Source organism: Ambystoma mexicanum, chromosome 2p, assembly GCF_040938575.1.
Source record: "Ambystoma mexicanum isolate Mex_15411 chromosome 2p, UKY_AmexF1_1, whole genome shotgun sequence".
In the NCBI taxonomy this organism is placed as follows: Eukaryota; Metazoa; Chordata; class Amphibia; order Caudata; family Ambystomatidae; genus Ambystoma; species Ambystoma mexicanum.
Window position 1 is genome coordinate 2210713 of NC_090923.1, and position 288358 is coordinate 2499070.

Sequence of the window (288358 nt, forward strand, 5' to 3'; positions counted from 1 at the left end):
CCACTACATCAAGGGGCAAAGGGAGAAGAGTTCCCATGCCGAGTGCCAAAAATCGGCGGAGCACCACTGCTGCGATACCGCTGTCCACACCACCAACAACTGGCCCACCTTCTGAAGTGAACCCCCCACTACAGAATCCAGCCACGGAGGGCCCACCCTCTGCTGCAACAAGTTCCACAGGTGAGGCGGCAGCCACAGCGCCGCTCTCGGATGTGGATGAGCCGATAGATTTCCACATGGGCATGCACACCCCAACCCCCCCGGAACCCCTGAGGCAAATCCACAGCAGACACCTGGGTCCAGTGTCAATGGCCAGTTTGGCGAAGACAACATGGGAGGGTTCATTAGCCCACCGGTGGCTTCACCAGATGTCTTGCTTGCAGAGGAAGGCGCAGCAGGCACACCACGGGAACGCCACAGTGCCCTTGACCTGGCCAGCATCAGGCAGCGCCAACAGGAGATAAATGTGCTGGTTGGGCAGCATGTCGAAGAGGCTCCCCATCTCAGGGGGGAGATAGCAGAGACTGCCAGGCACTCAAGGGAGGCAATTGAAGCCTGCACCAACAGGCTGTCTGGGGAGATTTGCCAACTCAGGCAGGTCCTCAAGCGGATAGCAGACGCAATGGACCGCCAGTTCCCACCACCACCACCGGTCTGACAGCCCCATCATCTTCATCCGCCAGTTCGAAGCAGACAAGCCCCCTCCGCTGCTCCACGCGCACCACCAGGCGCACGTCAAGCCAGCCTCCTCATGCTGGTGGTGGCAATGGGGAATAGGGATTGCAGGGTCAACCCACCACGTGTGCAGCTGCACAACAACATCGTGCCAGACACATAAGGGACTGTTGTGGGAGGAGGGGGGAAGGGTGTTTTGGGACTACTGTGGGGGGAGGGGGAATGGTGTTGTGGGACTGTTGTAGGGGGAGGGGGGAAGGGTGTTGTGGGACTGTTGTGGGGGAAGGGGGAAGGGTGGTGGGATGGTTGGTGACATGCACTTATACATCTTAATTATCCAAAATACACTGGTGATTAATCTAAACACAGGCTTGGACTTCTTCATTGTGTATGTGTACTTTATTGGTGTCAGGGTCCATTGTGCGCTTCAACACAGACACCAGTGCATTACTACCCTTATCCATCGTACAGGGTGAAACCATGCAACTCCGAAAATTTGGTTGATCAGATGCTGTCTCACATCACGTCCCTCCTGGCCATCGCCTCTTGCACGACCTGCATCCCCGTCACCTCCGTCCTCATCACCATCATCATCCTCATCAGGTGGTTGCATTTGTACGTCAGGGGGCAGTGGCACATTCCGTCTGATACACATATTGTGCAGCATGACACATGCCATGGTGATCTTGGCCACCTTCTCATGGCCGTACAGGAGAGCGCCACCCGACCTGCTTATGCACCTAAACCGTGTCTTCAAAAGGCCAAATGTCTGCTCAATAACGACACGGGTATGGGTATGTGCACGATTGTAGTCCTCTTCATGCCGGTTCTGTGGGTTCCGTACAGGGGTAAGGAGCCACCTCTCCAGGGGATAGCCGGCATCACCTGTATTGGGGGAAGAATGGTGACCTGTTACTGTTCACCTCTGGAGCGTCATGTACATGTCACACAAATATACTTTGCATTTAGATTGAAATCCACGACTACCAGCATGCATGCAGATGATCTGTGTGACTGCAATTTGCAAAGGTGTGCTAGACCCTGCAATTGGACATGCACGATTCATGCCTTCGACAGCAATTGATATGCCCTGAGTGAAGCCATGTCTTGGGTGTCCGTGAGCCCAGGCATATTTGGTACCACACTGCTAGTGTACTGCCATTCCAACATTGATGTTGCCATGCTGTGTAGCTTCACTTCAATGGTGCTATAGGTGTATGGTTCAATGCTATGGCTAGGGATGATCCCTTTGCAGGCATTCAAGGGCACATTTCTGTATTGATGTTGTGCTGCACTAATCCTGTATTGCCATCTTGACGCCATGTTACTGATTTGTGTATTTTGTGGTGTGGCATGATGTGCGATGTGGATGGATGTGTGATATTCATAGACCAGGATTGTTATCAATGTTGTGGAGCTTATGATTGCATGTTGGTTCTTCTCAAGTACATTGCAGCCTTCCCTGATGGACATTGGCGTACATCTGTATGTCCACTTGTCCTACGGACGACATCCGACACCCAGTTGGAGTATGTATCTCTCCCCCCATTCACACCCAGTTGGAGTATGTATCTCTCCCCCCCCAATCACACCCAGTTGGAGTATGTATCTCTCCACCCCCTCAATCACACCCAGTTGGAGTATGTATCTCTCCCCCCAATCACACTGCCATGTGCTTGCCCTGCCACTCACCAAGTAGCCACGAACGTTGTCCGGCTTGTCGCTCCATGTAGCGTGGTATGGTTGAGTTCCGCAGGAGCATGGAATCATGGGTTGATACGGGAAATCGGGCACAACAATGTGTGATTATCTTGTTAGCGTCACATACTATTTGGGCATTGATGGAGTGGAATTGCTTCCTGTTTCGGTAGACTACTTCATTGTGATGTGGGACAACCAATTCCACATGGGTACAGTTGATGGCCCCAATGCAACTTGGGATGCCTGCCAGTGAATAGAAGACAACTTTGGTGTTTGCAATCTCCTGGGCAGTCCGTGGTATGAATATGCTTCAGGAGGGCATCGAGTACCTGGTTCAGCGTGCATGAGAATACTGGTTGTGAGATGCCATGCATCTGCCCCACTGTATGCTGGTAGGTGCCTGTGGCCAGGAAGTGGAGCACAGTCACCACCTTCAGTAGCTGGGGATGGCAGTTCTGATGTCTATGAGGCTCACAATGTCGTCAGGTATCATGTCCACGATGCTGGTGATGGTATCCCGGTCCAGGGTGTGTATCTGCTCAGGGGTTAGGTTAAATGGACGGGCTCTGATCCTGGGGATTGGTGGCTGCCTCTGCGGTATGACTAGGTGCCGTGGTGGTGCTTGCTGCGCCTGTCTTGCCCTCCTCCTCCTCCTCCTGCGTCTCCTCTGTGCTGCCTGTTGTTGTTGCTGCTGCACTGCAATCATGTCCTCCAGCCCATGTAATGCTGCTAGTATTGGGACCATCTTGGTGTGGGAAGGGGTGTGTGAAGGGGTGTGGTGTGCTCCTTTTGTGCTGCCACAGTCTTCATTGCCTTCACCTGTGCTGATTGTGTCCACCTGTGGCAGGTGGGAACACTGCTCAGTTCTATTAACGGGTGGTTCGCGATGCCGGTATTAGCGCCATGCCGGTAAGGGGTTTTGGGGGCTTTTCCATGCCGCTATTAGCATGTCCGCTTGGCTTGTGACGGTGTGCTATTAGCGGCATGGCCTTATTTACAGGATGGAGGGTCGCGCGCCCGCGGACTAGCCGCTATTAGTGGCACCGTACTTAACGGTGCCGCTAATAGCGGTGAGCCAGGTCGTAATTGGCATGGGGATTTAACGATAACGGTATTCCCTTACAGGTAACGTTAAATCCCTACCGCACAAGGTGTAATGAGGCCCAATATATCACAACATATAACAACAATAAATTGAGCACTGTATTCAAAGACATTCAAATATTAGCAATTGTCAAGGTTCTATCACGCCCATTGCTAATTTCAAGTGATGTTAGTAGAACAAAGTGACTCCCAATAGCAGGCATTTGTTTATAGTTGCACAAAAAAGCCTCTAGGGAGGAAGTGTTGACAGAAGGGCCTCTGTTTCCAGCCTTAGATACGTAGGACTGCAAGGTGATATGTATTGGCTTCTAGTAGCATGGACGTCTAGTCGTCCAACTAAGGCTTTCCTCAGGACACCCAGAAGACGACTGGTGTTAGATGTTGTATTTTTCACAGGGAATGCTTTGTATTAGCCAGAGTATCTTACTATTTTCTCAAGACAGATGCTCCAAAAAGTTTATGGGTGATGTCTGTTTTCAGTGCATAAGATGTGCCCATGGTGACAGAAGGGTGCATCATGTTTCAACTGGATTGTTCGAAACCATATCAAGCTTCGTCTTTATTTTGAGTCAATTAAGGCTGTGTTTCCCAGGTATGTTTTATCCCTGTGGGCATGCTTGAAAAGTGCTTCTTATTACGAAACGGATTTAAAAAGCTCTCTCATCAGATGCTCCTCTGATTCGAGCGTTTTGTCTTCCGACGCGGTTGCAGTATTTCACAAGCCTACAGCCAGCTTCAAAAGACATTTTTGGTGTCCTCCATGGGCCCAGTGGCCCCCATATATAGCTCAAAGTTTCAGATCCATTTGGTCCATCTAGGACCCATGTTGCTCATATCCGTGACGTCGAACGCCCCTGGCATCTGTGCCGTCAGCATGTCTGGCAGTCTATAGGGAACCTGATCAACTACTTGGGGGCCCTGCCCCGGTGGTCCTTGTGCCTGCGCACCTTGGTCATTGTTTTGACCCGACATCACTCTGGATTACTTCTGGGTGTTGTAATCCTTGTGTCCCTACCTGGAGATGGCCGCCTTCCTTGGCGTTTACTCTATCAGTATTAGGGAAGTGTCCCTCTGCCTCTTGGGGACAGGGATGGCCGTCTCTATTAGGCACGAGCACCATCCGTTGACTAGTCCATTGTATAAGAAGCCTTCCTCTTGAAGCGCTTCCTCAGTGATGGGCCCTTCCCCCTTTCACCTCACGTGGATAAACCTCCACACTGCTTGCTGGGGCGTCGGCTGCTTCGCCGTGAGTGCTCCATGCCTTTTAGATATCACTGCCGCTGCACTGACTCCAACGTTCCACTGCAGCGGCCCGGAACACTTCTCCACCCACGTGGGGACTTCTCCACCCCCGTGGGGATGAGTGTTGATTCCACTCTGCGCCCCTGCGCCACACACGAGAGGACACCCCGCTGCTCAGCTGCCTCATCCTTAGTCAGCGGTGTCTCCCAGAAGCTGCCCACCCCGTAGCCAGTGTCAAGGCGTGGGGTAGGCCTGCGAGGGTGCGCATCAAAGAATACTTGAGAGACAGAGGTTTGGAATATACGTCTTCTTTATTCTCTTTCCAAGTAACACTGCCCCTTGCCCGGCCTCCCTCCACCTGTCACTTGCCTCCACCCTTACGCACTTCCCTTTCCCCAAACACCTCCCCCCCTTGTATCTACAGAGACGTCAATGTGACATACCCCATCTCCAGCCTCTGCTTGTTTGTGCATGTAAGAGAAAGCGTGGCAGGCCCTTGGTGATAAGGCGGTCCAGAGACACAATAGGTTTTTACACACACACGAAAATCTTGGCTTGTCTATCACTGAATCCAATATTGTCGAACCAGGTCAGATTTTCATTGCTCCATGGTCATGGTAAAATGTTATAAAAGCATACAGGCTAACCCACCAGACTTCCGGAGTTTTACTAGCCGCAATGCACTTTCAGACTTACTTTTTTTATTTGAATAATGCAGATTGCTTTTAATGCAGTTTGCCCTCATCGCATCTAGATAGAATATGAAGGTTAGCATGTGCCACACTTAGATTTCATCCTTAACTTCAGCCCTCATCGCATCTAGATAGAAATATGAATGGTAGCATGTGCTAAACTTGAATGAAACTGTGAGGGATGACAAATTCCACACCTGGATGGAATAGCGAATGATAGCGGGCATCACACCTTGACACAATTGCAAGGACAGCAATGACAACTAAATAATGCACTAACAACTTCAGCCCTCCGCATACACCTCTCAAACTCTAACAAACACAACCACAAGCCTAAATACAGCAAGCCGCACAAACTTCACTACATTGCAACAACAAAACAAACCACACATAGCATTCCCGGCTGTCGCCTAATGGCCGGGGATCTGTACCGCGTGTGAGGCGCATGCGCTGTCAGGCCTTCCTGCGAGGCATACGTGTGCCCGTTTCCTTCTTCTTCTTAATTATCAGAGGTGTGGGCGGACCCACGCAGGCGCTTCCCCATCCTAAAGGATGATGTGCACCAGACCCACCAATCAGAATTTAGCTCATATAAACTCACAACTCCTCCCACCTCCCAGTCTGCCTCACAAAATCCAACATCACACTGTTCCTTCTCCTGCCTCTCACCCCGTCACCTCCCAGCAAAGCCTTCCCACTCAGCTCAGCCACACCCAGCGCAGACAACCGAACCCTCATCAATTCTCTCTCCTCAACACACCTAAGCAGAAAATGTCCCACAGTCTCAGGCACCCCACACACCGCACAATCCTTCGACTCACGCTTCCCTACTCGAAACAGACAGTCATTCAGCGCCACATGTCCTATCCTCAACCGATTCAGCATCACCTCCTCCCCGCTCCTCAATTCCAGGCTCCCCGCATCCACCTTCACTGACACTTTCCCACGAACACCGAACATCCACCTGCCCTTCACCCCACTCTCCCACCTCTCCTGCCACGCTTCCATGACCCGTCTCACCACCACAGCATTTACCTCATCCACACTCAAAGGCAGCCTCACATCAATCGCTCCCCTTCTCATACCCTCACCCACCGCCCGATCCAACTCATAACCCAAAATGCCACTGTGACTGAGAACCCACGCCAACTCCAAATCCATTCCCCCATGCACACACCGATCAATCTTCCTCCTGATGTCCATAATCATATCCTTCCTATCACCATCCCCTGCCACAATTGCCTGCAACCCACTCAATGATTCTGAAAACATCACCACCTTCTCTAACCCCAACTCGCACACCCTATCAATCGCCAATGCAATCGCCACCAACTCAGCCGTACAAATCGACACATCATTCGTCAATCGTCCCACTTTATACTCCCCAGTGCTTTCCAGATAATACGCCATACCCACTCTCCCAGACACAGGATCCTTCGAACCATCCGTGAACACCTTTGCTTCCTTCCTTTCCTGCCACATATGCCTGACCCAAAGCTTTGATCTCACCCCGCAATCCTCTCTTCTTCGACACCACATTCGCCAACTCCAAACACACCTTTGGTGACCCACATCATCCACCTCGGCCATCTCTCCAAATCTGTACCCGTCACAGTCATCAAATCGCCCACACCCCACTGCACTCCTTTCTCCCACATGTGAAACCCAAAACTGCCCCCCTTCCTCCTCCACCGGTCCCTATAATAGTCAAACCTCCAATTATACTTCAAACATTCACGCACCGGATGAGCCACACTCTTCGCACTGCACTTCACCCACCATCTCATATTTAACGCATCCCTCCTCAACCCCAACGCCATCTCTCCCACAAGCACCTGAACCGCATTCACTGGAGAGGACCTCATCACACCCGAACACACCCTCAATGCCCTCGCCTATACCCTATCCAACCGCAACTTCTGACTCGCCGTGAAACCCACTGACACCTGGCATCCAAAATCCATCACACTCAAAATCAACCCCTTATACAACATTCGTAGACACTTCTGCTGCGCACCCCACTCTTTCCCAGTCACCGCCCGCAACAAATTCAATCTAAGTTTACGCTTATCCACCATGCCATTCACCTGCAAATTCCAATCACCCCCAAGTACCCCCAAGTACCGAAACTCTTCCACGCTTTTCACCCTCTCACCTTTCAAAACTAAGTCCAACCCTTGCTGCACTCTTTTCCTTGAGAAAACCATACTCACACTTTTATCTACAGACACCGAAAAGCCCCATTTCCCACACCACTCCTCCATACGCACTATCGCAGCTTGCAGCCGACTCTGCACCAACAACAAACTCCGCCCTCTTACCCATACCACACCATCATCTGCGAAGAAATCCACCTGACACCCAAAACCCACCAAAGCTCGAATCAACCCATCCACCTTCACATTAAACAACATCGCACTAATCACACTCCCCTGCGGCGTCCCATTCTCCATCTTCCAAACCTCAGTCAACACCCCCCTCACTCTCACCTGAAAGGTCCTGCCAGCCAGAAACACCTTAATCCACCGAAACATCCTCCCCTTCACACCCATCTCCAACAGTCTCACCAGCAACCCATTCTTCCACACCATATCATACGCCTTCTCCAAATCAAAAAAGAACGCCCCCACCATCTCCCTTCTGTCATGCCCGCGCCGCTGGCGCACGCATTGGCAACCATCATGGACTACTTGGTACTCATTTATCCTCCTAATACTCCTTGAACAACTCCTTTTCACGCCTTGGTCTTTTATTTCCATTTGCTCAACTTTGGTTCTTTCTTATTTTATTCAATTAACTACATTTACCATAATGCACCTTAATTCCTGGCTATTCTCATTCATCGTTATTGGGACCACAATTCCCAGAAGCCCTAGTGGCCAGTGCTGCTTCCACCTGCTCAGGACCAGAGAGGGAGGAGGCAGATTGTCTTCAGGTGTGCTGCTCCAGGTGCTGTCAATTAGCCTGCCTCTGAACAGGGAGGGCTGTATATAAGCAGCTGCCTGCAGGAGCACAGTGTCTTGCATCTTGAGATCTCCCTGCTCCTGTTTGCCTTGAACTGCTACTTTGTATGCTGTTCCTGTTGCTGCATTATCCTATTTTGATCCAGTGCCCTTTCCGGGCTCCCTGCCTTGCAGCCGATCTCGCTCCGCTGCCTTCTACCTACAGCCCTTGTCCTCTAGGCTCCCTGCCCTGCAGCCTGCCTCACTCCGGCTGCCTACGGTCCTTGTCCTCTGGGCTCCCAGCCCTGCAGCCTTCCTCACTCCGGCTGCCTACAGTCCTTGTCCTCTGGGCTCCCTGCCTACAGCCTGCCTTACTCCAGCTGCCTACAGCCCTTGCTTGTCCTCTGGGCTCCCTACCTTGCAGCTTGCAACCCTCTGCTGTCTCCAAGCCCTTGTCCTTTGGGCTCCCTACCTTGCAGCCTGCACCTCTTCACTGCCTATAGCCCTTGTCCTCTGGGCCCCTTTCTTGCAGCCTACTCCCTCCGCTGCCTACAGCCCTTGTCCTCTGGGCTCCCTGCCTTGCGGCTTGCTACACTCCTCTGCCTTACAGCCTGTTTTACACTTAGCTGCCTACAGCCTTGCTCCTCTGGGCTCCCTACCCTGCGGCCCTATTCTTTTGGGCTCTCTGTCTGTCGCCTCCTACTAATCTCTCTCTGTCCTGTTCTTCTGGACTCCCTGCCCTGCAGCCTACTACAGTCCTCCGCAGTCCACTTCAGTTTGCCTGCACCTAGTCCCACTCTTGACTGCAGACCTGCTTCCTACTTGGCAGCCCTTCTGTTTTCCTGACTGCTGCTCCCTTGTTCTCTTCCTTGAGTCCTCTGTACTCCACCTTAGGTTATCTACTTCAGTCTAACTGCCTTTCCTTCATTTCCTTCTGCTAGATTGCTCATTGACTTCCTTTTCGCTGGATATATCTGTTCTTGTCTTGTCATGTGTCTTATATAATCCCTTTGTACAGAGCTTGCCTGTTGGTTTCCGGCAGGCAACCTCTGCCCCTTCCCTTGTCCCGTTTTCAGTGTTACAGACACCCACTGCTGTTGTTCCCAGCCATGAGCATACAGTGTGGGCCTCTGTTATAGCAATCTGTGCAGAAGGCTGGAGTTTCCTAAGGTTCGTGGAACACTCTTTCCCATTTCAGCATACACCCCAAGAGGGAATCCAGTTTGTTTGTACCTTTGTATCGTTTGCCCCTTTTTGCTCACAGCTACAGTTTCTTACTGTTCTTTCTTGTTGAACTTCCTGCTGTGTGTGCTTATCTGCTACGTTACTTCAGCACAGCCACCCAAACCCTACCTGGGTACCATGTGCCACTCTTGACAGAGTGCCATTCCTGACACCATCACACAACACCTTCTCCACTACAGTCACCAACCCCACTAACGGATCTGCCACCGACCGATTCTTCCTGAACCCACTCTGAAAATTACTCAAACACCTATTTGACTCCAAATAAAACCCCAAACACTCAACTACCATCCGTTCCATAACCTTACACATCACAACAGTCAGCACAATCGGCCTATAAGACTTACACTCTGTCGGGATGTGCCTGTTTCCTTCTTCTTCTTCTTCTTAATTATCGAATGCGTGGGCGAACCCACGCAGGCGCTTCCCCATCCTAAAGGATGATGTGCACCACCCCCACAAATCAACACATAGGCCACACTTCCACACAAAACACCAGCTACCCAACCACAAACAACCACACACCCCAATCCAACACCATCAGCCACCCCACCGCAAACACACACCCCCCACCACTCAAAACACCACCTAGCGAGCCCCGGAGACCAGCGCGCAGACCCGCGAGACCCCGGCCCGTACGCCTACACATGCGCTTCAGGCGAGGCACGGCGCACCGCGACCAACCCGAGCAACACCCACACTTCCACACGAACCTCCAGCCACCAAACCACAAACAGCCACTACCCCCAATTCAACACCACCAGCCACCCTACCGCAAACAACCACACCCCACCAATCCACACCAACAGCTACCCTACCGCAAACAAATGCCCCCCACCAACTCACACCCCGTCCCCAGCTCCAACTACCCGCCACTTCCAAACGCACCGCCATCCGCGCAACACCTGCCTGTTTCCTTCTTCTTCTTAATTATCGGAGGCATGAGCGGACCCACGCAGGCGCTTCCCCATCCTATAGGATGATGTGCAACGTACCCACTAATTATTATTTAGCTCCATTTAAACTCACAACTCCTCCCACCTCCCCGTCTGCCTCACAAAATCCAACATCACACTACTCCTCCTCCTGCCTCTCTCCCCATCACCTCCCAGCAAAGCCCTTCCGCTCAGCTCAGCCACACCCAAAGCAGTCAACCGAACCCTCATCAATTCTCTCTCTGCAACATGTCTCTCACACCTAATCAAAAAATGTCCCACCGTTTCAGGCACCCCACACACCACACAGTCCCTTGATTCACGCTTCCCTATTCGAAATAGACAGTCATTCAGCCCCACATGACCTATCCTCAACCGATTCAGCATCACCTCCTCCCCCCTCCTCTATTCTGAACTCCCTGCATCCACCTTCACCGACACTTTCCCACGAACACCGAACATCCACCTGCCCTTCACCCCGCTCACCCACCTCTCCTGCCACTCATCCAGGACCCGTCTCACCATCACAGCCTTCACCTCATCCACACTCAAAGGCAACCTCACATCAATCGCTCCCCTCCTCATACCCTCACCCGCCGCCAGATCCACCAACTAATTTCCCAAAATGCCACTGTGACTGGGAACCCACGCCAACTCCAAATCCATACCCCCGCGCACACACCGATCAATCTTCATCCTAATGTCCAAAATCACATCCTTCCTATCACCATCCCCTGCCACAATCGCCTCCAACCCACTCAATGAATCCGAGAACACGACCACTTTCTCATACCCCAACTCACACACCCTATCAATCACCAATGCAATCGCCACCAACTCAGCCGTACAAATAGACACATCATTCGTCAGTCGTCCTATTTTATACTCCCCAATGCTTTCTAGATAATACGCCATTCCCACTCTCTCAGACACAGGATCCTTTGAACCATCCGTAAACACCTTGTATCCTTCCTTTCCTGCCACATACTCCTGACCCAAAGCTTTGATCTCACCCCGCATACCTCTCTTCTTCGACACCACATTCGCCAACTCCAAACACACCTTTGGCGATCTCATCATCCACCTCGGCCTTCTCTCCAAATCCGTATCTGTCACAATCATCAAATCACCCACACCCCACTGCACTCCCTTCTCCCACATGTGAAACCCAAAAGTGCCCCCCTTCCTCCTCCACCGATCCCTGTAATAGTCAAACCTCCAATTATACTTCAAACATTCACGCACCGGATGAGCCACACTCTTCGCACTGCACTTCACCCACCATCTCATATTTAACGCATCCCTCCTCAACCCCAATGGCATCTCTCCCACAAGCACCTGGACCGCATTCACTGGAGAGGACCTCATCACACCCGAACACACCCTCAATGCCCTCGCCTGTACCCTATCTAACCGCAACTTCTGACTCGACGTATAACCCACTGACACCCAAAATCCATCACACTCAAAATCAACCCCTTATACAACATTCGTAAACACTTCTGTTGCGCACCCCATTCTTTCCCAGTCACCGCCCGTAACAAATTCAGCCTGCGTTTACACTTATCCACCACACCATCCACTTGCACATTCCAATTCAACTTTCTATCCAGAATCACCCCCAAGTACCGAAACTCTTCACGCTCTTCACCCTCACACCTTTCAAAACCAAATTCAACTCCTGCTGCACTCTTTTCCTTGAGAACACCATACTCACACTTTTATCCACAGACACCGAGAAGCCCCATTTCCCACACCACTCCTCCATGCGTACTATCGCAGCTTGCAACCGTCTCTGTACCAACAACAAACTCCGCCCTCTTACCCAGACCACACCATCATCCGCGAAGATTTCACCTGACACCCAATTCCCGCCAAAGCCTGAATCAACCCATCCACCATCGCATTAAACAGCATTGCACTAATCACACTTCCCTGCGGCGTCCCATTCTCCATCATCCAAACTTCAGACAGCACCCCCCTCACTCTCACCTGAAAGGTCCTATCTGCCAAAAATGCCTTGATCCACCGAAACATTCTTCCCTTCACACCCATCTCCAACAGTCTCACTAACAACCCTTCCTTCCACACAATATCATACGCCTTCTCCAAATCCAAAAAGAACGCTCCCACCAACTCTCCATCACATAATGCCTCCTCCACCCCAGTCACTAATCTCACTAATGGATCAGCCACCGACCGATTCCTCCTGAACCCACTCTGAAAGTCACTGAAACACCCATTCGACTCCAAATAAAACCCCAATCGCTCAACCACCATCCGTTCCATAACCTTACACAGCACAACAGTCAACGCAATTGGCCTATACGACTTACACTCTGTAGGAACCTTGCCACCCTTCAAAATCGCCACTACAATCGCTCTTTTCCACAACTTCGGCAAAACTCCACTCTTCCTGCCTGTTTCCCGTTTGGCGCATGGCTAAGAGGGCACGCCCGAGGCGCATGCGTTGTAAGGCCTTCCTTCGAGGCGTGTGCGTTGTGAATGTTTCCCGTTTGGTGCATGCGCTAAGAGGGCACGCCCGAGGCACAGCGTTGTAAGGCCTTCCTTCGAGGCGTGTGCGTTGTGAATGTTTACTGTTTGGCGCATGTACTAAGAGGGCACGCCCGAGGCGCATGCGTTGTAAGGCCTTCGTAGGAGGCGTGTGCGTTGTGAATGTTTACTGTTTGGCGCATGCGCTAAGGGGGCACGCCCGAGGCGCATGCGTTGTAAGGCCTTCCTACGAGGCGTGTGCGTTGTGAAAGCTTACTGTTTGACGCACGCGCTAAGAGGGCACGCCCGAGGCGCATGCGTTGTAAGGCCTTCGTAGGAGGCGTGTGCGTTGTGAATGTTTACTGTTTGGCGCATGCGCTAAGAGGGCACGCCCGAGGCGCATGCATTGTAGGGCCTTCCTTCGAGGCGTGTGCGTTGTGAATGTTTACTGTTTGGCGCATGCGCTAAGAGGGCACGCCCGAGGCGCATGCGTTGTAAGGCCTTCGTAGAAGGCGTGTGCGTTGTGAATGTTTACTGTTTGGCGCATGCGCTAAGGGGGCACGCCCGAGGCGTATGCGTTGTAAGGCCTTCCTACGAGGCGTTTGCGTTGTGAAATCTTACTGTTTGGCGCATGCGTTGTAGGGCCTTCTGTTAAAAGGCGAATACTGTGCCGTTTAGTGGTGAACAACTTGTTTATTTAAGTCTGCTACAAGCGACAGCAGGCACCACCTGGAAAGGCAGTACCTAACTGCTTATTTCAGAACTAAACACAGAACTCCTCAAACCATAACACTCTAAGAATACACTTGCCTTAAATGGAACTTTAAGTATAATACATGAACAGAATGCAGTGATTGGTCTGAATCCACATTCAGAACTATATTTCCATATTGATCATTGGTAAATACAACCTACTAAAATAACACATAAATCAGTAGACTCAACACACCTTCCCCCTTTCAATAACATCAAGTTACTCTAGCACATAATCTCGCAACCAAAAAGGTTTACCTCTCCTTCTTTCCATACTGGTACTGGCACCTGTATCTTGCTGAACACTCTTACTTACTCCTCCAGCTTCATACACTAACTCATTGTCCTTTCCATCACTATTTTCTCCATCCTCTACTGCTTGACCATTATTATTACATTTCACCAATTTTGACATGGACCAGCATTCCCCACCTTCCATTATGACCACATTCCCTCTTACTACCGCTATTTTCTTAGGCCCAATAAATTTGCTCTCGATGCATTTAGGGGACAACCTGGGGTTTTTTACATACACGAGTTCACCCTCTCTCCATACCAAACTCTTGGATTTCTTTTCGGTGTCAAACCTTTCTTTGTATGCATCTTGGGCCTCTCTAATAAGTGTCACAATTTTATTCCTATCGACATTCACACTCTTGGCCAAATCCAGCCACCCTGGACAGAGTTTAGTACCTGGCTGCCTGCCCTTGAGAGACATAAAAGGTGAGACTTTAGTGACAGTGTGGGGCGTTGTGCAGTAGTTCCAAACCATTTCCCTCAACACTTTCTGCCAATCCAACTCTGCCGCCATTGCCAACTGTAAGCCTCCCTTTACAAATCTGTTTGCCCTCTCCACCAGCCCATTAACCCTGGGTTGATAGAGTGCTGTTCTGTAGTGCCTTATACCAAACTTTTTGAAAAACTCCACCATCTTGTCAGAACAAAATTGGACACCATTATCTGAAATCAATTCCGTGGGAAAGCCTTCCCTGTAAAATGTTTCTTCAAAAAATGATATCATTTGGGCCGTCGTTGCTTCACCAATGGCCTTCCATTATATCCATTTTGAGTGATAATCTACTAATACTATTAAGTATTTGAGATTCTCCCCCAAATTTTGTAGTGGGCCCATCAGATCCACAGCCACCTTTTTCCAAGGTTCACCCGGAACACTAACAGGTCTAATGGGTGCTTCCCTAACCACCTTACTTTTATCACTCTTCTCGCACTCTCTGCAGTTCTTCACGCACCTCTCTACTTCACTGTCCACTGCCGGCCACCAATAGAATTCCCTGATGTATCTTTTGGTTCCTCCCATCCCTAAATGGCCTTGGTGAGCTATACTCACTAGTTTGGATCTGACATTGCTGGGTGGAATCACTCTGGTACCCTTCCTGAGCTTTAGACCATCTTCTGATAAATTCAGCTCATCCTTTATGCAGTAAAAGCAGTCAAACTGTTTTTCTACAATGTTTTTGTGAGGCCACCCTGTCTTAGTCCACACCTTGACTTGATTCAATACGAGATCCTCACTATCAGCAATCTCCCACTCATCCCTACTTATGGCCTTGTATTCGACCTCAGAAATACTAACGCCCTGCTCTGAGAATGCTTCTTCTGAATCTTTGCCCTCTACCGGTAACCTAGACAAACAGTCCGCTACTACATTGTCTCTACCTGCTATGTACACTATTTTGAAGTCATAGGTTAGGAGTTCAACCATCCATCTAGAAATTCTGGGTGATCCTTTGGCCCACTCTACACTGCCTAGTAATTGGACTAAAGGCTTGTGGTCAGTTTTTACCATAAAAGTTTGACCCCATAGATAGATTTTGAAATGTGCTACAGCCCACGAGACCGCCAATGCCTCCCTCTCAATCACTGAGTAGTTTTCTTCTGCTCCCCTCAATGGCCTTGAGGCAAACGCAATTATATGTTCAGTCTTACCCGAGTCCACCTGAGACAGAGCTGCACCTAGACCCATATTGCTTGCATCAACTGACAAAACAGTTTTTCTTCCCGACACAAACCCTCCCAAGGAGGGTGCTTGCACTATGCATTCTTTTATTTTCCTAAAAGCTTCATGGCATTCACTCGACCACACAAACTTCACATTCTTTTTCAATAACTCTCTTAACGGGGTGGAGATGGTGGCAAAGCCATTTACAAATTTGTGGTAGTACTCTGCCAGCCCCATGAAGGAACGCAACTGATCTTTGTCACGTGGCTGGGGAGCACCGCTGATGCTATCAATAAGGGACTTTTTCGGAGCAATACCATCGCCAGAAATTCTATGACCTAAATAATCTACCTCTCTAACCGCAATCTTGCATTTTTTTCTTTGCACAGTCAAACCAGATTCTTTGAGTCTGACAAGGACAGCCCTCAAAATCTCATTATGTTCTTCTTCATTCTCGGCAAACACTAATATGTCATCCTGAAACACTGTTACTTTGCTTAGCCCTCTAAGCACTTCCTCCATCACACTTTGAAAAACAGAAGCAGCAGAGGCTAACCCAAAAGGCATGCGATTATATTTGAACACCCCTTCGGGAGTAATGAATGCTGTGAGATGCTGGCAACTTTTGGACAAAGGAACCTGATGATATGCCGCTGACAAGTCAATGATGGAAAATACCTTCGGTTCTCCCAGGGTGGAAAGAGTCTCCGATATGTTAGGCAGAGGATGTCTCTCTACAACAATGTTCCGATTTAGACTCCGTAAATCTACACACAGCCTCAGGTTTCCATTTGCCTTGGCTACTAGTACAACCGGCGATAACCATTCTGTTGCTGTCATTGGTTCAATTACTCCTTTGTCCACCAAGTCATTTAACTCCTCCCGAAGCTTACTTCTCATCTTTAATGGCACTTGTCTAACTTTGTGTATCACTGGTTGCGCATCATTTTTTAATTTGATATGATGTTCAAAATTTCTAAGTTTCCCTAATTTCTCAGAAAACACTTCAGGGAACTCCTTGGTCCAGAGGTCGTCTTCTACTTCCACAATAGAAATTGGCTGGGGGGCATTTGCCTGAATTCTTACGCCCAAACTCTTTTGTTCTTCCCATCCTAATAAAGAAGCTCCCTTGTTCGCTACCAAAATATTGGCCTGACATTCTTTTCCTTTGTAACTGACAGATGCCGAAAATTCCCCCAAGATTTCTATCGTAGATTCTCCATATCCACATGCTCTAACCTTTGTGGGTTTAATTGACCCTTCGCCCTTCTTCAATATGTTAACCAAAGTATCCCTCGAGATTATGGTCCAAGGAGAACAAGTGTCTACTTTCATGACTAAACCTCGCCCATCAATCAGAAAAGTGTCTGCTGGACCTTTAGCCTCTCCTGAGATGGCTGAAATTTCAAAAACAAACTTGGCACTTGGTTCCTGGGTGACTGATACTTCTTGAATATTGTAATTTCTCCTGACCGATTCTTCAATGTTGGACCTGTTCTCTACTCTGGGTTCGAGGAAGTTTATGAGGGTAGCTTTAGATACATTTGCAAAGTGTCCTCTATTCTTGCACTTAAAGCATTTGGCGAATTTGGCAGGGCACGACGGAAAGTTTGCACCATGTCTGGGGTTGCCACATCTGGTACATGCATTTCTCGCAGTCCAATTCCCTTTCTTTCCACTGGAAATATTTGATCTTTTCTTTTGGTCTATTGTACAGACTGACAGACTGACATGGTAGTCGGATTTTGTTTGTCACCCTTTAACTCCTTAACATACAATGATGTCTGTTCAATGCTCCTGGCTAATTCGAGCGCGTCATCCAGTTTCATGTCCTTGGCCAGTAGTTTCTCTTGGATCCTTGCGTTATTGGTGCACCTGAGTAACTGATCCCTGATTAGAGAATCAGTCAGGTGCTCAAATTCACATGAGTAACTTAATGACCTTAAGCAGGCCACATATGATTCAACCGACTCAGACTGTTTCTTGTACTCACTGGAAGAATTTATGTCTTTCACAGCTGACATTTTTCCTGGGCTCAAAGTGGTCCTGTAGTTTTTTGAGAGCCAATGCATATTCATCAGCATCACCCGCCTCCAACATGTGGTCTCCAGTCAGCCCATCGAAGATCCTGCGTCCTTCTGTGCCCAAATTGTGAACCAACAGAGCCTTTTTGCGAGCTGGCGAAAATCTGTCACCGCCCATTGCCACCAAGTAATTCTCAAATGTGTCCTTCCACTTGTCCCACCTGAGAAGAGGACGGCCAGGTTCATTGAGGAACGAAGTGGGTGGAGGAATTGATGCTGCCATGGTGAGGAAACGTTTTGCAGCTATGTGTGTGTATGAAGTGGCAGAGGTGGCAGTGAGAACGGTGAGTCTTCAACTAATTGGGTTGGTGCAAAGAACCCAATAGTTAACTCTGTTCACTAAATGAATATTTCCTTAGATGTACAGGCTCCTTTGTTCACTGTGTAAACACTTTTTTTCCTTCCTAATTGCACGTTCTGGAACGATTGCAATTTCAGTGTTCTTTTCCTCTTTTTTTTTTTTTTAGTGTCGTGCTAGGACCCAGATGAGAGCCGCGTGCTAGCACGTGGGCGGCAATGGGCGGAGCAAGCGCACTAACAGCTGTGAGTGGCTCGTTCGCAGCTCGCGAGCCTGCTCTGCTGCTTGTCCTCGCGGCCCCCCCCCCAATCTTGCCACTTGCCTGATCGGGCTTCCTCCTCAAAGCGCTCCCTCCGCGTCTCACCGCAAACACAGGCGGTGAAGGAGTCTGGGCTCTGCCTGCCGTGCACGGCTCCCTCGCGGCTCTCCTCTCCACCATGCAAGCGGACTTCCCTGACTGTCTCCTTCGCCCTCGATCTGCCTCGCCTGCTGTCGCTTGGTGCGGCGGAGACAGCGGAGACACAGTGCCAGCCCCCGGCCGAACACAGAGATGAAGCAGCTGGACACAGAGATGAATCAGCTGGGCTGGCGTCAGAGACCGTGACACAAATCCACGTCGACAATGTTAAAAGGCGAATACTGTGCTGTTTAGTGGTTAACAACTTGTTTATTTAAGTCTGCTACAAGCGACAGCAGGCACCACCTGGAGAGGCAGTACCCAACTGCTTATTTCAGAACTAAACACAGAACTCCACAAACCATAACACTCTAAGAATACACTTGCCTTAAATGGAACTTTAAGTATAATACATGAACAGAATGCAGTGATTGGTCTGAATCCTCATTCAGAACTATATTTCCATATTGATCATTGGTAAATACAACCTACTAAAATAACACATAAATCAGTAGACTCAACACCTACTGTTGGACCCAAGCTTAGTCCGCGTCTGTTACTGTTTGGACCCAAGCTTAGTCCGCGTCGCATCTAGATAGAAATATGATGGTTAACATATGCCACACTCAGATGGAATTCCCAAGCTTAGCCCGCGTCGCATCTAGATAGAAATATGATGGTTAGCATATGCCACACTCGGATGGAATTTCAGGAATGGGACCGTTAGCATATGTGACTCTTAGCATGCACCACACTTAGAATTATGAACCCTAGCTTGCGTCGCATCTAGATAGAAATGTGATTGTTAGCATGTACCGGACCTAGATGGAATCCCACAATTGCAAGGACAGCAATGCCAACTAACCAACCAACTAACAATTCCATCCCTCTGCAGACACCTCTCAAACTATAACCAAACACAACCACAAGCCTTAAACGCAGCAATCCGCACAAACATCACAACAATGCAACAACAAAACAAACCACACATAGCCTTGCACAACAGCACACGACGACTACGGACCATAAAACACCCCAAGCCCGGCCGACGGAACCACCGGGCTGAGGCTGCCAACAGCACATCACTGCTCTCTTGCACTTTTCCAGCTTATTCCTACTAACCCACCCCCTCTCCTCCCCTTTTCAGAGCCGCCAGAGCGCCAGGGGACCACTTCGGTGGTGATAGTGCGCGGTACAAATGACCTTTAACATTAATATTAACCTTCCTACGAGGCGAGGCGTGTGCGTTGTGAATGTTTACTGTTTGGCGCATGCGCTAAGAGGGCACGTCCGAGGCGCATGCGTTGTAAGGCCTTCCTACGAGGCGTGTGCGTTGTGAATGTTTACTGTTTGGCGCATGCGCTAAGAGGGCACGTCCGAGGCGCATGCGTTGTAAGGCCTTCGTAGGAGGCGTGCGCGTTGTGAATGTTTACTGTTTGGCGCATGCGCTAAGAGGGCACGTCCGAGGCGCATGCGTTGTAAGGCCTTCCTACGAGGCGTGTGCGTTGTGAATGTTTACTGTTTGGCGCATGCGCTAAGAGGGCACGTCCGAGGCGCATGCGTTGTAAGGCCTTCGTAGGAGGCGTGCGCGTTGTGAATGTTTACTGTTTGGCGCATGCGCTAAGAGGGCACGCCCGAGGGGCATGCGTTGTAAGGCCTTCGTAGGAGGCGTGCGCGTTGTGAATGTTTACTGTTTGGCGCATGCGCTAAGAGGGCCACGCTCGAGGCGCATGCGTTGTAAGGCCTTCCTGCGAGGCGTGTGCCCTGTGATTGCTGTGGCGCATGCGCTAAGAGGGCCACGCTCGAGGCGCATGCGTTGTAGGTCCTTCCTTCGAGGCGTGTGCGTTGTGAATGTTTACTGTTTGGCGCATGCGTTAAGACGGCACGCCCGAAGCGCATGCGTTGTAAGGCCTTCCTGCGAGGCGTGTGCCTGTGATTGCTGTGGCGCATGCGCTGTGAGGGTTTCCTTGGCTAAGGTACCCACCGGCGATGGTGTAATGAGCATGCGCGAAGCAGTGTCCGAGAAGCGTGCACGCACCTCTGCGCCGTCTAGAAGAGCTCTCACGAGCGGACCCGCGCCGCACCCCCGCAGAGCTATGTCCCGGCTGCACCACGAGGAGGAGGTGAGCCAGTGGGCCCTTGCAGGGGTGGGTGAGCATGGGGAGTTCCCCCAGCCTTGGAGGGGCCTGACAGTGATTCCATGAGGGGTGCAGAGTGGAGAGCTGCCATGCAGGGGGTCCCTGAGGAGCTGCCATGCAGGGGGTCCCTGAGGTGGGCGAGCATGAGGAGCTGCCATGCAGGGGGTCCCTGAGGAGCTGCCATGCAGGGGGTCCCTGAGGTGGGCGAGCATGAGGAGCTGCCATGCAGGGGGTCCCTGAGGAGCTGCCATGCAGGGGGTCCCTGAGGAAGAGGAGCACTAGGAGCTGCCATGCAGGGGGTTCCTGAGGAAGAGGAGCATGAGGAGCTGCCATGCAGGGGATCCCTGAGGTGGGAGAGCATGAGGAGCTGCCATGCAGGGGGTCCCTGAGGGGGGAGAGCATGAGGAGCTGCCATGCAGGGGGTCCCTGAGGAGCTGCCATGCAGGGGGTCCCTGAGGAGCTGCCATGCAGGGGGTCCCTGAGGTGGGCGAGCATGAGGAGCTGCCATGCAGGGGGTCCCTGAGGAGCTGCCATGCAGGGGGTCCCTGAGGTGGGCGAGCATGAGGAGCTGCCATGCAGGGGGTCCCTGAGGAGCTGCCATGCAGGGGGTCCCTGAGGTGGGCGAGCATGAGGAGCTGCCATGCAGGGGGTCCCTGAGGAGCTGCCATGCAGGGGGTCCCTGAGGTGGGCGAGCATGAGGAGCTGCCATGCAGGGGGTCCCTGAGGAGCTGCCATGCAGGGGGTCCCTGAGGAAGAGGAGCACTAGGAGCTGCCATGCAGGGGGTTCCTGAGGAAGAGGAGCATGAGGAGCTGCCATGCAGGGGATCCCTGAGGTGGGAGAGCATGAGGAGCTGCCATGCAGGGGGTCCCTGAGGGGGGAGAGCATGAGGAGCTGCCATGCAGGGGGTCCCTGAGGAGCTGCCATGCAGGGGGTCCCTGAGGTGGGCGAGCATGAGGAGCTGCCATGCAGGGGGTCCCTGAGGAGCTGCCATGCAGGGGGTCCCTGAGGTGGGCGAGCATGAGGAGCTGCCATGCAGGGGGTCCCTGAGGAGCTGCCATGCAGGGGGTCCCTGAGGAAGAGGAGCACTAGGAGCTGCCATGCAGGGGGTTCCTGAGGAAGAGGAGCATGAGGAGCTGCCATGCAGGGGATCCCTGAGGTGGGAGAGCATGAGGAGCTGCCATGCAGGGGGTCCCTGAGGGGGGAGAGCATGAGGAGCTGCCATGCAGGGGGTCCCTGAGGAGCTGCCATGCAGGGGGTCCCTGAGGAGCTGCCATGCAGGGGGTCCCTGAGGTGGGAGAGCATGAGGAGCTGCCATGCAGGGGGTCCCTGAGGAGCTGCCATGCAGGGGGTCCCTGAGGAAGAGGAGCATGAGGAGCTGCCATGCAGGGGGTCCCTGAGGAGCTGCCATGCAGGGGGTCCCTGAGGTGGGCGAGCATGAGGAGCTGCCATGCAGGGGGTCCCTGAGGAGCTGCCATGCAGGGGGTCCCTGAGGTGGGCGAGCATGAGGAGCTGCCATGCAGGGGGTCCCTGAGGAGCTGCCATGCAGGGGGTCCCTGAGGTGGGAGAGCATGAGGAGCTGCCATGCAGGGGGTCCCTGAGGAGCTGCCATGCAGGGGGTCCCTGAGGAAGAGGAGCACTAGGAGCTGCCATGCAGGGGGTCCCTGAGGAAGAGGAGCATGAGGAGCTGCCATGCAGGGGGTCCCCGAGGAGCTGCCATGCAGGGTGTCCCTGAGGAGCTGCCATGCAGGGGGTCCCTGAGGTGGGCGAGCATGAGGAGCTGCCATGCAGGGGGTCCCTGAGGAGCTGCCATGCAGGGGGTCCCTGAGGAAGAGGAGCATGAGGAGCTGCCATGCAGGGGGTCCCTGAGGAGCTGCCATGCAGGGGGTCCCTGAGGTGGGCGAGCATGAGGAGCTGCCATGCAGGGGGTCCCTGAGGAGCTGCCATGCAGGGGGTCCCTGAGGTGGGCGAGCATGAGGAGCTGCCATGCAGGGGGTCCCTGAGGAGCTGCCATGCAGGGGGTCCCTGAGGTGGGAGAGCATGAGGAGCTGCCATGCAGGGGGTCCCTGAGGAGCTGCCATGCAGGGGGTCCCTGAGGAAGAGGAGCACTAGGAGCTGCCATGCAGGGGGTCCCTGAGGAAGAGGAGCATGAGGAGCTGCCATGCAGGGGGTCCCTGAGGAGCTGCCATGCAGGGTGTCCCTGAGGAGCTGCCATGCAGGGGGTCCCTGAGGTGGGCGAGCATGAGGAGCTGCCATGCAGGGGGTCCCTGAGGAGCTGCCATGCAGGGGGTCCCTGAGGTGGGCGAGCATGAGGAGCTGCCATGCAGGGGGTCCCTGAGGAGCTGACATGCAGGGGGTCCCTGAGGAAGAGGAGCATGAGGAGCTGCCATGCAGGGGGTCCCTGAGGTGGGAGAGCATGAGGAGCTGCCATGCAGGGGGTCCCTGAGGAGCTGCCATGCAGGGGGTCCCTGAGGTGGGCGAGCATGAGGAGCTGCCATGCAGGGGGTCCCTGAGGAGCTGCCATGCAGGGGGTCCCTGAGGTGGGCGAGCATGAGGAGCTGCCATGCAGGGGGTCCCTGAGGAGCTGCCATGCAGGGGGTCCCTGAGGTGGGAGAGCATGAGGAGCTGCCATGCAGGGGGTCCCTGAGGAGCTGCCATGCAGGGGGTCCCTGAGGTGGGCGAGCATGAGGAGCTGCCATGCAGGGGGTCCCTGAGGAGCTGCCATGCAGGGGGTCCCTGAGGAAGAGGAGCATGAGGAGCTGCCATGCAGGGGGTCCCTGAGGTGGGAGAGCATGAGGAGCTGCCATGCAGGGGGTCCCTGAGGAGCTGCCATGCAGGGGGTCCCTGAGGTGGGCGAGCATGAGGAGCTGCCATGCAGGGGGTCCCTGAGGAGCTGCCATGCAGGGGGTCCCTGAGGTGGGCGAGCATGAGGAGCTGCCATGCAGGGGGTCCCTGAGGAGCTGCCATGCAGGGGGTCCCTGAGGTGGGAGAGCATGAGGAGCTGCCATGCAGGGGGTCCCTGAGGAGCTGCCATGCAGGGGGTCCCTGAGGAAGAGGAGCATGAGGAGCTGCCATGCAGGGGGTCCCTGAGGAGCTGCCATGCAGGGGGTCCCTGAGGTGGGTGAGCATGAGGAGCTGCCATGCAGGGGGTCCCTGAGGAGCTGCCATGCAGGGGGTCCCTGAGGTGGGCGAGCATGAGGAGCTGCCATGCAGGGGGTCCCTGAGGAGCTGCCATGCAGGGGGTCCCTGAGGTGGGAGAGCATGAGGAGCTGCCATGCAGGGGGTCCCTGAGGAGCTGCCATGCAGGGGGTCCCTGAGGAAGAGGAGCACTAGGAGCTGCCATGCAGGGGGTCCCTGAGGAAGAGGAGCATGAGGAGCTGCCATGCAGGGGGTCCCTGAGGAGCTGCCATGCAGGGTGTCCCTGAGGAGCTGCCATGCAGGGGGTCCCTGAGGTGGGCGAGCATGAGGAGCTGCCATGCAGGGGGTCCCTGAGGAGCTGCCATGCAGGGGGTCCCTGAGGTGGGCGAGCATGAGGAGCTGCCATGCAGGGGGTCCCTGAGGAGCTGCCATGCAGGGGGTCCCTGAGGTGGGAGAGCATGAGGAGCTGCCATGCAGGGGGTCCCTGAGGAAGAGGAGCATGAGGAGCTGCCATGCAGGGGGTCCCTGAGGAGCTGCCATGCAGGGGGTCCCTGAGGTGGGCGAGCATGAGGAGCTGCCATGCAGGGGGTCCCTGAGGAGCTGCCATGCAGGGGGTCCCTGAGGTGGGCGAGCATGAGGAGCTGCCATGCAGGGGGTCCCTGAGGAGCTGCCATGCAGGGGGTCCCAGAGGTGGGAGAGCATGAGGAGCTGCCATGCAGGGGGTCCCTGAGGAGCTGCCATGCAGGGGGTCCCTGAGGAAGAGGAGCACTAGGAGCTGCCATGCAGGGGGTCCCTGAGGAAGAGGAGCATGAGGAGCTGCCATGCAGGGGGTCCCTGAGGAGCTGCCATGCAGGGGGTCCCTGAGGTGGGCGAGCATGAGGAGCTGCCATGCAGGGGGTCCCTGAGGAGCTGCCATGCAGGGGGTCCCTGAGGAGCTGCCATGCAGGGGGTCCCTGAGGTGGGCGAGCATGAGGAGCTGCCATGCAGGCGGTCCCTGAGGAGCTGCCATGCAGGGGGTCCCTGAGGTGGGAGAGCATGAGGAGCTGCCATGCAGGGGGTCCCTGAGGAGCTGCCATGCAGGGGGTCCCTGAGGAAGAGGAGCATGAGGAGCTGTCATGCAGGGGGTCCCTGAGGAGCTGCCATGCAGGGGGTCCCTGAGGTGGGCGAGCATGAGGAGCTGCCATGCAGGGGGTCCCTGAGGAGCTGCCATGCAGGGGGTCCCTGAGGTGGGCGAGCATGAGGAGCTGCCATGCAGGGGGTCCCTGAGGAGCTGCCATGCAGGGGGTCCCTGAGGTGGGCGAGCATGAGGAGCTGCCATGCAGGGGGTCCCTGAGGAGCTGCCATGCAGGGGGTCCCTGAGGAAGAGGAGCACTAGGAGCTGCCATGCAGGGGGTTCCTGAGGAAGAGGAGCATGAGGAGCTGCCATGCAGGGGGTCCCTGAGGAGCTGCCATGCAGGGGGTCCCTGAGGAAGAGGAGCATGAGGAGCTGCCATGCAGGGGGTCCCTGAGGAGCTGCCATGCAGGGGGTCCCTGAGGTGGGAGAGCATGAGGAGCTGCCATGCAGGGGGTCCCTGAGGAGCTGCCATGCAGGGGGTCCCTGAGGTGGGCGAGCATGAGGAGCTGCCATGCAGGGGGTCCCTGAGGAGCTGCCATGCAGGGGGTCCCTGAGGTGGGAGAGCATGAGGAGCTGCCATGCAGGGGGTCCCTGAGGAGCTGCCATGCAGGGGGTCCCTGAGGAAGAGGAGCATGAGGAGCTGCCATGCAGGGGGTCCCTGAGGAGCTGCCATGCAGGGGGTCCCTGAGGTGGGCGAGCATGAGGAGCTGCCATGCAGGGGGTCCCTGAGGAGCTGCCATGCAGGGGGTCCCTGAGGTGGGAGAGCATGAGGAGCTGCCATGCAGGGGGTCCCTGAGGAGCTGCCATGCAGGGGGTCCCTGAGGAAGAGGAGCACTAGGAGCTGCCATGCAGGGGGTCCCTGAGGAAGAGGAGCATGAGGAGCTGCCATGCAGGGGGTCCCTGAGGAGCTGCCATGCAGGGGGTCCCTGAGGAGCTGCCATGCAGGGGGTCCCTGAGGTGGGCGAGCATGAGGAGCTGCCATGCAGGGGTCCCTGAGGAGCTGCCATGCAGGGGGTCCCTGAGGTGGGCGAGCATGAGGAGCTGCCATGCAGGGGGTCCCTGAGGAGATGCCATGCAGGGGGTCCCTGAGGAGCTGCCATGCAGGGGGTCCCTGAGGAGCTGCCATGCAGGGGGTCCCTGAGGAAGAGGAGCTGCCATGCAGGGGGTCCCTGAGGTGGGCGAGCATGAGGAGCTGCCATGCAGGGGGTCCCTGAGGAGCTGCCATGCAGGGGGTCCCTGAGGTGGGCGAGCATGAGGAGCTGCCATGCAGGGGGTCCCTGAGGAGCTGCCATGCAGGGGGTCCCTGAGGTGGGAGAGCATGAGGAGCTGCCATGCAGGGGGTCCCTGAGGAGCTGCCATGCCGGGGGTCCCTGAGAAAGAGGAGCACTAGGAGCTGCCATGCAGGGGGTCCCTGAGGAAGAGGAGCATGAGGAGCTGCCATGCAGGGGGTCCCTGAGGAGCTGCCATGCAGGGGGTCCCTGAGGTGGGCGAGCATGAGGAGCTGCCATGCAGGGGGTCCCTGAGGAGCTGCCATGCAGGGGGTCCCTGAGGAGCTGCCATGCAGGGGGTCCCTGAGGAAGAGGAGCACTAGGAGCTGCCATGCAGGGGGTCCCTGAGGTGGGAGAGCATGAGGAGCTGCCATGCAGGGGGTCCCTGAGGAGCTGCCATGCAGGGGGTCCCTGAGGAAGAGGAGCACTAGGAGCTGCCATGCAGGGGGCCCCTGAGGAAGAGGAGCATGAGGAGCTGCCATGCAGGGGGTCCCTGAGGAAGAGGAGCACTAGGAGCTGCCATGCAGGGGGTCCCTGAGGAAGAGGAGCATGAGGAGCTGCCATGCAGGGGGTCCCTGAGGAGCTGCCATGCAGGGGGTCCCTGAGGAGCTGCCATGCAGGGGGTCCCTGAGGAGCTGCCATGCAGGGGGTCCCTGAGGAAGAGGAGCATGAGGAGCTACCATGCAGGGGGTCCCTGAGGAGCTGCCATGCAGGGGGTCCCTGAGGAAGAGTAGCATGAGGAGCTACCATGCAGGTGGTCCCTGAGGAGCTGCCATGCAGGGGGTCCCTGAGGTGGGAGAGCATGAGGAGCTGCCATGCAGGGGGTCCCTGAGGAGCTGCCATGCAGGGGGTCCCTGAGGAAGAGGAGCACTAGGAGCTGCCATGCAGGGGGTTCCTGAGGAAGAGGAGCATGAGGAGCTGCCATGCAGGGGGTCCCCGAGGAAGAGGAGCTTGAGGAGCTGCCATGCAGGGGGTCCCCGAGGAAGAGGAGCTTGAGGAGCTGCCATGCAGGGGGCCCCTGAGGGGGGGCGAGCATGAGGAGCAGCCATGCAGGGGATCCCTGAGGTGGGAGAGCATGAGGAGCTGCCATGCAGGGGGTCCCTGAGGGGGGAGAGCATGAGGAGCTGCCATGCAGGTGGTTCCTGAGGAGCTGCCATGCAGGGGGTCCCTGAGGTGGGAGAGTATGAGGAGCTGCCATGCAGGGGGTCCCTGAGGAGCTGCCATGCAGGGGGTCCCTGAGGAGCTGCCATGCAGGGGGTCCCTGAGGTGGGAGAGCATGAGGAGCTGCCATGCAGGGGGTCCCTGAGGAGCTGCCATGCAGGGGGTCCCTGAGGAAGAGGAGCACTAGGAGCTGCCATGCAGGGGGTTCCTGAGGAAGAGGAGCATGAGGAGCTGCCATGCAGGGGGTCCCTGAGGGGGGCGAGCATGAGGAGCAGCCATGCAGGGGATCCCTGAGGTGGGAGAGCATGAGGAGCTGCCATGCAGGGGGTCCCTGAGGGGGGAGAGCATGAGGAGCTGCCATGCAGGGGGTTCCTGAGGTGGGAGAGCATGAGGAGCTGCCATGCATGGGGTCCCTGAGGTGGGAGAGCATGAGGAGCTGCCATACAGGGCGTCCCTGAGGAAGAGGAGCATGAGGAGCTGCCATGCAGGGGGTCCCTGAGGGGAGAGAGCATGGGGAGCTGCCATGCAGGGGGTCCCTGAGGGGAGAGAGCATGGGGAGCTGCCATGCAGGGGGTCCCTGAGGGGGGAGAGCATGAGGAGCTGCCATGCAGGGGGTCCCTGAGGAGCTGCCATGCAGGGGGTCCCTGAGGAAGAGGAGCACGAGGAGCTGCAATGCATGGGTTCCCTGAGGAGCTGCCATGCAGGGGGTCCCTGAGGAGCTGCCATGCAGGGGGTCCCTGAGGAAGAGCATGAGGAGCTGCCATGCAGGGGGTCCCTGAGGAAGAGCATGAGGAGCTGCCATGCATGGGTTCCCTGAAGAGCTGCCATGCAGGAGGTCCCTGAGGAGCTGCCATGCAGGGGGTCCCTGAGGAAGAGGAGCACGAGGAGCTGCCATGCAGGGGTTCATGAGGGGGGAGAGCATGAGGAGCTGCCATGCAGGGGGTCCCTGAGGGGGGAGAGCATGAGGAGCTGCCATGCAGGGGGTCCCTGAGGAAGAGGAGCATGAGGAGCTGCCATGCAGGGGGTCCCTGAGGGGGGAGAGCATGAGGAGCTGCCATGCAGGCGGTCCCTGAGGAAGAGGAGCACGAGGAGCTGCCATGCAGGAGGTCCCTGGGGAGCTGCCATGCAGGGGGTCCCTGAGGAAGAGGAGCATGAGGAGCTACCATGCAGGGGGTCCCTGAGATGGGAGAGCATGAAGAGCTACCATGCAGGGGGCCCCTGAAGAGCTGCCATGCAGAGGGTCCCTGAGGCGGGAGAGCATGAGGAGCTGCCATGCAGGGGGTGCCTGAGGCGGGAGAGCATGAAAAGCTGCCATGCAGGGAGATATAGAAAGCTTAATAAAAGTATCATCCTGATTACTTCTGGATTGCAATTATTTGAAAAAGGAATTCCTGCCTAGCACTCCCACACATGCCTTTGGCACTCAAGAGTGGAGGAGATGATTACTGCTGCACTTTCTCTCGATTAGCACTTGAAGTGAAAAGAGACAAGAGGGTAAAGAGAGGAATGTAGGGCGGGCTGTGCCTTCATTAAAGAGGGCAACTTAACTAGCTAACTTTGCTACACAAGTGTCCATTTGTTTAGCAAGCCTACAGAATTGCATAGCAAATTGCTGTGCGACGCCGCTTATTTTATGCCTTGAGAGAAGTTGGAGTCCAGGGATATTGATCATATTGAGTTTTGTCACCCAGAGAGGTGTGATATGGTTATGCTAACAGTTAAAGCACGTTCAATTAGAGGGGGCATATGCTCAGTTATTGATGAAATCTGCCAGAGAGGTTGTGATGTGTATAAAACAGAGGGCTACCCATTGTACCAAACTAGAGCGTATCCTAGAGATGAATTGATGTATTCCACCCAGAATTTCAATCTCCCAGAGGCTCCATCAAAGGAAATCCCATATGGGAGCAAGAGGAAGGGAGGATCTGAGATGGCTGGGTTTGAAAAGCAGAGCGATTGGCTTTGGTTCCCCAGATTGCAGGCTGTCGTGACGAGGGAAACTGAGCAGAGGGCTGTTTTTTAGCCTTTGCTCATTGAATACTCAGGGACACCAACACTTGTTCAATCCTGGTGAGCCTTGTCATTTCCTAAGACAATTTGAGCCAGTGTTGATACAGGTAAACCTTTTGTCCAAAAACCCTATTATGGATGGATATTTATTTTTTATTTATTTATTACATTTGGTTACACGGCCAAACCCTTGGGTGTCATGGCGTAAGTTGCATATATCTTTGTTAACAAGTAAAGGTTACATACAAAATGTTTCCAGTTTTACATACATATAGTGGCCAGTCTACTTTCAAAAATTGCAAGCATTTAGTAGGCCGCGTGGTATGTATGGCTTGGGTGTCATTGTTCTTTGCAGTGAGTAGTCTAGGTTGCTAAGAGGGTGACCCAGTCCGCTGAGGAACTGGTGATAAGTTATTGGAATTTGTTAAATAGCCACGTTTTGAGTAGCTTTTTGAACTTGGGTAAAGAAGCTTCGTTGGACTGGTAGGGGAGGAGTGAATTCCAGATGCGGGGGGCTGCAATGGGGAAGCTAGTGTTGCCTGCTCTTGAGGATGTGCAGCGAGGGATGAGGAGCTGGGTGTTGGCACTGGATCTGAGTAGTCTGGGTGAGGTTTTGCGTGTGATGCAGCCATTAAGATCGCTGGGGGCGGCATCAAATTGGCATTTGTGGGTAGTGGTGAGTGTTTTGTGGAGAATTCTTGCGTGTACTGGGAGCCAGTGTGCATCTCTTCTGTGTTGTGCGATATGTTCTCTTCTTTTAATGCCCAGTGCTGCGCTGAGGGCTTTGTTTGGTAAGGTTGTTTTTGTGGTACCTAGTAATGGGATGTTGCAGTAATCTATTTTAGTTAGAATGAGGGCTCCAGCGAGGGTGAGGCAGTTGCCTGTAGTAAGGAGGGGCCTGTTTAGGGTAATGAGTTTGCTGGTGTAGGATGTCGAGGGGGCGAGCGCACTGATATGGGACTTCAGGGTGAGGTTGGAGTCGAGGTGCACTCCTAGTGTTTTGACTTTGTGGGAAATGGTGATGGAAGTGCCATCGATCAGGATGGAAGTGTAGTCTGGGTGAAGTTTGCTGAGTCTGGCCGGAGAACCGATTATGAGGATCTCAGTTTTTTCTCCATTGAGGCAGATATTGTTTTTTGCCATCCAGTTTTGAATAAGTGAATAGATAGTGTTGATGGTGGCTGTGTCTTGTTCCAGGTTGCCTGTGATGGGGATGAGGATCTGTGTCATCAGCAAAGTTTGTATAAATTACTCCCATGGCATCTAATGCTGCGAAGAGTAATTTGGTGTAGGCATTGTATACGGTGGGGGAGAAGCAAGAGCCTTGTGGTACCCCTAGTAGTACAGGGATGGGGTCTGCTGCTACTTCTCCTAGGGTGACTCTTGAGGTGCGGTCTGAGAGGAAAGATTTTATCCAGTTAGTGGCCTTCTGGGAGAAATGGAAATTGGTGGTGAGTGTTTGGCATAGCTTGCTGTGATCAACCAAGTCGAACGCCGCTTAGAGGTCTAGGAGTAATAGGATGCCTAGTTTACCAGAATCACTGATCGCATCCATCTGTTTTTTAAATCCAGGAGGGCCGTTTCAGTACTGTGGTTGGCGAGGAAGCCTGATTGTTTTTCCCCTAGTAAGTGGTTTTGTTCGAGGTGTGCTTGTACTTGTGTTTAGGCTATTTTATCGATGATTTTGAGGAGGAATGGCACTGTTGTTGTTGGCCTGTAATTGGTGGGGATGGTAGGGTCTAGTGATGGTTTTTTGAGAAGGGGTGTGACCCAGGCTCCTTTGTTAGCTGCTGGTATGTGGCTGGAATTGAAGGACTCCTTTACAAAGCTGGTGACAGTTGGCGCTAGTATAGTGGCGCAGTTCTTTATGACTTTGGCTTGGGTGCTGTCACCTTTACAGTTGGATGGTTTAAGTGAAGCTATAGTTTTGAGGACTTGCTCTGTAACATATATGATATATATAACATGCCAACAACTGACAGTGTGGGACAATGGATCGCCTGAAAGGTGGCCTACTGTTAGGTTTTCAAAGTGACCTCATTGGGTCTGTGAAGGTCATTGATGAGAAATCAATGTAGTGAATTCTGGCAGTGCATGCCACCTGGAAGGGCGAGTTATCCCTCATGCTTGTGATTAATGTATACTGTAGCTATGCTGAAAAATCCCAAAAGGTAGTATCATAGCGGGTGATGTTCATGTGAATTGTTTGGACTGCTCTTCTTATGTTGATTATCAAGGACATTTAAAACATCCCATTGCACAAGACTCGAAAGGCATGAAATGGAGGGTCTTTTTTGATGATTGGAATTTAGCTGATTTATCTCTCAGAAACAAGCGGGTACACAGTCTCTCAAATACCTGGGGAATTGGCTCTAAAGCATCTATGATTGATTTCATTTTCGCTTCGGAAGACTTGGAGACGAAAGCTCATGCCTATGAGGTTTGCATTGGCTACCCTAGGGACCATTCTCAATTGACAGTCGTGTTCTCATTGGTATCCTTTTTGCCAACTTTTATAGAAAATTCCTTTAGGCCGACAAGCTTAAAAGACCCAAATAACAGGACAGACTATAACCCATTGTTGCAACAAGTCAAAGGAGAGTGCAGACGAGATGTAAAAAAAGTGCAAGCGGTTAGGTAGACTTTTCCCTCATTATGACGAAGAGCAGAACAAATTATAAAACAGAAATACAATTAAAGCAATGCTTTACCAAAGGGATATCGAAAAACGGATCCACACTATAATTTGAGAAGAAGGATCTAAATTACTGGAAACTGCTAAAACAAAGCAAAATAAGGCAATGGGCCTCATTACAGGTCGGGCGGTCCGGAATTAACAGTGGCGGTAAACCCGCTGCCACTGTTAATTACGGACCGCCCAATCCCGAGTCCTGCAGGCGGGAGGTGATCTTCCCGCCAGGTCTGACCTGGCGGGTTGAACACCACCCGCCTGCAGGCGGACGTGGAAACACCGGCACCATCACCACATGGTGCCGGTGTTTCCGTGGTCCCCATTCCCATTGAGTCTCATAGGACTCAATGGGAATTCGATTTACCGAATTCCGCCTCCAGAATTCTCGGGACACCAGGGTCGAAATGGTAATACGAGCCCAGCGGTAACCAGGTGGTTTTACCGCCGGACTCGTAATGAGGCCCAATATGTTTTACAATCTAACCCAATCTCAGAGCAAAACTGGATTGCACATGTTACAGAACTGTACAGTCAACCCAAAGATGCTCTTACAAAGTGGGATAGTTTAAAAATGGTAGATTGGGTTATTCTGCTTTCGGAATCACTGATTGACAACAGGATTCTTAAGCAAAGCTGCTCTAGGGCACCGGGTCCAAATGGACTATGCAATATGCGGATTAAAGCCCACCCAGAATTATGTGCTGAAGTTCTGTATGGGTATTTTCAGTCAGTTGTACACCTGAAACAAATACCGACCTCGTGGAAGGGAGTTCATATCATTCCTATTTTTGAGAAAGGAGCAAGAGCTGCCCCAGAAAACTATTGCGTGATTGAACGCTGACACAAAGATTTTTGGATCAGCTCTACTCTCGTCCCTTGAAGATTGGGCTAATAATGGGGGCATTCTGAAGCCAAACCAATTGGGATTTGGGAAAGATGTGGGAACAAATGTTGCTGGCTGGGTTCTATATCATCCAGCGTCTTGCTTGGGAAGGCGTCTACAAGGAAGTATATGTACTTTCTGTGGACCTATCCCCAGCTTTTGATAGGGTCAATAGGAATACGTTATGGAAGCCAGAGGGCCTCTTAGCCCCACTGATCCTACTCCATGAACAATCTACCCTTAGGGTCAGGATGAACGGTGAGGGAGTGTTGTCGGCTGAAATTAAGACCAGTAGTGGAGTTTAACACGGATGCAAATTGGCGCCTTTTTATTTAATGCATGTTTGGTGGATTGAGGTGCCTACCTTAAATCGGCGTCTCTTGTCGCCCCTAAGGTTCTGGGAACCAGCATTCACTGGGTAACCTGTGCTGACGCCACAAATCTGCCTGACTGTACGAAGGTGGGCATGCAGGAAAACCCAACTAATAACACTGGCAGCAGGGAATCTCTGTGCTTGGGCAGGGGGAAAGGTTGTAGAGGTAGTTCGCTTGAAATATCTGGGTTATGACCTCCTGATGGAGGGTTTCTACAATAAGGCCACAATGGCAGTCTCCCAGATGTGAAATGTTAACTTTAGGTTTGGAAAATGTTCAATCATTCCATTCCTAATGTTTTATAAGGGAAAGAGTGTGCCTATGCTCACGTATGGGGCAGAAATCCACCATAGTCTCTTAGGCGAGGATTTCTGCCAACTGGAAAAAAGGGCTAAGGCTCCCTATGGCAATTCCAATCAGTGTCATTAGATATGAGCTTGGCCTCTTGTCATTGGAAGCCCATATTATCTGAAAAATAATTTTCACCCCCTCTTTTACGCTGTTTGTGGATTTTAATGAAAGGGAGATCCCTCTAAAAAGTATATTGGTGTCCTGCACAGTTAGTAGACTGGAGGAATGGGGTCTGGACGTGGTGGACTGCACAGTTAGTATACTGGAGGAATGGGATCTGGACGTGGTGGACTGCATAGTTAGTAGACTGGAGGAATGGGGTCTGGACGTGGTGGACTGCACAGGTAGTAGACTGGAGGAATGGGGTCTGGATGTGGTGGACTGCACAGGTAGACTGGAGGAATGGGGTCTGGACGCGGTGGACTGCACAGGTAGACTGGAGGAAAGGGATCTGGACGTGGTGGACTGCACAGTTAGTAGACTGGAGGAATGGGGTCTGGACGTGGTGGACTGCACAGTTAGTAGACTGAAGGAATGGGGTCTGGACGCGGTGGACTGAACAGTTAGTAGACTGGAGGAAAGGGATCTGGACGTGGTGGACTGCACAGTTAGTAGACTGGAGGAATGGGGTCTGGACGTGGTGGACTGCACAGTTAGTAGACTGGAGGAATGGGGTCTGGACGTGGTGGACTGCACAGTTAGTAGACTGGAGGAAAGGGGCTCGGATGTGGTGGACTGCACAGTTAGTAGACTGGAGGAATGGGGTCTGGACGCGGTGGACTGCACAGTTAGACTGGAGGAATGGGGTCTGGATGTGGTGGACTGCACCGTTAGTAGACTGGAGGAAAGGGATCTGGACGTGGTGGACTGCACCATTAGTAGACTGGAGGAATAGGGTCTGGATGTGGTGGACTGCACAGTTAGTAGACTGGAGGAATGGGGTCTGGACGTGGTGGACTGCACAGTTAGTAGACTGGAGGAATGGGGTCTGGACGTGGTGGACTGCACAGTTAGTAGACCGGAGGAATGGGGTCTGGACGTGGTGGACTGCACAGTTAGTAGACTGGAGGAAAGGGGCTCGGACGTGGTGGACTGCACAGTAGTAGACTGGAGGAACGGGATCTGGCCGGAACTCTCATAAATTGTCTCTCCAGAAGATGCAAACAAAAAGTTCTGGAGAGCGGACTGGTGCAGAACCTGCGCTAAGGTAGGTTCTTATGAGGGAAATCAAAACTTAAGTTGGGGCCAAAAAAGATTGGGATTGTGTGCAGTCCCTGTGTAAATACCTGTCATGGAAGGTGGGGTTAAAGGTTACTCCGATTCAGACTGGACATCCTGCCAACTAAGTTAAATTATGCTGAATGGAAAAAAGAAGAGGTACGGACTGATAGGTGTAGACACTGCTGCAAAGCTGGGGAACCACTCAACTCCTCCTTCTGGAACACCAAGCATTGATGATGGGTGTAGACACTGCAGCATCGCTGGGGAACCACTCGACACCTCCTTCTAGAACGCAAAGCATTGATGATGGGTGTAGACACTGCAGCATCACTGGGGAACCACTCGACACCTCCTTCTAGAACGCAAAGCATTGGTGATAGGCATAGAGACTGCAGCATAGCTGGGGAACCACTCGACACCTCCTTCTAGAACGCGCAGCATTGATGATGGGTGTAGACACTGCAGCATCGCTGGGGAACCACTCGACACCTCCTTCTAGAATGCGAAGCATTGATGATGGGTGTAGACACTGCAGCATCGCTGGGGAACCACTCGACGACACCTTCTAGAATGCGCAGCATTGATGATGGGTGTAGACACTGCAGCATCGCTGGGGAACCACTCGACACCTCCTTCTAGAACGCAAAGCATTGATGATGGGTGTAGACACCGCAGCATCGCTGGGGAACCACTCGACACCTCCTTCTAGAACGCGAAGCATTGATGATGGGTGTAGACACCGCAGCATCGCTGGGGAACCGCTCGACACCTCCTTCTAGAACGCGAAGCATTGATGATGGGTGTAGACACCGCAGCATAGCTGGGGAACCACTCGACACCTCCTTCTAGAATGCCAAGCATTAGACACTGCAGCATAGCTGGGGAACCACTCGACACCTCCTTCTAGAACGCGAAGCATTGATGATGGGTGTAGACACCGCAGCATCGCTGGGGAACCACTCGACACATCCTTCTAGAATGCCATGCATTGATGATAGGTGTGGACACCGCAGCATCGCTGGGGAACCACTCAACACCTCCTTCTAGAATGCCAAGCATTGGTGATAGGCATAGACACTGCAGCATAGCTGGGGAACCACTCGACACCTCCTTCTAGAACGCGAAGCATTGATGATGGGTGTAGACACTGCAGCATCGCTGGGGAACCACTCGACACCTCCTTCTAGAATGCGAAGCATTGATGATGGGTGTAGACACTGCAGCATCGCTGGGGAACCACTCGACACCTCCTTCTAGAACGCAAAGCATTGATGATGGGTGTAGACACTGCAGCATCGCTGGGGAACCACTCGACACCTCCTTCTAGAACGCAAAGCATTGGTGATAGGCATAGAGACTGCAGCATAGCTGGGGAACCACTCGACACCTCCTTCTAGAACGCGCAGCATTGATGATGGGTGTAGACACTGCAGCATCGCTGGGGAACCACTCGACACCTCCTTCTAGAATGCGAAGCATTGATGATGGGTGTAGACACTGCAGCATCGCTGGGGAACCACTCGACGACACCTTCTAGAATGCGCAGCATTGATGATGGGTGTAGACACTGCAGCATCGCTGGGGAACCACTCGACACCTCCTTCTAGAACGCGAAGCATTGATGATGGGTGTAGACACCGCAGCATCGCTGGGGAACCGCTCGACACCTCCTTCTAGAACGCGAAGCATTGATGATGGGTGTAGACACCGCAGCATAGCTGGGGAACCACTCGACACCTCCTTCTAGAATGCCAAGCATTAGACACTGCAGCATAGCTGGGGAACCACTCGACACCTCCTTCTAGAACGCGAAGCATTGATGATGGGTGTAGACACCGCAGCATCGCTGGGGAACCACTCGACACATCCTTCTAGAATGCCATGCATTGATGATAGGTGTGGACACCGCAGCATCGCTGGGGAACCACTCAACACCTCCTTCTAGAATGCCAAGCATTGGTGATAGGCATAGACACTGCAGCATAGCTGGGGAACCACTCGACACCTCCTTCTAGAACGCGAAGCATTGATGATGGGTGTAGACACCGCAGCATCGCTGGGGAACCACTCGACACATCCTTCTAGAATGCCATGCATTGATGATAGGTGTGGACACCGCAGCATCGCTGGGGAACCACTCAACACCTCCTTCTAGAATGCCAAGCATTGGTGATAGGCATAGACACTGCAGCATAGCTGGGGAACCACTCGACACCTCCTTCTAGAACGCGAAGCATTGATGATGGGTGTAGACACCGCAGCATCGCTGGGGAACCACTCGACACATCCTTCTAGAATGCCATGCATTGATGATAGGTGTGGACACCGCAGCATCGCTGGGGAACCACTCAACACCTCCTTCTAGAATGCCAAGCATTGGTGATAGGCATAGACACTGCAGCATAGCTGGGGAACCACTCGACACCTCCTTCTAGAACGCGAAGCATTGATGATGGGTGTAGACACCGCAGCATCGCTGGGGAACCACTCAACACCTCCTTCTAGAACGCAAAGCATTGATAAAACGAATGAAGGTTACGGAGACGCATTTGGTGGTTATTTGGAACTTATGTTGGTCCAAGCTCCCGTTTCACCTGAGTAAACCTTTGTACCAATTATTTGCAACGTAGTGGAGTAAGGGCCCAATTGAAACGGAAAGAAGGAGTTCTATTAGGTTTTAAATGCTTTGATTTTAATTGGTGGTTTAAAAACAAAATGCTTTTACATGTTAACTCTGATGCTTGATGTAATCCTTTTGCTTGGTATATGAAATCTATGAAACATGGTATTGGAAGTAATTGTGTAAGGTTTTAACTTGTTTTAAAACTGTATGCACTGAATAAAGATGTGCAAGTATTACATGTTTGTCATCATAAACTGTCCACTAGTCTGGTTTTGTTTGACCTCTGTGCCGCTTTTGATCCTGTGGATCATTCTATTCTGCCTCCCTGCCTTTCTTCCTCACGGCTTTCTGCCTCCCTGCCTTTCTGCCTCACGGCTTTCTGCCTTTCTTCCTCACGGCTGTCTGCCTCACTGCCTTTCTTCCTCACGGCTTTCTGCCTCCCTGCCTTTCTGCCTCACGGCTTTCTGCCTTTCTTCCTCACGGCTGTCTGCCTCACTGCCTTTCTTCCTCACGGCTTTTTGCCTTTCTTCCTCCCTGCCTTTCTGCCTCCCTGCCTTTCTGCCTCCCTGCCTTACTGCCTCCCTGCCTTTCTGCCTCCCTGCCTTTCTTCCTCACGGCTGTCTGCCTCCCTGCCTTTCTTCCTCACGGCTGTCTGCCTCCCTGCCTTTCTTCCTCACGGCTGTCTGCCTCCCTGCCTTTCTTCCTCACGGCTGTCTGCCTCCCTGCCTTTCTTCCTCACGGCTGTCTGCCTCTCTGCCTCCCTGCCTTTCTGCCTCCTTGCCTTTCTGCCTCCTTGCCTTTCTGCCTCCTTGCCTTTCTTCCTCCTTGCCTTTCTTCCTCCGTGGCTTTCTCCCTCCCTGCCTTTCTTCCTCGTGCCTTTCTGCCTCCTTGCGGCTTTCTGCCTCCTTGCGGCTTTCTGCCTCCTTGCGGCTTTCTGCCTCCTTGCGGCTTTCTGCCTCCTTGCGGCTTTCTGCCTCGTGCCTTTCTGACTCCGTGGCTTTCTTCCTCGTGGCTTTCTGCCTCCTTGCCTTTCTTCCTCGCGGCTTTCTGCCTCCTTGCCTTTCTTCCTCGCGGCTTTCTGCCTCCTTGCCTTTCTTCCTCGCGGCTTTCTGCCTCCTTGCCTTTCTTCCTCGCGGCTTTCTGCCTCCTTGGCTTTCTTCCTCCTTGGCTTTCTTCCTCCTTGCGCCTTTCTTCCTCCTTGCGCCTTTCTGCCTCCTTGCGCCTTTCTGCCTCCTTGCGCCTTTCTGCCTCCTTGCGCCTTTCTGCCTCCTTGCGCCTTTCTGCCTCCTTGCGCCTTTCTGCCTCCTTGCGCCTTTCTGCTTCCGTGGCTTTCTTCCTCGTGGCTTTCTTCCTCGTGGCTTTCTTCCTCCTTGCCTTTCTGCCTCCTTGCCTTTCTTCCTCGTGGCTTTCTGCCTCCTTGCCTTTCTGGTTCTGATCTTTCACGTTTCTCACCTTACCTTCTGTTTGCCGTTCCTGATGACCCAATGTTGGGTCCCCTTCTTTTATGGAGTAAGGATTTGAAGCCCATTTCGTCTGGGAGCGCGTTTACCTTTCCTACCGCTATTGGTGACCCTCATCAGCTCTGGCCGTCTGGTCCCTCTGCCTTTCTTCAGTTATATCCAAATAACTGGAATCCCTTTCTTTCCAGCATCTTCCTCAGTGATGTACCCCTCCCCTATTAATGCCTGTTTCACAAAGCTGCACATAATTTAAACATTTTCTAACCCACTTTCACTTAGCATGATCACATCTCAAGAGTAGTTCAGGTGTGCCATTTTCAATTGTACAATAATCGATCGCTTTGTCACCTTTTCACCTTTTCTACTGCTGAATAATTGCTGTAAGGATTGGTTTGGTCCAAACGTAACTAGTGTTTTCCCCTCTATATTGTGTTGCCCCTCTCTGCAATCTGTCATCTGTTCTGTGTTTTATTTTATTTTCTGTCTAAACTTTTCATACTCTTCATCTCGTTTTTATCTCTGCTCTGTTGTATTTCCATCCCTGCCGCTTCAACCCCCAGTCTTATGCATTGTTTTCAAACGTATTCATGTTTTGACCCTCAATTTTCACCTTGATCTTAATTCTGTGCATCAACCTTCCTGTTTACGTCGCTCTGCTTCCCAGTTTCATCCTTCTTCTCACCATCCACACTGTGCTGCTTCCCAGTCTCATCTATCTTCTCACCATCCACACTGTGCTGCTTCCCAGTCTCCTCCTTCTTCTCACCATCCACACTGTGCTGCTTCCCAGTCTTATCCTTCTTCTCATCATCCACACTGTGCTGCTTCCCAGTCTCATCCTTCTTCTCACCATCCACACTGTGCTGCTTCCCAGTCTCATCCTTCTTCTCACCATCCACACTGTGCTGCTTCCCAGTCTCATCCTTCTTCTCACCATCCACACTGTGCTGCATCCCAGTCTTATCCTTCTTCTCAACATCCACACCGTGCTGCTTCCCAGTCTCCTCCTTCTTCTCACCATCCACACTGTGCTGCTTCCCAGTCTCATCCTTCTTCTCACCATCCACACTGTGCTGCTTCCCAGTCTCATCCTTCTTCTCACCATCCACACTGTGCTGCTTCCCAGTTTCATCTTTCCTCTCACCATCCATACTTTGCTTCTTCCCAGTCTCATCCTTCTTCTCACCATCCATACTTTGCTTCTTCCCAGTCTCATCCTTCTTCTCACCATCCACACTGTGCTGCTTCCCAGTTTCATCTTTCCTCTCACCATCCACACTGTGCTGCTTCCCAGTCTCCTCCTTCTTCTCAACATCCACACTGTGCTGCTTCCCAGTTTCATCTTTCCTCTCACCATCCATACTTTGCTTCTTCCCAGTCTCATCCTTCTTCTCACCATCCATACTTTGCTTCTTCCCAGTCTCATCCTTCTTCTCACCATCCACACTGTGCTGCTTCCCAGTCTCATCCTTCTTCTCACCATCCACACTGTGCTGCTTCCCAGTCTCATCCTTCTTCTCACCATCCACACTGTGCTGCTTCCCAGTCTCATCCTTCTTCTCACCATCCACACTGTGCTGCTTCCCAGTCTCATCCTTCTTCTCAACATCCACACTGTGCTGCTTCCCAGTCTCCTCCTTCTTCTCACCATCCACACTGTGCTGCTTCCCAGTCTCATCCTTCTTCTCACCATCCACACTGTGCTGCTTCCCAGTCTCATCCTTCTTCTCACCATCCACACTGTGCTGCTTCCCAGTTTCATCTTTCCTCTCACCATCCATACTTTGCTTCTTCCCAGTCTCATCCTTCTTCTCACCATCCATACTTTGCTTCTTCCCAGTCTCATCCTTCTTCTCACCATCCACACTGTGCTGCTTCCCAGTTTCATCTTTCCTCTCACCATCCACACTGTGCTGCTTCCCAGTCTCCTCCTTCTTCTCAACATCCACACTGTGCTGCTTCCCAGTTTCATCTTTCCTCTCACCATCCATACTTTGCGTCTTCCCAGTCTCATCCTTCTTCTCACCATCCATACTTTGCTTCTTCCCAGTCTCATCCTTCTTCTCACCATCCACACTGTGCTGCTTCCCAGTCTCATCCTTCTTCTCACCATCCACACTGTGCTGCTTCCCAGTCTCATCCTTCTTCTCACCATCCACACTGTGCTGCTTCCCAGTCTCATCTTTATCCTCACCATCCACACTGTGCTGCTTCCCAGTCTCATCTTTATCCTCACCATCCACACTGTGCTGCTTCCCAGTCTCATCCTTCTTCTCACCATCCACACTGTGCTGCTTCCCAGTCTCCTCCTTCTTCTCACCATCCACACTGTGCTGCTTCCCAGTCTCATCTTTCTTCTCATCATCCACACTGTGCTGTTTCCCAGTCTCCTCTTTCTTCTCACCATCCACACTTTGCTGCTTCCCAGTCTCAGCTTTCTTCTCATCATCCACACTGTGCTGCTTCCCAGTCTCATCTTTCTTCTCACCATCCACACTTTGCTGCTTCCCAGTCTCAGCTTTCTTCTCATCATCCACACTGTGCTGCTTCCCAGTTTCATCTTTCTTCTCATCATCCACACTTTGCTGCTTCCCAGTCTCCTCCTTCTTCTCACCATCCACACTGTGCTGCTTCCCAGTCTCCTCCTTCTTCTCACCATCCACACTGTGCTGCTTCCCAGTCTCATCCTTCTTCTCACCATCCACACTGTGCTGTTTCCCAGTCTCATCCTTCTTCTCAACATCCACACCGTGCTGCTTCCCAGTATCATTTTTCTTCTCACCATCCACACTGTGCTGCTTCCCAGTCTCCTCCTTCTTCTCACCATCCACACTGTGCTGCTTCCCAGTCTCATCCTTCTTCTCACCATCCACACTGTGCTGCTTCCCAGTCTCATCCTTCTTCTCACCATCCACACTGTGCTGCTTCCCAGTCTCATCCTTCTTCTCACCATCCACACTGTGCTGCTTCCCAGTCTCCTCCTTCTTCTCACCATCCACACTGTGCTGCTTCCCAGTCTCATCCTTCTTCTCACCATCCACACTGTGCTGCTTCCCAGTCTCCTCCTTCTTCTCACCATCCACACTGTGCTGCTTCCCAGTCTCATCCTTCTTCTCACCATCCACACTGTGCTGCTTCCCAGTCTCCTCCTTCTTCTCACCATCCACACTGTGCTGCTTCCCAGTCTCATCCTTCTTCTCACCATCCACACTGTGCTGCTTCCCAGTCTCCTCCTTCTTCTCACCATCCACACTGTGCTGCTTCCCAGTCTCCTCCTTCTTCTCACCATCCACACTGTGCTGCTTCCCAGTCTCATCCTTCTTCTCACCATCCACACTGTGCTGCTTCCCAGTATCATCCTTCTTCTCACCATCCACACTGTGCTGCATCCCATTCTCATCCTTCTTCTCACCATCCACACTGTGCTGTTTCCCAGTCTCATCCTTCTTCTCACCATCCACACTGTGCTGCTTCCCAGTCTCATCCTTCTTCTCACCATCCACACTGTGCTGCTTCCCAGTCTCCTCCTTCTTCTCACCATCCACACTGTGCTGCTTCCCAGTCTCATCCTTCTTCTCACCATCCACACTGTGCTGCTTCCCAGTCTCCTCCTTCTTCTCACCATCCACACTGTGCTGCTTCCCAGTCTCATCCTTCTTCTCACCATCCACACTGTGCTGCTTCCCAGTCTCATCCTTCTTCTCACCATCCACACTGTGTTGCTTCCCAGTTTCATTATTTTCAACCTTTTGCCCCACAATTCTTTACCTATTGGTTATTTATTTGTTCCTTAATTTAAAAAATATGCATCGAGATGTTATTAGTTAAAGATTCTTCCAATTAATTTTTCAGACTCGTAACTCTTGAGGATATTTTTGGATCGTCTTTCATCTAAGCTGGTCATTTTTATGTTTCATGTTGAATTCTTCATTGTAATATTTACTGCTCGCTGTTGCTTGTGTAAAGCGCTTTGGATAAAGGCGCTAGGTAAAAAATAATATAGTGAAATAAGTAAGCAAGGGGGCGGGACACCTTAAGAGTCAGTCTGATCTATACATATGCTGCGTTTCAGAGGAACTGTTGATTCTGTTTTCGGCCCAGGTTTCCTTCCACGATGCCTCCGCCTATTTCTCTGAAGAGGAGTGGAAGCTTCTACAGGAGTGGCAGAAGGAGCTTTATCGGAACGTGATGAAGGAAATCCACCAAGCATTGGTCTCTTTGGGTAAAGTTACACCACAGAACAATCACCTCTTGTAATATGGCTCTGAATCCCCTCTCCATTTGAATAATCTGAAGCACTCGTGACGGGATTCTACTCCTAATACGTATGATGATGTGATTATGTGCTAGAAAATGTGTTTTTTGTTGCTGTGTGGCGAATATAAAAATGTGAAGAATAGCACAGTGTGAGCAACCCCCCTCCTTTAATTATGCACTTCTGTAACTTACCTCACCCTCTACATCACTTTGACATTTTCTTGTGAAGTTTAACGCCAGTTTGTTTAGTGAGCAGATGCTGGGAGTTTGGTGGAGATTCCAGCGGCATCCTGACACTGAGTCCAGATAACCCCAGGATCTGTCACCTAGTTAGACAGAAGTTCAAGGTCTGAGGCAGAATCTTGCCACTGGTTATCCAAGATTTCACATTGGCCCACGAGCCATGGGTGAAGGGTCAACAAATTGAAGACTTGCCTGTGGGGATCCAGTCTGTGATGTGGTGTGTGCCCTGGCATGGCAGCTTTCAGAGAGCGGTCCTCATAATGACAGCCTGCACATCTAGCAGCGATTGTAGCTAGAGCGTGTGGAGACCCAGCATACTTGAATGCAACATGTGTGGGCACAGCAATAGTAGATGGTTTGCATAAGCAAATGTCCATAGGTACTGTTTGTGCAGACAGAGCCTCAGGCATACACATTTCTGTGTGTAAATCTAATGGGGTCATAACAGCATGTGCTGACACAAAGCTCCTAAAGGGGCTGATCAAAAAGGTCAGGAGCTAAGAGACAAGTGCAGGGGTGGTTGCATCGCACAGGGAGAAGGGTTCCAGAGCCCAGAGGATGTCATGTGAGGGAGGAGTGAATGGAAACAATGAAAACATTTAAGGTTGTTTGTAGCTCAGAAGCGAGTCTCGGTGTATGGGTAGGGAATCCCTGAGGTTTCGGATACAGAGGGAGCATCGTTGGTTTCTTCTCTTTAGTCGTTGCCTTTGAAGATTTCCCGTGGCTTGGTGTCGATGCTGAAATTGGCACAAATGGACCGGTGACTGTTAGGGAGAATTCTCTTCCAAGGCTAATTTCCCTTACCTATAGAGTCCCCCAGCAGCTTTGCCGGATTTGAAGGGTTTTTATTTTCTCCTGCTAAGAGTGAGACCCTTTTTTCCCACTCTTAGTTTGCTAGTGTGTGTTTTAGGCCATCTTGTGTGCTTATGGTCTATGGGGTTTTTTCTCACCCTCATAGGTATAATCTTTTTACATTTGTGTTCCACAGCACCCTCCGTGCCGTACCACAGGGGTGTCGTAGCGACCCCCAAACATAGACACCATACCCTGGGACTGACTACTGTCTTCCAGGGCATGTTAAGTCCCCATTGACTTTACTAGTCAATAATTATGAACAAAACCAGTACAAACCATCTTACTATGGAAGTACTGGAAAGGGTTTATAGTTTTTCCCTAGTGTTCATTTTCGAAGGGGTACCGTCCAGTCCCTTTCTCCAAAGTTTCTGGCTGGTGGCAGTGGTTACTACCGTAAATATTCGACCGTAAATATTTCCCTATGGGATTTTCCCATTGTTCGAGGCTCGAACATACCGCTGGTTTATTTTAATATTAACTTTACTCCAGTAGGTTTTTATTGCCAGATCTTTGTTAATATTTCTTTCTTGTGTCTTTCTCTGAAATCCTAACCCGAGTCGGGGATCCTTTGTTCGTCCTTTTGGCGGGGTTCTGCACAGAAGCTCTCCTTTGGGCACCACTGAGTCTGGGGTAGACAGGATGTGTGGGAGGGGGAACGATTTTATCCTATTAATTCCAGCATTGCGAGTCGTGAGAGTGGCTCTTGCTGGTACTCGTGTGATCGTGCTGCTTCCTGGAGGAGGCGGGGCTTGCGCACCACACGTGACGCATCACGTGATTTTTGAATCCTTTATTACGCTGAGACATCCACCCTCGCAGCGTTAAGCCCGGCGGAGAAAAGCCCAACGGATGTTGTGCAGCTGTTAGGCAGAGGTTAAAGGGCTGGGTAGTAGCTGTCAGGTGGCTTTGACACAAGCACAAGATCTCAGATGCTTTGATCAGAACCAAGCTGCGCCAAATGACATAGTCCTAAGACCAACGGACAATAGCGTGACATTGCATCAGCTTGTGAATAGAAACCTACCAACAATTGAGAACCTTGCAAAGAAAATACAAAACATTTTTTTCAAAAATTTTAAAAAATTAAAAGGGAAACGGAAACGAGTGGAGACTGCGGGCGAGGAGCCTTTGATCCACTCCACCAAGCTAATGTATGGTGAAACACAATTCTGAGAAGGGCGACGACCAGCCCACTCGGCATCACAGCTAGTCCAAAGAACACAGTGCAACCTGCACTTTGCAAGTGAACACACCGAAGTACCTGAAACAAAGGAAAGAGATATACCCAGCAACATCAGGGAGACCAATAGACCCGAAACAACAAAGTCATACCCCCTCAATGACACGCTCTTTAAAGCGAGGAAAAAACGCAGAATCAACCCCTCCGCATATGAAACTGCGAGGAAAAATAATGGAGACCCCAGAACCACAATCCGCATCCATCAATTCACACAGAAAAAATATAAACAAAAGTCCCCAAGACATTAATAACAAGGCGCTCAAACGAGTATTGAAAATGGAAAAAACACCAGGGAAACACCAGAGAATTGCCTCTTGGCCGTGTATAGAAGCGAAGGCGAGAGAATCCTCAACGGCGACCCAAGCCCAACAATGAAAAGCGCTGCGACTGAAGAGCAAATAAGCATACAGCCCCCTACCGATCCAAAACAATTAGAAGAGACAAGATCTAGAAGCGAAGGCGTAAGGACTACCACTGAAAAAGAAAACCCCACGCTGAAAGAAGTAATAACTGAAGATACAAAAAACATCCCGAAATTTGCCCAAGGGAAAAAAACGCAGTCGTGGAAAGAAGAGGAGAGAAACAAAAGAGAGAGCGAGCAAAAACGATCTGCCTCTCGAGAAGATAAGGACGAAAAAGAAAGAAAGAACCTTAACCCAGCAAGAAAAGCCAGCGAAAGCGCAAAAAAATGGCAATCCTTATACGAAAGTCGCAGACACTCACAACTACTAGAGACAAGGAAAAATGGACAGACAAACCCTAAAACAGCGAGACTGTCTCTAGATATAACAGAGATTGAAAACCACATGAGGGACCATGAAAGAAGAAAAGTATTTGGAAACACACCAACGTTGGGGGGGGGGGGGGGAAACTGCTACAGACATCACAACCCAAAAGTACCAAACAGAAAGCGAACAACCCCAGAATGAACAAAAAAACAAGGATAGAGAAAAAACCGAGCAAAATGTAAAAGAATGGCGGAGTGAATCTGAAGCGGAACCAAGACAGAAACAGGAACCAGTAGACAATAAATGCAGATGCAAGAGTTAGCCTCTATACCAACATCGATGCTAGATTTGCAAAACACGTTAATAACAACACAATCACTATTGCCATACATGAAGCTACAAGAATCTTTAGTAGAGTCAATAAAAGATCAAATGACTCTCATTGCATTCATTCACACGAAACAAAGCTATCTTGAACAGTGTGTGAACAGAATAATAGAGAGGCTTGAACTAGAAGGTCAAAACAGCCACCTATGGCAAACAAGACTATTCGACATAGCATGCAGCGACAGAGCCGAAAAAACAGACTTGACTCGCGCTTTAATTACAATGATGACAACAATAAATAAAGAAAAGTCTACATTGATGCACCCTTCAACACTGATTAGACCAACGAAGCCAATACAGCAACGAGAAAAGGTAGAAGAAACCGAATTACCAAAGATACTCGAAAAGCAAGAAGGAAAAAGCAATGCCACCAAAACGAAACAAACTTAATCAACCTAAGTGAAGAGCCTATCATCGAAGTTATGATAAACAAATCAACAGACGGAGAAAAGGATGACGATATGGGACCAACAGATAAGAAAATCAAACCCAAAACAAAAAGCTCAGAAACGTATGAGATCTTCTCCAAGGGAAATAAGATACCAGCAAATGGAGAAGCAGCCAAAAAGGGAATAACCCCGAAAAAAAGAAAACAAAGAGGTTCCTGGGCCTTTTTAAGAAACTTAACAATTCCCGCAAAGGACCAACAGATAAACGAGAACAGTAAACAACTGACCAGCAAAAAATCACCAACACAGAACAAACTGGAAAATAACAAAATCAAAGAAACGCCCCAAACTCCAGACTGCAACGATTACGATCCAGAAATAGAAGAGATAATCTATCGACATATACGGAAGACATGACTGAACAATCAGAAGAAGCACACATTGAAATCAGAGGCCTCCATGATCACCCTGGACCAATATGAAGAAGATCAACAATATGAAGACAGAAACCAAGAAAACTCCAGAAATAACCCTCAACGAGATATCAAAGGCAGATTGGGAAGACGAAGAAGACCCAATATCAGATCTGAATGATAAACCATTACCAACATGGAGACACGGAAATAACAAAGATAAGAATGAAGTATGCCATGAGCAAATGGGAAATGTAATAAAGCTACCAACCTTTCTCGACCCACAAAACAATCAAACAAAAAAGAAATGACAAGAAAATAAATTAAAAAGAATAGTAATGAAAAATGACAATTTGATAATGAACCGTACAAACGTCCTAAGACTGATACAAGCAATCCCAAACATGAAAGATATAACAACGAAAGACATATGCACAGTAGAATTCTTCGATGAGATAATACTGGATCAAGTGAAGATCAGTTTCACCACATGGAAAACAATGAACAGAATGATAGACAACAAATCAATCTTTGAACAACTAGGCTTTGAGCTAACGCTGATTGAAGAAATACCAAGCTTAAGAAAGGAAAAAAACACGGCAGTACTAAGCAGTAGACAGTCTGATCACAATGAAAGCATATATGCAAAGGAAGATGGCTATGAAGGCCAACGATTTGAACATGAGAACACAAAACAAATCCATAAGGCGCATCCAAAAGATAACAAAGATCACCAAAACCGGTACGAGCTGTACCAAAAATACGGAATATGGAGGCAAAAAGAGGATCCAAATATGGAAACCGAAGAAACCTTTAACCAAAGAAGATAACAATCAAAAGAAAAGAACTCTAATAACATCACCATATGTTCATGGAACTCTCGGGGACACAGCCACCTATTCAGTAGGACAAACCCAATCCTCAAAACTGCAGACATAATTTGCATACAGGAATCCTGGATGACTGAACAACCTATATGCGACGGCTATACCGTAATAATGAACCCAGCAATTCAGAAGAAAAAGGGTCGCCCATCATCTGGACTTCTAACGATAATCAAAAACGGGATAAAGTTAGACATAATAGAATATAAAAACATAAATCCATGGATGCAAATAACAATACTAAAATCTACAACAAAAAAACAAGAGACAGAATCACTAAATAAGTACCAGAGAAATGACCAGATATGGCCACTAATAAACCTGTACTGGAACCTGGTAAGCATAACAGATGAGAAATTCATAGACAATGTTCTATCAGCAATAGACTACGCCAAAGAAAAATACAAAGAGATAGAATTTATAATATGCGGCGATTTAAACATCCATATGTTCAACAAAAAAGGAGAAGAACTAGATGAAATCCATCTGACGCCCCGAGCCAAAAGCTGGAACAAAGAAATAACATGCAGGAACTTGAGAAGAACGGATAGCATCGATGCATCAACTGGAAAAATGATGGAAATCTGGGCAAGAGGCATCTCCACAGCCACAATCGATTTATATATACATGACAAAAGGTATATACGATGAATTGAGCATCTGGCAAAACATCAAAACGGAAACGAGCGATCATTACATAATGAAAAGAACATGGAACATAGAGACCATGGGTAACAAAAAAAATGGAACCAATAGAAATTGAAGTAAAAAACGGCAGAAATAGACTAAGAATTGGACAAAAAATGATAAAAGACTTGCCAAACAAAATGAACAATTCAACATTAGACGACTCAAAAAAAAAAAAAAAATTATGGATGGTTACTTCTACCGTACAGATGCCATAACAATTCCAAAGGAAGACAAACAACAAATAAACATATTCACGTGTACAATGACAAAATAATAACAAAATAAAAGGAATTGCGAACAAGAATAAAAATAATAATGAATCAAAATCTGCCTGAAAAAATTAAACAAATCAAAGCAGCTAAACAACGATATAGAAACTGGACAAAGAATAACAAAGCCTTAATTATGCAAGAGGACGTGGAGAAGATGCTACAGACACTAAAAAAGCGGAACACGAGACAACTATGGGCACTATTACACTATTACACGACCAAACTCAAATACAAACTTCAATGGTAACTGACGTATCCGAGGCAAGATGGACGACCTACTTCACAGGGATATACGGAAACAAGACGTCAAAAGAAAAAACCGACAGAACCAAAAACGTAACATGGCAATGGGAACGGGATCCGGAAGATATACAAAAGGCAATTAGTTCCCTTAATGTCTCTAGAGCCCCAGGTCCGGACGGGCTGTCAAATATGGTAATCAAACAGAACCCAGAAATCTGGGGAAAAATATGCGAGTCCATATTTGGGATCATGCAGAGCACCAAATTAATCCCAAATACATGGAAGGAAGCAACAATAATACCCATATTCAAGCATGGATCTACAAAAGTACCACAAAACTATAGACCTCTAGCCTTACTTGATCCCATGGGGAGGATATTTGCCAAACTACTACTAAGTCAACTGGACAAATGGGCAACAAAAGAACAGAAATATGCCGGGTTCGTGAAAACGATGGGCACCAACATCAACCTGTACATACTAAACATATTGAAACACAAAGCCATAAGAACAGACACTCACTTATGCCGCTTTCGTAGATTTGCGACTGGCCTTTGATTCCGTGAATAGAGACACCCTATGGAAGAAGCTGAATGCATGGACATGCCCAACTGACATTATTGAACCCATCAGACTCCTATACGAAAACACCACTATAAGGATCAGACTATCGAGAGACGGTACACTAACAGAAAAAATCAGAACATGCAACGGTTTGAAACAAGGTTGCCCATTAGCTGCCACACTTTTCCATCTTTACATAGCAGACCTCGAAACCAGTATATATATACACCACAAATAAATCCGCCAAGAATAAACAACACTCCGATACCTTGCATCCTCTACGCTGATGACAGAGTGCTACTGGCGAAAACACCCAGAGGACTACAGATCACAATACAAAAACTAAAAGAATACATGACAATCAACCATTTGGAAATAAACACACAGAAAACTAAAATCATGTCACTAAAGAAAGAAACCAGGAAAAAAGGAAAGCAGCCCTATTTTAATATAGGAAATGAAAGAATGGAACGGGTAAAGAATATAAAAGTATCTGGGAGTTTGGATCTCCCAATCTCCAATGAGGAGGAATGGGCACTACAACTTAAAGAAAAAACACTATCCCTAGCACGACAAGCGAAAATAATACATCGAAAGTATGGAAAATTCTCCCTGCATCCTGTAGTGACATTCTACAAACAAAAAGTAACAGCAATCTTATCATATGGAGCAGAAACTATGATAAATATCAACAACACCATTTGGGCACATTTGGAAGGGAAATTTTGGAAGACAGTTCTAAACTTGCCTTTGTCGTTGCCTATAACACGCATCAGAGCAGAACTTGCTCTCCAATCGCTCGGATCCATTGTACTGTGGAAACAACGCGATCTATATCGGAAAATTATGAGCGAAACTAATACACCTCCACTTGAAATACTTAGAACGGAGAAAACTGACATCAAGGAACATGTTCTAGAAATCTGGAAAAAAACGATGGAAGCCAAAAGAGAAAAACAAGATATCTCTATAGAAATGCTACTAGAAAGACCTCAGAAGGCGAAAATAAAACATAGAGCTAATGATTGGCTGAACACGAACCAAGATAAAGCCAAGTACCGGCACAACATACATTGCGCTCTCGATAATAGACAAATCAATCAGCTGCCAACGTACCTTTCAATATTCCCCTCTTCTAAAATAAGAGATATGTTCATGAGACTGCGGCTAAACATCCTTCCAACTCGGGAAATAATGGCAGCAAGGAAACTAACTCTGCAAACCAAGAAATATTGCCGATTATGTAAGGACAAAACGACGATGGAGACGTTACATCATATAATCGTGATATGCCCTGCCCTGCCTTAAATGAAAAAAGACAACTATCTAGAGAATGGTTTATGAAAGACGAAACGGCAGTAACACCTGAAGAACGCTGGACGAGAATGATTGCTGGAAATGAGAAAAAACTGGTGTTCACCTTAATATCCTTCTGGAACAATATTATGAACAACAGTTAAATAGGATAATGCATCTCAAAGACTGGGAATCAAAAGCTGAAGCATAAGCCAATAAACAGGAGGAAAGATAAACCAACGTTTTGATAGATTGCCTATCACAATTTGAGTAATAAATGATAAGACAATGAGATGAAAGGTTTAAATGCAAGCCAAACATTCCAAAAAAAAAACCAAAAAAAAATATATATTCTTTTTGATACAAAGCTTTGGTCCGTGTTTCCTTGTTCCATAGTATTGTAGTCCTAATGTGTAAACCCTGAATACTGCTCATCTCCCTCTTGAGATAAGTCTGACTGCTCAGCCACAGAACCAACTAAATCTTTGTGGTACAGACTGATACCAAAGGGGATTTATTGCAAATGGCTGTAGTCTTAATCTTCTGTAGTGCTCCCTAAGGGAACTGCATAGGATTCTGCCTAACAGCGACGTCTATTTTTCAAATCAAAAATCTGGTTTTGCAAATTGGAAGACTTTACAAATGAGCTACTACAACTTCCATGTGAATGGTTTGGTAGATGGGTGGGAGCGGAGAAGGAGAATCTCAGTGATGAAAGGTCAATGGCCACTTGAAGAAGACAGCAAATGCCATCACAGTTTGAAACCCTCTGATAGATTGCACAAAGAGAATGCATGTCTGGTTTTAGCACCTTTGGGTGGTGCTTGAAGGTCTACCCAGAGGAAGGCTGTAGGATTGACAGAGGAGAAACACCAGTGCTGGGTTCCTGCACCACCTTCAGTTCAGCAGGTCTTCTCTGGGTCCAATAGTTTTTGTGAGGGTTCTTCTCCTTTCTCACTCCTCTGGGTCTTCTCTGGGTCCAGTAGTCTCTGTGAGGGGTCTACTCCTTTCTCCTATTGCTCCTGAAAGGCCCCACACACCTCTCTGTGAGGGATCTACTCCTTTCTCCTATTGCTCCTGAAAGCCCCCCCCCCACTCCGCTGGGTCTTCTCTGGGTCCAGTAGTCTCTGTGAGGGGTCTTCTCCTTTCGCCCATTGCTCCTGATAGACCCCCACTCCTCCCTGTGAGGGTTCCTCTCCTTTCTCCTATTCCTCCTGATGAGCCGCCCACTCCTCTCTGTGAGGGTTCTTCTCCTTCCTCCTATTGCTCCTGATACGCCCTCCACTCCTCTCTGTGAGGGTTCTTCTCCTTTCTCCTATTGCTCCTGATAGGCCCACCATTCCTGTGGGTAGAGGAGAAACGCCAGTGCTGGGTTCATGCTCCACCTTCAGTTCAGCAGGTCTTCTCTGGGTCCAGTAGTCTCTGTGAGGGGTCTTCTCCTTTCGCCCATTGCTCCTGATGAGCCGCCCACTCCTCTCTGTGAGGGTTCTTCTCCTTTCTCCTATTGCTCCTCATAGGCCCACCACTCCTCTCTGTGAGGGTTCTTCTCCTTCCTCCTATTGCTCCTGATACGCCCTCCACTCCTCTCTGTGAGGGTTCTTCTCCTTCCTCCTATTGCTCCTGATAGGCCCTCCACTCCACTCTGTGAGGGTTCTTCTCCTTCCTCCTATTGCTCCTGATAGGCCCTCCACTCCTCTCTGTGAGGGTTCTTCTCCTTCCTCCTATTTCTCCTCATAGGCCCACCACTCCTCTCTGTGAGGGTTCTTCTCCTTCCTCCTATTGCTCCTGATAGGCCCTCCACTCCTCTCTGTGAGGGTTCTTCTCCTTCCTCCTATTGCTCCTGATAGGCCCTCCACTCCTTTCTGTGAGGGATCTTCTCCTTCCTCCTATTGCTCCTGATAGGCCCTCCACTCCTCTCTGTGAGGGTTCTTCTCCTTCCTCCTATTGCTCCTGATAGGCCCTCCACTCCTCTCTGTGAGGGTTCTTCTCCTTCCTCCTATTGCTCCTGATAAGCCCTCCACTCCTCTCTGTGAGGGTTCTTCTCCTTCCTCCTATTGCTCCTGATAGGCCCTCCACTCCTCTCTGTGAGGGTTTTTCTCCTTCCTCCTATTGCTCCTGATAGGCCCTCCACTCCTTTCTGTGAGGGTTCTTCTCCTTCCTCCTATTGCTCCTGATAGGCCCTCCACTCCTCTCTGTGAGGGTTCTTCTCCTTCCTCCTATTGCTCCTGATAGGCCCTCCACTCCTCTCTGTGAGGGTTCTTCTCCTTCCTCCTATTTCTCCTGATAGGCCCACCACTCCTCTCTGTGAGGGTTCTTCTCCTTCCTCCTATTGCTCCTGATAGGCCCTCCACTCCTCTCTGTGAGGGTTCTTCTCCTTCGTCCTATTTCTCCTGATAGGCCCTCCACTCCTCTCTGTGAGGGTTCTTCTCCTTCCTCCTATTGCTCCTGATAGGCCCTCCACTCCTCTCTGTGGGGTTCTTCTCCTTCCTCCTATTGCTCCTGATAGGCCCACCACTCCTCTCTGTGAGGGTTCTTCTCCTTCCTCCTATTGCACCTGATAGGCCCTCCACTCCTCTCTGTGAGGGTTCTTCTCCTTCCTCCTATTGCTCCTGATAGGCCCTCCACTCCACTCTGTGAGGGTGCTTCTCCTTCCTCCTATTGCTCCTGATAGGCCCTCCACTCCTCTCTGTGAGGGTTCTTCTCCTTCCTCCTATTGCTCCACCACTTCTCTGGATCTTCTTCTGGCAGCTGGTCATCCTGAACGACAAGAAGTGCAACACTGTAACAGGGATTTCCTCCCCTTTTAGTTCTACCTGCCCGTTGCTGACAATCCTCTTCTTCCTTCCCCAAAGACACCAATCCCTTCCCGTCAGGGTAATCCCTGCCTCCTGTGATGGCTGAGTTTCTCCCCTCATTTCTGCTAGGGTTCACCACACAGTCCTGGCGTTCTGGCTAAACAGGTATGTTTGCACCCCACTTGTTTTGGTTTCCCTGTTATACTGTCCTGGGCCCCTCAGTGGTCATTGTGATGTCCCCCACTGTGGCTCTGAGCAAAGTGCCAGCGTTGGACGTGTCCTCCAAGGAGGGAGCTTATTTCCCCCTCTGGTGTTTTCCAATGTGGCGGGTGCCGCTTTCCTTGTTGCTGGTGTGGCGTTTCCCGGTGCAGTGGTCACCTCTTTCCAAAATGCAGCCACCACGTTCTCTATTGCAGCAGCCTAATTTCCAGGCAGTGCCGTGTCCACTGAGTCGGGTGTTGCTGAGGCGGTTATCGCCTTTCGGTCCCCGATATGTACTCCTGGTCCTCACAAAGGCATAGCCATATGTCAGGAAACGGAGGAATGCATGGGAACATCAGATATGCCTTTCCTGTGGTTCCTCTGCTACACCCACCTCCTTGCTCACACCGTTGGTGTCAATGGGGCTTTGAGTGAAAAAAGGGAAGTATCAGGATGGAGTCCTGCTGCATTGCTGCACACACACTCGGGAAGGAGTTCTACAGCATTGCTGTACACACCTCCTCTCCCTGGAAAGTATCAGGAAGGAAGGAGTCCTGCAGCATTGCTGCACACACATACACACACCTCCCTGGGAAGTATCAGGCAGGAGTCCTGCAGCATTGCTGCACCCCCTCCCTCCGCCTCCCTGGGAAGTATCAGGCAGGAGTCCTGCAGCATTGCTGCACACACACCCACCTCCCTGGGAAGTATCAGGCAGGAGTCCTGCAGCATTGCTGCACCGCCCTCCCTCCGCCTTCCTGGGAAGTATCAGGCAGGAGTCCTGCAGCATTGCTGCACACACCCACCTCCCTGGGAAGTATCAGGCAGGAGTCCCGCAGCATTGCTACATACACCCACCTCCCTGGGAAGTATCAGGCAGGAGTCCTGCAGCATTGCTGCACCCCCCTCCCTCGCCTTCCTGGGAAGTATAAGGCAGGTGTCCTGCACCATTGCTGCGCACACACCCACCTCCTTGGGAAGTATCAGGAAGAAGTCCTGCTGCTTTTATGCTCACACACCCACCTCCTTGGGAAGTATCAGGCAGGAGTCCTGCAGCATTGCTACACACACCCGCCTCCCTGGGAAGTATCAGGAAGGAGTCCTGCAGCATTGCTGAACACACACTCCGGAAGGAGTCCTGCAGCATTGCTGCGCCCCCCTCCCTCCGCCTTCCTGGGAAGTATCAGGCAGGAGTCCTGCAGCATTGCTGCACCCCCCTCCCGCCGCCTTCCTGGGAAGTATCAGGCAGGAGTCCTGCAGCATTGCTACACACACCCACCTCCCTGGGAAGTATCAGGAAGGAGTCCTGCAGCATTGCTGAACACACACTCCGGAAGGAGTCCTGCAGCATTGCTGCACCCCCCTCCCTCCGCCTTCCTGGGAAGTATCAGGCAGGAGTCCTGCAGCATTGCTGCACCCCCTCGCGCCGCCTTCCTGGGAAGTATCGGGCAGGAATCATGCAGCATTGCTGCACACACACCCAGGAAGGAATCCTGCAGTATTGCTGCATACACACACACACACACACCCCTCCCTAAGAAGTATCAGGAAGGAGACCTGCAGCATTGCTGTACCCCCCTTGCCTCCCTGGGAAGTATCGGGCGGAAGTCCTGCAGCATTGCTGCATCCCCCCCTGCCTCCCTGGGAAGTATCGGGAAGGAGTCCTGCAGCTTTGCTACACATACACCTGCCTCCCTGGGAAGTATCAGGCAGGAGTCCTGCAGCATTGCTGCACCCGCCGTCTCCCTGGGAAGTAACAGGCAGGAGTCCTGCAGCATTGCTGCACCCGCCGTCTCCCTGGGAAGTAACAGGCAGGAGTCCTGCAGCATTGCTTCACACACACCCACCTCCCTGGGAAGGATCAGGCAGAAGTCCTGCAGCATTGCTGCACCCCCCTGCCGCCCTGGGAAGTTTCAGGCAGGAGTCCTGCAGCATTGCTGCACATACACCTGCCTCCCTGGGATGCATTGGACAGGAGTACTGCAGCAAGGCTGCGCACACACTCAGGCAGGAGTCCTGCAGCATTCCTGCAGCCTTCCTGGGAAGTATCGGGCAGGAGTCCTGCAGCATTGCTGCACACATACCCGCTTTCCTGGGAAGTATAAGGAAGGAGTCCTGCAGTGGCTGCACACATACCCGCTTTCCTGGGAAGTATCAGGAAGGAGTCCTGCAGGTTTGCTGCACACACTGCTTCCCTGGGAAGTATCAGGAAGGAGGCCTGAAGTGGCTGCACACACACACACCCGCTTTGCAGCTTTGCTGCACACACCGCTTCCCTAGGCAATATCGGGAAGGAGGCCTGCAGCAGCTGCACACACACCCGTCTCCCTGGGAAGTATCAGGAAGGAGGCCTGCAGCAGCTGCACACATACCCTCTTTCCTGGGAAGTATCAGGAAGGAGTCTTGCAGGTCTGCTGCACACACTGCTTCCCTGGGAAGTATCAGGAAGGAGGCCTGCAGCAGCTGCACACGCACCCGCCTCCCTGGGAAGTATCAGGAAGGAGTCCTGCAGTGGCTGCACACACACCCTCTTCCCTGGGAAGTATCAGGAAGGAGTCCTGCAGTGGCTGCACACATACCCGCTTTCCTGGGAAGTATCAGGAAGGAGTCCTGCAGGTTTGCTGCACACACTGCTTCCCTGGGAAGTATCAGGAAGGAGGCCTGCAGCAGCTGCACACATACCCGCTTTCCTGGGAAGTATCAGGAAGGAGTGCCGCAGCAGCTGCACACACACACCTTCTTCCCTGGGAAGTATCAGCAAGGAGTCCTGCAGGTTTGCTGCACACACACACTGCTTCCCTGGGAAGTATCAGCAAGGAGTCCCCAGGGAAGCAGTGTGTGCAGCAAACCTGCAGAAGTATCAGGAAGGAGGCCTGCAGTGGCTGCACACACACCCGCCTCCCTGGGAAGTATCAGGAAGGAGGCCTGCAGCAGCTGCACACACACCCGTCTCCCTGGGAAGTATCAGGAAGGAGGCCTGCAGCAGCTGCACACACACCCGTCTCCCTGGGAAGTATCAGGAAGGAGGCCTGCAGCAGCTGCACACACACACACACCCGCCTCCCTGGGAAGTATCAGGAAGGAGGCCTGCAGCAGCTGCACACACACCCGTCTCCCTGGGAAGTATCAGGAAGGAGGCCTGCAGCAGCTGCACACACACACCCGCCTCCCTGGGAAGTATCAGGAAGGAGGCCTGCAGCAGCTGCACACACACCCGTCTCCCTGGGAAGTATCAGGAAGGAGGCCTGCAGCAGCTGCACACACACCCGTCTCCCTGGGAAGTATCAGGAAGGAGGCGTGCAGCAGCTGCACACACACCCGTCTCCCTGGGAAGTATCAGGAAGGAGGCCTGCAGCAGCTGCACACACACCCGTCTCCCTGGGAAGTATCAGGAAGGAGGCCTGCAGCAGCTGCACACACACCCGTCTCCCTGGGAAGTATCAGGAAGGAGGCCTGCAGCAGCTGCACACATACCCTCTTTCCTGGGAAGTATCAGGAAGGAGTCCTGCAGGTCTGCTGCACACACTGCTTCCCTGGGAAGTATCAGGAAGGAGGCCTGCAGCAGCTGCACACCCGCCTCCCTGGGAAGTATCAGGAAGGAGTCCTGCAGTGGCTGCACACACACCCTCTTCCCTGGGAAGTATCAGGAAGGAGTCCTGCAGTGGCTGCACACATACCCGCTTTCCTGGGAAGTATCAGGAAGGAGTCCTGCAGGTTTGCTGCACACACTGCTTCCCTGGGAAGTATCAGGAAGGAGGCCTGCAGCAGCTGCACACACACACCCGCCTCCCTGGGAAGTATCAGGAAGGAGTCCTGCAGTGGCTGCACACACACCCTCTTCCCTGGGAAGTATCAGGAAGGAGTCCTGCAGTGGCTGCACACATACCCGCTTTCCTGGGAAGTATCAGGAAGGAGTCCTGCAGGTTTGCTGCACACACTGCTTCCCTGGGAAGTATCAGGAAGGAGGCCTGCAGCAGCTGCACACACACACCCGCCTCCCTGGGAAGTATCAGGAAGGAGTCCTGCAGTGGCTGCACACACACCCTCTTCCCTGTGAAGTATCAGGAAGGAGTCCTGCAGTGGCTGCACACATTCCCGCTTTCCTGGGAAGTATCAGGAAGGAGTCCTGCAGGTTTGCTGCACACACTGCCTCCCTGGGAAGTATCAGGAAGGAGTCCTGCAGCAGCTGCACACACACCCTCTTCCCTGTGAAGTATCAGGAAGGAGTCCTGCAGTGGCTGCACACATTCCCGCTTTCCTGGGAAGTATCAGGAAGGAGTCCTGCAGGTTTGCTGCACACACTGCCTCCCTGGGAAGTATCAGGAAGGAGTCCTGCAGCAGCTGCACACACACCCTCTTCCCTGTGAAGTATCAGGAAGGAGTCCTGCAGTGGCTGCACACATTCCCGCTTTCCTGGGAAGTATCAGGAAGGAGTCCTGCAGGTTTGCTGCACACACTGCCTCCCTGGGAAGTATCAGGAAGGAGGCCTGCAGCAGCTGCACACACCCTCTTCCCTGGGAAGTATCAGGAAGGAGTCCTGCAGTGGCTGCACACATTCCCGCTTTCCTGGGAAGTATCAGGAAGGAGTCCTGCAGGTTTGCTGCACACACTGCCTCCCTGGGAAGTATCAGGAAGGAGGCCTGCAGCAGCTGCACACACCCTCTTCCCTGGGAAGTATCAGGAAGGAGGCCTGCAGCAGCTGCACACACACACCTTCTTCCCTGGGAAGTATCAGCAAGGAGTCCCCAGGGAAGCAGTGTGTGCAGCAAACCTGCAGAAGTATCAGGAAGAAGTGCTGCAGCAGATGTACATACACCTTCTTCCCTACTCACTGACGCAGCCCTTGTTTCTGGAGCCTGCTGCCATTTGATGCTGGGGCGCAGGTGAAGACTGCAGCTTGGTCACTGTCTCTACTGACCAGCCAGCAGCTTCGTGGAAGAGGGTGCGTGTTAGGTGAGCCGGGCAGTAGGATGATAGCACGAGGAGATACGTCAGTCCTTGGCAATGTGATACTTTTTTGTTCCATAAAATTGGTTATGATTTAGTTATTTCTTTGTAAGAACATCTTCTTTAATGTGATTGTTCACTTTCACTCACAGGTCCTCTTATTGTCACCACTGTCTGTTCGTTAAGAGCAAAAGACCAAGATGAGATGCACCCGATTGATGACCCGCATTCTGAGCGCAAAGGCAGGATCCATCATTTTCCAAGTGAGTGACAAGTGAATTAACTGTGAACCTGCAGTGCTACTTGGACCGTTCTTTATCACATCTACACAAGACACAGATGCACATGCTCACACACGCACAAAGTCGCACGCGCTCACTCACTCACAGACACACGCGCTCACTCACTCACAGACACACGTGCTCACACACGCACGTGCTCACACACGCACGTGCTCACACACGCACACAGACGCACACGCGCTCCCTCACAGACACACACGCTCACTCACACGTACACAGGCACACAAGCTCACTCATTCACAGACACACGCGCTCACACACGCACAAAGTCGCACGCGCGCATGCACTCACTCACAGGCACACGCGCTCACACACGCACACAGGCACACACGCTCACTCACTCACACAGGCACACACGCTCACTCACTCACAGACGCACGTGCTCACACAAGCACACAGACGCACACGCGCTCCCTCACAGACACGCGCTTCCTCACAGACACGCGCTCCCTCACAGACACGCGCTCCCTCACAGACACACACACACAGAAACAGACACACGCACTCACACACACACGCACACACACATGCTCTCACACATGCATGCGATCAGATGCGTGCGCTCACTCAGACACGTGCTCACTCAGACACATGCTCACACAGACACACGTGCTCACACAGACACGTGCTCACACAGACACACGTGCTCACACAGACACACGTGCTCACACAGACACACATGCTCACACCACACGCGCTCACTCAGACAAGTGCACACTAACAAATATGCATGTGCTCACTCACACACAGACGCACGTGCTCACTCACACACAGACGCACGTGCTTACTCAGACAGAGACACGCACTCACACACATAGACGCATGCGCTCACTCACACACATGCGCTCAATCACACAGACACACACACACGCACTCACACACTCGCGCTCACACACATGCTCATGCGCGCTCTCACACGTGCGCTCCCCCACTCACGTGCTCGCACACACGCACACTCAAACGCACACACACGCGCACACGCGCGCGCGCGCGCGCGCGCGCACACACACACGCGCTCTCACACACGCTCTCACACACGCTCTCACACACCCGCTCTCACACACCCGCTCTCACACTGTCAGAGCACCTGGTACACATACAAATGGGGGTTGTCGGAATTATCTACTTGTCCGTGACATTGAATTAGTTGGGACAATGATTTATGGAGGGCTCAGTCAATACATGAATAACTATTTTGGGTGCTCATGTTACTGTGAATGCTGCAACTGCGCTCCACAGCTATTTCCTTCCTTTTCCTTTCTTTTTCTTTTTTTCCTTCCTTCCTTCCTTCCTTCCTTCCTTCCTTCCTTCCTTCCTTCCTTCCTTCCTTCCTTCCTTCCTTCCTTCCTTCCTTCCTCTCTCTTTCCTTCTTTCCTTCCTCCCATCCTCTCTTTCCTTCTTTGCTTCCTTCCTCTCTCTTTCCTTCTTTGCTTCCTTCCTCTCTTTGCTTCCTTCCTCTCTCTTTCCTTCTTTGCTTCCTTCCTCTCTTTCCTTCTTTGCTTCCTTCCTCTCTTTCCTTCTTTGCTTCCTTCCTCTCTTTCCTTCTTTGCTTCCTCCCTCTCTCTTTCCTTCTTTGCTTCCTCCCCCTCTCTTTCCTTCTTTGCTTCCTCCCTCTCTCTTTCATTCTTTGCTTCCTCCCTCTCTCTTTCCTTCTTTCCTTCCTCCCTCTCTCTTTCCTTCTTTCCTTCCTTCCTCTCTCTTTCCTTCCTCTCTGGACCGTGCACTCAACATTAGGTCAGCAAGCTGTTCTTAGTCAAATACAAATAATATTTTATAAAGAATAGGTTTGTTATGAAATTTTATTTAAAAAACATTTGAAAACACATTTTTTTACTTGAGGTACCCTTGAAACGAGTAATCAGAAGTTGCACAATTAAAGGTCATCACAATATAGTTTAAAAGTGAACATTAATTTCTAATGTAATAAGGATAAGTGCATCATCAGGGCATTGAGATGTAACCCAGGATCTCTGCATGTTAAAGTGATTGGAAATAAGGAGAAGTACAAGTCAGTTATATACCCCAGTGAGGGGTTGGAAGATTGTGTACCCTTAGAATAAAAGACCCTTTAGGGGCTAGAAGTTAGCCAGGAAAAGAAAATGACTCAACTTTCCCTTTTCTTTCTGGATATGAAATGGCTGCTTAACTTACTGTATAACTTTTGATTTTGCTTAGTGGACATTAATCAAAATCAACTGGCTACGGTGGCAGCATTGCTACGGTGGCAGCATTGCGCGGTGGCAGCATTGCTACGGTGGCAGTATTGCTACAGTAGCATCTAATCCGATTATGAATGTTGGATGTCTTTTTTAGTAGAATGAGTGCCATCATAGTAGTGACAGTCACTCTAGCCATGACATAAGTCCCACTAGTGACGGCAGAGATGTTGAGTTACCAGTCGGCGTAGCTGGAGCTATTTCAAAAGCCGATGACCCTGCGGGAAACTTCTATGAGAGCAAAAACATGTACTGATGAAATGATTTATCAATGATCATAACGTGATCATGGTGAGCGTTTACTTCAAGGCAGTTTAAGAGTTACCCTGAAATCCACAGGTGTGTATCTGTAGCCTGGAGCAGCTCTTGGTTCTCCCTCCAGGGGTCCTATCTCCGCCGCATAAAGCAGGGCCATGTGGGCGCGGTTGTAAACATGCATGTCTGAGTGTCTTCTCAAATGCCCAGCATGTGCCACAGAGGTTTTGGTTTCTTCCTAAGAATGCTCTCTTTTTCTGATAGGTGCTGTGATGGCCGACCCCGATGGGCCGTTCAAGGTGACTCAAGAGCAGCCTTTCCGCCTGCACAATCCTCCGTACTCCGATGGAAGCAAACAGAATGATGTTGCATCTACAGGTGAGAACGGAGGGATGCCTTTATGGTTTCTGTGACCCCTGCATCATTAACAGTAGGAAAATGGAGCTTTTACTTCTGGAGAAAAACAGCACAATCTATTGATCAGGCTGCTGGTTCTCCTGGCCACGTGTCTCTCAAGACCACGTGACTCTCCTGGCTATGTGTCTCTCCTGGCCACGTGACTCCCCTAGCCACGTGTCTCCTGGCTTTCCTGGCCACGTGGCTCTCCTGGCCACGTGGCTCTCCTGGCCACGTGGCTCTCCTGGCCACGTGGCTCTCCTGGCCACGTGGCTCTCCTGGCCACGTGGCTCTCCTGGCCACGTGGCTCTCCTGGCCACGTGGCTCTCCTGGCCACGTGGCTCTCCTGGCCAGTACTTCTAGGGCCTTGAAGGCTAGCAGAAAACACAAGGTCTGTAGTAGATGACTACTGAAGAATGCTCAGAGCCTCACTGGGCCGCATAGATGCAGGCAGTGACGCCCAGACCCGAAGGTATTGCTGCATGTGTACATGTAGAGAGAAGAGCACATCAGGGGGAGATCAGTCCTATTGTGTTCACGCGTCTCTTGAAAGCAGGGTAGAAGTGTTCATTTCTGGGAGTTCCAGAGGGTGGGGGCTGTGATGCCAAGGTGGGCGCTTCCTGCTCTGGCGTGTTTGAATCGAGGGGTGACGAGGGAGAGACTGCTAGATGACCATAGTGAGCGCACTTGCTGTCTTTCGGTAAAGAGGGTCTTCCTTGTGGATACAGCAGTGTGCAGTGGTCATGCGTGCTTTAATGGGGAGCCAGTGGCCTTCTCGCTGTGTTGCTGTGATGTGGTCAGAGCACCGACGCCCCAGTGCTGCGCGCTTGCTTTGTTTTGGAGGAGATGGAGTTGCTAGGCAGCAGAGTCTCACCCTTGAGTTTGCATGTATTTCTGAACCAGATGGGCTTAGGTAATGGTGCTGGGTTTGGGAAGTGGATCTGACCGAGGTACTGGGCTGATGCGCGAGATGCTGGTACTGGTAGTAACATTCCAGTCTAGGATGCGTCCTGTGGTGTGTGTAGGAGAGGAGTCCAGGTGGGTAAATTTCATGTCTTGTAATGAGTGGGCGAGTGAGGCAGCTTTGGCGGTGCTCTCATACCTGGCTCCCATGCCCCCCCCCGCCAGGCAGTGGGCTTTGTCCTACCTGGCTCCTATGCCCCCTCCCCCCCAACCAGGCAGGGGGTTTTGTCATACCTGGCTCCCATGGCCACACCCCCCCCCCAGCCAGGCAGGGTACTTTGTTATTCCTGGCTCCCATGCACCCCCCCCCCCCCAGCCAGGCAGGGGGCTTTGTCATAGCTGGCTCCCATGCACCCACTCAGCCTGGCAGAAGGGGGTTGTCATACTTGGCTGCATATATTTGTTTTCTTTGCAGGCTATGAGCTTTTTCAGATGGCAGGTGTACATTACCTGGCTGAAGGCCTCCAAGACTCAGGCTCCTGTCAAGGCTACCTAATGGTATGAATAAAGGATCGCACTTAGTGGTGACATCTGGAAGTCGGATCCCTGGACCAATCCATTAGTAAGGGGAGAAACACAAGATTGGATGCCAAAAATAATGCCTGTGTTATTTACTTTCCTTGAGTGCTCAGGAGTATCCGCACTGGCTCTTCTTTCTTGTTGCACAGAACTAAAATCTCAGTTGTAGCACCATTATAGCAGAGGTTATTTCTTATTACTATGATGGTACTTTATTTCAGGCTTTCCGAGAGGTTTATTCAGGTGTTTGCTTTGACATTCAGACTAAGGCAGATCTGCTTGTCAGCCGAGTATGGCTGAAAAGCAGCCAATTGTGTTATTTTACCCTGGCACCACCGAGTGCATCACATCCCCCCTGTAGACCTGCTTGCTGTGGATATTCCTTCCCTGGCTCTACAGAGTGCATCACATCCCCCCTGTAGACCTGCTTGCTGTGGACATTCCTTCCCTGGCTCTACAGAGTGCATCACATCCCCCCTGTAGACCTGCTTGCTGCAGACATTCCTTCCCAAGCACCACCGAGTGCATCACATCCCCCCTGTAGACCTGCTTGCTGTGGACATTCCTTCCCTGGCTCTACAGAGTGCATCACATCCCCCCTGTAGACCTGCTTGCTGTGGACATTCCTTCCCTGGCTCTACAGAGTGCATCACATCCACCCTGTAGACTTGCTTGCTGCAGACATTCCTTCCCTGGCTCCACAGAGTGCATCACATCCACCGTGTAGAAGGTGCTTGCTGCCGACCTTCCTTCCCTGGCTCCACAGAGTGCATCACATCCACCCTGTAGAAGGTGCTTGCTGCGGACCTTCCTTCCCTTGTGAAAACAGAAAAATAATATGAGGCCGGGAAGCCCAAAAAGAAACACACCAACACAGGTTACAAAGAAACATACAAGTGCTTTATTTCAAGCTACAACAGTTACCAAGTCAATTGACAAACAGATAGCTTTTCGGCTCTCAGTATAACATAACGAACTTCAACGAGGGTTCGATGTGTTAGTGAGAGAGACTGCATATTGGAATAACCGGGCCTTTTATACAATTTGTCCAGCCCTTGGCCAACCCTCTTGCGGGTTAACCATTCTGCGAAATATTTAATTCTGGTCTTAGGGTTCCTTGCCAGGTCAATCCTTTAATATATGCATTTCGATTAGTTTTGCTGATATAAGTAATACATTTACATATAGGTCAACGGTAGGACAAGGTCTCTATTTGCGACCCCGACAAGTGGCCTGCAGGCATATTAATTATTCAGTTGTACGGAGGTCACAACAGCCAGAATCTTACTCAGAATGTCATTTGGCCTCCATTTTGATGTTCAGGGTGACTTCTACATAACAAGAGAACTTAAAATGGCGGCTCAATCCAAGATGGCGGCTTACATTGGTTCCTCTAAGGTCAAGACCTTACCGTGGAGGCTGTTCGCACATGATGTTTAGACAACTTGGCGTAGGCCAATACACATACAATTGTTACAATAGGAGGCATAATATTGTTTCTATTCCGATAAACCCTCCTTTTGGCCTATGCCAAGTGCTAATACCATTTCTAATGTCTTTGTAAATACCTCCATGCATTGTCGTCCATACATCCTGAATCGTTATCTGTAATATCTATAGCCATTACGTCGTTCACCAGAACCTCTTGCAACACAAACTCTTTAGATGCTGTATCTGGGGCATACATTTTGTGCCCTATCGTGCTTACTGCCTGAGCGCAACATCCCCCTAGCATTGTACATATACTAGGTAGACATTGGATACAGCAACAAAGGAGTAGCAGGATTCCCAAAATAACCAGTATGACAGAAAGCACCTTCCAACCCCAGGATCGTAGAGAATCCCAGAACCAAGCACTAATACTCCAATCTCCCACAGGAACATGCACTTCTGAACTAAGGACGTGCACGTTCTGTATTGCTTTGAAAATTGTCGGTGAGGAATCTGGTACGAAAACACAACAAGCGGACCCTACTAATTTACATACTCCACCACGTTCTGCCAGAATGACATCTAATGCCATCCGGTTTTGGAGCGCTACCAATCTTATTGCTTTCTGTTCCAGTGTCATATTGTAGAGTATATCCGTAGTCCGGTTGATGGTTCTCTCCAGTACTCTTGCTAGCCCCCTAATATTTTCAGAATTTGCTATCTGTCCCCAAAATGGCACAACTGATTTGTTATATCTCCCAATATTTGCCCAGGGGTATCTCCATTCTCGTCCCGCCGTGGGCGAGCCTTAGAAACTTCCAATGTACTAGCTATGAATACCCCAGGCAACAGGATTCCTAAATAACAGATTCCCTGCCAATCCTTGGGCAACCAGGGAAATGCTGTACTACCTCAAACGAAATAGACAGACCCCCCTACATACAGAAGCCTGTTCTCTCCGGTCAAATTTACAATGTTCACACAACCTTCAAAATCTCCCATTGACCGAGTGCCATTTCTTTGTACACAGAAGGGGACTGAATCGGGGCTATGGTTAATGGAGTAGGAAGGAGGCACAGGGTCCTTATTGCCTATCGGAGCCATTTTAAAGGAAATTAGAGTTTGGAAAGGAAGAGACAGTTTATCAGATGGCCTAATAGAAGCAACATTAGGCTTACTTCTATTTGCAAAAAGCGAGCATCCCAGGGGAGTCAATTCACGTTTCTCAAAATTATTTAAATTAGTTCCATCAAAGTTCCCTGAGATGCTGTCGTTCCAACGGCCAAAGAATAGTGCTCTAAGAGAGGCATAGCAAGCAGTCGTTAAAGTTAAAGGGTGAATATACCATCCTAGCCCCTTGGTCCCATGTTGCGGTAAATGGGTGCAGATCCAGCAATTACTCTTATTAAAAATGGCATGCGTTGAATTCATTGTTATCATTAAAGTGTTATTATGGTACTTTTGTCTATGCTGGGAGTCCCTAGGTGACAGAGTATGAAGGTGTACAGAGGGAGTCAAAGCAGTAGGTACAATCTCAATTGGCAGAAGAGGCTCTAGAGGATACATTTCTTCAAAGTACCAGAGTCCCATGGCAGTAACTATACAAATTCCAATTACTATTATCACAACACAGCAATATGTTTTCCGGGCCCAGGCACATTGTTCATTGTCCGAGTTGGTCACCCCCTTATTTACAAGTCCAATGTGAGCAGCAGCGATGGAGGTGGCAGGCATCGTAGTTTCTCAATCGACGACCCCAATGTTCGTTGCTGGAGACACTACGGTCGCACGACTTCTTAGTCCTTCCCCAACCCTAGCCAGCAGAATCCCTTTCTTTTCAAAAACTTTCTTTTGCAAGAACAAACTCTCAATGACTCTTCTTTTCCAGATGCGCAGTTCTATTTTCTTCGCCGAAGGTCGTACCTGGTGAGTCCCGGTATTGTTTGATCCGGAAATAAGGTAACGTCACTTCCTGATGGAGGCAACGTATCAGAGGCGACGGAAGTCGCAGAACTTGAAACAACGAAGAGCACTATCACTATGCACCTAATCTACAGACCCCCGGGTCCACCTGGCTCATTTGAGGAAGATATCACCTCCCTAGTAGCCGAAAGCTCCAAACCTTCAGCACAAATGATCACACTGGGAGACTTCAATCTCGGGTTTAATGACCCTGTTGACACCCCTGCCATTGCCCTAGCCACGGCATTAGAGGAGCATGGCCTCCTTCAACTCTGCTCCAAACCCACCCACTCGAAAGGCAGAATCCTTGACTGGGTAACCGCCCTCAACTGCAACATCACCCTTAAGGACCCTGTACAGCTCATCTGGACGGATCACCACTTCCTCCCCTTTGACATTAATATCAACAACCTAGAGCACAAAAGGCCTATTATTGCTGCGGCCTGCCTAACTAGGAAAAAGAGCAACATCAAAGCTGAAGCCTTAATGCCTCTGGTGACCCCCATTCTGAACGCCCTACCAATTACAACTGACTTAAACTCGCTGGCCAACGCCTACAATGACTCCATGGCTAAAGCTATCGACACCATTGCCCCATTAAAAATGCGCAAAGGGAAACCTAAAGCGCACCTGAATATGTAGTACACCCCAGAGCTCAAACTTCTCCGACTACAAAAAAGCAAACTTGAATCACTATGGAAATCGGTGCCTTCAGTAGACAATAGAACCAACCTTACCAATATCTCCACCCTCTACAAAAATGAGATCACACGTGCTAAGAAAGAATCTCTTAATTCCAGGATCTCACAGGCAGGCTCCAGCACAAAAGAGCTCTTTAACATTTTAAAGGAATTAGAAAACCCCACTCCTCCCGAAGATACCTGTACAAAGGATAAACCTTGGTGCACAGGGATCCAGAATGCCCTTGCCAACAAAATTTCAGGGCTCCAAACTAAAATTGGAAACAAACGGCAACAGCTCACTCATGACCCCATCTCCAAACCCACCCATCCCCCACTCACCGCCACTAGCTCAGGCTTCACCTTCAAAAAGGTTACCATACCTGAAGTACAAAAAATTATAGCATCCTTGAAACCCTCGAACTGCAAGGGGGACAGTTGCCCCGCACAGATTATCAAGGATGCTGCCAGGGATCTCTCCCCCTTCATCACCAAATTAATAAACTTGTCTTTTTCTAACAACATGGTCCCAAGTAATCTGAAACAATCCTGGGTCCTACCCTTGCTAAAAAAACAGTCCCTCGACCCAGACATACCCACAAATTATAGACCCATCACCACTGTCCCATTTTTACTAAAGATTCTTGACAGAGTGGCCTATTTACAAATTCAGGATTACCTTGAAACTAACCTATTACTAGGTACTCGCCAATCTGGCTTTCGTCCCCAACATGGGACGGAAACGGCCCTTGTTGATCTCAAGAGCCAGATAGACGAAATCAAAGATAAAGGGAGGGCTGCCATCCTGCTTCTCCTCGACCTCTCCGCTGCCTTTGACCTGGTTGACCACAAAATCTTGTGCAACCACTTATCATCGGCAGCACACTTCTCCCACTCGGCGGTCACATGGATCTAATCCTTCCTGGACAACAGGACCATGCGAGTCTTCTCACCCATAGCAGCAGCCGACCCTATTCCCATTACCTGCGGTGTCCCACAAGGATCTTGTGTTTCACCCACTTTGTACAATATATTCACAAAGCCCCTATTCGATAAACTGGACCATCTGGGTGTCACCTACACTAACTACGCAGATGACACCCAGATACTCCTCACTTTATCAGGCAACTACAACGCGGACGTCAACAGGATCGGTGAAGTCTTTTCCATCATTCAGGCATGGATGGCCACACATGGCCTCTGCCTGAACGATGACAAGACTGAACTGCTCCTTGTCGGCTCACCCAACACTATCCGGAATCTCAGCCCTAGCTACTCCTGCTTCATCGTTGACGGCAACACCATTCCCACTGCCAAAAGTGTAAAAACTCTGGGTTTCTATCTCGACACTAACACCAACTTCGCCAAACAAATTAATATGACTGCCTCAGCCACTGCTTACACTGGGAAACTAATCAGAGCCTGCAGACCTCTGATATCACCCAACAATTGCCTTACTCTAGCCAGAGCACTTATACAATCCAAACTGGACTATTGCAACAGCCTGTATGTAGGTGCCAATAAAACGGTTGTCAATAAATTGCAAGTTCTACAAAACAATGCACTCCGTGCCGCCCTTAATATTCCCAGAAGAGAACATATCTCAGCCACAAGAATCTCATGCAAATGGCCCTCCATCCAACAAAAAATAGACCTAAAAACTATCTGCCTCACCTACAAAGCTCTTAACCACCTGGCCCCACCTTATTTAACCGATAAATTCACCTCAAGACAGAATATTAGAGCCACCAGATCCTCTAATACACTACAACTGACAGTGCCCAAATACTCCCTAAAAAGAGCCGGTGGTTCCAGCTTCCCAGTTCTAGCCTCACAATTATGGAACACTATTCCTTTGGACATCAAATCTATCCCTTCATTTCAACCTTTCAGAACTAAGATCATCACCTGGTTACTCAACAAATAACTAACACTGCATGTATGTATGCATCCGCTACGATGTTACTAATTCCACTATAACTGCTTTCATAATTGCTTTTGTAACTATACTTATACTGCACAAATGTACAAATGTTCTTACCTATGCCTGTAACCTGATGCTTAAGCGCCCATATACCTCTGGGTCAGGAGCGCTATACAAATAAATAAACAAACAAACAAACAAACGTTTTCCGGAAGTGACCTTTCCAAAGAGTGTGGAGTCAAAATGGACTGTTCCCCAAGCTCCACGGGCTCAAAGAGATTCTCCGACACACTCACAGCGCTATTTGCTACTCCAGCATCTGCGATTGTAGCATCAGCGAGGGGTTCTGCTTCTTCTGTAACGTGTGGCGTCGGGTGAGGAAGTTTCTTGACATGCGTCGCGTGGATCCAATGCTTCTTTCCAGCCACCCGCACTGCTGTCTGGGTGACCAACAGCACCTGGTAGGGTCCCCGCCAGCGAGGCGCGAGGCAGGAAGACCTTTCGTAGGCCTTCACCAGGACCCAACTTCCAGGCTGAATATTGTTTCCTGGGCCCGTAAACCGTACAGGTAAAACTGATTGAACCTGATGATAAATGAGATACAGATTTTTAGTCAACTGGTTACAGTAGTCTACAAGCAATACATTTTCAACCTCCCTCAATGCTTTAGGCTTCGGAAGACCCCAAATATTAGCAGATCTCCCCATCACTACCTCAAATGGAGAGAGCCCAGTCTTAGTTTGAGGTGTGGCACGCATGGCTAACAATACAATAGGTAAGGCGTCCGGCCATTTCAGCTTGGTGCCGGCGCATGTTTTAGCAAGCTTATTCTTTAGGATACCGTTATGTCTCTCTACCAACCCAGCACTTTGAGGATGTCTAGCCGAGTGAAATCGCTTTTCAATGTATAACGCTGTGCATATCTGCAAAATTACTGCTGCAACAAAATTGGGACCGTTGTCCGACCAAATTACTCTTGGCAGCCCAAATCGTGGAAAGAATTCCTTTACCATAGTCTTCGCAGTGGTCATGGCAGTAGCATCCTTAATGGGGAAAGCCTCAACCCATTTACTAAAAGCACAAATGATCACAAGGACATATTTTAGATTGTTACACCGTTCCATCTCAATAAAATCAAAGTGGATGACCTCGAAGGGAACAGGAGGAGGCCCAAAACTACCCCTTGGAGTTACTGTCCCCTTCCCCACATTGTGCTGTAAGCATATCATGCAATTTTGGACATAGCGCTGCACGATCTTTAAAATGTTATCATTTACCCAGACTTGTTCTAACATTTTCGTGATCCGCTGAGCACACACATGCGTAGGAACGTGTGCCATCGTAACCATCGCCAGCACATATGAATCAGGGAGCAACCATTTCCCTTCAGATGTATCCACCCAACATCCATCTTCATCAAGTTTCCCCATCCCTTCGGCCCACTTTTTAGACTCTTCTATCGTGGCATCAGCTTAGATATCTCGTACAGACCCAATACCCTCATCCATTACATAGGCATCTTTTGTTTCTCTTAGAGCATACATGTCTGCGCTAAGGTCTGTGGCCGTTTGCCTGGCTATCTGGTCAGCAAAAGCATTCCCTTTTCCCACATCATCTATGACCTTACGATGCGCTGCACATTTCATGATCGCTAACTGACTAGGGAGCGCGAGTGCCGAGAGCAATTGCACTATCAGGGGGTCATGCTGAATCTTGGTCCCCTGTGAGGTTAGGAACCCTCTTTCCGACCAGAGCCTCCCAAAGTTGTGAGCCACCCCAAAGGCGTACTGGCTATCAGTATATATGTTTACTGTATGCCCTTCGGAGAGTTCACAAGCTCGGGTCAACGCTATAATCTCTGCGGCCTGCGCGGAGTGATGCGGAATTCTTAGTTTCAACAACCGTACTCAATGTAGTAACTGCATAGGCAGCTGTAGATGTACCATCCGGAAGTTTGAAGCAGGAGCCATCACAAAACAGCTCCCCTTCCGCATTGCCCAATGGAGTATCTATAAGGTCTATCCTGCCCTTCGTTTCCTGTTCAGTAGTATACAGGCAGTCATGTGATTCTTCGTCACCGCAAACAGTATTTTGCGGGAAAGGTAGGAGTTCAGCCGGATTAAAAACACAACACCTCTTAATTTGAATGTGAGGGGCAAACAAAGTTAATTCATACCTCGTCAGCCGTGCAGAGGTGAGGTGCTATGTTTGGGTTTTATTCAATAGGACATCTACAGAGTGAGGTACCATCAGGGTTAAATCATGGCTTAGGACCATTCCCTCACTCTGTTTTACAGACGCGGCAGCAGCAGCGACAGCTCGCAAACATCTTGGCAAAGCGCATGCGACAGGATCAAGGGTGGAAGAGTAGTAGCCGCACGGTCTATTCTTCCCTCTGTGTTCCTGTGTTAACACAGCCAAAGCACATCCATCACATTCATGCACAAACAACACAAAGGCCTTATTGTAATTTGGAGTACCCAGAACTGGTGCAGAGCATAACGCGGCTTTGAGAAGCTCAAATGATCGTTGATGTTCCGACTTCCATGGCAGCGGCGTAGAGATGCCCTTCTTCGTCAAGGCCAACATCGGTTTTATCACTAGTGAGAAGTTCGGGATCCACAGCCTACAGTAAGAAGCCATACCTAATTAAGGCTCTGACTTCCTTCTGTGTATTTGGAACAGACATGCCAGAAATGTGTTTTATTCTTTCAGGTGTCAATCTTCTCCCCTCCTTTGACAGGAGATAGCCTAAATAGGCGACCTCCTGACAACAATATTGAAATTTCTTAAGCGAAGCTTTATGACCATGTTCAGCCAAATGAATAAGCAACAATACAGTGCCTTCTTTGCAAGCACTTTCAGAATCTGCAGCTAAAAGCAAGTCATCGACATACTGAAGCAGTGTACAAGTAGATGGCAATTCAAGGGTGTCAAGCTGCTCTTTCAAAGCCCTACTATAAATGCTTGGACTTTCAGTATAACCTTGAGGTGCACGAGTAAATGTGAACGAACGTCCCCCCAAGGTGAACGCGAACAAATATCTACTCTCCTTGTGTATAGGAATACTGAAGAAAGCATTCTTCAGATCCACAACACTAAAGTGAGTAGCTGTAGCAGGGATCATCGTTAGTATCGTTGTCACATCGAGCACAATTGGAAATTGTGGGGCGACAACTTTATTAATGGCGCGTAGATCAATTACGAAACGGAATGGGATTGCATTGTCGCCTTTCTTGTACACGGGTAAAATCGGGCTGTTACATAAACTACCTGCAATCTCTTCGATCACTCCTCGATGCACAAAATCGGAGACAATGCACTTCAAAGCACGCTCGCCCTCAACTGATATTTTATATTGCAGAATGCGTGGTAGTTTAACTCCATGTTTCAAAACTACTTTAACGGGTTCAACCTGTAGTACCCCGACATCATTGTCGTCAACCGCCCACAAACATTCCGGGACAACGCTAAACTCAGGAGGCAATGGTCGAGTCAAAAACTGAGAACTGGGAAGTTGCTGTGGTGAAACCATCAGTCGCACTCCGTCAGAGGAACAATGAATTACTGCATTTAGTTTCTTCAACAGATTTGACCCCAGCAAATTCTCTCCACAGTTTGAAGTCAAGAGGAATGGACAATGGTCCGTATAGGGACCCAAAGAAACAGGCACCGGCGAAGAAACCGGACAAGCAACTGGTATGCCAGAAAACCCTACAGAAACATTAGTATGCCCTGACAGTGGAATGTTTGGAACCCGAGAATGATCAATGGAGCATTTCTGTGCTCACGTGTCTATTAAAAACTGATGTTTCCTATTCCCCACTAACAATTCAACGTAGGGACCTTTTTGACTAACGGGAATAGGTGAAGGTTCCAAACCCTGCTTTGGGCAATCCTAACGAAATAAAATGTCGTCAGAAGGAAGCTCTTCAGAAAGGTAGGCAGCAGAAGGGTGATCAAATATGTTTCTTGTGTCCACACTCGAAGTCTGATTATCCCGTGAAAAAGGTTGCTGAGGATCTTGTGAGAACTGACCTCTATCAGGGCCCCCCACTCCGGGGCGACCTCTAAGTCGTCTACCCATACTCCCAAATGTGTTGTTTGACCTCTGTCGAAGGACGGGGCACTGTGCACGCCAATGACCTTCCTGGCGGCAATAGGCACATTGATTAATATTCACAGGACCCAAGGGGACGTTCCCTTTCGGAACGTATTGGTCTGTGAATTACCTCCTCTGGGATTTCTAACAATTTGCTGTAACAATACTTTAGTCTTCAAATCTCCTTTCCTCTTCTCTATTCTCTCTTTTTCATTATTAACACGGTTCTCATAATACTGAGCCATGTGCAAAACTTCAGATTGCGATTTCCCCTGCCAAGCGCTCTCAGAGGACATAATCTGTGACTGGATGTCAGGCAGCAATCCACGTACAAATTTGTCCACAAACAACCTTTTCCCAGACTCTGTGCCCAAGTCCTGTCCACTGAAGTCAGAGAATACCTGTTCGAATAGATTAAAGAATTCGGTGGCACCTTCAGATTTTCCTTGAACACAGGCCGTAAGCTTGTCCCAAATAATTCTTTTCTCAGGAATTATGGTTTTCAATTTTGCGACAATTCTATCAGGCAAAGTGAGCATTACCTGAGGTGGTTTCTCACCAGCTGGTCTTTCCCCATCAAACCTAGTTATGTTAGCCCATGTATCACCCAACCCTGGCACATCGTCTATTGTTCGAACCTGCTTCCATAAATCTATGGGCAGGAGTACAGGGAATAGCAAGTCAATATCACTTAGGGTGAACACAGAGGACTGTAAAACGGACTCTATCTCTTTGTAGAATCCTGTCGGATTTTTCCTAATATCAGGAATTGATTGTCTAATAGTGTTCACTTCCTGTCGCGAAAACGGAACGTGAACAAATTGCGATACATAATGTGCAGGGATGTCCACAGCGGATGCACCTGTCCCAACGTTAGCGGGAATCTCAACCTTTAGGACAAATATCGGAGGAACCTCTCTCATTGGCAACTGAGATATAGGTAATTCCGATTGCTTACTAAGCAACAGAGCCAGGTCGAGCGCTAAGGCAGCCGAAGAAGTGTCGAGCGAAAAAGCCCTCTTACAAATACCCAATAACTCTATAGGACAACTAACCTTCCTTACACATTCATCCTGCAGGTACTGTACCATTACCTAAATCACCTTCCTCTGCATTTCTACTGTATACTGACTATACGTGTCATATACTTCATCCGGCGGTATCGATGAATCCGAGATCCCTCGAATCGCATCTTTGGTACAAATTCGTACTTCCTCAGATGCCAATTTACGACACGGAAGGAACCGTTTCTGTACATACATACTGTCGTCTTCACATCCTCATCCCGTAATCTTTCTATGTCCCTCCTATACTCAAATAACCTCTCTACATGACCATGTACTTTCTCCTTAGTGTCCCTCGAAAGCGCTAAAGTATTCAGATCCCTCAACCCTTGTGCGAGATCTGCATTATGTAATCTACCCCACGTTACACATAAATGAGTCCCCAAACCTTCAATAAAAACATTTTTCTCAGGAAAATTGCCCATATTTGATAATGTGGAGAAAACGTCAGCTTGATCACCTCTCTCCATACAATGCTTAGCCCATGCAAATAATTCTCGTTTCTTTTCTGCAGAGACAGTATTTCGAGTAACAATCTTTGACCCCGCACCCTGATCAACTTCAGTCAGTACAGAACCACTCGGGACCGGAGGTGCGGGCAAATTCAATGGAGGTGCGACTATCGGCGCAAGGGGAAGGGGTGGTAGAGTAGGTGGAGGAACAACAACTAGAGGAATAGAACAATAGGTTGTACAGGGGGAACAGGACTAACAGCAGGACTAACAGCAGGAATGGGCAGAGCAACAGGGAGAGGATCATACAGAGGTGGCGCAGAGGCACCAGGCCTGCGTTCGTTTAACAATTTATCAATAAATTCTTCGGAAACATGAAAATCTTTAGAGGGATAGATTTTCTGGGTACCGAGTGAGATAGCCCTATCCATATTCTTGACTGACTCTGAAAGTTTTTCCTCATCATATAACAACGCCTTTTCGGCATTCGTTTTATGACGGCGTGTTTATCCCTACTTTTAAGCTGCTGCAACGCCTCTTTTTTCCAATTCTGCAAAACATCAAATGCTGCAGGTCTGGCCTTCTTCTTTAGCAAGACCGATTCTAGGTATTCAATACGGGGGATCTCGAAACTACCATTGATTGGCCACTGAAATTCGGAGGCATGTCTGGTTTGTCTGTGCCAAATATCCTTAAATACTATACTTCCAATGCCATGCTTACAGTACATAGTACACGCCGGCGACCCCTCCTGTGGTGCCGGGTGGCTAAATTCCAAAGATTGTCGATCGCTGCGGAACAGAGCCCTATAGCAGCTAGACAATTTCCCAGGCATTTCACAAAAAATTGGTGTTACCTGGTCAATAATTGTGTCTCCAGATACAATACGCCAAATTCAAATTGTCAGGGTTAAATTATGAGTCGGGTCACGACTACACCTGACCAAACCTAAGGAGGACCGTACGGTTTACCAAAGAACTTAACTAACGAATTTTCCCTTGTGTTTGGTGGTTTTGACAAATCTGCCCGCCTCAAAAATGGACCCTCGTCAAGATGCCGTGTCAGACCACACGACTATCGTCCAAGGATCGGATTGTGCAGCGCTGCCGAGGTATCGCATCTCGTTAGGTCGGGCCCGCAGTATCACACTGTCCGATCCCGTTCGATAGTCTGCGTCAATCCTTCAATGATCAGGCATCAATCTTGAGGGTCCCTATTCGGGCGCCAACTGTGAAAACAGAAAAATAATATGAGGCCGGGAAGCCCAAAAAGAAACACACCAACACAGGTTACAACGAAACATACAAGTGCTTTATTTCAAGCTACAACAGTTACCAAGTCAATTGACAAACGGATAGCTATTCGGCTCTCAGTATAACATAACAAACTCCAACAAGGGTTCGATGTGTTAGTGAGAGAGACCGCATATTGGAATACCCGGGCCTTTTATACAATTTGTCCAGCCCTTGGCCAACCCTCTTGCGGGTTAACCATTCTGCAAAATATTTAATTCTGGTCTTAGGGTTCCTTGCCAGGTCAATCCTTTAATATATGCATTTCGATTAGTTTCGCTGATATAAGTAATACATTTACATATAGGTCAACGGTAGGACAAGGTCTCTATTTGCGACCCCGACAAGTGGCCTGCAGGCATATTAATTATTCAGTTGTACGGAGGTCACAACGGCCAGAATCTTACTCAGAATGTCACTTGGCCTCCATTTTGATGTTCAGGGTGACTTCTACATAACAAGAGAACCTAAAATGGCGGCTCAATCCAAGATGGCGGCTTACATTGGTTCCTCTAAGATCAAGACCTTGCCGTGGAGTTTGTTCGCACATGATGTTTAGACAACTTGGCGTAGGCCAATACACATACAATTGTTACAATAGGAGGCATAATATTGTTTCTATTCCGACACCCTGGCTCCACAGAGTGAATCACATCCACCCTGTAGACCTGCTTTCTGCGGACATTCCTTCCCAAGCTCCACAGAGTGCGTCACATCCCCCCCTGTAGACATGCTTGCTGCGGACATTCCTTCCCAAGCTCCACAGAGTGCGTCACATCCACCCTGTAGACATGCTTGCTGTGGACATCCTTCCCTGGCTCCACAGAGTGCATCACATCCCCCCTGTAAACTTGCTAGCTGTGGACATTCCTTCCCTGGCTCCACAGAGTGCATCACATCCCCCCTGTAAACTTGCTAGCTGTGGACATTCCTTCCCTGGCTCCACAGAGTGCATCACATCCCCCCTGTAGACTTGCTTGTTGCGGACATTCCTTCCCAAGCTCCACAGAGTGCGTCACATCCACCCTGTAGACATGCTTGCTGTGGACATCCTTCCCTGGCTCCACAGAGTGCATCACATCCCCCCTGTAAACTTGCTAGCTGTGGACATTCCTTCCCTGGCTCCACAGAGTGCATCACATCCCCCCTGTAAACTTGCTAGCTGTGGACATTCCTTCCCTGGCTCCACAGAGTGCATCACATCCCCCCTGTAGACTTGCTTGTTGCGGACATTCCTTCCCAAGCTCCACAGAGTGCGTCACATCTACCCTATAGATGTGCTATTTCTCAGACTGGTGCTGATGAGAGTGTAGAGTAGATGTTGGGCAGTGTGAAGGTGCACAGCCTTGCATTAAAGTTCAGATTATTTGCTTTTCTGCTCCGAGCATCTTACGCTTTGGTGTTCTTTCAGAATTTCCAGCTCTCAACACTGGCATCGTTCTGAGGAGCGAAGAGCCGCTCCCCATGTTCAGAAAAACCGGCACTGCACCCAGCCCAGGTATGTTACACATGCTTGTGATGTCTTCCAGAACCAAGACTCGTTAGGTTCCTAGCCTCCGGAGCGAATTACTTTTTCTGGGTTTGCATTTCAAGTCACTACTTTGTATTTGTATTTGTATTTATTTATTTATAATGCGCACCTAACCCAGGGGTAGCCAGGCGCAGAGGCAGCAAGAGGGTTGCAGAACTAAGTTACATACAGTAGGGTGAGGTCCAGTTGCGGTTACAGTGCCGGACGTATCACGCCGAGTAGGAGGGGTAGAACATATGCACATACATACATATACATATACATATCCACTATGGGCAATACTATATACATATTTACATTCAATGAGGTAAGGAGCCACGTGACGCATCCGGGCATCGGAAAGGTCATTATGAGTCGAGAGATTTGAGCCAGTGGATAGTCCTGGCTCTGAACTGGTGGTAGGGTAGGTCCTCCCTGCAGGTAGGAGGAAGGGAGTTCCAAAATTGCGCTGCTTTTACTGGGAAGCTGTTGCCTCCAGACGTTGTACGTTTGAACCTAGGCACCAGAAGAAGGTTGGAATTGGCCGTTCTCGAGGGGCTAGAGAGGGTGGGTCTAGTAAATTTGGAGATGAGGTATTGGGGGGCTGCTTGGTGGAGGCATTTATGAACCAGAGACACCGATTTAAGGAATATCTTGTCCTTGGTGGATAGCCAATTGACAGATCTTCTGGAATCTGATATATGGGCTTTCTTCGAGATGCTGAGGGCCGCTCTAAGGGCATTATTTTGGAGGATTTGGGTTTTGTTTGAGATATATTTGTTACAACCTACATATAGAGCGTTGCAGTAGTCCAGCTTGGACAGGATCAGTGCCCTGGCCAAGGTGGTACAGTTGGTGGGGGAGAGAAAGGGTTTGGCTGCCCTAATGAGTTTGCAAGTGTAGGAGGTGGCGGAGGCCATTGCATTCACTTGTTTGTTGAAGGTAAGGGTGGAATCTAGATAGAAGCCAAAGGTTTTAACCTTCTTAGCTACCTTGATCTTGTTATCGTCAATTATGAATGGTGAGTATTTGTGGTCCAGCTTGTTGAGGTAATGTGTAGAGCCTAGAATAAGGAGTTCCGTCTTGTCATCATTCAGGCACAGACCGTGTGAGGCCATCCATGCCTGGATGATGAGGTACACTCTATTAACGAAGGCCAAATCCTTGCCCTAATCCCCCGACAACGGGATGAGGATCTGGGTATCATCGGCGTAATTAGTGTAGGTGATACCCAGATCGTCTAGATCATCAAAAAGGGGCTTCGTGAAATTGTTATAGAGTGTAGGGGAGACGCAAGATCCTTGAGGCACGCCACAAGTGATAGGTGTAGCGTCGGCTGATGCTGACAGTGAGAAGACTCTCATCGTGCGGTTATTAAGGAAGGATTGGATCCAATTGGTTGCTTCTTGAGAGAAGTGGGCCTCTTTTTGTAGGTGGTTGCACAAGATCTCATGGTCGACCAGATCAAAAGCCGCTGAGAGATCAAGGAGTAGCAATAGTGCTGTCTTACCCTGGTCTCTCAGCTCGTCTATCTGTGCCTTGAGATCTATAAGTGCAGTTTCGGTTCCATGCTGTGGCCTGAAGCCCGATTGTCGGACGCCTAGGAGATGGAAGTGCTCAAGGTAGTGTTGGATCTGTTGGTATGCTATTTTGTCGAGGATTTTAAGAAGGAACGGTACTGTGGTAATGGGGCGGTAGTTAGTTGGAGTGGATGGGTCTAAATTCGTTTTTTTAAGCAGAGGGAGGACCCAGGACTGTTTTAAATTATTAGGTACGGTGCCTGATGTGAAAGACGCATTTATTAGTTTGGTAATAAATGGTGCGAGATCACGGGCTGCATCCTTAATCAGTTGCGCGGGGCATAGGTCTCCGTGGCAGTTTGAAGTGAGAATAGTATTTTCTACCTCTTTGGTAGATACTTTATGGAAATTAAAGGGGGGGGTTGTGCGCTGGGGGGATGATTGAGTCAGGTGAACCTTTTTATGGGTGATGTTACTCGGTTTAGTGGAGGAGAGCAGAGATTCTTTTTTAATGCTTATCTTAGTCTTAAGGGAGGAGATTTTGTTCGCTAGGGCATTTTGTATGCCCGTGCACCAGTTTTTATCTTTGATACATGATTCGGGCACTTGGATCGGGGATTCAACCTCTTTAAGTATTGTGAAAAGCTCTCTCGTGTTAGATTTAACTTGTGTGATTTGCGTGCTACATGACGTTTGTTTGGCCAGTATAATTTCTTTTTTATATTGGGAAGCGAGACTGCTCAAGTTTTTTTTGTTATTTTCTGAGGGGTGAGCTCGCCAGATTTTTTCACAGCGTCGCTTTTCCTGTCTGAGGGCTTTAAGATGAGGCGAAAACCAGGAGTTGATGTGTTTCCGGGGCTTGCTCTTTTTTAGCTTTAAAGGGGCTATGGCATCAAGAGATGAGAGCATGATTTTATTATAGATGTCCACCATCGTGAATGGATCTGTGTGATCCTGGATGGCATTCAAGGTTGGTGTGATTAGCGGGATCAAGTTTACGGGGGTGATGTTTTTTTTTATTTCGGGATTGGACAGCTGGAGCTATGCTGTTAGCTTGTGCTGGGGTTGCCTTTAGGGTAAACGAAATCAAGTAGTGGTCTGTCCAGGGCTGCGGGAGTATGGCAGAGACCAGGACTGGGCAGTTGTGCACAGCTAGCCAGTCCAGAGTTCTCCCTTTGATATGGGTAGGCTCGGTGATCTTCTGGGTGAAGCCCAGTTCCTCTAGGGTGTTGTTGATTGTACTGGCATTGGCGTCTGCGGGGTTGCTAAATCCGAGGTTAAGGTCTCCTAGTAAGATGCGTTGTGAGGAGTTTTTAAGATTGTTTGATAAAATGTCTGTGAGGTCTTCTTCAAATGACCCTAGAGGGCCCGGTGGTCGGTAGATAAGGTGAATGGAGATGGATTGAGTATTAGATAGTGTTAACTTGGCGGTTAGAGATTCACAGGAGCTAACATTGGTGGGTGATTCGATTGTAATAGGGAATTTAGTTTTGGCTATGATGGCAAAACCTCCGCCTCTAGAGGTGGTACGATAAAGTCTTAATAGCGTGTAGTCATCTGGTAACGCTAGCATAATTGCAGGGCCTGCCGTGGGGTGAAGCCAAGATTCAGTGACCGCTAAGAAGTCCAGGTCTTCGTTGTGTAGCAGGTCGGTAATGTCTGATGCATGGGCTACCATGGAGCGGGCATTTATTAGTGCACCCTTGGTCCCGTGATCTACTGGGTTTAGGGGTGGTGACACAGATTCGTGCATACTTTTCTGGTCACGGATGGGCTCGCGGTGGAGTCTACTGTTCAATTGAAGAGGGTGTAGGGATGGATTCCTATTCACCTTGTTGTTGGCTGGTTTAGATAGGGGGTCATAGAGCCTTGGGAGCCTGGCATGTAATCTAAAGTTCCTCATGAGAACAGGGCAAGATGTGGAGGTCATTTCAGTTAGTGTGCATGGGTTATGTGCGGGCTCAAGTGCTGGTAAATTGAGTAGCATGGTTGGGTATTGGCTGTTCAGAATGTGCAGTATTGATCTCAGTAACACTGTATAAAGCGCATGGAGATACATTGTGATATTGGGCAAGATAGGCTAGTACAGTGTAGTTGTTGTCCGGTAGCGTAAGGTCTAGTGTCATCTAGGTGGTGGGTCACAGCAGTGTAAGGAATGGCAGTTCAAAAACAAGGTAATAATTCCCTAAGTTCGATGTTAGCACTAGGTCTACCGGAAGACAGTCTGTATGGTGCAATGGCAAGCGACCAATAGGGTCTCAAATAGGTCACAGGGTGCAATGGTAGGCGACCAAAAGGGTCTCAAGTGGGTGCAATGGCAAGCGACCAAAAGGGTCTCAAGTGGGTACAATGGCAAGCGACCAAAAGAGTCTCAAATGGGTGCAATGGCAAGTGACCAAAGGGTCTCAAATGGGTGCAGTGGTAGGCGACCAAAGGGTCTCAAATAGGTCACAAGGTGCAATGGTAGGCGACCAAAAGGGTCTCAAATGGGTCACAAGGTACAATGGTAGGTGACCAAAAGGGTCTCAAATGGGTGCAATGGTAGGCGACCAAAAGGGTCTCAAATGGGTGCAATGGTAGGCGACCAAAAGGGTCTCCAATAGGTAGCGTCCAAAAGGGTCTCAAATAGGTCACAAGGTGCAATGGCAAGCGACCAAAAGGGTCTCAAATGGGTCACAGGGTGCAATGGTAGGCGATCAAAAGGGTCTCAAATGGGTGCAATGGCGAGCGACCGAGAGGGTCTCAAGTAGGTTACAGGATGCAATGGTAGTCGTTCATGTTTATAAAGTAGGTGGTAAAAAACACACTGTTCGGGGCTGCTCAGCGGGTCTACTTACAGGCAGTCCAGTCTGTCCTTGAGGATAAGGCACAGGCGAAAGGTGGGCATCAAATAGTCCTGGTGATGTGGAGGAGCTAGGTCGAGAAGCAGGGATTTTGGCCCTGGCCTCTGTCACTTTACGGATCAGACAAGTTCAACTGTGTTCCTAAATCATCACATTAATGATTTATGAGCACAGCTGAACCATTCTTCTGTGGTACACGTCCGAGTAAAGCATGTATGTCCCTCACTATGCCTCGAATTCAATGTTTAGGATCTTGACAAAGAAGTGTGTAAAGTCCGTCGCAGACGCTATTGGAAGATTAATTAACATCTTGGAAGCCCAACAGTTCATATGTAAGCTCTCTGCATTTCCCTATTCCTTCCTTAATTTGGGGAAATCTAGAGTGTGATTGATCTCTAATCCTGTTTTTATTTGTAGCATGTATATTATGTGATCAGATTTTCCCATGGTTAGAGCTTTGTGGTATGAAGGCCCTTTATACGACGTGGGAAAGTAGACCTAATGCTGCGCTGCTCATCAGGGTAGGTCCTGACGTGGTTGCTTTGCATCCAATGCAGACTCCATGGTTTTGCTCCTCGTCCCTGTGGTTACCTTCTTAAAGACCTCTACACCTGCCAAATAAGCCGCAGTCCATGCCAGCTACCTCAAATGTGCATAACACTCTGTAAGAAAAATATATGAACATGCACTAACCTATTCTATCTTTGTTGTGCAAATAACAGACTATGAGGTTGTTTCATTCCACATAAAGGATGAGGAAGAGGCATACTGCATGGACCTTCAGCAAAGCACCTCAGGTGAGTAGATGCCTCTTTTCCACGAAAAATAACAAGATTTCACTGCCATCAATACTGTGCCTGTATATTGCTAGACTCTACTGACCATCAATACTATGCCTGTACATTTCTAGACTCTACTGCCCATCAATACTATGCCTGTATGTTGCTAGACTCCACTGCCCATCAATACTATGCCTGTATATTTCTAGACTCTACTGCTCATCAATAGTATGCCTGTATGTTGCTAGACGCTACTGCCCATCAATACTATGCCTGTATGTTGCTAGACTCGACTGCCTATCAATACTATGCCTGTATGTTGCGAGACTCCACTGCCCATCAATACTGTGCCTGTATATTGCTAGACTCTACTGACCATCAATACTATGCCTGTACGTTTCTAGACTCTACTGCCCATCAATACTATGCCTGTATGTTGCTAGACTCGACTGCCTATCAATACTATGCCTGTATGTTGCGAGACTCCACTGCCCATCAATACTATGCCTGTATATTGCTAGACTCTACTGACCATCAATACTATGCCTGTACGTTTCTAGACTCTACTGCCCATCAATACTATGCCTGTATGTTGCTAGACTCGACTGCCTATCAATACTATGCCTGTATGTTGCGAGACTCCACTGCCCATCAATACTATGCCTGTATATTGCTAGACTCTACTGACCATCAATACTATGCCTGTACGTTTCTAGACTCTACTGCCCATCAATACTATGCCTGTATGTTGCTAGACTCGACTGCCTATCAATACTATGCCTGTATGTTGCGAGACTCCACTGCCCATCAATACTATGCCTGTATATTGCTAGACTCTACTGACCATCAATACTATGCCTGTACGTTTCTAGACTCTACTGCCCATCAATACTATGCCTGTATGTTGCTAGACTCCACTGCCCATCAATACTATGCCTGTATATTGCTAGACTCTACTGCCCATCAATACTATGCCTGTACGTTTCTAGACTCTACTGCCCATCAATACTGTGCCTGTATATTGCTAGACTCTACTGACCATCAATACTATGCCTGTATGTTGCTAGACTCCACTGCCCATCAATACTATGCCTGTATGTTGCTAGACTCTACTGACCATCAATACTATGCCTGTATGTTGCTAGACTCCACTGCCCATCAATACTATGCCTGTATATTGCTAGACTCTACTGACCATCAATACTATGCCTGTATGTTGCTAGACTCCACTGCCCATCAATACTATGCCTGTATATTGCTAGACTCTACTGACCATCAATACTGTGCCTGTATATTGCTAGACTCTACTGCCCATCAATACTATGCCTGTATGTTGCTAGACTCCACTGCCCATCAATACTATGCCTGTATATTGCTAGACTCTACTGACCATCAATACTATGCCTGTATGTTGCTAGACTCCACTGCCCATCAATACTATGCCTGTATATTGCTAGACTCTACTGACCATCAATACTGTGCCTGTATATTGCTAGACTCTACTGACCATCAATACTATGCCTGTACATTTCTAGACTCTACTGCCCATCAATACTATGCCTGTATGTTGCTAGACTCCACTGCCCATCAATACTATGCCTGTATATTGCTAGACTCTACTGACCATCAATACTGTGCCTGTATATTGCTAGACTCTACTGACCATCAATACTATGCCTGTACATTTCTAGACTCTACTGCCCATCAATACTATGCCTGTATGTTGCTAGACTCCACTGCCCATCAATACTATGCCTGTATATTGCTAGACTCTACTGACCATCAATACTGTGCCTGTATATTGCTAGACTCTACTGACCATCAATACTATGCCTGTACATTTCTAGACTCTACTGCCCATCAATACTATGCCTGTATGTTGCTAGACTCCACTGCCCATCAATACTATGCCTGTATATTTCTAGACTCTACTGCCCGTCAATAGTATGCCTGTATGTTGCTAGACTCTACTGCCCGTCAATACTATGCCTGTATGTTGCTAGACTCCACTGCCCATCAATACTATGCCTGTATATTTCTAGACTCTACTGCCCGTCAATAGTATGCCTGTATGTTGCTAGACTCTACTGCCCATCGATACTATGCCTGTATGTTGCTAGACTCCACTGCCCATCGATACTAAGCCTGTATGTTGCTAGACTCCACTGCCCATCAATACTATGCCTGTATGTTGCGAGACTCTACTGCCCATCAATACTATGCCTGTATGTTGCGAGACTCCACTGCCCTTCAATACTATGCCTGTATGTTGCGAGACTCCACTGCCCATCAATACTATGCCTGTATGTTGCGAGACTCCACTGCCCATCAATACTAAGCCTGTATGTTGCGAGACTATACTGCCCATCAATACTATGCCTGTATATTGCTACACTATACTGCCCATCAATACTATGCCTGAATGTTGCAAGGCTCCACTGCCCATCAATACTATGTCTGTATGTTGCTAGACTCTGTTGCCCATCAATACTATTTGTGTATGTTGCTAGACTCTCCTGTCCATCAATACTATGCCTGTATGTTGCTAGACTCCACTGCCCATCAATACTATGCCTGTATGTTGCGAGACTCTACTGCCCATCAATACAATGACTGTAGGTTGCTAGACTCGACTGCCCATCGATACTATGCCTGTATGTTGCTAGACTCTACTGTGTTATCGATACTATGCCTGTATGTTGCTAGACTCTGCTTTCCCTCGAGGCTACTTCTAATGGAATGCTTTCTTTCACAGATCCCTCATGTATTATGTCTATATGAGCACTTTTCCCCTGCCAGGGGGCTCAGCGCAGCTACACATTCTCTGGCAACGCCTCTACACACCCCACGCCAGACATGCCGTCAGGGCCAATATATATTGAGACACTGCGCCCCGTGACCCCAGTTCCTTTTTTCCGTGCACTCTGTTCACTAATCGGAAACAGACTTGTCGAGCTATGAGATGTCTTTCTCTGCACCATGCCTACTTCTGTCTAAGGCCTCAGGCTTCAAACCATGTCTGGATTGGGACCAGCAGATGCCGGTCTCGGATCCGCCCCAGATTTGTCTACTGCTTTGCCGAGGACCATGATACCCAGGATTGCGGGTCATGCCAGCCCAAGCACCTAAAACTCTGGCAGTAAACATAGAGCTGGCAGAGAACACTGTCACACCCCATTGGATCGGTGTTTCTCTCCTCTCTAGCTTCACCAGTGAGTTTGGTGGTTCAAGCCACAATGGCTAGCCCGACAATCTCCACCTTCCCTTCCTCCTGATAGGGAAAGTAAGAGACTTGATGCATGGGGTAAGAAGGTGTTGACATGAGACAGTCTTGCCCTATGTGCATGGCGAAGTTCTCCTTCGGCCCTTGGTCTCCTGTGGCCAATGCAGTTGAACATATCCCTGAAGATGAGACGAGGGACGGCTTTCTGTCCCTGGTTACTGATGGCAAAGAGGCTTCCCGCCAGATGTTGCAATCAGGACTGCGCATTGTGTGGGCACACCCATGGCCACAAGTGTGCTGGTCAGACACCACTCTTGATTGAGAATGTCGGGATTTGTGGTTGATGTCCAGGCCAAACTGTTGGACATGCCTTTTAAAATGCAATTTTATTTGTCATCATTTTGCTAAAAAGGCCTGGTTTCAGGCCTGATACCATAACATGAACAACTTTAGTTATACGTGATCAGTTGTTTTGTCTTGGCTGTTATGTAAACACCATATTAATAGTCATATGGTGCTTATTTGAACCATGCAGTGAGTTTTGTGAGGGGTTAGTGAGGGGTTAGTGAAAAGTGACTTTATGTGTTGTTATTGTTTCAATACATATTGCAGTTCGACACTATTTGTGTTTCCAGATAAGATAAAAGTGAACAGCTGTTAATGTAGCTCTTCTTATGCTTTCCTCAAGACTGTTTTTTATTTTTGCTTTCCTCAAGACTGGTTTTTATTGTGGATGGGCGTAGTCTTCTTTTTCTAATTGAAGGAAGGGCCCTTGGGTGTGTTTATGCTACAAAAAATGAAAAGATGACATTCAGTAAAAGGAGTATCTGTGCACATTTGGTTTAAAAAGTAAAGGGAGTGGTGCTCATACCTGCACTTTGCCTTATGGTGCATTGGGCTGATATTTCTTGTATTGATGTCTTCTGTACATCAAAATCTAAGTTGTGATCTTCTGGGTTGCTTTGTAACTTTAGATGGCGTACTGTTGACTTGCTAGATTTTTTTAAACCGTAATTCTGTTTGCGCGAGGGCGACATATTTAACGTGAAAAACCTGCATCTTTAAAGTGACTGTTCTTGTGTAGTTAGAGAAAGACTATCGTCAGCGTTTTTCTTGAGCTCCCATGTTGCTAGGCAATTACTTTTTACACTCTATTGAGGTCTAAATTGGGCCGATCGTGTGATTTCACCCATGCAGCCCGTAGTCTGTATCCTATATCTTGAAAAATACTTGCGTCTACATGAAACGTGCGGCAGCTTACTTGTATGTTGGCTGCTGCTCATCTGTCCAGTCACCTCTGCCTGGTTCACGAGTGGTGCGCATGCGTGCTGTGGACTAGAGGCTCGTTTTAATTTCTGCGAACTTGGTTTGCTATCATAGTCATGACTACAGGGCGCAGTAGCGTCGGGTGGGTGTGTGGAAGTGCCACTAGCGGTTATTGGTGGAGAGGGAACTGGATGGTAGCCAGTGTTATGTGCCGATCTCGTTAGTAAAAACCAGTCCCTTGGAGGCAGAATTCGAAAGGATGACTGGTGTGCCTTTTAATGGCCAGAATCACTTTGGTACTAAGGCTGATTACCTCCAGAAGATCCAGTCGACAAAAGCAAAGGCTAAGTCATTGGGGGCTTGCAGTACAACAGCCCTCTGCACAGTCGTTTAGGGGTAGTGGTTTTTGTCCCTTCCCTGCCTACGGCCCAAGAGGGTGTGGCTAGTCTGCACTGGGAAGACTGCAGGGCAGGCCCTTCCAGAGAGGCAAAGCTAAAGGTGCCCAGAGCGGAGGGCTGGCCTTGGCCACTGTTCCCTCCATGCTTCAGGGCGCAAAGCCTCAGCCACTCAACTCCGGTGGGGGCAGAGGGTTTCCCTGTTCAGCTCAGAATCATCAAGGACCAGGTCGAAGGCTTGGCCCTTGCAGGTCATTCAAAAGGGCTATTGCCTCCCATTCCTACAGAACCCTCCAGTCCATGGTCCTCTTTCCACCAACCTGTCTCCGGAACCCATGCTCCTGGGTAAGGTCCGCCAACTTCTTTCAAAGAGTGCGATTCAGGTGCTGAGGTCGGGGGCTGATACTCCACCTATTTTCTGGTGCAGCAGAAGGACAGAGACTTGCGTCCCATCCTGGATCTGAGACTGATGGTTCCACTGGCCTAGATACTACGAGCTCTGGATCTGTAGGACTGGTTGATATCACAGATTCTTCAGGAGGCCTACTTCCATGTGCTGATTCACTGGCAACATAGGATGTACCTGAGGTTCGTGGTAGGACCACCGTCCCTACCAGCTCAAGATCCTGCCATTCAAGCTTTCCTTGGCTCACATGGTTTTCATCTAGGTGCTAGCAGTGGTGGTGGCTCACCTCAGGAGGGATGGCAGTCATGTCTTTCCCTACCTGGATGACTGGCTCGTCAAAGCTTGCTCCCCAGATTGAGTGTCGGAGCATCTTCTTTGGACATGCTCTGAATTGCACAGCCTGGGCTTTTCCCTGAACTTCAAAAAGTCTCAAGTTTTGCCTGATTTACTGGAGCTGTCTTGGGACTGAGTGGCAAGCATCTTTCAGATGGTCAATGCCCTGCAATCCCAGGAACAAGTCCTGACCTTGGCCTTCCTGCGCCTTCTGGCCCGCATGACCTCCTGCATTATAGTATTGATTGGTTGTGATGCTCGCTTGTCAGATCTGACTGTTTACGACTGTAGCCTCCTGTGGAGGTAGGTAGCACATCAACCTTCTGAAGCTGAGGGTGAGGAAGCTGGCCCTGGTTGCTTTCCTCCTCACTTTGACCCTCTGTTTCACCCTCTGTGAAACTGTAACTGTGGTCACCTGGCTACCCCCGGATCTCGGACCCAGGTCTCCTCCCTGCCAGTTGCACACCTGCACTGCCCTCTGGTACCTCTTGCACTCAGGGTCTGTTTCTGTATCCTTACAGTCCACCTACCAGCACTTGGTCACTTAATGTCTGCCCTTACCCTTGCACTTTCCACCAGCTGTCCGCACTTATTTATTGTTTTTGTTGTAATATACTTGCTGCCCAGTTATGAGCTGGCATGGAACACTGTGTGAACCTGTGGAATGTTTGGCTACGAGTCCAGCTCAGGAGTTTCAATACTGTCAGTTGAGCCTGGGTGATGGGACCCAGTGGTCTTTTAGCTAACAGGTATTTTACTGTGTGATCCCATGTACTGCACTTCCCCCCTCCCTTTCCCATCGCGCTTTTCCCATGCCCCCTCCCCTGCACTTGTGCGATCTCAATGTCACCTGGCCTAGTAACATCGTTGTCTCTGTCTTCCCTTTTGTTCCCCTCCCTTGCCTCGTCGTGCCTTGAAACACCTGTGTATAGGCGCATTATAAATTCCATATCATATCACAAGACTGTGCTAAGCCTGACCGATAACACCGCGGCCATTCACTACCTCAACAAACAAGGTAGTGTGGGTTCCTTGCTTCTGTGCAGAGAACCTCCTTTTTGTGTTCCTGTGTTATCCCAGTGATTCCTTTGGTTCTCAAGTGGTTATATCTGTTCGGAACCACGTTGATTCTGATCACTCCGGACTGGGCCCAGAGCTGTGGTATCCAGAGTTGCTGGACATGTCCATCTGCCCTACCTGGCACCCTATGAAAAGGCTCTCTTGCTTTCCCAATCAGAGTGGTGGGTCATCCACCCGGAGAGAGGCAGAGAAACAATGTGCTCGTTTCAGCTTGGAGGCCAGCTACGAGGTTCATTTATGGCTGCAGATGGAGAACATTTTTGATTTGGTGTCGGGAAAGGGATTTGGATCCATTTAGCCTGTCCACTATGCCCTGTTTTGGATTTCCTGCTATCCTTTGCCCAAGCAGGTCTGCAGATTGGCACTATAAAGTGTTAACTCGCCTCTATTTCGGTCTTCAAGTGGTCCGGAAAAGGGCTTATTCTTCACAATCCCCACTGTTATGCATCCCTGTGTCACCAGTTTCCTTCCCGCCAGTTGGTGTTTCCGGCGTGAGATTCTACTGCATCCAGGTGTTCTTCTGTAAAATTGTATTTTTCACATAATGACCCCACTCGTTTCTGCATCTGGGTATCCACCCCACATTCTTTCGGCATCCCCATATCCCCCTCTGCATTTCTGCATCCAGGTATCCCCCATTCTTTATTTGCATCCATTTAGCCCCCTTTGCATTTCTGCATCTGTGTATCCTCCCCACTGCAGTTCTGCATCCTGGTATCCCCCACTATTTCTTTGCATCCTTTTAGCCCCCTTTGTATTTCTGCATCTGTGTATCCTCCCCACTGCAGTTCTGCATCCAGGTATTCCCCCCACTATTTCTTTGCATCCATTTAGCCCCCTTTGAATTTCTGCATCTGTGTGTCCTCCCCACTGCACCCCTGCAACCAGATATCCCCACTGTTTCTTTGCACCCATTTCACCCCCCCTCTGTATTTCTGCATCTGTGTATCCTCCCCTCTGCATGTCTGCATCCAGGTATCCCCCCCACTGTATCTTTGCATCTATTTAGCCCCCTTTGAATTTCTGCATCTGTGTATCCTCCCCTCTGCATGTCTGCATCCAGGTATCCCCCGCTATTTCTTTGCATCCATTTAGCCCCCTTTGTAGTGTATCCTCTCCGCTGCATTCCTGCGTCCAGGTATCCCCACTGTTTCTTTGCGTTCATTTAGCCCCCTTGTATTTCTGCATCTGTGTATCCTCCCCTCTGCATTTCTGCATCCAGGTATCCCCCCACTGTATCTTTGCATCCATTTAGCCCCCTTTGTATGTCTGCATCTGTGTATCCTCCCCTCTGCATGTCTGCATCCAGGTATCCCACCCACTGTATCTTTGCATCTATTTAGCCCCCTTTGAATGTCTGCATCTGTGTATCCCCCACTGTTTTTTTGCATCCATTTAGCCCCTTTGTATTTCTGCATCTGTGTATCCTCCTCTCTGCATGTCTGCATCCAGGTATCCCCACTGTTTCTTTGCATCCATTTAGCCCCTTTGTATTTCTGCATCTGTGTATCCTCCTCTCTGCATGTCTGCATCCAGGTATCCCCACTGTTTCTTTGCATCCATTTAGCCCCTTTGTATTTCTGCATCTGTGTATCCTCCTCTCTGCATGTCTGCATCCAGGTATCCCCACTGTTTCTTTGCATCCATTTAGCCCCTTTGTATTTCTGCATCTGTGTATCCTCCTCTCTGCATGTCTGCATCCAGGTATCCCCCCACTGTATCGTTGCATCCATTTAGCCCCCTTTGTATTTCTGCATCTGTGTATCCTCCCCTCTGCATGTCTGCATCCAGGTATCCCCACTGTTTCTTTGCATCCATTTAGCCCCTTTGTATTTCTGCATCTGTGTATCCTCCTCTCTGCATGTCTGCATCCAGGTATCCCCCCACTGTATCTTTGCATCCATTTAGCCCCCTTTGTATTTCTCCATCTGTGTATCCTCCCCTCTGCATGTCTGCACCCAGGTATCCCCACTGTTTCTTTGCATCCATTTAGCCCCCTTTATATTTCTGCATCTGTGTATCCTCCTCTCTGCATGTCTGCATCCAGGTATCCCCCCCACTGTATCTTTGCATCCATCTAGCCCCCTTTGTATTTCTGCATCTGTGTATACTCCTCTCTGCATTTCTGCATCCAGGTATCCCCCCCCTGTATCTTTGCATCCATTTAGCCCCCTTTGTATTTCTGCATCTGTGTATCCTCCCCTCTGCATGTCTGCACCCAGGTATCCCCACTGTTTCTTTGCATCCATTTAGCCCCCTTTGTATTTCTGCATCTGTGTATCCTCCTCTCTGCATGTCTGCATCCAGGTATGCCCACTGTTTCTTTGCATCCATTTAGCCCCTTTGTATTTCTGCATCTGTGTATCCTCCTCTCTGCATGTCTGCATCCAGGTATCCCCACTGTTTCTTTGCATCCATTTAGCCCCTTTGTATTTCTGCATCTGTATATCCTCCTCTCTGCATGTCTGCATCCAGGTATCCCCCCCACTGTATCTTTGCATCCATTTAGCCCCCTTTGTATTTCTGCATCTGTGTATCCTCCCCTCTGCATGTCTGCACCCAGGTATCCCCACTGTTTTATTTCACCCCCCTTTGCATTTCTGCATCTGTTTATCCTCCCCACTGCAGTTCTACATTCAGGTATCCCCCCACTGTTTCTTTGCTTACACCCCCCCCCCCCTCTTTGCATTTATGCATCTGTGTATCCTCCCCTCTGCAGTTCTGCATCCAGGTATCCCCCACTGTTTCTTTGCATCTATGTAGCCCCCTTTGTATTTCTGTATCCTCCCCACTGCGGTTCTGGAGCCAGGTTGTCCCCCTTCTGTATCCATGAGCTAACCCGGAGCCACCACGCTGGAATTATTATTCCTTCAGGTCCCTCCTCTGGATGCAATACATTCCAGTGTCACTGTTAACCCCTTGGAACCAGAATGGGGCTCAGGATTCAGGTTTCTTCGACCTCCACTCATCAGCAACTCATGTTTCGCACCTGATTCCTGTTCTATCCACTAACAACCCGATCCCTCTCTTTTTTGCAGGCCCATCTCCAATGAGGCCACCAAATTGGCAGAAGATCACAAGCAAGGCCACTTTACATCATATGTTCATATACGCTTCGATCCCCCCTCAATGTGGAATGATGATCTGATTTAGTCAATCGATCGTGCCCCCGATATGTCACCTGGAAGAGTCTAGGCACTTGGGTCTGTCATGACAGGAAATAAAATGCAGTACGCTTCAGGGTAACATACATATATAAAACCACTGACAGAAAGCAGACAGACCTCACCCAGGTCCGTACACGACAGAGCAGCGTGACTTACAGGCAATGCCTCATAGAAGCCAGCACTGCTAAACTCGCACCTGAAAAGCAGCATGTTGCCTTGAGAGGTAATTTTAAAGGAAGTATATCTTAGTATTTCATCCGACCGCTCTGACAGGACTAAGGGGCTCAGCCTTTCCTGTGCTGGTGCCCCAGCAGTGCAATTACTCTCACCTGCGACCATCACTTAACCATACGAGCCTTGAAAACCTGCCTGTTTCCCAACTAACTCTTCTTACTCTGCACCGGCCACTACACTAACTGTGCTCCATAAATGCACGAAGCATAAAAAACATGGCGCCAGTGGAGGTTTCCCCATTCATGCAAGATTTGGCGACCTATGACAACGTACAGCTTCTTTAGGGGGGAATCCTGTACCCCATATGTTGCATGTTTGCCTTACTCTCTCACTGACGCACAGGAATGAGGGATTCTAGTGCACAAGCTCTGCCAGTGGTTACCCTGGCAGCCACTTGCCATGGCAATACATCCTCCATATCCCGAGTAGTGGCACAGCGGTGCTCTTCTCCATTCAGGAAGTTCAATATGACATCTTTAAGGAACTCTCAACAGCGATACAGTTGCTGGCGGTAATTCCTCCGTTAATTGGGGTAATGTGGAGGAGAATCCTTGTGCCAAGTCCTGGGGTGATTCCCGCTGCATCGCCTACACACTCGTACCATGGCTGTGCAGTGAAGCGGCAGTGATTCTGTTACCACAGCGACACTGAATGTGGCCCAACGTGATCTACTTCTGAGCACTTTGACCTCTTGTGTTTAATTGCGTTATTTCAACCCATTACCTCCATATAAGAAAACATTTACAGTTGGTTCCGGTAAATCTTCTGGACTCCTCTTCACCATTTTCCCACCTGCTTTTACAGATCACCAGCTTCAAGAACGTTTTGTTGTGTTGCTTTGATGCCAGTTACTCTATCAAAATTATCTGCCAGGGATCAAAAATCGTATTCATTATTATGGTCAAGAACAGATGGAAGCACATCCTATGGGTCCCGAGAAGGGGGGGGGCACCATTCAGACTCCAGACCCGATATATTTAATACCTGGGCGTTCTTATTAGTGCAAATCTGGCAGACCTACTTGATCTGAACTATCCCCCGGTCCTCCTCAAAATCAAACTCGATATGGCCAAATGGAATTCACTATTACTTCTACTCACGGGCCCAATAAATGGGGTCAAAATGAATTCCATGCCCAAAGTAACGTACTTGGCCTCCATGATCCCCAAATCTTTCACGTCATCCATGTTCAACGAATTTGACAAACATCTGACGAAATGTATATAGCGAGGGAAAAAGCATGCATGAAAAGATCCATTCTATAGGCGGCTAAACCCACTGAGGCTTTGCACTTCCCTAGTGGAAGCTCTACCATCTACTCGGACAAACGAAGGCTCAATGTGGAGGATTCGTCGCGCTGATGTTCCCTAGAGTGTGCAGCACCCATACACTCTGCAGAAGATCTTAGCCATTCCAATGTCTAGGATGCCCAGGTCCCTTCACCCCCCACTTATAGGGCCTACTCTCACCCAATGCTGCAGCCATACACTCTGCAGAAGATCTTAGCCATTCCAATGTCTAGGATGCCCAGGTCCCTTCACCCCCCACTTATAGGGCCTACTCTCACCCAATGCTGCAGCCATACACTCTGCAGAAGATCTTAGCCATTCCAATGTCTAAGGTGCCCAGGTCCCCCCCCCCACTTATAGGGCCTACTCTCACCCAATGCTGCAGCCATACACTCTGCAGAAGATCTTACCCATTCCAATGTCTAGGATACCCAGGTCCCTTCAGACCCCTTCCCCACTTATAGGGCCTACTCTCACCCAATGCTGCAGCCATACACTCTGCAGAAGATCTTAGCCATTCCAATGTCTAAGATACCCAGGTCCCTTCAGACCCCCCCCCCACTTATAGGGCCTACTCTCACCCAATGCTGCAGTCATACACTCTGCAGAAGATCTTAGCCATTCCAATGTCTAAGATGCCCAGGTCCCCCCTCCCCCCCACTTATAGGGTCTACTCCCACCCAATGCTGCAGCCATACACTCTGCAGAAGATCTTATCCATTCCAATGTCTAAGATGCCCAGGTCCCTTCAAACCCCCCCCCCACTTATAGGGCCTACTTTCACCCAATGCTGCAGCCATACACTCTGCAGAAGATCTTAGCCATTACAATGTCTAAGATGCCCAGGTCCCTTCAGACCCCCCCCCACTTATAGGGCCTACTCTCACCCAATGCTGCAGCCATACACTCTGCAGAAGATCTTAGCCATTCCAATGTCTAGGATGCCCAGGTCCCTTCACCCCCCACTTATAGGGCCTACTCTCACCCAATGCTGCAGCCATACACTCTGCAGAAGATCTTAGCCATTCCAATGTCTAAGGTGCCCAGCCCCCCCCCCCCCCACTTATAGGGCCTACTCTCACCCAATGCTGCAGCCATACACTCTGCAGAAGATCTTACCCATTCCAATGTCTAGGATGCCCAGGTCCCTTTACCCCCTCCCCCCACTTATAGGGCCTTCTCTCACCCAATGCTGCAGCCATACACTCAGCAGAAGATCTTAGCCATTCCAATGTCTAAGGTGCCCAGGTCCCCCCCCACACTTATAGGGCCTACTCTCACCCAATGCTGCAGCCATACGCTCTGCAGAAGAATTTAGCCATTCCAATGTCTAAGGTGCCCAGGTCCCTTCAGACCCCCCCCCTCTTATAGGGCCTACTCTCACCCAATGCTGCAGCCATACACTCTGCAGAAGATCTTAGCCGTTCCAATGTCTAAGGTGCCCAGGTCCCCCCCCCCCCACTTATAGGGCCTACTCTCGCCCAATGCTGCAGCCATACACTCTGCAGAAGATCTTAACCATTCCAATGTCTAGGATGCCCAGGTCCCTTCACCCCCCCCACTTATAGGGTCTACTCCCACCCAATGCTGCAGCCATACACTCTGCAGAAGATCTTAGCCATTCCAATGTCTAGGATGCCCAGGTCCCTTCACCACCCCCGCACTAATGGGGCTACTCTCACCCAATGCTGCAGCCATACGCTCTGCAGAAGAACTTAGCCATTCCAATGTCTAAGGTGCCCAGGTCCCTTCAGACCCCCCTCCCCCCACTTATAGGGCCTACTCTCACCCAATGCTGCAGCCATACACTCTGCAGAAGATCTTAGCCGTTCCAATGTCTAAGGTGCCCAGGTCCCCCCCCCCCACTTATAGGGCCTACTCTCACCTAATGCTGCAGCCATACACTCTGCAGAAGATCTTAACCATTCCAATGTCTAGGATGCCCAGGTCCCTTCACCCCGCCCCCCCCACTTATAGGGTCTACTCCCACCCAATGCTGCAGCCATACACTCTGCAGAAGATCCTAGCCATTCCAATGTCTAAGATGCCCAGGTCCCTTCACCCCCTCCCCCACTTATACGGCCTACTCTCACCCAATGCTGCCGCCATACACTCTGCAGAAGATCTTAGCCGTTCCAATGTCTAAGGTGCCCAGGTCCCCCCCCCCCACTTATAGGGCCTACTCTCACCCAATGCTGCAGCCATACACTCTGCAGAAGATCTTAACCATTCCAATGTCTAGGATGCCCAGGTCCCTTCACTCCCCCCCCCCACTTATAGGGTCTACTCCCACCCAATGCTGCAGCCATACACTCTGCAGAAGATCCTAGCCATTCCAATGTCTAAGATGCCCAGGTCCCTTCACCCCCTCCCCCACTTATACGGCCTACTCTCACCCAATGCTGCCGCCATACACTCTGCAGAAGGTCTTACCCATTCCAATGTCTAGGATGCCCAGGTCCCTTCACCCCCTCCCCCCACTTATAGGGCCTACTCACACCCAATGCTGCAGCCATACACTCAGCAGAAGATCTTAGCCGTTCCAATGTCTAAGGTGCCCAGGCCCCCCCCCCCCACTTATAGGGCCTACTCTCACCCAATGCTGCAGCCATACACTCTGCATTAGATCTTAACCATTCCAATGTCTAGGATGCCCAGGTCCCTTCACCCCCCCCCACTTATAGGGTCTACTCCCACCCAATGCTGCAGCCATACACTCTGCAGAAGATCTTAGCCATTCCAATGTCTAAGATGCCCAGGTCCCTTAACCCCCCCCCCACTTATAGGGCCTACTCTCACCCAATGCTGCAGCCATACACTCTGCTGAAGATCTTAGCCATTCCAATGTCTAAGATGCCCAGGTCCCTTCACCCCCCCACTTATAGGGCCTACTCTCACCCAATGCTGCAGCCATACACTCTGCTGAAGATCTTAGCCATTCCAATGTCTAAGATGCCCAGGTCCCTTCACCACCCCCGCACTAATGGGGCTACTCTCACCCAATGCTGCAGCCATACACTCTGCAGAAGATCTTAGCCATTCCAATGTCTAAGGTGCCCAGGTCCCCTCCCCCCCACACTTATAGGGCCTACTCTCACCCAATGCTGCAGCCATACGCTCTGCAGAAGAACTTGGCCATTCCAATGTCTAAGGTGCCCAGGTCCCTTCAGACCCCCCCCCCCCACTTATAGGACCTACTCTCACCCAATGCTGCAGCCATACACTCTGCAGAAGATCTTAGCCGTTCCAATGTCTAAGGTGCCCAGGTCCCCCCCCCACTTATAGGGCCTACTTTCACCCAATGCTGCAGCCATACACTCTGCAGAAGATCTTAGCCATTACAATGTCTAAGATGCCCAGGTCCCTTCAGACCCCCCCCCCACTTATAGGGCCTACTCTCACCCAATGCTGCAGCCATACACTCTGCAGAAGATCTTAGCCGTTCCAATGTCTAAGGTGCCCAGGTCCCCCCCCCCCCCCCACTTATAGGGCCTACTCGCACCCAATGCTGCAGCCATACACTCTGCAGAAGATCTTAACCATTCCAATGTCTAGGATGCCCAGGTCCCTTCACCCCCCCCACTTATAGGGTCTACTCCCACCCAATGCTGCAGCCATACACTCTACAGAAGATCTTAGCCATTCCAATGTCTAGGATGCCCAGGTCCCTTCACCACCCCCGCACTAATGGGGCTACTCTCACCCAATGCTGCAGCCATACACTCTGCAGAAGATCTTAGCCATTCCAATGTCTAAGGTGCCCAGGTCCCCCCCCCACACTTATAGGGCCTACTCTCACCCAATGCTGCAGCCATACGCTCTGCAGAAGAACTTAGCCATTCCAATGTCTAAGGTGCCCAGGTCCCTTCAGACCCCCCTCCCCCCACTTATAGGGCCTACTCTCACCCAATGCTGCAGCCATACACTCTGCAGAAGATCTTAGCCGTTCCAATGTCTAAGGTGCCCAGGTCCCCCCCCCCACTTATAGGGCCTACTCTCACCCAATGCTGCAGCCATACACTCTGCAGAAGATCTTAACCATTCCAATGTCTAGGATGCCCAGGTCCCTTCACCCCCCCACTTATAGGGTCTACTCCCACCCAATGCTGCAGCCATACACTCTGCAGAAGATCCTAGCCATTCCAATGTCTAAGATGCCCAGGTCCCTTCACCCCCTCCCCCACTTGTACGGCCTACTCTCACCCAATGCTGCCGCCATACACTCTGCAGAAGATCTTAGCCATTCCAATGTCTAAGATGCCCAGGTCCCTTCACCCCCTCCCCCACTTATAGGGCCTACTCTCACCCAATGCTGCAGCCATACACTCTGCAGAAGGTCTTAGCCATTCCAATGTCTAAGATGCCCAGGTCCCTTCACCCCCTCCCCCACTTATACGGCCTACTCTCACCCAATGCTGCCGCCATACACTCTGCAGAAGGTCTTACCCATTCCAATGTCTAGGATGCCCAGGTCCCTTCACCCCCTCCCCCCACTTATAGGGCCTACTCTCACCCAATGCTGCAGCCATACACTCAGCAGAAGATCTTAGCCATTCCAATGTCTAAGGTGCCCAGGTCCCCCCCACCCACTTATAGGGCCTACTCTCACCCAATGCTGCAGCCATACACTCTGCAGAAGATCTTAGCCATTCCAATGTCTAAGATACCCAGGTCCCTTCACCCCCCCCCCCACTTATAGGGCCTACTCTCACCCAATGCTGCAGCCATACACTCTGCTGAAGATCTTAGCCATTCCAATGTCTAAGATGCCGAGGTCCCTTCACCCCCCCCCACTTATAGGGCCTATTCTCACCCAATGCTGCAGCCATACACTCTGCAGAAGGTCTTAGCCATTCCAATGTCTAAGATGCCCATGTCCCTTCAACACCCCCACTTATAGTAGATCTAAACCTGGCTCTAGGACATGTATGGCTACTCGCAAACAGCTGGGCAGTAGACCTAAACCTGGCTCTAGATGCAGAGGACATGTATGGCTACTATCAAACAGCCGGGCAATAGATCTAAACCTGGCTCTAGATGCAGAGGACATGTATGGCTACTAGCAAAGAGTCGGGCAGTAGGTCTAACCTGGCTCTAGATGCAGAGGACATGTATGGCTACTAGCAAACAGCCGGGCAGTAGATCTAAACCTGGCTCTAGATGCAGAGGACATGTATGGCTACTAGCAAACAGTCGGGCAGTAGATCTAAACCTAGCTCTAGATGCAGAGGACATGTATGGCTATTAGCAACCAGCCTGGCAGTAGACCTAAACCTGGCTCTAGATGCAGAGGACATGTATGGCTACTCGCAAACAGCCGGGCCATAGTCCAAACCCTGGCTCTAGATGCAGAGGACATGTATGGCTATTAGCAACCAGCCGGGCAGTAAACCTAAACCTGGCTCTAGATGCAGAGGACATGTATGGCTACTAGCAAACAGCCGGGAACTAGGTCTAAACCTGGCTCTAGATGCAGAGGACATTTATGGCTACTAGCAAACAGCCGGGCAGTAGATCTAAACCTGGCTCTAGATGCAGAGGACATGTATGGCTACTAGCAAAGAGTCGGGCAGTAGGTCTAACCTGGCTCTAGATGCAGAGGACATGTATGGCTACTAGCAAACAGCCGGGCAGTAGATCTAAACCTGGCTCTAGATGCAGAGGACATGTATGGCTATTGGCAAACATCCGGGCAGTAGATCTAAACCTGGCACTAGATGTGGAGGACGTGTATGGCTACTTGCAAACAGCCGGGCAGTAGATCCACAGGACATGTATGGCTACTAGCAAACAGCCGTACTAGGTCTAAACCTGGCTCTAGATGCAGAGGACATGTATGGCTACTAGCAAACACTGGTCAATAGATCTAAACCTGGCTCTAGATGCAGAAGACATATATGGCTACTAGGAAACAGCCGGGCAGTAGGTCTACACCTGGCTCTAGGTGCAATTGACCTGTATGGCTACTAGCAAACAGCCGGGCAGTAGATCTTAACCTGGATCTAGATGCAGAGGACATGTATGCCTACTAGCAAACAGCCGTGATGTAGATCTAAACCTGCCCCTAGACGCAGAGGACATGTATGGCTACTAGCAAACATCCGGGCAGTAGATCTAAACCTGGCTCTAGATCCACAGGACATGTAGTGCTACTAGCAAACAGCCGGGAAGTAGACCTAAACCTGGCTCAAGATGCAGAGGTCATGTATGGCTACTAGCGAACACTGGGCAATAGATCTAAACCTGGCTCTAGATGCAGAGGACATATATGGCTACTAGCAAACAGCTGTGCAGTAAATCTGAACATGGCTCTAGATGCAGAGGACATGTTTGGATACTAGTAAACGGCCGGGCAGTAGACCTAAACCTGGCACTAGATGCAGCGGACATGTGTGGATAGTAGCAAACAGCCGGGCAGTAGGTCTAAACATGGCTCTAGATGCAGAGGACATGTATGGCTACTAGCAAACTTCCGGGCAGTAGGTCTAAACCTCGCTCTAGATGCAGAGGACATGTATGGCTACCTGCAAACAGCTAGGCAGTTGATCTAAACATGGCTCTTGATGCAGAGGACGTGTATGGCTACTAGCAAACAGCGGGCAGTAGATCAAAACCTGGCTCTAGATGCAGAGGACATATATGGCTACTAGCAAACAGCCGTGCAGTAGATCTGAACATGGCTCTAGATGCAGAGGACATTTATGGCTACTAGCAAACAGCCGGGCAGTAGATCTAAACCTGGCTCTAGATGCAGAGGACATGTATGGCTACTAGCAAACAGCCGGGCAGTAGGTCTAAACATGGCTCTAGATGCAGAGGACATGTATGGCTACTAGCAAACTTCCGGGCAGTAGGTCTAAACCTCGCTCTAGATGCAGAGGACATGTATGGCTACCTGCAAACAGCTAGGCAGTTGATCTAAACATGGCTCTAGATGCAGAGGACGTGTATGGCTACTAGCAAACAGCGGGCCGTAGATCTAAACCTGGGTCTAGATACAGAGGACATGTATGGCTATTGGCAAACATCCGGGCAGTAGATCTAAACCTGGCACTAGATATCGAGGACGTGTATGGCTACTTGCAAACAGCCGGGCAGTAGATCTAAACCTGGCTCTAGATCCACAGGACATGTATGGCTACTAGCAAACAGCCGTACTAGGTCTAAACCTGGCTCTAGATGCAGAAGACATGTATGGCTACTAGCAAACACTGGGCAATAGATCTAAACCTGGCTCTAGATGCAGAGGACATATATGGCTACTAGGAAACAGCCGGGCAGTAGGTCTACACCTGGCTCTAGGTGCAATTGACCTGTATGGCTACTAGCAAACAGCCGGGCAGTAGGTCTACACCTGGCTCTAGGTGCAATTGACCTGTATGGCTACTAGCAAACAGCCGGGCAGTAGATCTTAACCTGGATCTAGATGCAGAGGACATGTATGGCTACTAGCAAACAGCCAGGCCGTAGATCTAAACCTAGCTCTAGATGCAGAGCATATGTATGGCTACTAGCAAACAGCCGGGCTGTAGATCTAAACCTGGCTCTAGATACAGAGGACATGTATGGCTACTAGCAAACAGCCGTGATGTAGACCTAAACCTGGCTCTAGATGCAGAGGACATATATGGCTACTAGCAAACAGCCGTGCAGTAGATCTGAACATGGCTCTAGATGCAGAGGACATGTTTGGATACTAGTAAACGGCCGGGCAGTAGACCTAAACCTGGCTCTAGATGCAGCGGACATGTGTGGATAGTAGCAAACAGCCGGACAGTAGAACTAAACATGGCTCTAGATGCAGCAGACATGTATGGCTACTAGCAAACAGCCGGGCATGATGACCTAAACCTGGCTCTAGATGCAGAGGACATGTATGGCTACTAGCAAACAGCCGGGCAGTAGATCTAAACATGGCTCTAGATGCAGAGGACATGTATGACTACTAGCAAACAGCCGGGCAGTAGGTTTAAACGTAGCTCTAGATGCAGAGGACATGTATGGCTACTAGCAAACAGCCGGGCAGTAGACCTAAACCTGGCTCTAGATGCAGAGGACATGTATGGCTACTAGCAAACAGCCGGGCAGTAGACCTAAACCTGGCTCTAGATGCAGAGGACATGTATGGCTACTATCAAACAACCGGGCAATAGATCTAAACCTGGCTCTAGATGCAGAGGACATGTATGGCTACTAGCAAACAGCCAGGCAGTAGATCTAAACCTGGCTCTAGATGCAGAGGACATGTATGGCTACTAGCAAACCATTGGGCAGTAGATCTAAACCTGGCTCTAGATGCAGAGGACATGTATGGCTACTAGCAAACAGCTGGGCAGTAGATCTAAACCTAGCTCTAGATGCAGAGGACATGTATGGCTATTAGCAACCAGCCTGGCAGTAGACCTAAACCTGGCTCTAGATGCAGAGGACATGTATGGCTACTCGCAAACAGCCGGGCCATAGTCCAAACCCTGGCTCTAGATGCAGAGGACATGTATGGCTATTAGCAACCAGCCGGGCAGTAGACCTAAACCTGGCTCTAGATGCAGAGGACATGTATGGCTACTAGCAAACAGCTGGGAACTAGGTCTAAACCTGGCTCTAGATGCAGAGGACATTTATGGCTACTAGCAAACAGCCGGGCAGTAGATCTAAACCTGGCTCTAGATGCAGAGGACATGTATGGCTACTAGCAAACTTCCGGGCAGTAGGTCTAAACCTCGCTCTAGATGCAGAGGACATGTATGGCTACCTGCAAACAGCTAGGCAGTTGATCTAAACCTGACTCTATATGCAGAGGACATGTATGGCTACTAGCAAACACTGGGCAATAGATCTAAACCTGGCTCTAGATGCAGAAGACATATATGGCTACTAGGAAACAGCCGGGCAGTAGGTCTACACCTGGCTCTAGGTGCAATTGACCTGTATGGCTACTAGCAAACAGCCGGGCAGTAGATCTTAACCTGGATCTAGATGCAGAGGACATGTATGCCTACTAGCAAAGAGCTGGGAAGTAAAGCTAAACCTGTCTCTAGATGCAGAGGACATGTATGGCTACTAGCAAACAGCCAGGCCGTAGATCTAAACCTAGCTCTAGATGCAGAGCATATGTATGGCTACTAGCAAAGAGCCGGGCCGTAGATCTAAACCTGGCTCTAGATTCAGAGGACATGTATGGCTACTAGCAAACAGCCGTGATGTAGATCTAAACCTGCCCCTAGACGCCGAGGACATGTATGGCTACTAGCAAACATCCGGGCAGTAGACCAAAACCTGGCTCTAGATGCAGAGGACATGTATGGCTACTAGCAAACAGCCGGGCAGTAGACCTAAAGCTGGCTCTAGATCCACAGGACATGTAGTGCTACTAGCAAACAGCCGGGAAGTAGACCTAAAACTGGCTCAAGATGCAGAGGACAAGTATGGCTACTAGCGAACACTGGGCAATAGATCTAAACCTGGCTCTAGATGCAGAGGACATATATGGCTACTAGCAAACAGCTGTGCAGTAGATCTGAACATGGCTCTAGATGCAGAGGACATGTTTGGATACTAGTAAACGGCCGGGCAGTAGACCTAAACCTGGCTCTAGATGCAGCGGACATGTGTGGATAGTAGCAAACAGCCGGGCAGTAGGTCTAAACATGGCTCTAGATGCAGAGGACATGTATGGCTACTAGCAAACTTCCGGGCAGTAGGTCTAAACCTCGCTCTAGATGCAGAGGACATGTATGGCTACCTGCAAACAGCTAGGCAGTTGATCTAAACATGGCTCTAGATGCAGAGGACGTGTATGGCTACTAGCAAACAGCGGGCAGTAGATCAAAACCTGGCTCTAGATGCAGAGGACATATATGGCTACTAGCAAACAGCCGTGCAGTAGATCTGAACTTGGCTCTAGATGCAGAGGACATTTATGGCTACTAGCAAACAGCCGGGCAGTAGATCTAAACCTGGCTCTAGATGCAGAGGACATGTATGGCTACTAGCAAACAGCCGGGCAGTAGGTCTAAACATGGCTCTAGATGCAGAGGACATGTATGGCTACTAGCAAACTTCCGGGCAGTAGGTCTAAACCTCGCTCTAGATGCAGAGGACATGTATGGCTATTGGCAAACATCCGGGCAGTAGATCTAAACCTGGCACTAGATGTGGAGGACGTGTATGGCTACTTGCAAACAGCCGGGCAGTAGATCTAAACCTGGCTCTAGATCCACAGGACATGTATGGCTACTAGCAAACAGCCGTACTAGGTCTAAACCTGGCTCTAGATGCAGAGGACATATATGGCTACTAGGAAACAGCCGGGCAGTAGGTCTACACCTAGCTCTAGGTGCAATTGACCTGTATGGCTACTAGCAAACAGCCAGGCCGTAGATCTAAACCTAGCTCTAGATGCAGAGCATATGTATGGCTACTAGCAAACAGCCGGGCCGTAGATCTAAACCTGGCTCTAGATACAGAGGACATGTATGGCTACTAGCAAACAGCCATGATGTAGACCTAAACCTGGCTCTAGATGCAGAGGACATATATGGCTACTAGCAAACAGCCGTGCAGTAGATCTGAACATGGCTCTAGATGCAGAGGACATGTTTGGATACTAGTAAACGGCCGGGCAGTAGAACTAAACCTGGCTCTAGATGCAGCGGACATGTATGGCTACTAGCAAACAGCCGGGCATGATGACCTAAACCTGGCTCTAGATGCAGAGGACATGTATGGCTACTAGCAAACAGCCGGGCAGTAGATCTAAACATGCCTCTAGATGCAGAGGACATGTATGGCTACTAGCAAACAGCCGGGCAGTAGGTTTAAACGTAGCTCTAGATGCAGAGGACATGTATGGCTACTAGCAAACAGCCGGGCAGTAGATCTAAACCTGGCTCTAGATACAGAGGACATGTATGGCTACTAGCAAACAGCCGTGATGTAGACCTAAACCTGGCTCTAGATGCAGAGGACATATATGGCTACTAGCAAACAGCCGTGCAGTAGATCTAAACCTGGCTCTAGATGCAGAGGACATGTATGGCTACTAGCAAACAGTCGGGCAGTAGATCTAAACCTAGCTCTAGATGCAGAGGACATGTATGGCTATTAGCAACCAGCCTGGCAGTAGACCTAAACCTGGCTCTAGATGCAGAGGACATGTATGGCTACTCGCAAACAGCCGGGCCATAGTCCAAACCCTGGCTCTAGATGCAGAGGACATGTATGGCTATTAGCAACCAGCCGGGCAGTAAACCTAAACCTGGCTCTAGATGCAGAGGACATGTATGGCTACTAGCAAACAGCCGGGAACTAGGTCTAAACCTGGCTCTAGATGCAGAGGACATTTATGGCTACTAGCAAACAGCCGGGCAGTAGATCTAAACCTGGCTCTAGATGCAGAGGACATGTATGGCTACTAGCAAAGAGTCGGGCAGTAGGTCTAACCTGGCTCTAGATGCAGAGGACATGTATGGCTACTAGCAAACAGCCGGGCAGTAGATCTAAACCTGGCTCTAGATGCAGAGGACATGTATGGCTATTGGCAAACATCCGGGCAGTAGATCTAAACCTGGCACTAGATGTGGAGGACGTGTATGGCTACTTGCAAACAGCCGGGCAGTAGATCCACAGGACATGTATGGCTACTAGCAAACAGCCGTACTAGGTCTAAACCTGGCTCTAGATGCAGAGGACATGTATGGCTACTAGCAAACACTGGTCAATAGATCTAAACCTGGCTCTAGATGCAGAAGACATATATGGCTACTAGGAAACAGCCGGGCAGTAGGTCTACACCTGGCTCTAGGTGCAATTGACCTGTATGGCTACTAGCAAACAGCCGGGCAGTAGATCTTAACCTGGATCTAGATGCAGAGGACATGTATGCCTACTAGCAAACAGCCAGGCCGTAGATCTAAACCTAGCTCTAGATGCAGAGCATATGTATGGCTACTAGCAAACAGCCGGGCCGTAGATCTAAACCTTGCTCTAGATTCAGAGGACATGTATGGCTAATAGCAAACAGCCGTGATGTAGATCTAAACCTGCCCCTAGACGCAGAGGACATGTATGGCTACTAGCAAACCTCCGGGCAGTAGATCTAAACCTGGCTCTAGATCCACAGGACATGTAGTGCTACTAGCAAACAGCCGGGAAGTAGACCTAAACCTGGCTCAAGATGCAGAGGACATGTATGGCTACTAGCGAACACTGGGCAATAGATCTAAACCTGGCTCTAGATGCAGAGGACATATATGGCTACTAGCAAACAGCTGTGCAGTAAATCTGAACATGGCTCTAGATGCAGAGGACATGTTTGGATACTAGTAAACGGCCGGGCAGTAGACCTAAACCTGGCACTAGATGCAGCGGACATGTGTGGATAGTAGCAAACAGCCGGGCAGTAGGTCTAAACATGGCTCTAGATGCAGAGGACATGTATGGCTACTAGCAAACTTCCGGGCAGTAGGTCTAAACCTCGCTCTAGATGCAGAGGACATGTATGGCTACCTGCAAACAGCTAGGCAGTTGATCTAAACATGGCTCTTGATGCAGAGGACGTGTATGGCTACTAGCAAACAGCGGGCAGTAGATCAAAACCTGGCTCTAGATGCAGAGGACATATATGGCTACTAGCAAACAGCCGTGCAGTAGATCTGAACATGGCTCTAGATGCAGAGGACATTTATGGCTACTAGCAAACAGCCGGGCAGTAGATCTAAACCTGGCTCTAGATGCAGAGGACATGTATGGCTACTAGCAAACAGCCGGGCAGTAGGTCTAAACATGGCTCTAGATGCAGAGGACATGTATGGCTACTAGCAAACTTCCGGGCAGTAGGTCTAAACCTCGCTCTAGATGCAGAGGACATGTATGGCTACCTGCAAACAGCTAGGCAGTTGATCTAAACATGGCTCTAGATGCAGAGGACGTGTATGGCTACTAGCAAACAGCGGGCCGTAGATCTAAACCTGGGTCTAGATGCAGAGGACATGTATGGCTATTGGCAAACATCCGGGCAGTAGATCTAAACCTGGCACTAGATATCGAGGACGTGTATGGCTACTTGCAAACAGCCGGGCAGTAGATCTAAACCTGGCTCTAGATCCACAGGACATGTATGGCTACTAGCAAACAGCCGTACTAGGTCTAAACCTGGCTCTAGATGCAGAAGACATGTATGGCTACTAGCAAACACTGGGCAATAGATCTAAACCTGGCTCTAGATGCAGAGGACATATATGGCTACTAGGAAACAGCCGGGCAGTAGGTCTACACCTGGCTCTAGGTGCAATTGACCTGTATGGCTACTAGCAAACAGCCGGGCAGTAGGTCTACACCTGGCTCTAGGTGCAATTGACCTGTATGGCTACTAGCAAACAGCCGGGCAGTAGATCTTAACCTGGATCTAGATCCAGAGGACATGTATGGCTACTAGCAAACAGCCAGGCCGTAGATCTAAACCTAGCTCTAGATGCAGAGCATATGTATGGCTACTAGCAAACAGCCGGGCTGTAGATCTAAACCTGGCTCTAGATACAGAGGACATGTATGGCTACTAGCAAACAGCCGTGATGTAGACCTAAACCTGGCTCTAGATGCAGAGGACATATATGGCTACTAGCAAACAGCCGTGCAGTAGATCTGAACATGGCTCTAGATGCAGAGGACATGTTTGGATACTAGTAAACGGCCGGGCAGTAGACCTAAACCTGGCTCTAGATGCAGCGGACATGTGTGGATAGTAGCAAACAGCCGGACAGTAGAACTAAACATGGCTCTAGATGCAGCAGACATGTATGGCTACTAGCAAACAGCCGGGCATGATGACCTAAACCTGGCTCTAGATGCAGAGGACATGTATGGCTACTAGCAAACAGCCGGGCAGTAGATCTAAACATGGCTCTAGATGCAGAGGACATGTATGACTACTAGCAAACAGCCGGGCAGTAGGTTTAAACGTAGCTCTAGATGCAGAGGACATGTATGGCTACTAGCAAACAGCCGGGCAGTAGACCTAAACCTGGCTCTAGATGCAGAGGACATGTATGGCTACTAGCAAACAGCCGGGCAGTAGACCTAAACCTGGCTCTAGATGCAGAGGACATGTATGGCTACTATCAAACAACCGGGCAGTAGGTCTAACCTGGCTCTAGATGCAGAGGACATGTATGGCTACTAGCAAACAGCCAGGCAGTAGATCTAAACCTGGCTCTAGATGCAGAGGACATGTATGGCTACTAGCAAACCATTGGGCAGTAGATCTAAACCTGGCTCTAGATGCAGAGGACATGTATGGCTACTAGCAAACAGCCGGGCAGTAGATCTAAACCTAGCTCTAGATGCAGAGGACATGTATGGCTATTAGCAACCAGCCTGGCAGTAGACCTAAACCTGGCTCTAGATGCAGAGGACATGTATGGCTACTCGCAAACAGCCGGGCCATAGTCCAAACCCTGGCTCTAGATGCAGAGGACATGTATGGCTATTAGCAACCAGCCGGGCAGTAGACCTAAACCTGGCTCTAGATGCAGAGGACATGTATGGCTACTAGCAAACAGCTGGGAACTAGGTCTAAACCTGGCTCTAGATGCAGAGGACATTTATGGCTACTAGCAAACAGCCGGGCAGTAGATCTAAACCTGGCTCTAGATGCAGAGGACATGTATGGCTACTAGCAAACTTCCGGGCAGTAGGTCTAAACCTCGCTCTAGATGCAGAGGACATGTATGGCTACCTGCAAACAGCTAGGCAGTTGATCTAAACCTGGCTCTATATGCAGAGGACATGTATGGCTACTAGCAAACACTGGGCAATAGATCTAAACCTGGCTCTAGATGCAGAAGACATATATGGCTACTAGGAAACAGCCGGGCAGTAGGTCTACACCTGGCTCTAGGTGCAATTGACCTGTATGGCTACTAGCAAACAGCCGGGCAGTAGATCTTAACCTGGATCTAGATGCAGAGGACATGTATGCCTACTAGCAAAGAGCCGGGAAGTAAAGCTAAACCTGTCTCTAGATGCAGAGGACATGTATGGCTACTAGCAAACAGCCAGGCCGTAGATCTAAACCTAGCTCTAGATGCAGAGCATATGTATGGCTACTAGCAAACAGCCGGGCCGTAGATCTAAACCTGGCTCTAGATTCAGAGGACATGTATGGCTACTAGCAAACAGCCGTGATGTAGATCTAAACCTGCCCCTAGATGCAGAGGACATGTATGCCTACTAGCAAAGAGCCGGGAAGTAAAGCTAAACCTGTCTCTAGATGCAGAGGACATGTATGGCTACTAGCAAACAGCCAGGCCGTAGATCTAAACCTAGCTCTAGATGCAGAGCATATGTATGGCTACTAGCAAACAGCCGGGCAGTAGACCAAAACCTGGCTCTAGATGCAGAGGACATGTATGGCTACTAGCAAACAGCCGGGCAGTAGACCTAAAGCTGGCTCTAGATCCACAGGACATGTAGTGCTACTAGCAAACAGCCGGGAAGTAGACCTAAAACTGGCTCAAGATGCAGAGGACAAGTATGGCTACTAGCGAACACTGGGCAATAGATCTAAACCTGGCTCTAGATGCAGAGGACATATATGGCTACTAGCAAACAGCTGTGCAGTAGATCTGAACATGGCTCTAGATGCAGAGGACATGTTTGGATACTAGTAAACGGCCGGGCAGTAGACCTAAACCTGGCTCTAGATGCAGCGGACATGTGTGGATAGTAGCAAACAGCCGGGCAGTAGGTCTAAACATGGCTCTAGATGCAGAGGACATGTATGGCTACTAGCAAACTTCCGGGCAGTAGGTCTAAACCTCGCTCTAGATGCAGAGGACATGTATGGCTACCTGCAAACAGCTAGGCAGTTGATCTAAACATGGCTCTAGATGCAGAGGACGTGTATGGCTACTAGCAAACAGCGGGCAGTAGATCAAAACCTGGCTCTAGATGCAGAGGACATATATGGCTACTAGCAAACAGCCGTGCAGTAGATCTGAACTTGGCTCTAGATGCAGAGGACATTTATGGCTACTAGCAAACAGCCGGGCAGTAGATCTAAACCTGGCTCTAGATGCAGAGGACATGTATGGCTACTAGCAAACAGCCGGGCAGTAGGTCTAAACATGGCTCTAGATGCAGAGGACATGTATGGCTACTAGCAAACTTCCGGGCAGTAGGTCTAAACCTCGCTCTAGATGCAGAGGACATGTATGGCTATTGGCAAACATCCGGGCAGTAGATCTAAACCTGGCACTAGATGTGGAGGACGTGTATGGCTACTTGCAAACAGCCGGGCAGTAGATCTAAACCTGGCTCTAGATCCACAGGACATGTATGGCTACTAGCAAACAGCCGTACTAGGTCTAAACCTGGCTCTAGATGCAGAGGACATATATGGCTACTAGGAAACAGCCGGGCAGTAGGTCTACACCTAGCTCTAGGTGCAATTGACCTGTATGGCTACTAGCAAACAGCCAGGCCGTAGATCTAAACCTAGCTCTAGATGCAGAGCATATGTATGGCTACTAGCAAACAGCCGGGCCGTAGATCTAAACCTGGCTCTAGATACAGAGGACATGTATGGCTACTAGCAAACAGCCGTGCAGTAGATCTGAACATGGCTCTAGATGCAGAGGACATGTTTGGATACTAGTAAACGGCCGGGCAGTAGAACTAAACCTGGCTCTAGATGCAGCGGACATGTATGGCTACTAGCAAACAGCCGGGCATGATGACCTAAACCTGGCTCTAGATGCAGAGGACATGTATGGCTACTAGCAAACAGCCGGGCAGTAGATCTAAAAATGCCTCTAGATGCAGAGGACATGTATGGCTACTAGCAAACAGCCGGGCAGTAGGTTTAAACGTAGCTCTAGATGCAGAGGACATGTATGGCTACTAGCAAACAGCCGGGCAGTAGATCTAAACCTGGCTCTAGATACAGAGGACATGTATGGCTACTAGCAAACAGCCGTGATGTAGACCTAAACCTGACTCTAGATGCAGAGGACATATATGGCTACTAGCAAACAGCCGTTCAGTAGATCTGAACATGGCTCTAGATGCAGCGGACATGTGTGGATAGTAGCAAACAGCCGGACAGTAGAACTAAACCTGGCTCTAGATGCAGCGGACATGTATGGCTACTAGCAAACAGCCGGGCATGATGACCTAAACCTGGCTCTAGATGCAGAGGACATGTATGGCTACTAGCAAACAGCCGGGCAGTAGATCTAAACATGGCTCTAGATGCAGAGGACATGTATGGCTACTAGCAAACAGCCGGGCAGTAGGTTTAAACGTAGCTCTAGATGCAGAGGACATGTATGGCTACTAGCAAACAGCCGGGCAGTAAATCTACACCTAGCTCTAGATGCAGAGGACATGTATGGCTACTAGCAAACAGCCGGGCAGTAGATCTAAACATGGCTCTAGATGCAGAGGACATGTATGGCTACTAGCAAACAGCCGGGCAGTAGGTTTAAACGTAGCTCTAGATGCAGCGGACATGTGTGGATAGTAGCAAACAGCCGGGCAGTAGACCTAAACCTGGCTCTAGATGCAGCAGACATGTGTGGATAGTAGCAAACAGCCGGACAGTAGAACTAAACCTGGCTCTAGATGCAGCGGACATGTATGGCTACTAGCAAACAGCCGGGCAGTAGATCTAAACCTGGCTCTAGATGTAGAGCACATGTATGGCTACTAGCAAACAGCCGGGCATGATGACCTAAACCTGGCTCTAGATGCAGAGGACATGTATGGCTATTAGCAAACAGCCGGGCAGTAGGTTTAAACGGTTGCCAGACATTTCGTCGAAAAAAATTGGTCGACCAGACAAATGGTCGAACCAATTTGGTCGAAAACCAAATGGTCGAAATTTTTATTTTTTTATTTTAACCCTTTTTTTTTGGGGGGGGGGTCCCCCCCCCAACCCCCTTTTATTCTCTAAAAACCCCTTTTTTAACCAAACAAAAACCCGAAAAATAAATATATAAATAAAAAAAAAATTCGACCATTTGGTTTTCGACCAAATTGCGTCGACCAAATTGCAGTCGACCAGTTTTTTTTCGACGAGTTGACTGGACACCGGTTTAAACGTAGCTCTAGATGCAGAGGACATGTATGGCTACTAGCAAACAGCCGGGCAGTAGGTTTAAACGTAGCTCTAGATGCAGAGGACATGTATCGCTACTAGCAAACAGCCGGGCAGTAGATCTAAACCTGGCTCTAGATGCTGAGGACATGTATGGCTACTAGCAAACAGCCGGCCAGTTCATCTAAACATGGCTCTAGATGCAGAGGACATGTATGGCTACTAGCAAACTGCCGGGTAGGAGACCTAAACCTGGCTCTAGATGCAGAGGACATGTATGGCTACTAGCAAACAGCCGGGCAGTAGATCTACACCTAGCTCTAGATGCAGAGGACACGTATGGCTACTAGCAAATAGCCGGGCAGTAGACCTAAACCTGGCTCTAGATGCAGAGGACATGTATGGCTACTAGCAAACAGTCGAGCAGTAGAACTAAACCTTGCTCTAGATGCAGAGGACATGTATGGCTACTAGCAAACAGTCGAGCAGTAGAACTAAACCTTGCTCTAGATGCAGAGGACATGTATGGCTACTAGCAAACAGCCAGGCAGTAGATCTAAACCTGGCTCTAGATGCAGAGTACATGTATGGCTACTAGCAAACAGCCGGGCAGTAGACCTAAACCTGGCTCTAGTTGCAGAGGACATGTATGGCTACTAGCAAACTGCCGGGCAGTAGGTCTAAACCTCGCTCTACATGCAGAGGACATGTATGGCTACCTGCAAACAGCTAGGCAGTTGATCTAAACCTGGCTCTAGATGCAGAGGACATGTATGGCTACTTGCAAACAGCCGGGCAGTAGATCTAAACCTGACTCTAGATGCAGAGGACATGTATGGCTTTTTCTAAGATATGAAAGAGGTATTGCTTAATAAACGCAACAGGGAAATAGAATACAAGAACCTACAATGAGTGTATTTTGCCCCCACATGTTTACATAGTATGAAACTGACACATTCAGCCAAGTGTTGTAGAAAATGCAGACTACCTGGCACGATGGGCCACATATTTTGGACATTCTCTAGGATAGCCACTCTCTGGGCCAAAACATACAGCCATATCTCACATATACATGCATCTGCTGTCTCATGTCCCCCATGCCCTGGGCAGAGGAATGGCATGACCAGCATGTTTATTCATCATCATTTAAACTATTGTGCTACACTGGAGATATGAGAACCCACTGACCGAATACAAGCGTTCCCCACTACACTGGAGATCCGAGTACCCACTGACCTAATACCAGCGGTCCCCGCTACACTGGAGATCCGAGAACCCACTGACCTTATGCCAGTGGTCCCCACTACACTGGAGATCCGAGAACCCACTGACCTTATGCCAGTGGTCCCCGCTACACTGGAGATCAGAGAACCCACTGACCTAATACCAGCGGTCGCCGCTACACTGGAGATCCGAGAACCCACTCACTTAACACCAGCGGTCGCTGCTACAATGGAGATCCGAGAACCCACTGACCTAATATCAGCGGTCGCCTCTACACTGGAGATCCGAGAACCCACTGACCCACTACCAGCGGTCCCCGCTACACTGGAGATCCGAGAACCTACTGACCTGCTACCAGCGGTCCCCGCTACACTGGCGATGCGAGAACCCACTGACCTACTACCAGCGGTCCCCGCTATTATTGACCGAATACCAGCGGTACCCGCTACACTGGAGATCCGAGAACCCACTGACCTAATACCAGTGTTCCCTGCTATTACTGACCTAATACCAGCGTTCCCCACTGTTAGGGAGAATTCTCTGTTTAGGCTGAATTTCCTAACCTAGTGAGTCCCCCAGCAGCTTTGCTGGATTTTTGGGGTTTATTTTTTTCTCCTGCCAAGAGTGAGACTCTTTTACCCTCACTCTTGGACATGACTTGAGAGTGTTTCTGTGACTTGCTATGTGCTTATGGGCTAAGGGGTATTTTTTCCCCATAGGCTATCATTGGTTTTTGAATGTGTGTTACACAGCACCCTCAGTGCAGTAACACAGGGGTGTCATAGAGACCCCCAAACATAGACTCCACACCCTGGGACTGACTACTGTCTCCCTGGGTCTGTAAAGTCACCATTGACTTTACTAGTCTTAACTTAGGAACTTAACCAGTACAAACCATCTTACTGTGGAAGTACTGGTAGGGGCAATTAGATTGCCCCTGGGTCTGTTGTCGAGGGGGTACTGTCCCGTCCCCCCTCGCCGAGTTCTGGCTGGTGGCAGTGGATACCACGGAAATATTCCACTAGAATATTTCCCAATGGGATTTCCCATTGTTTTTAATGCACCACTTTTTGGTGCAATTTTAAAGATACCGCCGGTTTATTTATTTAATATAAATTCACCGGTTGGGATTTTTTGCCAGAACTCGCCGCCAAAATGGCGTCTAGGTTCACTTCAGTAACCCTGAACCCGAGTCGAGCCTTTGTTCCACTTTTGGCGGGCTTCTGCACAGAAGCCCTCCAAAGTGGTGCCATTCTGTCTGGGTACCACAGGGGGTGTGGGAGGGGGTTTAGGCACCCTGGACTGAGTTGCCTTGCCAACTCAAGTCGCACTCTGGTGTGATTGGCCCAAGTGGTGAGCCACCCCGCTCACCACTTAGCATGTTTTGAGTGACAGCTAGGCTGTATGAATGGGGGTTTGCTGCATAAAAGCAGGGTTTTTGGGACTGGTTCTTCAGAAGTCGCCACAGGACCTAAGAAGCCGAAGAGGTAGAAGCCGAGCCGACCTGCCAAGACGACACAACCGGTGGAGCCCTGCGGAACCGTCTCACCACTTTTCCCGACGACAGAGGAGATCTCCCGCCGGAGAGTCTTCTCCCTTAACTGGTGGGGACAACCAGTTGCTGCCTTCTTTTCGCCGTCCCGAAGCATCTCGTGGCCGCCTTGCCTGTGCCAAGCACCCCGGCAACCGGGATACCACTTTTTACCTCAACCGCGAAAGAGGGGTAAAATCCTTTGTAACCGGAAAACTCCACGGCTGGTCTCATCCCTGGTAGTGCAACGACCTTCAGCTTTCCTCCACGTTGAGATCTCCTCTTCCTCTGGACGACGCCGCGACTTGCACCCACTACCAGGAACAACTGCCACCGCTGGAGGATCCTTTCCACTTTTAAAGGTACTGTGTTCCGTCCGGCTTCCCTTGCCACCGATTGTACGGGGTAGATTTAGCCCTCGGCTCTCGAACCTGGGTAAGCCTGGGACACCCTAACTAAACTTTTTCTAAACTCAGTAAAACCTTTTCTACTCACCTGCAAAAACTTGTGACATTGTGTGATCTTGGGCATATTTTCGCCTGGCTCTCTCTAAAGCGGGCCTCGAACCAATTCTCCTTGTTCCACAATTGACTGCCTTTCTAACCTTATGTGAAAAGTGTTTTACCTTGCTGCTTTCATTACTTCTGCCTTTTCCCTCCCTTTTTCAATAACTTGTTGGGAGTGCCATCTAACGTTAAGCGCTCACCTCTGTTTGGAAATAAGTGGTGTTAATTTAGACTTGTCCAACAAATGACTAGGGATGTACATATAAGTAATAGTGACTGTGTTTTGACTTACTTACCTTTTTCTGTGCTAGTGTAATTTATGAGTGTGCCTTTAAAATAAATAAGTATATACTTTTACACCTAGCTCTGGTCAGTGTTTGCTTGTACTACTGTGCCTCTGTACCTATCCTGTATCCTCTATATACTGCCTAACTCTTCGTGAGGGAAGTCTGACTGCTCAGCCACAGCTACCACAGTGAATCTGTGTGGTACAGACTGCTACCAAGTGGGTTTACTGCCAACACCTGTAGTCCTAAATCTTTTGCAGTGGTCCCAGAGGGAACTGCACAGGTTTCTGCCTAACACCCACTACACTGCAGATCCGAGAACCCACTGACCTAATACCAGCGTTCCCCGCTACACTGGAGATCTGAGAACCCACTGACCTAATACCAGCGGTCGCCGCTACACTGGAGATCCGAGATCCCATGGACCTAATACCAGTGGTCGCTGCTACATTGGAGATCCGAGAACCCACTGAACTACTACCAGTGGTCCCCGCTACACTGCAGATCCGAGAACCCGCTGACCGAATACCAGCGGTCCCTGCTACATTGGAGATCCGAGAACCCACTGACCTAATAGCAGTGTTCCCTGCTATTACTGACCTAATACCAGTGGTCCCCGCTACACTGGAGATCCAAGATCCCACTGACCTAATACCAGTGGTCCCGCTACATTGGAGATCTCAGAACCCACTGACCTTATGCCAGCGGTCCCCGCTACACTGGCAATGCGAGAACCCATGCAAGTGGTCCCCACTACCCTGGATATCCGAGAACCTACTGACCTAATATCAGCGTTCCCCGCTATTACTGACCTAATACCAGCGGTCTCCGCTACACTGGGGATCCGAGATCCCACTTACCTTATGCCAGCGGTCCCTGCTACACTGGCGATCCGAGATCCCACTGACCTAATTCCAGCGGTCCCCGCTACACTGGAGATCCGAGAACCCACTGACCTTATGCCACCGGTCCCCGCTACACAGGAGATCCGAGAACCCACTGACCTACTACCAGCGGTCCCGCTACACTGGCAATGCGAGAACCCACTGACCAAATACCAGCGGTCCCCGCTACACAGGAGATCCGAGAACCCACTGACCTAATACCAGTGTTACCCGCTATTACTGACCTAATACCAGCGTTACCCGCTATTACTGACCTAATACCAGCGGTCTCCGCTACACTGGAGATCCGAGAACCCACTGACCTAATACCAGCGGTCTCCGCTACACTGTAGATCCAAGTACCCACTGACCTAATACCAGCGGTCCCCACAAAACTGGAGATCCGAGAACCCACTGACCTAATACCAGCGGTCCCCGCTATTACTGATCAAATACCAGCGGTCCCCGCTACACTGGAGATCCGAGAACCCACTGACCTAATACCAGTGGTCTCCGCTACACTGGAGATCCGAGAACACACTGACCTAATACCAGCGGTCCCCGCTACACTGGAGATCCGAGAACCCACTGACCTTATGCCAGTGGTCCCCACTACATTGGAGATCTGAGAACCCACTGACCTACTACCAGTGGACCCCGCTACACTGGAGATCTCTACACTTGAAATCCGAGAACCCACTGACCTAATACCAGCGGTCCACTCTATTATCTCTTCTCCCTAGAGAGGAATAGTTTTATATCGGCATCGGACTCCCCACAAGCTTGAAGGTTCTGGGATTGGACTGACCCTTTCCTGTGATATATGAAATAATGTGTGCTCTGTGATATGGGGTGCACTTTACACGCTTTATCATGTGAATAGCGTATGCAGGGACCTGCTCAAGCACAATGGCCCTCATTACAACACCGGCGCTAAACCATGGCGCTATTATCACCATTGTTGCTGCCGTTATTGTAACAAGTCTGCCATGGTGAAATGGGGAAGTACCACCCCATTCCAAGGTTGGCGGGGCGGTACTTCCCCATTTCACCATGGCCCTTCCCCATTCCCATTTTTTCCCCATAGGGCATAATGGGAATGGGGAAAGGCAGTAATTACAGTACCGCAAATTGCGGTACCGTAATTATCGCCAGGGTCCCTTTGCGGGTCCCTGCAATAAGGGCTGGTTCCAGCCGCCGTTATGGGAATTGGGCGCTAAGGGATTACTGGTACCCTTACCGGTACCGGTAATCCCTTAGCACCAGGGTCGTAATGACCCCCAATGTCTCTATCTGACCAAATAACATGTCTCTGTTTTCTGTGACCACGATTCAGAGTGTTGTGGGGGAGGGAGGGCGGCAGGCATGGGGTCAAACGTTTGCTTGTCACTTCTTGGATAACAAGCTGATGTACGTTGTACAGAATTGTGATTTCGAGCATTGTGCCCTGTTGTTGATATAATTATTTTTAATAAAAAGATTACACTTAAGAGAATAGGTAGGAAGTGTAGCCACATGTGATCAAAACAAGGCATATATAAGACAGTTGTATTATCTATATTGTTAGTCAAAATGTCAACTTTAGGCACATCATTCAAAATAGCCGCACCACACCCCATTCTATGCACGGGTTCAACGTGGAAGGCTGACGACACATATTGTCAAGGCTGAACTGTTGACTTTCAATAACCTAGACCTAGGTTTTAATCTTAGCTTTGCCACAAATCAACATGCTGTTCTGGGGAAATTATTGATTCTCCATGTGCCTTAAATCATACGTATATGTCATGTAAAAAGCATCAATGAGGCGTGTCATGATTTCTGTTCTTCTACAATCTCCCTGCACCAGTCTATGTGCAGTGCCTGAAATGGGCACTACCCCAGTAGCAATAGAACATGCAACATAAAGTGAGGCGTGTTAGGCCAGTGTTTCTGAAGTCCAACTAAGGGCTTAGTACAGCCATTCAACTGAGGCAGTACAAGACCCCACTCTTAGTATAAGGCTGTACCACCTGAGTTCAGGGTAGCGTAGACAGAGCCGCTAGGCTTATCTTAGATGGTCGAGGGGGCTGTAGAATCAGTACAATGACATTATATTATACATATGGTCCTAAGAAACACTGACACACTACGTATTGTAAAAATAAAGGTCCACCAACCTGCAAATATACTTTTCTGAATAGTGTAACACAGGTTCAAGGAACAGTAAATACCTCTACTACCTTTGTGATAACACACAGCTATACAAGGTGAGTAAGACCTTTTGGTGTAATATACAATTACAGTTGCTCTTCAGCTCAGTGGGACACAGACTAAAATGAGCAAGAACTCTACAATAATTTTGGATGCTCCAGGCGAACCAAGGTCAGCTACAACTAAAGAAACACTTTTCAGGAATGGCACACGGCTATTCTAGGCAGGTAAGACCTCATGTTGTAATATTCTATTACAGTCGCTTTTTTAGATCTGTGAAACACAGATTTAGATAGCAAGAATTCTAACATGTTTTAGGATGGCACAAAGCTAACGCAAGGTAAGTGACACCTATACTTTTTAAAGGGGTCATCAGCAACTTAAAGGTAAGTATAACCTTAGGCAGACTTATTCTGTACAGGCTAACAGCAATTCAGGGGAAGCGAGAACCAATTGGGGACACTCGTACAATTATCCTTACAGGAATAGGGCCTCATCACGAGTTGGGTGGTAACGCTGGCGCTATTAGCGCCGGCGTCAATAGCCCTACCGCCAAACCCTCCGGCGCTAATAGCGTGGGATCACGGGTTTGGCGGAACGGGTATTGCCCATTCCCCATTGAGCCCATTCGGGAATTCCCCATTCCCCATTGGGCTCAATGGGGTAATTTTGCGCTCTTACCGCCGACGGAATTCCCGCCAGCGGTAAGAGCGCGAAATTTCGGCAGATTTCCCCCCAGTTATGAGCTAGGGGGAAATCAGCCGAAGCCGTGATTTGGCGGACCCTTAAATGCTGCGGTAATAGCGCTACCGCCGCATTTAAGGGTTACCGCCAAACTCATGATGAGGCCCATAGTAAAGTGAAGCCAACAGCATTACTCTTGGGGAAGAGGAACAACCAATTCAACCGTGTATATATACTTTTCAGAATAGTGCAACACCCATTCAGGGTAAGTAAGAACTTCTGTAACTATTCACTCAGAGTTACAGTTACCATCTTCTTTTACAAGTAACTAACTTTTGAACACTTGTTCTTTTCCAGGCAGAACCCTTTTCTTATCCAGTCCTTCCCTTATTCTATGGCATGAGTTCAATCAGGGGCAGTCGAGGGACCCTTGTCGTTTAGGCGTCAGCTGTAGGCACGGTAAGGGTTTCAGGCAAAGTCAGAGTTCCAGAGGAAGACGGTTCAAACCAGTAAGTATTTCACTTTAAAGTTAGTTGATGGTCCAGGGACTTCAGAGAAGACACCCTAGCAGGATTTCGTAGTGGGCCTGGGTGAACTGGAGAAGTGGCCTCCCAATCGCAGAAAACCCCCCACAGCTATACAGAAATCACAAAAGCTTAAGGTAGGTAATGTTAGGCCAGTTTTTCTGAAGTCCTACGAACTTAGTTAAACAATTCAACTGAGACAGTACAAGACTCCACTCTTGGTGTAAGGCTGTACCACCTGAGTTCAGGGTAGCATAGACAGAGCAGCCAGGCTTATTTTAGGAGGGAGAGAGGGCAGTAGAATCAGTACAAGTGAAATTGTAATACAAATGGTCCAAAGAAACACTACGTATTGTAAAAATGAATGGTTTATTTAAATACAAGTAGGCCCTGAGAAATTTTAGGGGAAATGAGTACTACCACAGATCATATAAACACATTATAGGAAAACACAACACTATGCTTGAAGGTACACAGACCAAACCATATAACCTTATTTGGAACACCTAACAGGAGCTCTAGGGAAGTCAAAACCAAACGTTACTTTTAGATTACTTTCAGTAATACCTGGGTAGTAGACCTTGTCAGTTGTACCGTGAAGCTCAGCAGCAAATCACATAGTAATATCAACTGGACAATATACTTTTCTGATCCAGTGAAACACAGATGATACTAGCACAGTATAAACCTATAACTCTGATTCAGGATAACACATGTATTTTAGGGGAGTTGGACTTTGGGGTGTAATATTGAATTACAGTTGCTTTTCAGTGCACAGACTAAGGAGAAGCAATAACTCATTTTAGGATAATACTGTTAGGAAAGATTTCTTTTTACTGCACCTTTCTTTCCATCCTTATTGAACCCCCACACTTTTTGCTTTTGCTCATATGTTATGGGGAAACATATGTCCTTCAGGCTGTCAATACTGGGAAACATTGTTTCCTTCAGTCGTGTTACTATGTAACTACTTTTGTATAATTTGTGGTAACTTTATATCATTGTACAATGCAGCTTACACTGCAGTACAATGGGGTGCATTTTTGTTTTGCCCTAGACTAACACTGTTGTGGTAACTCTAGGTGAGCTAAAAGTATAGGCTGGTGCCAGCAGTGACTTTTCCCCACTTGTTGGGGATTTTTGTTTCAGCTTTACCGCATTTACCGTGTTTGCCTACTAACTGTGGCTACTGGCCAAACATGGCCATGCCATGAGATTTTTCGCTTGTCCTTTTGCAATCTTGTCCTTTATCCTCCTTCCTGGCCTCAGGGGCCAGGAAGATCCTTATAAGGACTTCCAGTGCCCTCGAAAGCAGGAGCTTTTGGCGGGCTACTGGAGGGCTATATGTGTTTGCTGGCAGGATGTGGGCTGGGTCAGTCTGGTCCCAATCCACATCCTGGTTTCTGTGTGTCTGAGTGGTATGCATGAGTGTTCCCGCCAGTGGTCCTGATTGGCCCACTGCTGGGGTGTGTGTGTGGGCTGGTCCTGCTATTGGCTAGTGGGAGGTTTAGCTCTTACCTGGCTTTTCGGATGAGAAGAATGCATTCTTATTGAAGATCCTGGATCGGGTTGCATATAAACAAGTGGCCCTCCACCTTAATAACTTTCCGATCCTAGACTGCTAACAATCAGGCTTTCGAACTGGCCATCGTACAGAAACGGCATTGTTGGAATTAAAATCCAGGCTCCTTGCGCGCTCAGACAAAGTTCTCCCCTACATGCTATGCTCCTTGATCATTGCGCCGCTTTCGACCTGGTCGACCATCCTCTGATGGTCTCCAGGCTCAAAGAAGTGGCTAACCTTTCCCCTGCTGCATCCTGCTGGGTTGCATCGTTTCTCCACAATAGGGTGAGCAGAGTTTGCTCTGAGATAGCTGAGTCGGCCGCAATCCCTATCGAATTCGGCGTCCCACAGGGGGCAAGTCTCACCCCCTGCTTATATAACCTCTTCACGGCCCCCTTCTTCGCCATGCTGGAGCAGGAAGGGATATGGTTCACTCAGTGCTTCATTCCATTGTCAGGCTTCCACGCTCAAGACGAAGCTGCTCTGAACAAAGTCTATGCCAGTATTGAAAACTGGATGGTTCTGACTGGCTTGGCACTCAGTAGATCTAAGACAGAGCTTTTGGTCGTGGGCTCACCGTGTACTCTATCCAAGCTGTGCCCGGACTATGAGGGCTTTCAACTTGGTGAGGTGAAAATCTCCACACTTTAGAAAGTTAAATCCCTAGAGGTCACTCTCGACCAGCACTTCACCACAAAGGCCCACGTGGGGAGCCTAGTTTCAGCAGCTGTATACTATCTGAAACTATTTGCCCATCTGCGCCCCCTTATCAGGCAGGCTAATGCAGAGATCTTAGCAAGAGCCATTGCAGGCGCAGAATCAGACTATTGTGCAGCTTGCTGACAGGCATTAGTAAAGCTGAAGTTAGCAGACTTCAAGTGATCCAGAATGGGGCCGTGAGGGTGGTAATGGGCCTTTCGAGACGTGACCATGTCTCCGAGGCGAGAAGAGCCCTACACTGGCTGCCAATGGAGGCGCAAATTCATTTTGGCCTCCTTACTATTACGTTTAAGTGCACAAAGGGCACAATGCCATGCTATCTGAAGGATTTGATTGTAAACCAGGTCGCCAGCAGAACCCTCAGGTCAAATAATCGTAAACTACTAGTTAGCCCCAGAAGCAGATCAAAGGAAACCGAAAGGCGAGCCTTTTCTGTGGCGCACCCTCGGAGTGGAACAGTCTTCCGCTGGACCTCAGACTCGAGCCTAATCTCGAGCCGTTTAAAGGAAAGCTGAACACCTGGCTGTTTGCATAACCCTTGCCTCCTGTTCTCTGAGATCCGTTTATGGCCCCGCGTGTTTCTCCTTAGCCTTCAGGCTTCCTTGTTTGTCAGCACCCTCCTGCCTCCGGGTCCATTGCTGCACTATATAAATTAAGTAAAGTAAAGGATGTGACCCCTGCACCCATTCTTCAGAGATGCTGGCGAAACCTGAAGGAGCCAAGTATCCTGTCCAGCTGCGAGACCCACGAAGAAACCTGAGACCTGACTGAAGGAGGCCTGGCAACCAACTTCTGCTGCTGTCCTGGAGGAGCCCTGTCTTGATCTTTATCTTTAGTAGTCCTTTGAAGGAGCTGCGACCCTTGGAGTGGAGGGACCATCGATTCCCAACCTCTGCTCAGTGCCCTGACAAAGGAAGCCTTCGGAAGTGCCCTAGAACTGTCCTGTGGCTGACCAGCTTCGTTTTCGGGCAACTGTGCTGCCGGTGTCACCGTACAGAGTTTTGGCCTGAAACTTGGGGGCTCCTCAGCTAGCCCGACCAGACTACCTCCTGCAACATTTCGGCATCCTAGCATCAAGGGGACCCAAGATAGGAGGGAAAGTCTGACCGCGGCTGCTGAGTCCTTTTGCATTGCCCTGCTGCGGTGACCACCCTCCGAAATAGCTTCCCTGAGCCAAGTCCAGTCCTGAGAGGGGTGCTGCATCGAGTTTTTCAGCATTCTTCAACCGAGAGTCCTTTCACCAGCAAAAGACACACACCGGAATTCAGCTAGAACCCGCAACCCCTGCAAATCGAGGACTGCAACTTTTGGCAGGAAAATCAATGTCGGTCACCCTTCCTTTGTGCTGCCAAGACTGGGGAAGAATCGAAGTACGGGGGTAAGTTACAGAGTTTCTAACCTACCCCTATACTGCCATTATAAGTCAAAGGGCTTATAATGAAGCTTATTTCTAACACTTTTGGCTTTGCCATAACCTGATTGTGCAAGACTTCTGACTGTTGGGGCTACTTTTGGGCACTAGTCTAACTTGAACCCTTCACTGGACCCCAGAGACCCCAACTGCATGTATGACTGCATCCTAAGTTCTGTGGAACTGTTTCCTGAACTATTGGGCACAAGGCCCAGGCAACCTTGGGCTGGATAATTTTAGTTTGGGATCATCTCTGTGGACCATAAGTGCATAATACTTGTCTCACCTTTCCTTTGCACGAGTTTCTGATTTGTATTATGCCCTATAACAAGTGAATGTATATATGTATTTAGTTGTGTTGTGTGATACGTCTACCTGCTTGTCGTCATTTTTCTATAGTGTGTTTTGGCCATAATTAAATAACTATTTTTTTTACATCATGTCTAAGCGTAATCTGTGACCTCATTGTGGACCCTTTACAAGCTCACCCCTTCTGAAGAACCTAGCCAAGACCGCCTGTCACTGCTACCTAAACTGGTTTGGATACAGCTTCCCAGAGTTGTTCATGCCACAATATAGGTTGGCCTTCTATACATCTGTCTACTAGGCCAGAGTATAGCACACAGCTATACTCCAGGTATGAAAAACCTATACACTTTTTACAGGAGCTATAAGCAATTTAAAGGCAGGTGTAAACTGAAGACTCTATGTATCTGTCTAAAACAGACAAGGGAAAACAAAACCCATGTTATTTATTTATGTATTGGTCACTTGTTGGGCACTTATACAGAAAGCAAATACTTTTTCAAAGTGCCCACAGGGCAACAGGGAGGGGACAGAGGGTGATGTAAAATGTAATTACAACAATAATAAATAATTAAGTTAATTAAGTAAACCAAAAGAAAATGATGGGGAGGGGAAGACAAACCTACTATGCTTAGTGAGTGTTCAGAACGTGCAAGTGCAGAGCAGACAGTGGTATGGGAGAGGTGCTCTGGTGCTCACGGTGAGTAGAAGGTGAAGTGCCATGAAGAAAGGGTAAGTGCAACCTCGAAGGGGAGGGTGAGCCGAAGCAAGTGCAGAGGATGGACAGCAGCTGGGATGATAAGAAGTGGCAGGTTAGGGCCCTGAGGAAGCAAAAGGAGCCCAGTATGACTTTGGAAGAGTGGTCGGTGAGGAAGGAGGTAAGCCAGTCCTGTGCCCGCTCCGAGATACCAAGGGGGTCATGGAGCCTTGTTATGAGGATGGAACGGTTCACTGAGTCAAATGCAGAAGTGAAATCAAGGAAGATGAGGACAGCAGGGGATTTGGAGACCAGGGATGCGATCAGTTGTTCACAGGTGTACAGGAGAGCATTTTCCATGTCTCTGGATGCTCGGAATCCGGACTGATGGTCGTGAAGACCGTCAACGAGTTCAGTGTGGGAGTTAAGTTGGGGGAGGGCCAACTTCTCAAGCAGTTTCTCCAGGAAGGGGGTAATGGAGATGGGGCGATAGTTGGCCTGGCAGGAAGGATCTTCTGATGGCTTTTTAGGAGGGGGTGCACAAGTGAGTGTTTGAGGGAGGATGGAAAAGAACTAGTGTCAAAGGAGTGATTACAGAGATCGGCAAGAGCAGGGGCTAGAGAGGAAATGTTATCCTTGATGGCATTCATGGAGTTGACTAGTCTGGTGACTTATTCCGGAGAGACGGTGCAAGAGGAGAAGGAGGATAAGGAGGAGGAGGAGGAGGAGGAGGAGGAGGAGGAGGAGGAGGAGGAGGAGGAGGAGGAGGAGGAGGAGTCGTCCGGGGGGGCAGGGGGGCCTGGTTGGGAAAGTGTGTGGCAAGGCTGATCAGTATGTCCTCGGTTTTGGAAGTGAAGTGAGAGGCGAGTGCATTGCAGAGGGCCTGGGAAGGAGAAGATGTTGCGGATGGGTTGGCATGTTCCCTGCAGATTTTGAAGAGTTCAGCCATGTTGTAGGATGCATTGGACACTTGTGCATGGATGGAGATTCTGGAGCTTCTCTGGATCAGCCGGCCAGTTTGTCAGTTGGTGAGCCTGAAGTGTGCCACTTTCATTCGAACAGCCCTGCATTTATGTTTTTGGTCTGCAAGTTTGGAGTCGTACTAGGTGTTACGCTTGGAGGCAGGTTTCAGGCGGATCTTCATGACTGGGGCAAGAATGTCAAGGGTGTTAGTAATGGGCAGATAGAGGTTGCTGAGGGCTGAATCAGTGGTAGTGTCTGTGTTTGGTGGGCAAGAGGGAATGAAGGTGGCAGCTGACACTCGTTTCATTGGACAGATGTTTGTGAATGAGATTGGCAGCGATTTGAGGAGTTGTCACAGGGCCATAGAGACCCAGGTGGGAGGTGAGAGAGTGGTCAGACTAGGAGAGAGGGGTGACCAGGGGAGAAGAGAGAGTGAGGTTGGAGTGGATGATGGCATCTAGCGTGTGTCCAGTAGAATGGGTTGGGCCAGAGGGAAGAATGGAGATGGATAGGGAGGAGCAGAGGTCCGTGATGAGGGTGGAGGCTGTGCATAAATGACTCCAGGTTATTCTAGGTAGGTCAAACCGAATGCAGACTTACTCTGAACAGAAAGTCAGGGGAAGCGAGACCCAGTTGGGCAACACTCGAAGAGGCACAACCAGATCACAGGTGAGTAAAATAACTTTAGATCTAATTTTAAGAATGGCAGAACATTTCTAAGGTAAGTAATAACTTTTGTAACTGTTCACTCTTAGAGTTACAGTTACCAACCAACTTCTTTTGCAAGTAAGTACATTTTAAACATGTATTCTCTTTTCTAGGCAAACGGCCCAATCCTTCAAAAGTCTTTCCCTTATTCTTGGAGCATGAGTGTTCTCTGTGGCAGAAGGGGGCTTGCTAGGGTCTAGTGTCCAACAGGCAGGTCAGGATAGGTTTTTTAGTAGCAAAAGTTCCTAAGGAAGGCTGTTCAGACAGGTGAGTATTTTACTTTAGAGTTAGTTGAGGGTGCAGGGGCTTCACAGAGGAAACCCTAGGAGGATTAGTCAAGACCGGCGCCTCTGGGGGAATCAGGTGAGCGTTACACTTTTGCAGCAAGGATCAGAGGGAAAGCTCTAGGCAAGGTTTTCCTCGCGGCTGGATGCGGTTCTGTCGATTTGGCGCCTTTTTCAGGAGCACAGAAGACAGAATATCGCCGGTCGGATTCTCGTTGATTGCAAGGTCGATCACTCTGGTGAGGGGACTTTTGAAAGCGAACCCCAATTTACAGGGGACCCATAATCACCATAAACCAGAGTAAAATGCACCCCTCTAGGGAATTAAAAGCCATGAGTATTTCTTGCAGGTGATAACAAGACTTTAATCTTTACAGATCATGAGGATGAGGGAAATGGCAGAGGACTCTGCCATTCCAGGCCAGCATTCAGTCGTCATCCTTCGCTGACTCCCAGGGCCTCTGAAGACTGATGCTGTGTCTGGGGTTTAAATACCCTTCACTTGGTCACTGGATACCAGCAGAGCTCCTCCAAACGTGTTCTTCTTGCCATACAAGGGATGCTGCAGAGGCTCCAGTGTTGCATGGCCATGTTCCCTACTTAACATTAATGCTGTATTAGCAGAAATACTTTGTCGCTCTTGTTTAGCATAATTTACTATGTTATAAACATTCATACATAAACACATCTTTCCACAATTCTCTGAACATTAACTCCATAAAACTATATTTGATGTGGTCCAATATCTTCTACAGAAAAACGATTGTTTTTCTAATACTCTGTTGTGCTGTATCTCCATTGGCCTGTGATTGACAGGAACAGTTGCTCAGTCACTTCATTCTCTCTTCAAGCCTAAATGTAGTCTATTTTTAGAACAGCTTGACTTTACTGTGTGCTATGAGCAAAGCTAACTTAAAATGTAACGGTTTTACAAATACATATATATCCATCTACATAGTTGTTTGTACTTAGAAGTCTTGCCTCATTGTAAATGGCTTGAGGGGTGCAGGAAAGCGCTTGCCAAATGTGGTAGCTCCGCCCCAACATTCCACCCTTTTGTTACTTCTACAGTAACAAACTCATCCCCACTCGACATATCTATAAGCCCAGAAATATTAGTTTTGAGTTGCGCTGTTTATTGTATGGCAAGGTGTTTTAGATCCCCCAATTGATACCATCATCTTTGCACTATTGGGTACTATAGGAACACCTCATCGGAGACCCCATTGGCACGTGCAGAAGAGAACCAAGAAGAACATGATCACAGGAACCAGTATTTTCACTGCTGCCTCCAGCCATGACAGGACCAAATCAAAGGCAAGCGATAGCCAATCTGTGTTCTGAACCCCACCTTCTTCCATCATTTGAACACCTAGATTGTTCACTGCCTTGATGACGTGGGATAGTGACCCATTCTCAACACCCTCCGGGGGTAGAAAAGTGAATCAGCTGCTTGTATCCCAGGAGCCGAAAAACAAAGTCTCTGCTGAGCTAAAAATCCAATGCTTGTCGGGTATTCCTCTGAGCAGTGCAGAACAGTCTTTTGACAGTTTGAGCTTTTCATTCTTCCCCGCCATTTAAATCGTCCTTTTTATGGCAGCATATCAAATTCTTATGTGATCTGCAAGCTTCTTTCTGTTTCTTTTAGGTGCTAGAGTGGCTGTTGGCACCTCGACAGGCATTTCTTCTCCCTTCACATGTTCTTCCAGGATTACTAGTAGCACTGAGTGCAGGGTTGCCAGTGAACACCTGCCCCTCCAAGATGATAGGAGTTCCAAGTAGGCTTGTCGGCCACAAACCCAGTAGTAATCCATCACTGCTGCTGTACCTTTTGTCATACCAGGGATCACAAGAGTGTGGCTGCACTGTGTGTTTGCGCCACCAGGAACTGTTCCTTCATTGCTAAAACAAAGTTCAAAATGTTTGGCCCTGTTAGGCAGAATCTTGTGCAGTTCCCTTAGGGAACACTGCAAAAAGATTAAGACTACAGGTGTTGGCAGTAAACCCACTTGGTAGCAGTCTGTACCACACAGATTTACCTCGTAGCTGCGGCTGAGCAGTCAGACTTCTCTCAAGAAGAGTTAGGCAGTATATAGAGCATACACATTAGGTACCCAAAACACAGTAGTACAAGCAAACACTGCCCAGAGCTTTGGTATAAGTAATTATTTATTTAAAGACACACTTGTAAAATACACTAGCACTAATATGGCAAGCAAGTTCAAACACAGTCACTATTACTATATGTACATCCCTGATTACTTATTGAACAAGTCTTAGTTAAAACACCACTTATTTTCAGACAGAGGTGACCGCTTAACTCAAGATGGCACTCCAATAAGTTAATTAAAAAGGGAGGGAAAGGCATAATTAGAAAGCACACAATACTAACACTTTTAGAAGAACCCCAGCAAGTCAGGAAAGGCAGAGTCTACTGTAGTGCAAGAAAGTTCATAGGCCAGGCCCACTCTTGGAGAGAGCAAGGCGGAATGTGCCCAAGATTACAGTTGAATGCACTTTAAAAGTCTTTGTAGAGGGTTCAAAAAGAGTTGGATAAGTTCAAAGAAAGTTATTTAACAGGCCCCAAGCCACCCCAGGATAGAAAGTCAAGGATTTACCGGTCACCTCGAAGAGTCTGTTGCAAGGGAGGCCAGGTGGGACACAGTACCTGAAATGGTGAGAACGCTCCAGCGGGGGCAGTTGTTCTTGGCAGCGGGTGCAAGTCGGTGTTTTGTCCAGAGGAAGAGAAGGTCTCGACGTAGAGGAAAGCTGGGGGTCGTTGCACTGCCAGGGAAGAAACCAGCCGCGGAATTTCTCGGTTAAAAGGTACTAACATTTTATTTGTGGTAGTGGTAAAACGCGGTTATCCGGCCGCCGGGGTGCTTGGCACAGGCGAGTCGACCACGAGATGGTCCGGGAAGGCAAAAAGAGGGCGAACTGGTTATCCCCACCAGCTCAGAGGAAGAAGACTCTCCGGGATGAAGATCTTCCCTGTCGCCGGGAAGTGGTGAGACGGATCAGCAGGGCTTCACCGGTGGTGTCGTCATTGCAGGTCGGCTCAGCTTCTCCCTCTTCGGATTCTTTTGGTCCTGTGGCGACTTCTGAAGTTCCAGTCCCCAAAGCCCTGCTTTTATGCAGAAAACCCCCATTCATTCAGCCTAGCTGTCAATCAAACATGCTAAGGGCCAATCACACAAGAGTGCGACTTGAGTTGCCAAGGCAACTCAGTCCAGGGTGCCTAAACCCCCCTCCCACACTTCCTGTAGACCCAGAAAGAGTGGCACCACTTTGGAGGGCTTCTGTGGAAAAGCCCGCCAAAACGTGGAACAAAGGGCTCGACTTGGGTTGGAGTTACAAAAGTGAACACGGACGCCATTTTGGCACAGAGTTTTGGCAAAAAATCCCAACCGGTGAATTTATATTAATTTAATAAACCGGCGGTATGTTTGAGTCTGTTAAAAAGTGGTAGCCTCGAACAATGGGAAAATCCCATAGGAATATATTTGCGGTCGAATATAAAAAGTAGTATCCTCTGCCACCAGCCAAAACTCGATCAGGGGGGACGGGACAGTGCCCCCTCGAACAACAGACCCAGGGGCAATCGAATTGCCCCTACCAGTATGTCGACAATATGATGGTTTGTACTGGTTCTGTTCACAATTTGAGACTAGTAAAGCCAATGGTGACTTTACATGCCCTAGGAGACAGTAGTCAGTCCCAGCGTATGGAGTCTATGTTTGGGAGTCACTATGACACCCCTGTGTTACTGCACGGAGGGTGCTGTGTAACACACATACCAAAAACACATGAAACCCTATGGAGTAAAAGACCCCATAGCCCATAAACACATACAAAGTCAAAGGAACACCTCAAATCATGTCTAAGAGTGGGAGTAAAAGAGTCTCACTCTTAGCAGGAGAAAAGAATAAACCCCAAAAATCCAGCAAAGCTGCTGGGGGACTCGCTAGGTTTGGGAAATTAGCCTTAACAGAGAATTCTCCCTAACGGGCCCTATCTATTCGCACTGCGTTTTTCATTGTTGCAATCCGTGTCAAACTTGTGATGTATTGGGAACATACTGTGCACACGTAGGGCCTCATTACGACCCTGTCGGTACGGAGTGAACAGCGCCGTAAAAGGTGCCGGCGCCGTTCACCCTGTACCGCCGCATTACGAGTTCCCCTCGCGGGACACGGTAAGCACGCCTAGGAAAACCAGGCGTACTTACCGTGTCCCGCGAGGGGAAGAGGGAGCAAACAACGGGCCATCTCGTAATGGCCTGTTGTTTGCTCCCTCTCCCATTCAGCCCTATGGGGGCTGGAATGGGAATGGGGAAGGACAGTGTCCGGGTCCTTGGAGGGAGGAATTACCGTGCCATCCGAACTCGGAATGGCCCGGTAAGTCCTCATTCCGAGGACCCGGACGTGATTTCGGCGGCAGCCATGCTGCCTATAGCGGCATGGCTACCGCCGAACTCGTAATGAGGGCCATAGTCTCTATTTGGGATATTGCTCCTCCGCTGTACTCGATCAGCCCATCTGCCAGACACATCACTGTGGTGCCCTGCCATTTGTCATTGTCATTTGAGTAACCTCCCAAGAAGAAATGTGGTCCTTGTAGACACTGGCAGTATTTTATGTTGCCATTGCATAATGCTGGGTCTAGATCAATGCTTCTCAACTGCACACAATGTGCCCTTTATCCCTTATAGTGCAAAATGTACCCAGCATTGTGCCTCTGTAATTGGGACTGGATATGGAACTAAAAACCTTAGGAGCCCCTGATGTGTGCGGGATAAGTGCACACATGTAACAGCTTTCTTTGATGCGCACATTACACGAAGGAATATAATCAGAGTACTAGCTGTTCAATGTTTCTACATTCTGGACATCAGGAATAGTGTCAACACCCAACACCTTATGTAAATCATACGTCATTCATACTTCCCGTTTCATTCATCTAAGAAAACGTATAGGGGTGACCGACAAAAAGTGAGACATTTTGTATTTCCTTTTTTATAGACATATTAGCATTGTTTCCAACTGTCCATCCCCCCCCCCTTATATGGCCACCCCATATAACAAACATCCCTTCATCCACTCCAACAACCACGACCAGTGTCATACAACACATCAAAGTACTACTACATTTCTAGACTAAATAACATCTTTATTTATCATTATCCCTACATAACATAGAGGACGGCCAGACATCTTTGCTTATTCCCGCAGAGGAGAAAAAAAAGGTTATCAAGAAAGAGAGAGAAAGAGAAAAAGAAAGAGAGAAAGTAAAAAAGGGAGAGAGACAGAGAAGGGAGGGAGAGAGACAGACACACAGAAAGAGACCCCTTTTCCACCCATGGCCTACCGGATCCTGGACCTTCCAAAAAAACAGAAAAATAATTTAAAAAAAAAAAAAAAAATCAAAATAAAAAAAGGACAAAAAGAAAAATGCAGGCGTGTGCCACTGCACACCACCCTGGCATGGATCCTCAAAAATGTAACTTCTTTGGCAATGCCCTTACTAAAATGTGCCTGGTCTTGTGTGCTCTTAGGACATCTGAGAGATGCACCCAAAATCTAACTCCTACATACGGACGGCGAGAGGAGTACAGAACACCACCTCATATGTGTTAGGCAGAATCCTTTGCAGTTCCCTTAGGGAGCACTACAGAAGATTAAGACTACAGGTATATGCAATAAATCCCCTTTGGTATCAGTCTGTACCACAAAGATTTAGTTGGTAGCTGTGGCTAAGCAGTCACTCATCTCAAGAGGGAGTTGAACAGTATTCAGGGTCTACACATTAGGGCTTCAGTACTATGGAACAAGGAAAGTCTGACCAAAGCTTTGTATCAAAAAGAATATATATATATATTTATTTTACACACTCCGATGTTCACACACACATCACTATTATTAAAGCAAGTTAAATCAGTCAAGAAAAGTATACAAAACTCCCTTTTTAAATTGTAGACAAGTTTGAGCAAGAGTGAAAACTGAGCAAAACGGCACAGTGTAAACCAAGCAGAAATTTCTCACAAGGGTGGGAAAGGACAAGTTATACAAGTTTAGACTCTTTAACACACCAGCAACACTTCCCAAGTAGATTGTGAACAAGCTAGTCAAGGCAGTACTTTAGCATATGCAATACTGAAGTGAAAACCGAGTAAAATGGCTCTTCACAAGTTTAAAAAGGAGAAGGAAAAAGGCGGTTATAAGAGTTAGGTGCACCAACACATTTCTAGGTGAGAAGCAATCTAGAGAAGGCAGTTGTAACAGATTTAGCCATAGTCAGTAGGCCTGTGCCAGAGTCAATGGTACAAGGCAATGTGCCCAGGATCAAAATGTTCTAGTAGCTGCAGTCAAGTCTTTGTTTAAAGATTTGAAAAGGCGGTTGCAGAAGGTGAAAGACAATGTTAGATGATGGGGCTGCCAACCCAGTAGGTAAGTAAAGGATTTAAAACACCTTTAGCGATACCCAACGAAACGGGAGGCCTGGCGGAACAATGTACCTTGAAAGTGGAAGAGGCTCCTGCGGTGGCGTTAGTTCCTGACAGTTTTTGCAGTTCGGGAGATCCAGCAGAGGAAGAGAGGCTCTTGTCGTGGGGGAAGGTTCGAGTTACTGCACTGCCCAGGGATGAAACCAGCCGCGGTGCTGCCAAAACGAATAAAAGGTACGCTCCTTTAAATCGCGGTCATGGTGGACGGGTGCCTGGCTATCCGGTCTCCGAGTGCAGGGCACTGGCAATTCGGCCAAGGCAGGTCCTGGAAGGCGATTGGCGAACTGGTTGGCCCCACCAGCTCAAGGGAAGAAGACTCTTACAGAGGAAGATCTTCTCAAGTCATTGGAGAAAAGTGGTGAGGATCTGCAGCAGGGCTTCACTGGTGGTTCAGTCGTTGCAGATGTCTTCAGCTTCTCTCCTCTTCGGTTTCTTAGTTCCAGTGTCGACGTCTTGTCCTGCAGTCCTCAGTACCCTGCTTTTATGGAGCAAGACCCCCATTCATACAGCCTAGCTGTCACTCACACAGTGGGGTGGCTCTCCTGGCGAGAGAACCCCCCAGCCTATCAGGGCAGAGTGCAACTTGGGTTGGGTAGGCAACCCTGTCCAGGGTGCCTATTTGCCCTCCCACACATCCTGTCTACCCCAGACTCCGTGGCGCAGAGAGAAGGGCTTATGTGCAGAAGCCCGCCAAAAGGACGAACAAAGGATCACCGACCTGGGTTAGGATTATAGAGAAAGACACGAGAAAGAAATATTATCAAAGTTCTGGCAATAAACACCTCCCGGAGTAAAGTTAATATTAAAATAAACCGGCGGTATGTTAGAGGCTGTCAGTAAAAGTGGTAGCCTCAAACAATGGGAAAATCCTGTAGGGAAATATTTGCGGTCAAATATTCACGGTAGTAACCACTGCCACCAGCCAGAAACTTTTGAGAGGGTCTGTACGGTACCCCCTCGAAAATGAACACTAGGGAAAAACTATTAACCCTTCCCAGTACCTCCATAGTAAGATGAGTTATACTGGTTTAGTTCACACAAATTGACTAGTAAAGTCAATGGGGTCTTTACATGCCCTGGGAGACAGTAGTCAGTCCCAGGGTATGGAGTCTATGTTTGGGGGTCACTATGACACCCCTGTGGTACAGCACTGAGGGTGCTGTGTACCACACATGTTAAAAAGATGATTCCTGTGTGTGAGAAAAACTCCATAGACCATAAGCACACAAAATAGCCTAAAACACACAATAGCAATCTCCCTAAGAGTGGGAAAAAAAGGGTCTCACTCTTAGCACGCGAAAAGAAATAAACCCTTTAAATCCACCAAAGCTGCTGGCAGACTCTATAGGTAAGGGAAATTAGCCTTAGAAGAGAATTCTCCCTAACACTCCTCCCTCCCCCCCCCCCCCCAGACTAAGGGACAGGAGGATTTAATCCACTCCTGGATGAATCCCATACCTCTAGTCGATGACATACATCCTAGAGAGACCATCAGCATCTTGGTGGTGACATCCTGACCTTTGCTCAATGGTAAAATCAAACCCTTGGAGGCAGATTGACCATCTTAACAGTTTTGGGTTTTCCCCTTTCATTTGCATCAGCCATCTCAAGGGTTGGTTGTCTGTTTGAATGGTGAAAGTAGAACCATACAAGTATGGCCTAAACTTCTTCAGAAACCACACAATGGCAAAACATTCTTTCTCAATAGTTGCCCACCTTGTTTCAGGTTCTTTCAGTTTCCTACTGATGAGGCAAATGGGGTGCTCCCTACCTTTCTCATCCAGTTGACTAAGGACTGCACCTATACCTGTATTGGAAGCATCTGTTTGCACAATGAAGGGCTGGTGGTAGTCATGAGCTCGTAGGACTGGAGCTTGACAAAGGGCTCTTTTTAGGCTTTCAAAGGCCTGATTGCACTCCTCATTCCATTTGACCTTTTTAGGGAACTTAGGAGAGGAGATCACATTCAGTGGAGAAGCTATGGTCCCATAGTTCTCAATGAAATTCCTGTAATACCCAGCGAGACCTAGGATGGCTCTCACCTGAGTTTGAGTAGTAGGTGTTGTCCAATTTTGCACAGCTTCTATCTTGCTGAGCAAAGGCCTCATTTCACCACCTCCTACCTCATGACCAAGGTAGACCACTTTACTCTTACCAGTTTGACATTTGCTTGCCTTTATGGTCAGCTGGGCCTGCTCAAGAGCCTGCAAACCATATCCTAGGTGGTCAACATGTTCTTTCCAAGTATGGCTGAACACTGCAATGTCATCCAAGTATGCCATGCAGAAGTCCTCCATCCCATTCAGAACCTGGTTAACCCTCCTTTGTAATGTAGCAGGTGCATTCTTTAAGCCAAAAGGCATAACCTTAAACTGGTATAAGCTAACTGGGGTGGAGAATGCAGTTTTCTCCTTGGCATGGTCTGTCAGGGCCATTTGCCAATAGCCTGACGTGAGATCAAATGTGCTGAGGAACTTGGCTTAACCAAGTCTATCCACCAGCTCATCTGTCCTTGGCAAAGGATGGGCATCAGCCTTAGTGACTGCATTTGGAGCTCTATAGTCCACACAGAATCTCAACTCCTGGTATCCTGCCATTGGTACTAGAACAACTGGGCTAGACCATGGACTAGTAGAGGGTTCTATTACCCCGAGATCAAGCATCTTGTTGACCTCTCCTTTGATGTGGGTTCTTACAGTTTGTGACATTCTGTAACCCCTGCTTTTGACAGGTAAACAGTCACCAGTGTTTGTCATGCTGGCCCCAAGGGGTCAAGCCTGCTGAAAGTGAGAACAAGGGGGCAAATTGATTTAAGAAAACTTTGCACTCCTCCTGATGTTCAGAAGTCAGGTTAGAAGATAGATTAACTCCTTCCACTTTCTCATCTAAAGGTTTGCCTCTAAGTAGGTCAGGCAGAGGTTCACTCTCCTCCTCCTCTTGAGCAGAAGCTAGAAGCAAAGCTCCCAGTTGTGGTCTCGAGACATAAGCTTTTAGACGGTTGGTGTGAAAGACTCTGGGAGCCTCCTTAGGATTGCCTAAGTCCACCAGAGAGTTCACCTCTTCAAGTTTTCCCACAACCTTGAAGGGTCCCATCCATTTGTCCTGTAAGGCCCTCTGCCTTGTTGGGACCATAACAAGCACTAGCCGGTCTTGAGCGAACTCAACCATGTTGGCCTTCTGGTCATGCCAATGCTTAACCAGAGCCTGACCTGCTTTCAAGCTATTACTTGCTTCAGCCATCATGTGTGACATTCTCCTCCAGAGTCCTATCACATAGTCAGTGACTCTGACTGGCGTGGGGGAAGGAGCACTCTCCAACCCCTCCTTAATCAGGGCCAATGCACCTCTGACCGAATGGCCATAGAGAAGTTCGAAGGGACTGTAACCCACTCCCACCTGAGGGACTTTGTCAGGATCTTCAATTTTCTTCTCCTGGCGCAGAGGCAGCACAAACACCTGCCTCCCCGTTGGGTTTTGGCACCTGAGTTAGTGTTACTACAGGCCACTGCAACCCTTCGGGGAAAGAGGGTTAGGGTTCGTAGAGTGGATAGGTAGGCGGGTTTTGGGAATACCGGAAAGAAGGTTAGTTAAGCTTTGATGGACAGGTAGGGGGTGATTAGGGAAACGTGCTCCTCGGCCCCTGCTTCTGAGCTTGAAGATCTCCGCCCTCACACTCCTGCACTCTGCACTCTCACACTGTACACCTTGTGTGATGTGGGCCTTTGTACTGGAGCCCTCTGACCAGAACACTGCTTCTAGCAGCTCTTAATATACACTGCTTCAACTTGGTTCTTTAACTATGCCCCCACATTGCTTCATGTAAGGTTTCAACACTTTTTCCCCACATTACTTCATGTAAGGCTTCTACACTTCTCTCCACATTACACCATGCAGGTTTCTGATTGGCAGTATCATGAACAAAACCCCCACATTACATCATGCACGGGCATGCCCCCAAGTCATAAGAACACCGAAACACTTAGCTTCGTGTTTGCTGCAAGTTTTCTGGGTTTTCTGGCCTTTTTCGTGTTTAGGCCAAGCGCCGTCCTTCAGCTTCGTTTTCCGCTGAAAGAATAGATGCCAAGTCAGATGGGTGCGTGTACACTCGCTCCCTCATACGGTTATTCCCATTCTTGAGCGTTCGGTTGGTACGTGCCTTAACCACGCTTCACCAAGTTCTCAAAACATACGACCCTTCATGCATGCGCTGCCCATGCTGGGTTAATTAGAAAGCCTGCGTGCGTATCAGTATTCAGTTGCAGCTCCGGTCATGCGCCGGTCAGGTGCTGCTGTTAGTAAAACTGGGCGGGCTCCTCTCGCACACTGCAGCGCTTTTAAAACTGAGAGAGGTACTTATCTCGCTTGTCACGCGGGGCCTGGGGTTTGTCTGCAGGCGGGCGGATGCCCTGCGTAGCCGTGCCACTGAGAGCTCCGGAATACACGTCCTTCCTTGTTGCCAGTCAGAATTGCGAGCAGGGTGCGGCTTGCGCATGCGCGATCGTGCAGGCGCGGCCAGGGGGGTGGCTCTCTTCTCCCCAGCAGGCTTGTGCTGCACACAGCCTGCTGGGTAGTGTAGTCTTCGGGCTGTTCTCCACCCTTGGGCTACAGATCTACAAAAAGGGTGGAGAACACGCCTGGAGTATTGCGTTGGATGCCATAGGGCCTCCCTCCTCCCTCCAACACCCACCACAGGGATTACCAAGCCCACACCTGCCTAGGACCTGACAGACTTCTCTATATGCAAAGAGAAGGCATGGCAGTCGAAGATTCCACTTTTTCTTAAGGGGGTCCTCTAAAGCTCCTATCATGCTCTTCATGCTTCTGTTGAACCTTTTATTTTTTGTATTGGAATTTTAGCTCGACAAGCCTGCGTGTAAACAGACAGACCGCCAAGCTTTTATTACATCTTCAACTCAAGAAATCGACAAGAACTTCAAGTTCACGTTCCATGTTCAGACACCTTTAAAACTATCCGCCCCTTGGTAATGCAATGTTGGGCTCCTTGTTAACACTACACTACATGACTTGTTTTTCATTTAACTTCAATGAGTCCATAAAGTCTACTACAGCACATGTCAGTTTAACATTTTGACCGGAAGATGCATATTCCCACCAATTTCGGTTATTCAAGGTTGCAGGGATAAAGCAGCCTAGGTGGCGCATCCGCCGGTCAACTAGTGCCATGCATCCAGTAAGGAGTTGTTCTGTTGTTTCAATCTCTTGGGCACAGAATCGACAGAGATTGTCCGCCACTTCGTGAATGTGGCGACAAATTTGCATCTCTTTGGTCTGCAGCGCATTCAGTCGGAGTCTCAAAAACTGGTTACGATGATGTCGGGATGGCCAATTGGTTAGGTAGCGGCTCTGGACGTTTAATTTATGAGCTCTGATTCCTGATTTCAGCATAGTTTGCATTGTTAGTCGCTGATCATAATTCTGGATCCAGCTCCAGAGCTCAAACCTCTTTAACGCGTTGCGGTCGTGATATTAGGTCAGCTAGAGTTAAGTCAGCATTTATCAAAGTTTGTGCTAGCAACTGACACCATTCTTGCAGAAGTGAAGACTGCTGTTGATCCAGTTTTGCTACAAAAAGTTGATAAGCTGGAACTGTTGGACTGAGATTTATTTTGCGCAACACCATCAGGGATTTCCACATGACACATGTGTGCAAAGAGTTCAGTGACAACTCATCGTGGTTGGATCATCGATATGTAAGATGGTAACTTCAGCACTCTTCGCCAAAATAGACCCTCCAACTTCTGCCAAAACTTAATTTCTAAGTTCCACCCTGATTCAGAACCGAATGTAACTGCCGGTGTGACTTTTTGAAGATAGAAGATAAGAATCGGTGATAAACTGAATTTGCCAAACGACTTGTATATCTTAAGGCCTTGAATACTGAATTGAGTCATTTTGTTCACCAAGTCCAATTTCCAATATTGTTCGTTAACAGATGTGTTAAACGTTATGCCCAGGTATCTAATCGTGTTTGTTAAACTTAAAGGTGTTCCATTAATGTACAATTTATATGATCTCTGCTTTCTTGTGCCGCCGGCACCGATTGTCATGATCTTGGTTTTCTCAGAGTTCAAGTCCAATTGATTCATTACCAAGTACTCTTGTAACTTGTTAAATAGCCGTTGTAGGCCGATCTCCGTGGAATGTATTAGAACAACATCATCAGCGTAGGTAATACACTGAATTTCGGTATTAATTATTTTTGGTGAAAAACAGCGGACGGACTCTAGATGTTTAGGCAGGTCAGAGATACACAATTTGAAAAGCTCTGCCGCTAGAGGACATCCCTGTTTCACTCCTTTTTTAGTGGGTACTTTCTTTGACAGCTCGCCTTGATTGTTTAAACGAATTCGAATGGTAGTGTCGGAATGTAATGCTTTTATCGGGGTAATCGGGTCTTGTGGACATTTCCATGCCACCATTTTGTGCCATAACAGTCCGCGGTTAACACTATCAAATGCACCTCGTAGATCGATAAAGGCCAAATGTATTTTTTTTCTTTGCTTTTAGAGTTTCAAGTTTCAAGATGCTTAATATTAAAAGGTTCACATCCACATCAACTCCCTTGGTGAACCCGGTTTGTCGGATGTCACTTATTTGTTCACTCATGGTCCACGTGACCAGTCTTTGGCGTAAAAAGGAAGCAAAAATGTGACGATAGTTGTTTGGATCTGCCCAATTGCCCTTTTTATAAATTGGAACAACTATGGCATCACGCCAAGAATCCGGAATCACCATTTGAGCGGATAACAGCAAAAACAGTGTCTCGATGAGAGCGGCCCATGCAACAACATTCTTTTTAGCATCACATTCGTTATCATGTCGGGGCCCGCTGCATGAGAACATTTTAGACCTTGTATGGCAAGTTATATATCAGTCGACGAGATCTGCATGCCCCATGTTGTGATGTTGAAAATCTGTTATTGGGTTGCTTGTTGGTTTACAGAACGTTTTCGCAAAATGGGATTCCCACTTTGCAGCGTCGATTTAGTGCGCTACTGGGGGTTGCTGTTGTGAATTTCCCGAATTTAGTATTTTCCAAATTTCGTGAGAGTTCAATGTAATCAGATGTTTCATAAATGTTTCTGCTTGATCCTGCTCAATTATCATTCTTTGCGATTTCAACCAATTTCTGTATTTTTTTCTTCGTGCTCTAATTGCAACTTTTATGTCCTTCGCACAAAACTTCAGGGATCCTGTCCGTTTTTAACACTCTAATATCTCTACGCATTAGTCTCTTGACATTTGTGATTAGCATGGTGGAATGGTGTTTATGTGTGATACCCAATATCTTATCAGGAGCTTTCGTGCGACTGTACTTGGAGAGTAACGGGACATAATCAACCGGCAACTCCTTGCTCTGATAGCTGTTGATTCATGGACTGAATATGAGAAACGTTGATTCGAAGACGGTTTCCTCCCGAGTTGACCATTATTGGTATGGAATATTTCTTAGCTTTATTTGGCCATTCAATCATGCAGGAAAATTGTAAAAGATTATGATCACTGTTTATCATTTCACATATTTCAAGTGAAAGTTCCTGTTCAAAAAGATTTTGGGAAACCCAAAAGTAATCAATGATAGACCGTGATTTGTTATTTGACCACGTAGCATGTGGAGGTTGATCACCTTTCACGTTTCCATTTACCAATAAACAGTCATGAGTGTTAGGAGCACTTCTCCACATGTGACCTCTTGTCGTTTCCTCATCTTCAGATAGTGGTCTGAAAAACTGAGTCGTTTGATCTAGTTTAAACCAAGAGCAATTTAGATCTCCACAGAATATAATGGAGAGGTTCTTCTATGTGGTTAAGGCTTCGTCGATGTATCGAGTAACCGTGTTCACAAAGTTCTTGCTACTAATTTGTTTCAGATTCCAATATCCATTTAAGACGAGCAAATGTTTCCTTGTTTGAACGTTTGCATCGTCGGTCCGTGGCACGGCTCCTTGGATAAATAGGTTTGGACAGAATGAGGCTATAATGGACTCCCAAGGAGTAATCTTTATTAACATTAGGAGGCCTGATGATGGTCTTCCTATAGGATTCTTAATCGCGGGATTCAATAGGGTAACATACCCATCTACCCATCCTTTCTACCAACCCATTTGTCTGAGGGTGGTATGCTGTTGCGAAATTGTAGGTAACTCCACAGTTTTTCCACGTGGCCTTCATGTAGTGGGACATCAAATTTGACCCCCTGTCGGATATTACCTCCTTAGGAAACCCAACCCTGGTAAAAATATCAAGGAGGGCCTTAGCCACAGCCTGAGCTGTAACAGTCCTCATAGGAATTGCTTCAGGGTACCTAGTAGCATGGTCTACTACAACAAGGATGAACCTGTTTGCTGAAGAGGTTGGAGGGTCAAGAGGGCCAACAATGTTGATTACCACCCTCTCAAATGGTACTCCCACCACAGGGAGAGGCACTAAAGGTGCCGCGTTCTTGGATCCACTCTTACCAGACGTTTGCCAGGTGTGGCAACTCTGGCAATACTTATCTACCTCAGCCCCCATTTTAGGCCAATAAAAGTAGAGAGAAAGCCTTTCCTTGGTCTTCTTGAAACTCAAGTGACCAGCCAAGGGTATCTCATGGGCTAGTTGCAAGAATTGGAGTCTGTTCTCTTGGGGCACTACAATTCTTTTGAAGACCTTCCAGAGTTGGACATTCTCTTTGTCCCCTACTGAAGTCTGCCTTGTTGGGGCCACCTTCTGCCATTAAAGACTGCAGCTCAGGGTGGTCCAAAGGGTCTAGATCTCCAATAAGATCCTGGCCTTCTACTAGATCTGAATCCTCAGGCTCTAGTTCAACCACACAGGGTGGTACCTCCCTCTCAGCCTCAGCTGGAGGAGGAATCACAGGTGTGATTTTGACAACCTAGGAGATCTCCTGGTTGGAAACACTGGAGTGCTTTCTGCTGGTTTCTTTTTGGAAGTTTTGGGTTTCCCCTTTGCTTCTGGTTGTTTAGAAATTGCAGTTAGTAACTCCAGTGGAGTAGGAGTGATTTAATGTTCTATCATCTCCTCAGGAGAGCCTCTTAAGGTCCTCTCCCTTGCAGGTCTGGTGAGCTCCTGCAATCTCTTACTAGGAGGTCTGGGAGTACTTGACACTACTCCAAGATCTTTGAGATCATTGTCCAACAACACCCTTCCAAGTACTTCAGATTGGATACTAACAGGTATTCTGACAGTCATGTCATTGTACTGGATGAGAGCTGGTAACTGGGGAAGCATCTGCACGGGCCTCCAGCTAACCTGGTGAGGCATTTGGGTGCCTTAGCAACATCCTCTACCTTGAAAAAAGATTCATCCACCACAGTTATGCTGGCCCCAGTGTCTCTAATGGCAGGAGTCTCCTGGCCCTTCACCTGGACACTGTCCTTATAATACTCTTTAGTATGATCTGGGATAGAATTATAAACATCTAAATTCTGTTGTTCCCACAACCCCAAGGACACTAAAGATACACTAGCTGAGACTCGATTGCGGTCTTCAGATAATAGTTGAAAGTTTCCACTGGTCATTGGTACTTCCTCATCTGGAGTGAAGGCTAAGGAGACCGTGTGGATCCTTGAAGGTTTACCCTTACACCTGGGATCTCCTTTCACCTGGTCAGTTGAACCACAAACATAACATTTCTCAAATGTCTTAACGAATGGTGGTTTGCTCTGACCTCCTTTTGGTCTGGGACCAGAAGGTACACTAGCCTGATTTGGTTTCCCTTGTGGCTTACCCTTAGGATTTTGTTTGTGGCCCTCTTTGGAATTGGAATTATTTGAATTCTCTTTGTTGTCTTTCTTAGGCTGCTTTCCCTCATCCTTTTTCTGAGTGACCCCTGAATCTTTGTGAGTAGCCCTGTTGGCAACCCACAAGTCAGCAGCCTTGGCTAGCGTCTTGGAATCTAGTTCTTTTGAATCAGCCAAGTGCTGTCTGAGCTCAGGAGAGCAGGCATCATAGATAGACTCCATCATATCAAGATTTCTCATTCCTTCATAAGTGTTCACTCTATAACCCTTAATCCATCCCTCTAAGTTTTTCAAACACTCATTCACCCAAGTAGCCCAAGGGGTACTATCATGCTTTTTGAGGGTCCTAAACCTCTTAAGGTACTGGGAAGGGGTCTTCCCAAATCTAGCTATCAGAGCTAGTTTCACACATTCATAATTCATCCTATCCACCTCCCCCAACTCCATTACCACATCGGATGCAACAGGGGGGAGCCTAGAGAATAACCAGGGGATCAACTGATTCCATGTGATATCCTGGAGTCCATGATTGTATTCAAACATAGCAAGCCAATCTAATACATCCAACTTCGGTTCATACATGCCCACAATCTCTTTAGGCATCTGGGGTCTTTTTGGACTGGAGGATCTAGAGGATTTGGGGAGAGAAGCATTTTCCAAAGACAATTTCTTCATCTCTAGCTCATGATTGAGCTCCATTTCTTTGAGCCTTAGTTCTTGATGTTTCTGTTCAATTTGGGCACTAATTCTTTTGAATTCAAGTTCAAGTCTCATTTTTTCTAGAGTGATAAATTCGGTACTTAATGTGGGACCTGACAAAGGTCCAGTAGCCACAGGTTGAGGCCTTTGAGCAGGCAGAGGACCAGAGGGGGTGACATTGTTATCCTCCTCTTCCTCATCTGCTTCAACAATAACATCAGCAACATTATCATCCTCAATGTTTGCTACATTTGCTGTGGTAGTGGGCACTACAGCTCTACTCTCCAGTCTTTGTTTTTCTAACAATCTTTCAATCATTTCTGATTTCTTGCCTTTGACAGGCAGACCTTTCTGTCTACATAGATCCCTTAAATAATCAGCAGTATTTGTAAGGAGGGTCTCCTGGCTATAACTTTCCATCATTTACTTTTTTTAAAATTAACTTTTAGTGATTGTTAAGCCTTGTGGTTAATTTGAACCAATGTACTAGCAGCACTCTAAAATGTAAATCCAATACATTTATCACACCGCTGTACACCAGTGTTAGGTAGAATCCTGTGCAGTTCTCTTAGGGAGCACTCCAGAAGATTAAGACTACATGTATATGCAATAAATCCCCTTTGGTATCAGTCTGTTCCACAAAGATTTAGTTGGTAGCTGTGGCTAAGCAGTCAGACTTATCTCAAGAGGGAGATTAGCAGTATTCAAGGTTTACACATTAGGGCTTCAGTACTATGGAACAAGGAAACACTGACCAAAGCTTTGTATCAAAAAGAATATATATATATATTTATTTTACACACTCTGATGTTCACACACAAATCACTATTATTAAAGCAAGTTAAATCAGTCAAGAAAAGTATACTCAATTGTAGACCAGTTTGAGCAAGAGTGAAAACTGAGGAAAACGGCACAGTGTAAACCAAGCAGAAATGGCACTTTAACAATTTCTTCAGAGGGAGAGAAAGGTCAAGTTATACAGGGTTAGACTCCTAAACACATCAGCAACACTTCCCAATTGGATTGGGTACAGGTTAGGAAAGGCAGTACTTCAGCATAAGCGATACTTAGGTGAAAGCCAAGCAAAATGGCACTTCAATAATATATAAAGGGGAAGGAAAAGTGGTTTTAAGAGTTTAGGTGCACCAACACATTTCTTGATGAAAAGCAATCTAGAGAAGGCAGTTGTAACAGAATTAGCCAGAGTCAATAGGCCTGTGCCAGAGTCAATGGTACAAGGCAATGTGCCCAGGATCAAAATGTTCTAGTAGCTGCAGTCAAGTCTTTGTTTAACGATTTGAAAAGGCTGTTGCAGAAGGTGAAAGACCATGTTAGAAGATGGGGCGGCCAACCCAGTAGGTAAGTGAAGGATTTAAAACACCTTTAGCGATACCCAACGAAACGGGAGGCCTGGCGGAATAATGTGCCTTAAAAGTGGAAGAGGCAGAAGATCCAGCAGAGGAAGAGACTCTCGTCGTGGAGGAAGGTTCGAGGTACTGCACTGCCCAGGGTTGAAACCAGCCGCAGTGCTGCCAAAACGAATAAAAGGTGCGCTCCTTTAAATCGTGGTCGTGGTGGACGGGTGCCTGGATATCCGGTCTCCGAGTGCAGGGCACTGGCGATTCGGCCAAGGCAGGTCCTGGAAGGCGATTGGCGAACTGGTTGGCCCCACCAGCTCAAGGGAAGAAGACTCTTGCAGAGGAAGATCTTCTCAAGTCGTTAGAGAAAAGTGGTGAGATACTGCAGCAGGGCTTCACCAGTGGTTCAGTCGTTGCAGATGTCTTCAGCTTCTCTCCTCTTCGGTTTCTTAGTTCTAGTGGCAACATCTTGTCCTCCAGTCCTCGGGACCCTGCTTTTATGGAGCAAGACCCCCATTCATACAGCCTAGCTGTCACTCACACAGTGGGGTGGCTATCCTGGCGGGAGAATCCCCCATCCTATCAGGGCAGAGTGCAACTTGGGTTGGGTAGGCAACCCTGCCAGGGTGCCTATTCCCCCTCCCACACATCCTGTCTACTCCAGACTCAGTGGCGCCGAGAGGAGGGCTACTGTGCAGAAGCCCGCCAAAAGGACAAACAAAGGATCTCCGACCTGGGTTAGGATTATAGAGAAAGACACAAGAAAGAAATATTCTCAAAATTCTGGCAATAAAAACCTCCCGGAGTAAAGTTAATATTAAAATAAACCGGCGGTATGTTAGAGGCTGTCAGTAAAAGTGGTAGCCTCGAACAATGGGAAAATCCCATAGGGAAATATTCGCGGCCGAATATTTACGGTAGTAACCACTGCCACCAGCCAGAAATTTTTGAGAGAGGGACTGAACGGTACCCCCTCGAAAATGAACACTAGGGAAAAACTATTAACCCTTTCCAGTACTTCCATATTAAGATGGGTTGTACTGGTTTAGCTCATAATTATTGACTAGTAAAGTCAATGGGGACTTTACATGCCCTGGGAGACAGTAGTCAGTCCCAGGGTATGGAGTCTATGTTTTGGGGGTCGCTACGACACCCCTGTGGCACGGCACGGAGGGTGCTGTGTACCACACATGTTAAAAAGGTGATTCCTATGAGGGTGAGAAAAACCCCATAGACCATAAGCACACAAGATAGCCTAAAACACACACTAGCAATCTGCCTAAGAGTGGGAAAAAAGGGTCTCACTCTTAGCAGGAGAAAAAAAATAAACCCTTCAAATCCAGCAAAGCTGCTGGCGGACTCTATAGTTAAGGGAAATTAGCCTTAGAAGAGAATTCTCCCTAACAATAATGGACCTTTAAACCTAGGGCTGATCAGTTCCCCAGATAATAATGGTCCAGTATGGGCAATGCTGTGTATGGAACCATGATCTCGCTTTATCAGGGGTGGTCACTATTTCTCCCCCCTTTACCGTGTCCCACTACCGCCCCTGTGTACCTCTGTCCCGTCCCCTAGTCAATTATTTATGAACCATCACCATATAATATGTCTCCTTCTGTCAAAGAACGAGCTGTTCATCAGAGTAGGAAAATAAATAAAACTCCTGTAAATAATCCGGAGTTGCTAAAACAGGGGACCTGCAAATAGTTTAAGTCCTCAAATTGTCTAGTCATTTTGTCAGTCCATTAAAATGTATTTTTAAGTCCTCTGTCCTTCCCTGAAACTTTGTAACAGTGGCCCTGTGTAGTGCATAGTCTAGGATCCATACCCTACAAAAATGACACAAGCCCAAAAAACTGCTACATTTCCTTCACAGTACTGGGCCTAGGGGTGGCGCGTACTGAAGCCGCCCTATCTGATAATTTATTTTCCTGTTAAAAAAATGAGTTGTCCCAAGTATAGTCCCTCCTGTTGGCAGTATTGTAGCTTCTTTTTATCCGCCTTGTACCCTTTGTGAGCCTGCAATTACAATAATGCAATAGAATCCTGCACTGATGATCCTTTCCACTACATGCCAAGCAATCATCCACATACTGGGTAATTGTGCTAAGCACCTTACTTCAATGTAATCTGTACTGGGGTCACAGCTCTCAGTAACCCAACATCGTGTGGATTAACAGTCCATACTTATGCTGGCACATATCCCATGTCCTCCTCAAAAAATGAAAACATCTGAGTTGCCACTGCCATCAGGGGGCACTGTACCTCCCTATACTGCACCATGATATCACAGGGGGTGCAGATTCCCAAAATAATCTCCCCATTTTGTTCACGGTCCTCAAATAACTCCTTAGCCGTCATTTCCTTTAAATATACTGTCGGGTCTATACATAATAGTGTGTGCCACTCGCACCCGTGCTGGTCGTTTCCAATCAGGACTACTCTTTTTCTGACGCTCCACGGGGAGCCCGAGAGCCCCAAATGGAAAAGCAGATTCAGGCAGACACAACGCGGCATTGCGGAAAACAACCGCATTGTCTGCCTGAATATGCTTTTCCATTTGGGGCTCTCGGGTTCCCCACGGGGAGCCCGAGAGCCCCAAATGGAAAAGCAGATTCAGGCAGACACAACGCGGCATTGCGGAAAACAACCGCGTTGTGTCTGCCTGAATCTGCTTTACCATTTGGGCTCTCGGGCTCCTCCGAGCCGGAGGAGCCTGAGAAACTTGGAAAGAAAAACCGCAGCGTTTTCCAACACAACAACGTATTTATGTTTGCGGTCGCTTCAAAAGCGACCGCAAACATAAATACAACGTTTTTAAAGCTGCGGTTTTATTTCTAAGTTTTCCGGGCTCCTCCAGCCCGGAAAACTTAGAAAAAAAACCGCAGCTAGTGCTTATTTTTTGTAAAAAAAATAAATAGCACTTACCGAGATTCAGCTGCAGCTTTCCTGCTCTGGTCTCCGGTCCGCGTCCTCCGAGTCCCGGCACTAATGAAGGGAAAGCCACCCAGCGGTAGACTTTGTTTACTACAGCTGGCTGGCTTTTCCTTCATTAGTGCCGCAAAAGCAAAAGCCAGCACAGGAGGGCATCCATTTCACAAAATGGCGGCGCCCCTGTGCTTGCTTTTTCGAATTTTGAGCTTGAATAGCTCAAAATTTTACATAGGTTTTAAAACGGAGGATGCTAGTATATTTTTTTTATGTGGCCTATCTATTTTTTAAATAAAATTTTTTACTAGACCATCCCTTTAACTCATTGTCAATGTCTACTTGTGGACCCTCTGGATACACTAATGCTACAAGCATAATAGAGCTTGTGAATGGGTTATATGGAGGTGCAAAAGCTCTAGAGTCCCCACTCCTAGTTGCTATTCCTGATAATCCTGTTGACACTCTCTCTACCTCTGGAGGCTTATAGACTGGGTGTGTGCCCCCTACTGCAGGTTTAGGCGTTACGGGGTATATCCCCTTACATTGAATCTCTTTTTCACCTTCCTGATCTCCTATATCCTCAACTAATGTACAGAGATCTAGAATATCTTCTCTTTTTTGGGACTTGTTTCCTTCATATTTTGCTGCTACAAAGATGGACATTTTTTTCTAGCATGTTTCTGTTATGGGAGCCCTGCTCTGGCCAGGAGCAGGACGTCCCCCCTTCCTTTGTTTCTACTATCAATTGTTTATTTATTCTGCCACAACACAGTGGCAGAACCCTATGCATGTGTTTTATTGGAGTTTCTTCCTCCATAATGTTGTGCGCGTCCCTAATGCTTCACTTTAACCCTACTGCTATGTTGCACATGCTTCAAAAATACAGATCAACCCACTTTTTCCCCCCACCCACTTTTACACTTTCTTCACTTTGATTTCACACATACACACACACCGCGACTCATCCACCTTCCTTCCTTTTATACCACAAAAGACAGCACGAAAAAATATAAAAGACTAAGATCCAGGCTCATTCCTTCTACCACTTATTGCTTTTATCGTCATAAGAAGAATAATGTGTGGTACCCTTACCTCCAAGTCCTTATGAACTGGGGATCCTTTTCCATCCCTTTTCAATTATAAAAAGTAGAAAAACAGAAATACGTGACAATTTCAATACATAACCCACCTCTATTTCAATCTACTTCTCTACACATCACCTGAAATCTTTATGCCTTATCACCAAGTCCTACTTTATACTTCATCACCAATACTTCATCACCAAAAATCCTATTCCACTGACCTCGTACAACATTCACATCACCATAATATCACCCACATCACCCTATCACATAAATGTTCCCATTTTGTTATCACCTGCATAGGTATACTCACGTGGGCGTTGTACACTTGAGTTTCCTCAGTTCGGAAGCCTGTCTGTCGTTCTGGAGCCACACCCTGCTTCAGTGAGCAGAGACGATTTCTTTTAAAATAGCTCTTACTAAAGTTGCTCAATATACATGGGGTTTTTGATTAAGGGGTCCGATTTATAGAGGAGTCCCTTAAATACAGGGGACCCATAATCACCATAAACCAGAGTAAAATGCACGCCTTTAGGGAATTAAAAGCCATGAGTCTGTCTTGCAGGTGACAACAAGACTTTAATCTTTACAGATCATGAGGATTAGGGAAATGGCAGAGGACTCTGCCATTCCAGGCCAGCATTCAGTCGTCATCCTTCGCTGACTCCCAGGGCCTCTGAAGACTGCTGCTGTGCCTGGAGTTTAAATACTCTTCACTTGGTCACTGGATACCAGCAGAACTTCTCCAAACTTGTTCTTGTTTGTTTATTCACTTATTATGCGCTCCAGACCCGGAGGTAATAGGGCACAACAGTATGAAGATGCAAGGCTTACATAGTTATACAATATACAGAGAGATGCAAATATAATAGGAGTTACAGTAGATGCAGAGCACAGTTCAAAGTGCAAATATGGAAGCTATGTAATTACAATAATATATAATGTACAAGTATTCAAATTACGGAAGATTCACTCAGGGAGCCCTCAGACTCACAGGTAAAGTAGAGACATATGCATTTCGACAGTAAACAATGTTCAAATATACAAATTACAAAATATTCCACTGCCATATAACAGACTCACAGGTGGAACAGGTTGCGTAAGGATACTGAGTGAAGGGCCTGAAGGGGTAGGAGACTATGGGTCGGTCGAGATAATATGTTTGATAACATTTCTCCTAAAGGATTGGAAAGGTTGGTCCCTACGCAGTTCTTGAGGAATTGTGTTCCATAGTTTTGCTGCCTTTACAGGGAAGCTATTGCCACTGATAGTGGTGAGCCTATATCTCGGAATAGTCAGACAATTAGTATTGCCAGCTCTAGTTGGTCTGGTAGAAATTCTTCTTTGGAATTTATCTGAAAGGTAACTAGAGGCAGCATTGTTAAGGGCTTTATGAGTCAGAGACAGCGTTTTAAGATGAATTTTGGTACCTGTAGATGGCAATTTGTGTTGGCGTCTAAGGGATGAAATATGAGTTCCTTTATTGGTACCTAGGGCTGCTCTCAAGGCATTGTTTTGTAATATCTGGAGCTTCCGGATGGTAGTTTTATTAGCCCCACTGTATAGAGCACTACAATAGTCGATTCTGGAGAGTATTAAGGCTCTGGCCAGAATCAGACAACTATCCTCCAATAGGAAAGGTTTACCTGCTCTTAGCAACTTGCAGGTGTAAGCCGTAGATGAGTTTAGGGTTTTTATCTGTTTGTCAATAGATAGTGTGGAATCCAAATAGAAACCAAGGGTTTTTACCTCCTTGGAAACTTTAATGGTATTCCCATCGATATTAAATGAGGCAAACTCCTGTCCTAGTTTTTTAATGTTGGCCTGTGAACCCAAAATCAACAACTCCGTCTTATCATCGTTCAAGCATAGGCCATGAGTGGCCATCCATGCTTGGATGATAAGATATTGTTCACCAACTCCGTGTCCTTACTGTGATCCCCAGAAAGCGGGAGGAGAATCTGAGTGTCGTCTGCATAATTCGGGTAGGTGACACCCAGAATGTCCAGATCATCAAACAAGAGCTTGGTGAAAATATTGTAGTGTGTTGGTGACACACAGGAGCCCTGAGGAACACTGCACAGAATAGGGGTCGGGTCAGCAGCTGCCGATGGGGAGAAAACTCTCATCGTTCTCTCGCTCAGGAAAGATTCAATCAATCTGATAGCTTCCTGGGAGAAGTGGGCAGCTGAGTCAAGGTGTCTGCAGAGGACCTTATGATTAACCAGATCAAATGCGGCTGAGAGATCAAGTAAGAGCAGAAGTACTGTCCTCCCTTTGTCTCTCAGCTCGTCTATTTGGGATTTTAAATCGATTAAGGCTGTTTCCGTACCATGTAATGGGCGGACGCCAGATTGTCTATTGCCTAGGAGTTTGTGCAGTTCAAGGTGTTGTTGAATTTGATTGTAGACGGCTTTGTCCAATATTTTGAGTAGAAATGGAACCTTGGGGATGGGACGGTAATTAGTCGGGATGAGGGGATCTAGTGTCTGTTTCTTGAGGAGGGGGAGCACCCAGGATTGTTTAAGATAGGCGGGATGGTGCCTGTAGCAAAGGAGGCATTAATTAGTTTAGTAATGAATGGAGATAAATCTCTAGCAACATCTTTTATTAGTTGTGCTGGACAAATGTCGCCTTTGCAGTTGGAGGGCTTTAGTGACAAGATTATTTTTTCTACTTCCAGTGTAGACATTTTGGAAAAATTATTATTCTGTGCTGCCAGTGATGCGCTAGGCCGAGGGTTTTTTGACGAGCACTGTAGATTTATTGCTTCTTTTTTCTGCTGAATTTTGTTTTGGAGCATGTTAATTTTGTTAGCTAACGCCTGTTGGATGTCTGCACACCACGTTTTATCTTTGGTGCAGATATCAGGTATCGCTATTGGAGATTCTGATTCTTTTAGAATGGAGAAAAGTTATTTCATACTGGAATTAGATTTAACAATACGCTCATCATAGGAATTGCGTTTAGCTCGGCAAACTTCCTTCTTGTAATACGAGGATAGTGAGGTTAGTTTAGCTTTATTCTCGTTGGAGGGGCAAAGTCTCCAATTAGTTTCATTCTTTCTCTTCAAAGTGCGAAGGTCTTTGAGTTGTGGCGTAAACCATTTGTTTAGGTGGGCTCTTGGTTTGCTAGCTCTTAATTTAGAGGGGGCAATTTTATCCAAAGTGGTAAGCATAATGTTATTATATACATGGACTAAGGTGCTAGGATCAAGATTTTCGGACAGAGCGTTAAGAGTCGGGAGGATAGCCAGAATTACTTTCTCAACTGTTCTACTTTTTTTATTTCTAGTGATGCACGGTTGCACTAGAGGTGGAGCTAGAGGAGTGGGTCTTGTAGTCGTTAAGTGGAAGGACACCAGTGAGTGATCTGTCCATGAAAGAGGCAGGATGAAATGGTAACTGAGGAGTTGTAGTCCGCTATCCAGTCCAAGATTCTTCCATTTTGGTGGGTGGGTTTATTTACTTGTTGCGATAGTCCTAGTGAGCTAATTGTGTTAGCTATATCTGATGCGTTTTTGTCCAATTGGTCGTTGAAACCTATGTTAAAATCCCCTAATAGGAGTAATTGTGAGGATGGTTTAAGGTTATTTGTAAGTAGGTTGTGCAGATCTTCCTCAAAGGTGCCAAGAGGACCAGGAAGTCTGTAAATTAGATGGATAGTGAGAGATTGTGAATTGTTTATGTGGAATTTGGCCGAAAGGAATTCACAAGATTGTGACATGTGGGTAGGAGCCAATCTTAAGGAGAGACATGTTTTAGAGATGATGGCAATACCACCACCTCGGGCACCGTCTCGGTCTTGTCTCACTATGGTATATCCATCTGGGATAGCTTGCATAAGTGAGGGTCCTGCTGCATTATGAAGCCATATTTCTGTAATGGCAAGGAAATCCAGATTACCTTCTATAATAATGTCGGCTATGTCTATGGCGTGGGCAACAAGCGATCTTGCATTAAGAAGCGTTCCTTTGAGATGAGGGGTCTTACTAGCTTCTTTGACTAGGGTAAGGTGGGCTGTATTCTTCTCGACACGTGATTTATACTTGTCGTTGTTAGTCTGGGGGACATTTGTATTAGAGTAGGGCAGGGATTGGGAATGCTTAGGATAGTTAGGTTTCAGACTGGGCTTGTAATTACTTTTAGGATTAGTGGGTGGTGTTGCCATACAAGGGATGCTGCAGAGGCTCCAGTGTTGCATGGCCATGTTCCCTACGTAACATTAATTCTGTATTAGCAGGAATACTTTCTCGCTCTTGTTTAGCATAATTTACTATGTTATAAACATTCATACATAAACACATCTTCCCGCCATTCTCTCAACATTAACTCCATTAAATTACATTTGATGTGGTCCAATATCTTCTACAGAAAAACACTTGTTTTTCTAATACTCTGTCATGCTGAATCTCCATTGGCCTTTGATTGACAGGAACAGTTGCTCAGTCACTTCATTCTCTCTTCAAGCCTGCATGTAGTCTATATTTAGCACTGCTTGACTTTACTGTGTGTTATGAGCAGAGCTAACCTAAAATGGAACAGTTTTACAAATACATATATATCCATCTACATAGTTGTTTGTACTTAGATTTAAATCCTAACAATCTTTATTTAGTGACTGCCACGCCTGTGTGGGATTATTATCTCATGAAAAAAGCTTTCTCAGTGCTATAGTGCTTAGAAGTCTTGCCTCATTGTAAATGCACTAGGTCCTCCCCAACACTTTTCAGACTGGGATTGTGCCTCTGGAGTTCCAGCAGGATGCTCACGAAGGTTCCACGACATTTGGAATTGGTAAGATCATGCACTGCACAATGGCTCGAGGTCCCAGGGTATTGCAGCCCCGCAAGGTCGCAGCACGGTGTGGGGTGGCTCAAAATGCAGGTCTTGAGTCTAGTGGGTCTCACCAGGCACTGGGTCGGGGACGTCGTTTTCGGAGTCCCCAGGTCGATTGGAAGGAAGGGCTGCAGCAGGCTCTGTTTACACAGAAGGCTCTATGGTCGCTGGAAATCGTTTCAGCCACAAATTCTTCATCTTCCTCTTTGGTTTTGGTTCCAGTGGTCGACTACCCATTCGGCTTCCAGGTTTGGGCTTTTATGCAGGGACTCAGCCAATCAAATAGCCTTGCATCATTCAAACTTGGGGGGGCGGGGGGGGTTGGCAATCCTTTCAGGACAATGGAGAATAGAACCGTGTGTTGCAACTGATTGGCCCTATGATGCACTCCTAAGGGAACTACGGTCCCTGTGATTGTCAGTACTGTTTAGTATTGGGGTCACCCGCAAACAGGGAACCCAGAGATCATACATAACCTTCACTAGAGTAGTTTATTCTTGATCAGAAAGCATCAATACTTAATAACGTCAACAATTCAGTCCATGATCATATGCAATGTTTTGAGTATAATGGATCAAAACATCAAGATTCAGAACTCAGATCTGATTGAGGATTGGTCTCGTTTATCATATCAACATCAAAAAGACAGCAAGATGATAACAAAACTAGTAACCATGAACCTGTTAAGTAACACAGGCACAATAGTCATTCACATGGAGTCAATGTTAACAGCATTCACATGTGGGCACAGTAACATTTTCCAAGATATTCAAATTATATCCATGATAGCTCAACATAATTATCCTTCCAAGAGCTACCAGTTCCTATTTTGGAAGTGTGCTTCATCAGAAGGGTCCTATGGGGTTATAAGAGATAACCATTCAGTATTGATAATTCCCAGGGAAATGTGTAACCCAATTCTTGTTAAAACAAAAGGGTACTAACCTCCACATTCATGTAGTGGTAAGGATGAGAAGCATCTTGCCTGTTGAGTAAGCAGTTCATTATACGTGTGTTAGTGCTGGTAATGAGTAGAGTACTGGATTCAAGAAGACTAGAAGTGAGAGAAAACTTGAACTCCCCCAGCCGTGTGGATGGTAGTGAGTGAAAGTAGAGCGATCGGATGGTAAATCTAATCACTGGTGAGAGTGAGAAAAGAACATAGGGATTACTCCGGGCTTATATGGCCACGGGGCAACGTCTGTGCTTTATTTGCTGTAATGTGATCACTGCAACGTTGTGAAAACCCAAAGAGGGTTTGACATATGTAATACTGGGACTAAGGTCAACATTTATAATGATCGAGTTTTAACAATGTCTGTGACGTGTAGGGTTCATTACTATATCGTAGTTGATATTAATAAGGTAAAACACAGAGACTGTCCGGCTCGGGAAGCATACGACAATGGTGAACATGTCACTGGTAGTCTGAATCAATATAGTCTGCGTATTGACACTATGGTGTCATGCAGCGCAACTTGATTAGTGTCAAAATTCACTTGTTCCTCTACTTGTGTCGGCTACGATTTTGCCCTACGACACGTTGGCCCGATTTCGGGAATGCATTCCATAAGACGCATGTCCACGTCTTACCTAATCGGGAAGACTGAGATCCCAGCCGAACGCCTACCAACGCACGGCTCGGATCCTGAAATGTTTGTAGGGTCGCTATAGTGCCCTTGCGCATAGGTGCCACAATCCCCACCCGCCATCTTGGTGTGGGCCGGAGCTGAAGCTAGCAACCGGTGTTAGGTACGCTCCACGTTGATGTTCCCAATACATGTGTTGACCGACCTTATCTTGGTTAGCAGTCATATACATACTACATTGCTCATTGTAGGGTGTAGAAGGATATGTGACTATAGATATGACACGCATATGATTATGGACTGACTTGTTGACGCTATTAAGTATTTATGCTTTCTGATCAAGAGTAAACTACACTAGTGAAGTTTATGTATGAGCTCTGGGTTCCCTGTTTGCGGGTAACCCTAATACTAAACAGTACTGACAATCACTGGGACCGTAGTTCCCTTAGGAGTGCATTGTAGGGCCACCGTGTGGCAACACGCGGTTCTGTTCTTCATTGTTTGTGCCTGTCCCAAGTGGCCTTGTGACATAAATCCTTTTGCACCTGAAATTCTTTAGAACTAAATCCGATAAATACATGTCTTATGAGGATCTGAAGATTACAAAACTCCAATCTCTTTGAGATTCTCGATAAGAGATTCTGTACAGGACTGTGTACCCCTTCCGCCCCCCCCCCCCCTTCCTGCCGATACAAATCCTTTCAGGACAGTCAGTCTTCCAGTTTGAACTGGAATCTCGCACTCAGGCTGGAAGACAAAGGGCTGCAGAGTTTTGGACTCCTCCCACGCTTACTGCCTTCACAGACAGTCTGGAACCTGGGCGTGGAGTCCACAGGACTCGGCCGATGCTAAAAATCACACAAAGGAATTTCCCACCCTGGAGGTCAGGGGAAGGAACGAAGGTCAAGGAACACTAAAATGGCGATAAAACAAGACGAGGGCCATTTTGGTAAGCACCCATGGGTGCCTTTACCGAGGCTGTGCAAACAGCCCGCTGTAAAGGTGCACTGAATCAATAAAAAGGTTCACTGCCACCAGCCATTAAAGTTAAGTTTGTTCTTGTAACATAAATGGTACATTTAAAAGGAGAAAGGGGATACCCAGTACCTCCCCAGCACTCCACATAAGGTGGGGTGTGCTCGTCTCACTTAATAAAATGTAAAAGGATCCAAAGATCTACCCTTTGGAACTGTAGTTCACCCAAGGTTAGCCAAAGAAACTTAAAAGAGGAGCCCCTAGGGCAACCCAGCAACAACAGGCACGTATTGCCAAAAGTTGTCAAAGAGTCTTAAAAATAACACCCCTAAAAAGACTCTGTGAGTGTGGAAAAAGGTTCCCACTCACGTGTTTCAGGGAACAATAATCCACCAGTCCAGCAAAATGTTCTGGAGTTGACACAGGCCAGGAAGATTCATCATTTATATGAAAATCTTACCTAACAAGGCTTGGTCCCAGGTCTGCTATGTTTTGCACAAAACATAAAAACATACCTTTTTACAGCAATTTTAAACATGTGAATAGATTGGAAGACGGAATTGCTAATTTGGTCTAATTAAAAGAATGCTAATATTTAACTTTTATTTCATTGCAGCAGGTGACAAAAGCATGAAGAGAAGGAAGAAAGCTGGAGATTCAGTGCATCGTTTGGAAATATCTGCATTGTGTAAAGCTAACTCTGGGAAAATCAACAAAGTGGACCCCCAGAGCCCTAACAAAGATGCAAACTCTAGGCGCCAGACGTGGTCAAATTGTTATCCGGATTCCAGAGGCGAGGACGCTGTTCAGTATGAAGGAATCAGCACTGCAGTTCCTTTCAGTGTACATCAGGGGAGTCCCCACGCCGTACAGAGATCGGATGCATTTCGTGAATGTGAGAGTAACCTGAGAAATTCACAATTGCCTAAAGATCTTCCAAGTCTAGGACAGAGTCAGGAAAGCTACATATGTACTGAAGGTGAGAACATCTACGGGTACGAGGACGCTTTGACCCATTCAAGGGAGCGGCCATATGCATGCACTGAATGTGACAAAAGCTTCTTCCACAAAAGTCATCTCATCACGCACAACAGGATACATTCAGGCGAGAAGCCATATTATTGCACCTTCTGCCACAAAAGATTCAATCGGAAAGATTACCTGGATGAGCATATAAGAATTCACACTGGAGAGAGGCCCTACAGATGCACGAAATGTGGGAAGAGCTTCATACGGAAATGTCATCTCAATGACCATCAAAGAAAACACGCATGCAGCAGCATGTCCAAGACCAACATTTGAGAAACTGGAGTAACAGAACAGAGAAGGGAGTCTAAGAGGCCAAAAACACAGCGAGCACAGAAGCAACAAAAAGAGCCATGCCACTTACATCTGAAATGGACACAGCGAGTACAGAAGCAGCAAGAAGAGCCATACCACTTACATCTGAAATGGACACAGCGAGTACAGAAGCAGCAAGAAGATTCATGCCACTTACATCTGTAATGGACACAGCAAGTACAGAAACAGCCAGAAGAGCCATGCCACTTACATCTGAAATGGACACAGCGAGTACAGAAACAAGAAGAGCCATGCCACTTACATCTGAAATGGACACAGCGAGTACAGAAACAAGAAGAGCCATGCCACTTACATCTGAAATGGACACAGCGAGTACAGAAACAAGAAGAGCCATACCACTTACATCTGAAATGGACACAGCGAGTACAGAAACAAGAAGAGCCATGCCACTTACATCTGAAATGGACACAGCAAGTACAGAAACAGCCAGAAGAGCCATGCCACTTACATTTAAAATGGACACAGCGAGTACAGAAACAGCAAGAAGAGCCATGCCACTTACATCTGAAATGGACACAGCAAGTACAGAAACAGCCAGAAGAGCCATGCCACTTAATCTGAAATGGGCACAGCGAGTACAGAAGCAGCAAGAAGAGCCATGCCACTTACATCTGAAATGGATATCCTCTACTTTGGAAAATGATTCTTTATGCACAAATAGAAAACTGTCTGAGATACAAAGAGATTCCCTGCCTGCAAATAACAAAACCGGAGAGGTTATGCTACAAGACCGCACAATTGTTCACCATGTGTGCCTGTATTGTGTATTGAAAAGAGTAACTTTGCAAAGAAGGCCGAATCTAATTAGATAGCGTGTCCCAATGTATTCTCTGCACACTATTGAGCAAATGCAGCAACAACTGATTCGGGCATGAAGGGAAATCATGAATCCGAAAGATATAACCTTTTAATATTAAATCAATCGAAGCGTTTGAGGAAACAGATTATATAGTTTTCGGGAATACATGGGATGTTGAGCCTTAAACGATTAGGACCTAACCCGCTGGGGCATAACCACCCCTGATGATCACTGTGACAACTGAGAAAAAATAATCATTTTGTTGGACTTCATTTGTAGTTTTTCAAAACTGTGTGTCTGCTTTCACCCACTAGGAAGGGCCACTAGAGCAGTCCAGCTCCATAAGGTTAGGCCATCTCTGTTCTGTACTTGACTGTCCCCCACAACCCAAGACACTGGTTTCTTGGGGCCTATCAGTGTAATGTGGTTGAGGTGATGTGCCTTTGCAAGAACCATGAGCAACGGGTCCAGGGCTGGATTGTTCTTGATAACGTAAGAGTGAATACCAAAGTTTGTAAAAATGTGCGAAAATGTGGGACCCTCTCAACTGATAATGCGCACAGCCTTATAACCTTCTTCTGTGGGAAGGTCTACACTCAGTAGGGTTGACATCCACATTTTATCTCACTGTACGTAACCCGAAGAGAAATATCTATTTGCACACCTGTCTTGTCCCAAACACACTGACGGTCCTGCACTAAGAGGCTGGACATATCTGTTAAGATCCAGAGTACCAGCAGACACCACGGATACATGCTGCTGCATTGCTGGGCACCATGCTTGGCAACACCTGCTGGGCACCATGCTTGGCAACATCCAACTTATTGTTATTTGGCCGCATTTGTTCACACTTCATTCTTAACCTAATAATTGGGGCCTCTGTGTTTCCTAAGGATCAGCGGATGTGCCTTGAATTACCTGTATAGGAATCGATTTTCTTCTTTTCCAGTAGTAACAATAACTGGCAATGCCTTGCCACATCTTACAGTCACCTGCTCTCAATTGAAGCACTCTCTTGGCCATTCAAACTGGCCAAATGAAGGACTTAAATGGCTAAGTATAATGACTATCTAAAAGGAAAATCTGATTATGCGACGGCATAGGTGAGAGAAGCGAGGCCGGTGATGACACACTGAGTAAACATTGGAGACCCCAAAGGAAAAGGCCAAAAAGGATGGTGAAAAGTTTTGAGAGCGGTCTATAAAGTGCCCCATTCTAAACATGCTTGAGGTATTTTTCATGGAAGGAAGTGTAGGCAGTGTCTTGAGGTCAGGCAAGGAGTGCTCTTGGCATCCATGGCTCCAGTATGGTTCAGTACTAAAACCACTTTCATGAAAATGATGTGAAAGACCTTCTTGCCCAGGTTGCCTCAGCAAGGCAATCATGGTCAATGTATGTGCAGCCAGAGTGCTCAGTCTGTGGGCTGCATGCTGGCTTCATTGAGTTCGGAAGTAATCCCAGGTGTTTACATAGTATGTTAAAACTGTGGCAGCTGTTAAAAGAAAGTTGCTCACTGATTACTGATTGTTATATGGAGGCGATGCTCTGTATTTAGAGACACTTTGGGCAAGCTACTGAGTGCGCCATCCATTGCAAAGGTGACACTAGCCTCCCTAGATGTAGTGTGTTGTCATGGATACGATCACTCCCCTTACTGTTTCACGCCTAGGAACACTTGTGTACTGGCGCGTTATAAATGACTTATCATATCATGTGGAAGGCAACTCACAGAAAAATGTTGACCAATCGTTGACCCCGGGTCCTCATTGTAGCTGAGAGGATAATGCCACAGTCCAGTACCACTATTGCAGATTTCACATGTGTTGGGTAAGGCCTTGGTGACGAGCCACCTATTCTTTATTTCTCGATGCTGCAGCGTTCTGGACGCATTAGCAAGACTCCTCTTTAAGGCTCAGAGATTGGAGAGGGAGCTTGGGAGAGAAATGTGCATATGTAGCAGCCTTATAGTCGCGTTAGCAAGACTCCTCTTTGAGGCTCAGAGATTGGGAGGTTGTTTGGGAAAGAAATGTGCATATGTTGCAGCCTTGTGGTCACATTAGCATGACTCCTCTTTGAGGCTCAGAGATTGGAGACGGAGCTTGGGAGAGAAATGTGAATATATTGCAGCCTTATGGTCGCATTAGCAAAGCTCCTCTTTGAGGCTCAGAGATTGGGAGGTTGTTTGGGAAAGAAATGTGCATATGTTGCAGCCTTGTGGTCACATTAGCATGACTCCTCTTTGAGGCTCAGAGATTGGAGAGGGAGCTCGGGAGAGAAATGTGCATATGTTGCAGCCTTCTGGTCGCATTAGCAAGACTCCTCTTTGAGGCTCAGAGATTGGAGAGGGAGCTCGGGAGAGAAATGTGCCAATGTTGGCGATTTATGACCGCTGGTGATTGGCGACAAAGGGAAGGATGCTGTACCGGCATCCAGTGGGGATGCATTTGATCGATTCATTTAACAGCAAGAATGTGCCCTATTTTTCAAAGTGATTTTTAATATATTTTATGAACTACATGTATGTTTTATATCTGTATTTTGTTTGTTTTATGGAAGTGTCTGAAATAAAAATATTTTGTAATTGCCTTGAAAGACTTGCGACCTGGTTCAGAATGCTGCTTTGTCTATAGTGTTAATGAAAGTTATACTAGTAATATTGCATTTTATATAGTGCTTCATACAGGAAACCTTTCCTCCCCTAATCTCTGTAATACTTACTGTTCCTTCCTAGTTTTAATGGAACTAAATGTATAGACTTTGGAAAAATAAAGGGCTGAGTCAGCCCTGATGTCATTCAAACGTGCAAATGATAGGTTGGCTCCGTGTCAGAGACACGCGTTTAATCCCTGATCTACACATTGCGAGAGATCGGAAATGCGAGACCAACACAAAGGTACCGTTTTCCCAAGGTTTGCCATTTATTAAAATTATAAAGGTGAGATAAACACCTATCCTAACGAGGATGTCCCTACCTAGCAAACTAAACTCATGAAAGAAGGCCAAGTGTCCAACATTTCTCCTAACCTTGGACTAACACATACAACAAAAACAAACGAGGAATGTTTGGCTGCCTTGAGTTCCACAAACAGATTGAAGTTCAGACTTATAGATTTGAGCAAGTTCTCCTTGTTATCAGGGTTGAACTCCCTTCCACTGGATCAATTCAGGAATATCCTTGACAAAGTTCGATTCTGTTCAATAAATATGTCTTTTCCTTCAGCTGTGTCCTTCGACTTAATGATGTAAATGTCTCTTTCACAAACTCTTGTTCAAAAATCAAACACTTGTTATCTTCACACTATTCTTCGTGATAAGGCAAAAAGTATTTCTCACAAAACCCAGGTTTATAAACTAAGGTAATTGTTTTCTCTAAGGTTCAAGGCAATTCTTCGCACATCACACTTATTCTTCTAATGGAATACTTTTGTCAGGATAGCACAGCAACTGCCGTTGGTGATGTAACAGTTTGTCAAAATGATAGCATAGTTAATAACATCTTGCCACCACACCAACACTTCTTCAAAAAATGATCTTCTTTCCTGGTATACCCGCCTGCCAGGACTGACTACTAATGGTCCCTTTCCTGGTTCACTCTCCTGCTAGTTAGAAAACTCCTACAAGTAATTTTGGTGACAATGTTTGTTCCAGAGTTTTCCCCATCAGTATCCCTTGTGAGGTGGACTGAACAATGGTTGTCTTCCTTAATAGTCTTTGGTCTGTGGCAATATGGGTTACAGGGTCCTCCAAGCTAGTGTCTCACAAAAAGGAGGTGTGTGCCCTTTTCGCCTCTCTGCTACTTCTTCACAGCCACTTGGCTGTTGGCAATGCGGGTTAATGGTTTCCTCAGGTTGGTATGCCATAGTAGGGTATTTGCTCCCATTTCAACTCTTTATTGTAATTGTTCGGTATTCAAAATTATTATCTATTGTTAAATGACCTGCTTGGAGTGCCCCGGGGTCACCTCTGACTGCAGGCCAACTCGCCGGTCTTCTCTGGTGTCTCTGATTCCCTTTTTGCCGCTTTGTATTCTGCCTCCTTCGGTAAAAGCTCCCGCACAATGTCAGCGGACTGCACTTAAGTTCTGCTCTGGAGCTTCACCAGCTCTGCAGGGCCTCCGAGTCTTCCGCACTCTGAAGAATCTCACTTCTGCTTGGGAGTGCTTCTCCCAACCAGCTGGGTTACTTCTTCCACCACCGTCCACAACACCGTTTCATGCTGTGCGCACTCTTCAGTGCCATCTGCCTCTTCCGCCTGCATCAGCTTCAGCTGGCGTTCTTCATTCTGCTTCTCTGGCATTCTCAGGAATTTGGATTGCTTCTGCCTCTCCTACTACTTCCACACCTTGCTTCAGGTGCAACTCGTTGTGGGATTTAAGTGTCCCGCTGAAGTTCCTTGCTTTATAACGACTAGACCTCACATTTGGTTCAATAACATTTCTGATCCTTTTTAACTCTGAATCCCTCTTCCTCGTCCCAGAATCACATGCATTATGGGCCTTGAAGTGCATAATGGAATGCATAAGAGATTCCTCAATTTGCTAAATATTACAATAGGCCATCAATGCTTCAGGGTGAACAGAGGAATCACGAATGGAACAGTTCACCAATTTCCCCCCGGCGTGAGTCTCCCCCCATGTGATCCTCCCACATAATACTGCCCCGGGTCAGTATCAGGTAGCACCTGCCTTCCCCAGGCCACATGAAAGGGGGCCCATACAGGGGTCTCAGGGATGATCTCACTAGATTCATCACACCATTCTCATGGAAACATGCGCAAAATGATGCGCTTTGCGTGATTCATAAATGTGCACCTGAACATCAATAATGCACACACATGTGCCTCTCTGAGGGAGTTGCACAATTACACAATGCTGAGTGGAAACTGCAGTGCTCGCTCCCTACCATTGTATGCATTGCTGTTAGCTTGGGACAACTTGGGATGCCTGGTCTTGTGCTTTGAAGCATGAGGAGTCCGGCCCTAAGCGGTTTATAAATTGATTGATTGATTGATTTGTTTATTTATAGAGCGCCTTACACCAAGGCACTGATGACCAATATTAATAATGTCTCAGTGTCCAAAAACGCCAAGACATCTCTGTTGTATATCGTGGACCTGGTTAGAAGCCAGGAAGTGGTATACAGTAGAAGACATCTCTGGTAGGTATGTAGGTGACTTGTATATTGTGGACCTGGTTAGAAGCCAGGAAGTGGTATACAGTAGAAGACATCTCTGGTACGTATGTGGGTGACTTGTATATTGTGGACCTAGTTAGAAGCCAGGACATGGTATACAGGAGAAGGCATCTCTGGTATTTATGTAGGTGACTTGTATATCGTGGACCTGGTTAGAAGCCAGGAAGTGGTATACAGTAGAAGACATCTCTGGTAGGTATGTAGGTGACTTATATATTGTGGAACTGGTTAGAAGCCAGGAAGTGGTATACAGTAGAAGACATCTCTGGTACGTATGTGGGTGACTTGTATATTGTGGACCTGGTTAGAAGCCAGGAAGTGGTATACAGTAGAAGACATCTCTGGTAGGTATGTGGGTGACTTGTATATCGTGGACCCGGTTAGAAGCCAGGAAGTGGTATACAGTAGAAGACATCTCTGGTACGTATGTGGGTGACTTGTATATTGTGGACCTAGTTAGAAGCCAGGACATGGTATACAGGAGAAGGCATCTCTGGTATGTATGTAGGTGACTTGTATATCGTGGACCTGGTTAGAAGCCAGGAAGTGGTATACAGTAGAAGACATCTCTGGTAGGTATGTAGGTGACTTGTATATTGTGGACCTGGTTAGAAGCCAGGAAGTGTATACAGTAGAAGACATCTCTGGTAGGTATGTAGGTGACTTGTATATTGTGGACCTGGTTAGAAGCCAGGAAGTGGTCTACAGTAGAAGACATCTCTGGGTAGGTATGTTGTTGACTTGTATATTGTGGACCTGGTTAGAAGCCAGGAAGTGGTCTACAGTAGAAGACATCTCTGGTAGGTATGTAGGTAACTTGTATATTGTGGACTTGGTTAGAAGCCAGGAAGTGGTCTACAGTAGAAGACATCTCTGGTAGGTATGTAGGTGTCTTGTATATCGTGGACCTGGTTAGAAGCCAGGACGTGGTATACAGTAGAAGACATCTCTGGGTAGGTATGTGGGTGACTTGTATATCGTGTACCTGGTTAGAAGCCAGGAAGTGGTCTACAGTAGAAGACATCTCTGGTAGGTATGTGGGTGACTTGTATATCGTGGACCTGGTTAGAAGCTAGGAAGTGATCTACAGTAGAAGACATCTCTGGTAGGTATGTAGGTGACTTGTGTATCATGGACCTGTTTAGAAGCCAGGAAGTGGTCTACAGTAGAAGACATCTCTGGTAGGTATCTAAGTGACTTGTGTATCGTGGACCTGGTTAGAAGCCAGGATGTTGGTATACAGTAGAAGACATCTCTGGTAGGTATGTAGGTGACTTGTGTATCATGGACCTGGTTAGAAGCCAGGAAGTGGTCTACAGTAGAAGACATCTCTGGTAGGTATGTAGGTGACTTGTATATTGTGCACCTTGTTAGAAGTTAGGACGTGGTATACAGTAGAAGAGGGGCAGGGGCTAGAAAGGGGGTGTTTCATCAGGATTCTTCCATCATCTGTCTCTCTCCGACTTCAGCTAATTTTCAGTCAGTGAAGCTTTAAAAATCATGAACTTCTTCATACGATGTTTGTAATGGCAACATGGCTTCTTTGATGGCTGGTTTGTAATGGCTACATGACTTCTTTGATGGCTGGTTTGTAATGGCAACATGGCTTCTTTGATGTCTGGTTTGTAATGGCAACGTGGCTTCTTTGATGGCTGGCTCTTCCATGCTTCCCAGCTAATGCAAGTAATTATTACATGTACTACTATTGAAGAATGCTGCAGCGATGTTGGGGTTCTGGCCAGTTTGAAACCCATCTCAGGCCTGACGTGTGCAACGATTGTCTCCTTGCAGATCTAGTCCTATAGCCTAAGAGAGACGGGGCTCTGCCTGCACTGACTCACTGAGATGACCTAATGGGCCTCAGTTTAGAGCTGCTTGTTTCATGCCACACCGGCAGGACTGGTGCTGTGATTCTGCCCGACTGCTAAGTGGCATTGGTTATTGTTCTTCATGATACCTTGCTTTGCCGCCTGCGAAACCTCTGGGATTTAGAGATGGAGGTGGTTTATATCACTCCTAAATATTTAAGTCTAACCTATTTTCCTATGATTGTATCCTCTTAATGTTCATTATCTAAAGCTGTGGAGTCCTGTGCAAGAGGAAATGAGAAACGTACAATGGCTGTTGTGGCATGTCAGAGACTTGAACAGGCCAGGCCTTCTACACCATTCAAGCTATGGAAGCTGGCAGCACGCCTAGACTACTTGGGGCTAATCCCACTACACTGACCACTCCTGATCACTCCTTTTCCTTGTCCAAATCCTTACACTTTGATCTGCCCAACCCACGACAGGCAGCCCTTCGGAAAATGGTGATAAAACTGTTTTTGTCTGATACTATTACACCAGCACAAAGCACCGGAAACATGCAAGCCATGGCGAGGGGAAGCAGTGGGGGGAAGGGGGTTGTAGAGAAAGAGTTGGACTTGCTGTAATGCACTAATGGTTAAGTAATCCAAGCATTACCCCATGATTGTTTTGAGAATATAAGCAATAGTACACCGGACATTGCCAACACAAAATACTGACAATGTTTGCAGTGCACAGAAAACCACACATTTAGTTGTGTGCATTGTCTAGTAATTTGCACAAGAAAGGACGGCAGCCCAGAAGTTGGCTTTGTTGACTGTGTACTGTGCTATGCAAGCATCGAGGGATCCCTGGGTGAGGGCGACCTAGGTAAGGTAGCCAACCTCTTTAAGCAGCCACGTAGGTCACAGTAAGGGACGCTGTAGAGATGTTTAACCTGATGCGTCTACTCGGGGTGCTGCTGAGCTCCTTAAGCATGGGCCACTGTCCAAAGGAGACAGAGGGAGAGTCCTCCTGGTAATTGGAAGCAGTACAGTTCAAATACACCCCCTGACACTCGGCCCACAAACCAGGGAGCTTCAGGAATGACCCATCTCCCTGGGTTTGGAGCACAAGGTCTACATTGAGATCAATGGAATCGGGAACGACTGGGCTTCTAACTCTCACTAACATGTGAAGAGGATCCAGAGAAGATCAAGGGTTGGGATCAACCGGTCCCAGGAGGGGACGCCAAACTCATTTCAGGTCTGTCAGAATGTCTCTGTTCAGTGAGTAGTCCACTGAAAAGGGGAACTGTCAGCTGATTGCACCCTTCCACAGGATGCCAGAGCCCCCGAGAGATAGAAGGGTGGCCCTAGGTGTTGGAAAAGTATGGGTTGTCGGATCCCACCCTGCCTTGTGATGTAGGTCATGTAGACTCATTCTCTGGACAGTAAGGTCATCCCCGCTAGGTGGCAAGATAGTGCTGTACAGGTCTCAAAGATGGCCAATAGCTCTCTCCGATTGGGGGATCTTATTAGAACTTCCAAAGCTATCTCTCCTTGCTGCCTCTGCCCCCCGCCTAATTTAGAGCAAGAAAAATGAGAGAAGTCTTCTGACACCTGGCTTGCATTTCAGCATGCACCGCTGAGTCCCAGTCCTCCGGAGCAGAAGATATCACTGCCTGAAGGTAAGTCAAAGTGTGTGTGTGTGTGTGGGTGTGTGTGTGTGTGAGAGATATGACTGGCAATTGGGTAATTGTATAGCACCTTTCCTGTCTTTGCCCATTATTCCAGTAATATTATTAGTATTACCGAAATAATGGGCAAAAAAAAATTATTTTCTGAAGTGGAGTGAGGTTGTTACATATGTGCACTGTGCAGCCAGTCTGGGCACATTTCCTACAATGGTACAGCATTTCCTACTGCCATCATGAGTGTTCTTACAAGTCTGTAGTGGCCTAAATTTGTGCAGCCAGTATGGACATATTTTCTGATTGAACATGTTATATTTACTGGCATCAAATGTAGAGTCAACATGATAAGCCTTCTTGTGTGGCCATACTCACCTACATTGGTGCAGCCAGTCTACCGGACAGATGTTCTTACTATGGCACAATACTATAGTAAGAACATATGACCAGACTGTTTTTGCCATGGCAGTTTGTACTGGCATCAAGCTTGCTATGACATTTATTCCTGACATCAAGGGTAAATCCAACATGAGTGTTCTTGCATGGCTTTTGCTGCCCTAGGACGACCCAGACGTCGTCACTACTGCCCTAGGGTGAGACCCTTACCATGAGGCCTGTGAGGTGAGGCTGCTACCCTATAGTCCCCCTGGGAGTGGTAAACAGCAGGTGAATCTCATGTGGAGGGAATTGCCCTATTGCATTAATGACAACCTGGGGAAAACGTGGTATCCCCATACCTTACCCTAAAGCACCTTCCTCACCACCCCGTCCAACACTATCCCTAGCGTTCCTATATGTTTTCTTAAAACCAGCAACCTAGGATTCATTGGGACGAGGAAGAAGGTGGACTCCTTAAAGGATGAGAATCCTTTGAGGACTGGGATGAAGAAGAGGCACAGAGCCTTCCTGATGGCCCAGCAGAATCAGAGACAGCAGGTGACTTGCCTAAAGCATAGAAGTCAACTATCTGAGATAAAAAGAGAAGAAAGACAATGCATTTGGTCAGACACTCCCTCGAGGAACCGGGAAACTCGGATGAAGTCAGAGAAGTGGACATGCCAGGAGTGCAGGGGCCAAGACGCTTGTCCGCAGGCAGAGGTCGTCCACAACTGATTCATCATTGTGTGAGCAAAGGAGGCAGAGTCCAGGGGACTCAGCAGACGTGGCGAACTGGGGCACGCGTCGAGCTAAGACGTGCAGCATAGAGCAGGGGATTACTGCGGAGCTGCAGCATCCCCTGGTGGGACCGTTTTATGAAGGGTAACCTACGGCATCTTCATAGTCGCAGTACCTGGCAGGATGGTGAACCAGGTCTACGGAGTCGATAGGAGAAATCCATGGGTCCGGGACCCGAACCCTTTTATGAAGAGTAACCTATGGCATCTTCATAGTCACAGTACCTGGCAGGATGGTGAACCAGGTCTACAGAGTCAAGAGACGAGAAATCCATGGGTCCGGGACCCGAACCCTTTTATGAAGAGTAACCTATGGCATCTTCATAGTCACAGTACCTGGCAGGATGGTGAACCAGGTCTACAGAGTCAAGAGACGAGAAATCCATGGGTCCGGGACCCGAACCCTTTTATGAAGAGTAACCTACGGCATCTTCATAGTCGTAGTACCTGGTAGGATGGTGAGCCAGATCTACTGCAGATAAACAAAAGAAACACACAAGGCTGGTAGCCACACACTGAAGCTGGCGTAAGGAATCCAAATCCGATCAGGAGAAGGGAGCCATTTCCCTGAGGGTCTTGTAAAGTACAGGACCAGTTGAAAGGAAGGCCAGGGGGAACAGAACCAACTCCCCTCCCCCCCTCCGACATTGTGAAACTTGGAGGAAGCTAGGAAAGGTCGGGGCAAGGAAGCCATACCCTTTGACCATGTGTAGTGTAAAGCCAAGGAAGGCCAGGGGGAAGAGAACGAGCACCCTTCCCCCTCCGACATTGTGAAACGTGCAGGAAGCCAAGGAAGCCCAGGGGGAAGAGAACCAGCTCCACTTCCCCCCTCCGACATTGTGAAATTTGGAGGAAGCCAAGGAAGGCCAGGGGGAAGAGAACCAGCTCCACTCCCCCCCTCCGACATTGTGAAATTTGGAGGAAGCCAAGGAAGGCCAGGGGGAAGAGAACCAGCTCCTGTTAGGGAGAATTCTCTGTTTAGGCTGAATTTCCTAACCTAGTGAGTCCCCCAGCAGCTTTGCTGGATTTCGGGAGTTTGTTTTTTTCCATCCTGCCAAGAGTGAGACTCCTTTCTCCCACTCTTGGACATGTATGTGTGTAATTCCTTTGAATGTCAATGTGTTCTATGGGCTATGGGGTCTTTTACTCCATAGGGTCTCATATGTTTTTCTATGTGTGTTACACTGCACCCTATGTGCCGTAGCACTGGGGCGTCCTAGCGGACCTCCACCATAGACTCCATACCCGGGGACTGACTACTGTCTCCCCGGGCATGTAAAGTCACCATTGGCTTTACTAGACCTAAATTTACTAACAGAACTAGTACAAACCATCTTATTATGGACGTCCTAGTAGGGGTAATTCGATTACTCCTGGATCTGTTACTCGAGGGGGCACTGTCCCGTCCCCCCTCGTCGAGTTTTGGCTGGTGGCAGTGGAAACTACTTGTTATGTTCGACCCCGAACCTAACCCTATGGGATTCGTCCCATTGTTGGAGATTGATACTTTTTCTCGTTAATCTCTAACGTACCACCGGTCTACTTATCGTAAATAAGTTTATCGGATGGTATTTTCTGCCAGAACTCGGTTTTTAAAATGGCGTCTGTGTTCGTCTCTGTGACTCCTAAACCAAAGGTTGAGCCCTTTGTTCCACTTTTGGCGGGCTCTGTACAGAGACCCTCCAAAGTGGTGCCATTCTGTCTGGGTTACCACAGGGGTGTGGGAGGGGGTTTAGGCACCCTGGACCGATTGCCTTGCCAACTCCGGCCGCACTCTAGAGTGATTGGCCCAAGTGGTGAGCCTTCCCGCTCACCACTTAGCATGTGTTGATTGACAGCTAGGCTGAATGAATGGGGGTTTTCTGCATAAAAGCAGGGCTTTTGGGACTGGATCTTCAGAAGTCGCCACAGGACCTAAGAATCCGACGAGGGTAACGCTGAGCCGACCTGCACGACGACACCTCCGGTGGAGCCCTTTGCTTTTTATTCGCCTCAGGAAGCAGTGGTCGGATTGTCCGTGCAACGCACCCCGGCAACCGGATAGCCACTACCCCTGTACCGCGACCAAAAGGTGGTGCCTTGTGACGGAGCCCTCCGCGGCTGGTCTCTTCCCTGGTGGTGCACCGGACTTCACTTTTCTTCGACGACGAGAACCTCTCTACTCTTGGCAAAGACCCGACGTGCATCCACCACCAGGAACAACTGCCCCCGCCGTAGCTGCCCTCCACAACAAGGTACCGTGTCCACCTGGCTTCCCTTTCGATCGGTTCGAGTGAGGTGTCTTAATCCTCTGTTCCGTTGGGTCGCCTCCAAGCTTTTCTCATTCATTGTTCTGAACTGGTTCAATCTGCCGATAACAATTTGCTACAAAGACTTGAATGCTTCTCCACTAGAGACTTTTTGGGACATATCGCCTTGCCTCTCTCCGAGTGGGCCTGGCCTCTGAACTTTACGATCTATTGTGGTTCTTGCCTTCTTACCGTACATCTTGCCCGTGAAGTATTGAACTGTGTTGATTTCATAACCTGCCTATCTTTTTCTCTCCCGTCCTAACCAATATTAGAGTGTCATCTATGTTGAGGTATACACCTCTGTCTGTAAATAAGTGGTGCCGGTAGAACCTAGACTTGTCGAAATATTGCTAGGGGGATTGATCGTTTCGTAGAATAATTGTGTTTGATTTGTTTGTCGTGATAGTGCCATAGTGTTTTTCATAGATGTTCCGTTATAAAAAAAATCCCTTAACACCTTTACACTAAGCCTCGTTGCGTGTTTGCTTGTCTTGCGGGGAAGAATTACCCTATTTTGTATACTCCACATACTGCTCAACTCTTCTTGAGGGAAGTCTGACTGCTCAGCCACACCTACCAAGTGAATCTGTGTGGTACAGACTGCTACCAAGTGGGTTCACCGCCAAACACCTGTAGTCCTAAATCTTTTGCAGTGGTCCCAGAGGGAACTGCACAGGTTTCCGCCTAACAGCTCCCCCCTGACATTGTGAAGTGTGGAGGAAGCCAAGGAAGGCCAGGGGGAAGAGAACCAACTCCTCTCCCCCTCTGACATTGTGAAACGTGGAGGAAGCCAAGGAAGGCCAGGGGGAAGAGAACCAGCTCCCCTCTCCCTCTGACATTATGAAACGTGGAGGAAGCCAAGCAAGGCCAGGGGGAAGAGCACCAGCTCTTCCCCCCCCCCGACATTGTGAAACTTGGAAGAAGCCAAGAGAGGTCAGGGATGGACGCCATACCCCTTGACCATGTGTAGCATAAAGCCAAGTCAGGAATGGTCCAGGGAAGGGAGCCATACCCTGGACACTGTGAAATCATTGAGGCTGAGATGCCCGGAGCAGGGAGGCATTCTCCAGAGACCCAATAGTGGGGTATCTATGGGCAATATGGAATGTTGATGTTACAATGCAGCTTCATCCCATGAACTTGGAACTTTGTTTTGCATCCTGCAGAGGAACTAAAACCTGGAGAAGGGAGTCATTCTCACCGTCAAAGAGGAAGAGAGTCGCTCCTCTGGACCAAGAAGACCCTTTACCTCTTTAGTATTAGTTACCAGTGTGAGGGATGGAAATAGGGTTTTGACACAGGACGCTGGACTGTTGGATTTAGACGGACATCCTGACCGAGTCTTTAGTATTTAGTTCAGGCAGGGAAACCCCTCTTAATAACAGGTCCAGGTAGGTTTTTTCTTAATTTTGGCCATCCTGCTTCCACACCCTTACACTACACTGGTGCAGCCCATCTGTTGGACATATTGTCAAACGGCATGGTCCATAATATGAAACTATGTCCAGACTGACTTTGGCATTGCTTGCTTTACTGGTGCCAAGGGTAAACCCACCATGATGAGTGTTCCTACATTGCTGTGCAGCAAACCTAACTTATTTTGCTACTGTGGCCTGACCTTTATTTCAAGCATCGAGGGTAAAACCAACATGATGAGCTTTCTTACGGGTGTTGGTGCAGCTGGTCTTTACATACTTTGCTATAGCAGCCTATTTTAGTAGGAAATTATGTCCAGAGTGTTTTGGTATGGTCTTTCTTTCCTTGTATCAAGAATAAAGCCAACCTGAGTGTTGTTGCAAATCTGTATCGGCCTTCACTGGTGCAGCCAGTTTGTTGGACATGATTATCCTACTATGGAATCATGCCATAGTAAGAAAATATGATCAGACTGGCTTTGCCAAGTCCTGTTTTACTGGCATCAAGGATATAGCCAACTAGATGAGCATTCTTATGTGGTGGTATGGGCCTACATGTGTGCATCCAGTCTGAACATATTTTCTTACTGTGGCACAATGAAATAATATGAAAATAGGCCAGACTGTTTTGGCATGGCATTGATCCCTGGCAAGAAGTGTAAAGCCAGCATGCGTGTTCTTATATGCAGTACCACCTACACCAGTGCACCCAGTCTTCTGGACATGTGTTCTTATTATGGAATGATGCCGTAGCAAGAAAATATGTCCAGATTGCCTTTGGCATGGCATGCATTACTGCCACCAAGGGTAAATCCAACATGTTGAATGTTGCTATGCGTCCTTATGGGCTGCCATTGTTGCACCCAGTCTGCTGGACATATTTCCTTACCATGGCATAATGCGCTAGTTAGAAAATACGTCCATACTGGCTCTGGCATGCCATGCTTTAATGGCATCAAGGGTAAAGCCAACATGAGTATGTTTAAGTACCAGTTATAGGCTACATTGGTGCAGCCAGTCTAGACATATATCATTTTAGTATGGTACAATACCAAAGTAAGAACATATATCCATATAGGCTTTGGCTTGAACTGTTTCACTGGAATCATGAGTAAAGCCATCCTGATGAGTTATTACTTTGCACACACCAACGGGGAGCAGAACAGTATGGCGTAAGCGTGCGCAAGCTAATCAGCAACTTATTCAAGATACAACTAACCAGAGAGAACTTGATACTGTATACTATGGATCACCCATGAGGCCTTCAGCCAACATACCAGTGCTGCAACATATCTAAACCAGCCCAGCCTTGATAAAGACCTGGCGTAAGGTCGAAACACATGTTGGCACCATCTCCTCAAAACCTTTAAAAACCGCAATAAATCACCAATGAAACACTAACAAAATTGTGTGTGGATCCTACTTACTATACTCAATTGAGATAACAGAATTAGACATATATGATTAAATCTACTAGCGCCAGATGGATAGAAACAGTAACGAAACCTAAACAGAACTGCACCTTGGGCACCTAGAGTACGGGCCCCACTGTTTCTACCAACCGGCTGCAAGTGCGAAAAGGAGAAAAGGAAAAGTAGCTAGAATACTTGTGAGTAAGGCGCGGTCACCACCAACTCCTAGTGCTCTTCCCCCTCATATTACTTTGCATTACCAACCTGCATTGGTGCAGCCAGCCTGTACCTGTTTATTTACTGTGGCATGGCATTGTTTGGAGGCATCAAGTGTAAAGCCAACATGATCAGCGGTCTTAAGTGGCCATACTGTCCTACATCGGTGCATCCAGTCTGGACATGTTTTCTTACAGTGGCACAGCATGTTTTACTGGCAAAGCCAACAGGAGTATATCTTATGTTAGTATACTGCCATATATTTGCAGAGTTACCATGAACATGTTTTCTTATAGTATCTACTGGCATTATGGGCAAGGCAAACCTGAGTATGTTCTTTTATGGGAGTTTTGGCATATATTGGTGCAGCCAATATGGACATGAAATGACACAGCCAGCGGGAACATGTTTTTTATAGTGTGGGCAAAGGCAGTATGAAAATGCCCCTGTGCACTGTTGGTGGCTTGGCATCTATAGGATTGTTTTCATGTGATACCCCATACAAATTACTGCAAGCGATGTGGCTTTTTAAAATAAAATGCATCTGAGAAAGTGTGCTTTAAAAAGCACCCTTTTAAACCCATTGTTTTCAAAATTCACCAACTGCCACTGCTATTATCATATTCACAAGGTAACTTTACTTAAGTTAGAAAATGTTGTTTTGTAGTTACGGATTACTCACAGAATTGCATGACGTGACCCCGAGTATTTCTGGGAGCTAGCTCTTTCCCATGTGGATGGGGAAGGAAGTAGAAAGCAGAAGGGGAAGGAAGTACAAAGCAGAACACTCTCCTCTCAAGCTCTTTCCCATGTGGATGGGGAAGGAAGTAGAAAGCAGAACACTCTCCTCACTCTCCTCTCAAGCTCTTTCCCATGTGGATGGGGAAGGAAGTAGAAAGCAGAACACTCTCCTCTCAAGCTCTTTCCCATGTGGATGGGGAAGGAAGTAGAAAGCAGAGCACTCTCCTCTCAAGCTCTTTCCCATGTGGATGGGGAAGGAAGTAGAAAGCAGAGCACTCTCCTCTCAAGCTCTTTCCCATGTGGATGGGGAAGGAAGTAGAAAGCAGAGCACTCTCCTCTCGAGCTCTTTCCCATGTGGATGGGGAAGGAAGTAGAAATCAGAGCACTCTCCTCTCGAGCTCTTTCCCATGTGGATGGGGAAGGAAGTAGAAAGCAGAGCACTCTCCTCTCGAGCTCTTTCCCATGTGGATGGGGAAGGAAGTAGAAAGCAGAGCACTCTCCTCTCGAGCTCTTTCCCATGTGGATGGGGAAGGAAGTAGAAAGCAGAACACTCTCCTCTCAAGCTCTTTCCCATGTGGATGGGGAAGGAAGTAGAAAGCAGAACACTCTCCTCTCAAGCTCTTTCCCATGGGGAAGGAAGTAGAAAGCAGAGCACTCTCCTCTCAAGCTCTTTCCCATGTGGATGGGGAAGGAAGTAGAAAGCAGAGCACTCTCCTCTCAAGCTCTTTCCCATGTGGATGGGGAAGGAAGTAGAAAGCAGAGCACTCTCCTCTCAAGCTCTTTCCCATGTGGATGGGGAAGGAAGTAGAAAGCAGAGCACTCTCCTCTCAAGCTCTTTCCCATGTGGATGGGGAAGGAAGTAGAAAGCAGAGCACTCTCCTCTCAAGCTCTTTCCCATGTGGATGGGGAAGGAAGTAGAAAGCAGAGCACTCTCCTCTCAAGCTCTTTCCCATGTGGATGGGGAAGGAAGTAGAAAGCAGAACACTCTCCTCTCAAGCTCTTTCCCATGTGGATGGGGAAGGAAGTAGAAAGCAGAACACTCTCCTCTCAAGCTCTTTCCCATGGGGAAGGAAGTAGAAAGCAGAGCACTCTCCTCTCAAGCTCTTTCCCATGTGGATGGGGAAGGAAGTAGAAAGCAGAACACTCTCCTCTCAAGCTCTTTCCCATGTGGATGGGGAAGGAAGTAGAAAGCAGAGCACTCTCCTCTCAAGCTCTTTCCCATGTGGATGGGGAAGGAAGTAGAAAGCAGAGCACTCTCCTCTCAAGCTCTTTCCCATGTGGATGGGGAAGGAAGTAGAAAGCAGAGCACTCTCCTCTCAAGCTCTTTCCCATGTGGATGGGGAAGGAAGTAGAAAGCAGAACACTCTCCTCTCAAGCTCTTTCCCATGTGGATGGGGAAGGAAGTAGAAAGCAGAACACTCTCCTCTCAAGCTCTTTCCCATGTGGATGGGGAAGGAAGTAGAAAGCAGAACACTCTCCTCTCAAGCTCTTTCCCATGGGGAAGGAAGTAGAAAGCAGAACACTCTCCTCTCAAGCTCTTTCCCATGTGGATGGGGAAGGAAGTAGAAAGCAGAGCACTCTCCTCTCAAGCTCTTTCCCATGTGGATGGGGAAGGAAGTAGAAAGCAGAACACTCTCCTCTCAAGCTCTTTCCCACGGGGAAGGAAGTAGAAAGCAGAACACTCTCCTCTCAAGCTCTTTCCCATGTGGATGGGGAAGGAAGTAGAAAGCAGAGCACTCTCCTCTCAAGCTCTTTCCCATGTGGATGGGGAAGGAAGTAGAAAGCAGAGCACTCTCCTCTCAAGCTCTTTCCCATGTGGATGGGGAAGGAAGTAGAAAGCAGAGCACTCTCCTCTCAAGCTCTTTCCCATGTGGATGGGGAAGGAAGTAGAAAGCAGAGCACTCTCCTCTCAAGCTCTTTCCCATGTGGATGGGGAAGGAAGTAGAAAGCAGAGCACTCTCCTCTCAAGCTCTTTCCCATGTGGATGGGGAAGGAAGTAGAAAGCAGAGCACTCTCCTCTCAAGCTCTTTCCCATGTGGATGGGGAAGGAAGTAGAAAGCAGAGCACTCTCCTCTCAAGCTCTTTCCCAGAAAGCAGAGCACTCTCCTCTCAAGCTCTTTCCCATGTGGATGGGGAAGGAAGTACAAAGCAGAACACTCTCCTCTCAAGCTCTTTCCCATGTGGATGGGGAAGGAAGTACAAAGCAGAACACTCTCCTCAGACTCTGAAGACGCGGAATGTGTTGAATTATTTTGTTCTCACCTCACTTCTTCTGCCCCAGATCACATGGTAACTTCACATATATTCGATAACTTTGGGGGGCGGGGGAGGGGGATTAAATATTTCCGTAGGGATTTCTTATGCTTGCATAATCCTGTGGGAAGGGATTGTGTGGAAAGCGGCCAATCGGATGTCAGGCAATTGGGCAGACTGTCTCCCTATCATGGGCGCGTATCTTTCATCTCCGAGCCATGAAAGGTACATACACAGTATTCCAAGTAAAAATGTTGACATAAAATACAAATCAACTACATAAATAAAATATCATCAAATATTGGCACCAGTTATAAAATGCCAAACCATATACTAAAAACTTTACAAAAAGAAAGCATAGTCCTCTAATTGCAGCCTGGATTAGAGCCTGTATTTATCACATCTTTTTATAAGGCCACTTGGGATAGTATTATCACTCAACACTCTGATAATGTAATTCTGAGCTGCCAGGCCCTATTCAGGTAGCAGGCTCAGTAAAGACCAGATGTTCAGCAGAATTTCTACAGAATGTGAGAGCTTCAGCTACCAGCTCTAAAAAGAGGTCTTGAGTAATAGCACTGCAAAGCCCCAGATGCAAAGCAAATAAACAGAAAAGGAGCCGTGGTTTCTGTCCCCATTCTGCACAGAGGGCACGTCCCTGTACTTCTTGGTTCCAAGATTTACTGAAAAGTGCGAGTTTGAGTATTCCCAGCCTAAATCGAGTATACAGCGATCTCTCATATGGAGGATTAATATAGCCCATGGGATGGAGGACCCCCTTCCAAGCTCACATGGTGCTTTAATGCATCTCAATACTTGCCTGAATCCCCTGTAGACCACAATCCTAACCAATAAAATACAGGTTTTAGAGCAAGAGACTCTTCCATTGGGTGTGGGGAGGGGGGCAGGGGGGGGAGAGTCTGATTCTAAGTGAAGCAAAGCAGAGGGAGCACTGGCTGGGAGCAGGAGCAGGCTCTTCAGAACATTATTCTCCAATCTCTTCATTGTGGACAAGGAGTAATACCCCAATCTCAGCTTCAAAAGTAGAGGCTGCGGTCACCTGCCTGTTGAGAAGCTCCAGGGCAGGCGAAGTCGCCCCACCCGCCATGGCTTCTGAAAAAAGATTGTGTGGCCCCCGAAAACTTCCCAAGATTGGAACATGTCTTGTTTAACTGCAGGTTCCACCCGCCAGGTTCCTGAAACTGAATACCAATGTACTCCTAGAAAAATGTCTCTTCCAATCCACAATCAACAGTGATGCTCAGGCCACTATGCTTGTCAAACGGGGTTCAAAGACCATCGACTTTGTTTTCTCAGTATTTGGCTTTAATTCCAGGTTCAGATTTGCTTTTCAACCATACGGCGAGGTCGGTAAGATCACAGCATCATCTCGTAAAATAATGCGGGATAGAGGTCACAGGCCATTTTAGGACAATCACCGGAACCCTTGATTTCTTCACTGTACACATTGGATAGAAGGGGGGTAAGGCATACCCTTGTCTTACCCCCCCACACCCCCTTTGAACTTGAAATGAGACTGTTTGCTCCCCAGCCAGTCCAAAGCACGCACTTGCCATGTTTTCAGTGAACATCGATCTCCCAGGCACTGCCCTTTCCTTCTGGATCTGCCAAAGGATTGCCCTAAAGCTTCAGCTTAAACAATACTGTGTATTTCTGGATAGCAAATGCAGTCGAAAGCTTTGGTTGTGTGATGCAATGAGCAATAGCTCTGTTTCATCATCCTTGAGGCATAATGTGTGTGTGGCCATCCACGCCTGGATGCTTTGGTAGACAGTATTCAGGGAATTCGAGTCAGTGTCATAGTTGCCAGTGATGGGAATGAGGATTTGGGTATTGTCTGCATAGTTGGTATAGGGAGATACCCTAGGAGTCAAGGAGATCGAAGAGGGCCTTCGTAAAAATATTGTAAAGCGCTGCTGGAGAGCCGCAAGAGCCTTGGGGGACAGCACAGGTGACTAGGGCAGAGGCTGACGATGCTGATGGAGAATGGACTCTCATGGGTCTGTTGGACAAGAATGATTCTATCCAGCTTATTGCTTTCGGTTAAAAGTGAGCTGCTGAGGCCTTTGTGAAGGCACAATGTTTTGTGGTCCACCATATCAGAAGAAGCTGCGAGGTCAAGAAGGAGGAGGCGGGCAAGTTTGCCGTTGTCCATACACTCGTCCATACACTCGTCCATTTGTATCTTTAGGTCAAGGTGAGCTGATGCCGTTCCAAGGCCTGGCCAGAAGCCAGATTGGCGCAGGGCAAGGAGATTGTCAGATTCTAGATCTGTAAGTAAGCTACTCTGTCCAGAAATTTCAGGACGAAAGGGACCGTTGTGATGGGTCGATAATTTGTAGGTATTCTAGGGTCAAGAGTTGTTTCTTTTAGTAGAGGGAGCACCCAGGCATCTTTGGGGTTAGTAGGGGCCGTGTTAGTGGCAAAGGAGGAATTTACAATGGCAGTAATGAACAGGGCTATCTCGGTGATGCAGTCTTTGATGACAGAGCCGGGCATATGTCGCCTTGGGATCTGGATGGTTTGAGACAGCGAATTATTTCTTTGACTTCCAGCGAGTGCAGTCTTGACGCGCTTGGGTAGGTGGTGGTGGTATTACAGCTATCATGAGTTTATCATTTTTTGTTTGGATTTTCAATTGGAGTGTTGCCATTTTGTCCAAGAGCGCATTTTGTGTGTTAGGGCATCAGGTATAGTCTTTGAGCCAATTATTCAGTGGTGCAATTGGTGTCTCAAGTTCACACAGTATAGCGACGAGCTCACTAGAGCTTGATTTAGCGTTATGAATCCTTTCGTTGTACACATATTTTTTTGCTTGGCAGATGGCTAGTTTGGAGGTTTTGGATGGGTGGTGAATAAAGCTTTGTTGGGGTCTGACGGATGGTTCGGCCGCTTGCTTCGTGGAGCGCATGGTTTTCAGATTTGTTGTTAACCAGGTGTTTAAATGAGCTAGAGGTTTGGGTTTACGTTCGCTCAGTGGTGTGACTTTGTCAATGGCTTGAAGGAAGGTATTTTGCAGAGTTCAACCAAGTCTGTGGGGTCCTCGATGAGCAGTTGGGGGTGGTGAGAGGCTCCAATAGTGGGAGCATAGTGGCATAAGTAATGTTCTGGGCCTTTCCGGTTAGGGAGGCTGGGTGTTTTGGGGGTGCCTGTATCCAGGAGTTGTGCACAGGGATGGCAAAGGAGATTGCATTGTGGTCTGACCAGGAGCAGGGTAGGTTGGATAGTATCTTGATGTTGATGTTGCTGTTGCATTCAGCGAGCCAATCTAATGTCCGGCTTTTGATGTGTGTGGGTTCGCAGATACAGTGATTGAATCCCAGGGTGCGTAGGGACTTGGCTGGGGATAAAGCATGGGTGTCCGATGGGTCATTGAAACCAAGGTTTAGGTCTGCAAGGATAGCAGTTCTGGACTGTGTTTTTGTTTCTACGGAGAGGAGGAATACTATGGGGTTCATTATAAGGTGGGCGGTAAGGGATACTGGGCACCGCTAAGGAGACCGGTGCCGGTAATCCCTTACCGCCCTACTACGAGGTCCCTTAGCGGGTCCCTCCTTTAACACCTGGTCTAACCTGGTGTTATGGACGGGACCCGTTAAGGGACCACGGCGCAAATAATGGGCTTGTCATATGCAAGCCCGTTATTTGCGCCCTCTCCTTTCCCATTGAGCCCTATGGGGGCTCCAATGGGAATGGGGAATGGCCTTTTCAATGGGGACTTGCCGGTCCCACAAAAGTCGTACTACACCGGTAAGTCCCCCATTGAACTAGACTGGTGCCGGACCCGTTATTGGTGGCAGTCATGGCGCAAATAGCGCCATGACTACCACCAACCTCGGAATGAGGCCCTATGTCTTCCTCGAGCGAGAGAATTGGCCCTGTGGCCTATATATAAGGTGTAGGTTCAGAGTGACTGTGTGAGAGACGGTTAAAGGCATGGTCTAGTAAAAAATGTTATTTAAAAAATAGATAGGCAACATAAAAAAAATACTAGCATTCTCTTTTTTAAAACTTCCTATGTAAAATTTTGAGCTATTCAAGCTCAAAATTCGCAAAAGCAAGCACATGGGCACATCCATTTTGTGAAATGGATGCCCTCCTGTGCTGGCTTTTGCTTTTGCGGCACTAATGAAGGAAAAGCCAGCCAGCTGTAGTAAACAAAAGCTACCGCTGGGTGGCTTTCCCTTCATTAGTGCTGTACGCGGAGGACGGGGACCGGAGACCAGAGCAGGAAAGCTGCAGCTGAATCTCGGTAAGTGCTATTTATTTAAAAAAAAAAAAAATAAGCACTAGCTTGAGAAACTCGGAAAGAAAAACGGCAGCGTTTTCCAACACAACCGCGGGGTGAGCCCGAGAGCCCCAAATGGGAAAGCAGATTCAGGCAGAAACAACACAGCATTGCGGAAAACAACCGCGTTGTTTCTGCCTGAATCTGCTTTCCCATTTGGGGCTCTCGGGCTCCCCACAGGGAGCCCGAGAGCCCCAAATGGGAAAGCAGATTTAGGCAGAAACAACGCAGCATTTAGCATTTCCCATTTGGGGCTCTCGGGCTCCCCATGGGGAGCCCGAGAGCCCCAAATGGGAAATCAGCTGTCGACAGAAACACTACGCGGCATGTAAACACAACCGCGTTGTGTTTCTGCCTGCTGTGGCTTTCACTTTGGGTCTCCGGTGCTCCTGGGAGCACCGGAGACCCAAAGTGATAGCCACAGCAGGCAGAAACAAGACGCGGTTGTGTTGAAAAATGCTGCGGTTTTTCTTTCCGAGTTTCTTAGGCTCCTCCAAGCCGGAGGAGCCTGAGAAACTTGGAAAGAAAAACCGCAGCGTTTTCCAACACAATAATGTTGTATTTATGTTTGCGGTCGCTTCAAAAGCGACCGTAAACATAAATACAACGTTTTTAAAGCTGCGGTTTTATTTCTAAGTTTTCCGGGCTCCTCCAGCCCGGAAAACTTAGAAAAAAAACCACAGCTAGTGCTTATTTAAAAAATAAAAATAAATAGCACTTACCGAGATTCAGCTGCAGCTTTCCTGCTCTGGTCTCCGGTCCCCGTCCTCCGCGTACAGCACTAATGAAGGGAAAGCCACCCAGCGGTAGCTTCTGTTGACTACAGCTGGCTGGCTTTTCCTTCATTAGTGCCGCAAAAGCAAAAGCCAGCACAGGCGGGCATCCATTTCACAAAATGGATGCGCCCATGTGCTTGCTTTTGCGAATTTTGAGCTTGAATAGCTCAAAATTTTACATAGGAAGTTTTAAATAAGAGAATGCTAGTATTTTTTTTTTATGTTGCCTATCTATTTTTTAAATAACATTTTTTACTAGACCATGCCTTTAATAGTTCACACGATTGGAGGGCTTGGTTGCTTATTTCGTGAATAGCTAATGTTTCCTCAGCTATGAATGCTATCCCGCCCCCTTTAGATGTAGGTCTGTCTTTCCTGTCCTGTAGATGGTATAATTATCAGGCATTGCCTGGGGCAGCAAGGGCCCAGCCGCAGGGTCTAGCCAGGCTTCTGTGATGGCCAGAATATCTAGGTGGTTGGATGGGATGAGGTCATGGATATCGAGTGCGTGTGCAGGTAGAGACCTGGAGTTACTTAAGGCCTGGGTGGGGGGTGGGGGTGAGTGGGGCTTTTGGATACATAGGTCACGTCCTTAGTAGCTATGGTTAAGGAGGAGTTGATGTTGGACGGCTTAGGGTAGGGACGGTACTGAGGTCTTGAAACTCGAGCAAGCCACTAGGCTATTAGTACAGTGGACTGACAACGGTAACCTAGCCTGGAAGACAATAGCCATGCTTGCAGAAGGCAGGGTAATCCCTGAAACATAGGTAACAGGTGAGCGTGTGTGCACATTAGCTGATGGCAGGTAACAGAAGAGCGTGTGTGCACATTAGCTAATGGCAGGTAACAGGAGAGTGTGTGTGCACATTAGCTGATGGCAGGTAACAGGAGAGCGTGTGTGCACATTAGCTGATGGCAGTGAGCTAGCATGAGACACATTAACCAAACATGCTGATGGCAGGGTAATCACTGAGAGATTGTTTGAGGGTGAGCAAATTAACGGGCCATGGATAGTATTGGCATGGTAGGTATTGATAGTTTGAGGCATGGGAATAGAATGTAGACTGTAGTGAAGATCTGTAGCGGCCTGATGACTTCGAGCACTCAGCAGCAAACCGGGAGCCTAAGCGCTCATGTCTACTCAACGTTGGCAAAGGTAATGCGCAGACCAGGATATACTTCATGAAGCCCATGGACAGGCACATATTTCTGGCTCTTGTCGGACAAGGATTCATGACCCCTGTCATACGAGTGTGAAGGTCGTGGTAAGGAGGAGGCGGGGCGGTGCTGCACCCTGGAAGAGCACTAGGAAGGAAGTGGGATGGTGTTAGGAAAGATGTCATTCTTGTAAAATGTTCCCTCCATTTATTGACCCCCCAAACCTTTTGCTGTTTGTTTGGCCATCCTAACCTGAACTTTTACAGTGTAGCCCAGCCTTCAGCTGAACTCTCCTGGGCTTTTGCTCACTTGTTATGGGGAAACTGAAACATCCTTAAGGCTGTCAGTACTTGGAAACTATGTTTCCCTTAGTCTTTGACTGTGTTGCTATTTCTTGGTATCCAGCCGACTACGCCAAATGTAACAAGGCAGCCTTCTTGGATACTCGGGTAAGTTCCTTTCAGTTAAGCTTTATTATAAGTCTCTTTAATTAAGATGGTACAGAATGAGCCACTGGGTCCCATCACCCAGGCTGACTTCTCTCAACTGCCTCTTAATGGAATCTGAACAGCTCATTCACATGCAAACATTCCCACAGCTCATGCATACATGGCAAGCACTTCACTACACGTCCCCCTTCCCCCCTCAGACACCACCATAAAGCACACCACATGCACAGACATGTGTCGTGAAGTGCTTGCCATGTATGCATGAGCTGAGAGAATGTTGATGTGCTGGTTGGAATGTTTGGGTCAGGGTTCCAGCCAGTGTCCGTTGGGAGAAGGAAGCCTGGGTGATGGGACCCAGTGGCTCACTCTCTACTATTTTAAAAAGACTTATAATAAAGCTTGACTGAAGGAACCTACCTGAGTATCACTTTTATTACACTTTTTAACGGTGCACAATGTACCTTCCAGTACCGTGCGCTGCGGTCCCTTTTTGTTTTATGGCCCTAGACACCCTTGAAGGATTTTTTGGTGATTGTACGAGATTTGCCTGGGGCGAACTGGTGGCAGCAGTTTGTTTTACTTCTTTTTACTGCGTTAAACCGTGTTTTCCGCATTTTGGTCAAGGCTGTGGCCAGGTCTGAAAATGGCAGAGCCACAAAATCTTTTATTCTGTCCCATTGCCATTTTGTCCCTTGCCTTCACCCAGGTCGAGTTACCCAGGTTGTTCCACGAAAACCAATCTCTTTCGCCAGCTTCTGCCTATCGCATGTGTGCGCCCAGGAAGCAGCCTGGGACTGTCTGGTCCCAATCCACACTGCTGGTGCCAGGATGTCAGGAGTCACTAATGCCTGAGACCACCGTGGGCTGTGATTGGACCACATCTGGGATGCCTGCAAGAGAGCAGATCTTTGATTGGAAGTCCTCGATTTTGGCGCAAAGCTAATCTTGGATAAGAGAAGGGGCTCTGCATTCTTTCCAAATCAAGAATGCCACTATTTTGATGGCCCCTAAAGTGAAAACCCTGGGTATGATGGCCAATTCTGCGGTCGATTCTCATGCCCAAACCAGCTATCTTCAAAAAAATACGGCGTACTATCTCAGGCTAATGAAAGCCATCAAGCCGTTCCTCAATGAAGGCAATATGGCCACGATAGCCAGAGCCATCATTCTATCACGGCTTGAGTACGGTAATGCTCTGTTGTTAGGGGCCTCATCCAAGGACCTATCCAGCTGCCAGGTGATCCAGAACAATGCGGTCAGGCTAGTTAAGAATTTGAAGAAGAAAGACCATGTTACTGCAGATAGATTATGTCTGTACTGGCTTAGAGTAGAGGAACGCATAAAGTTCAAGGCTTTCCGTTTGGTACACAAGTGCCTTTATGGCATAGCTCCAGACAACTTGAAAAAGAGCTTAGTGCTCTACACACCCAGGAGAAGACTACGCTCGGAGGGAAAGTGCCTCTTGACTATACCTAACTTCAAGTTGAAATCCGGGTTGGGCAGATCCTTTCTGGTGCTGGCTCCTAAATTCTGGAACAGCGTTCCTGAAACTCTTAGGTCTGAAGTAAATCATCTTGTTTTCAGGAAGAGGTTGAAGACACACCTTTTTTAGATGATGAATTGGGGGGAAAGCAGTGTTCAGGGTCACTCATCAGGCCGCAGTAATCGTTATTTATTGTCTGTCGTGCAGCTGCTGAGTTGTAAGTCTAAGCGCCCTGATGCCCTCGGGCTACCGGCGCTATACAAAATTAAAATACATACATACAAATACATACATCCCTTCCAGGTCAATCAGGTATGTTTATTTTGGTGGGCTTGTTGGGCGGCTGTATGCAGCGTTCCTGGCCGAGATTGGCAGAGACTCTGCTGAACCATTCCCTTGGCCTTAGGTGATGGCCTTGTGGGATGGCCGGGAATGCCCTCTCAGCTAGGTGCCGGTTGCTGGTAAGTGGAGCGCAACGGCAATGCAGCTGATTACTGGCAATGCGCGAGGAGTGGCAAGATCTTCTGAACTGGAACCACTGCAGTGGCCATCTTTCTGTGTGCGGCAGAGGCTTGAATGGATGGCACTCCTGTACCATGAGGTGACATCTTAAGTGCACGAGCAGACCCTAAGTCGGGGCACATACGTGGGGCCATGGATGGTGACCCGGCCATACCAGCAGGGACTCTGCTGGACCATTCCCTTGGCCTTAGGTGATGGCTTAGAATCAATCGGTATTATCCGAGTCTCCCAAAGGTTTGTATTCAACCTCTACTTTCAGAGTCTCTCAGAGGCTCGGAATCAACCTCTGTTTTCAGAGCCTCTAAGAGGTGTGGAATGAACCTCTATTTTCAGAGTCCTACACCGGCTTTGATCACCCTCTATTTTCAGAACCACTCTGAGGTGTGGAATCAACATCTATGTTTAGAGATTCTCAGGGGTGTGGAATGAACCTCTATTTTCAGAGTCCCACAGAGGCTTGTAATCAGCCTCTATTTTCATAGTCTCTGGATGCTTGGACTCAACCTCTATTTTCAGAGATTCTCAGAGGCTTGGAATTGGTCTCAATTTTCAGAGTCTCTCGGAAGCTTGGAATCAGTTTCTATTTCCAGAGTGTCTCAGAGTATCGTTCAACCTCTATTTTCAAAACCTCTCAGAGGCATAGAATCAACCTCCCTTTTCAGAGTCTTTCAGAGGCCTGAACCAATCTCTAGGTCCTCCTTAAGGTGCTGAAAATTTCTGAGACACTTGCAGATGGACAGATTTAAAAAGTAAGCACGCAACCCTGTGCTTCCTTCTGTGACATGAACTGCCCTTAGACGCCCCTCCCACCTCTGCCTCCTGTCCGCATAAGATACATTTCCAAGCATCATTCCCTTGCCTCTGGCTAGGCTCCTCTAAGCGGGGCGCCCCCTCCTCTCGAGTCACTAATAGTCAACATTAGATTCTTTACAGGCCATTGTCCGACCCTGGTTTGCATCTTTGCCTTTCATGGTCTGTTGGCTTCTGAGGAACATGATGGTATTTCTTGGCAGGCGTTGGTCAGTCTCTTGGCTTTGCTAGTATCCTGGAGCAATGTCTTCAAGGCTTTGGTCAGTCTCTTGGCTTTGCTAGTATCCTGGAGCAGTTTCTGCAAGGCGTTCGTCAGTCTCTTGGCTTCGCTTGTATCCTGGAGCAATTTCCTCAAGGTGTTGGTCAGTCTCTCGGCTTTGCTAGTATCCTGGAGCAATGTCTTCAAGGCTTTGGTCAACCTCTTGGCTTTGCTAGTATCCTGGAGCAATGTCTTCAAGGCTTTGGTCAACCTCTTGGCTTTGCTAGTATCCTGGAGCAGTTTCTGCAAGGCGTTGGTCAGTCTCTTGGCTTTGCTAGTATCCTGGAGCAATGTCTTCAAGGCTTTGGTCAACCTCTTGGCTTTGCTAGTATCCTGGAGCAGTTTCTGCAAGGCGTTCATCAGTCTCTTGGCTTCGCTTGTATCCTGGAGCAATTTCCGCAAGGTGTTGGTCAGTCTCTCGGCTTTGCTAGTATCCTGGAGCAATGTCTTCAAGGCTTTGGTCAACCTCTTGGCTTTGCTAGTATCCTGGAGCAATTTCCTCAAGGCGTTGGTCAGCCTCTTGGCTTTGCTAGTATCCTGGAGCAATTTCCACAAGGCGTTGGTCAACCTCTTGGCTTTGCTAGTATCCTGGAGCAATTTCCACAAGGCGTTGGTCAACCTCTTGGCTTTGCTAGTGTCCTGGAGCAATGTCTTCAAGGCTTTGGTCAACCTCTTGGCTTTGCTAGTATTCTGGAGCAATTTCCTCAAGGCTTTGGTCAGCCCCTTGGATTTCTCTGGCTTGGGGCAGAGCTTTTCAGAGGCTTTACTCAGTCTCTCTGCCTGGTCAGAATCGAGCTGCAGCTTCTCAAACACTGGTCTAGCAAGGCCCTGCTGGCTCATTGCCAGCTCACCTTTCATCAGGCCACTCCTGTGGGTGATTCATGAGTCTGGGGGACTTGTCTGGACTCCCACATTCTGAGGCTTTCTGGGATTGGGAGCTGGTCTCACTGTTGGCTTCTCTCGAGCTCTGCTCCTCCCGGAGTCTCCTCTCTTTCGTCCTTTACATATTAGCTCGAGGATGCAGTTGCACACCTTTCATCCCAGCAGGTCACACAAAGATGGAGGTCTTAACATGGCAGGTGGCTCTTTAGATTTTGATCCCTCTACACTGCCTTCTACCCAAAGTTCACTGCAGGCCTCTATCTTGTACTGCACGGCGAAGGTGGGGACTGCCAACTGCATGGCCATGTGCATGCCGAGTAGGCATGTTCCATGGCAGCCCCTCGCTCCCCCACATGTGTTCACAATGTGGATACGTAACCTCATTGGAAGTGGCTATCATGTGCGATTCCCCTGATAGTGATGACCAGGGGAAGAGAAGCAGAGGTAAAAGGGGCGGAGAGAGGATGAGAAAGAGGGGCTTGATAGAGAGAAAAAGAAAAATGCAGGAAAGGCACACATTACACAACCTCTAGAACACATCACGCAGTATCAATCTCTAGAACACATCACACTTTACCCAATCTCTAGAACACATCATGCTTTACCCAATTTCTAGAAATTATCATGCTTTACCCAATCTCTAGAACACATCACGCTTTACCCATTCTCTAGAACACGTCACACTTTACCCAATCTCTAGAACACATTATGCTTTACCCAATCTCTAGAACACATTATGCTTTACCCATTCTCTAGAACACGTCACACTTTACCCAATCTCTAGAACACATCACGCTTTACCCAATCTCTAGAACATGTCACGCTTTACCCAATCTCTAGAACACATCACGCTTTACCCAATCTCTAGAACACAACACGCTTTACCCATTCTCTAGAACACGTCACGCTTTACCCAATCTCTAGAACACATTACGCTTTACCCAATCTCTAGAACACATCACACTTTACCCAATCTCTAGAACACGTCACGCTTTACCCAATCTCTAGAACACATTACGCTTTACCCAATCTCTAGAACACATCACACTTTACCCAATCTCTAGAACACATCACGCAGTAGCCAATCTCTAGAGCACATCACGTTTTACCCATTCTCTAGAACACGTCACGCTTTACCCAATCTCTAGAACACGTCACGCTTTACCCAATCTCTAGAACACATTACGCTTTACCCAATCTCTAGAACACATCACACTTTACCCAATCTCTAGAACACATCACGCAGTAGCCAATCTCTAGAGCACATCACGTTTTACTCAATCTCTAGAACACATCTTGCAGTAAGCAATCTCTAGAACACATCACGCTTTACCCATTCTCTAGAACACATCACACTTTACCCAATCCCTACAACACATCATGCTTTACCCATTCTCTAGAACACATCACACATTACCCAATCCCTAGAACACATCACATGTTACCCAATCCCTAGAACACATCACACTTTACCCATTCTCTAGAACACATCACACTTTACCCATTCTCTAGAACACATCATGCTTTACCCAATCTCTAGAACATATCACACTTTACCCATTCTCTAGAACGCATCACGCTTTATCCAATCTCTAGAACACATCATGGTTTACCCAATCTCTAGAACACGTCACGCTTTACCCAATCTCAGGAACACCTCACACATTACCCAATCCCTAGAACACATCACGCTTTACCCAATCTCTAGAACACATCACTGTTTACCCAATGTCTAGAACACATCACGCATTACCCACTTCCTTTGAAACCCACGATTTAATCCCAAAAGCAATGCCCGCAGGATAGGGGTAAATGTGTGCACGTTTGGCTTAAAATCTTTTTTTGAGGTGGTGTAAATGCTACACACATCAAAACACCAAAACGTTAAAGAAACCTGTGTAAGGGGAGGAGTACTGTTGTTAGTATATTTTCCCCCTTTTCAGTGATGTGTTTGTGTGATGCCTTTTATACTTCTAAAATGGGGATTTGTACAATCCAATCTTCTATTTGATGGGAAAATGAAGGAGGTACCCATGTGCAAAACATGGGGGTTGACTATCTGTTTCTAAAAAATCTGAATCATGAGACTGTAGATACCTTTTGATATTATATCAACAACAGCAGGTGGCCATTGAATGCTATGATTAGAAGGGAAATAGATCCTACGACTATAACAGACAAGGGAAGCCTGACTAACCTTACAGTTACTGGGAAAAACAAAAGGTTAAGTCACACTGGAAACCCCCACAAAGTTAACATCAGACTGGGGGCCTGGTGTGACTGCTTAACAGAGGTTACTAAGGTGATTCCGGCAGAAAACTTCCCCTCACTCCTTAACAAACTGCTAATTCCACCTAAATTGAGTCCCGTCGTATATGAAGACTTCATCCCGAAACACAGAAACACTTTTTAAGGCTCAAATAAATGCAAGGAAAAAAGTATTGCGGACCACTATGAAAGCATTGTCCACCCAGACTCCAAAATTAACTAAAATGGAGATACTAAAAGGACACTGAGCACGGAAAGAGTATATCAAGGATGGCTTAAGACATACAGGGTACAAACATACATGACAAAAAAAATCAGATACTGTTTAAGCATATTATTGCCAAGGACTCGAGAATGATATGGCGATGTTTGAATGGTGTTGATTCCCAGCAAGTGCATCTACAATCATGCTGTGTCTCAGAAGAAGACAGGGTGGTGCACTATACAAAGACATTTGAGATAAAACATGGGTATCTGACATCTAAGGAAGACAGCTCAAATATCAAGAAGGCATGCGATCGGCCATTTTATGAATTATACATGGGCATAATCATTGAATCGTTAAGTAACTCCAGAGCATGTGGTACAGATGGGATCTCCAATCTAATATACAGAGAGAACCTTTCATTATGGTTCAACATATTACATATAGTTTTCACTCACATCCCTAAAGGTGGACCTTGCCCCACTTCATGGAAAAGAGCAACCATTGCCCCAATCTTTAAAAGAGGCGACAGAGCCCGGCCAACACCAGCATTATCCACCCATGGCCTTATTAGACCCGGCGGCAAAAGTCTTTGCCAAATAAGTACTGAAAGAGCTAAGTAATTGGGTGGAAAAGGAGGGGAGACTGAGCTCTCTGCAAACAGGTTTCCGTAAGGGGGCTCTAGCACTACATGCTTGTACTTCAAAGATAGGTGGCTCCAATAGAGCTGGAAGCTGCTTCTCATAACATAGATATTGAGCACTTCTGGTACAAGTTGACACTTTGGGGTGTCAATAGGGGCCTCCTCCGAATGATAAAACATCTGTACACAGACAATCGATAGAAATACAACTGGATAAGCATTGAACTTGATCTAGGGGGATTCTAACCTTGAAAGGTGTAAGACAGGGGTGTGTATTTGCACACACACTGTTCAACCTGTTCTTTGAGGATCTGTGGGAGGAAAGTAAATCGTGGAGATGCTATGCCCCCAACTGAGGAGACCTTAGGGCCAACATATTCGCATATGCCGATGATTTAGTCCTGGTGGATGCTGCGCAGTCAGCCCTGCAGAGACTATTGGTGGCGGTGGAGAGTTACTAGCTTCAGAATCATCTGATTATAAACGCAAATAAATCTTTTGTAATGACCTTTACAAGCAGACAAAGTAAAATCATACGCATGGACGCACAGGACGTGCCAATTAGGAAGGTCTCCAATATCACCTACCTGTGGTACTCGATCTCCTCAAAGAGTCAACGCAGCAATCGGAAAAGGAAAATGGAGGGCTTCTCTATGATGAAGGTCTTGACAAGGAAATGTGGGCGCATTCCTTAATCCCCCTCATTGATTTTCTTAAATTGAAAAGGACACCCATAATGCTACATGGATGTGAATTTATAAAATTCAAGAATAGAACACGTCTTGATGTCCTAGAAGGCGAAATCTGGAAAGCTGTTCTGGGCTTGTCTAAATCGATCCCAGCTAGTGTAGTCCAGTTGGAACTGGGAATCAGGTTGTGGTGGTCCCAGTTTGCTAAGCGAAAGCCTGTCTCTGCTAAGCAGATTAAAACTGGCTGAAATACCTAGCCTAGGCTGCGGTCTGCATGAGGGTCTGAGGAACAACGCTAATACCATACCCTTTTTAGAAAGCTTACACAAGCGTTATCTGATTCTTGAAAAGGCAGTAGATGTTACAGACCCTGACTCTGACTTTGAAGAAAAAGAAGATCTTGAGGTGGGTGGGATAGGTACATGGACATTGCGGCTTTAGAGAGACTCAAGCTGTACACAGATAAGCAGAGGTACTATGGCCCCAAGAATAAAGTAAAGGAATACCCAGCCAAATTTCCATAACAAACAATGAGGGACTGATACTTGAAATTTCACCTCAATGTGCTTCCAAGCTTGGAGGTGATGGGTCCAAAACCTAAAATACCGAAGGAGCTAAGAGGATGTTGTGTGTGTGTGTGTGTCCTGGCACCTCTGCAAACAATGCAACATCTGGTTCTGCAATGTCCGAATTTTAAAACTGACAGAATCAGGAAATTGGGTCCCTGGGTTCACTCTATTTGCATTGTGGGAGAGACTAATGACGACAGCCAACCAGAGCCTAATGCTTGCAATAACGAGGTAAATTTTCTTTCGCATTGCCCCCCACCCCCAATGGGTATTATCCTTCAATCACTATCCTAGGTTTCTACCACCTCCACCCCGCACCCCCAACTTGCTGCACTCCCACTATTCTGGATCTGAATTGGTACCCCATGCTCTTTTCACTAACTGCTCCGCCCCGCTCACAGCGTCGACCCACTGACTACTCACCCCCTATCGACAACTGCACAGTGCATGCTTTTGGCAACACAGCTGCATAGAACCCCTGCAACCGCATCAAGCACATTACATGAGTGGCAGCCATGCTTCCCAGACAAGCAGAACTCTACGAAATCGACTACTACTATACCAACACCTGTGAACTATTGTGCACGCCAGGTTCGTGAAAAACTATTTGCATACTCACACTGACCTTATCAACCATCACAAAGCGCTCCGCCTACATGTATATGTCTGCCCACTAGGGTTATGCTGTAACATATTTTGCTGTAATCATACTGGACTATATGTTGGATTGTATACCGCTTCAGAATTGTCTCTAACCACCGCTGTAGTCATACTGCAATATATCTTGTGCCTTGCACCGCTAGAGATTTGTTTTTACCAACCGTGGTGACCATACTGGGAGATACCAAGCTTACGCATTGTATCTAATTGCTTGGCCTGGGAACCTTACCTTCACCCATAGCCCAACCAAGACCCTCTATTGAGTCCGCTCACACCAGAGCGCAGGCCTTCTCAGCTCCTGCCCCCCCCCCCCGCAGCTCTATATGGAATCGCCCTATGGAGAGCACAGTGGGGCACGACACCTGCCTACTATCCTCACCTATCTCACGCATGCAGATCTATTCAGGCCTCTACATTAAAACTGGAGGATCCACAAGTATCACCGACCGACATCTCCATGGTCTCTATCCCAATCAACATGGATTCCCTACCCTGCTCGGGAGGAGCCTTTATCCATGTAGGGAAGGGCGTAATCAAATTAGGTTGTCCCCGCCACCACCCCACTCCCTGTCCAACCCCCTTCCTTCCCAAAACCATACCCTTCTCTCAGCCAACACCACCCTTGACCAAAGCCTACACGCCCAACCACAACACCAGAAACCTAATGAAAGACGAAACCATCCCTCTCTCCTTCAACAGCCCCCTGACCAGTAGATATCTAACCCTCCCATGCATTGGTCCGTTACGCACAGACTGCCCCTGCCACCACCCATTTCCACTTAACCCTGCAAAGGACACATCATGCGCTCCAGACTTTTGGCACGTCTCTGCCACAGCTCACCCCACACCACAAGTAACACTGATATGTCCAAACGGGATACCAAAGTGCATTACACCATTACTTCCCCAACAGCCACCTGCACCCCAGCTAGCAACAACGTTAACACCACCACCCCCAGACCCCTATTCGCCTTCCTCCCACCTCTTATCTAGAGCCTTCACCGCCGCTCAAAGGAGCTCTCCTTAATGTGCGCTCTCGAGGCGCCCATGCCATTGAGATGCATGATCTCATTATTGATCACCATCTTGGTTTCCTAGTCACTGCCGAAACCTGGTTGCACCCAGCCTCGGCCCCAGACCTCACATTGGCCATACCCCCGGACTTCACTATATTCAGATCAGACCGCACCAACTGAGTAGGAGGAAGAAGAGTTGCCCTATCGCAAAAAATTATCTTCAATTTAGATCCTGCCCCTGTGATAACCAGGGAGGTTATGAACTGCTTCTTATCAAACTGTCTACTAATCACAATACCACTATCAACCTCCTCACAACCTACAGAGCTCCCAACCACCTCAATCATCCTGAATCCGATATTCCATTACTCATCACGCCCTACTCCAAACCGAACACCAAATTCATACTACTCAGCGACTTGAATCTAGGTTTCAACGACACCTTTGATTACAAAGCGAGTGCCCTTCACTCCTCTCTCTCTGATATGAACTTCACACGACTTGTGAACATACCTACTCATGTTAAGGGCAGAACGCTAGATTGTATACTTGCCTTAAACACAAGCCTATCAATTGACTCTATTTTAGCTATCAACTGGTCCGATCACCACCTCCTCTGTTTCCAAATTCTCACACAAGGAACGGCAACCAGGGACACGACATCCCTTTTCCCCATTGAAATAAGGAGCACAAACAACCTTTCAGTGGAAACTATCACCTCTGTCCTGCTAGAAGCATTTACAGCACAAACCAGCATAGGACACAGACCCCAGCTGCCTTGTAGACTCTTACCATACCTGTCTCTCCACCACTATCAATGCTCTAGCCCCAATCAAAACAAAAATACCACGGCTAGCTAAACATTCCAACTTCGGGTTCAATGATGAACTGGTAGTATTAAGATGTAACTAAAGGTCGTTGGAACACATCCACAATAAATCCAGAATTAGATTCTGTGAAGTCATTCACCAAAGCAAACAAAATCTACAAATCCACCCTAATAGAACATCAAGCCCTGGACACGTATCAACGATGCAGCATTGAACTCCAAAGAGCTCTTCAAATCCACCCTAATAGAACATCAAGCAAACACCCTGAACACACGTATCAACAATGCAGCATTAAACCCCAAAGAGCTCTTCAAATCCACCCTAATAGAACATCAAGCAAATGCCCTGAACACACGTATCAACAATGCAGCATTAAACCCCAAAGAGCTCTTCAAATCCACCCTAATAGAACCTCAAGCAAATCCCCTGAACACGCCTATGAATAATGCAGCATTGAACTCCAAAGAGCTCTTCAAATACACCCTAATAGAACATCAAGCAAATGCCCTGGACACGTATCAACAATGCAGCATTGAACTCCAAAGAGCTCTTCAAATCCACCCTAATAGAACATCAAGCAAACGCCCTGAACACACGTATCAACAATGCAGCATTGATCTCCAAAGAGCTCTTCAAATGCACCCTAATAGAACATCAAGCAAATGCCCTGGACACACATATCCACAATGCAGCATTGAACTCCAAAGAGCTCTTCAAATCCACCCTAATAGAACATCAAGCAAACTCCCTGAACACACGTATCAACAATGCAGCATTGAACTCCAAAGAGCTCTTCAAATCCACCCTAATAGAACATCAAGCAAATCCCCTGAACACGCCTATGAATAATGCAGCATTGAACTCCAAAGAGCTCTTCAAATCCACCCTAATAGAACATCAAGCAAACGCCCTGAACACACGTATCAACAATGCAGCACTGAACTCCAAAGAGCTCTTCAAATCCACCCTAATAGAACATCAAGCAAACGCCCTGAACACACGTATCAACAATGCAGCATTGCACTCCAAAGAGCTCTTCAAATACACCCTAATAGAACATCAAGCAAACGCCCTGAACACATGTATCAACAATGCAGCATTGCACTCCAAAGAGCTCTTCAAATCCACCCTAATAGAACATCAAGCATATGCCCTGAACACACGTATCAACAATGCAGCATTGCACTCCAAAGAGCTCTTCAAATACACCCTAATAGAACATCAAGCAAACGCCCTGAACACATGTATCAACAATGCAGCATTAAACCCCAAAGAGCTCTTCAAATCCACCCTAATAGAACATCAAGCAAACGCCCTGAACACACATATCAACAATGCAGCATTGAACTCCAAAGAGCTCTTCAAATCCACCCTAATAGAACATCAAGCAAATGCGCATTAAACCCCAAAGAGCTCTTCAAATCCACCCTAATAGAACATCAAGCAAATGCCCTGAACACACGTATCAACAATGCAGCATTGAACTCTGTTAGGCGGAAACCTGTGCAGTTCCCTCTGGGACCACTGCAAAAGATTTAGGACTACAGGTGTTTGGCAGTAAACCCACTTGGTAGCAGTCTGTACCACACAGATTCACTTGGTAGCTGTGGCTGAGCAGTCAGACTTCTCTCAAGAAGAGTTGAGCAGTATGTGGAGTATACAAGATAGGGCAATTCTTCACAGTAAGACAAGCAAACACGCAACAAGGCTTTAGTGTAAAGATATAAAGGTATTTATTTATAACGGCACATCTATAGAAAACACTTTGGCACTATCACGGCAAACACTTCAATTACTCTACGAAGAGAACAGATCAATCCCCCTAACAATAGTTCGACAAGTCTAGGTTCTACCAGCATCACTTATTTGCAGACAGAGGTGTATGCCTCAACCTAGATGGCACTCTAATATTAGTTAGGACGGGAGAGAAAAATAAGTAGGTTACGAAATCAACACAGTTCAATACTTCACGGAAAAAAAAATGTAAGGCAAGAAAGCAAGAACCACAATAGATCATAAAGTTCAGAGGCCAGGCCCACTTGAAGAGAGGCAAGGCGATATGTCCCAAAAGTATCTTAGTGGAAATGCGTTTGAGTCTTTGAAGCAAATTGTTATTGGAAGATTGGACCAGTTCAGAACAACACGCTAGAGAAAGCTTGGAGGCGACCCTATGGAGAGGCGAGGATTAAGACACCTCACTCTATCTGGCAACAAGGGAAGCCAGGCGGACACAGTACCTTGATTGTGGAGAGACAGCTCCGGCGGGGGCAGATGTTCCTGGTGGTGGATGCACGTCGGGTCTTTGCCAAGTTTAGAGATGATCTCGTCGTCGAAGAAAAGTGAAGTCTGGTGCACCACCAGGGAAGAGACCAGCCGCGGAGTGCTCTGTCACAAGGCACCACCTTTTGGTCGCGGTACAAGGGGAGTGGCTATCCGGTTGCCGAGGTGCTCTGCACGGGCAATTCGACCACTGCGTCCTGAGGCGAAGAAAAAGCAAAGGGGACTGGTTGTTCCCACCAGTCAGGGGAAGAGACTCTCCGGCAGGGAGATCTCCTCTGTCGTCGGGAAGTGGTGAGTCAGTTTAGCAGGGCTCCACCGGAGGTGCCGTCGTTGCAGGTCGGCTCAGCTTTACCATCGTCGGATTCTTAGGTCCTGTGGCGACTTCTGAAGATCCAGTCCCAAAAGCCCTGCTTTTATGCAGAAAACCCCCATTCATTCAGCCTAGCTGTCAATCAACACACGCTAAGTGGTGAGCGGGGAGGCTCACCACTTGGGCCAATCACACCAGAGTGCGACCAGAGTTGGCAAGGCAACTCGGTCCAGGGTGCCTAAACCCCCTCCCACACCCCTGTGGTAACCCAGACAGAATGGCACCACTTTGGAGGGTCTCTGTACAGAGCCCGCCAAAAGTGGAACAAAGGGCTCGACCTTTGGTTTAGGAGTCACAGAGACGAACACAGACGCCATTTTAAAAACCGAGTTCTGGCAGAAAATACCATCCGATAGACTTATTTAAGATAAGTAGACCGGTGGTATGTTAGAGATTAACGAGAAACAGTATCAATCTCTAACAATGGGAAGAATCCCATAGGGTTATATTCGGGGTTGAATATAACAAGTAGTTTCCACTGCCAGCAGCCAAAACTCGACGAGGGGGGACGGGACAGTGCCGCCTCGAATAACAGACCTAGGAGTAATCGAATTACCCCTACTAGTACGTCCACAATAGGACGGTTTGTACTAGTTCTGTTAGTAAATTTAGGTTTAGTAAAGCCAATGGTGGCTTTACATGCCCGGGGAGACAGTAGTCAGTCCCCGGGTATGGAGTCTATGATGGAGGTCCGCTAGGACGCCCCAGTGTTAAGGCACGTAGGGTGCGGTGTAACACACATAGAAAAACATATGAGACCCTATGGAGTAAAAGACCCCATAGCCCATAGAACACATTGACATTCAAAGGAATTACACACATTTATGTCCAAGAGTGGGAGAAAAAGAGTCTCACTCTTGGCAGGATGGAAAAAAAACAAACTCCAGAAATCCAGCAAAGCTGCTGGGGGACTCACTAGATTAGGAAATTCAGCCTAAACAGAGAATTCTCCCTAACAAACTCCAAAGAGCTCTTCAAATCTACCCTAATAGAACATAAAGCATATGCCCTGAACACACGTATCAACAATGCAGCATTGAACTCCAAAGAGCTCTTCAAATCCACCCTAATAGAACATCAAGCAAACGCCCTGAACACACGTATCAACAATGCAGCATTGAACTCCAAAGAGCTCTTCAAATCCACCCTAATAGAACATCAAGCAAACGCCCTGAACACACGTATCAACAATGCAGCATTGAACCCCAAAGAGCTCTTCAAATCCACCCTAATAGAACATCAAGCAAACGCCCTGAACACACATATCAACAATGCAGCATTGAACTCCAAAGAGCTCTTCAAATCCACCCTAATAGAACATCAAGCAAATGCCCTGGACACGTATCAACAATGCAGCATTGAACTCCAAAGAGCTCTTCAAATCCACCCTAATAGAACATCAAGCAAACGCCCTGAACACACGTATCAACAATGCAGCATTGAACTCCAAAGAGCTCTTCAAATCCACCCTAATAGAACATCAAGCAAACGCCCTGAACACACGTATCAACAATGCAGCATTGAACTCCAAAGAGCTCTTCAAATCCACCCTAATAGAACATCAAGCAAACGCCCTGAACACACGTATCAACAATGCAGCATTGAACTCCAAAGAGCTCTTCAAATCCACCCAAATAGAAGATCAAGCAAACGCCCTGAACACACGTATGAATAATGCAGCATTGAACTCCAAAGAGCTCTTCAAATCCACCCTAATAGAACATAAAGCAAACGCCCTGAACACCCGTATCAACAATGCAGCATTGCACTCCAAAGAGCTCTTCAAATCCACCCTAATAGAACATCAAGCAAACGCCCTGAACACACGTATCAACAATGCAGCATTGCACTCCAAAGAGCTCTTCACCATATTGAAAGAATTGGAAAGCCCTATTCCTATGACCGCCTCCTTAAATACCAGCAAAGCATGGTGTACCATCATACAAAATGCACTTGCATCAAAAACTGAGACCCTCCTAAACAAAATCACAGCCAAAAAAAAACCCTTACCCTCCCGTTGGACCCAGAACTCAGAAATCTAACACAGCATTCCATTTTTCCCAGGTCAGCCAAGAGCAAGTCCTTGATACAATATCCAAACTCAAAGCCTCTAATTGCAAAGGAGACTGCTTCCCAGCCAAACTTGTCAAACTATGCGCTCCCGCCCTATCACCTATCATCACAAAATGTATCAATCCCTCATTTGCTTCCAAGGTGGTACCTGCTAGCATCAAAGAATCATGGGTCACCTCATTGCTTAAAGAAACATCTCTTGACCCTGCTGTACCCACAAATTATCGCCCAATAACCAACATCCCCTTTCTGCTCAAAATAGTTGATAAAATAGCCTACTCCCAAATTCAAAACTATTTGGAGGAGAACAACCGCCTAGGTGATAGACACTCAGGCTTTCGGCCTAACCACAGCACCGAAACGACACTCTTAGACTTAAAAATCCAAATGAATACTATAAGAGACACCGGCTACCTCAGCATTCTACTACTATTAGATCTATCTGCCGCATTCGATCTGGTGGACCACGACAAACTATGCAATGCATTACTTAACAATTTATATTTCTCCCAAGAAGCGACACTCTGGGTCAAATCATTTCTATCCAATCGAATTAGCATTGGAAAGGAAGCAGCCAACCCCATCCGAGTCCCAATAGGAGTGCCAGAAGGCCCCTGCATATCGCCAACTCTCTACAACGCCTACACTCAGCTACTCTTTGCAGCACTAGATGCCATGGGAGTGATCTATAGATACTTATCCCTGTTACGGGCAACCATGAGCAAGACACAATCACAGTTAACAAAATCTATGCCATCATCCAAAATTGGATGGCAAACAATAGTCTCTGTCTAAACGATGAAAAGACAGAGATCCTCATCGTGGGGTCTCTAGCTAAAGTCAAAGCCCTCCACTGAGATTATGCTTCGATCACTATTGACGGCACACCCATCCCCATTCCCAACCAAGCCAAAACTCTAGGGGTTCACCTTGACACCAATCTTACACTGACCAAAAATTTCAACACACTTTCCTCAGCCACATCCTACACCTCCAAGCTCACTGCTCTGAGTCAGAAATTCTTGACCCCCGAAAAAACTGCATTACTCTAGCCAGGGCTCTTATCCTGTCTAAGCTAGATTACTGCAACATACTAATGCTAGGTGCCTCTAACTCTAACATAGCTAAACTCCACCTTTTGCAAAATAAAGCATTGTGAGCAGCAGTAGGCATAATCAAATAAACCATATTTCAAAGATCAGAAGGGAGGCCCATTGGCTCCCAATCAAAGCCAGAATCTCCTTTAAAATACTATATATCACTTATAAGTGCCTCTACAATACAGCCCCCACTTATCTGAACAATGCCATCCTCTACAAAAAGAGCATCACAGTCCTCAGATCGAGTAACAACCCACTACTCTTCGTCCCTGGGTACAAACGCACCAGGGCAGGGGGACACAGTTTCTGAGTTATGGCACCCAAATCATGGAATACCCTTCCGTCCAACATCAGATGTGAACCTTCTCACCAGAAATTCAAGAAAATGCTAAATACCTGGCAGTTCAACGTGTACGAATGAACTAGAACAACTATAACTCTCCATCTAACCTTAGAAACTCTCTAGCAGCTGTGCCTTGATTAGAACACCTGCACTCTGCAGGTGTGATTGTATAATGATATTGCCCTGTAACCAGAAAAGTAAGCATTCTGTAACCCACGCCGTGAGACCTCCAGGCCTAGGCGTATACTGTTCGATTCATGTTTGATTGTACAATGATATTGCCCTGTAATCAGAAAAGTAAGCGTCCTGTAACCCATGCTGTGAGACCTCCGGGCCTAGGCGTATACTGTTCGAATCATGTTTGATTGCATAACGATATTGCCCTGTAACCTGAAAAGTAAGCATCCTGGTACCCACGCTGTGGGATCTCCGGGTCTGGGCGTATACTGTTCGATTCATGTGTGATTGCATAACGATATTGCCCTGTAACCTGAAAAGTAAGCATCCTGGAACCCACGCTGTGGGATCTCCGGGTCTGGGCGTATACTGTTCGATTCATGTTTGATTGCATAATGATATTGCCCTGTAACCAGAAAAGTAAGCATCCTGTAACCCACGCCGTGAGACCTCTGGGTCTGGGCGTATAACAAATAAATAAATAAAAAATAAACAACAATATTGGGGATAATCCTTGTGAATTAGAAAAGGTGCTCAGGCGGAGGGAGCCCGACTGGTTCGAATGCTGCAACGAGTAAATATGATAAAACCTCCAGAAGTTTTTTTTTTTAATTATTATTAACACATGGTACAAAAGAAAACTTTTCGCTACAAGAAAAAAATAATCTTACAGATATTTACATTCTCGTTAACATTAAAAATCAGGAAATTGATAGCCGTCCACCTCTCCCATTATAAAACAAGAAACCCTGTTTAAAAGAAGCATGCAAAGCAGGACATTTGATTCATTCGGGCCGACCAACCACCAAGCCTTAAAAAAGGTTCTCAGATTACAAGGCACATAGATACATTTCCCCCAAAATGTCCTTTAAAGATGCAAGCCCTGCTAGAGACAAGGCACCAGAATGTCCCACTGCTCGCTCGGTGTTAGATTCAGGGAGTCATTAAAAAATGCGCCCATCAACTTAGACCTGGTGGCCCTTGGGGCCAGACACAGCAAAGTCTCTGCATTCTGATGACACAAGCTACAGGAGTCGTCTCGTAAGGGGGAGTCCTTCCTTACTTCCGTTACTCTCTAGTGGAAAACAGGTTAAGACGAAATCGCATGAACTGGCTTCGTAGGCTCAAAGGACGCTCTGCCCAGTACCTGGGAACCATACAAAGCTTTCTGAAATCTGCGAAGCTCTTACCCAAATCTTAAACTTGCTTCTGGCTTCCTGCGTGTCTATCCAGTCCAGGTCATATATTTTTTGCTTAACGTGGAGAGGGTTCTCCGTTACAATATTTTCTGATAGGTTCACACTCTCCAGAATTGCCCTGCAGGTATTTCTCCACTCTACCAGTATCTGCTCCTTGTTTGATATTAAGGCTTTCTTTAACACTGCAAAGCCACCTTCAGAGGCCGGTGTCAAGCACTTGCGGTCGAAAGACAACGTTTCCAGAGCGTTACTGCATACATTGACGTTTGACCAAGCTTCTTTCCAATTACCTTGATAGGGGTGGACATTGGTAGAGATAGTACACTCCTCCAAAAGATGCTTCGCACTTGGGCCGCACTGTCCATGATAAAGCAAACAAGGCTTCAGCACCATAAGTCAAGGTTGGAAGTACTTTCATCTGATAGAATTCAATCACAGGAAGCAATGAAAGTGTATAGTGGCGCGCGATTATCAGCCTCGCCTGTGCAGCAAGGTTCCTCGTTTTACTCCTCAAAGTACATTCTCTGTACGAGTCATTGATACCATCATTTACACACACTCCCAGGTACATCATTGATGTTACCGCCATTATCTTTACCCCTTTAAGTACCAGGCATTGGACCGGAGGCTTCGACCAGGTTTCCAACCCAAGATCAGAATTTGTGACTTTTTAAAAATTTATATGGAGACCTTAAGCTTTCACATAAATGCTCAGGGCATCGATTTGTCATTGCAGGCCAATCTGGGTCTGGTCCAGCAACACCAGGTCATCAGCATACAGGAGCCTGCTCAACTGGACAGCGACTAATCGAGGAGGGAACAATTGAATGCTGTTAAATGTGCATTCCATATCCGAAATGTACAGGTTAAATAAAGCTGGAGCCAACGGCATGCGTGTTTAAGACCCTTTGCCGTTTGGATCGGTTCAGAGAAGCTTCCCATGGTGTCTAAAGGTGGTTTCCGAGTAGAGGACCTTAATGGCTGCTCTTAAATCTTACGGACAGACCCAGGGCTTTAATTTCGACCATATTATCGATCTATCAACTGTATCAAAAGCCTGGGCCAGGTCAATGGAAGACAAGTAAAATGGATTTTTTTTCTTCGGCTTTGTCCTGCTCTTTGAAAGATTAATGAGGAAGAGATTTAGAGTTGTTCCGATCCCCTTCACGATTCACGCCTGCCATTGGTCAAAATGGTTTGTAACTGTACTCCACTTGTTCAAGTCCTTGAGAATTAGTGCAGCGGAGATCTTCCCCATGACATCCAAAAGGGTGATCGTCCTATAGTTGGTAGGGTCTGACCTATCGCCCTTCTTGAAGATAGGCACTACAATGGATCGAGACCATGAAGGCGAATGTTTTGTGTGTTTTTGATTACATAAAACCGTTCCTTCATAAAGGATGCACATTGTTCTGTTTTTTTTTAAAAAAAAAATGTTTTAATGAGAATTGCCTTTGTTAGGCCGTCTGGCCCGGCTGCTCTGGAGTTACTTGAGTTTACTATTAAAGGAATGTTTTGGTCATAATTATTTATTGTCTCTACGGGTCGGCCATGTGTTTTTAAGCCTAAGTGGGTCGAATTTAAAAAAATTTCCTATGGTCCTTACCTGAGTTTTCGCCATTAAACACACGCGAAAACAGGCAGTAGGGCGCAGCCATTTTGTGATAATCCTATCACTTGCCTCATCGCCCTGGGTGACCTGCTTTTGCAGCACTAAATCATATCCCCGCCCCTGAGCCTGACATCAGCAGACGCGTACCGCCCATTTCAGAACGCCAAAGCATGTCTCGTGTCAACATTCGGTGCGCTTCAGCTAATGACGTGTCGCCATGAAAATGGCAGGACGCCTCTTTACTCAATAAGTATAAACAGACCGTTTGACAACACACAGCAGCAGATTTTCGAATCCATTCGACTCACTGTATTTCTTAGAGTATTTTGTGACTTGTTTCTGTGCGCTGGTCAGATACCTTCGTTGCTTGTAGCCCGTGTGAACAGATACCAGTACCATCGCTATAAATTATTTTAGTTCGTCTACCACACAATGGCTACAATTAAACCCTACATGTACGAGCCCGAATATACCGAGGAGGAACTACTGGAAAGGGAAACACGCGAAAACGATGTGTCTTCGGACGGCAGTTGGGAGGACGATTCAACAGCTGAAGAGCCTGGACCTAGTAGCATGGACGGTGTTTCCACCTGGTGCACATGCAGTCGGTGCGAGCTAATGCCAACCGAGGACGAGAACTGCTGCTGCTGTGAAAACTCGGGATGCGTGGCCTACATTTCGGAAGGCGAGCCACGGCCGCAATGCATCACCGAGCTGCCAGACTTCAGGGCCGCCTGCCTCACACGGTCCGTGTTGAGGATAATGATGGTGCTTATGCACGAACTTCGCGCAACTGTTCGTCCTCGTAATCCGAGTAACGAGTAAGTATACTCTGCTTGTCATGCCATTCCTATTTCATGGTCTTCTACTATATCCAAAATTACATATACATATCATTGTAACTCATGAAAGTCGTTCAATAGTGTGCAGTGTCTAGATAGCATTTTTCTGAGCAGAATGCCATTAGTTACAAGAATTGTCATTGACAACAAACGTTTAATCAACTTATCTTGGGCATTTAAAAACAGTTTATCATTCTTTTTCACAGGTGGTACAGGCTGGTGGCCTATCGTTCCTTTACATGGTGACTTCACGGGAAGCTTGGACACCGTGTTCGAAGAGTAATACCCGCCTGTGTCGTTGGTGCCATAAGACAAACTTTCCCCAGTGACAGCGGTCAGTACAGGAGATTTTCCCTCGCTGCGCTGCAACCTGACCTGTACAATGTTTAAAGTTTTCTATTTTTGTGCCATCAAAATAAGTAACAAAATAAAACGCCACATATGTTTATGAACGGTTGTTTCGATTTTTTAAATGAATCAAGTGTGTCTCCATTCAAGAGTCTTCCTGTGCCTTGTATGCACGCCCACCGGCCCATCAACCCCCCAGCCCTCTATCAAAGGCAGTTCGCACCCGGGGATAAGAGCTGCCATGGTGTGCTGTCAGGGGAGCAAACGGGCAAGGTGCCAATCACCATGTACACTTCAAAAGGTATCCCACGCCCAGGGGCCATTGCTCACATGGCCTCCTCAGACCCCGTGTCTCCAGGCAGGATCCCCACCCTCACGCTGTCCGACCCACCCCGGCAAACCACACAATACCACGACATATACACATCATTCATTCACAAACACACCCCTGTTTCTAATACTTTCTAAACCACTTGATATGTCGCATGAGAACATCTTTGTGCTTTGCAAGTCAACTCCTGAACGTGCTACCTGAGCACCACTGAGATCGATGTTAATCTGCTCATCGTCGTGCTATCTGTGAACTTCTGTGAGCGCTTCGAGCAAACTCGGCAGTGTGCTAGCCGTGGCCATCTACCTGTTCTCCTGCCACAAACTACTGGGCTTGCTGAATATAACTGTTTGTTGGTCAAGGTAAGGCCATGTATCACAGTCATATTTAGGTTATTTTTAAATATCTATATATTTTCGAGTAGAGTACTCAATAGTGCCATGTTCTTTGGTCGGCCTTGTTGCTTTTGACTCGAGTTTCAATTGCTATGCTATTAATAGATCTATTTATTTTCATCTGTGTCAATTGTCATCGAATTGCATCCTTTGCGGGTCATGTCTATATTCTACGCTTGTTTCGTTCTCGTGCAAGACAGTACATCCAAGGGACGAGTCACATGTTCAGAGTTTAGTTCCATCATTTTTTAATTACTGAAAGTAATGCAAATAGAAAGCCGCACTTGATGAACTGCTATAGTTCCGGTGACCAAAAGAAACCTTGCATTGTACATTGTATGGTTCATTTACTTTTTTATGATATTTTTATTCATCAGGGTTTTATAATTATCTTGATATTTACTTTTCAGAATTTAAAACAATGCACTTTTCCTCGAACATGTACACCACATCTTGGGTAACAACGAAGAATAAACGGCGAACGATACGAAAATTGCTCTCAAACGCTATTCCCACTCTATTCGTCCACATTCCGCCACTGGTGAGTCAAGTTTCCGGTTTTAGCTTTAGGCCTTGTGGTAGTGTGTAGGTAGCCGAATGGATTCATTGACATTGTAGGTGTTGTGTCCCTTGTAATACTTTCGATATTGATATGAGTGTATAGGTTTTAGAATAATGACATTTATCAAATTACTTTTTCGATTTTATAACCCTCAAAGAAAATCTATTTATGGCCTCAGGGAACTGTGCTATATTACGCATTGACAATAGCATTATTCACAAGTATTCTGTCGCCTTACAATGCAATTTTTACTATAGCCATTTCAATAACAAACAATAATTTACCTTTACAATTGCATGACTATCCACTGAATATGAAGCAAGAACATTCTACATCCGTGACGTGCCCACAGTTATCAACCACTTCTAGCGCGTATCAGGTAATCTTACATAGCTATTATGCGACAGACTTGTTTTATGCATGTCAAGTAATCGTTTTTATGTATCGTGTCATTATTTTACTGAATATTTGGTTAAAGCTTTCCAATTGATATACACCTTAATTGCCGTCCCCTAGTGTTTGTTTTCAGTTATAATTAGTGTTATCCATACTAATGCAAGTACTGTCTTTCAGGGAGATGCTGAAGCATCAACCACATTGACAACATCTGTAGATATTCTTGAGCAGCACGAGGTATGGATACTGACAGCTCCATCGAAGTAGATCATCAGAGCTGGAATACTTGTCATTTGATTGGTCTACACAATGTTTCATTCGTGATTAGCCGTTGATATATACCTGTGTCGTCAATCCCAAGTGTGTGTTATGTTTTCAATATTGTAATTTTTACTAATGCAAGTACTATGTTTCAGGCGGTAGATGGAGCGTCAACCCCTGCACTTGATGCGGAGACTGCCATTCAAGTAAATCCAGGAGAAGTTGAAGTGGGAACATGCGTATACGATTCGGCGCAACAGCTTTCGGAAGTGCGCACTACATTTACAACGTCCATAGATATTCTTGAGCAGCACGAGGTATGGATACTGAGCGTTCCATCGAGCGTGATGATATAACAAGATGCCATTTGCTATACTTTCTTCATTATTAACGCAAGTACTGTGTTTCAGGTAGATGACGGAGCTTCCTCCACAATCACAACATCCCTTCTAGATGATGAAGATGTAAATAAATCGGAGAAATAATTCGATTAAATCGGATCTTATTTAGATATCCATTGATTATTTTAGATGCATCATTTGTGGTCATCTATTTATATGTACCTGGGACGTCGACCACAAGTGTGTGTTATGTTTACAATATTGAAAACTATACTAATGTAAGTACTGTGTTTCAGGGAGTTGCTGAGGCGCCAGTCTATGCGGAGCCAGAGGTATGGATACTGACAGTTCCATAGAACTAGATCATCAGAGCTTGAATACTTGTCGTTTGATTGTTCTACACAATGTTTAATTTATGTTTAGCTATTGAGATGTACCTGTGTGGTCGTCCTCACGTGAGTTTTATGTTTTCAATAATGTGATACATAGTAATGAAAGTACTATGTTTCAGGGAGTCGATGGAGCGTCATTCCAAGCTGTCTATGCGGATCCAGAAAATATTGTCGTTGCTGCGCAAGACGAACGGAAGACATGCGTAAAAGAATTGGAGCAACAGCGTGCACATTTTGAAGTTCGAGTCAAGAAAGTTGCAAAGAAAAGAAACAAAAAAAATGTTAGTTACAAATAGGTCATATTTTTAGAAATCATTTTGTGCTGGCGACTGTAGTATGTTTTATTTCTGTCAATTGTACTATACTTTAGCTTGTGTATAAACTGAACATCCCTTTCCCAATCTGTCCTCTAGTTACCCGTGGGTGTACGAAATATACATACACAGACTGTGAAGCAAATGAGAGATGTTGCTTGCCAGACCATTTATGCTATGGAGGAACTATTAATTCACGCGCGGAGTGTTCAGACTCGAGATGCAAATGTCCAATGGCCAGAACATGAGTTCAATGTGTCCGGAGAATCCAGCAAAGTTTCATTGGACCATTGCTACAGTGTGACTGCACCACCACAAGATGATGATATTGGATGTATTCACGATAACTCTGAAGTAGTCGCAGATCAATTCACACAATCTACACCATCAAAAAAAAATGCCACCCAAAAATCTGTCGACAATGATGTTGTGTTCTCCCATCAATGTTCAAGTAACAGATGTTGACATGAGAGAGACTGAACCAGCAGCACTATTCACTGACGCATCCGAACATGATATCAGCGATATTAGTTTCAATTTTGGTGATATGTCCACAACGACACAGTCCGAAACATCTGTGATGCCGGATGACAGTATAATGAAAGATGCAAAATACATAGTATTCTACAGTTGTTTGATGGATATTATAAGTATGCTGAAATGTGGGCATTCAGTTAGAGGGAAAGTATGTGGAAGCCATTGATTCATGTGACTCGTCAAAAACAAGTCAGTAACGTCACTATACATGCCGCCTGTACATTACATCATACGTTCTCATGTTCTGGACAACCGATGATGGGGAAACTGCCAGCAGGCAATATACTGTGTGCAGCTGCATCACTTTTTAGTGGCTCCAGTTTTAGAAAGTTAGAGTCTTTCTTTCAGTTTGTGGGACTCCATTTCATTTCTAAAATGCAGTTCTACAAATTCCAACATGATTATCTATTTCCGGCCAGTAGTGATGCTTGGAAAATTGAACAATTGTCTCTAGAAAGTACATTCGAAGGCAAACGATTCAGGCTAGCCGGCGATGGACAGTGCGACAGCCCTGGATTTTCTGCCAAGTACTGCACCTACCACTTTCAGGACATGGATAGTAAGAAAATTGTGAGTTCAGTGTTTGTGCAGGTGTCCCAATGTACATCCTCAGTGGCCATGGAGAAACTAGGATTTATAAAATCATTGGAATATCTACAATCGAGGGGAATGCAAATCGAGCTCATAGCCACGGACAGACACGTTTCAATAGCCAAGACAATGAGAGAGCAATTCCCACATATTAAACATCAATTTGACGTATGGCATCTATCTAAATCAATCAATAAGAAGATCTCGGCTGCAAGGAAAAAAAAGGTTTGGAAACTATTTCACAAAGGTCTCAGTCTATCAGCAACCATCTGTGGTGGAGCTCTAAAACTTGTGAAGGGTCAGTGGAAATCCTACTAGAAAAATGGCGGTCACTGATGCACCACTGTACCAACGTTCACCGCTGGACAGAAAACCAACATTTCCACCAATGTGAACATGGCCCTTTGTCCACAGAGGAGGCACGGAAGAAGAAGTGGTTGATTCCAACTTCACCGACACACAAAACCATTGAGAAGATTGTTTTCGATAAAACTCTATCAAGAGATTTGAGGGGACTGACAGAATTCTGTCACACAGGAGGTTTGGAAGTGTTTCATAACATGTGCCTAAAGTACAGGCCAAAGCGATTGCATTTCGGCATACAGGGCATGAAACATAGGGCTCTACTAGCGGTCTTGGCCCATAATGAGAATGTGTGCCGTGAACAATCTAGGACTACGGGAAATGTAGGGATGCTTCGCTACACTACGGCCTTTACAAAAAGAAGTAAAAAATGGGTGGTCAAACCAGTATATAAGGAAATGCAATTCGACTTTGTAAAAGGTCTTATTGCTAATGTACTAGAGAAGCACACACATGGAATTGTGGGCGATTCTGTGCAGATCACAGATACATTACCACCAAACATTTCAATGCTATGAGTGCACCCCAACAATCACTGTTATCAAGTCCAGTGCCAGCAAACGTATGGGTGGACGGGGACGAGGAGGACCAATTTACTCCCTGGTCCTTCCAGACGTAAAAAAGGGACATCCTTCAGTTAAAGGAATGGTTCGGTCATAATTGTTTATTGTCCCTACGGGTCGGCCATGTGTTTTTAAGCCTAAGTGGGTCGATTATAGAAAAATTTCCTATGGACCTTACCCGAGTTTTCGTCCATTAAACACACGCGAAAACAGGCAGTAGAGCGCAGCCATTTTGTGATAATCCTATCACTTGCCGCATCGCCCTGGCTGACCTGCTTTGCGGCACTAAATCATATTCCCCGCCCCTGAGCCTGTCATTATCAAAACATTCAAATTCCCCGCCTCTCTCCGTGACGTTACTGTGCTGCATAGGCAAACGCGCCCAGTCGTCTTCTACGCGACTTCACACAGAACCCGAAAACCAACACAGATCAACTCACAACACAGCGCGCCACCATTCGGAATATGAAACTGTACTTCAAAATGAAAGAGCAAGATTGTACATTTGGTAAAGTACATTTATTTAACATTAAATGTTTAGAGAATATTCAGCAATTGGCATATTAAAACGGAATGGAATATATTTTTCTTAATTTTTAACCTCTTTCTGCCTGGAGTAACACTGATCTTTACCTTGACGAAGTCTGGGGAGACAGAGTTCCATTTTTTACTAGTCACCTTCAGTCTGTTGTGGTTGCTGGATTTAGTTACTATCACCTCGAGACCCCTCAATTTTCCTTGACGTTTCTCAGAGACGTAGTCTAGGATCTTCTTGTCTCCTCCTCTCTTCCAAGGTGGAATATCCCTCGTAATATGGCAGTTAATTAGCTCAATATTTCTCTGATCGAGTTCATCCCTCCAGAGAAGGCCTCTAGACACTTGAGGGGCCACATTAGTGGCGAGATCTTTTTTCAAGGTCAGCTGCTCGTTGAAACAGTAAATATTTAGATCCCCACAGACAATAATGTCCACGTTTTGCCAAGTCCCCATAGCATTGTTTATCAGGTCCATAACAGTTTTTACAAAGCTCCCTACCGTCGTAGATCTGGGGTTCCAGTATAAGTTGCGTATCAGCCCAATCCATCCTCTGGGGTCCTTAGGACAACCCTTGTTTAATGTCACAACCTGTATCAGGGGCGTTTGATCTTTCATTGAAATTACATTCAGGCCGCTTGTGTTCTTTATTGCAATCAGAAGTTCCGATATTGGGCGTCCTGTTAAACCTTTTTCCGCCGGGTTTAAGTGGTTAGTGAACCCCTCCAGGGCTGGGGATTCCCCGAGCCATGCTTCCTGTAGACAAATAACATCATACTGCCCCCTGCCAGAAAGATGAATAAAATGTTTGGTATTCCAGCACGAAAATGCCATACACTGGGGCTCTATTTCCTCCCTGAGCTTTGGACATTATAATCACAATGCTAAGGCAGCTGGTAACCAACTCCAGCTTTCTTCCCCTAGTGGTCTCGACTGCTTCTAAGTAGGAACTCTCTCCTCCCGTAGAGCCTACATTGTTTTCCACCACAATGCGGACATTCAAGGTCTTTTTTAGCCCCAGGAAGGTCAAGTAAATGGTCCAGCAGAGTCTCTGCCGATATCCGCCGGGACCACTGCTTACAGCCGCTCAACAATCCCACCAAAGCAAACTCATCACCGCTTTTCGCTACACTCAACAAGCCACATTGGAGAAGCGATCCAGCCGAGAGACTACTCCCCAACACCAATAAAATTCCACCTGCATCATGCATGACACCACATCAACCTCTGTTGAAGCTGAAGGTAAGCAAGTCGGCTGGTCGCCGGCTCACAACTACCCTGGCCATGCTGCTGAGAATGATTTCCCTCCAAAGCCAATGCCGGGGCCTTCGTGCCTCAACCTATTACCCCTAGCACCATTGGAGGCTCTCCTATGGTAGCAATATACCCAGTCTTGTTTGCACAAAATGCTGCATCACTCACACAATTCGATGGCACACGGCCCAGCCTCTAGATGGTTGCGTCCCGACCTCCTTTTACCACAAGTTACAGCCACACCCACCTTAACGACACACAAGACAAGACTCACCATGGCAGTCACTCTCCCTGATCCCGCCACCATTCTACTGTCCCACTTCTTCATAGTGCTCTTCCAGGGTGCAGCATCGGCCCGTCTCCTCCTTACCACGACCTTCATACTCGTATGACAGGGGTTATGAATCCTTGTCCGACAAGAGCCAGAAATATGTGCCTGTCCATGGGTTTCATGAAGTATATCCTGGTCTACGCATTACCTTTGCCAACGTTGAGTAGACATGAGCGCTTAGGCTCCTGGTTTGCTGCTGGGTGATCGAAGTCATCAGGCCGCTACAGATCTTCACTACAGTCTACATTCTATTCTCATACCTCAAACTATCAATACCTACCATGCCAATTCTCAAGAATGTGGTAATTTTCCTTACCTTTTGAGACCCCAGCTAATTTGATGGATTTCTAGGATTAGATTTTTTTACCTGGGAACAGTGTGAGCCTTTTTTCCAACTCTTTCATGTATTTTGATGTGTGTTTTACTTTTGTGTTCTTTGGTTATGAAGTTTTAACACAACTACATAGGCATCATCTTTTACTGTTTGTCACACAGCACCTTCAGTGCAGTGGCTCAGGGGATGTCTTTCAGACTTCCCAAGGTTTAAATACCTTCTCTGGGACTGACTACCGTCGTCCAGAGCATGTAAAGTTAAATTGACTTTACTAGTCTGTTTACATTTACAGACCCAGCACACACTATCTTCCTATAGAGTGCTGGAGGGGTTGCTTAGCTTCCCCTGAGTGAAAACACTCATGTAACAGTCAAATGTTACCCTTTGCCTCTTGAAATGGCTGGTGGCAGTGGTTTGGATCAACTACTGTGCAAGACATTCTAATCTACCAAATCTTGCATTAGAGAAGGAAGATTCCCTTTGTGGGACAAAATAATGGACATGCAGGGATTCTCTGGGGCTGTTGTAATGGTTCCTTTCACAAAAGACCTCCCCCTTACCATTGGTGATCAGGAAATAGTTCTGCCCATATTGCACTCCAAAGATACACCTATGAACAATTGGGCAGAGACATTATGAGCAAATTGAACATGTCCATTTCATTCACTGACAAAAGCATAGTGTGTTTCATTCCTGGGGTGTACTACAACAGAGCATGCGAAGTGCTGCAAACACTGTGTGCCTGCAGTGCACTACGAAGGGTCCCAATGTAACCCCAGTCATTCCTCTATGGCAAGCAGGTGCTGTTAGGATGGGTATCCACCCCTTCCGATTGCCCACAGAATGTCTGTTCAGACCAGCAGCGCATATGGAAGTGGTGCCAGGAACGTCATTGCAATACAGATAGAAAAAGGACAAGTTGGGCGATGATTGTATTGAATGATGCACTGTTCTATGTACTGACCTTACCCAACGCTTGACTGACCTGTCCAAGTAACAACTTTTATATGACTACAAGGACATAAGAGAGATGGTGTTTGAGATTAGTATACCATGTCACTTGCTCGTATCATGGGGATGTTCTACAACTGCCCCTCCTCAAGAAGGAAATGCCAACACATCTGCAGGAAGAGTTGCAGATGGTGCCTACAGAGATTTGGACCTGTGGCCCCCATGACGTAGGACTTTTGGAGGGGATAGGCACACTATGCATCAAATTGAAGGAGGGGGCCATGTTGCTCCAGGCCAAACAGTATCCCTTGTCCAGGGAGGCCAATGAGAGGGTATAATATTATTTAATTTTTGTAACGTGCCACATGCCCTTGGGCCTCGGGATTCACAATTTGACACCATTGTAGGATTATGGCAACAGGGCATAATACAACACCGACTACCACTTAAACACAGCTGTGTACCCTATGAAAAAGACAAAAGGGGTTCTTGGTGGATGGTTCAGGATCTCTGCCCACTGAATAACATTGTGGAGGCGGAGTTTCTACTGGTACCAGATCCAGCTACGATTTTGTGTAATATTGCCACGGGATAACATGCTTCAAAGTTTCTCAGTAGCTCACTGCGTTTCCTTACTGCGGTCAGCGATTTCAACACACCAGACTTCTACAGTATGATATGGCATTTATAACACACCTATACACAAGTGTTTCAAGGCGTGAAACTGCAGGTCCCCGCGAGTCCCCAAGCATATTTAATAGGGTATTTCAGGCAGATTTTGGATATTTACAGAAACGGAGCACAATGATACAGTACGTGGATGACCTTATGGTGTGCAGTGCCACGGAGGAACAGTGCAGGGAGGATTCGATAACACTCTTGAGGATACTGGCAAACAAAGGGTTCAATTTGGATAGAAAAAAGCTGCAATATTGCCAGAAAGCAGCAGTTTACCTAGCGCATATATTGCCATCGGAGAGGATAGATTAACTCCTAAAAGGGCAGCCACAGTACGGAATACACCCCAGCCAAACACAGTTAAAACAATGCATCAGTTCCTGGGCTTGTGCAATTACTGCTGGTGCTGGATTTTTGACTTCTCTAGTTACCCTAAACCATTATTACAGGAGCTCAAGGCAGCACAGAAGGTGAAGGGGCCCATCACCTGGACAGCAGAATTGATACGTTCCTTGAAGGAACTAAAAGATGCACTAACCCATGTGCCGGTACTAGCAGCGCCCGATTACAAAAAAACATGTATTCTGTTCTCCCATTCTAGTGGGGAAGGGATGATAGCTGTCCTCACTCAGCAAAGGCCCCAAGAACACAAGCCCCTAGCTTATTACAGTGGTATTTTAGAAGCAGTGATGCTGGGGCAGTTTCTATGTCACCAAGCGCTCGTAGCAACAGCTTTCGCAATTGAAAATCTTCTGCCATAATGATGGGTTATCAAGCGATGCTCTTTGCAGAGCCTGCACTATTTGCGATCCTGGAAAAATCCAAGTCTACCCTCAGTACCCAACGAGTGACACGGTATGAGGTTATATTTGAGAACCCAGTAATACACATTGTGAGGTGCCACATTGTCAATCCTGTGACTTTCGTTGCCCACCCGTACAGGAGGGTGATGATGTTCATGATTGCACCACACATGAACAGGCACTAGCAGGTCAGCATATAGTGAGAGAAGAAGCACTAGAGGAGGAGGAGATACCCTTTGTTGATGGTTCATCGACAATTGACCAGACCACAGGATGTCACCATACTAGCTCAATAGTGGTGCGCTTTGAGGCAGAGTACTTTGAGGTAGTAGCACAGATGGGATTACAATCACCCTATTCAGTGCATGCAGCTGAATTAGTGCAATTGATATCAGCAGTAGAGATATTTAAGGGCTTCTGGGCCCTTATTTACTCTGATTCAGCCTATGTTACCTCCACGGTACATTCTGGGTTGTCTAGATGGAAGAGGAGTGGTTTCATGAAAAGTGATTGGGCACTGGTGCAGCATGCACGCCTTCTATCAAGATTGATAAAGGTGTTGCCATTACCCTTAGTTCTAGCAGTGGTTTAGTGTACCGCCCACATGGGGGCTACAGACTTTGGGCCTCACCAGGATCCTGGCGGTAATTGCACCAAGAATACCACCAATGCTATGTGTGTTACTGTAACTCAGTCCGGTGCAATTTGTGCTGGTTCCCGAGTTGTAGTGATGCTGTAATTCCCCATTTATTTAGAGTCCATAGGACTCTACAGGTTTTTTCAGCGCTATTACTGCTGGCGCTAATATCGTCAGCGCTAATTGTGCCAAAAATGGGTGGAAATCTCCTGCTTTCCACAACTCGGGATTCGGCAGAGCGTTAATGTAGTGGTAATGGCATTAACACAGCATTTTAGCCTCTCCTCCCCAAGATGAGGATCTTTGTATCATATGGCAGTGAGGCATCAGACACAGTGACCTAACAAGCAGCTTATTTGCCTTATCTTACTGATTTACCGCCCATTTTCACATGTATGATGCAGCAACAGGTACAGTTGGCAGAATGCTGTTACGCTCTACCAATAATCCTCATAAAATAATTACTGGACAGGGCCTCCCCACAAGAACAGGAATTATGGAAAAAGAACGGTTGCTCTGTGTCACCCACCAATTTAATTTGGCATCAGAATATATCAGGGAAACCAGTAATGCCTGTAGATTTGCTTAAAGTGGCTCTTAAACAGTTGCGCCACCCAGCGCACACATCGAAATGAAGCGCTGCAGCAGATGTCCAGACGGAGTGGTTTATCCCAAATTTGCAAGAGCATGTGGCCGAGTTCTTTGGCAATTGTGTGACATTTCAGTATTTTACCACAGGTTACACACTGCAAAAGATGTAATCAATGTTACCTCGCTCCTCAGGGCCTTTTTGCCATTTGCATATTGATTACATTGATGTGCAAAAGAGGTCCAGCAGCTATTGATACGTAATAGTTGTGGCTTGTCCATTCTCCCGTTGGCTTGAGGCAGGACCATGTGTCCACTGTGGCACTACATCTGCAGCTAAGTTCCCTGCGCTTTCTGGGCCTGTACACTGTCATCTTTGTGACCCCCACCGCAGTCAAGGTCGAGGGACTTCTCTAATGGATACACATTGCAGATGTCTGACTGGACAAAAGAAATGCCCCCCTTGCAGGTGAAGAAGGGGAGGGGTCAATAGGGAAGTTCCTGCCATTTAAGTATTTCCTTGTGGTTTTCCTTTTGCAGCTTCAGGAGATGGAACTGTCTTTCATGCTGGGGGCAACAGAGAGGGGAGAAAATGTTGACAAATGTAATGTATTGCCTTGTTTTTCTTTTCCTTTTTGTCTCAACTCTTTCTTTCTTCACTTATCCTCATTTCAAGTGACTGACCTGGCACGGGAGGGGTATTAAGTCACCCCAGCTATTGATAATAAGGGAACAAATGTTAACAGACCCCCCGTCACTGTCCACACCATGGCATGAGGTAAGAGAGATGTTTCACACTCTGATTTCTTTTTGGATGAAGCGGTCGGCCAACCTCACATCAACTCTGGTAACACTGGGTAGAGAAAGAGTTAATGGAACATCTTTTGTGCACTCCCTGATACCTCAGGCGATGGGAACACCAAGAACATGTATTCCAAGAGAGGTGCAGACGCAAAAGGCGCTGTGTTTACGTCATATGGTGTTGTAGGAAGTTACCAGTCTTTTTCAGGGTCATACATTTGGGTGAGCCGGTCTGGTAAAATTGCCAGAGTAAATGCCAGTACTACTTGCTCTGGCATTTTTACTGCAACGGCTCACTCCGAATCTGCCGGTAGGGGCAATGAACTACCGGCAGGCCTGAACTACCGGGAGAGAAATGGCTGAATCACTGGCACTGCTCCCAGCGGTGCCGGTGAATCAGTAGTTCCCATCCCATGGAGTCCTGTGGGATGGGATGGGAGCTTACTGCTGTTTCTGGCACCCGTACTATCCTTGTAACACCGGGATATCAGGTGCCGCTAATGGTAAGGCGAGTTTGCTGGTAAACCCCCAGTGTAGTATAGGCGGGTTACCGGCAAACTCATAAGGAGACCTATTAACTGTTCAGTGGGTGGAGGAAGGAGAGGTATTACATGATGACAACTATATAAAGATGAAAAAGATGGAAGAGGACCATGACAAGAGGAACATAGTGTTAATTTCTAAGAGAGAGATATCAAAAAAGGGGAGGTCACATTCACAAAACACGTACGTGCCTCAACGGGTCAGGGCATTCCATACCCTGGTGTGGACTCTGCCATCGATGCACATGGAAGAGGTGCTTTTCTATAATGGTGAATGGGTGGAGGTGACGATGAGCTACAGCGCAACAGGTGTGGCGGGATTCGGACATGAGGTGGCAACTGCCATTGGTGCATCCTGTTCGAAAACATGGGAGTGGAATGTGCATGAACCCACTTGTATAACAAACAACAAAACACCTTTAGATAGAACCACTCACACATCCTTCTTTGTGTTTCAGAGAATGAGGATTGCACCAAGATGATGGACCTACCCGATATGAGAGAAAGGACCTCTACAATTATGGACCATTATTGGCCTGTGGGCCCAACACCTCTCTCCAGTTGCCACCGCGTTCAGTCAGCTCATGCTCCCTCGTTGCACTACACACCCCAACATTGGAAGTGCCTCACTCAGACGTTGCCCCCCCCTCAATGGCCACACTGTTTCCAAACTTTCCGCTGACACACATTCTTTTGCCAGACATGTGATTGCCGAACATTCGGGTACCAATGGCTTGCCTTTCCAGAACAATATCAGACATTGGCGACCTAGCCGTACCATTGAAGGACTTTCAATTGTTAGTAACGGACATTCACATCCTAGAAAACTTGCCAATCCTTTTGGGAATTACAGTTTGTCTGGTGCTGGAATGGGTAAAAGAGAAGACGTTTTCTGCATTTTAAGTAGAAGTGGAAGGAGGGAAAATAACTATTCATCTCAGAAATCATCACAATTGTTGCATGGGATTCCTGCTGAGTTTCCATTGTTTTCCTCAACAGCAACATTTTTCTCTCTTTCAGCACCAGGTTTGCAGGCAGCTCTGAATGCCAGATAATGCGCTCGGAACTATTCCAGCTGGCAAATGCAACAGAGAAGGGTTTAAACTCAATATGAGAAGAGCTTAGGGTGGTGAGATTGAGGACCCTTAAAAACAGGTATGTCTTAGACCCGTTGACAGCTCTGGAAGGTGGTGTTTGTGCAAAGATTGGCACACGCTGCTGTACTCTAACACTAGCCATTGATGAACGAAATGGTAGTTTAACAGCAGCAATAAATGCTTTTCGCAAGTTACACACGAAGATGGCAGAACATTCTAGCAGGGTCATCAAGAAAGACTAGTAAGATGCCATTTTTTCATGGCTGCCCACGTCGTTGGCCCCCATCCTCGTAGTTCTGCTCATTTTTCTTCTCCCTACCCATGTAGCATTGGGTTGTTTTGCACAGGCTGGAGGGAAGCTAAGGACAAAAGTTGGGAATACATTCGGGAGAAGGAGGGGAATGATATTTAATTTGTGATCAAAGGAGTTGGGAAATGGAGTAAGAAAGGAGTTGGGAAAGGGAGTAAGAAAGGAAGAGAAAGTGGAGCAAGAGGAGTTCTGGGTTAGTAGGGCTGAGATAGATGGTGAATAGCTCAGTTGTACAATGTACAGAACCATCAGACACAGATAATTATGAAACACACTGGGTGAATTGCATTGGTGGCTATGACTGTGTTACCCTCCCCGGGTCCCTAGAGGAATGTCTGGAGGAGGGCTACAGCTTGCAGAGTCTCCAGAAGTTGTTGGGGAAAAAGAGGGATGAGAAAGGAGGGATGGGGAGGAGTTGCTTGTTACTGACATAACAAAAGGGGGTAGTGTTAAGATGCAGGTGCATCACCCCCACGTGCGAGCAGCTATGGTCTGAGATACATCATCTACCAGGGCATCAGGACCTTCGGCAGTGACTTAATGACCACGTGCCATGTGGACAGTGGCAGGGCTCATAGCTTTAAGCTATCAGTCAAGAGGTGACACTATAGCACACTGTAGTAAATTTGTGGTTTTCACATAACATAGTCAGTGGCTGCATTATAATTTAGCTTCTTTCCAGAATTTTGACACTGCCCTTCATAGAGAGGATAGAGCACCTTGCCCCACAAACCTGCCCAGACCCCAGTTTATGACACCACATCTTGGAGTTGCATGGTAGCTGGACGAAAGCTACATAGCATACAAGAACGCTTTCATCATCTGGCGTAGCTCCCACACATACACAGTGCATCATGATAGGCATATGTACCTTTCACTTTGGATAGTTCTAGAACACATAGCGTGAAGCATTACTGTGTCTCACGCCTGTAAGGATGCTAGGCGCCATGAGCAAGAGCGGCCCAGTTTTGAATAGGCCTGAGTTAGAGGCACTAAGATGGTATTATAGTGCATTAGGCCATAGGTGTTAGCTGAGAGAACTTGATTTAATTTTGGCTTGCCGTGCGGACAGGCTGAGAGCTCAAGGGCGTGTGGGGAGGGGTGTGAGGCGATTGCCAGCTCTTTATTTATTGTTTCTCAGGGGACAAATGCCTGGTAACAGACAACAAGTGCTGTCTATCAGATTGGGAAAGAATACATAATATTTATAAAGGCTGCAGTGGGGGTTCTCAGGCAGCCACTGTTGCAAATATATATAATATGGAGAAATTAGCAGAAATGATGGTCCAGGAGCGGTGTTCAGTAGTGGACCGCTCATATTTTTTCTAGAAGGACATTGATTGCAGGGCGGGTACTTCAAGGTGGTGTACCAGGCCTGACTACATATAACAAGATAGGGAGTCATAGCGAGCAGGTGCAGAGGGTGGGGATGAAGAAATGAATAGAGGGGGTATGTGTGCCACATTGTTTTGTTGCTTATTGGTCCATCTCAGAGATACAGTGTGGCCCCAATTGTCTGAGGTGGCATGGTCCAATTAAAATGAAGCCCATTATCCAACTGTTTTCCTGAGATGGTATTGGCGCATTTCTTTGGCTGATCAAGGGGTGTTCGACTATATTGGGTTGGTGGTGTTCTTTTTGTGACAAAATGGTAACTGCCAATAGTTTTTGAACAATGTATGGGTTTGTGTAGGGCTGTTGGCGCCCAGCGCATGATAACATGGGGATGATGTTTTTGTTACATTTCTTCTGTGATATGTTAATGATGTGTGTGTTGCTATAAAATGTTGAGTCCGCAAGGGACGGGTTGAAGATGGCTTCTTCTGTTTATCTTCCCGGCCCTGAATTATGAATACATTTTGTATTTTTTCCTGCATGTGGTGCACTCCTTTTTGAGTTTTTGTGCATTGTTTTTTCCTTGCTCAACACCCCCACCCCCAACACCAATAACCACACAATACCCCCATCCCTAACACCCAAACCTCCCACCTCCCTTGTGCCCAGTGAAATATTTTCAAAATGATTCATGGCCTCTTGTCCTTGTCAGCCTGCTCAGGCATTGCACGGCCAGCTTTGCACAAGTAGTGGTAACGTGGGTCCCAGTCAATGGCCGCTCTGTGGAAGTGGTGGAGGGGTAAGGCTCACACTACTGGGCCTGGATATGTTGCAGGATGAGGAGCACGCATGCGTGCTTGTATTTGCAGAAGCCTCCATGATAATTGGCGGCACTGGCGGCCCCGAGATCTGGCTCTTTTCCGTGCAGAGCCCTGCACAGAGTCCCTTATGGCTTGCAGATGCTGCACCTGCATCGTCGACATGTTCTCGGTGTTCATCTGGCGGCGCTCCATGGTGTCCGGCCTCCTCCAGATTACATCTATTAAATGCTGCGGCACAGCCTTTGGGCCGGAGCTGAATAACGAGGACCTGAGCCCATTGTCATCTGCATCTGGTGTTCGACTGCCATCACTCCCTCTGTCAAGATCACCCTGGTGATGTGAATGGCTGCCTGCCTCAGGTCACGAGGGGGAGCAGGTGTTGAGCCATGTGTGCCAGTGGCTGCATGTGGCTCCTCGGGGAGCACCACATGGGCCGGCTGTGGTGTGGTGGTTGCAGGGATGCTGCAGCTGCCTGTGGTGTATCTCCATCAGTGGAGACTCTGCCTCCCCACTTGTCATGGCTGCCTCAGGTGATGAGGGGGAGCAGGTGTTGAGCCATGTGTGCCAGTGGCTGCATGTGGCTCCTCGGGGAGCACCACATGGGCCGGCTGTGGTGTGGTGGTTGCAGCAGCTGGGGATGCTGCACCTGCAGCTGCCTGTGGTGTATCTCCATCAGTGGGGACTCTGCCTCCCCACTTGTCATGGCTGCCTCAGGTGACGAGGGGGAGCAGGTGTTGAGCCATGTGTGCCAGTGGCTGCATGTGGCTCCTCGGGGAGCACCACATGGGCCGGCTGGGGTGTGGTGGTTGCAGGGATGCTGCAGCTGCCTGTGGTGTATCTCCATCAGTGGGGACTCTGCCTCCCCACTTGTCATGGCTGCCTCAGGTGACGAGGGGGAGCAGGTGTTGAGCCATGTGTGCCAGTGGCTGCATGTGGCTCCTCGGGGAGCACCACATGGGCCGGCTGTGGTGTGGTGGTTGCAGGGATGCTGCAGCTGCCTGTGGTGTATCTCCATCAGTGGAGACTCTGCCTCCCCACTTGTCATGGCTGCCTCAGGTGATGAGGGGGAGCAGGTGTTGAGCCATGTGTGCCAGTGGCTGCATGTGGCTCCTCGGGGAGCACCACATGGGCCGGCTGTGGTGTGGTGGTTGCAGCAGCTGGGGATGCTGCACCTGCAGCTGCCTGTGGTGTATCTCCATCAGTGGGGACTCTGCCTCCCCACTTGTCATGGCTGCCTCAGGTGACGAGGGGGAGCAGGTGTTGAGCCATGTGTGCCAGTGGCTGCATGTGGCTCCTCGGGGAGCACCACATGGGCCGGCTGGGGTGTGGTGGTTGCAGGGATGCTGCAGCTGCCTGTGGTGTATCTCCATCAGTGGGGACTCTGCCTCCCCACTTGTCATGGCTGCCTCAGGTGACGAGGGGGAGCAGGTGTTGAGCCATGTGTGCCAGTGGCTGCATGTGGCTCCTCGGGGAGCACCACATGGGCCGGCTGTGGTGTGGCAGTTGCAGCTGCTGGGGTTGCTGCAGCTGCCAGTGGTATATCTCCATCAGTGGGGACTGTGCCTCCTCACTTGGCATGGCTGCCTCAGGTGACGAGGGGGAGCAGGTGTTGAGCCATGTGTGCCAGTGGCTGCATGTGGCTCCTCAGGGAGCACCACATGGGCCGGCTGTGGTGTGGTGGTTGCAGGGATGCTGCAGCTGCCTGTGGTGTATCTCCATCAGTGGGGACTCTGCCTCCCCACTTGTCATGCCTGCCTCAGGTGACGAGGGGGAGCAGGTGTTGAGCCATGTGTGCCAGTGGCTGCATGTGGCTCCTCGTGGAGCACCACATGGGCCGGCTGTGGTGTGGCAGTTGCAGCTGCTGGGGTTGCTGCAGCTGCCAGTGGTATATCTCCATCAGTGGGGACTGTGCCTCCTCACTTGGCATGGCTGCCTCAGGTGACGAGGGGGAGCAGGTGTTGAGCCATGTGTGCCAGTGGCTGCATGTGGCTCCTCAGGGAGCACCACATGGGCCGGCTGTGGTGTGGTGGTTGCAGGGATGCTGCAGCTGCCTGTGGTGTATCTCCATCAGTGGGGACTGTGCCTCCCCACTTGTCATGGCTGCCTCAGGTGACGAGGGGGAGCAGGTGTTTAGCCATGTGTGCCAGTGGCTGCATGTGGCTCCTCAGGGAGCACCACATGGGCCGGCTGTGGTGTGGTGGTTGCAGCAGCTGGGGATGCTGCACCTGCAGCTGCCTGTGGTGTATCTCCATCAGTGGGGACTCTGCCTCCCCACTTGTCCTGGCTGCCTCAGGTGACGGGGGGGGAGCAGGTGTTGAGCCATGTGTGCCAGTGGCTGCATGTGGCTCCTCAGGGAGCACCACATGGGCCGGCTGTGGTGTGGTGGTTGCAGGGATGCTGCAGCTGCCTGTGGTGTATCTCCATCAGTGGGGACTGTGCCTCCCCACTTGTCATGGCTGCCTCAGGTGACGAGGGGGAGCAGGTGTTTAGCCATGTGTGCCAGTGGCTGCATGTGGCTCCTCAGGGAGCACCACATGGGCCGGCTGTGGTGTGGTGGTTGCAGCAGCTGGGGATGCTGCACCTGCAGCTGCCTGTGGTGTATCTCCATCAGTGGGGACTCTGCCTCCCCACTTGTCCTGGCTGCCTCAGGTGACGGGGGGGAGCAGGTGTTGAGCCATGTGAGCCAGTGGCTGCATGTGGCTCCTCAGGGAGCACCACATGGGCCGGCTGTGGTGTGGTGGTTGCAGGGATGCTGCAGCTGCCTGTGGTGTATCTCCATCAGTGGGGACTGTGCCTCCCCACTTGTCATGGCTGCCTCAGGTGACGAGGGGGAGCAGGTGTTTAGCCATGTGTGCCAGTGGCTGCATGTGGCTCCTCAGGGAGCACCACATGGGCCGGCTGTGGTGTGGTGGTTGCAGCAGCTGGGGATGCTGCACCTGCAGCTGCCTGTGGTGTATCTCCATCAGTGGGGACTCTGCCTCCCCACTTGTCCTGGCTGCCTCAGGTGACGGGGGGGAGCAGGTGTTGAGCCATGTGTGCCAGTGGCTGCATGTGGCTCCTCAGGGAGCACCACATGGGCCGGCTGTGGTGTGGTGGTTGCAGGGATGCTGCAGCTGCCTGTGGTGTATCTCCATCAGTGGGGACTGTGCCTCCCCACTTGTCATGGCTGCCTCAGGTGACGAGGGGGAGCAGGTGTTTAGCCATGTGTGCCAGTGGCTGCATGTGGCTCCTCAGGGAGCACCACATGGGCCGGCTGTGGTGTGGTGGTTGCAGCAGCTGGGGATGCTGCACCTGCAGCTGCCTGTGGTGTATCTCCATCAGTGGGGACTCTGCCTCCTCACTTGGCATGGCTGCCTCAGGTGACGAGGGGGAGCAGGTGTTGAGCCATGTGTGCCAGTGGCTGCATGTGGCTCCTCAGGGAGCACCACATGGGCCGGCTGTGGTGTGGTGGTTGCAGCAGCTGGGGATGCTGCACCTGCAGCTGCCTGTGGTGTATCTCCATCAGTGGGGACTCTGCCTCCTCACTTGGCATGGCTGCCTCAGGTGACGAGGGGGAGCAGGTGTTGAGCCATGTGTGCCAGTGGCTGCATGTGGCTCCTCAGGGAGCACCACATGGGCCGGCTGTGGTGTGGTGGTTGCAGCAGCTGGGGATGCTGCACCTGCAGCTGCCTGTGGTGTATCTCCATCAGTGGGGACTCTGCCTCCCCACTTGACATGGCTGCTGCTCTTCCTGCTGCTTTTGCCATGCCTGGCCTGTGCAGAGGTGGAGCTTGAAGTGCTGCCATCGATGTTGGTCCTTCCGGAGGTAGTGGACCCCGTCTCATCTGTCGGAGTCGACTGTGAACCAGTTGGGTGGATAATGACGTGCTGTCAGTCATCAAGTAGACCTGTCCGTGGACTGGCAAGACACTCGTGCAACATGAAGAATGGTCATCCTACACACATGCTATTGATGGGCAGGGACGGGTGGAGGCCAATGAGAATAACTCATGCAAGTTGGGGCTACTGTCTGCTGAGGGTGCACCTACACGTGGCACCGCTCTGTGAATCGGGGTGTTGGTTGGCGGTGCAACGTCACTTTGCATTGCGCTGGGCATCCCAAGAATTGGGCCCTCGGTGCCTTGCTGCTTATGTCTAAATGGCATCAGATAAATAACTAATTGGCACCTTGCAGGCCAGTGTACAGCACCATAGGAGCGGGAGCAGCACAGCACCATAGGAGCGGGAGCAGCACAGCACCATAGGAGCGGGAGCAGCACAGGAGCGGGAGCAGCACAGCACCATAGGGGCGGGAGCAGCACAGCACCATAAGGGCGGGAGCAGCACAGCACCATAGGAGCGGGAGCAGCACAGCACCATAGGGGCGGGAGCAGCACAGCACCATAGGAGCGGGAGCAGCACAGCACCATGGGAGCGGGAGCAGCACAGCACCATAGGAGCGGGAGCAGCACAGCACCATAGGGGCGGGAGCAGCACAGCACCATAGGAGCGGGAGCAGCACAGCACCATAGGAGCGGGTGCAGCACAGGAGCGGGAGCAGCACAGCACCATAGGGGCGGGAGCAGCACAGCACCATAGGGGCGGGAGCAGCACAGCACCATAGGAGCGGGAGCAGCACAGCACCATAGGGGCGGGAGCAGCACAGCACCATAGGAGCGGGAGCAGCACAGCACCATAGGAGCGGGAGCAGCACAGCACCATATGAGCGGGGGCAGCACCGCAGCAGCAGCACAGCACCATAGGAGCGGGAGCAGCACAGCACCATAGGAGCGGGAGCAGCACAGCACCATAGGGGCGGGAGCAGCACAGCACCATAGGAGCGGGAGCAGCACAGCACCATAGGAGCGGGAGCAGCACAGCACCATAGGAGCGGGAGCAGCACCATAGGAGCGGGAGCAGCACAGCACCATAGGAGCGGGAGCAGCACAGCACCATAGGAGCGGGAGCAGCACAGCACCATAGGAGCGGGAGCAGCACAGCACCATAGGGGCGGGAGCAGCACAGCACCATAGGAGCGGGAGCAGCACAGCACCATAGGAGCGGGAGCAGCACAGCACCATAGGAGCGGGAGCAGCACAGCACCATAGGAGCGGGGGCAGCACCATAGGAGCAGGGGCAGCACAGCACCATAGGAGCGGGAGCAGCACAGCACCATAGGAGCGGGAGCAGCACAGCACCATAGGAGCGGGAGCAGCACAGCACCATAGGGGCGGGAGCAGCACAGCGCCATAGGAGCGGGAGCAGCACAGCACCATAGGAGCGGGAGCAGCACAGCACCATAGGAGCGGGAGCAGCACAGCACCATAGGAGCGGGAGCAGCACAGCACCATATGAGCGGGGGCAGCACCATAGGAGCGGGAGCAGCACAGCACCATAGGAGCGGGAGCAGCACAGCACCATAGGGGCGGGAGCAGCACAGCACCATAGGAGCGGGAGCAGCACAGCACCATAGGAGCGGGAGCAGCACAGCACCATATGAGCGGGGGCAGCACCATAGGAGCAGCACAGCACCATTGGAGCGGGAGCAGCACAGCATCATAGGAGCGGGAGCAGCACAGCATCATAGGAGCGGGAGCAGCACAGCACCATAGGAGCGGGAGCAGCACAGCACCATAGGAGCGGGAGCAGCACAGCACCATAGGAGCGGGAGCAGCACAGCACCATAGGAGCGGGAGCAGCACAGCACCATGGGAGCGGGGGCAGCACCATAGGAGCAGGGGCAGCACAGCACCATAGGAGCGGGAGCAGCACAGCACCATAGGAGCGGGAGCAGCACAGCACCATAGGGGCGGGAGCAGCACAGCACCATAGGAGCGGGAGCAGCACAGCACCATAGGAGCGGGAGCAGCACAGCACCATAGGAGCGGGAGCAGCACAGCACCATAGGAGCGGGAGCAGCACAGCACCATATGAGCGGGGGCAGCACCATAGGAGCAGGGGCAGCACAGCACCATAGGAGCGGGAGCAGCACAGCACCATAGGAGCGGGAGCAGCACAGCACCATAGGAGCGGGAGCAGCACAGCACCATAGGGGCGGGAGCAGCACAGCACCATAGGAGCGGGAGCAGCACAGCACCATAGGAGCGGGAGCAGCACAGCACCATAGGAGCGGGAGCAGCACAGCACCATATGAGCGGGGGCAGCACCATAGGAGCAGGAGCAGCACAGCACCATAGGAGCGGGAGCAGCACAGCACCATAGGAGCGGGAGCAGCACAGCACCATAGGGGCGGGAGCAGCACAGCACCATAGGAGCGGGAGCAGCACAGCACCATAGGAGCGGGGGCAGCACCATAGGAGCGGGAGCAGCACAGCACCATAGGAGCGGGAGCAGCACAGCACCATAGGAGCGGGAGCAGCACAGCACCATAGGAGCGGGAGCAGCACAGCACCATAGGGGTGGGAGCAGCACAGCACCATATGAGCGGGGCAGCACCATAGGAGCGGGAGCAGCACAGCACCATAGGAGCGGGAGCAGCACAGCACCATAGGAGCGGGAGCAGCACAGCACCATAGGAGCGGGAGCAGCACAGCACCATATGAGCGGGGGCAGCACCATAGGAGCAGGGGCAGCACAGCACCATAGGAGCGGGAGCAGCACAGCACCATAGGAGCGGGAGCAGCACAGCACCATAGGAGCGGGAGCAGCACAGCACCATAGGGGCGGGAGCAGCACAGCACCATAGGAGCGGGAGCAGCACAGCACCATAGGAGCGGGAGCAGCACAGCACCATAGGAGCGGGAGCAGCACAGCACCATATGAGCGGGGGCAGCACCATAGGAGCAGGAGCAGCACAGCACCATAGGAGCGGGAGCAGCACAGCACCATAGGAGCGGGAGCAGCACAGCACCATAGGAGCGGGAGCAGCACAGCACCATAGGGGCGGGAGCAGCACAGCACCATAGGAGCGGGAGCAGCACAGCACCATAGGAGCGGGAGCAGCACAGCACCATATGAGCGGGGCAGCACCATAGGAGCAGGAGCAGCACAGCACCATAGGAGCGGCAGCAGCACAGCACCACAGGAGCGGGAGCAGCACAGCACCATAGGGGCGGGAGCAGCACAGCACCATAGGGGCGGGAGCAGCACAGCACCATATGAGCGGGGGCAGCACCATAGGAGCGGGAGCAGCACAGCACCATAGGAGCGGGGGCAGCACCATAGGAGCAGGGGCAGCACAGCACCATAGGAGCGGGAGCAGCACAGCACCATAGGAGCGGGGGCAGCACAGCACCATAGGGACGGGGACAGCACAGGAGCAGGGGCAGCACAGCACCATAGGAGCGGGAGCAGCACAGCACCATAGGGGCGGGGACAGCACAGGAGCAGGGGCAGCACAGCACCATAGGAGCGGGAGCAGCACAGCACCATAGGGGCGGGGACAGCACAGGAGCAGGGGCAGCACAGCACCATAGGAGCATGAGCAGCACAGCACCATAGAAGCGGGGGCAGCACAGCACCATAGGAGCGGGAGCAGCACAGCACCATAGGGGCGGGAGCAGCACAGCACCATAGGGGCGGGGACAGCACAGGAGCAGGGGCAGCACAGCACCATAGGAGCGGGAGCAGCACAGCACCATAGGGGCGGGGACAGCACAGGAGCAGGGGCAGCACAGCACCATAGGAGCGGGAGCAGCACAGCACCATAGGGGCGGGGACAGCACAGGAGCAGGGGCAGCACAGCACCATAGGAGCATGAGCAGCACAGCACCATAGAAGCGGGGGCAGCACAGCACCATAGGAGCGGGAGCAGCACAGCACCATAGGAGCGGGAGCAGCACAGCACCATAGGAGCGGGAGCAGCACAGCACCATATGAGCGGGGGCAGCACCATAGGAGCGGGAGCAGCACAGCACCATAGGAGCGGGGGCAGCACCATAGGAGCAGGGGCAGCACAGCACCATAGGAGCGGGAGCAGCACAGCACCATAGGGGCGGGGACAGCACAGGAGCAGGGGCAGCACAGCACCATAGGAGCGGGAGCAGCACAGCACCATAGGGGCGGGGACAGCACAGGAGCAGGGGCAGCACAGCACCATAGGAGCATGAGCAGCACAGCACCATAGAAGCGGGGGCAGCACAGCACCATAGGAGCGGGAGCAGCACAGCACCATAGGGGCGGGAGCAGCACAGCACCATAGGGGCGGGGACAGCACAGGAGCAGGGGCAGCACAGCACCATAGGAGCGGGAGCAGCACAGCACCATAGGGGCGGGGACAGCACAGGAGCAGGGGCAGCACAGCACCATAGGAGCGGGAGCAGCACAGCACCATAGGGGCGGGGACAGCACAGGAGCAGGGGCAGCACAGCACCATAGGAGCATGAGCAGCACAGCACCATAGAAGCGGGGGCAGCACAGCACCATAGGAGCGGGAGCAGCACAGCACCATAGGAGCGGGAGCAGCACAGCACCATAGGAGCGGGAGCAGCACAGCACCATATGAGCGGGGGCAGCACCATAGGAGCGGGAGCAGCACAGCACCATAGGAGCGGGGGCAGCACCATAGGAGCAGGGGCAGCACAGCACCATAGGAGCGGGAGCAGCACAGCACCATAGGGGCGGGGACAGCACAGGAGCAGGGGCAGCACAGCACCATAGGAGCGGGAGCAGCACAGCACCATAGGGGCGGGGACAGCACAGGAGCAGGGGCAGCACAGCACCATAGGAGCGGGAGCAGCACAGCACCATAGGGGCGGGGACAGCACAGGAGCAGGGGCAGCACAGCACCATAGGAGCATGAGCAGCACAGCACCATAGAAGCGGGGGCAGCACAGCACCATAGGAGCGGGAGCAGCACAGCACCATAGGGGCGGGAGCAGCACAGCACCATAGGGGCGGGGACAGCACAGGAGCAGGGGCAGCACAGCACCATAGGAGCGGGAGCAGCACAGCACCATAGGGGCGGGGACAGCACAGGAGCAGGGGCAGCACAGCACCATAGGAGCGGGAGCAGCACAGCACCATAGGGGCGGGGACAGCACAGGAGCAGGGGCAGCACAGCACCATAGGAGCATGAGCAGCACAGCACCATAGAAGCGGGGGCAGCACAGCACCATAGGAGCGGGAGCAGCACAGCACCATAGGGGCGGGAGCAGCACAGCACCATAGGAACGGGAGCAGCACAGCACCATATGAGCGGGGGCAGCACCATAGGAGCGGGAGCAGCACAGCACCATAGGAGCGGGGGCAGCACCATAGGAGCAGGGGCAGCACAGCACCATAGGAGCGGGGGCAGCACCATAGGAGCAGGGGCAGCACAGCACCATAGGGGCGGGAGCAGCACAGCACCATAGGAGCGGGAGCAGCACAGCACCATAGGAGCGGGAGCAGCACAGCACCATAGGAGCGGGAGCAGCACCATAGGAGCGGGAGCAGCACAGCACCATAGGGGCGGGGACAGCACAGGAGCAGGGGCAGCACAGCACCATAGGAGCGGGAGCAGCACAGCACCATAGGGGCGGGGACAGCACAGGAGCAGGGGCAGCACAGCACCATAGGAGCGGGAGCAGCACAGCACCATAGGGGCGGGGACAGCACAGGAGCAGGGGCAGCACAGCACCATAGGAGCGGGAGCAGCACAGCACCATAGGGGCGGGGACAGCACAGGAGCAGGGGCAGCACAGCACCATAGGGGCGGGGACAGCACAGGAGCAGGGGCAGCACAGCACCATAGGAGCGGGAGCAGCACAGCACCATAGGGGCGGGGACAGCACAGGAGCAGGGGCAGCACAGCACCATAGGAGCGGGAGCAGCACAGCACCATAGGGGCGGGGACAGCACAGGAGCAGGGGCAGCACAGCACCATAGGAGCGGGAGCAGCACAGCACCATAGGGGCGGGGACAGCACAGGAGCAGGGGCAGCACAGCACCATAGGAGCGGGAGCAGCACAGCACCATAGGGGCGGGGACAGCACAGGAGCAGGGGCAGCACAGCACCATAGGAGCGGGAGCAGCACAGCACCATAGGGGCGGGGACAGCACAGGAGCAGGGGCAGCACAGCACCATAGGAGCGGGAGCAGCACAGCACCATAGGGGCGGGGACAGCACAGGAGCAGGGGCAGCACAGCACCATAGGAGCATGAGCAGCACAGCACCATAGAAGCGGGGGCAGCACAGGAGCAGGGGCAGCACAGCACCATAGGGGCGGGAGCAGCACAGCACCATAGGAGCGGGGGCAGCACCATAGGAGCAGGGGCAGCACAGCACCATAGGGGCGGGGGCAGCACCATAGGAGCAGGGGCAGCACAGCACCATAGGAGCAGGGGCAGCACAGCACCATAGGGGTGGGAGCAGCACAGCACTATAAGAGTTTGGGCAGCACAGCAACATAAGAGCGGGGGCAGCACAGCACCATAGGAGCGGGGGAAGCACAGCACCATAGGAGCGGGGCCAGCACAGCACTATAACAGCGGGGGCAGAACAGCATCATAGCAGTGGGAGCATCACAGCACCATAAGAGCGGGGGCAGCACAGCACCATAGGAGCGGGGGCAGCACAGCACCATAAGAGCGGGGGAAGCACAACACCATATGAGCGGTGGCATCACAGGAGCCGGGTCAGCACAGCACCATAGGAGCAGGGGCAGCACAGGAGTTGGGGGCAGCACAGCACCATAGGGGCGGGGGCAGCACAGGAGCAGGGGCAGCACAGCACCATAGAAGCGGGGGCAGCACAGCACCATAGGAGCGGGGGCAGCACAGGAGCGGGGGCAGCACAGCACCATAGGAGCGGGGGCAGCACAGGGGCAGCACAGCACCATAGGGACGGGAGCTGCACAGCACCATAAGAGCGGGGGCAGCACAGCACCATAAGAGCAGGGGCAGCACAGCACCATAGGAGCGGGGGCAGCACAGCACTATAACAGCGGGGGCAGAACAGTATCATAGGAGTGGGAGCAGCACAGCACCATAAGAGCGGGGGCAGCACAGCACCATAGGAGCGGGAGCAGCACAGCACCATAGGGGCGGGAGCAGCACAGCACCATAAGAGCGGGGGCAGCACAGCACCATAGGAGCAGGAGCAGCACAGAATCATAACAGCGGGGGCAGCGCAGCACCATAGTAGCGGGGGCAGCACCATAGGAGCAGGGGCAGCACAGCACCATAGTAGTGGGGGCAGCACCATAGGAGCAGGAGCAGCACAGAATCATAACAGCGGGGGCAGCACAGCACCATAGTAGCGGGGGCAGCACCATAGGAGCAGGGGCAGCACAGCACCATAGTAGCGGGGGCAGCACCATAGGAGCAGGAGCAGCACAGAATCATAACAGCGGGGGCAGCACAGCACCATAGTAGCGGGGGCAGCACCATAGGAGCAGGGGCAGCACAGCACCATAGGAGTGGTGGCAGCACAGGAGCTGGGGCAGCACAGCACCATAGGAGCGGGGGCAGCACAGCATCATAGGAGCCGGGGCAGCACAGCACCATAGGAGCGGGGGCAGCACAGCACCATAAGAGCCGGGGAAGCACAGCACCATAGGAGCGGGTGCAGCACCATAGGAGCGGGTGCAGCACCATAGGAGCGGGGGCAGCACAGCACCATAGGAGCAGGGGCAGCATAACACTATAACAGCGGGGGCAGAACAGCATCATAGGAGTGGGAGCAGCACAGCACCATAAGAGTGGGGGCAGCACAGCACCATAGGAGCGGGATCAGCACAGCACCATAGGAGCGGGAGCAGCACAGCACCATATGAGCGGGGGAGGTACAGCACCATAGGAGGGGGGGCAGCACAGGAGCAGGGGCAGCACAGGAGCAGGGGCAGCACAACACAATAACAGCGGGGGCAGAACAGCATCATAGGAGTGGGAGCAGCACAGCACCATAGGAGCGGGGGCAGCACAGCACCATAGGAGCGGGGGCAGCACAGGAGCAGGGGCAGCACAGCACCATAGGAGCGGGGGCAGCACAGCACCATAGGAGCGGGGGCAGAACAGCACCATAGGAGGGGGGAGCAGCACAGGAGCAGGGGCAGCACAGCACCATAGGAGCGGGGGCAGCACAGCACCATAGGAGCGGGGGCAGCACAGGAGCAGGGGCAGCACAGCACCATAGGAGCGGGGGCAGCACAGCACCATAGAAGCGGGGGCAGCACAGCACCATAGGAGCGGGGGCAGTACAGCACCATAGGAGGGGGGAGCAGCACAGGAGCAGGGGCAGCACAGCACCATAGGAGCGGGGGCAGCACCACACTATATTTAGATCACACTCCCTACAGAAGTCATAGAAACCTTTAAGGCAGACCTCCTTTGGAAATACAGTTTTCTATTGGCTGCCCTAGTCGCATCCATAGCTTACCCACCTGTAACTGCAGCACAGGATTATGGGTAATGTCATACAATGGTCCATACTTCAATGGCCATTCCTTTGGAAGTTTCGCAGAGTGCCCGCTGTTCTCCCACAGAGACATCATACCACAGTGGTCCTGCGTGTGTGGCCCCAGGTGAGTGGCCCCGCGTGATTGGCCCCGTGTGAGTGGCTCCAGGTGAGTGGCCCCGCGTGAGTGGCCCCACGGGAGTGGCCCCAAGTGAGTGACCCCAGATGAGTGGCCCCAAGTGAGTGGCCCCACGGGAGTGGCTCCACATGAGTGGCCCCACGTGAGTGGCCCCAAGTGAGTGACCCCAGGTGAGTGGCCCCAAGTGAGTGGCCCCACGTGAGTGGCCCCAGATGAGAGCCATGGTCGGTAAGTTCAAGTCTAGGATTAAATCAAGCACTGGCAAAGCCAACAGTTTAGGCTTATGTGTGGACAAGGAAAGGCTTTTTCCAGGCACTGCCATAATGGTACTATCTGGCAATAAGGAGATGACAACAGCTGACAGAAGGTGTTGGAGCCTCGGTATATCATGACAGTGCCTGGCAAATGCCCACTGTGATTGGCTCCCAGCCACTCTCCCGTTCCAGCCCCCACTCCAGTCTCTAAAATAGGGCAAGCGGAAAATAACAGGAGTCTCTGTAAATATCTCAGGAAATTCTATGTGTGCAAGGATGTGACGTGCAGCTCCTGAAAAAGCAGTCTCTCTCTCTCTCACACACACACACACGCACACGCACACACACTGTAAAAGGACATGAAAATGTTTAGCTTTATTCATTTACTTTCTAATTGGGAGAAAGAAGTTATGGCCACTTAATAAATGGTGAGATGTGAAGAATACATTCACTCCATAAAATGTAATATTAGGGGGTGCAGAGGTCACAGATGGCTTACAACTACTCATGAGCAATCACAAACCACAGCATGTTCTTGGACCTGAAGGACATGCCTGAATTAGAACATTTTAAGGCAGGAAACATTCCTTATAGAACTTCAAATGAAATGTCCAATTTGTCCAAGTAAGTAATCGATTGCTCTCTTTGTTCTGATTATAAGATCATTCATGTAAGTCACATGTGTTATTGTTCGATGTTTTAATTGGTTACTTGGCATACCTTGCCTTTTTTACTGTATGTTTTTTTTAAATATTTTGTATAAAAGTAATTTTGTTTGAAAGGTTAATCTAATTAGCCAAACCAAACCAAACAAAAAAAAAAAATCACATTACTTCACAGCTCCTCAGATAAAACTGCTGGCTTCATCAATGTTTGTTTTTCAGTGCAAGGAACAGATATAAATCAAGGGACTGAAGGCACACTTGGTTAAGACATTTTTATTTACACCAGTAGCACATTTTACAGCTGCAATGAATCCATGAACTCTCAGCAGACAGCTTAGAAACAATACTGACAGGCCAAAGTGTGTTTCTGCTGCTTGATAATGTTAGTCCAAAGAGATCCTAGGCAAATGTGTTTTGGGCAGGGAGGGGCGGGTAGAGGGTGAAAATGGCCATAGGAATTAGAACGGCCATGGGTAGCCAATGCATGAGTAAATACCCAAACACCACCTATAAGCTGTGTGTTCTTCCTGCTATGCCATCACACTCCTAGCTGTACTCTAATGCAGTATTGCCAGCTTCTAGGCAGCACTAAAGCGCCACCCAATAGCTAAAAGTGGGCATGAAAAGATCCTGGTCAATCGGGGCCTCTTCAGAGTCCGGGGGGGACACCAGACCACACCACACACCTCAATATGAACCAGCTCAGCCGATCCCCTGCTAGGATTCCACACCACACACCTCAGCATGGACCGGTTCAGCCGATCTCCTGCTAGGATTCCACGCCACACACCTCAGCATGGACCGCCTCAGCCGATCTCCTGCTAGGATTCCCAGCCACACACCTCAGCATGGACCGGCTCAGCCGATCCCCTGCTAGGATTCCACGCCACACACCTCAGCATGGACCGGCTCAGCCAATCCCCTGCTAGGATTCCACGCCACACACCTCAGCATGGACCGGCTCAGCCGATCTCCTGCTAGGATTCCCCGCCACACACCTCAGCATGGACCGGCTCAGCCGATCTCCTGCTAGGATTCCACGCCACACACCTCAGCATGGACCGGCTCAGCCGATCTCCTGCTAGGATTCCACGCCACACACCTCAGCATGGACCGGCTCAGCCGATCCCCTGCTAGGATTCCACGCCACACACCTCAGCATGGACCGGCTCAGCCGATCTCCTGCTAGGATTCCACACCACACACCTCAGCATGGACCGGCTCAGCCGATCTCCTGCTAGGATTCCCCACCACACACCGCAGCATGGACCGGGTCAGCCGATCTCCTGCTAGGATTCCACACCACACACCTCAGCATGGACTAGCTCAGCCTATCTCCTGTTAGGATTCCACGCCACACACCTCAGCATGGACCGGCTCAGCCGGTCTCCTGTTAGGATTCCACGCCACACACCTCAGCATGGACCGGCTCAGCCGATCCCCTGCTAGGATTCCACGCCACACACCTGAGCATGAACCGGCTCAGCCGATCCCCTGCTAGGATTCCCCGCCACACACCTCAGCATGAACCGGCTCAGCCGATCCCCTGCTAGGATTCCCCGCCACACATCTCAGCATGGACCGGCTCAGCCGATCTCCTGTTAGGATTCCACACCACACACCTCAGCATGAACCAGCTCAGCCGATCTCCTGCTAGGATTCCAAACCAGGCCATGTCTCCCATGTATAAACAGAGGATTGTGGGTCAAGAACCAGGACTTGCGGTTTAAAGAGAAAAACAAGTAATGCTCCAGAGCAGGGTGCAAAGAGTTGGAAGTAGGAGACAGAGTTCTTAGCTTGCTGGAGGCAGGACAGAAAAAAAGGGCCAACCGGTTAAAGAAGCAGCCTATGAAAATACCGCAGGCCATAGGAAGCATAACCACGGCACAGTTGCCTCACAATTAACAAAAATCATGAAGGGAACACAGGGAACCAGCGCAATGCCACTGTTCAGCAATTCAAGATGGCGGAGAGACGCCAAAGAGACGGAGACCGCTGCGTGTGGAGCCAACATGAGAGGAAGAATGCAGGGGCCGCTACAGAATGGACAAGGACCAGACAGGGAGTCCAGAACCTCCAGAAATACATTGTGAGCGCCTGTGAACCCGCAAAAAGACTGCTCAAGCTTTACTTTGCTGAAACCTGAAGTAGAAATGATGTTTTTTTTACCTCACTTTACCGCCTTCCAAACACTTCTAGGACACCCATAGTTATATGAACAAACACAGTCCAGGAAGCTGAGGGGAAAGCGCTGGAGAAGTGGGAAATAGCACCTTAGCGTGGGCACCACAGTGCCTTGTCCTCCCCCCCTCCTCCATGACCTGGCCCCTTCCTTCCCCCCCGTCCTCCCCTCATACCCCCCAGCATATGTCATACATCACACGTTGAAGAAACAACTCAGACACCTTGTAAAGTTGGAAGAGTAAAATGCCTCAGCAGCTTTATTTTGTATAAAGTCTTGGAGTTATCTTACAGGCGATCCGTCATTCACCATCACAGGTATACTACTCTGTGTGCGGCTACCTAGGTATCCCTTGCCCCCCCCCCTCGCCCTTACCCTCCTCGTCCGGTGGACGCCTCAGGTTGAGCCCGGCCCTTGCTATTAACCTCTCTCTACCCCTGGCCGTTTGTAGATTTCCCATGAGCGACTTTTGGCATAGGCCCCCCCTTTTCTCTAGGTCTTTGTTGGGAATCCCCTGCCTCCCCTCCCCCGACACTTCACCGTGTCCGGTGTTTGGGTCTAGATAAAACCGGCAGCCACGCGGTGCCTCGCTAGTAATCAGGTTCCTATACCGGCACCACCACAAGTGCCCCAACGCTACACATATCCCACATCCGTACGTTCAGGCCGACCCCGACCTCCGGTGCCGGCCCACACCTTTCTGCCTGCCTATATGGTCATCGCTTTGCGATGCCCGTCTATTTTGAGTCCTTTCTACTCTACTCGGTCCCCCCCCTCCGTCCCCCAAGTGCCGCTTGTACCAGAAGCCCTATCCTATCTATGCTGCCCCCCATGTCTCCCTTCCGTCTTGCCGAGCCCCTAAATCCTCCCAGTTCCCTCTCCCCCTGGCCTCCCTGTGGAGTCTGGCCCAGTGCCCCCCTGCCAGCGTAATATCTCTTCGGTGTACCCTATCCCTTCTCCTTCCTTCCTTTCCCTCGCTCCTCCACTCACCAGGTCCCCAGTTTTTAGGGTCCTGCCAAACCCCCCCCCCTGCCGTTTCTGCCCCTCCATATCCTAGCTCCATTTCCCCCCAGAGGCAGACTTCCCAGCCCTGTTCTTCCGTACCCCGTCTCCTGTCCCCCAGCTATTGGTCCTTGCCCCCCCCCTTATTCCTTGGGGCTGGCTTCCTCCCCCCTGTTCCCTCTATTCGCCTAGCCGCCCTATCTTGGATCCTCCACCTCCCTCCCCCTCATGCCCCCCTCCTTCCGTGAAGACTTCCCCTTGCTGTTATTTTGTCACCTTTACCTGAGCCCCCCGTAGTCTCCTCTTGCTCCCCCCGACCGACTTCCCTTGATGGCCTTGATTGTGAGTTTATGTTGATTCCCCCCACCCCCCAAATTTTGGGCTTGGAATTGGCTCCCAAGTCCCCTACGTCCCTCCCCCTTTTCCCAGGGCCTCCCCTGAGCCTAGTACTCTTGGGGCGCCGTAAGATCTAAGCTGTTGGCTGAGCATTCCCCTATGGGCCTGCCAGTACTTTGCTACAGGGATCGCAATGTAACTCCGCTGGGCGACCTGCAAAACAAAAGACAAATCATTACAAACATTTTGTTTTTTGGGAGGGTGGGTGGGAAACAAAATCCACGATCCGGTGGGGGCAGGGAACCGAGGGAGAATGTGTTTGTATCTGGAACAAACCCGTGTCTTTATGAGGCCTGCTTCTCCCTTGGCTCCCTGCCCCGCCCCTTGCGTTTCGCGCGCTCCCGTCCCTTCCGGGGGCAGGCTGCGCGTTCCTCCCCCATCCCCGCCCCCCTGACCTGCTTCTTGAGTAGTGGGGGGGAGGAGGCCGGCTGGGCAGCCCCCACTAAGGGGCGGTGCCCGCCATGCCATCTTCATTGGCGTGTTCACTCGCCATAGCGTGGGCACCCCAGTGCCTTGTCCTCCCCCCTCCTCCATGACCTGGCCCCTCACTCCCCCCCTCCTCCCCTCATACCCCCCAGCATACGTCATACATCACACGTTGAAGAAACAACTCAGACACCTTGTAAAGTTGGAAGAGTAAAATGCCTCAGCAGCTTTATTTTGCATAAAGTCTTGGAGTTATCTTACAGGCGATCCGTCATTCACCACCACAGGTATACTACTCTGTGTGCGGATACCTAGGTATCCCTTGCCCTCCCCCACTCTCCCTTACCCTCCTCGTCCGGTGGACGCCTCAGGTTGAGCCCGGCCCTTGCTATTAACCTCTCGCTACCCCTGGCCATTTGTAGATTTCCAATGAGCGACTTTTGTCATAGGCCCCCCTTTTCTAGGTCTTTGTTGGGAATCCCCTGCCCCACTCTCCCCCGACACTTCACCGTGTCCGGTGTTTGGGTCTAGATAAAACCGGCAGCCACGCGGTGCCTCGCTAGTAATCAGGTTCCTATACCTGCACCACCACAAGTGCCCCAACGCTACACATATCCCACATCCGTACGTTAAGGCCGACCCCGACCTCCGGTGCCGGCCCACACCTTTCTGCCTGCCTATATGGTCATCGCTTTGCGATGCCTGTCTATTTTGAGTCCTTTCTACTCTACTCTGTCCCCTCCCTCCGTCCCCCAAGTGCCGCTTGTACCAGAAGCCCTATCCTATCTATGCTGCCCCCCATGTCTCCCTTCCGTCTTGCCGAGCCCCTAAATCCTCCCAGTTCCCTCTCCCCCCGGCCTCCCTGTGGAGTCTGGCCCAGTGCCCCCCCTGCCAGCGTAATATCTCTTCGGTGTACCCTATCCCTTCTCCTTCCTTCCTTTCCCTCGCTCCTCCACTCACCAGGTCCCCAGTTTTTAGGGTCCCGCCAAACCCCACCCCCTGCCGTTTCTGCCCCTCCATATCCTAGCTCAATTTCCCCCCAGAGGCAGACTTCCCAGCCCTGTTCTTCCGTACCCCGTCTCCTGTCCCCAGCTATTGGTCCTTGCCCCCCCCTTATTCCCTGGGGCTAGCTTCCTCCCCCCTGTTCACTCTATTTGCTTAGCCGCCCTATCTTGGATCCTCCACCTCCCTCCCCCTCATGCCCCCCTCCTTCCGTGAAGACTTCCCCTTGCTGTTATTTTGTCACTGTTACCTGAGCCCCCCGTAGTCTCCTCTTGCTCCCCCCCGACCGACTTCCCTTGATGGCCTTGATTGTGAGTTTATGTTGATTCCCCCCCCCCGCAATTTAAGGCTTGGAATTGGCTCCCAAGTCCCCTACGTCCCTCCCCTTTTCCCCAGGGCTTCCCCTGAGCCTAGTACTCTTGGGGCGCCGTAAGATCTAAGCTGTTGGCTGAGCATTCCCCTATGGGCCTGCCAGTACTTTGATACAGGGATCGACCTGTGACTCCTCCAAGACTCTCTGCTGGTTGCCGGCGGCAGAGAGTTCCCCCAGCCTGCACAGGTCGCTCCATAGCCAACCCTTCCGCTTACTCCCCTCGCTCCGTTGCTCCTTGGTTGGTGTACGGCCTCCTTGCCCCCCCCCCACCCCTGTCCTTCCAAGGCCTTACCTCCCCTGCCAGCCTGCGCACCCTACTCCCAGGCAGCAGTGAAGTAAATGCACCGGGGGGGGGGGGTGTACGAGTTGGGCTGAGGATATTCCATTTGTTGCCATTGCCGGGTTGAGGACCTAGGTCAGGTTGGTTCGTAACTGTGAGGGAGTAGGCAAATACCTAATTTCATTCATGTAGAGAAAGGTTTAAAGAGCTTTTTTTTTTTTTTTTTTTTTTATACTCCATTTTGAAACTACGTCTTGGGGCAACTTAAATACGCGATGCACTTACGTGTAGTTTGTTTGAGTGGGTTTGAAATTAGTTCCAGTGAATTCGAGTGGATTCTCTCCTGCCCCCTTCAGGAGATGCCTCTCCGTTAATCTGCACTTTGCTCTTGCGGCACGTTACCTTGTGACGCTTAACTGGTTGGTTTAATAGAACTGTCTTGCCCTACAGATCATGCTTGAATGTGGTATTTGTGCTCTCACCCTTGCCCCCCCCCAATTCCCGGTGTCTGGTTCTGTACCCCTTAATACTGTGCCCCCTTACTCCCTGTTTCGCCAGAACGAGCACCCCAATCCCCAGCCATTCTCTGCATGGGGTGAGGGGGCTCGAAGCAGATGTGTGGTGCTCTGTGTGGTCTTGCTCCCAACACTGGTCAAAACTATTGGCCGCATAGTGAAGTAACTCGTCAGCAGTGCCATGGAAGTGGTTTAAGGTTGAATTCATATATAAAGAAATTGCGCTGTTTTAAAATATTATTTTGTACCTTTCCTTTGGTTGGAGGTCAACTTATTTCAGTCTTAACACTTACCCACAAGGCATTGCAAGCTCTTTGTCCCCCCACCTCTTACTCTCGTCTTCCCCCCCTGACATAACATTTTCTTACCCTACCACGCCACGCGCCCCCTGAATGAGCGCCATGCCAGGTAATTCACCACAAGCCCTGCGCCGCGCTGAGTTTGAATATTTTTGTTGTAGCATTTTCCGCCCACGGAACATTGGTAGTGCCGCTGCGGCCACCACGTTGCGAAAACATGGCATACATGGCATACATAGCCTATGGCATAATAAACCTAACTCGGGCCCCCCACAAAGAAGGCCCTGTTTACCAAATCCGACATGCGGCACGGACGGCAACCAAATGTGTTCGAACAAAGTAGGCCATTCCTGGTGAATAAAGAACTATCCCCCAAACCTTCATCCTTGTTCCAACAACGTGCCAAACCTTCCGTATTTAACTCATGTTGACCACTGTAAATGCAGCTTCCCGTACTTACCACCCTGCACCCGTCTCGCCCCAGCGTGGACCAAACCCCCAAAGGCCCCATCCCATGGCACTTCCAAACCTGCACTTACCAGGTGTCCCCCCCATTCAAAACCCCGAGCTCGACCTGTATTCTATACTGTGTTAGTGGCATCCTCAAATTAGCCCTCTAAAACCGCCGGCCCCCCATGACTAACATCAATCCCCATTTAGAATTCCCGGTGCCCCATACGTTTGCAATCACCGCCCACCAGCTCTCAGGAAGGCTAGGGGGTTCGCGGCACTATATAAATACCAAACTTTTCATTGCACTTGGGCATGCGGGGCCAGAGCATGGTTAAACCAAACCCATCCCTGGTAAACATTACGAGCCCTGTGCATCTGTTCCTCCTAATCGCAATCCTTCATCCCACCCCCCTCACCCTGCCACGTTGCCCGTGCGTTGCCCCGCGCGAAGACAACTTGTACCACATCACTACAAACAATGCGCCCTAAACCGCTGCACCACAACGAGTGTGCGTGCCATCCGTTGTGCTTCCATGTTTTTGTTTATGCCCCGCAATTATGCTCGTGAAATTCTAAGAGAGGCACGTTGCAAACCGCATCGTGGCCCCCTTCCCTAACTGTTACACTGCGCATTGCAGCCGCCCTTTAAACTCGCTCCGCTCCGACGCAGCCTACCCTCTCCTCTCCCCTTCATGCCTTGGCCGCCCGCATTCTACCTCGCACACCCTCAAACCCTGCCCCACCTTTGCTTCTCAAATTAACCACACACCGTGGGCAATAACAAGCAGCGCTCAGATACCTGAGGGCTCGCAGCGCTATACAAAATGCCAAATTATTAAATTATTATTATTATCCTTAAACCCCCTAGACATCTACGGGCTTCCGTTCCTACGGCAGGCATGTCGCGTTTCAGGTCCCTTTATCCCCCGACCGACCTTCTAACGCTTGTGTTTATGCCAAGCGACCCAACTCTTAAACTCCCTCCCATTCAGAACCGACGGTATTGAAAATGCAGTGTGCCGTTGCTGTCCATCGTGCGGTGGCAGCACATCCCGCTCCGCCATTAAAATAAGGTTAGGGATTTGGTTGAACCTAGCCCTTCATGTTGCCAGACGTACCGCGTTTGTTTTTTGCATAGGCCTCAGAGGGGATTCGCACCTGGGACCAGCTGGCTCAGCGCCTGCTTTACCGCACTGTGAGCTATTATAGAACTGCTAGTTAAAACTCCAGCGGCTGCCGAGCCACAACTTGCCAGCTCTACCCCAACCTGTGTGCTCCGCGAATGACCCACTGTTCTAAACCCCGGCACACCGAGCCCCTTCCTTGCTGTGCTATGACATAATCATCACTATTATCCATCTGAAAATTGCACGGAGGGCCAAATTTGCGGGCAGAAAAATGCAGAAACAGGCTGCCGCCCCTGCATTATCTTTCCACAAACGCCATTGCCTGCCTCGCCAAAACTACAAGCAGCACAGCCGCAGCCGGGCCCACTAGCTTTGCGCCCCCCCCGTTTCACAGGAGCCCCTTCCTCGCTGTGCTTTAACATAATCATCACTATTATCCCATTGAAAATTGCACGTAGTGCCCAAATTGCGGGCAGGAAAATGCAGAAACAGGCTGCAGCCCCTGCGTTATCTTTCCACAAACGCCATTGCCTGCCTCGCCAAACTAACCAGGAGCACGGCCGCAACCGGGCCTACTACTTTTGTGGCCCCCCCGTTTCACAGGAGCCCCTTCCTTGCTGTGCTATAACATAATCATCACCATTACCCATATTGAAAATTGCACGTAGGGCCAAAATTGCGGGCAGGAAAATGCAGAAACAGGCTGCCGCCCCTGCGTTATTTTTCCACAAAACGCCATTGCCTGCCTCGCCAAAACTAACCAGCAGCACGGCCGCAACCGGGCCCACTAGTTTTGTGCCCCCCAGTTTCACAGGACGCACAACATGGCCGTATCTTGTTGCCGACAACCAGCCCTCGGACACAGCCTCTCCGCCTTTATATACTAACACATAAAAAGGCTCCATCTTGCTCTCAACACCGCGACCACTGACAAATGCCCTCTACACTTTTAAATGGCAGCCAAACCATGACTAGCCCCTGCTCTCACCCTTGCAGTACCTTCTCTTCTGGGCCTGCCAGAGCCGAGCCCCGCTTTCTCTTCTCTCCTCGCCCTGCTCCTTACCCGACGCCCATACTTAGCTGACGCGAAGTTCCTCCTGGCTGGAAACCGCATCCCAGACTGGAAGCCCTCTTCCTCCGGGTCAGGAACACTGTCGGCATCCTGAGCAGCAACAAGACTGGAAACCTTCCTCCTCTGTGTCCGGAACTGCACGGCACAATCCATCGAAACAAAATCCACGATCCGGTGGGGGCAGGGAACCGAGAGAGAATGTGTTTGTATCTGGAACAAACCCGTGCCTTTATGAGGCCTGCTTCTCCCTCGGCTCCCTGCCCCGCCCCTTGCGTTTCGAGCACTCCCGTCCCTTCCGGGGGCGGGCTGCGCGTTCCTCCCCCATCCCCACCCCCCTGACCTTCTTCTAGAGTAGTGGGGTGGAGGAGGCCGGCTGGGCAGCCCCCACTAAGGGGCGGCGCCCGCCATGCCATCTTCGTTGGCGTGTGCACTCGCCATAGCGTGGGCACCCCAGTGCCTTGTCCTCCCCCCCTCCTCCATGACCTGGCCCCTCACTCCCCCCCCTCCTCCCCTCATACCCCCCAGCATACGTCATACATCACACGTTGAAGAAACAACTCAGACACCTTGTAAAGTTGGAAGAGTAAAATGCCTCAGCAGCTTTATTTTGCATAAAGTCTTGGAGTTATCTTACAGGCGATCCGTCATTCACCACCACAGGTATACTACTCTGTGTGCGGATACCTAGGTATCCCTTGCCCTCCCCCACTCTCCCTTACCCTCCTCGTCCGGTGGACGCCTCAGGTTGAGCCCGGCCCTTGCTATTAACCTCTCGCTACCCCTGGCCATTTGTAGATTTCCAATGAGCGACTTTTGTCATAGGCCCCCCTTTTCTAGGTCTTTGTTGGGAATCCCCTGCCCCACTCTCCCCCGACACTTCACCGTGTCCGGTGTTTGGGTCTAGATAAAACCGGCAGCCACGCGGTGCCTCGCTAGTAATCAGGTTCCTATACCTGCACCACCACAAGTGCCCCAACGCTACACATATCCCACATCCGTACGTTAAGGCCGACCCCGACCTCCGGTGCCGGCCCACACCTTTCTGCCTGCCTATATGGTCATCGCTTTGCGATGCCTGTTTATTTTGAGTCCTTTCTACTCTACTCTGTCCCCTCCCTCCGTCCCCCAAGTGCCGCTTGTACCAGAAGCCCTATCCTATCTATGCTGCCCCCCATGTCTCCCTTCCGTCTTGCCGAGCCCCTAAATCCTCCCAGTTCCCTCTCCCCCCGGCCTCCCTGTGGAGTCTGGCCCAGTGCCCCCCCTGCCAGCGTAATATCTCTTCGGTGTACCCTATCCCTTCTCCTTTCTTCCTTTCCCTCGCTCCTCCACTCACCAGGTCCCCAGTTTTTAGGGTCCCGCCAAACCCCCCCCCCTGCCGTTTCTGCCCCTCCATATCCTAGCTCAATTTCCCCCCAGAGGCAGACTTCCCAGCCCTGTTCTTCCGTACCCCGTCTCCTGTCCCCAGCTATTGGTCCTTGCCCCCCCCTTATTCCCTGGGGCTGGCTTCCTCCCCCCTGTTCACTCTATTTGCTTAGCCGCCCTATCTTGGATCCTCCACCTCCCTCCCCCTCATGCCCCCCTCCTTCCGTGAAGACTTCCCCTTGCTGTTATTTTGTCACCGTTACCTGAGCCCCCCGTAGTCTCCTCTTGCTCCCCCCCGACCGACTTCCCTTGATGGCCTTGATTGTGAGTTTATGTTGATTCCCCCCCCCCCCCGCAATTTTGGGCTTGGAATTGGCTCCCAAGTCCCCTACGTCCCTCCCCTTTTTCCCAGGGCTTCCCCTGAGCCTAGTACTCTTGGGACGCCGTAAGATCTAAGCTGTTGGCTGAGCATTCCCCTATGGGCCTGCCAGTACTTTGATACAGGGATCGACCTGTGACTCCTCCAAGACTCTCTGCTGGTTGCCGGCGGCAGAGAGTTCCCCCAGCCTGCACAGGTCGCTCCATAGCCAACCCTTCCGCTTACTCCCCTCGCTCCGTTGCTCCTTGGTTGGTGTACGGCCTCCTTGCCCCCCCCCACCCCTGTCCTTCCAAGGCCTTACCTCCCCTGCCAGCCTGCGCACCATACTCCCAGGCAGCAGTGAAGTAAATGCACCGGGGGGGGGGGGTGTACGAGTTGGGCTGAGGATATTCCATTTGTTGCCATTGCCGGGTTGAGGACCTAGGTCAGGTTGGTTCGTAACTGTGAGGGAGTAGGCAAATACCTAATTTCATTCATGTAGAGAAAGGTTTAAAGAGCTTTTTTTTTTTTTTTTTTTATACTCCATTTTGAAACTACGTCTTGGGGCAACTTAAATATGCGATGCACTTACGTGTAGTTTGTTTGAGTGGGTTTGAAATTAGTTCCAGTGAATTCGAGTGGATTCTCTCCTGCCCCCTTCAGGAGATGCCTCTCCGTTAATCCGCACTTAGCTCTTGCGGCACGTTACCTTGTGACGCTTAACTGGTTGGTTTAATAGAACTGTCTTGCCCTACAGATCATGCTTGAATGTGGTATTTGTGCTCTCACCCTTGCCCCCCCCCCAATTCCCGGTGTCTGGTTCTGTACCCCTTAATACTGTGCCCTCATACTTCCTGTTTCGCCGGACCGAGCACCCCAATCCCCAGCCATTCTCTGCTCGGGGTGAGGGGGCTCGAAGCGAATGTGTGGTGCTCCATGTGGTCTTGCTCCCAACACTGGTCAAAACTATTGGCCGCATAGTGAAGTAACTCGTCAGCAGTGCCATGGAAGTGGTTTAAGGTTGAATTCATATATAAAGAAATTGCGCTGTTTTAAAATATTATTTTGTACCTTTCCTTTGGTTGGAGGTCAACTTATTTCAGTCTTAACACTTACCTACAAGGCATTGCAAGCTCTTTGTCCCCCCACCTCTTACTCTCGTCTTCCCCCTCCTGACATAACATTTTCTTACCCTACCACGCCACGCGCCCCCTGAATGAGCTCCATGCCAGGTAATTCACCACAAGCCCTGCGCCGCGCTGAGTTTGAATATTTTTGTTATAGCATTTTCCGCCCACGGAACATTGGTAGTGGCGCTGCGGCCACCACATTGCGAAAACATGGCATACATGGCATATATGGCGTAATAAACCTAACTCGGGCCCCCCACAAAGAAGGCCCCGTTTATCAAATCCGACATGCGGCACGGACGGCAACCAAATGTGTTCGAACAAAGTAGGCCATTCCTGGTGAATAAAGAACTATCCCCCAAACCTTCATCCTTGTTCCAACAACGTGCCAAACCTTCCGTATTTAACTCATGTTGACCACTGTAAATGCAGCTTCCCGTACTTACCACCCTGCAACCGTCTCCCCCCGCGTGGACCAAACCCCCAAAGGCCCCATCCCATGGCACTTCCAAACCCGCACTTACCAGGTGTCCCCCCCATTCAAAACCCCGAGCTCGACCTGTATTCTATACTGTGTTAGTGGCATCCTCAAATTAGCCCTCTAAAACCGCCGGCCCCCCATGACTAACATCAATCCCCATTTAGAATTCCCGGTGCCCCATACGTTTGCAATCACCGCCCACCAGCTCTCAGGAAGGCTAGGGGGTTCGCGGCACTATATAAATACCAAACTTTTCATTGCACTTGGGCATGCGGGGCCAGAGCATGGTTAAACCAAACCCATCCCTGGTAAACATTACGAGCCCTGTGCATCTGTTCCTCCTAATCGCAATCCTTCATCCCACCCCCCCTCACCCTGCCACGTTGCCCGTGCGTTGCCCCGCGCGAAGACAACTTGTACCACATCACTACAAACAATGCGCCCTAAACCGCTGCACCACAACGAGTGTGCGCGCCATCCGTTGTGCTTCCATGTTTTTGTTTATGCCCCGCAATTATGCTCGTGAAATTCTAAGAGAGGCACGTTGCAAACCGCATCGTGGCCCCCTTCCCTAACTGTTACACTGCGCATTGCAGCCGCCCTTTAAACTCGCTCCGCTCCGACGCAGCCTACCCTCTCCTCTCCCCTTCATGCCTTGGCCGCCCGCATTCTACCTCGCACGCCCTCGAACCCTGCCCCACCTTTGCTTCTCAAATTAACCACAAACCGTGGGCAACAACAAGCAGCGCTCAGATACCTGAGGGCTCGCAGCGCTATACAAAATGCCAAATTATTAAATTATTATTATTATCCTTAAACCCCCCTAGACATCTACGGGCTTCCGTTCCTACGGCGGGCATGTCGCGTTTCAGGTCCCTTTATCCCCCGACCGACCTTCTAACGCTTGTGTTTATGCCAAGCGACCCAACTCTTAAACTCCCTCCCATTCAGAACCGACGGTATTGAAAATGCAGTGTGCCGTTGCTGTCCATCGTGCGGTGGCAGCACATCCCGCTCCGCCATTAAAATAAGGGTAGGGATTTGGTTGAACCTAGCCCTTCATGTTGCCAGACGTACCGCGTTTGTTTTTTGCATAGGCCTCAGAGGGGATTCGCACCTGGGACCAGCTGGGTTAGCGCCTGCTTTACCGCGCTTTGAGCTATTATAGAACTGCTAGTTAAAACTCCAGCGGCTGCCCGAGCCACAACTTGCCAGCTGTACCCCAACCTGTGTGCTCCGCGAATGACCCACTGTTCTAAACCCCGGCACACCGAGCCCCTTCCTTGCTGTGCTATGACATAATCATCACTATTATCCATCTGAAAATTGCACGGAGGGCCAAATTTGCGGGCAGAAAAATGCAGAAACAGGCTGCCGCCCCTGCATTATCTTTCCACAAACGCCATTGCCTGCCTCGCCAAAACTACAAGCAGCACAGCCGCAGCCGGGCCCACTAGCTTTGCGCCCCCCCCCCGTTTCACAGGAGCCCCTTCCTCGCTGTGCTTTAACATAATCATCACTATTATCCCTATTGAAAATTGCACGTAGTGCCCAAATTGCGGGCAGGAAAATGCAGAAACAGGCTGCAGCCCCTGCGTTATCTTTCCTCAAACGCCATTGCCTGCCTCGCCAAACTAACCAGCAGCACGGCCGCAACCGGGCCCACTAGTTTTGTGCCCCCACCCGTTTCACAGGACGCACGATATGGCCGTATCTTGTTGCCGACAACCAGCCCTCGGACACAGCCTCTCCGCCTTTATATACTAACACATAAAAAGGCTCCATCTTGCTCTCAACGCCGCGACCGCTGACAAATGCCCTCTACACTTTTAAATGGCAGCCAAACCATGACTAGCCCCTGCTCTCACCCTTGCAGTACCTTCTCTTCCGGGCCTGCCAGAGCCGAGCCCCGCTTTCCCTTCTCTCCTCGCCCTGCTCCTTACCCCACGCCCATACTTAGCTGACGCGAAGTTCCTCCTGGCTGGAAACCGCATCCCAGACTGGAAGCCCTCTTCCTCCGGGTCAGGAACACTGTCCGGCATCCTGAGCAGCAACAAGACTGGAAACCTTCCTCCTCTGTGTCCGGAACTGCACGGCACGATCCATCGAAACAAAATCCACGATCCGGTGGGGGCAGGGAACCGAGAGAGAATGTGTTTGTATCTGGAACAAACCCGTGCCTTTATGAGGCCTGCTTCTCCCTCGGCTCCCTGCCCCGCCCCTTGCGTTTCGCGCGCTCCCGTCCCTTCCGGGGGCGGGCTGTGCGTTCCTCCCCCATCCCCGCCCCCCTGACCTTCTTCTAGAGTAGTTGGGGGGAGGAGGCCAGCTGGGCAGCCCCCACTAAGGGGCGGCGCCCACCATGCCATCTTTGTTGGCGCGTTCGCCCGCCATTCTCTTGAGCACTGTTACAGATGGGCAGTGTTTTCACATCTCAGGAAGGCTAAAAACAGGCGCCCCGAGAGCTGACTAAGCACTGCACTTGCAATAAGGGCCTGCAGAGGCCCCCACAGAAGCAATGCTGCAGCTGAATGTGAAGTGTGGGGAGCAGTAAAGGGCTCCCCCAGGCCTGCGGTTATTGCATAGGAACCAGGGTGTGAGCTGCGTGCAGCCCCGTGAGAACGTCCAGAGACCAGAAGGGTCCATGCAGCTTCTGATTCTCCTTTTTAATTCTCTCACTCTTTTTCCAAAACAGAGAAAAGACTCTAAGTCCCCCTAAGCACTGCCCATTTTCTACCCAGAAGCCCCTTAAAAGCTAACGAACCCGCGCTTTTTCAAGAAGCGCTGTTCCTATAGGGCTGTCAGTGGCGGTCTGAGGAGTGCTGGGGAGCACGGGTGAAAGAAGGTTTTTTGTTATTTACCGAAATGTATTTACTGCACTATATTGTATAGTTATTCTCACTTTTTTTAAGCAAACCATTTTGTATAGCACACCAAGACCTATTTTGGGAATGACTATTGAACGGATATATTAGATACTGCATTAAGCTTGGTGATGTGATCCTTACTGTGTTGCTGTCCGTGAAATGGGCACTAAAAAATGTACCCTAAAAACTGGAATGCCACTCGCAATTCCGCCACGTCCACCTACCGAAGGACCCCAAGAATGGCAGAAGTGAGTGCGTCCAACTCAAGAGCAAAGCATGTACACTCGGCAGCGAGACACGCAGGCTTTAGGCCGCGCCGATCAATACCACTCAGCTCCCACATCAGCTTGTTCTATGCTAAAGGCTGCGGTGAGCATAACACTGGGAATCCCGAGATTGAATATAATGGAAATAAAACCAGTAACAAAGCAGTTACAAGAAATGCGTCGATACACGCGCACAGTGCCCCACTCACACAACCTGTGACGGCTAGCGTAATGAGTGAATTAGTTGTGAATAATGGTGCCTCATTGCCATTTAGCTTATTACAAGTAAAGATGGTCCAACTATCGGGTGAAATCACCGATACCACGATGGCATCTGCCTCCTTAACAGAAGAATTGTGTCCCCCAAATGTAACAGTGCCAATTCTATCAGATACTGCTGTAAAATTAAGGGAGCCAGTCCGCTGTTCCGTGGCAGCCCAAAAAAGATGACGGCAAGCCCACGAACAATTGACAATGGCGCGGGAAATAGACGGAGATGCACTGGATTTTATGAAGTTATCGAGCAAATGCTCCTGGTTAGTCCATCACCAGGAAGACAACCATGATGACAATGCCCCTACATGGGATGAGCACATGCTCCTGGTTAGTCCATCACCAACTAAAAGTATGGCAAAAGGAGATATATCAATAGAGATTCAGGAGAACCTTGTGAATGAATTATTGTCCTTTGTTGCCCCTACTCCGAGGCGTTCTAGATTTCAGGAAATGGCACAGGCTACAGATTTCTTTATCCATAAAGATCAATCGACACGCTTCTCTTTCCCAGAAGCCCCGGCCTTGAAGAATACCCCAGGAGCCATGAATACAGCCCTATTAACTACAGCGAAATTGTATGAAATATTAGAGAATGAAGTGAGTAGGCAAATCTTAATGATTGAACAACTCACTGACGAAGTATGCAGTATAGAATGACACCTTAGACCCATTCCAACATCTGGCCCGTTACTAAACAAGACTCATCCTAACCAAGACTCATCTGAACAACAAGAGATTGATAACATTGTAGAGAGAGACACGCATCAAAATGAATGCGCTGTGGACATAGCCTGCAATATATAAAATACACAACAGTTGGTAGAACACGTCCACTACCACCAGGCTTAACTAGGTTATTGTCTATGTGACTAAAAAGTCACAGGAGCAGAGAGAAGGGGCATACTAGGTATCCCTTTGGCACTCCACTGAAGGTGGTGTGTGCCAATCTCTCAGACTATAGTGTTTTGGGAGAGATACTAAGCATCTCTCTATCCTTAAGAACTGCAGTTACTTGAGGATATAGAGAAATAATCTTAAAGGAGGACCCTAAAGGTCCCCAGAAACACTGCCCATAAGGAGCTGTGTGCTGCACTAGGAAAATACAGATATCTTTAAGAGCTATGGAGCAGACAGACTCCATGGTGCAGGTAGCTTACAAAAAATAGAGTTCCAAAAGACAGAGCCCACAAGAATGGATGAGTGGAAAAGGGCTCCACTCATTCAGGATTGAAAGAAAAAGGTCCAGACATCCAGCAAAAAGTGCTGTGGGTCTCACTAGGAGAGGGTATGAAGCATGAAAATGATAAATCTCCCTACTGAGGGACAGGAGAAACTAATTCACTCCTGGAAGGCTCTCTTGATCCAGTCGGTCATAATTTCTGGGGAGACCATCAGCATTCTTATGTTGGGTACCTGACCTGTGCCCAATAGTGAAGGCAAAGCTTTGTAGGTTTATGGACCACCTGAGCAATTTGGGGTTTTCTTCTTTCATCTGCATCGGGATGGTGGTCAGTTTGAATCTTGAAAGTAGTTCTATAGAGGTTTGGTCTGAATTTCTTCAGGACCCACACAATAGAAAAACATTCACATTCAATGGTTGTCCACCTTGTTTCACTACCTTTTAATTTTCTACTAATAAAGCAGATGGGGGATCCGTGCCTTTGCTATCAAACTGGCTCAAGACTGCTCCTCTCCCTGTGTTGGGAGCATCAGTTTGGACTGGGAAGGCCTGAGTGTTACCTGGAGGGATCAGCAATGGAGCTTTACAGGGGGCATGTTTCAGCCCCTGGAAGCCTTTGTCACAGTTCTCATTCCATTTAAACTTTTTAGGATACTTGGGAGAGGATGTGGTATTCAGAGGAGAAGCTCTGGTCCCATAGTTCTCGGTGAAGTTCCTCTAACAACCAGTAAGTCCTAAGAAGGCTGTTACTTGAGTTTGAGAAGTTGGAGTGGCCCAGTCCTGTGCAGCCTGTTCTTTGCTGGTTAAGGGCTTGATCTCTCCTCCTCCTATCTCATGCACAAGGTAGACCACTTTACTCTGAGCAACTTGGCATGTACTTGCTTTGATGGTAAGAATGGCCTGTTGAAGGGCCTGCAACACATGTCCCAGGTGGTCAAGATGTTCTTCCCAGGGGTAGTATGCCAAGTATGCCATGCAGAAGTTCCCTAACCCATTCTGGAAAGCTGCCTGCTGACGCAGGTCTTCCAGAGAGGGACACTCTCTCTGTCCCCTACTGAAGTCTGCCCTTGAGGATCCTCCTTCTGCAAGAAAAGTCTGCAGCTTAGGATGGTCTCTTGGATCCAAATCTTCTAGACAGGGTTGGATCTCCTCCTCTCCTGACTCATCATAAGAGGGTTTATTTAATTATTTATTGGGCATTTTTATGACGCTTATACAACAAATAAATTGTGTTCCAAAGCACCCACAGGGCAAGAGGGAGGGAACATGGGATATAAAACAATGAATACACAGGACGATAAAGACAAACCCCCTAGGCCTTGTCAGCATTCAGAGTGTGCAAGTGCAGAGATAGGAGAGGGGAGGGGAAGAGGGAGAGGGAGGGGAAGTGCTGGTGTGCCCATGCCTGTGAGTGAGCAGCAGGTGTAAGTGCCCAGAGTGTGCAAGTGCAGAGAGAGGAAAGGGGGAGAGGGAGGGGAAGTGTTGGGGAGCCCATGCTCGTGAGTGAGCAGCAGGAGTAAGTGCCCAGAGTAAGAAATGCAGAGAGAGGAAAGGGGAGGGGAAGGGGGAGAGAGAGGGGAAGTGCTGGAGTGCCTCTGCTCGTGAGTGAGCAGCAGGTGTAAGTGCCCAGAGTGTGCAAGTGCAAGGAGAGGAGAGGGGAGTGGAAAGGGAGAGGGAGGGGAAGTGCTGGGGTGCCTGTGCCCGTGAGTGAGCAGCAGGTGTAAGTGCCCAGAGTGTGCGAGTGCAGAGAGAGGAGAGGGGAGGGGAAGGGGAGAGGGAGGGGAAGTGCTGGGCTGCCCGTGAGTGAGCAGCAGGTGTAAGGGCACAGAGTGTGCAAGTGCAAGGAGAGGAGAGGGGGAGAGGAAGGGGAAGTGCTGGGGTGCCCATGCTCGTGAGTGAGCAGCAGGTGTAAGTGCCCAGAGTGTGCGAGTGCAGAGAGAGGAGAGGGGAGGGGAAGGGGGAGAGGGAGGGGAAGTGCTGGGGTGCCCATGCTCGTGAGTGAGCAGCAGGTGTAAGTGCCCAGAGTGTGCGAGTACAGAGAGAGGAGAGGGGAGGGGAAGGGGGAGAGGGAGGGGAAGTGCTGGAGTGCCTGTGCTTGTGAGTGAGCAGCAGGTGTAAGTGCCCAGAGTGTGCAAGTGCAGAGAGAGGAGAGGGGAGGGGAAGTGCTGGAGTGCCTGTGCTCGTGAGTGAGCAGCAGGTGTAAGTGCCCAGAGTGTGCAAGTGCAAGGAGAGGAGAGGGAAGGGGAAGAGGGAGAGGGAGGGTAAGTGCTGGGGTGCCTGTGCTCGTGAGTGAGCACAAGGTGTAAGTGCCCAGAGTGTGCAAGTGCAGAGAGAGGAGAGGGGAGGGGAAGGGAGAGAGGGAGGGGAAGTTCTGGGGTGCCCGTGAGTGAGCAGCAGGTGTAAGGGCACAGAGTGTGCAAGTGCAAGGAGAGGAGAGGGGGAGAGGGAGGGGAAGTGCTGGGGTGCCCTTGCTTGTGAGTGAGCAGCAGGTGTAAGGGCACAGAGTGTGCAAGTGCAAGGAGAGGAGAGGGGGAGAGGGAGGGGAAGTGCTGGGGTGCCCATGCTCGTGAGTGAGCAGCAGGTGTAAGTGCCCAGAGTGTGCAAGTGCAGAGAGAGGAGAGGGGAGGGGAAGGGGGAGAGGGAGGGGAAGTGCTGGAGTGCCTGTGCTCGTGAGTGAGCAGCAGGTGTAAGTGCCCAGAGTGTGCAAGTGCAAGGAGAGGAGAGGGAGGTTAAGTGCTGGGGTGCCTGTGCTCGTGAGTGAGCAGCAGGTGTAAGTGCCCAGAGTGTGCAAGTGCAGAGAGAGGAGAGGGGAGGGGAAGATGAAGAGCGAGGGGAAGTGCTGGGGTGCCCGTGAGTGAGCAGCAGGTGTAAGTGCCCAGAGTAGGAAGTGCTAGTGTACTATCCTCTGTAAAATAATTTAAAAAATAAATGGGTATGTGCAGGCCTACACGGCTGAAGGTGATTGGGTGTGGGAAGCCAGTGCCACGAAGGACACATACGGGCCCTGGTCACCAATCACAGCGATCGTGAGATTAGCAGGGCAGGGAAGACGGGGGAGGGGGTGAAAAGAAAAGTCTTGAGGGGCTTCTGGAATTTGAGGAGGTCCGACTCAAGACGAAGAGGAAGGTGGAGGCTGTCCCATGAGAGGGAGCCAGCTGTGGAAAGAGATTGGCCTCCAGCCCTTTGTTTAGTGAAACACTTGACACAAAGAGAGTTGGTATCAGAGGAACAAAGAGGTCTAGAGGGAGAGTATTTAGTGAGAGCAAGTTTCAGATAGTGTGGTCCCTGTCCCCAGACAGCCATGTGGATGATGCAGAGGTATTTGAACTTGATCCTTGCAGAAACCGGCATCCAGTGGAGAGATTTTGTAGAGGTGTGGTCCTTGGGCTTGAGGCCAAGGATAAATCTTGTTGCCCTATTCAGGGTTAGCTGGCGGGGTCATAGAGAGAAAGAAGGAAGATTCGAAAGAAGGCTATAGCAGCAGTGTAGCCTAGAGAGAAACAGAGCTTGGGTAACATTGAGCTTCTGGGGGAAAGTGAGAAAAGGGAGAATTCCTTTGAGAAGGATGAGTTGAAAGTTGGATATCTTGGCGATGTCCTGAGTGTGAGGGAGGAAGGAAAGAGAGGAGTCGAAGAGGAATCTAAGTTTTCTGGCTTCAGAAGAAGGAGAAGGAGGAGAGCCCAAAGCGGATGACCAGATAGAGGGGAAGAAAGAGGGAGCAGGGGACCCAATTAGAAGGATATCATTCTTGCTGGCATTGAGGCAGAGATCGTTGGAAGTGCACCAAGTCTGAATGGAAGATAGGCAGTCTGGGATGATGGAAGATGCATGAGGGTCAGCAGGAAGTTTGAAAAAGAGTAGTGTTTCATCTGCGTAACACTGGAGGTTCGGGGAGAAGGCGGAAATGTGGAGTGCCAGCTGAGCAAGGTAAGTGTTAAAGAGCAGGGGGAGAGATTGGAGCCCTGGGGACCCCACAGGTGGAGAAAGGGGTGGGTGAGGAGAACGTGCCCACAATAACCTGGGATGAACGCTCATTAAGGAAGGAGGTCAGCCAATCCAGTGCCTGCCCAGAGATACACACAGTATCATGGAGCCATTTTTAGGATGGAGTGGTTGCCGTTTCGAAGGCAGCGGTGTGATCGAGTAAAATGAGGACAGCTGGAGAGTTAGAGTCACAAGATGCAAACAGTTCTTCACGGGTGTTCAGACAAGCAGTTTCCTTGTCTCTGGATGCTTGGAATCCAGATTGATGGTCGTCGAGACCACCACCAAGTTCAGTGTGTGAAGTAAGTTTGGGCGAGGGCAACTTCTCCAGGAGGTTCACAAGGAAGGGGGTGATAGAAAGAGGGTGGTAGTTGGCTGTACTGATAGGGTCTGCTGAAGGTTTTTTCAGGAGGGGCGCACAGGGGAGTGCTTGAGGGAGGAGGGGAAAAAACCTGTAGCAAAAGAGTGGTTTTAGAAATCAGCGAGTGCCGGAGCAAGAGATACAATGTTCTACTTCATGGTTCTGGAAGAGCAAGGGGAAACCTGTTTGGATGAGACCTTTGTAGAGCAGAAGGAGGGTGGTAGGCCATTGGAGGCAAGGGAGTGTGGGAGGGGTTGGGTTGAGAGGGTAGAAATGGTGCTCGGGATGTTCAGCATTTTAGTGGTGAAGTGTGTGGCCAGTGCGTTGCAGAGGGCCTGGGATGGAAGAGCGGGGAAGGAGACTACATAAGAGTTGGCTAGTTCCCTGCAGATTTTAAAGAGTTCAGCCGTGTTGTTGGATGCACCCAATACCCGTGTCTGGATGTGGGCACTTTTCTTGGCACGGATGGCGAGTTTGTATTGCCTCTGGAGCAGGCGGCAGGCCTATTTGTCAGAGGATGAGCCTGCGGTTGCCACTTCCATTCCACAGCTCTGAACTTGCATATCAGGGCTGAAAGTTCGGCGTCGTACCAAGTATTATGCTTGGAGGCAGGTTCCAGGTGCAACCTCATGACTGAGGCAAGAATGTCCAGAGTGCTAGTAATGGCCAGATGGAGGTTGCTGAGAGCAGAGTCAGAGGTAGAGTCCGGGGTAGTGGGATGGGGGATGAATGTGGATGAGAAGGCAGCAGCAGGTGACACTTGTTTCATCGGACGGATGTTCATGAACGAGGTTGGCAGGGCTGGGGGAGGTGCAGTCAGAGGGCCTAGGGACCCAGGTGGGAGGAGCGAATGGTCTGACCCGGAGAGAGGCGAGACCAATGGAGGGAAAGAGAGAGATCAGAGTGGTTGAAGGGGTCTAGAGTGTGCCCTGCCATGTAGGTAGGACCAGAAGGGAGAATGGAGAGGGAGAACGAGGTACAGAGGTCAAGGAGGAGAGTGGATGCTGTGATAGCAGAGTCCAAGTGGATGTTGAAGTTGCCCAGGCGAAGGCGTTTAGAGGAGGTTGAGAGGAGCAGAAATCAACACATTCAGAGAGGAACAGGGTGGCCGCGCCCGGGGGCCTGTAGGTCGTGGCAATGGTCAGAGAGGAGGAGGGAGAGATGACCAACTGGTGGCAATGTACATTTTAAATATAAGCCCTGCCTGAGTTAGGGTATGGTGCATGGTACTGCTCATGACTACAGTCACATCCATGTTGATGTCACACATGTTTCAGCCCTGTAGGGCCGGTTCCATTGTGAAGGTTTATGGGTATTCTTCCCAGACATGCTGGACCTTACCCTTCTGGCAGGAATGTTGCCTGAGGTGGATTGCATCTCTTTGTTCCTTTGCAAGGGCAGTTAATACCCTTTCCCAGGGACATCCACTCCACACGAAACTAGCCTGTGAACAAGAATTGAAGGGCACCTCCACAAAATTCTTGGTGATGCATATCTAAGGCCGTTGATCCTAATGAGAATGGAGGGGGTGGGGTAAGTGTACACAGGGGGAGTTCTGTTCAGTTGATGAAGGGTTCAACCACCTTGTTTCTCTCTGCCTTTGCCTCTCCTTACTATCCCATCCACTTCCTCTAGCACAAAGCACTTTGGTTGTGATGTCAGAAGCGCAAAGCCCACTTCTTTCAAGATCTGTGATAGGACCGCTAAAGCAGGCTACATTTAGTCAAAGAATCTCTGGAATTTTACTTTAAAAAGAAGGGGTCTCACACCCCTTCTTTAGATTATCTTTTGGACTCCAACCCTTCAAGAAGATTTTATTGGATCTCTATTGGGAGAGTTAATTTCCAGAGCCGTTCACCAGGAGGTGAAGAGTGAGTGTACAAGGCAGAGGTGGGCTCTTTTCTCTAGTTATCCCCAGGGCATATTGGGAGTGAAGCGGCTGCTGGAACAAGACTCGCCTGTCTGCCAGACACACTGCTGCCAGGACCTCAACTTGGTGAAGGACTCCTGAAGGTGTGTACAAGCCTCCCTTACTGGGAGACAGAGAACAAGGACTAAACGTATCCCTGAGACCCATGAGTGAGACTCACAGAATCCAGAGAGTCAATACAGCCGAGAGGAATATGTTTCATTGTATTGAACTGGCCGAAACCATTGTCATACCGCTTTCACTGTATCTCCAACCAGCAACCGCCGGAGCTGCCTTTGACACTCAACAAGCTTTCTAACTCAAACTGCATGTTCGACCTAGTGCGCTGCTGCACATGCTACTGGAGCACGCAATTTCCTCGGCTCGAACTACAAGCTCCTTTGTTGCACCTACTGCCATCGAACTGCCGATTCCTGTGGCAGCCTCTTTGCTGCGGATCGCCATAGTCACTCAAATGATCCTGGTGGACCCTGACCATAAGACGCAGCACTGAACTGCTCGAACAGAGCCCGCGCATCCAGTCGCCAGTCTCTTCGCTATCTACGCAATCAATGAACTGACCTTTCGAGTGCGTCATCGAACCGGTCCAGCTGGCCAAGGCGTCCAGTCACAAGCCTTTTCGAACTCTCCATCGAACCGACTCTGGTGGCCCTTATGATTTGTTTATCTCCCAGCATAGACTTTGTACAATGAGCCCCTTTCAACCCTTGCTTGACACTGCAGCTCGCCTCAGATATCATGACCCCCGCCCCAGAACTGCCTCAAACTGCCCGAACAGTATCGACCTGCCATTTCCGCCTTGTTCAGATTGCAAAGAAGGCACTGTTGGTCCCTAACTGGCCCCTTGGTCCATTCGGGTCCTGAGATGTGTTAGGTCACCTGGATCACATTTTCTCAAGATATACCCTTTCGCAAAGAACATTGTAGTAATTGAATTTGTCTTTTCTCCCCATGATTCTCATCCGGAGTGCTCCATTCTTTAGTTTCTGAATATTCTCTGTTCGCCCGGAGGACTGCATTCTCTAGTTTCTGCATTCTCTAGTTTCTGCATATTCTCTGTTCTCCCGGAGGGCTGCATTCTCTAGTTTCTGCATTTTCTCTGTTCTCCCGGAGTTTCTGCATATTCTCTGTTCTCCCGGGGGGCTGCATTCTCTAGTTTCTGCATATTCTCTGTTCTCGTCCGGAGGGCTGCATTCTCTCGTTTCTGCATATTCTCTGTTCTCCCGTAGGGCTGCATTCTCTCGTTTCTGCATATTCTCTGTTCTCCCGCAGGGCTGCATTCTCTCTTTTCTGCATATTCTCTGTTCTCCCGGAGGGCTCCATTCTCTTGTTTCTGCATATTCTCTGTTCTCCCAGAGGGCTGCATTCTCTCGTTTCTGCATATTTTCTGTTCTCCCGGAGGCCTGCATTCTCTCATTTCTGCATATTCTCTGTTCTCCCGGAGGGCTCCATTCTCTCGTTTCTGCATATTCTCTGTTCTCCCGGAGGGCTGCATTCTCTCGTTTCTGCATATTCTCTGTTCTCCCAGAGGGCTCCATTCTCTCGTTTCTGCATATTATCTGTTCTCCCGGAGGGCTGCATTCCCTTGTTTCTGCATATTCTCTGTTCTCCCGGAGGGCTGCATTCTCTCGTTTCTGCATATTATCTGTTCTCTTGGAAGGCTGCATTCTCTTGTTTCTGCATATTCTCTGTTCTCCCGGAGGGCTGTATTCTCTCGTTTCTGCATATTCTCTGTTCTCCCGTAGGGCTGCATTCTCTCGTTTCTGCATATTCTCTGTTCTCCCGGAGGTGTGCATTCTCTCGTTTCTGCATATTCTCTGTTCTTCTGGAGGGCTGCATTCCCTTGTTTCTGCATATTCTCTGTTCTCCCGAAGTGCTGCATTCTCTCGTTTCTGCATGTTCCCTGTTCTCCCAGAGGGCTGCATTCTCTTGTTTCTGCATATTATCTGTTCTCTTGGAAGGCTGCATTCTCTCGTTTCTGCATATTCTCTGTTCTCCCGCAGGGCTGCATTCTCTCGTTTCTGCATATTCTCTGTTCTCCCGTAGGGCTGCATTCTCTTGTTTCTGCATATTCTCTGTTCTCCCGGAGGGCTGCATTCTCTCGTTTCTGCATATTCTCTGTTCTCCTGGAGGGCTGCATTCCCTTGTTTCTGCATATTCTCTGTTCTCCCGGAGGGCTGCATTCTCTCGTTTCTGCATATTCTCTGTTCTCCCGGAGGGCTCCATTCTCTCGTTTCTGCATATTCTCTGTTCTCCTGGAGGGCTGCATTCCCTTGTTTCTGCATATTCTCTGTTCTCCCGGAGGGCTGCATTCTCTCGTTTCTGCATATTCTCTGTTCTCCCAGAGGGCTGCCTTCTCTCGTTTCTGCATGTTCCCTGTTCTCTTGGAAGGCTGCATTCTCTCGTTTCTGCATATTCTCTGTTCTCCCGGAGTGCTGCATTCTCTCGTTTCTGCATGTTCCTTGTTCTCCCAGAGGGCTGCATTCTCTTGTTTCTGCATATTATATGTTCTCTTGGAAGGCTGCATTCTCTCCTTTCTGCATATTCTCTGTTCTCCCGCAGGGCTTCATTCTCTCGTTTCTGCATATTCTCTGTTCTCCCGTAGGGCTGCATTCTCTTGTTTCTGCATATTCTCTGTTCTCCCGGAGGGCTGCATTCTCTCGTTTCTGCATATTCTCTGTTCTCCTGGAGGGCGCATTCCCTTGTTTCTGCATACTCTCTGTTCTCCCGGAGGGCTGCATTCTCTTGTTTCTGCATATTCTCTGTTCTCCCGGAGGGCTCCATTCTCTCGTTTCTGCATATTCTCTGTTCTCCTGGAGGGCTGCATTCCCTTGTTTCTGCATATTCTCTGTTCTCCCGGAGGGCTGCATTCTCTCGTTTCTGCATATTCTCTGTTCTCCCGGAGGGCTGCCTTCTCTCGTTTCTGCATGTTCCCTGTTCTCTTGGAAGGCTGCATTCTCTCATTTCTGCATATTCTCTGTTCTCCCGGAGGGCTGCATTCTAACATTAAGGTTATCAATGCGGTGAAGCTGTTCCTTTCCACCAACTGGATTACTGCAATGCCCTCTTCCTAGGCACCTGGCCTAAAAACCTCCATAAACTTCAACTCACACAAAACAGTGCTCTTAGAGCAGCCCTTAGCATTTCTAAGAGGGAGCACATCTCTCCAGCTAGGAAAGACGTTCACTGGCTACCGGTAAAATAACGCATTCTCTTCAAAACACTGGCCATCACACACAGGTGCATTTCCTGTGATGCCCCACCTTACCTATCAGACGGAATAACCATCCACTCTTCAAAAACACCTACCAGGTCACATCTCTCCAACCAAATAGACGTACCCACCTTCAAAAGATCTAAAGCTGGAGGGTCCAGCTTTTTCAGCACCTGGCCCCCAAGAATTGGAATGCCCTGCCTACCGCACTAAGAAACGAAAAATCCTACTGAAAACAAAACTGTTCTATTAGGTCTAACTAATGTGCATTGATACGCTGCTCAAATAGTATCCAAAGTAATAGCACAATCTATGCCACTGTCCACAAATATATACTTTATTGTACTTGTGTCATTTGTTGTAACTATGACATGCTATGATTGTAAGTAAAGCCTTCTGTAACAGCACCACGATGCCCCCGGGCCGCTTGAGCGCTTTATAAATGCAAGTAAATAAATAAATAAAAAATAAATAAACATTCTCGCGTTTCTGCATATTTTCTGCTCTTTCCACAGAGGTGGATTTTTGTACCTTTTTTTTTTTTTTTTTTTGCAGGTGTGTTTATTGAAAATATATATATTTCTATAGAACCTTGATTGGTCATTCCCTTTATTTTGAGCTGTGACACTTTTCTGTATGTGTTACTACTGAGGCACATGGACACCCCTCTTAAGAGTTTAGCCCTTCCACGGCCCACATTAGCACAGAAGGCGAAGGAGGTATATTTCTTGACTGTGCATGTTTCACCATTATGATTGGGGTCACTGTTGGTTTTAGAATTGTGAAGGCTAAGTAGGTGATGTATTCACTACTCACCATTATACTCCTGCAGAGCAGAAATCATTTGCTCACACTAAGGGGGTAATTCATAGAATTTGGCGCACAAGTGGCACACGCGGCTGGCGCACAGTGTGCGTGTGCGGCAGTCTGCGCCAGCCGCGTGTGCCAAAACCCATTTCAGCGCACAGCATATTCATGGATTTTAACATCTGTAACCAGCCATGGCGCAGGGTGGTGCAGCGACCCTGCAGCAGTGCAAACTATGCCCCCAACCCCGCCCTGTGCGCCATGAACAGCGCACAAATCCAGTACATGGCGCAATGGCCAGTGGACCAACATACAGCCCCTCAAACACGAAAACGCGTGTAAAACTCCCTGCGCACCCCTCAGAATACATGTACCCCTCACGCGCTAGCAAAATCCCATGTAAAACTCCCTGCGCACCCCTCAGAATACACGTACCCCTCTCGAGCTACCAATATTGTGTGGAAAACTGCCTGCGCACCCCTCAGAATACACGTACCCCTCTCGCACTAGCAAAATTGTGTGTAAAACTCCCCACGCACCCCTCAGAATACACATACCCCTCTTGCACTAGCGAAATCGCGTGCAAACCTCCCTGCGCACCCCTCAGAATACACGTACCCCGCTCGCGCCAGGTAAATTGTGTGGAAAACGTCCCCCCTATGGTGTGGACTGCCTGTGGGGCATGGCCAGGGTGGATGGCTGCCTGTGAGGCATGGGGAGGGTGGATGGGCAGCCTGCGCGAATTTCGGGGGTGCACGGGAAGTTTCACACGCGACAGGCCCTGTGCGAGCGGGGTACGTGTATTTGTGGGGTACGCGGGAAGTTTCACACGCGATAGGCCTTGGGCGAGCGTGGTATGTGTATTTGTGGGGTACGCGGGAAGTTTCACACGCGATAGGCCTTGGGCGAGCGTGGTACATGTATTTGTGGGGTACGCGGGAAGTTTCACATGCGATAGGAATTGGGCGAGCGTGGTACATGTATTTGTGGGGTACGTGGGAAGTTTCACACGCGATAGGCTTTGGGCAAGCGTGGTACGTGTATTTGTGGGGTACGCGGGAATTTTCACATGCAATAGGCCTTGGGGAGGGGGGTACGTGTATTTCGTGGGTGCACAGGAACTTTTACATGCGTTTCGCTAGCGCAAGAGGGTTACGTGTATTCTGAGGGGTGCGCAGGGAGTTTTACATGCGATTTCGCTAGCGCGAGAGGGGTACGTGTATTCTGAGAGGGACGCGGGGAGTTTTACCCACGATTTCGCTAGCGCCTGAGGGGTACGTGTATTCTGAGGCGTGCGCGGGGAGTTTTACACATGATTTCGCTAGAGCGTGAGGGGTACATGTATTTTAGGGGTGCGCAGGGACTTTTACACACGATTTGGCAGTGTGGGTCCTCCAGGGTGTGCCCGCTCCCCAGGCCCTACGGGCAGCCCACACCACAGGAGACTACCCTACACCCCTGGCCATGCCCTGCAGGCAGCCCATCCAGCCTGGCCATGCCCCACAGACAGCCCACATGGCACCATGCACTTGTGAGCCCCAACACATGTCCCACCCAGCATTCATGGGCACCTGCCAGCAGGCCCCGACTCATGTCCCCCTGCAATCCCAGCCACCCAGCATTGACGGGCACCTGCCAGCAAGCCACAACTCATGTCCCCCTGCACCCCTAGCCACCCAGCATTGACGGGCACCTGCCAGCAGGCCCCGACTCATGTCCCCCTGCACCCCCACCCACCCAGCATTGAGGGGCACCTGCCAGCAGGCCCCGACTCATGCCCCCCCAACACGTCATCACGATCCACACTCATGGCCCTTATGGCCACCCAAATCCCACCCCACGCTACCCCGTCCAAACACCCAACCAAGTATTCCATCCACCCCACATTGAAATCCCCATTACATGATACATCCCAAATGGCAAGTATGCACATCAATACATGTTCGTCACGCACACACAATGGTTGCAAGTGAATGAGAAACCCCACATCGTGACATGCATGAAACCAATGATAGAATACCACACAAATGAAGTATGAAACCAAAATGTATTAAATATAAAAGCAAGGGAATGAAAGAAAACCACACAATAACAGAAATAATAAACAAAAGACTGCATGTCCAAAATAATAGAAAAAAAAGAATATGAATGCAGAATCCAAATAAATTCAAATTAAAATGGCTCCAAAGGGTTCGTCCATCAAAGCAAATCCAAAGGGAAAAAAAAAAATTGCTCCATGGTAAAAAATTAAAATAATGAAGTCTAATCCAGTCTTCAACTATATACAATGTACAAATCCAGGGTCCATGAGCCCAACAATCCAAATGAAACCGACAAAAATCCCTACCTAATAAACAACTATATACAAAAAGGTGGGGCATAGTCCATGCACCCCAAATTAAAGAAAAATGGAAAGGAAACCTAAGACTAATTAACTATGTACAATGGCGGCAGGCAAGTCATACGGCTCACTCTGTGATGTTCCGGGCCAGGGCATCATCGAACTCCACGTCGATGTCCCGGAGGTGGGCCTCTTCCCTGTCCGCGAGGTCTCGCAGGGACGCAGTCACAGCCTGTTCCAACTCCTTGCGAGTTGCCTTGATGCACTCAGCCCGCCTAAATGCCCTGCACATGGAGTTCTCCACCCTGACCATAGTGAGCCGTGCCTCCTCTGCCCGCCGCCGCTCCACATCTATCTGCTGGCCCAACTGCTGCCACACGGAAGACACTCCCATTCCAGGGTGCTCCTGCCCTCCGGCCGATGCCTGCTCCTCTGATGTTGATGGCCCCGAGCCATGATGCCTCCCACGTTGAGCCTGCCGCTGCCTCCTACGCAACTGCCTCTGCCAGCACGACAGCATCCGGGCTGATGGAATCCACCGACGCCGTCGTGCACGTGCCCTGCCCGATGATGCCGGCACATCCTCCATCTACTGGGGTCCAGTTGCTGGGGTATCCACCCCTGCTGGACCTCCCACTCCCGACTGTGGCAGGGATGGGATCTCCACTGAGCTGGCTGCGTTGGTCGGGGCAGGTCCACAGGGGGCCCTGGTGGCATCTGGCCCAGAAGACGGCATGGAGAACGACTGGCGCATAGTCTGCACAGAGGAGGAGAGGGCCGCCAGAGTGCCCGACACATGTAGGAAACCCCGACCATGGCCCCTCACAACTGGGCCACGTTGGCACACAGCTCTTCGTGATGACGTGCGTGCTCCCTGTTAGGCAGAATCCTGTGCAGTGCCCTTAGGGACCACTACACCTGATTAAGGCCACAGGTGGCAATACAAGTTTTACCTTTGGTACAAGCCTGTATTACTAAGTTATAGTGGTAGCAGTAGCAGAGCAGCCAGGCTTATCTCAAGAGTATATGAGCAGTAGCAGAGATTACACAAAGGGTCCACAATTACTGTGACTCAACCAAACACTGACTCAAGGTTGCAGGTAAAAAATATAAGTACATTTATTTTTAAACCATCACCTATAAACACAACACTTCTATTAAACTGTAAACAAAACCACACGTAAAATATACTACAACTAACCAATTCACTTTGTACAGTAAGTCTCAAGGTAAGTACCCTGTGTTTGAATGAACCGGTGTTATGAACAAAGCACAATACCGCGGATACTGTTGCGATCACTTTTTGACAGTTCGGTCTACTAAATAAACGCGTATCCGTGACATAAAATTCTACCGAGCAAAAACACACTTAGCACCTGAGTTACCCAGAGGGAGTTGGAGGCAAAAATCACAAGCAATATTTAGGTTAGGCAAACAGTATCGAGAAACACTCAGAAACAGGAGTTCAAAAGTCAAAGGGTCGGAGCCAGGTTAGGTGACACCGGAGGCCTGTGCCGGAGATCACACCGTTAGACAGTTCACCATTCAGTGTCGCCAAAAAGTACTTGAATATTGTCAATGTTCGGAAGCTAAAGTTATAAGAAGGAGGGAAGACAAGGACGAGCCTTGAGGATGAAGAAAAGGGATTCAGCCAGTTTCCTCGAGTAGAACACAGTTCCTTATTCCCACGATGCAGCTGGTGCCCTGGCAGTTGTTCCTGTTGGTTTCCTGCAGACCCACGATTCCTGGAGCTTCGTTGTGAAGGAGGACGTCTGAAGGGGGTCTGCACCACACAGGGATGAAGCCGACAGCAGCGACAGAACAAAGGTGTGCTCCTTAAAAACAGGAGAGGCTCAGCAGGTGGCTATCCGGACCACTACAGCAGTGTGCAGCGATTTCGACCACGGCAGAGATCTCTGGCTGAAGAAGATGAGCTGGTTATCCCCACCAGGCTCAAGGGAAGAAGACTCCGGACTGGATCTTCTCTTAGTCGTCAAAGGGAAGATAGCTCAGGACTGCAGCAGGGCTTCACCGGGATGGGGTAGTTGCAGCAGCCGTCCTTCTCTCCACTTCTCTTCGGTTCCTTGTAGTTCCAGAGGCGACTCTGACTTCTAGCCCAAGAGACCTGCCTTTTATGCGCAAAACCCCCATTCACACAACCTGGCTGTCAATCACGCAGCAGGGGGATTGTCCAGCCGGTACAACCACCTCAGCCAATCATGGCAAAGTGCGACTTGGGTTTCCTAGGATACCCTGTGCAGGGGGTGACTACACCCCTTCCCCACATTCAGTCTACCTAGACACCCAGGCGCCAAGAGGAGGGTTTCTCTGCAGAAACCCGCCAAAAGTCGGTGAACAAAGAAGGCAAACCTAGTTTGCCACGCAAAGTAAAACACAAGAAGGACTTTAACAAAAAGAAATGGCGAATAAACTCGACCAGAGCCAAAAGAAAGACGATTTGGTCAAGCGGGTTTATGTTCGAGGCTAATATAATAGCCAAGAACAGTACCACGTTTATCTAATATAATCGCGGTAGAACTGTTAGGGTAGATACCACTGCCACCAGCCAAGTCTAAATGTTAAAAGAGCAAATCAATGCTCAGGGAGGTACAGACAGAAAAGGGGTACAGATTAGCCCTTTCCAGTACTCCATGTAAGATGGGGTGTACTGGGTCTGTGGTAAAAATGACTATGTAAAGTAAATGGCAACTTTACCTTTCTCTGGGGGACAGCAGTCAGCCCCAGCGAAATGGAGTCAGAGGGAAGTCTAAAAGACAACCCTGGGTTACTACACTAAAGGTGCTGTGTAACCCACACAAGAACAGGGGCACTTGTAGTGGTGTGCTCCAGTGCCCAAGATCACACAATGAGTAACAACACATAGGCCAATACCCATGTAAGAGTGGAAAAAGGATGTACACTCTTACCAGGTGGAAAAAATAAACTCCAGAAATCCAGCAAAGCTGCTGGGGGACTCACTAGGTGAGGGAAATTATCCCTAGAAGGAGAATTCTCCCTAACACTCACCCCCCGACTAAGGGACAGGAGGATTTAATCCACTCCTGGATGGATCTCATACCTCTAGTCGGTTACAAACATCCTAGAGAGACCATCAGCATTTTGGTGGTGACTTCCTGCTCTGTGCTCAATGGAAAAATCAAATCCTTGCAGGCAGATTGACCATGTAAGTAATTTTGGGTTTTCCCCTTTCATGTGCATCAGCCATCTCAAGGGTTGGTGGTCAGACTGAATGATGAAGGTAGATCCATACAAGTATGGTCTAAACCCCTTCATTGCCCACACAATAGCAATGCATTCTCTTTATATTGTTGCCCACCTTTTCTCAGGATCCTTTAACTTCCTGCTGATGAAACAAATAGGGTGTATCCTACCTTTCTCGTCCAGTTAACTAAGGATTGCACCTATACCTACATTAGAAGCATCAGTTTGTACAATGTAGGGTTGGTGATTGTCAGGAGCTCTTAGGACTGGAGCTTGACAAAGGACTTTCTTTAGTCCTTCAAAGGCTTGAATGCACTCCTCATTCCACCAGACTTTTTTAGGAAATTTGGGAGAGGAGATGACATTCAAGGGAGAAGCTATGGTCCCATAGTTCTCTATGAAGTTCCTATAATACCCAGTGAGACCTAGGAAGGCTCTCACTTGGGTTTGAGTAGTAGGGGTGGCCCAGTTTTGTACAGCTTGTACTTTGCTAGGCAATGGCCTTATTTCACCTCCTCCTACCTCATGTCCAAGGTAGACCACTGAACTCTGACCAATTTGACATTTGCTCGCCTTTATGGTCAGATGGGCCTGTTCAAGAGCCTGCAATACATAACCTAGGTGTTCAACATGTTCTTTCCATGTAGGGCTGAACACTGCAATGTCATCCAAGTATGCCATGCAGAAGTCCTCCATCCCATTCAGAACTTGATTGACCATCCTCTGAAATGTAGCAGGTGCATTCTTCAACCCAAAAGGCATCACCTTGAATTGGTAGAGGCCAGCAGGAGTGGAGAATGCAGTTTTCTCCTTGGAATGGTCAGTCAGGGCTATTTGCCATTAGCCTGACGTTAGGTCAAATGTGCTGAGGTACTTGGCTGCACAAAGTTTGTCCACCAGCTCATCTGTCCTTGGCAAAGGATGGGCATCAGTCGTGGTGACTGCATTTAGAGCTCTAGGGTCCACACAGAATCTCAATTCTTTGGATCCTGCCTTTGGTACAAGCACAACTGGGCTAGACCATGGGCTAGTAGAGGGCTCTATAACCCTGAGTTCACGCATTTTGTTGACCTCATTCCTTATGTGGGATCTGATATTGTCTGACATTCTGTACCCCCTGCTTTTGACAGGCAAACAGTCACCAGTGTGTATGTCATGCTGGCCCCAAGGGGTCAAGCCTGGTGAAAGTGAGAACAGGGAGGCAAACTGATTTAACAGTAACTTGCACTCATCCTGCTGGTCAAATGTGAGACTGGAAGAGAGATTAACTCCTTCCACTTGCTCATCTAAAGGTAAGCCTTTGAGGGGGTCAGGCAGAGGTTCACTCTCCTCCTCCTCCTGAGCTGAAGCTAGAAGCAGAGCTCCTATGTCAGGTCTAGAGACATAAGCCTTCAAACGGTTGGTGTGAAAGACTCTGGGAGCCTCCTTAGGGTTGCCTAAGTCCACCAGATAGTTCACCTCTCCAGGTTTACCCACAACCTTGAAGGGTCCTATCCATTTGTCCTGCAAGGCCCTCTGCCTTGTGGGGACCATAACAAGAACAAGCTGGTCTTGAGTAAACTCAACCATGTTAGCTTTCTGGTCATGCCAATGCCTGCCCAGAGCTTGGCCAGCCCTCAAGTTATCACTTGCTTCTGCCAACATGTGTGACATTCTCCTCCGGAGACCTACCACATAGTCAGTTGTTAGGCAGAAACCTGTGCAGTTCCCTCTGGGATCACTGCAAAAGATGTAATACTACAGGTGTTTGGCAGTAAAACCACTTGGTAGCAGTCTGTACCACACAGATTCACTTGGTAGCTGTGGCTGAGCAGTCAGACTTCCCTCAAGAATAGTTAGGCAGTATACAGAGTATTCACAATAGGTCAAGAGAACCCAATAGAACAAGTAAACACTGACCAAGGCTTGGTGTAAAAGAGATATAATTATTTATTTAAAACCACATCTAGAAAAACACACAGGCACTAATAATAAGCAATTCAAAAACACGGTCACTAAAAGATATACACTCCCTTAAAAGAATATTAGACAAGTCTTAAGTAAAGCCCCACTTATTTTCAGACAGCGGTGAGCGCTTAACGTAGATGGCACTCTAATAGTTCGTTTTTTAAAGGGAGAGAAAAGCAGAGAACAAGTTGAAAAAGATCCCGACACTTTTACAAGAACATAACAAGAGAGGAAGGCAAAGTAAAACCGTGAAGTTAGAGTTCAATAGGCCAGATCCACTTTCAGAGGATCAAACGAAATGTGTCCAAGGTCACACGGTTGCAGTGCACAAAAGTCTTGTAATGGTTCAAAAAGGAGTTGGACCAAAGAAAGGGACCAGTTAGAGGGTCAAGGCGGCCAGCCCAGTCCAGAAGGTTAAGGAGTTATTATTACCTTGTAGCAATCTTTAGAAAGGGAGGCCTGGCGGACACGGTACCTTAAAGTGGTGAGAACACTCCAGCGGGGGCAGTTATTCCTGGCAGCGGATGCAAGTCGGTGCTTCGTCCGGGGGAACAGAGGATCTCGTCGGGGAGGAAGACAGGAGTCCGTTGCACTGCCAGGGAAGAGACCAGCCGCGGAGTTTCTCAGGTGCAAGGAGTGGTCCGTTGATATTTGGTTGTCTTTTGGGTATTATTGCCCAACTTGGGTAACTTCTCATCTTCTTGTATTGTTGGTATTCTTCTAAAAAAGTTGTCGATGGTGTGGATAAACTGGAATCTTGGGTGCCTGTTGCCTCTGCTGGTGCTTGTGTTGGGTCTAAATCTTTATCAACAAAGAAATATATAAACAAATTCAAGGAACAGCAATGGGGGCAAAATATGCCCCAACTTATGCCAACCTCTATATGGGACATTTTGAGACAGAACATGCGTGGACCTATCCTTTTTTCAACATAACTAACCAGGTGACATATTGGGGCAGATATATTGATGACATTATCATGATTTGGAACGGCACAGAAAATGAATTGAAACAATACCATGAATTTTTGAACTCCAATAACTACAATTTGAAATTGACCATACAATACAGCCAAAGTAGTATCAACTTCCTGGATCTGAACCTCTTCATTGAAAACAACAAAATCCATACAACTCTCTTCATAAAGGAAACAGCAGTTAATAGCATTTTACATGCTGCAAGCAATCATCCAAGCCACATAACTAAAAATATACCATATGGGGAAATGTTAAGGATTAAACGCAACTGTACAAAGACACAAGATTTTGAAAAACATGTAAGAGAAAGCATTAGAAAATTCCAAAATAGAGGTTACAACTATAAACATCTAATTAAGAGTTACCAGAAAACCAACCTCAAAACAAGAACAGATCTTCTTAGAAACAATCCCAAGAAAACACAAACAGGAGAAACCATAAGATTCATCACAACATACAACAGCAAAAATAAAACTTTGAACAATATTCTTAAGAAGAATTGGAATATACTACAAACCGACAAAAACTTGGAAGAACTACTAGACCAGCAACCTAGCATTACTTATCGGAGGGCTAAAAAATTTAAAAACATACTCAGTCCATCTCACTTTGTTTCAGAGAAAACTTATATCACCCCATCACAACAAATGTGGTTAAGAAATCCAATGACAGGACATTACAAGTGTGGATCCTGCAACCAATGCCAATTTTCAGACAACAAGAAAACAGAAATCTCATTGCCCAATGGACAAAGTAAGAAAATAAAACAGTTCATCAACTGTAACAGTAAATTGGTAGTATATGCAATACAATGCATCTGCACGAAATTGTATATTGGAAGCACTAAACGCATGCTCAGGACCAGAATCAGAGAACACATTAGGTCAATAAGAAGTGAAATACCATTTTAAGCAATATCATTCATTAACCGACATTGGAAAGCTCAAATATTTTGCATTGAAAAAATTGTAATTCCACCCAGAGGTGGAAATGTTGAAAAAATGCTAAGGAAAAGAGAGGCATTTTGGATTTGTCATCTTGATACATGCCACACAGGACTCAACAAAGACCAGGAAATGCACCATTTCCTCTGAAGTAACATCAATGAATAAAGCATGCCATCGGGCTAACTAACAACACATATACAAGTATATGACAACATTAGAAGTCTGGCAAGCAAAAAAGAAAATGTAAGAAAAGTAAGAATCTACTCAATAACATAAAAATAATTGCCTGTAAAAAAGAAAATATAACAAATACAACATTCGCAACAAGGAAATGTTTTTTTCAAAATGCGAGGTACCAATGAAATGCAAAATAAGAAGGAAAACCACAAGTTCGAATTGAAATAAGGAAGCAATAACAAAGGTAGTTTCAAAACGTGTAAAATAAGAGAGAATAACATGCCCAAACCAAAATGGCGATCGTCACTAACAAACGTCACGTGATCGCAAACTTGAGAGACACGTGATGCGGAACATCGGCATCAATATGTAACTAACACAGCCGCGAGAATCGAATACGACAAACAGAAGAAACGAAGGCGGACCATCGCACACGGGGGAAGCACAGAGATCACACAGACAACGGTAAGGCAACAAGGATGTTAGAGACTCGGACAGATTAGGACCACATGATTGTGCTTTATGTGAAAGTAGATGTTAAACATCTCTACGAAGTCAGTTACTACTAAGGGTTAAAACATTACTATTTTCACATTTCCCATGTAGACGTATCGTAAAAACATTGGAATCCAGCGAAGGAGCACATAAATGACGAACATAACATTTGATATTCCGAAAGAAATAAGAAGGTAATAATAAGTTTGAATTTAAAAACGGATATACAATTGTTTAAAAGCTTAATACGTAAATAAGAAAATCGGAGAGACAAAAAGGCTTTATGGTTGAGAAATCAAGTCAGCAAAGAGGTTTTGCCGAACGACAGAATTTCAAGTAAAATCACAAAGCAGACCCTGATTGAGCCCGAAATAACAGCCAAGAAAAACAAATGGAATTGGTTCCGCAGTGTCCTGACTCCAGGGGTGAAGAGATAGCAACCACCGGGGGACGTTAAGGTGACGTCATTCACATCCAAATCATCTCAGCAACTACCCTCGAGAAAAACCATAAGCATAGCCTCATGGAACACTAGAGGCCACGTTCATCTCACCAAGTCTGACAGTCAGGATCTGAGTCCCTACGATATTATATGCCTTCAAGAAACGTGGCTTTTTAAAAAAACGGCCCTTGGTGGTTATTGCATAGAAATATCTCCAGCTTCTAAAGGACCATTGGGTCGTCCTTCGTCGGGACTATTAACAGCAACCTGCATTGGATCCGGTATAACCATCACAAAAGTCATTACCCGTTGCTATGAAATTCTGGCTATTCTGACCACATGGAACTCTGAAACTTCATCAACTAAGCCCATAATACAGGACTCGGTAGCAATTATTAACGTCTACTGGAACCCCCAAAAGACCTCTACTGTGAACATGTGTGAGAAAGTGTCTAGTATAATTGACGAAATCACTATCAAATACAAATCCTCTAACATTGTGATCTGCGGTGACCTCAACGCGAACTGCTTTACAGTTAACGCTCCAGAAAGACAAGATCTCATCAATTGCTCTGCTTTAGATAGGGGTTTCGCATGGAGCGCCACTATGAAATCCCGAAATCTCCTCAACTCAGCTACTATAACAGATTCAGAAGCCTTGATACCAACTTGGGAACGTGGCACATCATCAGTCACCCTGGACTACATCTTTGTCTCTAATCCTGTGTACTCCAACCTAGTCTCATTTAACGTCATTAAAACGAAGTACAGTTATCATAATCTATTGAATCTGATCTGCAGAAATAAAGGGACCATTTTGGGAACTTACGAAACTCAAATCGAGACAAATTCGCAACAAACTTGTCTTCGAATGATCGCTCCAGATATTCATAAACTAACAGAACAATTTGTCAGCCTAACATCAGATCCCGCACTCCAAAATGGAGTGGCCAGATCGAGCTATATTCCCCTTCTGCTGGTTTTCAAAAAACCTGGGAAGACTTCCAACACCCGAAGTATACAACACACCCATAAGTATAACGCGACCTTGGTTGCTAAACGGAAACTCCTCAGAAAATTGAAAAGAGTGGCAGTATCATCGAACCTACCAATAGACTGGGAAGCCCTCAAAGTAGAAACAAGAAACTTCAGGCAATGGCTGAGAAACGAAAGAAGTCTGTTATATCAATTGGACGCCGAAGAGATGTTGAAGGCCCTCTCAAACAAAAAATCTTGCGACTTCTGGTCACTTATCAATAAATCAAATAAGTTCTCAAACTCGCACATGATAAATCCAGTACCGGAAGAAAAATGGGTCACCCATTTCTTGAACTTATTTCACTCAGCAGAAGGTAACGACAAAGAAACAAAGCGTACAGAGGTCTCAACCTGGGTGGACCAGACTGACATTAGCGACATCAAGTCCATAATCTTGAAATTGAAGTCATCAAGAGCGCCCGGGCCTGATGGCCTAGCAAACTTTGATTTAAAACAACATCCGGACGAGTGGTCGATCCTCATCAGCTCAATTTTCAAAGTCTGCAAAGATAGAAGATCGATTCCGGACTCATGGACGAATGCTGTGATCGTCCCGATTTTTAAGAAAGGAGCAAGAGAGGATCCCCTGAACTATAGGCCAATAGCCCTTCTCGACGTCATCGGGAAGGTGTTCGCCTCACTCCTTCTGTTACATTTCCAGAAATGGACTTCTGCCTCTATGTGCTTCGATTTCCTGCAAACAGAATTTCAAAAAAATGCGAGCACCAGCGTCAACATAATGTGTTTGAACGTACTGAAGGAAAGAGTTTTGACAGGAGCACCTCGGATTTTTCTAGCATTCGTCGACCTGTCCCAAGCTTTTGACAGAGTGGACAGGTCAAAATTGTGGTCGAAACTGAGGACATGGCATTGCCCAGAAAGCATTTTGGAACCTATAATCAGCCTCCACACGAATACCAGCATAAAGTTTTGGTTAAACAATCAAGGTCTCATTTCGAAGTCCATACCGACCTCTCGTGGAGTGAAGCAAGGTTGCCCCTTGGTCCCTGCCCTGTTTATATCCTTCCTCGGAGACTTCAAAGACAGCCATGAACAGATAAGATCTTTTCCTCCAAAAATAGGCTCTACATGGGTTCCCAGACTTCTGTACGCGGACGACCTGATCCTACTCGATCTAACCCAGGTCGGTCTGCAACGTCAACTAAATAATCTCTCAACTTACATCATTGACAATAACCTCGAGATCAATAAATCTAAAACAAAAATAATGATCTTGCAAAAACCAGGGAGCAAAAAGAAAGATCGTTTTCAATGGTACCTCAACGAGACAAATATCGAAGTGGTCGACTCATTTAAATACCTAGGAGTCCAACTCGATACCACAAAGAATTCCCGGAACATGCAACTACTCTTTGGGCCAAGGCAAAGAACCTAGCCGCCCAACTAAGAGCAGTTGATCGAAAATATGGCAAATTTTCACTTCAGCCAGCAATCAGTTTCTACAAGGCAAAAATCATTCCTTCTCTGACGTATGGCATGGACGCCACACCCTCAATTCCCTCACATCTCTGGTTAAGACTTGAAGGTTTAATTTGGAGAGCAGTTCTAGGACTACCTAATTCTACACCGGTAGCAACGATCAGACGAGAACCTGGCCTCATATCCCTGAAAGCAGTGGTGGACCACAGTACTCTACAGCTATATAGGAAAGTCATCCATCCAGATAGCCTGAAAATGTATCACATGATAGCTGAAGAAATTGGAAAAGGCAATAACCGCTTTATGAATAAGTGGGCCATGGAACAAAAACAAAAACTCCACTTAATTGCCTGTACGGAAGAGGAACTGAAGAACAACCCAACCAGGATTAAAACCAAACTGGATTGTTGGGACTGGATCACCACCATTGATAAAGCGACTTCTAACAAACTTCTAGTCCACCTGCCTATGAATACAAATAAGCTGAAAGAACCAATGGCTTACTGTAAAAGATACCCCAGTAAATCTCTTATGAGAACCTTTTTGAAAGCCCGTTTGAACGTGTTACCGACGCAAGAAATTCTAGCGATTAGAATGGGATCAAAGGAAAAAACCTGCAGACTTTGCCAAAATTCTGAACAGACTGAATCGATAAGGCATCTACTGATGTGCTGCCCTGCTTTGCACCAACCCAGAATCGCCTACTTCAGTTCTCTGACAGCCACCTCTTTTGCAGGTAATGAAGACATCTGGTGGAACCGCATTATCAACGGCGAAAAGACTCGATGGCACACGGCAGCCGCAAAACTTCTGGAATTTGCAATCGAAAAGATCGAAATTAGCACGGACGTCGATTCCTCACCTATAGAAACTTGAGACTGTGGTTCATACTACTGTAAAACTATCCGCAATGCAAAGGGGATTCGCTTCGAGTGGAACCAGTTCTTGTAAAAATCTGATTTTTGATTATATACAAGTAATTAAAAAAAGAAATAAAAAAAGGCTTTTTTCAGAAAACAAGGCATTTTCTAGAAACAGTGGAAACCGAAAAGAATTATTGTCTATTATATATTGGATAATAACCATGTTTTCATGTTGGACTAAATGATGAGCATTAGTTTAAACAACAGAGCAACAGAAAGCAAATTAAACAGTGACGCAGGTTTTTCTTTTACAGGCAATTTGAAACACAGATGGAATAGAACAGTTACATATTTCAGTGATTTCCGAACCATCAATACAAGGATAAAAAACCACAGCAAACAAATATCAGATCTAACAAGGAACAAGGAAAGGCAACTGAGTAAAGGAAACTCGAAGCAAAGCAATTGTGTAGAACAGATAAACATAAAGATCCTCCTGAAGAACCGTCAGATAAGTAGACGGGGAAACACTTGTCGAGGACACAATATAAATCAAAAGAGGACAAGTATTAAGAGGACATAAGAGGAACAAGTAAAAAGCAAGCAGATAAAGGACCTAAACAAAGTGTAAATAATGAGCACATCAACAGGCTGTAAGATATTTATTACAGTGAAAAGAGGACACAAATAATTCAAAAGAGGACAAGTATAAGGAGGACACAAGAGGAACAAGCAAAAAGCAAGAGGATAAAGGACTTAAACAAAGAGAAAATAATGAGCACACCAACAGACTGTAAGGCATTTATTACAGTGATAAACTAAGTGCATAACTGCAAGACACTTATTGCAGTAATTAGTAACATGTATGCTTAATAAAAAGGCACCATTTCAATCAATACAGTATTGTTCTGTTGTTTTTTTCAATTTTTCAACCCTTGTACAGCCTGAGAGAAACTGTATTTTGAATTAGAGCTGCCAGTTAGACCACAAAAAGGAAGAATCTTTAACTAAACAACCTACACACATCAACAACATTGGCGCCAGTAGCTGTCTTAAGGCTGTTTTTCTATACATTTAATTGAGATCTAAGAAAGCTCTCACCTGGGTCTGAGTAGTAGGTGTTGTCCAATTTTGCACAGCTTCAATCTTACTGGGCAAAGGCCTTATTTCTCCACCTCCTACCTCATGTCCAAGGTAGAGCACTTTACTCTGTCCAATCTGGCATTTACTTGCCTTTATGGTCAGATTGGCCTTTCCAAGAGCCTGCAAAACATATCTCAGGTGGTCCACATGTTCTTCCCAGGAATTGCTGAACACTGCTGTGTCATCCAAGTATGCCATGCAGAAGTCCTCCATCCCATTCAGAACCTGGTTTACCATCCTTTGAAACGTAGCAGGTGCATTTTTCAATCCAGAAGGCATAACCTTAAACTGGTATAAGCCAACTGGGGTAGAAAATGCAGTTTTCTCCTTGGCATGGTCTGCCAGGGCTATTTGCCAATAGCCTGACGTCAAGTCAAATGTGCTGAGGAACTTGGCTGCACCAAGTCTATCCACCAACTCATCTGTCCTTGGCAAACGGTGGGCATCAGTCTTAGTGACTGCATTAAGAGCTCTGTAATCCACACATAATCTAAGTTCTTTAGATCCTGCTTTTGGTACTAACACAACTGGGCTAGACCATGGGCTAGTAGAGGGCTCAATTACCCTGAGATCAAGCATCTTGTTGACCTCACCTTTGATGTGGGTTCTTACATTCTCTGACATTCGATATCCTCTGCTTTTGACTGGCAGACAGTCACCAGTGAGTATGTCATGCTGTCCCCAAGGGGTCAAGCCTGGCAAAAGTGAGAACAGAGAGGCAAAATGATTTAACATAGATTTGCACTCTTCCTGTTGCTCCGGTGTCAGATTTGAAGAGAGATTTACTCCTTCAATCTTTTTGTCTAAAGGTAAGCCTCTGAGGAGATCAGGAAGAGCTTCATTCTCTTCTTCTTCTGTCATGCCGTTTGCAAGGAGATTCCCTTGGAGTCTGAGAAGCCAACGGCAACTCCGCCGCCATTGATTGTTCCACTTTTTTCCCCATTTCCTGTTGCTACGCTCTAGTCTTTTTCCGGCCTCTTCCTGGTTTCGCTCTTAACCACGCCTCTTTGTTTTGCCCGGCGCGTTGCAACTGACGTTTTTTCGCTCAGTTTCGCTAGCGCTCACCCTCCAGTTCCTTGCCCGCTGCTTGACCGGGTTTTTGCCGGTTATAGTCCCTTTCTGCCTTCTTTCTTGGCTTTTCTCCTTCTGGTGCCCTTTCCCTTCTTGGTCCTCCGCTATTTCCTTCGTCTATCTGCTCTTTGCCTCCTCTCCCGTTTCCCTCTCTCCTCGTCCTGCTTTCTTTTCCCGGTTCCTCGGTCCTCCTCTCTTTGTGCTTACCTTCTTCCGTGCTTACCTGTTTTCCTTTCCCTTTCTTTACGGGTCTATTATTCTTCCTCCGTTCTGACCTCTTACTTTCTCTCTCCTTTTCGGTCTCCGCTTCCTTTCTTCCTCTCCAGCTAGGCATTCACGTGATCCTCTGCGGTCTCTGCGATCCTCTTCAACATCCTCTTCTTCGGATACCTGGAGAAACAACTTGTCTGGTTAACCTTGCTCCACATCAAGATCGAAATACAAGAGGTTTTTTTTAGCATACGCTTTTTTCCTCTTCTACGGCTTCTGCGGAAAGGGTGTCCCTTGTTTCCCTGGTTTACTAGGGGGAACAGGGTGGCTTCTAACCGCGGAAGACCATATCTCTTCTCAAAAAAGAAATCCACAAGAAAAAAGGGGCGAAGACGCGAGGAGCCTACTGAAGAATCAGGTGAGGAGGAGTGGGTTCTGCATAAAGACAATTCTGGATCCGACGAATTGAGTGATCAGCCTGGCATTCATGATATCTTCCTCTGATGATGCTAGAAGCAAAGCTCCTACATCAGGTCTGGAGACATACGCTTTTAGTCTGTTGGTGTGGAAGACTGTTGGAGCCTCCTTAGGGTTGCCCAAGTCCACCAGATAGTTGACCTCTCCAAGGTTACCCACAATTTTGAAGGGTCCCATCAATTTGTCTTGCAAGGCCCTCTGCCTTGTTGGAATTATAACGAGAACTAGCTGGTCCTGAGTAAACTCAACCATGTTAGCCTTTTGGTCATGCCAGCTTGACGAATGCTTGTCCAGCTTTCAAGTTATCACTTGCTTCTGCCATCATTCGTGACATTCTCCTTCGGAGACCTATCACGTAGTCAGTCACTCTGACTGGCTTGGGGGAAGGAGCACTCTCCAACCCCTCCTTGATCAGGGCCAATGGACCTCTGACCGGATGACCATAGAGAAGTTCAAAGGGAGAATAACCTACTCCCTCCTGAGGGACTTCTCTATAAGCAAAGAGAAGGCATGGCAGTAGAAGGTCCCACTTTCTTTTAAGGGGGTCCTCTAAAGCACCTATCATGCTCTTCATGATTCTGTTGAACCTTTCAACCAGTCCATTTGTCTGAGGGTGGTATGCGGTTGAGAACTTGTAAGTAACTCCGCAGGTTTTCCACATGGCTTTCATGTAGTGGGACATAAAATTTGACCCCCTGTCAGAGATTACTTCCTTAGGAAACCCAACCCTGGTAAAAATACCAAGGAGGGCCTTAGCCACAGCCGGAGCTGTAACAGTCCTCATAGGAATTGCCTCAGGGTACCTAGTAGCATGGTCTACTACAACAAGCATAAACCTGTTGCCTGAGGAGGTTGGAGGATCAAGGGGACCAACAATGTCAATCCCTACTCTCTCAAATGGGACTCCCACAACAGAGAGAGGCACTAAAGGTGCCACATTCTTGGAGCCAACCTTACCAGAAGTCTGGCAGGTGTGGCAGCTCCTGCAGTATTTATCTACTTCAGCCCCCATCTTTGGCCAATAAAAGTAGAGTGAGAGCCTTTCCTTAGTATTCTTGAAACTCAAGTGACCAGCCAAAGGAATCTCACGGGCTAACTGCAAGAACTGTGGTCTGGTCTCTTGGGGTACTACAAGTCGTATGTTGTCCCCAGGTGCAGACTCCCTTGTTTCACTGTAGAAGAGGCCATCTTCCCAGTGTAACCTATATTTCCCAGGCTCTTGCCCTTCAGCCTGAGCATCTGCCTGGTGGCGAAGACCTTCCAGAGTTGGAAATTCTCTCTGTTCGTTACTGAAGTCTGCCCTGTTGGGTCCACCTTCTGCCAGTAAAGACTGCAGCTCACGATGATCAACAGGATCCAGATCTCCAATGAGTTCCTGGCCTTCCAATAGCGCTTCTTCAGAGTCTAGTTCAACCACACAGGGTTGTACCTCCCTCTCAGCCTCAGCTGGAGGGGGAGTTACTGGTGTAACTTTGGACAACCTAGGGGAAGTCCTTGTTGGCTGCACTGGAATGCTGGCTGTGAGGTTCTTTTTAGAAGTTTTAGGTTTCCCTTTTTCTTCTAGTTTCTTAGAGACAGCAGCTGACATCTCCAGTGGAGCAGGAGTGATCTCTTTCTTCATCATCTCCTTGGGAGTACCTCTCATGGTTCTCTCCCTTGCAGGTCTGGTGAGCTCCTGTAACCTTTTACTAAGAGGTCTGGGGGTGTGTGACACTACTCCAAGAGTTTTCAAGCCATTACCCAGCAGACCCCTTCCTGGCACCTCACTTTGTATGCTGACAGGTATCTTCACAGTCATGTCATTACACTGGATGAGAACTGGTAATTGGGGAAGCATCTGCACAGGCCCTCCAGCTAACTTGGTGAGGCGTTTGGGTGCCTTAGCAACATCCTCAGCCTGAAAAAACGATTTGTCCACCACAGTTATGCTGGCTCCAGTGTCCCTAGTGGCAGGAGTCTCCTGACCATTCACCTGGACACTGTCCTTATAATACTCTTTAGTATTATCTGGGATAGAATTATAGACATCTAAGTTCTGTTGTTCCCACAGACCCAGAGACACTAAAGAAACACCGGCTGAGACTCCAATGGGTTCGTCAGACAGTAATAGAAAGTTTCCACTTGCCATTTAGACTTCCTTCTCTGGAGCGAAGGCTAAGGAGACAAGTTGGACCCCTGAAGGTTTACCCTTACATCTGGGATCTCCTTTTACATGGTCAGTAGAGCCACAAACAAAGCATTTACCAAATGCTCTCTGGAATGGTGGCTTGTTCTGACCTCCTTCTGGTTTGGCACCAGGAGGTACACTAGCCTGATTTGGTTTCCCTGGTGGCTTACCCTTTTGGTTTTGTTTGGGGCCCTCTTTGGAATTGGAATTATTAGAATTCTCTTTGGAGTCCTTTTTTGGCTGTTTTCCCTCATCCTTTTTCTGAGTTGCCCCAGAATCCTTGTGAGTAGCCCTGTTGGCAACCCACGAGTCAGCAGCCTTAGCTAACTTCCTGGAATATAACTCCTTTGAATCAGCCAAGTGCTGTCTGAGCTCAGGAGAGCAGGCATCATAAATTGACTCCAACATTACAAGATTCTTCATTCCTTCATAAGTGTTAACTGTGTAACCCTTAATCCATCCCGCTACGTTTTTCAAACTTTCACTCACCCAGGTAGCCCAAGGGCTACCATCATGCTTTTTGAGGGTCCTAAACCTCTTAAGGTACTGGGAAGGGGACTTCCCAAATCTAGCTATCAAAGCTAGTTTCACACATTCATAATCCTTCTTATCCACCTCCCCTACCTCCCCCAACTCCATTACCACATCAGTTGCAACAGGGGGAAGCCTAGAGAACAACCAGGAAAGTCATTCATTCCCTGTGATGTCCTGGAGCCCATGATTATACTCAAACATTTTCAACCAATCCAACACATCCAATCAAGGTTCATACATACCCACTAATTCCTTAGGCATCCGGGGTCTTTTGGGACTGGAACTCCTAGAAGAACCAGAGGAGAGAGAAGCATTTTCCACAGACAACTTTTTCATTTCTAGTTCATGATTAAGCTCTACTTCTCTGAGTCTTAATTCAGCTTGCTTCTGCTCAGCCTGGGCATTCATTCTTCTGAACTCTAGCTCTTGGTTTCTTTCAGATTGAGCAATAAAACGTTTGTACTCTAATTCAAGCTTCATTTTTTTAATCTCAAAATAAGCAGCGTTACATGTAGGACCTGGTATAGGCCCAGTAGGTACAGTAGGTAAGACAGACAGAGGCTCAGAGTGGCTAACTTCATTAGGTTCACTTTCCTCTTCTGACTCATTATAAAGACTTTGATTCAGATCAATACCATCACTGTTTTCTACATTTGCTGCGGGGGGTAGATTCCTCTGTACCACCCAGACTTCGGTTTTCTAAAAATCTTTCTCTAAGTTCCATTTTCTTGCCCTTCTCAGAGGGATTCTTATGTCTACACAATACTTTTAAGCAATCAGCAGTTTTGGCAGACAATAATTCTAGGGTATAACTCTCCATAGCAGACATAGTTAGAAAATCAGCTTTTTTAGTGCTAAGCTCTGTGGTTAGTTGTCCTAAAGTGTTCAACAAGCACTCTAAAGTGTATACTCAATACAAATCCCACCGCTGTACACCAGTGTTAGGCAGAAACCTGTGCAGTTCCCTCTGGGACCACTGCATAAGATTTAAGACTACAGTTGTTTGGCAGTAAACCCACTTGGTAGCAGTCTGTACCACACAGATTCACTTGGTAGCTGTGGCTGAGCAGTCAGACTTCCCTCAGGAAGAGTTAGGCAGTATACAGAGTATTCACAATAGGTCAAGAGAACCCAATAGAACAAGTAAACACTGACCAGGGCTTGGTGTAAAAGAGATATCATTATTTATTTAAAACCACATCTAGAAAAACACACAGGCACCAATAGTAAGCAATTCAAAAATACGGTCACGAAAAGATATACACTCCCTTAAAAGAATATTAGACGAGTCTTAAGTAAAGCCCCACTTATTTTCAGACAGCGGTGAGCGCTTAACGTAGATGGCTCTCTAGTAGTTCGTTTTTAAAAGGGAGAGAAAAGCAGAGAACAAGTTGAAACAGATCCCAGCACTTTTACAAGAACATAACAAGAGAGGAAGGCAAAGTAAAACCGTGAAGTTAGAGTTCAATAGGCCGGATCCACTTTCAGGGGATCAAACTAAATGTGTCCAAGGTCACACGGTTGCAGTGCACAAAATTCTTGTAATGGTTCAAAAAGGAGTTGGACCAAAGAAAGGGACCAGTTAGAGGGTCAAGGCGGCCAGCCCAGTCCAGAAGGTTAAGGAGTTATTATTACCTTGTAGCAATCTTTAGAAAGGGAGGCCTGGCGGATACGGCATCTTAAAGTGGTGAGAACACTCCACCGGGGGCAGTTGTTCCTGGCAGCGGATGCAAGTCGGTGCTTCGTCCGGGGGAAGAGAGGATCTGGTCGGGGAGGAAGACAGGAGTCTGTTGCACTGCCAGGGAAGAAACCAGTCGCAGAGTTTCTCAGGTACAAGGAGTGGTCCGTTGATTTGCGGTTCAGTGTTGAGTGGCTATCCGGCCGCTGGGGTGCTTGGCACGGGCAGTTTGACTACAAACCGGTCTGGGTGCGAAGAAGGAAGGTAAAACTGGTTGTGCCCACCAGTCAGGGGAAGAAGCCTCTCCAGCCGTGAGATCTTCTCTGCCGTCGGGAAGTGGTGAGTCGGTTCCGCAGGTCTCCACCGGTGGTGTCGTCGTGGTAGATCGGCTCAGCTTCTCCCTTGTCGGATTCTCAGGTCCTGTGGCGACTTCTGAAGTTCCAGTCCCCAAAGCCCTGCTTTCATGCAGCATACCCCAATTCACTCAGCCTCGCTGTCAATCAAACATGCTAAGTGGTGAGCCGGTCGCTCACCACTTTGGCCAATCACACAAGAGTGTGACTTGAGTTACCAAGGTAACTCATTCCAGGGTGCCTAAACCCCCTCCCACACCCCCTGTGGTACCCAGACAGAGTGGCACCACTTTTGGAGGCATCTGTGGAGAAGCCCGCCAAAAAGTGGAACAAAGAGCTCGACTTGGGTTGGAGTCACAGAAGAGAACACAGACGCCATTTTAGAATCGAGTCCTGGCAAAATATACCAACCGGCGGTATGTTCGAGGCTATGAGAATTAAATAATTAAAGTTGGTAGCCTCGAACAATGGGAAAATCCCATAGGAAAATATTTGCGGTCGAATATAAAAAGTAGTTTCCACTGCCACCAGCCAAAACTTGATCAGTGGGGACGGAGACGTGCCCCCTCGACTAACAGACCCCGGGGCAATTGAATTGCCCTGACCAGTACGTCCACAATATGATGGTTTGTACTGGTTTCTGTTAATAATCTGGGACTAGTAAAGCCAATGGTGACTTTACATGCCCTGGGAGACAGTAGTCAGCCCCAGGGTATGGAGTCTATGGTGGGGGGTCACTATGACACCCCTGTGTTACTGCCCGGAGGGTGCTGTGTAACACACATAATAAAAACACATGAGACCCTATGGAGTAAAGGATCCCATAGCCCATAAAACACATTAACAGCCAAAGGAACACCATAAACATGTCCAAGAGTGGGAGAAAAAGAGTCTCACTCTTGGCAGGAGGAAGAAAACAAACTCCAGAAATCCAGCAAAGCTTCTGGGAGACTCACTAGGTTAGGAAATTCAGCCTAAAGAGAGAATTCTCCCTAACGTCAGTCACTCTGACTGGCTTGGGGGAAGGAGCACTCTCCAACCCCTCCTTAATCAGGACCAATGGACCTCTGACTGGATGGCCATAGAGAAGTTCGAAGGGACTAAATCCTACTCCCTCCTGAGGGACTCTTCTGTAAGCAAAGAGAAGGCATGGCAGTAGAAGGTCCCACTTTCTTCTAAGGGGTTCTTCTAAAGCACCTATCATGCTCTTCATAGTTCTGTTAAACCTCTCTACCAGCCCATTGGTTTCAGGGTGGTAGGCATTTGAGAACTTGTAGGTAACTCCACAGGTTTTCCACATGGTTTCCATGTAGTGGGACATAAAATGTGATCCCCTGTCAGATATCACCTCCTTAGGAAAACCTACTCTGGTAAAAATACCAAGTAGGGCCTTAGCCACAGCCAGAGCTGTAACAGTCCTCATAGGTATGGCTTCAGGAAATCTAGTGGCATGGCCCACTACAACCAGGATAAACCTGTTGCCTGAAGATGTGGGAGGGTCAAGAGGACCAACAATGTCAATCCCCACCCTCTCAAAAGGAATTCCCACCACTGGGAGAGGCACTAAGGGTGCCACATTCTTGGACCCACTCTTTCCAGAGGTTTGGCAAGTGTGGCATCTTCTGCAGAATTTGTCTACTTCCATACCCATTTTAGGCCAGTAGAAGTGCAGAGATAGCCTTTCTTTGGTCTTCTTAAAACTTAAGTGACCAGCCAAAGGTACCTCATGGGATAACTGCAGAAACTGGAATCGGTTCACTAGAGGTACTACAAGTCTTTTGTAGTCTCCAGGGGTTGACTCAGTTGGTTCACTGTCGAAGAGGCCATCCTCCCAGTGCAACCTATACTTCCCAGTCTCAGTCCCATTGAGCTGAGAAGTGACCTGTTTGCGAAGACCTTCCAAGGTAGGACACTCTCTTTGTCCCTTGCTGAAATCTTTCCTGTTGGGTCCACCTTCTGCCAGTAAAGACTGCAGCTCAGGATGGTCAACAGGGTCAAGATCCCCTACCAAGGTAAGAACCTCTTCTAGATCTAATTCCTCAGTATCTAGCTTGACCGTACAGGGTTGACCCTCACACCCAGCCTCAGCTGGTGTGGGAGTCACAGGTGTGACTTTGGACAGTCTCGGAGATATCCTTCTGAGCACAGGAGTGCTTGCTGGTTTCTTGCTGGCAGACGTAGGTTTCCCTTTTGTCTTTTCTTGCCCTGCAATGGCTGTAAGTAAGTCCTGTGGACTTGGGGTGATAGCTTCCTCTATCATGTCCCCAGGAGAGCCTCTTAAGGTTCTCTCCCTTGCAGACCTTGTGAGCTCCTGCTTCCTTCTGCTGGGGGGCCTGGGGGTACTAGACACAACTCCAAGAGTTTTAAGGTCATTACCCAACAGGACCCTCCCAGGTACGTTATTTTGCACACTTACAGGTATCCTGTCATTACACTGGATGAGAGCTGGTAACTGGGGAACCATTTCCACAGGGCCTCCAGCTAACTTGGTGAGGCGTTTGGGTGCATTAGCAACATCCGCCACCTTGAAAAAACATTCACCAACCACAGTTATGCTGGCTCCAGTGTCTCTGATGGCAGGGGTCTCCTGTCCATTCACAAGAACACGTTCTTTGTAATACTCTTTAGTATTATCTGGGATTGAGTTGTAGATATCTAAGTTCTGTTGTTCCCAAAGACCCAAGGACACTAAAGAAACACTAGCTGAGCACCACTCACTGTGGGAAATAAGCAGCGCTCAGATACCTAAGGGTTCATAGCGCTATATAAATGCACAAACAAACAAACAAACAAACAAACAAACAAACTCTCATGGGCTCATCAGCTAGTAGCTGAAAGTTTCTACTTGTCATAGGTACTTCATCCACCTGGGAGCAGGCTAAGGAGACAGTGTTGATCCCTGAAGGTTTACCCTTACACTTGGGATCTCCTTTCACATGGCCAGGCAATCCACAAACTAAGCATTTCCCAAATGCTCTCTGGAATGGTGGCTTGCTCCGACCTCCATCTGGTGTGGAACCATGTGGTACACTAGCCTGATTCGGTTTACCTTGTGGCTTACCCTGGTTATGTTTGGGGCCCTCTTTTGGATTGGAATTATTGGAATTCTCCTCGTTGTCTTTCTTGGACTGCTTTCCCTCTTCCTTCTTCTGAGTTGCCCCATAATCCTTGTGAGTAGCCCTGTTGGCAACCCACAAGTCAGCTGCCTTAGCTAACTTCTTAGTATCTATCTCATGTGAATCAGCAAAGTGCTGTCCAAGCTCAGGAGAGCAGGCATCAAAAATAGACTTTAACATTACAAGATTCCTCAAACCTTCATAAGTGTTCACTGTGTAACCCTTAACCCAACCATCTAGGTTTTTCAAACAGTCACACACCCAGGTAGCCCAAGGGGTACCATCATGCTTTTTGAGGGTTCTAAACCTCTTAAGATACTGGGAAGGGGTCTTCCCAATCCTAGCTATTAATGCTAGTTTCACACACTCATAATCCTGCTTATGCTCCTCCCCCAACTACAGCATCACTTGCAACAGGGGGAAGCCTAGAGCAAAGCCAAGGAATCAACTGATTCCCTGAGATACCCTGAATCCCATGATTATATTCAAACATTGCTAACCAATCCAAAACATCAAGTTTAGTCTCATACATACCAATCATTTCCTTTGGCATACGGGGTCTCTTAGGGCTGGAAGACCTAGAAGACTCTGGGAGAGAAGCATTTTCTAGAGACAGTTTCTTCATTTCTAGTTCATGATTCAGCTCCATTTCTCTGAGCCTTAACTCTTGATGTTTCATGGCAGTTTGTGCATCAATACGTTTCACTTCTAATTCAAGTCTCATTTTCTCAAGTGCAATAAATTCGGGAGTAAGTGTAGGACCTGTGGGGGTCCCTGTAGACAGAGGTTGTGCATTCTCAGCAAGCAAAGGAGTTCTAAGGTTTCCTAGCAAGGACTCATCTACTTCTTCTAAAGTAACACTCTCAGAATCAGACACATCACAATCCACATTGGCTGGAGTGGTAGGCTCTTCTGACCCACTCTCCAGACTTTTTCCCATTAACTTTGCAACCAGTTCAGATTTCTTTCCTTTACCAGAGAGTTGTCCATACTTGACATGATTTCTCAGTTAAATAGATGTAGTGGTGTTAGCCTTGTGGTTAGTTGAACCCAAGCAACAGCAGCACTCTAAGTGTAATCACTCTACTTCCAATCCTCACTGCTGTGCACCAGTGTTGGGCAGAATCCTGTGCAGTGCCCTTAGGGACCACTACACCTGATTAAGACCACAGGTGGCAATACAAGTTTTACCTTTGGTACAAGCCTGTACTACTAGGTTATAGTGGTAGCAGTAGCAGAGCAGCCAGGCTTATCTCAAGAGTATATGAGCAGTAGCAGAGATTACACAAAGGGACCACAATTACTTTGAATCACGCAAACACTGACTCAAGGTTTCAAGTAAAAAATATAAGTACATTTATTTTTAACTCAGTTATAAACACAACACCTCTATTACACTGTAAACAAAACCACACGTTAAATATACTACAACTAACCAATTCACTTTGTACAGTAA

General features: G+C 48.7%; 1 protein-coding gene across 3 annotated transcripts; it reads left to right on the forward strand.

The window, feature by feature from the left end:
* The first annotated feature begins 20521 nt into the window (after window positions 1-20521).
* On the forward strand, window positions 20522-221197 carry LOC138566124 (zinc finger protein 282-like). Of its 3 annotated transcripts, XM_069643126.1 has the most exons (8): window positions 20522-20644; window positions 43054-43174; window positions 59509-59619; window positions 62394-62507; window positions 78326-78412; window positions 83510-83584; window positions 168059-168110; window positions 218446-221197. In XM_069643126.1, the coding sequence occupies exons 1-7, from the start codon at window positions 20525-20527 to the stop codon at window positions 168106-168108; spliced, it is 678 nt and encodes a 225-aa protein (XP_069499227.1). In that variant the 5' UTR covers window positions 20522-20524; the 3' UTR covers window positions 168109-168110; window positions 218446-221197. The 3 variants fall into 3 exon arrangements, with proteins under 3 accessions (XP_069499227.1, XP_069499226.1, XP_069499225.1); XM_069643125.1 differs by lacking the exons at window positions 168059-168110; window positions 218446-221197 and adding an exon at window positions 205347-205588; XM_069643124.1 differs by lacking the exons at window positions 168059-168110; window positions 218446-221197 and adding an exon at window positions 157897-162033.
* The last annotated feature ends 67161 nt before the right edge of the window (window positions 221198-288358 follow it).

What these genes read in the sequence shown, in the direction of transcription:
- LOC138566124 (XM_069643124.1), top strand. Translation starts at nt 20,525, where the DNA reads ATGCGCGAAGCAGTGTCCGAGAAGCGTGCACGCACCTCTGCGCCGTCT. An exon ending in GGCTGCACCACGAGGAGGAG is followed by an intron (nt 20,645 to 43,053) that starts GTGAGCCAGTGG and finishes TTTTCGGCCCAG; the next exon opens with GTTTCCTTCCACGATGCCTC. An exon ending in CCTTCAGCAAAGCACCTCAG is followed by an intron (nt 83,585 to 157,896) that starts GTGAGTAGATGC and finishes ATTTCATTGCAG; the next exon opens with CAGGTGACAAAAGCATGAAG.